Source organism: Liolophura sinensis, unplaced genomic scaffold (genome assembly GCF_032854445.1).
Source record: "Liolophura sinensis isolate JHLJ2023 unplaced genomic scaffold, CUHK_Ljap_v2 scaffold_14, whole genome shotgun sequence".
NCBI lineage: Eukaryota > Metazoa > Mollusca > Polyplacophora > Chitonida > Chitonidae > Liolophura > Liolophura sinensis.
The window spans coordinates 567,665-856,022 of record NW_027017953.1 but is presented as its reverse complement, the minus strand read 5'-3'; the positions used below and the strand labels follow the sequence as shown (position 1 = coordinate 856,022).

At 41.8% G+C, this 288,358-nt stretch overlaps 10 protein-coding genes across 19 annotated transcripts in view; 6 read left to right on the top strand and 4 right to left on the bottom strand.

The window, feature by feature from the left end:
- LOC135481281 (F-BAR domain only protein 2-like) overlaps positions 1 to 22,980 on the bottom strand; it is a 59,993-nt gene extending 37,013 nt beyond the window's left edge. For both annotated transcript variants that reach the window (XM_064761130.1, XM_064761131.1), the window contains exons 1-3: positions 22,897 to 22,980; positions 3,634 to 3,725; positions 514 to 588 (exon numbers count right to left, since the gene is read on the bottom strand). In XM_064761130.1, coding sequence (XP_064617200.1) covers positions 514 to 588; positions 3,634 to 3,725; positions 22,897 to 22,923 — 194 coding nt within the window. In that variant the 5' untranslated portion in view covers positions 22,924 to 22,980. The remainder of the gene's footprint in view (positions 1 to 513; positions 589 to 3,633; positions 3,726 to 22,896) is intronic.
- A 2,632-nt stretch (positions 22,981 to 25,612) lies between these two features.
- On the top strand, positions 25,613 to 117,397 carry LOC135481234 (solute carrier family 4 member 11-like). 3 transcript variants are annotated; one of them, XM_064761064.1, is made up of 20 exons: positions 25,613 to 25,672; positions 26,571 to 26,905; positions 49,302 to 49,474; positions 75,155 to 75,189; positions 78,698 to 78,902; positions 87,715 to 87,799; positions 88,119 to 88,242; positions 93,677 to 93,889; positions 95,134 to 95,215; positions 95,824 to 95,946; positions 98,451 to 98,564; positions 99,356 to 99,488; positions 100,254 to 100,327; positions 100,972 to 101,182; positions 104,904 to 105,010; positions 105,563 to 105,731; positions 107,716 to 107,889; positions 108,336 to 108,531; positions 115,007 to 115,176; positions 116,267 to 117,397. In XM_064761064.1, exons 3-20 carry the CDS (start codon positions 49,306 to 49,308, stop codon positions 116,331 to 116,333), a joined length of 2,451 nt encoding a protein of 816 aa, XP_064617134.1. In that variant the 5' UTR covers positions 25,613 to 25,672; positions 26,571 to 26,905; positions 49,302 to 49,305; the 3' UTR covers positions 116,334 to 117,397. The 3 variants fall into 3 exon arrangements, with proteins under 3 accessions (XP_064617134.1, XP_064617133.1, XP_064617136.1); XM_064761063.1 differs by lacking the exons at positions 25,613 to 25,672; positions 26,571 to 26,905 and adding an exon at positions 33,541 to 33,826; XM_064761066.1 differs by lacking the exons at positions 25,613 to 25,672; positions 26,571 to 26,905; positions 115,007 to 115,176; positions 116,267 to 117,397 and adding an exon at positions 33,541 to 33,826 and having other exon boundaries at positions 107,716 to 107,833; positions 108,336 to 108,441.
- A 7,164-nt stretch (positions 117,398 to 124,561) lies between these two features.
- LOC135481231 (SERPINE1 mRNA-binding protein 1-like) lies at positions 124,562 to 136,656 on the bottom strand. Of its 2 annotated transcripts, XM_064761058.1 has the most exons (7): positions 136,323 to 136,656; positions 132,950 to 133,091; positions 130,778 to 131,071; positions 129,733 to 129,804; positions 127,645 to 127,719; positions 126,171 to 126,402; positions 124,562 to 125,690 (listed from the first exon to the last, which is right to left on the bottom strand). In XM_064761058.1, exons 1-7 carry the CDS (start codon positions 136,564 to 136,566, stop codon positions 125,469 to 125,471), a joined length of 1,281 nt encoding a protein of 426 aa, XP_064617128.1. In that variant the 5' UTR covers positions 136,567 to 136,656; the 3' UTR covers positions 124,562 to 125,468. The 2 variants fall into 2 exon arrangements, with proteins under 2 accessions (XP_064617128.1, XP_064617129.1); XM_064761059.1 differs by lacking the exon at positions 129,733 to 129,804.
- Positions 136,657 to 137,152: 496 nt separating this feature from the next.
- LOC135481278 (zinc finger protein 367-like) lies at positions 137,153 to 142,132 on the top strand. The gene is made up of 4 exons (XM_064761127.1): positions 137,153 to 137,589; positions 139,697 to 139,816; positions 140,170 to 140,314; positions 140,723 to 142,132. The coding sequence occupies exons 1-4, from the start codon at positions 137,316 to 137,318 to the stop codon at positions 141,030 to 141,032; spliced, it is 849 nt and encodes a 282-aa protein (XP_064617197.1). The 5' UTR covers positions 137,153 to 137,315; the 3' UTR covers positions 141,033 to 142,132.
- A 1,704-nt stretch (positions 142,133 to 143,836) lies between these two features.
- LOC135481227 (translation initiation factor eIF2B subunit beta-like) lies at positions 143,837 to 168,071 on the bottom strand. Of its 3 annotated transcripts, none has more exons than XM_064761053.1 (14): positions 167,913 to 168,071; positions 164,463 to 164,549; positions 163,793 to 163,912; positions 163,273 to 163,318; positions 161,229 to 161,288; positions 160,593 to 160,642; positions 157,829 to 157,850; positions 155,810 to 155,884; positions 155,037 to 155,096; positions 154,090 to 154,223; positions 148,319 to 148,379; positions 147,672 to 147,731; positions 145,044 to 145,180; positions 143,837 to 144,862 (listed from the first exon to the last, which is right to left on the bottom strand). In XM_064761053.1, exons 1-14 carry the CDS (start codon positions 167,984 to 167,986, stop codon positions 144,790 to 144,792), a joined length of 1,059 nt encoding a protein of 352 aa, XP_064617123.1. In that variant the 5' UTR covers positions 167,987 to 168,071; the 3' UTR covers positions 143,837 to 144,789. The 3 variants fall into 3 exon arrangements, with proteins under 3 accessions (XP_064617123.1, XP_064617124.1, XP_064617122.1); XM_064761054.1 differs by lacking the exon at positions 157,829 to 157,850 and adding an exon at positions 157,253 to 157,274; XM_064761052.1 differs by lacking the exon at positions 157,829 to 157,850 and having other exon boundaries at positions 155,810 to 155,906.
- Positions 168,072 to 168,162: 91 nt separating this feature from the next.
- On the top strand, positions 168,163 to 173,307 carry LOC135481228 (SET domain-containing protein 9-like). Its single transcript, XM_064761055.1, has 6 exons — positions 168,163 to 168,298; positions 169,342 to 169,654; positions 170,840 to 170,963; positions 171,297 to 171,412; positions 171,884 to 172,012; positions 172,344 to 173,307. Exons 2-5 carry the CDS (start codon positions 169,534 to 169,536, stop codon positions 171,946 to 171,948), a joined length of 426 nt encoding a protein of 141 aa, XP_064617125.1. The 5' UTR covers positions 168,163 to 168,298; positions 169,342 to 169,533; the 3' UTR covers positions 171,949 to 172,012; positions 172,344 to 173,307.
- Positions 173,308 to 177,155: 3,848 nt separating this feature from the next.
- On the top strand, positions 177,156 to 187,517 carry LOC135481253 (ATPase ASNA1 homolog). Its single transcript, XM_064761097.1, has 8 exons — positions 177,156 to 177,295; positions 179,292 to 179,439; positions 179,741 to 179,807; positions 180,732 to 180,825; positions 183,000 to 183,150; positions 185,870 to 185,977; positions 186,417 to 186,617; positions 186,899 to 187,517. The coding sequence occupies exons 1-8, from the start codon at positions 177,156 to 177,158 to the stop codon at positions 187,019 to 187,021; spliced, it is 1,032 nt and encodes a 343-aa protein (XP_064617167.1). The 3' UTR covers positions 187,022 to 187,517.
- Positions 187,518 to 200,655: 13,138 nt separating this feature from the next.
- LOC135481232 (trifunctional enzyme subunit alpha, mitochondrial-like) lies at positions 200,656 to 236,577 on the top strand. Of its 3 annotated transcripts, none has more exons than XM_064761060.1 (22): positions 200,656 to 200,749; positions 202,857 to 202,910; positions 203,411 to 203,481; positions 206,201 to 206,334; positions 207,143 to 207,281; positions 209,507 to 209,626; positions 210,655 to 210,757; positions 211,489 to 211,558; positions 212,934 to 212,989; positions 215,475 to 215,593; positions 216,413 to 216,469; positions 216,676 to 216,785; positions 222,329 to 222,499; positions 223,031 to 223,166; positions 223,752 to 223,838; positions 226,511 to 226,598; positions 227,317 to 227,438; positions 230,480 to 230,675; positions 231,169 to 231,280; positions 233,678 to 233,768; positions 234,021 to 234,075; positions 235,293 to 236,577. In XM_064761060.1, exons 1-22 carry the CDS (start codon positions 200,683 to 200,685, stop codon positions 235,442 to 235,444), a joined length of 2,310 nt encoding a protein of 769 aa, XP_064617130.1. In that variant the 5' UTR covers positions 200,656 to 200,682; the 3' UTR covers positions 235,445 to 236,577. The 3 variants fall into 3 exon arrangements, with proteins under 3 accessions (XP_064617130.1, XP_064617131.1, XP_064617132.1); XM_064761061.1 differs by having other exon boundaries at positions 200,684 to 200,749; positions 202,860 to 202,910; positions 235,293 to 236,576; XM_064761062.1 differs by lacking the exons at positions 200,656 to 200,749; positions 202,857 to 202,910; positions 203,411 to 203,481; positions 206,201 to 206,334; positions 207,143 to 207,281 and adding an exon at positions 208,701 to 208,734 and having other exon boundaries at positions 235,293 to 236,575.
- Positions 236,578 to 236,598: 21 nt separating this feature from the next.
- Positions 236,599 to 237,042, bottom strand: LOC135481266 (uncharacterized). The gene has a single exon (XM_064761114.1). It carries the CDS (start codon positions 237,040 to 237,042, stop codon positions 236,599 to 236,601), a length of 444 nt encoding a protein of 147 aa, XP_064617184.1.
- A 14,626-nt stretch (positions 237,043 to 251,668) lies between these two features.
- On the top strand, positions 251,669 to 254,904 carry LOC135481252 (homeobox protein TGIF2-like). Of its 2 annotated transcripts, none has more exons than XM_064761095.1 (2): positions 251,669 to 251,826; positions 252,478 to 254,904. In XM_064761095.1, the coding sequence occupies exons 1-2, from the start codon at positions 251,775 to 251,777 to the stop codon at positions 253,272 to 253,274; spliced, it is 849 nt and encodes a 282-aa protein (XP_064617165.1). In that variant the 5' UTR covers positions 251,669 to 251,774; the 3' UTR covers positions 253,275 to 254,904. The 2 variants fall into 2 exon arrangements, with proteins under 2 accessions (XP_064617165.1, XP_064617166.1); XM_064761096.1 differs by lacking the exon at positions 251,669 to 251,826 and adding an exon at positions 251,941 to 252,066.
- The last annotated feature ends 33,454 nt before the right edge of the window (positions 254,905 to 288,358 follow it).

Below are 288,358 nucleotides of genomic sequence, written 5' to 3'. Positions count from 1 at the left end.
AACCATTCAGGAATGGGAAGAGGAAGTTATCACTTACTGACAGAAAGGATGCATATGTAGATTGCTACTATTTCTGACAATCATATAATCAACTCAGGAATAACTTGATGTTTATTAATGTTAACTTTGATATTGCTTCTTTGTTAATGAAACTATACACTTGTCTATTTCACACAATATGAATAATTTAAAAGCCCTGACCCACATGAATTTAGCCTAAAAGTAAAGACCATGATCCATGCAGAAAACCACACAAATTTAGCCATGTTGCTTATTTTGCCCTAATATCAGAGCTCTATCGATTTAGACATACGTTCAGATTTTCCCATCAGGTAAGATGATATTCTACATGAAACATGACAGTCTCAACAACTCTAATTTGCCTCTAAAAACACACCTTTGGCAATTTCAGGTGTTTTTATATGGTACATACAACTGGGAACATTTGATGCTGCTTCTGATCAGCTGACGTAAGTGTCCCACATGTATTACAGGAAAAAACTTTGCACTTACCCCACTTGTGAGCTGTTGCTAGCAATTTTTGCAAGTTTACTTAAAAGTTTACTGTAAGTTTCTTCTACAGCACAACTGTGTGGAGGAAAAAAAGCAGGATTAGTGATTTACATATACGGGAAGTACATGTGTGTTCACAGGTACAGGTGTGAGTTAACACAAGTCTTGGAAGCCAGCAACCCAGTAATACATTATACATGTAATACAGAAAACTATTCAATCCAACACTTTTCTCAAAGTAACTAGGGACAGAACCAGAACATTACCAGTTTGCTAGGATTGGAAACAATACAATGTGGACAAGTTCCCAGTGTGACTGACAGTGAAAAGACAAAGGATTGCTCCTGTTACCTATAGTATTGCCAGTGTAAAGGCAAAGGATTGCTCTTGCTACCTGTAGTATTAGCAGTGTGAAGATAAAGAACTGCTCTTTTTACCTGCAGTATTGGCAGTGTAAAGACAAAGGATTGATCTTGTCACCTGTAGTATTGGCAGTGTGAAGATAAAGGATTGATCTTGTTACCTGCAGTATTGACAGTGTAAAGATAAAGGATTGATCTTGTTACCTGTAGTAATGACAGTGTAAAGATAAAGGATTGATCTTGTTACCTGTAGTAATGACAGTGTAAAGATAAAGGATTGATCTTGTTACCTGTAGTATTGGCAGTGTAAAGATAAAGAACTGCTCATTACCTGTAGTATTGACAGTGTAAAGATAAAGGATTGCTCCTGTTACCTGTGGTATTGACAGTGTGAAGATAAAGGATTGCTCTTGTTACCTGTAGTAATGACAGTGTAAAGATAAAGGACTGATCTTGTTACCTGTAGTATTGGCAGCATAAAGATAAAGAACTGCTCTTTTTACCTGCAGTATTGGCAGTGTAAAGACAAAGGATTGATCTTGTCACCTGTAGTATTGGCAGTGTGAAGATAAAGGATTGATCTTGTTACCTGTAGTATTGGCAGTGTGAAGACAAGGGATTGCTTGTGTAACATGTAGTATTGGCAGTGTAAAGACAAAGGATAACTCTTGTCACCTGTAGTATTGGCAGTGTAAAGACAAAGGATTGCTCTTGCTACCTATAGTATTGGCAGTGTAAAGACAGGATTGCTCTTGCTACCTATAGTATTGGCAGTGTAAAGACAAAGGATTGCTCTTGCTACCTGTAGTATTGGCAGCGTAAAGATAAAGGATTGATCTTGTTACCTGTAGTATTGACAGTGTAAAGATAAAGGATTGATCTTGTTACCTGTAGTAATGACAGTGTAAAGATAAAGGTTTGATCTTGTTACCTGTAGTATTGGCAGTGTAAAGATAAAGGATTGCTCCTGTTACCTGTGGTATTGACAGTGTGAAGATAAAGGATTGCTCTTGTTACCTGTAGTAATGACAGTGTAAAGATAAAGGACTGATCTTGTTACCTGTAGTATTGGCAGCGTAAAGATAAAGAACTGCTCTTTTTACCTGCAGTATTGGCAGTGTAAAGACAAAGGATTGATCTTGTCACCTGTAGTATTGGCAGTGTGAAGATAAAGGATTGATCTTGTTACCTGTAGTATTGGCAGTGTGAAGACAAGGGAATGCTTGTGTAACATGTAGTATTGGCAGTGTAAAGACAAAGGATTGCTCTTGTCACCTGTAGTATTGGCAGTGTAAAGACAAAGGATTGCTCTTGCTACCTATAGTATTGGCAGTGTAAAGACAGGATTGCTCTTGCTACCTATAGTATTGGCAGTGTAAAGACAAAGGATTGCTCTTGCTACCTGTAGTATTGGCAGCGTAAAGATAAAGGATTGCTCTTGCTACCTATAGTATTGGCAGTGTAAAGATAAAGGATTGCTCTTGCTACCTATAGTATTGGCGGTGTAAAGATAAAGGATTGATCTTGTTACCTATAGTATTGGCAGTGTAAAGATAAAGGATTGATCTTGTTACCTGTAGTATTGGCAGTGTGAAGACAAGGGACTGCTTGTGTAACATGTAGTATTGGCAGTGTAAAGACAAAGGATTGCTCTTGTCACCTGTAGTATTGGCAGTGTAAAGGCAAAGGATTGATCTTGGTACCTGTAGTATTAGCAGTGTGAAGATAAAGGATTGATCTTGTTACCTGTAGTATTGGCAGTGTAAAGACAAAGAATTGCTCTTGCTACCTATAGTATTGGCAGTGTAAAGACAGGATTGCTCTTGCTACCTATAGTATTGGCAGTGTAAAGACAAAGGATTGCTCTTGCTACCTGTAGTATTGGCAGTGTGAAGACAAGGGATTGCTTGTGTAACATGTAGTACTGGCAGTGTAAAGACAAAGGATTGCTCTTGTCACCTGTAGTATTGGCAGTGTAAAGATAAAGAATTGCTCATTACCTGTAGTATTGACAGTGTAAAGATAAAGGATTGCTCCTGTTACCTGTGGTATTGACAGTGTGAAGATAAAGGATTGCTCTTGTTACCTGTAGTATTGGCAGTGTAAAGGCAAAGGATTGCTCTTGTTACCTGTAGTATTGGCAGTGTAAAGGCAAAGGATTGCTCTTGTCACTTGTAGTATTGACAGTGTAAAGATAAATTATTGCTCTTGTTACCTGTAGTATTGACAGTGTAAAGATAAAGGATTGCTCTTGTTACCTGTAGTATTGGCAGTGTAAAGGCAAAGGATTGCTCTTGTCACCTGTAGTATTGACAGTGTAAAGATAAAGGATTGCTCTTGTTACCTGTAGTATTGACAGTGTAAAGATAAAGGATTGCTCCTGTTACCTGGCTCTGCTAGCAACCTGCGGATGGTTGTGGGTTTCCCCCGGGCTATGCCCGCTTTCCTCCCACCATAATGCTGGCCGCCGTCGTATAAGTGAAATATTCTTGAGTACGGCGTAAAACAACAATCAAATAAATAAATAAATAAATTGTTACCTGTAGTATTGGCAGTGTAAAGACAAAGACTGCTCTTGTTCTATGTAGTATTGGTAGTGTGGAGATAAAGGATTGCTCTTGTTACCTGTAGTACAACACATCAAATGACAGTCTCAGAAACATTAGTTACATCTGTATAACTTCTGTCAGGATTGAACACACTCCCTAACAGGTCTCAGCTTCAACAAATGCATTCACCATAGACCCTGAAATCTCACCTTTCTCTGAGGAAGTCCACAAGCTCTTTGCTGGACGTTTGACCATGTTTCATATTAGTATACAGCACATAGAACCCATTGTTTTTCTCCCCCTACAAAACAACAACACAATGAGCTTTGAACATGTTAAATTAACAGGCATTAAGACAATAAACAAGTACATGATATGTGTTTTAGACAGGAAATGACAGCTTCCACTGAATTACAAGTAAATGTACAATCATGCCAAATTTTATCTGACTACACTAAACTCACAGCGACTACATTGGTGAGAGGCACCAGGATCATTACGCTGCGCTAGTGCACTAACCAAACGAGCAAATCATTGATAAATTTACATAATTTTCACCAATTAACCACTCTTGTGTACAGCACAGAGATCCGTTATCAAAAAATCCCATGATATTACAGATGGTTTACTTTATGTTCCACTCTGTAAGAATTCCCTTAAAACCTCTTCCTTGCCAAGACCGTGCCAAGTTACTACTGGTAAAAAATAGATTTGCACAACACAAATCAATTTATAATGTGGATCGCATTATTACTTTGTCAAACTAAAGAATCATTTTAACCCTGTAAATACCACAGACATGACCGAACAAGTCTGAGATTTAGTGAAAATTTGAGCTATTCTTATTAAATACAAAAAATTGATTTGATTATTGAACATGGATTTTTTGCCGTTTTAAGTAATAATATGGTATTATCATTTGGTTGAGCAGTAACATTTGCTGTGTACATGTTGTTTAGTTTGTTATCATGAAAACAGTCTATACAAATATGTATAGGCTTTGATTAATTCACAATGTTTCGTTATACTTTTCAAAAAGGTCTCCTCAAGATGTGACTGTCACATGCACGCATTCATTCCAAAAAATCTTGATGCAGGGAATTTCCTATCTTATGATCAGTGGTGAGATGCTGAGTTTTAGTTCCCCACCCTAGAGCTCTGCAGTATATTCAGGCTGTGTACAGTTGCACTAGAGTGAGCAATTACACTGTGCAGGATACAGGAAATGGCTGTGACTTTCAGGCCTCTTCAAACCCTCTTGGCAGAAGTACCACTGCTCTTCCCCACTAAGCTGTACTCCCACATGGGTTCATATCTCACTGTATGATCATGACAGAACTACACAATTCCTCATGACTATCAGGCTTCACAATACTCCCACATGGGTTCATATCTCACTGTATGATCATGACAGAACTACACAATTCCTCATGACTATCCTTAGGTTTCACAGTACTCCCACATGGGTTCATATCTCACTGTATGATCATGACAGAACTACACAATCCTCATGACTATCCTTAGGCTTCACAATACTCCCACATGGGTTCATATCTCACTGTATGATCATGACAGAACTACACAATTCCTCATGACTATCCTAAGGTTTCACAATACTCCCACATGGGTTCATATCTCACTGTATGATCATGACAGAACTACACAATTCCTCATGACTATCCTTAGGTTTCACAATACTCCCACATGGGTTCATATCTCACTGTATGATCATGACAGGACTACACAATTCCTCATGACTATCCTTAGGTTTCACAATACTCCCACATGGGTTCATATCTCACTGTATGATCATGACAGGACTACACAAGTCCTCATGACTATCCTTAGGTTTCACAATACTCCCACACGGGTTCATATCTCACTATATGATCATGACAGGACTACACAAGTCCTCATGACTATCCTTAGGTTTCACAATACTCCCACATGGGTTCATATCTCACTGTATGATCATGACAGAACTACACAATTCCTCATGACTATCCTTAGGTTTCACAATACTCCCACATGGGTTCATATCTCACTGTATGATCATGACAGAACTACACAAATTCCTCATGACTATCCTAAGGTTTCACAATACTCCCACATGGGTTCATATCTCACTGTATGATCATGACAGGACTACACAAGTCCTCATGACTATCCTTAGGTTTCACAATACTCCCACATGGGTTCATATCTCACTGTATGATCATGACAGGACTACACAATTCCTCATGACTATCCTTAGGTTTCACAATACTCCCACATGGGTTCATATCTCACTGTATGATCATGACAGAACTACACAAATTCCTCATGACTATCCTAAGGTTTCACAATACTCCCACATGGGTTCATATCTCACTGTATGATCATGACAGAACTACACAAATTCCTCATGACTATCCTTAGGTTTCACAATACTCCCACATGGGTTCATATCTCACTGTATGATCATGACAGAACTACACAAATTCCTCATGACTATCCTTAGGTTTCACAATACTCCCACATGGGTTCATATCTCACTGTATGATCATGACAGGACTACATGTACACACGTCCTCATGACTATCCTTAGGTTTCACAATACTCCCACATGGGTTCATATCTCACTGTATGATCATGACAGGACTACACAATTCCTCATGACTATCCTTAGGTTTCACAATACTCCCACATGGGTTCATATCTCACTGTATGATCATGACAGGACTACATGTACACAAGTCCTCATGACTATCCTTAGGTTTCACAATACTCCCACATGGGTTCATATCTCACTATATGATCATGACAGGGCTACACAATTCCTCATGACTATCCTTAGGTTTCACAATACTCCCACATGGGTTCATATCTCACTGTATGATCATGACAGGACTACACAAGTCCTCATGACTATCCTAAGGTTTCACAATACTCCCACATGGGTTCATATCTCACTATATGATCATGACAGGGCTACACAATTCCTCATGACTATCCTTAGGTTTCACAATACTCCCACATGGGTTCATATCTCACTGTATGATCATGACAGGGCTACACAATTCCTCATGACTATCCTAAGGTTTCACAATACTCCCACACGGGTTCATATCTCACTGTATGATCATGACAGGACTACACAATTCCTCATGACTATCCTTAGGTTTCACAATACTCCCACATGGGTTCATATCTCACTGTATGATCATGACAGAACTACACAAATTCCTCATGACTATCCTAAGGTTTCACAATACTCCCACATGGGTTCATATCTCACTGTATGATCATGACAGAACTACACAAACTCCTCATGACTATCCTTAGGTTTCACAATACTCCCACATGGGTTCATATCTCACTGTATGATCATGACAGAACTACACAAATTCCTCATGACTATCCTTAGGTTTCACAATACTCCCACATGGGTTCATATCTCACTGTATGATCATGACAGGACTACATGTACACAAGTCCTCATGACTATCCTTAGGTTTCACAATACTCCCACATGGGTTCATATCTCACTGTATGATCATGACAGGACTACACAATTCCTCATGACTATCCTTAGGTTTCACAATACTCCCACATGGGTTCATATCTCACTGTATGATCATGACAGGACTACATGTACACAAGTCCTCATGACTATCCTTAGGTTTCACAATACTCCCACATGGGTTCATATCTCACTATATGATCATGACAGGGCTACACAATTCCTCATGACTATCCTTAGGTTTCACAATACTCCCACATGGGTTCATATCTCACTGTATGATCATGACAGAACTACACAATTCCTCATGACTATCCTAAGGTTTCACAATACTCCCACATGGGTTCATATCTCACTGTATGGTCATGACAGGACTACACAATCCTCATGACTATCCTTAGGTTTCACAATACTCCCACATGGGTTCATATCTCACTGTATGATCATGACAGGACTACACAATCCTCATGACCACATGCACATGTACTACCCTCACACCTCACAATACTCCACACTATTGCTACGCATTACAGGCTACTTGTGCATTGTACATGTATCACATTTGCTGAAGACAAACCCTGGTGATGGTATAGAGGGACACACAGCCCATGACAGGCATGACACCTCCTGGTCACTAGCCCACACTGATGAGGCACAGGGGGAAGGTATTTTTATGGCAGATGCCAGTCTAAGAAATCGTCAATATATATGTAAAACAGGATAAATGTAAATTATAGCTGAATAGTCTATGATGTGCACGTACATCAAAATACATGTATATGGCAACTACAGTTGAAATGTCTACCACGATTATACAAGTACAACAGGATTATACGTGTACAGTGTATGGCAACTGTAGCTGAATTGTCTTTGATGTACATCACGGTACATGTATATGGCAACTATAGCTGAATTGTTTATGATGTACATCACGGTACATGTATATGGCAACTACAGCTGAATTGTTTATGATGTACATCAGGATACATGTATATGGCAACTATAGCTTAATTGTTTATGATGTACACCTTCATACTTTCATACAATGTGGTTCTAACATTGCTGACCTCATAAAATACATGTACACTCAACTTTATCCTGACTCCCAGATAACTGACTGATAATATCCCCCCCCCCCCCCCCACCTCCCACCAATGTAAGTGCCCCATTATTATTAGCCACCAGCTGTACATTACACAGTGTACATACCAGTTCAGACAAGTGTAAGGAGATTTTCAGTCAGCTGGAACATACATATGGTTATCGCAGGCTTCACGCCCATGTCTGCCACATCACCGGTCAGAGCCAATTGGTTTGATCATTTACAGATAAATCATGTGCAACTCATTCTGACACACGGCTAATGAGCCGAATAAATTGTCTATTAAGACAATGTGCTGGTGATTTCCTAGAGCCCCAGAAACTGAACCACTGGGTCTAAGGGCAGAGTGATCAGAACAACTGACAAGATGACATGGACGTGGTGAGGATCAATAATGGCCATGGAGCCAGAGTTTGTGTTAGAGGGTAAGGAGATCTGCCAGTGGATGACATGAGGCGAAGGTGATGCAGCGTTCACAGACAGACTGAACAGTATACACTACAGCATGGACCCATGTGTGGTGAATGGTTTAATTCATAAAACATCAATTCATGGGGAAGAGAGAAAACTGAGCACAATATCAGCTTTATTTCATAGTTTATGTGTGTTTCAATTTGTTTACATCTCTAATGAAAGTTGGAAAGTTATATGGTAGATATGGAAAACTACTCTAGGAAATATCAACATCTATGAAGATGTCGGACAACCTTCTATACATGTATTTCCCATCAGAAGGGGCATACAAATGTCCAGGGCATTACTCTGAACTGGAAGCCCGTTCTTGTTATCACTCCCAGAAACCAAGGCTAAGGAAATCTGCTTGGATTCTAATAAACATCCAAAACACTTTGCACTATGTCTCCAAAATCTGTTCTCTTTTATATGCATCAACGCATCACTTGTAGTGAATGCTTTGTGGTCCTAAATTAAATCAGGTTGACATGACTGGGAAGAAGATGAGTGTGAGGAAGATGGTCCCACCCAGCCTCTAGGTCACGCCTTTCCCTGGTACTCCTCCTTCAACACATACACGTGAACCTACAGGTAGAATCAGTACATACAGAATCTATCCATGCTTCTTTGTAGAGTATCAGAAATGAGTCTGGCTCTGGCCTCTTGTCAGTCAACACCTGACCAGAAGACTGGTCTAGGCCTTTCCCCCACAGGCTATGAGGCTGTATGGCTGGGATATACATGTAGTCTATAAATACATAGGGATGGGCGGAATACATGCTGGCATAACTGACAAACTAGTTCACGATCATTAATGCTGTAGTGAGCTTGGAGAAAGATGAGCTCTCGCGTCCTCCAGTTCTCGAGGGGCTAAAACTCCCACAGGGATGACCCTCTGACCCTCAGTTTTGTATTAATTATCACACCACAAGAATTAGGAATACCTTCCTAGGCTCACATGCATCTGTTAATATTCCGCTTGGAGCAAGTTTTCAAATTTTCTGTTAAAACTGACCTTGATTGCATTTGAAGATTAAATTATTTTCTGAAATGAACAATGCAAACCCAGGTGATGTGCTGATTAACATGAGATCCAGGAGCAAGCACAACTGTGTAATAAACCCAAAGACACAAATACACACACGTTGTCCAACAAGGAAAGACAAACATACATCTGTGTACTGTCTCAACAGTTATACATGTATATGTTAATAAGCTTCTTCAGAACATGTGTCAACCTGATGTGTTCATGAGGAAGTTATAGGTCATTAACTCTGTGTTAACATCGTCTGGATTTGAACTCATGGTGGTGACTAAAGGCTGCTGTGATGAGCTGAGTCAGTCCGCACTGGTAGAAGTTTAGTGTATCTATATGGTCTGTTAGTGTAAGACATTGTGAAGCTGCATTTGTTGCTCTGTCGCCCTAAAGTCCAGTACAGTGTCAGATGGTCATGTACTCTGGTAGTAATATTTCCACAAGGCCATCTTATAAAAAAACTATTTGATGGGCATAACTCGAGGTTATCAGAAAAAGTGGGGTTAGTTGGTGTTAAATTCTTCTTTTTTTAATTCTCATAATGAAAAAAGATGAGATTTCTAAAACATCACAGTAATACTGAAAAGGGAATTTTAAAAAAATTAAAAGTTTTATCACAAATTGTAGATTAAAGCCGTTTTTTGAAGACTGAGATGGATTAAACAACTGAACATATTTTTACTGATGGCCGAACCAAAACCTTGGGACACTACTGTACTAACACATATACATGTAGGTATACTGCTGTAGCAGGTGAAGGGACGTCACATAGATCTAAATACATCTGCCAGCAATATGTCTTAATACCTCAGCTGTATAAATGACCAAGTTAATGAACACATGTAGCCACATAAACAGACATTCCCAGGAAAACAAAGGAGGGGATTTCAACCCATTATTTATAAATGTACGTTCGTACACCACCTTAGAAACTCAACACGACATTGCGGTTGAGATAACACCATAGTGAACAGTCAAACGAATGAAGAAGGTCATTATTATACAGAAGACTTTCATTCCTGACACATTTATAACCAAAATAGACACTTGTCTGGATCCATTTCTGAACCCAGCATCTGCCCTACAAATTGGTACTTAATACTGAGCACACTTGTGATTATTCATAAGTCGTCTGGGTGACAGGTCAGTTAGGGAATATGCTGACAGACTGGACAGGGACAGAGTAATGAGGACAAAGACACTTCATGTGTACACTCAGACTATGTACCAGCATCAAAGTCACAAGTTAGATGACACTGTGACACATCATATGATTTGTGTTCATAGACAGACGTGCACCGTTATCAAGGGATAGAGCAAATCTAGACCAAAACAGATAACTGTGGTCACATGGAAAAGTGACAGCCAATTAGCACTGGTATCTTACAGGGGGGCAGAGACTGTGATCTGCTTAGAAAGCAGGACTGATCCTCTCTCACTGAGCAGTGTGTGTGTGTGTAGTTAACTCGACACACTGATACCACACAGGACAAGGTACTTCAAGGAGCCTGGCCTGGCACTCTAAACCCCACCAGACTTCCAACACCATGTTTTCTGTCTTCTACGCTCCTCTCAGCTGATTTAGCATATCTTACTGCTGTGATAAACTGATCATGTTCACTATCATCAGCTGGGAGAATGACCGTCCGCTTACAGTAGTTTGCAAACATTCATCAACTGCAAAAAATTGCAAAGCTCCATCAAGAACATTTTCCACACATTCATCCACTAGAATTATCAAAATTCATCAACTAGCCATCATTAGTTGCCATGTTTCCACACATTCATCAGCCACCCTTCTACACATTCATTAGCCAGCTTTCTGCTGACACATCAGCTACTTTTCTACACATTCATCAGCTACCTTTCCACACATTCATCAGCCACCTTTCCACACATTCGTCAGCTACTTTCTACACATTTATCAGCCACCTTTTCTCAGCCACTTTTCCACACATTCATCAGCTACCTTTCTACACATTCATCAGCGACCTTCTTACATATTCATCAGCCACCTTTTCTCAGCCACTTTTCCACACATTCATCAGCCACCTTTCTACAAATTCATCAACCACCTTTTCTCAGCCACTTTTCCACACATTCATCAGCCACCTTTCCACACATTCGTCAGCTACCTTTCTACACATTTATCAGCCACCTTTTCTCAGCCACTTTTCCACACATTCATCAGCTAGCTTTCTACACATTCATCAGCCACCTTTTCTCAGCCACTTTTCCACACATTCATCAGCCACCTTTCTACACATTTATCAGCCACCTTTTCTCAGCCACTTTTCCACACATTCATCAGCTAGCTTTCTACACATTCATCAGCCACCTTTCTACACATTTATCAGCCACCTTTCTGCCCACACATCAGCCACCTTTCTACACATTTTTCAGCCATCTTTCTGCTCACACCTCAACTACCTTTCTGCACATTCATCAGCCACTTTTTTGCTGACAGTCACCTTCCTACACATTCATCAGCTACCTTTCTACACATTCATTAGCCACATTTCTGCTGACACATCAGTCACCTTTCTACATATTCATCAGTCACCTTTCTACACATTTATCAGCCACCTTTATACATTTTCATCAACAACATTTCTGCTTACACATTCACCATGTTTCTACACATCCATCAGCTACCTTTCTACATATTCCTCAGTCACCTTTTCTCCACATTTATCAGCCATCTTCTACATATTCATCAGCCACCTTTCTACACATTCATCAGCCACCTTTCCACATATTCATCAGCAACATTTCTGCTGACACATCAGCCACCTTTCTACACATTCATCAGCCACCCTTTCTCTACATTCATCAGCCACCTTTCTACACATTCATCAGCCACCTTTATACATATTCATCAACAACATTTCTGCTTACACATTCGCCATGTTTCTACATATCCATTAGCTACCTTTCTACATATTCCTCAGTTACCTTTTCTCCACATTTATCAGCCATCTTCTACATATTTATCAGCCACCTTTCTACACATTCATCAGCCACCTTTCCACATATTCATCAGCAACATTTCTGCTGACACATCAGCCACCTTTCTACACATTCATCAGCCACCCTTTCTCTACATTCATCAGCCACCTTTCTGCACATTCATCAGCCACCCTTTATCTACATTCATCAGCCACCCTTTCTACACATTCATCAGCCTCCTTTCCACATATTCATCAGCAACATTTCTGCTGACACATCAGCCACCTTTCTACACATTCATCAGCCACCCTTTCTCTACATTCATCAGCCACCTTTCTGCACATTTATCAGCCACCCTTTATCTATATTCATCAGCCACCCTTTCTACATATTCATCAGCCACCTTTCCACATATTCATCAGCAACATTTCTGCTGACACATCAGCCACCTTTCTACACATTCATCAGCCACCCTTTCTCTACATTCATCAGCCACCCTTTCTGCACATTCATCAGCCACCCTTTCTCTACATTCATCAGCCACCCTTTCTACACATTCATCAGCCACCTTTCCACATATTCATCAGCAACATTTCTGCTGACACATCAGCCACCTTTCTACACATTCATCAGCCACCCTTTCTCTACATTCATCAGCCACCTTTCTACACATTCATCAGCCACCCTTTCTCTACATTCATCAGCCACCTTTCCACATATTCATCAGCTACTTCTCTACACTTTCAACTATCATTATCAATGTTAACAAGTCTGCACGAACTTTTTCACACATGTATGTACATGCATGTATCAAGTATCTGCAGATAACCCACATGTTTTAAAGTCCTTAATCAACACCCTTAAAATAGAAATACGATAAAGTCATGGAAAATTATGAAAAAAAAAAAGATTATGCTTGAGGATTTAATATCTGACACATATTTACCATGTACTTGTAGGTTGGCTTACAACTGGTCACAACAAGCTACACAAACATGCACCACATGCTGTGTACACGACATTGTGTCTTACATGTAGGTAATGACCACATTGTAATAACCAGAACAAACATGGCTGATTACATGGCTAGACAAGTCTTTGTTTTCCCTTATGGCATCCTTAACATTTTTTATCAACATGTAAACATGAAGGACATACTGTCTGCAGAACAAGTCAGAACCAAGAAATGAGGTATCATGCATGTGTGAGGAACAAACATACCACAGTGGAATATGATAAATGCCTGATGTATAGGACATGTTGTGGTCAAGCTGGTGAGGAGGGGACAAATACCACAGTGGTACATGGTAGGTACCTGACGCATAGAAGGACATGTTGTGGTCAAGCTGGTGAGGAGGGGACAAATACCACAGTGGTATATGGCATGTACATGAAGTATAGAAGGACATGTTGCAGTCAAGCTGGTGAGGAGGGGACAAATACCACAGTGGTACATGGTAGGTACCTGAAGCATAGAAGGACATGTTGTGGTCAAGCTGGTGAGGAGGGGACAAATACCACAGTGGTATATGGCATGTACATGAAGTATAGAAGGACATGTTGCAGTCAAGCTGGTGAGGGGAGGACAAATACCACAGTGGTATATGGCAGGTGCCTGAAGCATAGAAGGACATGTTATTGTCAAGCTGGTGAGGAGGGGACAAATACCACAGTGGTATATGGCATGTGCATGAAGTATAGAAGGACATGTTGCAGTCAAGCTGGTGAGGGGAGGACAAATACCACAGTGGTACATGGTAGGTACGTGAAGCATAGAAGGACATGTTGTGGTCAAGCTGGTGAGGAGGGGACAAATACCACAGTGGTATATGGCATGTACATGAAGTATAGAAGGACATGTTGCAGTCAAGCTGGTGAGGGGAGGACAAATACCACAGTGGTATATGGTAGGTGCCTGAAGCATAGAAGGACATGTTATTGTCAAGCTAGTGAGGAGGGGACAAATACCACAGTGGTATATGTTAGGTACCTGAAACATAGAAGGACATGTTGTGGTCAAACTGGTGAGGAGGGGACAAATACCACAGTGGTATATGGTAGGTACCTGAAGCATAGAAGGACATGTTGTGGTCAAGCTGGTGAGGAGGGGACAAATACCACAGTGGTATATGGTATGTACATGAAGTATAGAAGGACATGTTATGGTCAAGCTGGTGAGGAGGGGACAAATACCACAGTGGTATATGGTAGGTACCTGAAGTATAGAAGGACATGTTATGGTCAAACTGGTGAGGAGGGGACAAATACCACAGTGGTATATGGTAGGTACCTGAAGCATAGAAGGACATGTTATGGTCAAACTGGTGAGGAGGGGACAAATACCACAGTGGTATATGGTAGGTACCTGAAGCATAGAAGGACATGTTGTGGTCAAGCTGGTGAGGAGGGGACAAATACCACAGTGGTACATGGTATGTACATGAAGTATAGAAGGACATGTTATGGTCAAGCTGGTGAGGAGGGGACAAATACCACAGTGGTATATGGTAGGTACCTGAAGTATAGAAGGACATGTTATGGTCAAACTGGTGAGGAGGGGACAAATACCACAGTGGTACATGGTAGGTACCTGAAGCATAGAAGGACATGTTATGGTCAAACTGGTGAGGAGGGGACAAATACCACAGTGGTATATGGTAGGTACCTGAAGCATAGAAGGACATGTTGTGGTCAAGCTGGTGAGGAGGGGACAAATACCACAGTGGTATATGGTATGTACATGAAGTATAGAAGGACATGTTATGGTCAAGCTGGTGAGGAGGGGACAAATACCACAGTGGTATATGGTAGGTACCTGAAGCATAGAAGGACATGTTGTAGTCAAGCTGGTGAGGAGGGGACAAATACCACAATGGTATATGGTATGTACATGAAATATAGAAGGACATGTTATGATCAAGCTGGTGAGGAGGGGACAAATACCACAATGGTATATGGTAGGTACCTGAAGCATAGAAGGACATGTTATGGTCAAACTGGTGAGGAGGGGACAAATACCACAGTGGTATATGGTAGGTACCTGAAGCATAGAAGGACATGTTGTGGTCAAGCTGGTGAGGAGGGGACAAATACCACAGTGGTATATGGTATGTACATGAAGTATAGAAGGACATGTTATGGTCAAGCTGGTGAGGAGGGGACAAATACCACAGTGGTATATGGTAGGTACCTGAAGTATAGAAGGACATGTTATGGTCAAACTGGTGAGGAGGGGACAAATACCACAGTGGTATATGGTAGGTACCTGAAGCATAGAAGGACATGTTATGGTCAAACTGGTGAGGAGGGGACAAATACCACAGTGGTATATGGTAGGTACCTGAAGCATAGAAGGACATGTTGTGGTCAAGCTGGTGAGGAGGGGACAAATACCACAGTGGTATATGGTATGTACATGAAGTATAGAAGGACATGTTATGGTCAAGCTGGTGAGGAGGGGACAAATACCACAGTGGTATATGGTAGGTACCTGAAGCATAGAAGGACATGTTGTAGTCAAGCTGGTGAGGAGGGGACAAATACCACAATGGTATATGGTATGTACATGAAGTATAGAAGGACATGTTATGATCAAGCTGGTGAGGAGGGGACAAATACCACAGTGGTATATGGTAGGTACCTGAAGCATAGAAGGACATGTTGTAGTCAAGCTGGTGAGGAGGGGACAAATACCACAGCGGTATATGGTATGTACATGAAGTATAGAAGGACATGTTGTGGTCAAGCTGGGGGGGGGGGGGGGGGGGGGGGGTCGGGGAAATACCACAGTGGTATATGGTATGTACATGAAATATAGAAGGACATGTTGTGGTCAAGCTGGTGAGGACAGAACAAATACCACAGTGGTATATGGTATGTGCATGAAGTATAGAAGGACATGTTGCGGTCAAGCTGGTGACGAGGACTCAAATCACAGCATGCCCAAAAAAGCCCATAGTATGGACTATGTTCCCTCATAAATTTAACTCAAACATTATTAAACATTCCCTACTTTCATGTGATATGTACCTATACACAGAGTTCCACAGATTCCCATCTGTCATGATGACCTCTCTATCCACACGTAACTGCCTATCCTCTTGTGTTGCTGGCCATCAGTTGAAATAATCATCCACACCTTTCAAGTAGTAACCTGTCCTCTATAACCCTCTATAAACATTCTCAACTACCAGTAGTGTAACTCTGAAAAAATGAAAGGTTCCTTTGACTTCAGCCAAATTTTGTCATAATTAAGAGAACTAAATTTCATGATGAACATTACAGATCTGCAGACTACTTGTGTATTACATCACAAAAGCATCAGAACATAAAGTTTCTGCATCATTCTCAGCCCTGCAGCCAAAGATGACTGTCAGGTGGCACTCGTGTCAGAGGCCTCGTTCTCAACCCTGCAGCCAAAGATAACTGTCAGGCGGCACTAGCGTCAGAGGCCTCGTTCCCAACCCTCCAGCCAAAGATAACTGTCAGGCGGCCCTAGTGTGAAGGGCCTCATTCTCAACCCTGCAGCCCAAGATGACTGTCAGGTGGCACTAGTGTGAAGGGTCATTCTCAACCCTGCAGCCAAAGATGATGGTCAGGCAGCACTAGTGTGAAGGGTCTCATTCTCAACCTCACAGCCAAAGATGACTGTCAGGTGGCATTAGTGTGAAGGGTTTCATTCTCAACCTCACAGCCAAAGATAAATGTCAGGTAGCACTAGTGTGAAGGGCCTCATTCTCAACCTCACAGCCAAAGATAAATGTCAGGTAGCACTAGTGTGAAGGGCCTCATTCTCAACTCTTCAGCAAAAGATGACTGTCAGGTGGCACTAGTGTGAAGGGCCTCATTCTCAACCCTGCAGCCAAAGATAACTGTCAGGCAGCACTAGTGTGGAGGGCCTCACTGCTATGTCAAAAACTGATTAAGATTTACAAAGATATAATGTACATGTATTAGTGTCTACTGTAACATTCTGTATTTAATGTAATATCATAATGAGGAGCTGGAAAAAGGAACGTTTGTCGTCAATAAAAGGACATCAAGGCCCTCTTGCCTGTCGTTTGATATGTGTCCATTAAAATATGGTGTTACAAGTGACAGATCTTGCATGGCATGACCATCATGCTTTAATGATGCTGGTGTTATACCTTCCCCTCGCACAGGGATCAATCCCTCTACATGTCCTTACCCTAATTCCTCAACCTTTTCCCATATGACAGGGCAACTTTCAGTCCAACTTATGCACCTCATGAAGTTGATTTTGTCAACCAAACTACATTGGCTGGATTGGCCAATTTCAGGGCTTAACAAGAAGTCTAATTTTATCAGTCTACTCAGAATAATGCCCCCAGAATATGCTTGCATAAACACCTTGCAAACATGCGAAAAGGCTGAAGAACTACAGTAGACCACTCCAGTTGTGTTAGAATGTGTGTATTCTTTTGACTGACACTCTTCTTGGCTACTATCCTTTATTTATCAGAATGATCCTTTCATTTTCATGTCATTATTTCTAGTATGTATCCAAGTACTGTGAATCTGAGATATACATGTAGTTGTTAGGACTGTAGTCTTACAGAGAGTAAGTGGCAGTCTCTTTGGTTAAGTTTGACAGTCGCCCATTATGCTTGCCATTTCGCCATCACTTTCTCATTTATATGATGAACATTTAACCACTTTCTTTCGTTCTCATCCAACCATGAAGACAATCAAACTTTGATGATTCATACTTTCATTTCATTTTGTCAGCAGTATCATACTGCATCGTGTGTCATGTTTCTATCATTCTGTTTCATTTCAACTTTGTTTCTGAAGGTTTTAGCATGATGAGTCCAGTGCTCTCTTGAGTATCAACAGTAAAAGTAGTAGTATCTGGCAGAAGTCTTGTGTTATTTAAAAGGAAATCATTCCCGATAAGAATGCACAACTTCTCACTGCCAAGCCTCATATTCACAGTTACACCAGCACTAGCAATGGACTACAGCCAATGTCTAATACTGCTGCCATAACCTATTACCAGAAAGTGAGTCAATCTGTTATAGAAAAGGATAAAACAATCAACAGCAGATTACCCTCAGGAAATAAAAGACAGGGTTAACAGGAAGGCTAATTGTCACAGCTATATATGAACAACCCTTGGCAACCTTCTACCACATACATGTGAAGCAGCATGTGATACAATACAGCCAATATTCATTTGATGGCAACCGGTGCTTAAAACACTACAGAAAATGTACCGGTACACTAAAGACCATGCCCTGATCAATACAAATACAAGAACCTGTTTGCCTGACTCTGCAGCGTGTAATTAAATCAGGAAAAACACCTTGGACTCCTCCAATAGTGTGTAAAGCCAAATGAGGACATTTTCATAGAGGTACATATTCAGGCAATGAAGGCAATAATGCTGGCAAGTTCTTACTACTATTTATCTTGAAAATTTTATAAACCAACACCAAAGGTGAACTCACAGTTGATTCAAATGACAATATATGTAAACACATATACATCATGATGTGCCATCCACAATACATCTTGACAACTAGTACAGTTCCTATCGTCACTAACAGAACAGGCGCCACTGACTTTTTTACATGTACACTTTTGATATCCTGGAGTCCTTGCTATCACCCAGCTCACTCCTTGCTATCAGCCTAAAATAACTTTGTCAAGTTGGCTAGGCGCCGGAAAATGAACCAGGAAACTTGAACACATAAGAATATTCCACTTACTCCAAAAGACCATACCCCGACCACTGAACCACACTTGTACAAAGTCATAATCTAGAGCCATTTTAGTTCTGGAAAATGTTTTGGCTCTCAAACTGTTTGGTCCCTTAAGTAATCAAGATGTATTAAAACTAACAAATAACTAAATAATTTAAGTTTCTTTTAAAATATCTTTACTTCTTCATGCATGGTCACAATGTCACCTTTGAAGTTTAGGATCAGTGTCAGTAAATCTTAAATTCCCTGACATCCCAGCATCTGGAACAGTTCTGTTTTCCCTGATTTTAGAGATTTCCCCTGATCTGTGTGAACCCTGGATGACACACAAAATAATGTGACCTTGACAATGTACAAAAATTATAAAACTCTCAATGAATCAGGGTAAGAGGGCCTTCAGTGTATGCATGTAGAAAAAAACAGGAAGTCTGCATTACATTTATGTCAAAATGATTGGATAGGTTCTCAAGACATACAAGTCTTCTGCCTCAAAGGGAAATAGGCTAGTGAAGCTGAAGAAATCCTAGGGAGGGAACCCATTCCAAATACAGTATACAACTTGTAACACCCTAATAAAGCTTTGAATGGTAAATTAACACAAGCAAGTAAGCAAGCCTCACTACCCATGCCAAGGTGTCGTTTGGAAAACAGAGATAACAACATCTCAACACATCAAAAGAACACACACCCATTTTACATGTAGACCAGTCCTTGTATATACCTGTATATACACATGTAGAGATACATCATGCAGTAACCCTCAAGCCGATTTTATTGACTAACGTACTTTAAGGGCTTGTCTTTTACATCTGTGCTTCAGATCTTGGACTTCAATTAATCCTTTATTTAATTAGTGTTTATATGTGTATGCAACGTTAATTCATTTACCTGAAAATAACAGCCAGGCTTTTTAGAAACAACTGGAATTTAGTGACTGGCTTCTCTTGCATCAGCTTAATCTCACAATATAACACAGCAACAACTGTTAATAACCAGAGAGGAGTAGTCCTGCGGTGGCAGGTGGATGGTGGAGTGGGTGGAGGGCAATGAGAAGGCAGCATATTTTTTAATCCCGTGAGACAGTGCCAGTCTGAGGCAGGACCTTGCGTGACTGTTACATCAAGGATGAATTGTAGCACGTCTACATGATGCAATGTCGAACTGTCTTTATTGTGACATCAAGGTCATGTTGACGGGCATTTGACAGGTGCTCAGAGTGTATGCCTGCTACTATCCACCCTTCTCCATTTTCCGACTGGACAAGTGAAAAAGGAAATTAGTGCAATATTTAAGATTTTCAGCATGGGAATAGCATGACAAATAAGAATCATAACATCTACCTTCTGCTCTAGTTTTATATGAAACACATGTTACAAACATTAAACAAATGTGTCAGATTTTTATACAGACTGCTCCAACATCATGAAGAAAAAAAAATGATCTTTCATAAAGTTTACAAGAAAAAATTTGTTCTTCACACAAGTTTATAGATTATTGTGGATGTAGTTTTTCTCTTGCGCCCTGTATCAAACCTGAGTGTACATGAATGTATCGCGGACTACAAACAATATGATATAGCATTACCTTGACTGTAGCATACACTATCAAATATCACGTTTCAAACGTTTGTAAAGGCTTTGCAAAAGGACATCCTGGACATGTAAAAACGACATAATAAAATAACATGAATGATTGTATCACAATTCAAAGTTAAAACTTCAAATCCAACATATTTTACTTTTAGTCACCGCTATCACTCAGATCAACTGACCTAACTGAATAGGTGAATGTCAGACTATCAGCCTAAAATAACTTTGTCAAGTTGGCTGGACGTCAGAAAATGAACCAGGAAACTTGAACACATAAGAATATTCCACTTACTCCAAAAGACCATACCCCGACCACTGAACCACACTTGTACAAAGTCATAATCTAGAGCCATTTTAGTTCTGGAAAATGTTTTGGCTCTCAAACTGTTTGGTCCCTTAAGTAATCAAGCTTTATTAAAACTAACAAATAACTAAATAATTAAAGTTTCTTTCCAAAATCTCTTAGAAAGCATCGTTTGAATTGCTTTTTATAACATTTTTTTATGCAGGGTCACAATGTAACCATTAATGATTGGGATCAGAACAATTTATTTTTTCAGATATTGTCCTGTGACTTGATGTCACACTATTTTTGGCACCGAACATCTTTTGAAGATTTGATCTTGTATCTACTATCTTCAGTGTGGAAAGAAATCATATGGAGCTGCAGAGGTATTCAACAAAATCACAACTTTCAGAAGATCTGACACAAAAAGGGTTAGGGGCATGACAAAACTCAGAATTTGAATTGAAGAGAATCCAATTCTGAGATTCTGAGAGCGCAGCCACTGAAGCCAGGCAGAATAGGATTTCAGTCACCGTTGCAAGAGCCACATCAGAGTCTCATGATGAGCTTCACGGCTGTTTCATTAAACTCATTCCCTTCTACAGCAACTAGTGGTACATGTAATTCACTAGGGTCAGACAGGCAAAGTTAGACACTTGTCAATGAAATCAACATTACTGAGGTTTTCTAGTATGACCACTAGCATACGTCCAGCCAACATATATGTGAACATTTGAATTTTGTTCCAAGCTTTCTTGAATAAAAGAATCATAACAAGAAATTACAAAAATGAGATTTTCCCATAGCAAGTTAACAGCAGGTTTGTCGCTCATTGGAGTTCCACATTGAGGCAATAAAACTGACCTTTGCTTCAGAAGTCTTTCTGAGCCTTTTCTGGCTACAGGCATGAATGTGTGAAATCAAATGTGCGAAACACAACCACCATGTTGATCTCTAAAGTTCTTGATAACCTGTGTTACCTCGCGAAAAATCATTTGGTTGCTCTCAGGTCCATCCGACATGAATAGCCAATGTTTTGTGGGTTTGTTGTTGTTGACTTCGTAAGGACCTGAGAGCAGCCGAATGATTTTCTTGTGAGGTAATCCCGGTTATCGGGAACTTGCGAAAGCAACATGGCTGCTGTGTTGTGCCTAGGAGTGATGGCCATATAGTTTTCGACTCTGTTGGATTTTCTAGTGATCGGAAGAGGGGACATCTGGCCAAGATGAGCATTTTGGTCAACTACGAGTGCAGACAGACACTTTTTATCTGCTCTAACATCGATGTATGACGGACGGCATGTAAAGATGGCATAGTTATATGACAGGTAGCATTGATGGTTGACTGGCTGTTGTAGCTGTAAATCTTATTTATCTTCATGAACCTCCCTCAGGTGGGAATGAGCTAATTTAATAAGGATAAAACCTTATTTCTTAGTTTTTGATAAAGTTATTTAACGTACGTTGCCTAATAAAACCTGGGACTATTATATACATAGTCCCAAATAAAACTAATGAAACAAGCTAATACAAACTCAAAGACGGAAGACTGATCCAATACAAATACACTGACATTTCCTAATGCCTTCATGTTCTATGACAGTGCTTGTAAAAAGCTAAGAGTGATTGTACAGTGTTACGTTGTTGTAGTTGTCACACTTCCAGATTGGCATTTACAGCGGCAAAGGTTCGCGTCTCGAACTAGGGAGCGGATCCTCCCCTTCATAACAGGAAATCGGCCTCAAAGACATATACGACCACTGTCTGTGTAGGGCAATCGGCTTTCGCATTGAACAGTCACTGCTTCCTATTCTTCAGAGCGATTACTTACCCAAAAATTATCTGCAAACGTCGTCATTTTGGCCTTGGCAGTCTGCGGTAAGCCTGCATCAGTGGAAAGATGGCGAATGATTATTTTGAGGTGACTGCGCCTGCGCTGATATCAACTTCCGTTTCACCTCCCGTTTTACTTTGACCTCATTTAACCGCACATGGCTACGATGACACACCTAGATCCTCGGGGACAGTTGACAGCTGTTGTGAATGGCCCCGCCAGAGTATAAATCGCTTGATAAAACGAAAGCTAATCCAGTAGCTTTAGCCATTTCACTTTTAATTACAACCATTATTTTATTAGCCACGGCATCTCAGTAGCGCGAAGCCAGCCGAGCGGAACAGTTAGGCCAGTACTTGAAGAAAGTGGCTGTTAAAATGCCCGTGGCAAGGAACTCAGTTAAACACATGCTACATGTAAACCGGAGATTGTAGATTAATATGTTACAAATCAGAACTTTCTTCACAACAGAATAAAACTGGAAACATAATCAGCAAAGGGTGTTTTTTTTTTCAGTTGATTTTAATCAAACTTGCATGTACAGTTACTGGTACGGAGTTAGTGTACCGTATGTACACTATACTACTTACGTTCTAACCAGTTGTTTGTGGAGGCAGTTTGATGCATAGACAGGGAAAGTGATCGACTTTTTGCTGCAGATCACAATCCAGACAAATAAACCACATGTAATGTCTAGTAGGGCTACAATTTTTATACAACTCAAAAATAGCTTTGTGCACTCGCAACTATACAAACCCGTGCACATCACTGATATTGATGTAAGAAGCAGAGGTGAAAGATAACATGGGAAGGTAGAGGGAAATCAACAACACTGGATGATATTCTGAGAACTATGGGGGATAATAACTGGAAACTTTAGTTTGTTAGACAGCAGAAAAGTGTGTACAGCATATCAAAGCAAACTAACATGGCTAATGGATATTGATCGTTTTATGGTGATATCTAAGGCCATTGAGTTGACAGCCTGGATTATGCAAGATGTATGTTCAAACTACAAGTAGCAACTACAGTAAAATCACACCTTATTTCGTGTTGATTTCGGGAGCCAAACTCACATAGTAGCTACTACCATAAAATCACACCTTATTTTGTGCTGATTTCGGGGGCCAAACTCGCATAGAAGCAACTACTGTAAAATCACACCTTATTTTGTGCTGATTTCGGGGGGCCAAACTTGCATAGAAGCAACTACCGTAAAATCACACCTTATTTTGTGCTGATTTTGGGGGCCAAACTCGCATAGAAGCAACTACTGTAAAATCACACCTTATTTTGTGCTGATTTCGGGGGCCAAACTCGCATAGAAGCAACTACTGTAAAATCACACCTTATTTTGTGCTGATTTCGGGGGCCAAACTCGCATAGAAGAGACTACTGTAAAGTCACACCTTATTTTTGGAAATGACGTTAACAGTGAACTTAGCAATTTAGCAGGACTAGCTTTGCGCCACATCCCCATTTTCACTTGGTTTGTAGTGCTCCCTGAACTTACAGCTTCACGATTTAGAAAGATATGAGTATGTATGAAAATGGATGCATGAACATTGGAGTATACTATAATGTCTATCTCTTATTCACTGTTTTTTCCCCATCTCAGTAAGTGAAACAACCCCTGAGATCAGAGTCTGACAAGACAACTTGTTTTGCTTACAGCCTTGTATGGCCATTAAGCTGCAGTGTGACAAGATGTCAAGAGTAGCCTCCCTTTCCTCGCAGCTGTCACTTATATGGAACAATGTGTAGGAGATCTTACTCAGTGCAGGTATTTAATTTGTTTATGTATAAGTGAAACATATGGCCGTTGAAAAGATGCTGTAACTCATTTGAAATGTGCATCGGTTATGTATTTTCCTGTTTGCCAAGAGAATAGAACATTTCAAGCCTGCAAATATCAAGTTATACTTAAAGCAGCCTGATGAGCATATTGCAGTTATAGGCATCAACTCCTTTCTCTGTCAGATACAAAATGGGATTTGGAATTTGTCAGCTACGCCTCAAAAAAGTTTGCCTGCATTTAGCAAGGCATAATTGCCCTATGATGTTATTAATACATGTATAGATATATACCTCCAAATGTTGCACGGTTGCATCTCCGTGGAGGTATAGTCATGTATACATACATGTATAGATATATACCTCCAAATGTTGCACGGATGCATCTCCGTGGAGGTATAGCCATGTATACATATATGTATAGATATATACCTCCAAATGTTGCACGGATGCATCTCCGTGGAGGTATAGCCATGTATACATACATGTATAGATATATACCTCCAAATGTTGCATGGATGCATCTCCGTGGAGGTATAGTCATGTATACATACATGTATAGATATATACCTCCAAATGTTGCACGGATGCATCTCCGTGGAGGTATAGCCATGTATACATACATGTATAGATATATACCTCCAAATGTTGCACGGATGCATCTCCGTGGAGGTATAGTCATGTATACATACATGTACCTCCATTGTTGATTTATACCCTATACATTCTTGTATGATGCATTCACAACATAGGAATTCTAACATGACATATAACAGTGATATATTTATTTATTTATTTGATTTATTTTTGATTAAATATTCCTGTACTCAAGAATATTTAACTTATATGACAGTGGCCAACATTATGGTGGGAGGAAACAAAGCAGAGCCCGGGGGAAACCCACGACCATCTGCGAGTTACTGGAGGACCGGAGAGGAAACCGGAATGAGCTGGACTTGAACTCACAGCGACCACATTGGTGAGAGGCCCCTGGGTCATAGCACTAACCACCTCGGTCACAGAGGCATTCCATTGTGATAAAGAAAGGGTACTATATTATGCTCGAAGGGTATTTATGAAAACTTACTTTGACAGTGATGAATGAAGGCAAAAGATAAGGGCAAAAGTGTGTTGTAATTTTTAAAGGGAAAAGTGTTTGGTGTGTTAAATATATCAGGTACATGTTGATTCAAAGCAAGGCCATACATTTTTTTTCTGTAAAGTCAAACAAAATTCATGTTTGCCTGGTTTGAGTCAGATGTCTCTGTTGATAAGGTTTGCAGTTTAGAAAAAATATATTCTGCGTACACACTGTTTTTTTAATTTCATTTGTATATAGTTACTCATGTATGTTGAAAGAAATAATCCACGGAAAAGAAATACATGTCATAAAGCCTCTTCTTTACATCTTTTTCTTGATCAGTGATCATGTAATCTTCTGAATGAGAAGCTATGAGATGTAATTCTATGACTTGTCTCTTTACCCCTTTCACAGATCACCCACATATACTATCAGTCTTGCAGAATTGAATATTTCTATTCAGTCTGTTGTAGAATATAAATATTTATAATAATAACATAATTTTGGAAATTTTTTTTCTGAAAAACAAATGTAAGTATATTTTTCTTTGAAAGGTTTTATGTTGTCGATTACTGTGTGCCTATACTGGATAACATTCAGCACAGTTAGCACGTAGCCCTGTGTATGTACATTGTACATGTCCTGTTAACCTTAAAAACAAACATGTATGTTTTTGGTATTTTTGTATTGTTTACAGATATTGGTAGCTAAGCATGATGGATGTATCCACACTGTAAATGCTCATCACAGACACGTTGTTGTTGACAAAACATATATCACCTGGATATTTTGACAGATCATGACGTGTTTTCCGCGAGATATGCTTCCTCAGATTGGGGCAGCCAAAGCTGTGTATTGTTTGAGTGACAGTTCAGTGGGACTTATAGGAACTCTGGAGTGTGGAGGACATGCTGTTACCCAGACACCTGTTCTGGGGAATAATTGGCTGTACACACCTGGAATTGTCATACCTAGGTTACACCCCAACCCCCTGCAGAGATCCTCCATACCTGTGTTTCCATGGCAACCACCCTGACATAACTTTGGCTAGCCTGCTGTCTGCCCATCTGTTCCCCTTGTGTACCTTTTGTTGTGCAGTGTGTGATTTGACCAGACAACATCAATCTGCAGGTAAGCTTTTCATGTCTCAGATTTGTCTCCTTGCCACACCAACATGAAATGGTAGAAATAAAGATGAAAGTGATGACAAATTTAGAGCAAGTGAACAGCTAAACTTTTGATGCCTGACTTGATTTTATACTTCATTTTGCATCATGGTTTTGACATAGCACCATCCTCATGACTTGATTAATACTAGATCTACTCTGTTTTGTATGTGTATGAAGTCTGCACTGATTAATACTAGATCTATTCTGTTCTGTATGTATATGAAGTCTGCACTGATACTAGATCTATTCTGTTCTGTATGTGTATGAAGTCTGCACTGATTAGTACTAAATCTATTCTGTTCTGTATGTATATGAAGTCTGCACTGATACTAGATCTATTCTGTTCTGTATGTGTATGAAGTCTGCACTGATTAATACTAGATCTACTCTGCTCTGTATGTGTATGAAGTCTGCACTGATTAATGCTAGATCTACTCTGTTCTGTATGTGTATGAAGTCTGCACTGATTAATGCTAGATCTACTCTGTTCTGTATGTGTATGAAGTCTGCACTGATTAATACTAGATCTACTCTGTTCTGTATGTGTATGAAGTCTGCACTGATTACTACTAGATCTACTCTGTTCTGTATGTGTATGAAGTCTGCACTGATTACTACTAGATCTACTCTGTTCTGTATGTGTATGAAGTCTGCACTGATTAATACTAGATCTACTCTGTCCTGTATGTGTATGAAGTCTACACTGATTAATACTAGATCTACTCTGTTCTGTATGTGTATGAAGTCTGCATTGATTAATACTAGATCTACTCTGTTCTGTATGCGTATGAAGTCTGCATTGATTAATACTAGATCTACTCTGTTCTGTATGCGTATGAAGTCTGCACTGATTAATGCTAGATCTACTCTGTTCTGTATGAGTATGGAATCTACAAGACTGATTGGGATCTACAAGACCGGATTGTGGGTGTTAGCCTATAGATCCTGCCCTCTTCAAGAGAAAAATGGTTGTGATTTATACATGATACCGTGATGCCTAGCTTGTTTTTCTAACATTTCAGTTCAGGTGTCTATTTTGGGGATGCTGTTCATGCCGTGTTTTGGTGTGTAATTAATTCTGTTGTGGGGAATAGTATACAACATAGCACATGTAACACATGATGTGATGTCTGTAGCTTCATTCCAGAGTTCAGGTACTGTTTGCACACCAGATGTACAATGTACCAGTCTGCCATTCCGCCAGACTGGTACATGTGTACATAGCTGCACTTGTCAGCATCAGCCAGTATTCATACAGTACATGCAGGGTGTTTATTACTTTTGCCATAACCCAGATCAGTCCAGTATCATCTCATCCAGAGTTACCCTGGCTTCATCCCCTTACATCTCTGTACAAGCTTCTCAGAAAACAGGCCATTTCAGGCTCTTTTCACCAAATTTTTTGCAGAGTAAAATGATGTGTTTACATGAGGTTGCATCAGTATATAGGGATTCATTGGATATATTTCCAGGGAAAGGTCTCTGCAAAAGGCTCTATTAATGTTGTAGTGGAGAAGAAACAAGGCCCGAGAGAGCTTGTCTCAGACAGAATGTATTAATGTTGCAATGGTTGAGAAGAAACAAGGCATCAGAGAGCTTGTCTCAGACAGGCTCTATTAATGTTGTAGTGGAGAAGAAACAAGGCCCGAGAGAGCTTGTCTCAGACAGAATGTATTAATGTTGTAATGGTTGAGAAGAAACAAGGCCCGAGAGAACTTTTCTCACACAGTCTGAGCTTTTTCTCCCAGGTATTACCGTTTGTAAGTCTGTTCTATCTCTAGTGTACCATATATTAATGCCTCAGTGGTTTTGTGTTTTGATGAATCTGGTATTAAAATCTGTTAGTCTGGCTTGCCTTTTTAAAGCACAATTCATGGAGTGTCATACATGCTCAGTTGCTTTTGTGGTAATTTTTTTTTAGAATAAAGTTTAAAGACTTTAACAGTTGATATTCTGAAAATACTCCCTGTATCAAAATGTATTAAACATTTGTACAACTCAGTTTTTGTCCCCCAAAATGTCTAGTACACAGCTTGTCACCATTCTGATCCAGTACACAGCTTGTCACCATTCTGATCCAGTACACAGCTTGTCACCATTCTGATCCAGTACACAGCTTGTCACCATTCTATCCAGTATACCGCTTGTCACTATTCTGATCCAGTACACAGCTTGTCACCTTTCTATCCAGTACACAGCTTGTCACCATTCTGATCCAGTACACAGCTTACACAGCTTGTCACCATTCTGATCCAGTACACAGCTTACACAGCTTGTCACCATTCTGATCCAGTACACAGCTTGTCACCATTCTGATCCAGTACACAGCTTGTCACCATTCTGATCCAGTACACAGCTTGTCACCATTCTGATCCAGTACACAGCTTGTCACCATTCTGATCTAGTACACAGCTTGTCACCATTCTGATCTAGTACACAGCTTGTCATCATTCTGATCCAGTACACAGCTTGTCACCATTCTGATCCAGTACACAGCTTACACAGCTTGTCACCATTCTGATCCAGTACACAGCTTACACAGCTTGTCACCATTCTGATCCAGTACACAGCTTGTCACCATTCTGATCCAGTACACAGCTTGTCACCATTCTGATCCAGTACACAGCTTGTCACCATTCTGATCTAGTACACAGCTTGTCACCATTCTGATCTAGTACACAGCTTGTCATCATTCTGATCCAGTACACAGCTTGTCACCATTCTGATCCAGTACACAGGTTGTCACCATTCTATCCAGTACACAGCTTGTCACTATTCTGATCTAGTACACAGCTTGTCATCATTCTGATCTAGTACACAGCTTGTCACCATTCTGATCCAGTACACAGTTTGTCACCATTCTGTCCAGTACACAGCTTGTCACCATTCTATCCAGTACAGAGCTTGTCACTATTCTTATCCAGTACACAGCTTGTCACCATTCTGATCCAGTGCACAGCTTGTCATCATTCTGATCCAGTACAAACTGTATGATGGTACATGTTATATTTTTGCTGAATACTTTTCAAAAGAAAGCTTCAAAGGTAGGTAAGATATGATGCTGTGTTTGGTTAGGAAGCATGATATTAAATTGTTAGGTTTGGTTTTGATGTTTACCAAAGTTATAGTTGGTAGAAAGAGATGAAACATTGAAATGTATCTATTCTTAGGTATCTTTGTAATTATGGAGTGTGTTACGTTACAAAAAAATAAATTGAGTAGAAAGAGAGCATCAGTGAGTTGCTGATGATAGACTACTTGTAAGTGGAACAGTCCCTATGTGGGTTAATGGCCAGGTATATGCCTTATCTTCGTAGAGCATTATGCACAGATATTTATCTTAAATTTTGACAGTTTTGATCACCACCTTTCATATTGCTGAGATAAATGGTTAGGATAGAATTCGGTATCAGGCTATCACAAATATTTGCCAATAAAGTTTGTACATGAAGATCTTCAATGGTTTTACCTACCTGCAATATATCATACTGGGCCAGGACAAAATGTAGGGCAGAGATTGCTGCTTGTAGGGATTATAAAATGAAATCATTTGGTTTGTTTTACATGTATGTTTACAAGTGCATCATGCAGCATTAAATATTGTGGAGATGAGAGAACATGTTGTAGCGTGGTACATGCCAGCCTTTGTTGTCATGACAGGGGTATTGTGTTTAAGCAGTTGGGTTCATGCATGTACCTGTAGAGACCTTGCTGATGAACGTTTTTTATGGCTTTGATTCCTGAAGATCTGAAATTTTTTGAATGAATAGATTTTTTAAAGAATATGTAATGTCAGCAAAATAAATTGTAAATAAGAAAATTTGTTGATGCTGGGTGCAAACCATAAAAATTGACAATATACATGAGCTTTAAAGTGAGATGATGTTAGCATGAACATTAGTGGCTCACAGATGCCAGGACGTAGTGTGGAATAGACACAGGTGTGTTACCCAGTGATAATCAGCAAGAACTCTATCTGTTACTGACACAGAGACCTGCTGAGGTACAAGTATGATGTGACTTTTTTTATCAGATATGTACAGATATGATGTGGCTTTACTGACCAGAACTGTTCAGGTTTGATGTGACTTTACTGACCAGAACTGTTCAGGTTTGATGTGACTTTGCTGACCAGAACCATTCAGGTGTGATGTGACTTTGCTGATCAGAACTGATCAAGTTTGATGTGACTTTACTGACCAGAACCATTCAGGTGTGATGTGACTTTACTGACCAGAACCATTCAGGTGTGATGTGACTCTGCTGACCAGAACCATTCAGATGTGATGTGACTTTACTGACCAGAACTGTTCAGGTTTGATGTGACTTTACTGACCAGAACCATTCAGGTGTGATGTGACTTTACTGACCAGAACCATTCAGGTTTGATGTAACTTTGCTGACCAAAACCATTCAGGTGTGATGTGACTTTACTGACCAGAACCATTCAGGTGTGATGTAACTTTACTGATCAGAACTGTTCAGGTGTGATGTGACTTTGCTGACCAGAACCATTCAGGTGTGATGTGACTTTACTGACCAGAACCATTCAGGTGTGATGTGACTTTGCTGACCAGAAACATTCAGGTGTGATGTGACTTTACTGACCAGAACTGTTCAGGTGTGATGTGATTTTACTGACCAGAACCATTCAGGTGTGATGTGACTTTACTGACCAGAACCATTCAGGTGTGATGTGACTTTACTGACCAGAGCTGTTCAGGTGTGATGTGATTTTACTGACCAGAACTGTTCAGGTTTGATGTGACTTTACTGACCAGAACCATTCAGGTGTGATGTGACTTTGCTGACCAGAACCATTCAGGTGTGATGTGACTTTACTGACCAGAACCATTCATGTGTGATGTGACTTTACTGACCAGAACCATTCAGGTGTGATGTGACTTTGCTGACCAGAACTGTTCAGGTGTGATGTAACTTTACTGACCAGAACCATTCAGGTGTGATGTGACTTTGATGACCAGAACCATTCAGGTTTGATGTGACTTTGATGACCAGAACCATTCAGGTGTGATGTGACTTTACTGACCAGAACCATTCAGGTGTGATGTGACTTTGCTGACCAGAACTGTTCAGGTGTGATGTGACTTTGCTGACCAGAACCATTCAAGTTTGATGTGACTTTACTGACCAGAACCATTCAGGTGTGATGTGACTTTACTGACCAGAACTGTTCAGGTTTGATGTGACTTTACTGACCAGAACCATTCAGGTGTAATGTGACTTTACTGACCAGAACTGTTCAGGTTTGATGTGACTTTACTGACCAGGACCATTCAGGTGTGATGTGACATTACTGACCAGAGCTGTTCAGGTGTGATATGACTTTGCTGACCAGAGCTGTTTAAGTGTCATGTGACTTTACTGACCAGATCTGTACAGGTGTGATATGACCGTCTGCCACAGCTGTCATAGAAGACACCTTACTGGCGATCCACACGCTGCCTGTACCCTCCAGACGGCCTATCAGTGAGGTACACACCTAACATTGGAGCAAACAGGAGCAAATCAGACGGGTAAACTACCAACAGTTTTATTATTGTATATCTTCTGGCAGCAAATCAGCACAGGTGCTAATCCTGACTAGGCAGAAAATAAGGTTTCTTTCGTGGAAATTGACGCTGAAGGCAGATATGTGATGTTGTCTGTCATGACTGTTAATTGTGTGAGAGTCTGATGAAGTTGAGCAGGTTATTGGTTATATTAATTACCTGTTTCTTGGGTTGTGAGGTGTATACTCTAGTATGTATGTGAGAAACTTTAATAGGCATCATATAAAACTGGGGTAGTCAACAAAGGACAGGTTTGTCCTACCCCATAACATCAATCTGGTACATGTACGACATTAGAAAGGAGGCAGGTTTGGGCAGACATCTGTCAACATTATTCAGAAATAATGCTAGTGAATGTAACAGCTGCAGTTTTGCTTCAGTTAACCTGTATCTGCATGGCGGTAATGGTGATACCAACAATTTGGCCGTGAATATCTATTGAGTGTTGACTAGGGGCATATGAAATTGGTAAATTATTCCTACTTAATCAGGGGGCAATGCAGATTCATGTTTGACAATTTTACAAGTCTTTATCTGTTCTCAGGTTCATTTTATATTGATAAACACATGAGTTTTTTTCTTTCTTTTTTTGTAATACTTGAATAAATATCTTCAAAGGGGACAAATGATTTTAATCCTATTTCTAAAGGTTTTCAAAAGTTTTTCTGTAAAGGATCTCTCTCCTGTTATATTTTTAAAAACTTATTTTCTACAAATTTTCAAAAATTATGATTGACACTAGCCGTCATGTTGACTCTGTCGTCAGTGAATGATGTTTGAAGATATTCAACACATGTAACTTGCAGAGACTTCTCTGGCTTCAGTTTCACACACACGGTGAGTGCTAGGCAATTCCTATACATGTGCAAATGTTATAGAGTTTTACAGAAGATGGCTCTGAGTTTTAAAGATTGTTTATTCTTTTAGTATTGGATTGATTTATCTGGTCTTTATACCTGGACAACATTGTGATTATTGATTTCTCTTATCAGACTAGGTCTGTGTTCTTTATGCTGAATGATAACATACCTGCAGTTAGTTAGGGTCAGTTAATCTCAGTCAGAAGACCATAGGCAAGGTTAGTGGTACAGATTAGTAGCCTGCCTGGGAGCTGAAGTCAGGAAGTGAAGGTTAAGCATGCTTATTGTACTGGCTAAGTGTTCATTCTGGTGACTGATTTCGCTTGTAAGAAGCCGCACGAGGAAGTCAGAAGGAAACTTTACACACAGAGGTAATTCACACCTCACCAGGGATTGTGTTTGTAGATCAGTGAGAAGAGTTGTGAGAGAGTGTTACTGTAGGTAGCTGAGGTAAGTGAGAGAAACACGATGGGAAGCATCACCGGTCATGTGCTGAGCTGAGAAGTGTAAGAACCTACAAGTCACACAGATCTATCTGTGTCACATTTTCAGATATTGTTGTACCATGTATTTTACCCTGTCTGTTCAGGTAAAGAGCAAATCTTGGGAAGCTCCAAAAATGGAGCTATAACAAAATTACAAATTGACATTTCTGCTGATGACAACGTCTGTTTTTGTGCTCATTAAAGTGTGTTATACTGTTATACTGTTACACTGTGTTATAAGACACGGATAGAACAGCCCTGATCTGTAAGGTTGACGTATAATCATGCACAAGTTCTGCTGTTTTACGGATAATCTGTGATAGCCCGATCGCTACTTGACACACGGACCTTTTTGTAACCCTTGTTGAAGTGAAAATGAGAATGTTCCATACATTCCTTACAAAAGTTTTATCATGGAAATCTTTGACATTTTTCAGTGTATTGTGATGGCATCATTTGTTAGTATTGACCTCATTTTGTGCCCAAGTACTAACTGGAAATGAGACTAGATTGACTTCTGAGATATTCTCTTCTCTAGCTCTTCTGTCACTTCTCACACTATATTCTGACTTATTATCCTTTATATATACTTTATTGTCCTGTATATATATCTTATTGTCAGTTATATATACTTACTATCCCGTTTATGTCCTTTATTGTCATTTATATATACTTTATTGTCCTTACGTATACATTATTGTCCTTTATATATATATCTTATTGTCAGCTGTATATACTAATTATCCTTTTTATGTACTTTATTGTCATTTATATATACTTTATTGTCATTTGTATATACTTTATTCCGACTTCCACATCAGCCTTCAGTCAGTGCACATAACAGTTGGGCAGCAGTCCTTCAGTCAGTGCACATAACAGTTGGGCAGCAATACTTCAGTCAGTGCACATGACGGTTGGGCAGCAATCCTTCAGTCAGTGCACATAACGGTTGGGCAGCAATCCTTCAGTCAGTGCACATAACGGTTGGGCAGCAATCCTTCAGTCAGTGCACATGACAGTTGGGCAACAAGCCTTCAGTCAGTGCACATAACGGTTGGGCAGCAATCCTTCAGTCAGTGCACATAACGGTTGGGCAGCAATCCTTCAGTCAGTGCACATAACGGTTTGGCAGCAATCCTTCAGTCAGTGCACATAACCGTTGGGCAACAAGCCTTCAGTCAGTGCACATAACGGTTGGGCAACAAGCCTTCAGTCAGTGCACATAACAGTTGGGCAGCAATCCTTCAGTCAGTGCACATAACAGTTGGGCAGCAATCCTTCAGTCAGTGCACATAACCGTTGGGCAGCAAGCCTTCAGTCAGTGCACATAACAGTTGGGCAGCAATCCTTCAGTCAGTGCACATGACGGTTGGGCAACAAGCCTTCAGTCAGTGCACATAACGGTTGGGCAGCAACCCTTCAGTCAGTGCACATGACAGTTGGGCAGCAATCCTTCAGTCAGTGCACATAATGGTTGGGCAACAAACCTTCAGTCAGTGCACATAACAGTTGGGCAACAAGCCTTCAGTCAGTGCACATGACGGTTGGGCAGCAATCCTTCAGTCAGTGCACACAACAGTTGGGCAGCAATCCTTCAGTCGGTGCACATAACGGTTGGGCAACAAACCTTCAGTCAAGTGCACATAACGGTTGGGCAGCAATCCTTCAGTCAGTGCACATAACGGTTGGGCAGCAATCCTTCAGTCAGTGCACATAACAGTTGGGCAACAAGCCTTCAGTCAGTGCACATAACGGTTGGGCAACAAACCTTCAGTCAGTGCACATGACGGTTGGGCAGCAATCCTTCAGTTAGTGCATATAACGGTTGGGCAGCAATTCTTCAGTCAGTGCACATAACAGTTGGGCAGCAATCCTTCAGTCAGTGCACATAACCGTTGGGCAACAAGCCTTCAGTCAGTGCACATAACAGTTGGGCAACAAGCCTTCAGTCAGTGCACATAACAGTTGGGCAGCAATCCTTCAGTCAGTGCACATAACAGTTGGGCAACAATCCTTCAGTCAGTGCACATAACCGTTGGGCAGCAAGCCTTCAGTCAGTGCACATAACAGTTGGGCAGCAATCCTTCAGTCAATGCACATGACGGTTGGGCAACAAGCCTTCAGTCAGTGCACATAACGGTTGGGCAGCAATCCTTCAGTCAGTGCACATGACAGTTGGGCAGCAATCCTTCAGTCAGTGCACATAACGGTTGGGCAGCAATCCTTCAGTCAGTGCACGTAACGGTTGGGCAGCAAGTTATCTTTTGCAGTACCTCTACACATGTACCAATTTGTTGTTGTGTAATAACATAACAAAACATGCTCATCCTGGGAAAGCAAAGAAGCCAACCTGTGTAGGGTAAAGTCAGTCTTAATAACTATTTTGCATAGATTACTAATATGTATATTTTAACAATAAGTAGTATTAGATTTGTTGTAAAGCCTTGGCATACACTACATTTGTTTGTGATGCCCTCATTATAATTGTTCCAAAGCTTTAATTCAACTGCTGGCCAGTTCATCAATTGTCGATATTGCATCCCGAGTATAAAACATGTGCGGACATGAACTCCAAGGGTAATCTGTGCTTTGACAGTGTTGCCCAGTACACTATGAGCAGTATTTAATAATGGTCTTTAAACCCTTCACCATGAGTTACTCGTTAATGCGTTAATTAAGTTGCAGTGAAATAGTTGATATAATTATCTACATGAGGGTAGATGTGTACATTTGTGACCTGTGTTGACAAGAATGTATGATTCCCATCTGGTAGAACTCATCAGCTGTTTTAGTAAAGCTGGAGATTTGCTTTACACCATCTGCGAGTGATCACTTCACACAACTGTACAAGAGCTCCAAACAAATACATGGGTGTAGGGAAAGACAGGATCCTCAGTCTGCTCCAGTTTTCTGCAAACGCTGGCAGTTTATATCAAGCTTTTGATGAATTCCAGAAAGTCATCAGTTGATGGCCATGTGTTTTGTTGACTTCGTTCATGTCTGATTACTTTTTGATTTCATGGTTTTATAATTACCAGTGGTAACTGGTATGGGGTGAGGGGGAGGGGTGCAGGATAGAAAAGGGGGTGCGATCTCAGCGATTTTCTAGCTAGGTGGTCAGATTTACACCCTCTGTGGCTGACCACACTAAATACTGATCATGCTGGGTGACAAACTGTGATGAAACAACAGTGGGCTGACCCATGTCAGAGGAGGAGAAGAGAGCGCAGGGATGGAGTCATATATGTGTATGCCTATCCCTGGGATTCATACATGATGCAGTAGCTATACACCTGTTTGTTAAGCTCGGCAAACATTTCTTTGATGTGGTAAATGTGTTATCTGAATTACCGGCAGAGCACATGTACACATCAGTAACTTGACAGGTAATGAATATGGTATAATAATAATTCCTGCTACACTTGTACCTGCAGCCTAGAATGCAGTTAGAAGAGTCTTCCCACTAGTACCTCGTTAAAGTTTTTATTATTTCCCTTTGAAACCACTAGGACTCCTCACCAGCAAAAACGCTTTGTAGGTGGCTGGTGTACAGGTGACAATTGTCCAGCTTGTCAGCTACTATGGTGACTGATATCTCACTCTCTGTGGTACCTGTACAGCCCTGGTAACATACAGGTAGGGGCACCCATCAGGCGTTTTTGTTAACGAGCAGAAATTCTTCCCCTCTTATGGCTCATTTACTGGATACCTCTGATTACTCTGGTCGTACTGCCCCTCAGCCAACTGCAGTCAGGTTGGGTTTTGTTTTGAGTCATGCACACTAAGTAATAAATACCTGTAGAGTACAGACTGGGATTCCTGTTTGTGAGTTGTGTTTTGGTAGAATCTTCAGCAGTCATGCACACTAAGTAATAAATACCTGTAGAGTACAGACTGGGATTCCTGTTTGTGAGTTGTGTTTTGGTAGAATCTTCAGCAGTCATGCACACTAAGTAATAAATACCTGTAGAGTACAGGCTGGGATTCCTGTTTGTGAGTTGTGTTTTGGTAGAATCTTTAGCAGTCATGCACACTAAGTAATAAATACCTGTTGAGTACAGACTGGGATTCCTGTTTGTGAGTTGTGTTTTGGTAGAATCTTCAGCAGTCATGCACACTAAGTAATAAATACCTGTACAGTACAGACTGGGATTCCTGTTTGTGAGTTGTGTTTTGGTAGAATCTTCAGCAGTCATGCACACTAAGTAATAAATACCTGTAGAGTACAGACTGGGATTCCTGTTTGTGAGTTGTGTTTTGGTAGAATCTTCAGCAGTCATGCACACTAAGTAATAAATACCTGTACAGTACAGACTGGGATTCCTGTTTGTGAGTTGTGTTTTGGTAGAATCTTCAGCAGTCATGCACACTAAGTAATAAATACCTGTAGAGTACAGACTGGGATTCCTGTTTGTGAGTTGTGTTTTGGTAGAATCTTCAGCAGTCATGCACACTAAGTAATAAATACCTGTACAGTACAGACTGGGATTCCTGTTTGTGAGTTGTGTTTTGGTAGAATCTTCAGCAGTCATGCACACTAAGTAATAAATACCTGTTGAGTACAGACTGGGATTCCTGTTTGTGAGTTGTGTTTTGGTAGAATCTTCAGCAGTCATGCACACTAAGTAATAGATACCTGTAGAGTACAGGCTGGGATTCCTGTTTGTGAGTTGTGTTTTGGTAGAATCTTCAGCAGTCATGCACACTAAGTAATAAATACCTGTACAGTACAGACTGGGATTCCTGTTTGTGAGTTGTGTTTTGGTAGAATCTTCAGCAGTCATGCACACTAAGTAATAAATACCTGTAGAGTACAGGCAGGGATTCCTGTTTGTGAGTTGTGTTTTGGTAGAATCTTCAGCAGTCATGCACACTAAGTAATAAATACCTGTAGAGTACAGACTGGGATTCCTGTTTGTGAGTTGTGTTTTGGTAGAATCTTCAGCAGTCATGCACACTAAGTAATTAATACCTGTAGAGTACAGACTGGGATTCCTGTTTGTGAGTTGTGTTTTGGTAGAATCTTCAGCAGTCATGCACACTAAGTAATAAATACCTGTAGAGTACAGGCAGGGATTCCTGTTTGTGAGTTGTGTTTTGGTAGAATCTTCAGCAGTCATGCACACTAAGTAATAAATACCTGTAGAGTACAGACTGGGATTCCTGTTTGTGAGTTGTGTTTTGGTAGAATCTTCAGCAGTCATGCACACTAAGTAATAAATACCTGTAGAGTACAGGCTGGGGTTACTATTTGTTTGCTAATATTTGTCTATGGATCAAAAGATCATGCAGTGTTATATGCTAGTTTTTACTGACAGCCCTAATATAAAAAAGTGGAGGTCATTTTCTGTTATGTGTACCTTCTAATAGCCAAATGATTAAAAATCTGATGTTATCTGTGGTATTGAGTTTTCTAAAAGAAGAAAATATTTCCATCTCTAAGTATTACTTGCAAAAATACCAAGGTGAAGAAAACATTTCTATGTTATCTTTGATGTTTTTTTATAGTATTTTTATCACATTACAATTTTCTTTATGAAATCAAGTAATGTAAACTAAAATAATGCAAAAATGATATACCAGTATATACCTTTTTGAGTTCCATTATCCATGAGGAAATTTTTGGGAATGATTTCAAAATTTTGGTGTTTTTATTTGGGGAGTGGGGGGGTTAAATCTGTACTAGATATGTTCCGATAAAAAATGTAACTAGAGCTCTCGGACTTTTGTGATACAGTGTAGAAATGCAAAGATAAGGTTTGGTGATTGAAATGAAAGATTCCTGAACTACATACTGTAGTCTGTATAATGTACAGTTAGGCTGGTCAGAAGTTAACTACATGCTGTAGTCTGTAGAATGTACAGTTTGGCTGGTCTAAAGTGAACTACTTACTGTAGTCTGTATAATGTACAGTTTGGCTGGTCTGAAGTGAACTACATACTGTAGTCTGTATAATGTACAGTTTGGCTGGTCTGAAGTGAACTACATACTGTAGTCTGTAGAATGTACAGTTTGGCTGGTCTAAAGTGAACTACATGCTGTAGTCTGTAGAATGTACAGTTTGGCTGGTCTGAAGTGAACTACATACTGTAGTCTGTATAATGTACAGTTTGGCTGGTCTAAAGTGAACTACATGCTGTAGTCTGTATAATGTACAGTTTGGCTGGTTTAAAGTGAACTACATGCTGTAGTCTGTATAATGTACAGTTCGGCTGGTTTAAAGTGAACTACATACTGTAGTATGTATAATGTACAGTTTGGCTGGTCTGAAGTGAACTACATCCTGTAGTCTGTAGAATGTACAGTTTGGCAGGTTTAAAGTGAACTACATGCTGTAGTCTGTATAATGTACAGTTTGGGTGCTCTGAAGTGAACTACATGCTGTAGTCTGTGTAATGTACAGTTTGGCTGGTCTGAAGTGAACTACATACTGTAGTCTGTATAATGTACAGTTTGGCTGGTCTAACGTGAACTACATGATGTAGTCTGTAGAATGTACAGTTTGGCTGGTTTAAAGTGAACTACATGCTGTAGTCTGTATAATGTACAGTTTGGCTGGTCTGAAGTGAACTACATACTGTAGTCTGTATAATGCACAGTTTGGCTGGCCTAAAGTGAACTACATGCTGTAGTCTGTAGAATGTAGAGTTTGGCTGGTCTAAAGTGAACTACTTACTGTAGTCTGTAGAATGTACAGTTTGGCTGGTCTGAAGTGAACTACATACTGTAGTCTGTATAATGTACAGTTTGGCTGGTCAAAAGTGAACTACATGCTGTAGTCTGTATAATGTACAGTTTGGCTGGTTTAAAGTGAACTACATGCTGTAGTCTGTAGAATGTACAGTTTGGCTGGTTTAAAGTGAACTACATACTGTAGTCTGTATAATGTACAGTTTGGCTGGTCTAAAGTGAACTACATCCTGTAGTCTGTATAATGTACAGTTTGGCAGGTTTAAAGTGAACTACATGCTGTAGTCTGTATAATGTACAGTTTGGGTGGTCTGAAGTGAACTACATGCAGTAGTCTGTATAATGTACAGTTTGGCTGGTCTGAAGTGAACTACATACTGTAGTCTGTATAATGTACAATTTGGCTGGTCTAACGTGAACTACATGCTGTAGTCTGTAGAATGTACAGTTTGGCTGGTTTAAAGTGAACTACATACTGTAGTCTGTATAATGTACAGTTTGGCTGGTCTGAAGTGAACTACATGCTGTAGTCTGTAGAATGTACAGTTTGGCTGGTCTAAAGTGAACCACATAGTGTAGCCTGTAGAATGTACAGTTTGGCTGATCTGAAGTGAACTACATACTGTAGTCTGTATAATGTACAGTTTGGCTGGTCTGAAGTGAACTACATGCTGTAGTCTGTATAATGTACAGTTTGGCTGGCCTAAAGTGAACTACATACTGTGGTCTGTATAATGTACAGTTTGGGTGGTTTAAAGTGAACTACATACTGTAGTCTGTAGAATGTACAGTTTGGTCGGTCTAAAGTGAACTGCATGCTGTAGTCTGTATCATGTACAGTTTGGTCGGTCTAAAGTGAACTACATGATGTAGTCTGTAGAATGTACAGTTTGGCTGGTCTGAAGTGAACTACATACTGTAGTCTGTATAATGTACAGTTTGGCTGGTCTAAAGTGAACTACTTACTGTGGTCTGTAGAATGTACAGTTTGGGTGGTTTAAAGTGAACTACATACTGGAGTCTGTATAATGTACAGTTTGGTCGGTCTAAAGTGAACTACATACTGTAGTCTGTATCATGTACAGTTTGGTCGGTCTAAAGTGAAATACATGCTGTAGTCTGTATAATGTACAATTTGGCTGGTTTAAAGTGAACCACATAGTGTAGTCTGTATAATGTACAGTTTGGCTGGCCTGAAGTGAACTACATAGTGTAGTCTGTATAATGTACAGTTTGGCTGGTCAAAAGTGAACTACATGCTGTAGTCTGTAGAATGTACAGTTTGGCTGGTTTAAAGTGAACTACATGCTGTAGTCTGTATAATGTACAGTTTGGTCGGTCTAAAGTGAACTACATAGTGTAGTCTGTATAATGTACAGTTTGGCTGGTCAAAAGTGAACTACATGCTGTAGTCTGTAGAATGTACAGTTTGGCTGGTTTAAAGTGAACTACATAGTGTAGTCTGTATAATGTACAATTTGGTCGGTCTAAAGTGAACTACATGCTGTAGTCTGTATAATGTACAGTTTGGCAGGTCTAAAGTGAACTACATCCTGTAGTCTGTATAATGTACAGTTTGGCTGGTTTAAAGTGAACTACATCCTGTAGTCTGTAGAATGTACAGTTTGGCTGGCTTAAAGTAAACTACATGCTGTAGTCTGTATAATGTACAGTTTGGCTGGTCTGAAGTGAACTACATGCTGTAGTCTGTAGAATGTACAGTTTGGCTGGTTTAAAGTGAACTACATAGTGTAGTCTGTAGAATGTACAGTTTGGCTGGTTTAAAGTGAACTACGTAGTGTAGTCTGTATAATGTACAGTTTGGCTGGTCTGAAGTGAACTACATACTGTAGTCTGTATAGTGTACAGTTTGTTCGGTCTAATGGGAACTACATAGTGTAGTCTGTATAATGTACAGTTTGGCTGGTCTAAGTGAACTACATGCTGTAGTCTGTATAATGTACAGTTTAGCTGGTCTAACGTGAACTACATGCTGTAGTCTGTATCATGTACAGTTTGGCTGGTCTCAAGTGAACTACATACTGTAGTCTGTATAATGTACAGTTTTTGGCTGGTCTGAAGTGAACTACATACTGTAGTCTGTAGAATGTACAGTTTGGCTGGTCTAAAGTGAACTACATGCTGTAGTCTGTATAATGTACAGTTTGGGTGCTCTAAAGTGAACTACATACTGTAGTCTGTATAATGTACAGTTTGGCTGGTTCAAAGTGAACTACATGCTGTAGTCTGTATAATGTACAGTTTGGCTGATCTAAAGTGAACTACATGCTGTAGTCTGTATAATGTACAGTTTGGCTAGTCTGAAGTGAACCACATACTGTAGTCTGTATAATGTACAGTTTGGCTGGTTTAAAGTGAACTACATGCTGTAGTCTGTATAATGTACAGTTTGGCTGGTTTAAAGTGACAGCTTGACATGTAGTAGATGGACTACAAACATACAGATCAAATTTAATGAACTCATTAGTCAAGGTTTTAGTCAAGGATGGGATAAGGATCGTGAGAACTTTAGTTCTTTCTAACTTTTTATCTGTATGAAGTAGATATGAATTCAAATCCAAATAAATCAATGTTATGGGAGAGGTAGATGTGATGAAACTGCTGGTGTGAGGTTGTCATAGGGAAACTACGTTATGAGAGAGGTAGATGTGATGAAACTGCTAGTGTGAGGTTGTCACAGGGAAACTACGTTATGAGAGAGGTAGACGTGATGAAACTGCTGGTGTGAGGTTGTCATAAGGAAACTACGTTATGAGAGAGGTAGACATGATGAAACTGCTGGTGTGAGGTTGTCATAAGGAAACTACGTTATAAGAGAGGTAGAGTGAGTGAGTGAGTGCTTGGGGTTTAACGTCGTACTCAACAATTTTTCAGTCATATGACGACGAGAGAGAGGTAGATGTGATGAAACTGCTAGTGTGAGGTTGTCAGAGGGGAACTACATTATGAGAGAGGTAGATGTGATGAAACTGCTAGTGTGAGGTTGTCATAGGGAAACTACATTATGAGAGAAGTAGATGTGATGAAACTGCTGGTGTGAGGTTGTCAGAGGGAAACTACGTTATGGGAGAGGTAGATGTGATGAAGCTGCTGATGTGAGGTTGTCATAAGGAAACTACATTATGAGAGAGGTAGATGTGATGAAACTGCTGGTGTGAGGTTGTCAGAGGGGAACTACGTTATGGCAGAGGTAGACGTGATGAAACTGCTGGTGTGAAGTTGTCATAGGGAAACTACGTTATGAGAGAGGTAGATGTGATGAAACTGCTGGTGTGAGGTTGTCAGAGGGGAACTACGTTATGAGAGAGGTAGATGTGATGAAACTGCTAGTGTGAGGTTGTCAGAGGGGAACTACGTTATGGCAGAGGTAGACGTGATGAAACTGCTAGTGTGAGGTTGTCATAAGGAAACTACGTTATGAGAGAGGTAGACATGATGAAACTGCTGGTGTGAGGTTGTCATAAGGAAACTACATTATGAGAGAGGTAGATGTGATGAAACTGCTAGTGTGAGGTTGTCAGAGGGGAACTACGTTATGGCAGAGGTAGACGTGATGAAACTGCTGGTGTGAAGTTGTCATAGGGAAACTACGTTATGAGAGAGGTAGATGTGATGAAACTGCTGGTGTGAGGTTGTCAGAGGGGAACTACGTTATGGCAGAGGTAGACGTGATGAAACTGCTGGTGTGAAGTTGTCATAGGGAAACTACGTTATGAGAGAGGTAGATGTGATGAAACTGCTGGTGTGAGGCTGTCAGAGGGGAACTACGTTATGAGAGAGGTAGATGTGATGAAACTGCTAGTGTGAGGTTGTCAGAGGGGAACTACGTATGGCAGAGGTAGACGTGATGAAACTGCTGGTGTGAGGTTGTCATAGGGAAACTACGTTATGAGAGAGGTAGATGTGATGAAACTGCTGGTATGAGGTTGTCAGAGGGGAACTACGTTATGAGAGAGGGAGACATGATGAAACTGCTAGTGTGAGGTTGTCAGAGGGGAACTACGTTATGAGAGAGGTAGATGTAATGAAACTGCTAGTGTGAGGTTGTCATAGGGGAACTACATTATGTCAGAGGGAGACATGATGAAACTGCTAGTGTGAGGTTGTCAGAGGGGAACTACGTTATGGCAGAGGGAGACATGATGAAACTGCTAGTGTGAGGTTGTCATAGGGAAACTACATTATGAGAGAGGTAGATGTGACGAAACTGCTAGTGTGAGGTTGTCATAGGGAACCTACATTATGAGAGAGGTAGATGTGATGAAACTGCTAGTGTGAGGTTGTCATAGGGAAACTACATTATGAGAGAGGTAGATGTGATGAAACTGCTAGTATGAGGATGTCATAGGGAAACTACATTATGAGAGAGGTAGATGTGATGAAACTGCTAGTGTGAGATTGTCATAGGGAACCTACGTTATGAGAGAGGTAGATGTGATGAAACTGCTGGTGTGAGGTTGTCAGAGGGGAACTACGTTATGAGAGAGGGAGATGTGATGAAACTGCTAGTGTGAGGTTGTCATAGGGAAACTACATTATGAGAGAGGTAGATGTGATGAAACTGCTAGTATGAGGATGTCATAGGGAAACTACATTATGAGAGAGGTAGATGTGATGAAACTGCTAGTGTGAGGTTGTCATAGGGAACCTACATTATGAGAGAGGTAGATGTGATGAAACTGCTAGTGTGAGGTTGTCATAGGGAAACTACGTTATGAGAGAGGTAGATGTGATGAAACTGCTAGTATGAGGATGTCATAGGGAAACTATGTTCATGCATGCCAGAATTTTCTTTTTGAAAATGGATGAAATCATGGCTCCTTTTTCTTTTGAAAATTTGAGTCATTTCATTTACCCAAAGTATTAGAGACTGAATTCCTGACCAAACAACAGCTAGAATTTGGATTATGAAAAGCATTATTATTTTGTGGTAAAAAATTTTCAACACATTCTTATACATAACTGTATTTTTTTCTCCTGTCAATCACAAAAGAGAAGAGTGAAAAGAGAAAGAAGTGATGCCTTGGCCTATTCTTAGTGGAAATTTTTTGAATGTTTGTCTTGTAGATCTGTGGCCTTTACTCTTACAGTGGTAATAAGTGATCAGTTTGTAGGCAATAGTGACTATCAAAACACCTGCTAGATGTCTTATTGGCTCATGATGCAAGCTATCGCCATAACAACCAAGAAACAGAATGAGTGATGGTAATTAAATGAAGCCCGCTTATCGTGTTATCCTCATTGTCTAATCCCTGATTGTCCGTGTAGGAGAGTGTAACAGATTTAATGATGAATTGGGGCATCTTGTCGTGGAATGGCCTGATATTTGATGATGTAATGGTGAACTGCAGACTTCACTGAGGCTGTCAGAAGGCAGGCATTGATTGATTGAAGTTAGGCCTCTCCGGTGCGAAGAACGTGGCTATCTATTTGATCCCGGAGTTCACCCCTCTGAGTAGGTGATGAGGAGTGGCTAGTGTGAAGACTAGTGCCTCAACCTGTGGGAACAAACGCACAGGTAGAGATAACAAGTTATTGATTACCGCAGCACACACTTGAAAGTCTCCATACCTGAATGAATTACATGGGATTAATTAACACAACAAAAGTACCTACTTCAAAGACAGGTACCAGTAAGTAAATTTGCTTGGCAACAAAGTCAACAGTCGCTATGTGGGCAAGAAGGTGATGTTCTTGTACAAGAAAAAAATGTCTTGTTTTTAAAAACAAACAAGTATGTGAGTAAAGGGGTGAAGTAAACAAGATGAGTTAACCATGAGATGAGATAAAAAATGAAGGCCTTTCTTTGGTGCCTGTATCTGTTGTGTAGACAGCAAATGATAAGCCATTAGCCCAGCTGGGGCTCATTGTGAGAGGTTTGTCTCCCTCAGGTACAGGTTAATTGTAATGTACATACAAGGCTGGAGCGAAATGGCATAGCCAGCCTCGACATTGATGTGCACAAAGAAAGCGATGAAAGAGGAGATGAAGTGAATGGTCTGGATTACATAACAAGGGCATGGGGAGCGGGGTACAAGCGGATCTGACCTTTTGACATTCCCTTCTGATTTCATGGAATCTTGTGCGGGCAAAAATAGATAGTGTGGCAGCGAGTAAGTCTTCAGAAGTGAGCCAGAGAAAGCAGGAGAAGGACACGGCTCAAGTTCAGGAATACCTCATACCACATCGGACAGGCGATTACCTGCACTCCTATGTCCATCTGGTCCTTGTGTGTAAGAGTTTTGGTGGACGTTTGCGTATGCATTATCTCGGCTAACTCAGCTGTAGTTTGTTTGTTTGCGGGCTAGCCCTGAGACAGACAATTGCTGACCGTCCACACTGGACACTGATCCCGGCTCAGCTCAGTCACCGCAGCTGACCAGCTGACTGGCCGGCAAACATACCAGCTGTCAAAACAGATATCCTCAGTGGGCACAATCACCTCAGAGAGACAGTCTTCTGCTTGGTTTGGCAAAGGGGAATTCAGTTCATTTATGCATTTAGATTTATGGTAGGTTGTAACATGCGAAGCAGTTTAGTGTAAAATATGATGCTGACAGATTCTTGTTGATGCTTTGACTCCAACTTGTATCTTCATCTTAAGAAGAGCAAATAGACACGTACTACTCCATTTGAGAATGATTTACTCTTCTGAACCAGCTGCAGAACTCTGTTTTTCAGTGTAATATTTCTGAGATACATGAAACCATCAGATTGATATCTGAAGTTTCCTGTTGTAATAATGTTTTGTGTTGTTTTCTCATTGGTTACCATTATCATCACAAGGTCATTTTAGAAACTGACACCAATGTATGGTTTCATGACCGAGCTTCTGTTTGATGGAGATACAGACAGCTTTATGGTTTAATTAATTAAAGTGTTTAGATGGGTTGGTCAGGTCAGTTAGAAGTTGTGTGGTCAGTTAGAAGTTGTGTGATCAGTTAGACGTTGCCTGGTCAGATAGATGTTGTCTGGTCAGTTAGAAGTTGTGTGGTCAATTAGAAGTTGTGTGGTCAGTTAGAAGTTGTCTGGTCAGATTAGCTTCTCATGTGCTGTTTTGTTGAAGAAAACAGACCTTAAGATTCTGCTAGATTGACAGACTCCACAGCGATACGTTTCATGTTAAGGTTCTGCTAGATTGACACAGACTCCACTGCGATATGGTCCATGTTAAGGTTCTGCTAGATTGACACAGACTCCACAGCGATATGGTTCATGATAAGGCTCTGCTAGATTGACACAGACTGCACAGCGATATGGTCCATGTTAAGGACTGCTAGATTGACACAGACTCCACTGCGATATGGTCCATGTTAAGGCTCTGCTAGATTGACACAGACTCCATAGCGATATGGTCCATGTTAAGGACTGCTAGATTGACACAGACTCCACTGCGATATGGTCCATGTTAAGGTTCTGCTAGATTGACACAGACTCCACAGTGATATGGTTCATGTTAAGGTTCTGCTAGATTGACACAGACTCCATCAGCGATATGGTTCATGTTAAGGACTGCTAGATTTATACAGACTCCACTGCGATATGGTCCATGTTAAGGCTCTGCTAAATTGACACAGACTGCACAGCGATATGGTCCATGTTAAAGACTGCTAGATTGACACAGACTCCACCGCGATATGGTTCATGTTAAGGCTCTGCTAGATTGACACAGACTGCACAGTGATATGATCCATGTTAAGGCTCTGCTAGATTGACACAGACTCCATCAGCAATATGGTTCATGTTAAGGTTCTGCTAGATTGACAAAGGCTCCACTGTGATATGATCCATGTTAAGGCTCTGCTAGATTGACACAGACTGCACAGCGATATGGTCCATGTTAAGGACTGCTAGATTGACACAGACTCCATCAGCGATATGGTTCATGTTAAGGTTCAGCTAGATTGACACAAACTCCATCAGCGATATGGTTCATGTTAAGGACTCCACAGCGATATGGGGTAAGACACCAGGGTTTTCCATTGGGGTGTAGCAATGTTCTCATGACGTCTCACAGATGGCAGGGGCCTGGTTTATGGGTGGGACAAACCACCACCCCATGCCAGAGGTAAAACTGCAGCGACAGTTTATGGTTCTGTGTAAAACTGCAGGCTGGCTAGGTCTCAGGAGAGCAAGTGCACAAAGCAACCTTGTACTCAGAATTTCTGTAGCCACCAATCTTGACAAGAATAAAAAATGTCTTTTCTAAAGTGAGGGTTTATCTGGGATGGAAATTATAAAGTTTGTTTATTTCGTACCCAAAGTGTGGATCCATGTCATCAGGGTATCACAATTATTACAAGTACAAGAAACTGCTGACAGCCAAAGCTGTTACCACCTAGCTGTGGTATGACCTAAAGCTATGGTGGAACACTTTGAACTGAGTCTCTTTTATCTTAATTCCCTTGACCTCAAGAGAGGTTTGACAAATGCAGAGCAAAGTCCCAATGCCTCATTATCCATGTAGCCAGGGGACTTTGGAGCTGAACTTTGTCAAGATTTTCTAAATAGGGGTCAGTGATTTTCACAAATTTTTATTTCAGCAACATTTGATTCCTCTCTGTTTATGTCTTCTCCATTTCTTTGAGGTTAAATGTTATGAGAAAGCTGATTGACAGTTTATGAAGATTTAGCAGCACAGGTATGCAGATGTTTATCCATATTAAACATTGCTTTAGCTTGTAGGATGGGGGACAGATTTATAATGGGTTAACTATTGGAGTTACAGAATAATGCAAAAGTGTGACGATGGTAAGAGAAATGGTGACACCATGGACCATAGAGAGGGCAAAGAGGGACAGCTTGACCCTGATGACGAGGTTCTCCTGGAGATGCCCCTGGACAACAGTGACCGCTTGACCAGAGACAAGGCCAAGTACTTCACAGAGGATTATGAAGAAAGTAAGTAGACCTTCAATTTTACAATGTCCACACCTTTGTTCAGAAGATTTGAGTAACTTGTTCACTTGATTGGCATATCAGTTTTTAGTTCTCTTAAACCTTTAATGGGTATTTGTGAAGTTAGATTTAAAGTTTATTCCTCCGTGGCCAAAATGCAACCATAATGGCTGTAGTTACATGTATATACGGTAACATGACTACAACCTTGACTTATGTACACACAGTTGAATGATGACAGTGTGTAAGTTATTGTTATCTGACAAATGATCTGAACTTTTGCCCAAAGCAGTGCATTTTCAGTCAGCTGTTTATGCACCTGCAAGTATAAGATAATCATGCCGTCCAAACAAACTTCAGACCTGAAGCGCTTTCATCAGAAGAACTGTACGAGTCCGGAACAGTGAGCAGCTTGGATGAAATTAGGTCATTTACCAACATTGCATTTTTTTGTCTTCAGTGTTAAGGAGAAGTTTCAGTGAAAATTTATGAGGAAAGTCTTCTATTATATTCAAAAACTCCATTGAAGCAAATGCAAGTACCTAGAAGTAATATGGCGTTTCTTTTAGCCATTTACTGTAGGTGGTTGAACAAAATGTGTAGCTTCATGCTGTCCCTCTTCAGTATGGTATTCAGACAAGAAATTGGATGAACTGTCACACGACATGTGTAGCTGTGAGCAGTTCGATTTTTTTGATTTTATTTGGTGTTTTACGCAGTACTCAAGAATGTCTCACTTATACGATGGTGGCCAGCATTATAATGGGAGGAAACCGGGCAGAGCCCGAGGGGAAACCCGTGACCATCTGTAAGGTGCTGACAGACCCTCCAACATACAGCAGCTGGTACTAGTCCCATATTCTCTCAGTCTGAAACAGAATTTGCCAAGTTTTCAGGGTTAGGGTACAGTTCAGCAAAATCAAGCACAGTTGTCATTATGGATGTATTTTATCCCTCTTGACATAGAAATCATTTTTGACATATTTACAATTCTGTTTTATTGATGTGTTAGACATGTGTTTGTAGCTTTGTTTGATCTAGATTGTCAGCTGTAGGTAAAGTCGACAGTAAGACTGTTTGAACAGTCTGGGGTGGTGACTGCCCACTGCCCAGTGTTGGTGCTACTGGGTGTTTGAACAGTCTGGGGCGGTGACTGCCCACTGCCCAGTGTTACTGCTGTTGGCTGTTTGTACAGTCTGGAGTAGTGACTGCCCACTCCCCAGTGTTAGGGTTAGGGGCAGGGTAACAGACAACTAAATTAAGGGCTCCTCAAGTCCTGCTCAATCTACATCTGCTGTAACAAGTAGTATTATTTCATAACAAAGGTGTCCCAACGCATGAATTTTCCCAGAATATATTTGATAGGTTGCCCCAGTGTGTGTAGATATTGCAAAAGTCTCACGTTTTGCAGCGAGAGAATTTCAACCCATGCAGATGTCTGTATTTGTTAAGTATTTGTTAAGTATGTCCCTAATCCACTACCCCTCAGCTGCCTGTAGCTGTCACAGGGCAGGTGACTACAGTGTTATTAATGCTTGTCCATGTTCTAATCCTCTTTGATGCTCTGTCTATAATCCTGTCTTTGCCTCACCTCTGTACCAGTCTTAAGGCCATTTCCTGACCCACACAGCCTCTATCCTTAGCTCAGGTGCCCCCAGTTGGAATCATTTGTCAGTCTTCTGTCTGACATTTCCCCAGATTTATAGGTCTGTCAGGTGTTATGACATTTGGCTTTGTACTCCTCAGGAGATATAGCTAGCAGATCATTGTTTGACTTTTCAGCTGTTGATAACGTGGGCTTATGAGTCCTTAAACTACATTTGTACATGTAACTTTGGCCATGGATCAACGTGGGAAGTGTAACTGGGTTGTGTTCTTGTTTTTTTTCATGCACATGTACCAGTAGTATTGACTTATTTTCCTCACGTTTGGTGTTTGTATGTATCCCTTTGATTGTCGTTTGACAATGTTTATACCTTTATAGGGCATAAAACTCAATTGGAATAATTAAATACATATATAAGTGAATAAAATGAAGCCTTTTCAGATTTGGTACACAATTTTTTACCACCATTGCCATGGTGGTGTTACCACTTTTTTAAAGAACCTCTTATTCTTCTGATGCTAGCAGATTATGTGGGCGGTAGCAGATTATATGGGCGGTAGCAGATTATATGGGCGGTAGCAGATTATATGGGCTGTAGCAGATTATATGGGCGGTAGCAGATTATGTGGGCTGTAGTAGATTATACAGGCTGTAGTAGATTATATGGGCTGTAGCAGATTATATGGGCTGTAGCAGATTATATGGGCTGTAGCAGATTATATGGGCGGTAGCAGACTATGTGGGCTGTAGTAGATTATACAGGCTGTAGTAGATTATATGGGCTGTAGCAGATTATATGGGCTGTAGCAGATTATATGGGCAGTAGCAGATTATATGGGCTGTAACAGATTATATGGGCTGTAGTAGATTATATGGGCTGTAGTAGATTATATGGACTGTAGCAGATTATGTGGGCTGTAGTAGATTATGTGGGCTGTAGCAGATTATATGGGCTGTAGCAGATTATATGGGCTGTAGCAGATTATATGGGCTGTAACAGATTATATGGGCTGTAGTAGATTATATGGGCTGTAGTAGATTATATGGGCTGTAGCAGATTATGTGGGCTGTAGCAGATTATGTGGGCTGTAGTAGATTATGTGGGCTGTAGCAGATTATATGGGCTGTAGCAGATTATATGGACTGTAGTACAGGGTGTGCACAGTCCTTGAAACTTCTTGAAAGTACTTGAAAAATACAATTTTATTTTCAAGTACTTGAAAGTCCTTAAAGAAGACAAATACTCCTGAAAACTCCTTGAAAATCTTAGTTTGTCCCAAACTTAAATATTGTCTGCTGACCGCCGAGTCTGCATATCAGGAGCTCGCTGATAATTCTCCCTTACTCAGGGCTTCCGCTGGCACACGCCATTGTCACAAATTTAGAACAATTTTTTTGAAAAATTGTATAAAATTATTTAAAACAGTTCGTACTGGTTTGATTGGGAGCCTCAGGGAAACCTGTATATTTACTGGTTGTTGAAGTTCTAGGAGAGACTGTTTGATAATAAAAACATCATAGTTGTATTTTCCATTTGATTAAATCCTTGTACTGTGTGCTGAAATAAAATCTCATGTGTGTAATGTGAATCTGGAGATAGATTAAGGAAAGTTTATTCTGGAATATTACAAAGGAACTCAAGGGAATAATTTGACAAGGGCTCACAGTTGTGCATGGAGAATAAGGGAGCATTATGTCTGATTACCTCCCTTGAAGCCTTCTCCTACACCCTGCATCAGTCAGGCCTGTTTATAGACTTGATTCGTAGCGCTATGTGACATGGGCGTGCAATACAACATTTATTAGACTCGCTCTCAATCTGCATCCAGAAGATTGTCTTGTCGGTTAAGCTGCTGATGTTACAAAACACATCTGTAATCCGGCTTCAGAAGACCCTTTAAAAAAATTTAGTCAGTGTGGACCAGATTTACGTTACAAATTGTTTTACTTTGTACCAGAACTATAAATTTGTGGGCATTAAAACTGGCCCTTCACAAGAGATACACTGTGGAGAAATGATTGAAACATTCAAGAGTTGAATATAGTGTTAAATGCTAGGAATTCTTCTCCATGCTCATGGCTGTGCTATATTAGAAACAGTTACTTTGTTGGCTGCTGTGTGCATATGTTACAGGAATCAGACAGATTGTAATGAGGGATGATCTATCAGGAAGATTTATCCTACTAAATACACATTTACCTGAAATGAGTTTCAGGCCCGTATTTTTTCCCCGTTTTCGTGGGCTTTCTTTGGATTCCTGATTGGCCATCTGTCTTGTAACGCTGTTGCTTTTCTCTTTCTCTGCCTGTCAGTGACAAGACTTGATACGTTAATCCAGAAGATTTCCTGGCTTAAAACTGGCTTAAATCTGGCTTCTCAGGGCTTGGGTCAAGGTCTGCACTATTTTGTTACTTCCAAAATATTTGCCTTCCTTTTCTGTGATAGGGCCAAATCTACACTGCTCTCAGTATTACTTCCTACTCAATACTCTCTGTTGTAGACAGAAATCTAAACCCCAATTCTTTTAATAGATCAAAGTATATACTGACATACATGGAGATGGATGTGTGAATACATAAGACATTCCAGTTTTTGTCATATTTTTGTTTTTTTGTTTTGGTAGGGACAAGCGTTGTGTCACCCCTCTTTGCGTCTGTACTTCTGTTACTATTACTCTGTCATCAACCACAATTATGTATGTAGACGGAAGTCCTGGTATGTCTCCCACACACTTTATTGTTGCTCTTCAGTGCGGTAGTATGAAGACTTAAGAATTCATAGCCGCGGATACGGACTGCATGATGGGTACATAAATGTGTTTACGTTTGCATAGTGTTTTTTTTAAATAGCTTTCTGTTGGTAAAAGAGAAGATTCCAGGGAGTTCTTGCAAATATTTTAACAGGTGCTTAGGTATCTACAGCTATGAAATTTACTATGATTTATGGGGGAAAACCTTCCACTTTGAGAACCAAGAAGTGGATTCAACCAGACAAATGAACAAAAAGTTTTGAGATTTTACGTTCATTTCATGGTGCCAAAAGGCAAATTCACAAGCGTTTTTTTTTTGTCCGCAAGAAAAAAAATGTTGTCTTTCATTTTCTCCCTGCCAAGACCAACTTGAGGAAGTTATTCCTGTATTTCAATGAGGAAGTTATTCCTGTATTTCAGTACAATATCTCAGTACAATAGAGAGATCTTCATGACACTAATCTGTATAATACCTCATGAGGTGCAGGCTGACAGTATCCAGTGTACTCTGGAATAAAACGCAAAATTAGATTCTGCTTATGCCAAAAATACCAGAGTGTTTGTTACCTCAGCCTTGTATTTATGAGCTGTAGTACTTTAGATCTATCCATTTGTAACCCATAGGATTCCATTCAGTACCTACTCCAAATTTTGTTCCCATTTTTAAATTTTTTGTATATATTCTCTTTTTATACGCAATTTTGTCCATCTGTCTGTCCGTCTATCCGTATTGGTGTCTGTATCGCCAACTGTTTTCCAGAGAGAGTTTTAATTTTACATGATGATGTGTCGCGACTCACATTTGTCTATTTCCGCGGTTATCATGGTTACCAGATTGCCGTTTCCCTATATAATCTATATTAATAGATTTGATTTCGTGTGCGGGCTTTAGCTCCAACCTTTTTCCGCATAGATTTTTAATTTTTTCTATAAACATAGATACACAGATGACGGTGTGTCGTGACTCACATTTGTCCATTTTCGCGGGTCATGCTAACCAGGTAGCCATTCTTTAATAATATACTGTATAAGTAGATATGACTTTGTGTCAAAGCTACAGCTCCAACTGTTTTCCACGCAGAGTTTTGATTTTGGGTTGATACATAGATGCACAGACGACCATGTGACACAACTCGCAAATTTCTGCGATTGTCCTGGTAACCAGATAGCCATTTTCCTTATATATACTGTAGAAATAGAATTGATTTCATATCCTGCAGCTGTTATCCGCATAAAGTTTGAAGTTTTGGATGTTATGGTTGTCATGGTGAAGACACACCCATCATCAACACCCATGGAGATTCCCCTCAGGGGTTACACTCACCACAATGCTGCTGGTATTCTTTTATACATTTCAAACAAAGACATTTGTTGGGGTGTATGTTGTGTTCACATGAGCTCTTGTTAGAACTTAAGATAAAGGTGAAAGCATGTTCTGATCTGTACCCAAGTTTGGTATATTTAATGAAATCTGTGGTATTGTGAGGATGGGGGGGTGGCGATGTCGGTGTCAGTGTCAGTGGCAGTGGTGAAGTCGGTGTCAGTGTTGGTGTCAGTGGGGATGTCTGTGGTGATGTCAGTGGCGATGTCAGTGTTGGTGTCGGGTTCAGCTTTTAGCTCCTGTATAATGGGCTCTTATCCATGGATTAAAGATTAAGCTTTTTCTTTTAGCTCCTGTACATGTACATTCATTGATGGAAGGTTAAGCTTTTTTATTTAGCTCTCTAGTCTAAGGTATAGTGTGTAAATACCCATACTCGATTGAAGGTTGGGATTTTTTGGCTCCTTAGTTTTAGGTATGGTGTGTGAATGCACATTCTCAGATAGCAGGCTAAGCTTTTTTTTAACCCCCTGTATACTGGCAATCATATCTAAGTTCCCTCATAAACACGTTCTCTAGAAATTAAGCCTCCATGCGTAGCAACAGTTTCTTGTGGACAGGGTTTCTGTGACTTTATTGCTTTTGACATTTAAGGACTTTAAATCAGATTTAAGGACCAGATTTACCATTTTTGTAAACAAGAAAAGTTTCATGTAGGGCTACAATCTTTATGCACATGCCTACCTACATGTATGAGAACAAGAATTCCTCTGGCAATTTTACCATATTCCTATTTTACCATATTCCTATTTTACCATATTCCTATTTGACCATATTCCTATTTTACCATATAAGCCTTTCTTGTAGAGCTACAGTTTCTTATGCAGTCAGTTATCTAGATAAGTTTTTTGTCTCTTTAGCTACTTGACCAGATTTGTAGAGTGTCAGATTTACCGTGGTGTATACCAATTTACCTGGTATACACAGTAGAAAGCTTTCCACATCTGTATTACTACTGGGAGCCTGTGAAACTGGTCAGTGCATGTTCCTTCCTACACTGTGATGGAGTGTTTAAACCGTCCGCGCAATGACTATTGTCAGCTGAGTATTTGCTCAGCCAATCAGAGGGCTACAGTGGCTACCATAGTACACAGATAGCCAATCATGGGAAGCGATTTGCATATCAAAGACCACTTCAGCAAGTTGGTACTCGAACACCTCACAATGAAGTTTTTTTACTACCATAACTCAGCAGTTGCTCAGCCATTCACAGCGTTAGTACTCTTCACAGATTGCCGCATGCAGTTCACAATTTTAATCTTTATTCTGATTCCATTGTTCTGTTGATTGCTATAGCAGACAAGCTGGTGAGATTCTTTGAATGCCTTGTTTTTGTTCGTTTTGTGGAACCTCAGATTAAATTCCAAATCTCATGAGATTTGTTAGTCCAGGAGGAAGCTGTGGAGGTAGTTATTTGTCTGGAAGGATTGGCCACAGTTAAAGTTTAGTGGAACAGTTAAACATTTCAGCCTTCTTATTTACTGTATTTACTGTATTTACTGTATTTACTGTAATTAAGCCACATTAAGGTGGTCTGTGCATTTAGGCAATCGTAAAACTGGGTTTTTTCAGGGATCTTGTGTCTGATTGACTTTTACTTCCTCCATGCAGCCTTGCTATTGAATAGCTTCTACCAGATCAGTCTCTGTGATCAATCTCTGCTCCATGAAATATTAATGAAATTAGAGGACATCGTCCTGATGCCATCCTGACGCACACATTCAGAGTGTCAGTACTGTGGTGTTATAGCCCATCAAACAATGATGAACAACAGCAGGCTCAACTGTTATGGCCCCTTAGAGAAAAGTAGATTAGTAACATCAAGTGAGAAAGGTTGATTTTCAGGATAACCCTCTAACTGCTATACAATAAATAAGCATAATGTAGTATACGTTATACAAATTGGTTATATAATCACTAAAGATGCATTAAACAGTCTTGTTACCTCCATGTAAGAAAGGTACTGACCTTGCCAGCTGATGGCATTCAAGATGTATATGTAGACATGTGTGTGTATGTAGTATAGGTACTTGTTCTGATGCTAGTTTCCTTGTGGAAAAGTTTGCTGTGATTAGTGAGCTGGTTTACTCTTGACACTTGACACTGCAGGATTTCCTTAACCATGTCATAGAAGTGAAAAGTCTTTGAGAACAGCATTAAAAACCAATCAATAAATCATGAAAGAAGGATGTGCTGTACCATGAGTTTGCTCCATCTCAGGGTAGTTCATGTACTGTTCACCTCATTCTCAGGGTAGTTCATTTACTGTTCACCTCATTCTCAGGGTAGTTCATTTACCATTCAGCTCATTCTCAGGGTAGTTCATTTACCGTTCAGCTCGTTCTCAGGGTAGTTCATTTACCGTTCAGCTCATTCTCAGGGTAGTTCATTTACCGTTCAGCGCGTTCTCAGGGTAGTTTATTTACCGTTCAGCTCGTTCTCAGGGTAGTTCATTTACCCTTCAGCTCGTTCCCAGGGTAGTTCATTTACCGTTCAGCTCGTTCTCAGGGTAGTTCATTTACCCTTCAGCTCGTTCTCAGGGTAGTTCATTTACCATTCAGCTCGTTCTCAGGGTAGTTCATTTACCCTTCAGCTCGTTCTCAGGGTAGTCCATTTACCATTCAGCTCATTCTCAGGGTAGTTCATTTACCGTTCAGCTCATTCTCAGGGTAATTCATTTACCATTCAGCTCGTTCTCAGGGTAGTTCATTTACCGTTCAGCTCGTTCTCAAGGTAGTGAATTTATAATATTAAACAGCTTGAAGATTTCTTGTTCATCAGCTTGTTCAGTAAGAGTTTCATTGTGATAACCATTCAGCCGTTACTCTGAACACATGTGGTTACTTTGATTGTGGTAACGTAACATACAATTGTATCTACACCAGCAGGAGTTTCCTAAATGTAACAGGACATTCAGCTTGTTCTCAAAGGAATTGAACTCCCCGATTGAACATGACATCTGTGGTATCGCCAGCTTGTTTGGTTAAGAAAGGAATTGCCCCCCCCCCCCCAACCCTCAAACCCTCAGGCCCATCCCACATCCCCCATGTCATAAGTCATTATACTGTAAACTTGAGGCTGGAAAAGTAAAACAAGATTCTTAGAAATAAGACAGTAAAAAAATAGATTTAATCACGCACAGATTAGTTCTCGGGAGGGTACAATGAACAGTGATAGATACTACTATCTCCTCCCCTCTCCCACCCATCAATGACAGTTAGACTTCGCAAGGTCACTCTGATTTAGGGCGATAGTCCCCTGTCTGTCAGAACACACACTATCATTGACTGACAGCGCTCCATCAACAGAGCTCAGATCAACTGACCACAGCCAGCTTTGTTGCTCCCTAACAGGTCTTAGATTTCTGTTGATGCTACAGAAAGGGAAAAATTTGCATTGAGAGCGGATGAAGGGAGGCTTGATGGCTTGGCTGTTGCTTTATCTTGGTAGATTGTTTGTTTATGCCTGGCTGTAGGTTTTGGTTCAGGTCTTAAACACTGTATAATCAAGACATCAGTTAAATCAGGCTATAGATTCATGGATAAGTCATTGCCAAGGTGTCCGTCAGATTGATTTTCTGTTGGACATCATGACTTGTTAGGCTTCTAAATGTGGGGCCATTTAACACAACAATTGTATAATGACATCACTGCCAAAATACTTGTGTGATATGCTGAGATGCTCGATGAGGTCAGCACCACCATATTGATTGTCATGCTCATGATGAGGTGCTTGATGAGGTCAGCACCGCCATATTGATTGTCATGCTCATGCTGAGGTGCTCAATGAGGTCAGCACTGCCATATTGATTGTCATGCTCATGCTGAGGTGCGCGATGAGGTCAGCACCGCCATATTGATTGTCATGCTCATGCTGAGGTGCTCGATGAGGTCAGCACCGCCATATTGTCATGCTCATGCTGAGGTGCTCGATGAGGTCAGCACCGCCATATTGATTGTCATGCTCATGCTGAAATCACCATTCTCAGTATCACCATGTCACTTCACAGTATCATCATGCCACTTCTCAGTATCACCATGCATGTCATTCTCAGTATCACCATGCCACTTCTCAATATCTCCATGCCACTTCTCAATATCACACCACTTCTCAATATCACCATGCATTCCATTCTCAGTATCACCATGCCACTTTTCAGTATCACAATGCCACTTCAAAGTATCACCATGCCACCTGTCAGTATCACCCTGCCACCTGTCAGTGCCACCATGTCACTTCACAGTATCACCCTGCCACCTGTCAGTATCACCAGGCCACCTGTCAGTATTACCATGCCACTTCACAGTATCACCATACCACCTGTCAGTATCACCCTGCCAGTTCACAGTATCACCATACCACTTCACAGTATCACCATGCCACTTCACAGTACCTGTCAGTATCACCCTGCCACCTGTCAGTATCACCATGCCACCTGTCAGTATAACCCTAACCCTAACCCTGTCAGTATCACCAGACCACCTGTCAGTATCACCATACCACCTGTCAGTATCACCAGGCCACCTGTCTGTATCACCAGACCACCTGTCAGTATCACCAGACCACCTGTCAGTATCACCAGGCCACCTGTCAGTATCACCAGGCCACCTGTCAGTATCACCAGGCCACCTGTCAGTATCACCATGCCACCTGTCAGTATCACCCTGCCACCTGTCAGTATCACCATGCCACCTGTCAGTATAACCCTAACCCTAACCCTGTCAGTATCACCAGACCACCTGTCAGTATCACCATACCACCTGTCAGTATCACCATGCCACCTGTCAGTATCACCCTGCCACCTGTCAGTATCACCATGCCACCTGTCAGTATAACCCTAACCCTAACCCTGTCAGTATCACCATACCACCTGTCAGCATCACCATACCACCTGTCAGTATCACCAGGCCACCTGTCTGTATCACCAGGCCACCTGTCAGTATCACCCTACCACCTGTCAGTATCACCATGCCACCTGTCAGTATCACCAGACCACCTGTCAGTATCACCATACCACCTGTCAGCATCACCATACCACCTGTCAGTATCACCAGGCCACCTGTCAGTATCACCCTACCACCTGTCAGTATCACCATGCCACCTGTCAGTATCACCATGCCACCTGTCAGTATCACCAGACCACCTGTCAGTATCACCATACCACTTGTCAGTATCACCCTGCCACCTGTCAGTATCACCAGACCACCTGTCAGTATCACCCTGCCACCTGTCAGTATCACCATGCCACCTGTCAGTATCACCAGACCACCTGTCAGTATCACCCTGCCACCTGTCAGTATCACCATACCACCTGTCAGTATCACCCTGCCACCTGTCAGTATCACCATACCACCTGTCAGTATCACCCTACCACCTGTCAGTATCACCATGCCACCTGTCAGTATCACCATGCCACCTGTCAGTATCACCATGCCACCTGTCAGTATCACCAGACCACCTGTCAGTATCACCATACCACCTGTCAGTATCACCATACCACCTGTCAGTATCACCAGGCCACCTGTCTGTATTACCAGGCCACCTGTCAGTATCACCCTACCACCTGTCAGTATCACCATGCCACCTGTCAGTATCACCAGACCACCTGTCAGTATCACCAGACCACCTGTCAGTATCACCATACCACCTGTCAGTATCACCCTGCCACCTGTCAGTATCACCAGGCCACCTGTTAGTATCACCAGGCCACCTGTCAGTATCACCATACCACCTGTCAGTATCACCATGCCATCTATCAGTGTCACCATGCCAGTTCTTGGCTTGGAATCAGTCAGTTTTAGGGGGTGAGGCTAAAGCAGCTAATTAACACAAAAGGCGGCTGGGATTGATTGGGGGACACAACTTTATCAATAATTGTCTTTCTGGTATTAATCATGTCACAAGATCGATGAACCATCCATGTACAGTGAACGCAATGCTAGCCTCAAGCAGACACTCCTGTGTATGTAGCATGATGGGGCAGAGCTCAGGTGTTCCCTGTACATTACACATGTGGGTGTCAAATGGTGCTCCTTAATTACTCATTGGCTCAAATGCATTGTCCATTATTGTGCTACTAATTAGCAAAGGAGTTTGAGAATATTCTTACATGTCCAAGTAAATTAGGAAAATTAGTGTCAGTATTTGTCCTCTGATATCATTAAAGACCCAGAGTGTTCTGGGAAATTCTGTTAAGTTGTTTTCATTACTTGTTAATCATATTGATGATACTCTTCTAGGCTAGCCCTCTTCTCCTCCCGCTACTAATGCCCACCCCACCCCACCCCACATCTACCCTCTACCCCTCCCCCTACTACAACCCACCCCCACCCCACATCTACCCTCTTCCCCTCCCTTTTCTACCCCTCCCAACTTACATCTACTCTCTTCCCTCCCCTACCTCCCCCCAACCAATATCTACTCTCTTCTTCCCTCCCCCCCCCGCCAGCTTACATCTACCCTCTTCCTCTCCCCCTTCTACCCCCCCAAATTACATCTACTCTCTTCCCTCACCTACCTCCCCCCAACCAATATCTACTCTCTTCCCCCCTCCCCCCCGCCAGCTTACATCTACCCTCTTCCTCTCCCCCCTTCTACCCCCCCAAATTACATCTACTCTCTTCCCCTCCCCTACTACCAACAACCCCCACCCCACATCTACCCTCTACCCCTCCCCCTACTACAAAAAAAAACCACCCCACATTTACTCCCCTCATCCCCCCACCCACTCCCAACAAACACACCAGCCCTCTTATTATTAGATATCCCTGCCTAGTGATGAGTTGGTAGCTCATTCTGTGGTTGTACAGGGAATTGGGAACCCTCCCAATCTCTCTGAGCCAGTCAGTGTCCATTGTGATCTAGCTGTTAGACAATAGACAGTTGCTTGATTGAACTGCATTATCATTCCCAGCCAAAAATAGACTAATATCTGATACAATGGCAGCAAGAGTCCAGATCAGGACAAAAATTTAATATTAAATGAATCAGAATTGACTGTCTGATTATGCTATGCTTTTGTTCTGGGAAATAAAAGATTTGGCATCTGTTTGCCACCAAGTGTGTATTTTACAAGTGCTCCTTTTACATGGTCTGTTTTTGTGCCATTTGGAATGGAAGACAATTTGTACTTCTGAGTCGGAAGGGTATAACAACTTTGTGATAAATAGGAATGTGGTCACGGGGAACACGAGGGCAATTCACCCAGTTTGTCCACAGAGGAGTTTTCCATTGAGCCTAACAAACTGATGCCAATAGAAGAAGGACTGGCAGCCGTCTTCACAACAGAATGACGGGCACTGTCTACACCAAGATGCTCATCCCAGCCATTTATGGCTCAGAGTAGGTCGTTCTCTCAGACAATACTGGTAACTGTCCCCGCCCGCATAGCGTTTAATGTGCTGGACTGCAGTGTGAAGAAGCCGTCAATGCCTGGTATGGTACACACGCTACGCTGGGATTGATAGGCATGGACGGGAGCCTGGAGCAGACGCCGCTACGCGATTACGGCACGTGCACCAGCAATGGGACTGTTACCAAACCTTCTCTACCCTTACACAATATTTCCAGTCTGATCTGGGAGAACAGTTCGTCTCCGGAGAATCGTGAGTACATCCTGACGTCTCTAAAGCTATGGGCAGTTTTTAGTGGCTTAACTATTGGGTAGGCCTTCACTTGTGTGGCATCTGGACACACAGACTGCTACTGCTTGTTGAGGGGTCATTGAGGCTAAAGCAGCATGTGCACTTACTCTCCACACTGATACCACATACTGTTAGCCTCTTACTGGCTCGGTTATATTCCGCCTCAGCACACCTGTTAATACAATATATTACATTGCATATGCGTTGGAAAACATGGTAATTTGGATCATGTAAACCAGTTGCAGCAAGATTTTGAAAACAATATAGATATACAATGGCAAATTAAATCAACACAAAGTACTTAAACAGTGAAATAATAATAAAAGCAAGTGTGAGTTTTGCCACCATAACTATCCCAACCAATGGAAGAGATAGGTTAGGCATTTAAGATCTCTGGCACAGATGATTAGTGCAATACAGATTAATTGTCTATCCATTGTATAGCTCTTACCATTAACCCCATGCTACCCTCAGGCAGCGTGGAGGGGTGTTGGGGCCGGTGACTTATTCTTTGTAGTGAGATGAATCATTGACACTGATAATGTAAACATGCTCACATTTGGACCACTCAAACAGCACTGTCATTTTCTGCTCTTAAGTCATCACAATGACTTTTACAGCATGAACAAATTAAAGTGACAAAAAGTCTTGTCATCTGGACAGGAATTAATCAAACAAGACTGGCAAGCTATGTGTGTATGTCTGTTGTTGAGATTTTTCAGTCAAAGCATTTTGAGTGTTATTTTCAGTTTTCTTATCAATTTCAGTGCGCAAATCTTTATTTAAATCATTTTGAGTGTCGTTTTCAATGTCCTTATCAACTTCAGTGTGCACTCTTGTCAACCATCATGTAGCTGACACCTGTTCAGTATTGCATACAGGTATTAATGAGAGCGCTTAATGATGCCTACGTACGTGGCGCTACCCTCTGATAACAAAAAACAGTTATATAACAGATCATTATTATATTATTATTTCTTTAATAAAAATGAAATTTTTGATTAAAGCTGTAGAACTTTTCAGTGATTGGTTTAAACAATTGTTTCACTCGAAACATTTGCGCTGAAAAATGGTGAAACTTGAATGTTGTCTCTGCAGTGAATTTTTCTGTTCTAATTTTCAAAGCATCAGAAAAACCTGTGGCATGGGCAGAAACTGTTATTTCTGGATCATTAACAGAAAACTGAATATTTACTAGGCTTCTTTAATCATTTCCTTCTGATATTACGCATAGTCATAGTGTGCCAGAAAGTTTGCTAGAGGCCATGTTCTCAGCCATAGGTCTCTCCTCTGCTCCATGTGATTTTAGCCATTTTTATGGGGTTTTTTTCTGGAATTTTGTGTTGTCCACAGAACTGACAACTGAATTGCTTCTCCAGTGAATCCTAGTTACACATACATGTATATGTAAATTTACCCATTTCTTGTATAAGAGTATTCAGTGATTTGCATGAGGATGAGGTGTACATGTTTAACTACCACCTTTACCCCCCCCAGATGTTCTATGTGATGTCATCAGGGCTCCAGACAGCTGCCTTCTCTCAGTCCGTTTCTTTTCCCGGTAACTTAGTAATGTCTGCGTTTTCGCCCCACAGAGGTATTGCAGTGTTTAGGGTTTCTAACCATTTGTTAGAGAATTGTAACAACACATTTTCAAATGGTGCAAGTCTCTACACCTGACCAAGAAATGAGAAAGTGGCAAAAAATTTATCAGAGTGTATGAAACACCCACATTTATAAACTCTAAAATCTTAAACAATTTTAACTTATCATTACTTGTACTGATAACTGTGCACTAAATAAATCAATATCTGCCTAAAATAAGCACGGTGAATGAATACCTGTTCAATGTAAAAGCTTATAGACCTGTGTTCAAATACAATAAGCAGGTAACAAGCGTGCAGTATGGAAAAAGGCAACCAGATTCTGAGACCACATACATTCACTCAAAATAAATACAACCTTCTGTTGATCCTATATTTTCAGTACTGGAAAATATAAAAAAAAAACTGTCCAAAATAGGTGTCTGGTAGTATCAAAATATTCTTCTGGCAATGTTAAGTCATGCACCATCTCCATCAGTGCTGTTATTATAATGGTGACTGTAGGATTGGAAAGAATCAGACAGGGACACGGGCACAAGCAGTGTGTTGAGTAGATTAGTTGTATTAGTTGAGTTATGAAGGTCATCCTGTCATTAATGGCCTAACCAGAAGACGAACCTAAGCAACATCTGGTGGAGCATTAAGTGGTCAAAATTCTCTTGGTCAGGTACTTGGAGAGGTTGCCAGTAATGCGTGGATGGTCGTGCATGGTGTGTCCTCTGGGCTCTGCCCGGTTTCCTCCCACCACATGGGTGACCCCTGCCCGGTTTCCTCCCACCATATTGCTGACCACTGCCCGGTTTCCTCCAATCAAATTGCTGGCCAGTATTGTATAAGTAAAATATTCTTGAGAACAGTGTTTTTATTCAAAACGGAATAGCTGTTGATGATTAAAGTGAGGTTGTGAAAAACCGGCTGACTGAACCAACATCATTGTATCCAGCTGGTTCGCGCTTAATTAAGTAATCTTATGTGGAAATGATCTATGTTTATCAGACTTCGACTGTAGTTCTGTAGTCCAGAGCTGCTTTCCTCAGACTGGGCGGTATAGCACACAACCTGACACCTCTAACCTATCTAAGTATAGATAGCTTTATTGCGGTTATCAGTCTGAGGTTTTTTTTTATCAAACCGCCAAGTATTGCATATTGAACAGCTGAGATAGGCCTTTGCTGTTGTTCTCTGGGGTGTCTCTCACTGGGCTTGATGGCATCAGCAAGATGCCAGTTTCTATTAATCCATGGAAACTGCAGACCTTGCCTGAAGAAATGTGAAAATAATGTCATGGAACAGTTTGTTTCATATATTCAGTAGACCACTGTCTGATCCTACATATAGACAGTCTAATACAAAATTGGTTACTGTAAGGATGTTATTTAATCAGAAATGTAGGATGTATTCGTAGAAATAATTACTAATGTTAAAATGTCCTTAGGATTATTTAATAGAGAATCTTACAATTGTGGAGGAAGTCAGTGGGTTAGACTTGAGGGATTGAAAAGATACAGAAAAACTAATTTTTTGTTATGGTAGAAAATTAATAAATTTCACGACCTACAGAATCCCTTGGGCCTGCCTGACAGTATTGCTAAGGAGACATAAGAAGATGGAATAATGGAAATTGACTTTCCATTTTCAGTACATGCACACTAATATGTTACTTTTGTTATCACAGAATGTTCTCATGCTGACGTCCGTTTCATGCCACTGAAAATGACACAGAGATACAAGTGTGGTCTGTCTTGGGAAACAGTTACACAGAAATGGAATTGACACATAGCTAGCCCATGATAGCACAGTTTCTGTTACTTCTTCGTACCTGTGGATACCTGTGAGACAGCCTAGCTTCCATGTAGCTCTGTAGGTTAGAATGTAACCACAGATCAGTGTATATGTGCTAAGGATAGGTAACTTTGCCTGGGGCGCAGTGGGTGGGTGGTGTTTGTTGGTAGACGTTTGCTGTCGTGGGGTCAGGAAATGGGGTCAGGTAGGACAGACAGATCAGGGGACCAGACACCACGTAGCATAAGGGTTAACTGATATATACAGATGATAGAGGTGTAATGAGAACTGAGGTCAGATAGGACAGACAGGACCAGACACCACGTAGCCTAAGGGTTAACTGATATATACAGATGATAGAGGTGTAATGAGAACTGATGTCAGATAGGACAGACAGGACCAGACACCCGAAGCATAAGGGTTAACTGATATATACAGATGATAGAGGTGTAATGAGAACTGATGTCAGATAGGACAGACAGATCGGGGGATCAGACACCATATAGCATAAGGGTTAACTGATACGTACAGATGATAGAGGTGTAATGAGAACTGATGTCAGATAGGACAGACAGATCGGGGGATCAGACACCATATAGCTTAAGGGTTAACTGATACGTACAGATGATAGAGGTGTAATGAGAACTGATGTTAGATAGGACAGACAGGACCAGACACCCGAAGCATAAGGGTTAACTGATATATACAGATGATAGAGGTGTAATGAGAACTGATGTCAGATAGGACAGACAGATCGGGGGATCAGACACCATATAGCATAAGGGTTAACTGATACGTACAGATGATAGAGGTGTAATGAGAACTGATGTCAGATAGGACAGACAGATCGGGGGACCAGACACCACGTAGCATAAGGGTTAACTGATATATACAGATGACAGAGGTGTAATGAGAACTGATGTCAGATAGGACAGACAGATCGGGGGATCAGACACCATGTAGCATGTTTTTTTTTACATGTTAACTGATATATACAGATCACAGAGGTGTAATGAGAAATGGGGTCAGATAGGACAGACAGGACCAGACACTACGTAGCATAAGGGTTAACTGATATATACAGATGATAGAGGTGTAATGAGAACTGATGTCAGATAGGACAGACAGATCAGGGGACCAGACACCACGTAGCCTAAAGGTTAACTGATATATACAGATGATAGAGGTGTAATGAGATTGATGTCAGATAGGACAGACAGATCGGGGGATCAGACACCATATAGCATAAGGGTTAACTGATACGTACAGATGATAGAGGTGTAATGAGAACTGATGTTAGATAGGACAGACAGGACCAGACACCCGAAGCATAAGGGTTAACTGATATATACAGATGATAGAGGTGTAATGAGAACTGATGTCAGATAGGACAGACAGATCGGGGGATCAGACACCATATAGCATAAGGGTTAACTGATATGTACAGATGATAGAGGTGTAATGAGAACTGATGTCAGATAGGACAGACAGATCGGGGGATCAGACACCATGTAGCATGTTTTTTTTTACATGTTAACTGATATATACAGATGACAGAGGTGTAATGAGAAATGGGGTCAGATAGGACAGACAGGACCAGACACTACGTAGCATAAGGGTTAACTGATATATACAGATGATAGAGGTGTAATGAGAACTGATGTCAGATAGGACAGACAGATCGGGGGACCAGACACCACGTAGCCTAAAGGTTAACTGATATATACAGATGATAGAGGTGTAATGAGATTGATGTCAGATAGGACAGACAGATCGGGGGACCAGACACCACATAGCAAAAGGGTTAACTGATATATACAGATGATAGAGTTGTAATGAGAACTGATGTTAGATAGGACAGACAGGACCAGACACCCGAAGCATAAGGGTTAACTGATACGTACAAGTGATAGTATTAAGTGAGAAATGGGATCAGATAAGTTAATCATGCTCGTGTCTTTATTTCTTACAGTGTTTATAATTGAATCGATAGATTATTGATCCTGTATGAGGTCGTCTATTTCCACTCACATATAGCCACATTAACACAATATGAGGGTGTAAAGTGAACCAAGGCGGAATAAAAAGCAATTTGCTGGACGTAATTCGTAGCTGAGTTTGTGGTAATATTTATGCTATGGAGAACGATGACTGTATATAGAAGACAGTATGAAAGTAACAGCTGACTGCACTGAGTTGCCAGTTAGACCTATACACATGCATGAAGTGTATCGGGTACTTGTCTCACCTTCTGGCTGGCCAGCCTGCTGAGAAGAAATATAATGATATATTACTACCCGAGATGGAGATGAAGAAGATATGTGCTCATTTATCATAATCGTAGAGATACCTGTTCACTGTTAACTAAGATCATAGCTTTGAAGAAAGAAACATGATGAATGTTTTACACAATGGATATAGAAAGAGAAAACATTCTATGCATGCTTTTGTGTAAGCGTTTGATTTCTAATGGACATATCACTGAAAAGGTTCCTTGTTGATATCTAATGGAGATATCACTGAAAAGGTTCCCTGTTGATTTCTAATGGACATATCACTGAAAAGGTTCCCTGTTGATTTCTAATGGAGATATCACTGAAAAGGTTCCCAGTTGATATCTAATGGAGATATCACTGAAAAGGTTCCCTGTTGATATCTAATGGAGATATCACTGAAAAGGTTCCCTGTTGATATCTAATGGCGATATCACTGAAAAGGTTCCCTGTTGATATCTAATGGAGATATCACTGAAAAGGTTCCCTGCTGATATCTAATGGAGATATCACTGAAAAGGTTCCCTGTTGATATCTAATGGAGATATCACTGAAAAGGTTCCCTGTTGATATCTAATGGAGATATCACTGAAAAGGTTCCCTGTTGATTTCTAATGGAGATATCACTGAAAAGGTTCCCTCTTGATTTCTAAAGGAGATATCACTGAAAAGGTTCCCTCTTGATTTCTAATGGAGATATCACTGAAAAGGTTCCCTCTTGATTTCTAATGGAGATATCACTGAAAAGGTTCCCTATTGATTTCTAATGGAGATATCACTGAAAAGGTTCCCTGTTGATTTCTAATGGAGATATCACTGAAAAGGTTCCCTGTTGATTTCTAATGGAGATATCACTGAAAAGGTTCCCTGTTGATTTCTAATGGCGATATCACTGAAAAGGTTCCCTATTGATTTCTAATGGAGATATCACTGAAAAGTTTCCCTGTTGATATCTAATGGAGATATCACTGAAAAGGTTCCCTGTTGATATCTAATGGAGATATCACTGAAAAGGTTCCCTGTTGATATCTAATGGAGATATCACTGAAAAGGTTCCCTGTTGATTTCTAATGGAGATATCACTGAAAAGGTTCCCTGTTGATTTCTAATGGAGATATCACTGAAAAGGTTCCCTGTTGATTTCTAATGGAGATATCACTGAAAAGGTTCCCTATTGATTTCTAATGGAGATATCACTGAAAAGGTTCCCTGTTGATTTCTAATGGAGATATCACTGAAAAGGTTCCCTATTGATTTCTAATGGGCATATCACTGAAAAGGTTCCTTGTTGATTTCTAATGGCGATATCACTGAAAAGGTTCCCTGTTGATTTCTAATGGAGATATCACTGAAAAGGTTCCCTGTTGATATCTAATGGAGATATCACTGAAAAGGTTCCCTGTTGATATCTAATGGAGATATCACTGAAAAGGTTCCCTGTTGATTTCTAATGGAGATATCACTGAAAAGGTTCCCTGTTGATTTCTAATGGAGATATCACTGAAAAGGTTCCCTATTGATTTCTAATGGAGATATCACTGAAAAGGTTCCCTGTTGATTTCTAATGGGCATATCACTGAAAAGGTTCCTTGTTGATTTCTAATGGCGATATCACTGAAAAGGTTCCCTGTTGATTTCTAATGGAGATATCACTGAAAAGGTTCCCTGTTGATTTCTAATGGAGATATCGCTGAAAAGGTTCCCTGTTGATTTCTGATGGGCATATCACTGAAAAGGTTCCCTGTTGATTTTTAATGGAGATATCACTGAAAAGGTTCCCTATTGATTTCTAATGGACATGTCACTGAAAAGGTTCCCTATTGATTTCTAATGGACATATCACTGAAAAGGTTCCCTGTTGATTTCTAATGGGCATATCACTGAAAAAGTTCCCTATTGGTTTTTAATGGAGATATCACTGAAAAGGTTCCCTATTGATTTCTAATGGAGATATCACTGAAAAGGTTCCCTATTGATTTCTAATGGGCATATCACTGAAAAGGTTCCCTATTGGTTTTTAATGGAGATATCACTGAAAAGGTTCCCTATTGATTTCTAATGGAGATATCACTGAAAAGGTTCCCTATTGATTTCTAATGGGCATATTACTGAAAAGGTTCCCTATTGATTTCTAATGGAGATATCACTGAAAAGGTTCCCTATTGATTTCTAATGGACATATCACTGAAAACATATCACTAATGGACATATCACCTATTGATTTCTAATGGACATGTCACTGAAAAGGTTCCCTATTGATTTCTAATGGGCATATCACTGAAAAGGTTCCCTATTGCCCTTGCAATAACCAGCAGGTGGTACTGTTAGAAGTGTACATGGGTAATTAAACATGGTGTACAGTTTTTATGTGTGGGAACATTCAGGTAGAGGTGATGAAGCTTCATGCTTTGTGTAAGCTGACACGATAGATGTGATCTAAACACTGACTGGCTAATTACGGGTGAGAGGATCAGTTGTTAGGCAGGCTTAGGGTTATAGATTTTCTTGTCACCAATGGTTTATTACAACTGGTCACAAATCATTCCCAAGGGGAATTCCAACCGGCTTTCTGTCTTCACCATATGGTGTCCTGGCATCATTAGACGTCGATTTACTTTTACCTCTCCCGAAACAATATAACTCATAAAGTAAAAGGAAATATTTTATGGTCTCTAATTCTGCTGTTTTGAACAAAGTGCATGTCCATGAGAGGAAATGGATATATCATTCAGGGGTGGATGTACATTCCTGTTTATGTGTGGTGACATTGGCACTTAGGGTACACATGCATGCTATGAAAAACAATGCATCTTGGTTAGAGTAGTTCTGGTTGTCTGCATTCACTACATCTCATCCGCATTCACCCTTCTGTCGTCCACATTCACTACCCCTCGTCTGTATTCACTACATCTCGTCCACATTCACTACATCTCGTCCGCTTTCACTACCTCTCGTCTACATTCACTACATCTCATTTGCATTCACCCTTCTCTCGTCCACATTCATTACCTCTCGTCTGTATTCACTACATCTCGTCCACATTCACTACATCTCGTCCGCTTTCACTACCTCTCGTCTACATTCACTACATCTCATCTGCATTCACCCTTCTCTCGTCCACATTCATTACCTCTCGTCTGTATTCACTACATCTCGTCCACATTCCCTACATCTCGTCCACATTCACTACATCTCGTCCACATTCACTACATCTCGTATACATTCATTATTTCCACATTCACTACATCTCGTCTGCATTCAATACATCTCATCTGCATTCACCCTTCTCTCGTCCACATTCATTACCTCTCATCTGTATTCACTACATCTCGTCCACATTCCCTACATCTCGTCCACATTCACTACATCTCGTCCACATTCACTACATCTCGTCCACATTCACTACATCCACATTCACTTCCGCTCATCCACATTCACTACATCTCGTATACATTCACTACATCCACATTCACTACATTTCATCCACATTCACTACATTTCGTTCATGATGGTTTATTTCGTCATACAACTGTTCTTTCTTTAAGGACACATGCTTTGATTGTTCATGCATTTGATTGTTCTGTTCACTTGCCACTCAGCTGTTCAGGTTTTTTTTTCCCTCATGTCACTTATAGTTTTCATTTAAAAAAATTCATGATAGAAAATCAATTCCCCAAGATGCGACCTTGTGTTTCAACCGTTTTTAAGACTGCAGGACGTATGCCAAGTATGATGGCTTGTTTGATTCAGAATACAAAGCCGGTTAACCTGTTCCATGCAGTGATAATGTGGAAGCCCCAATTGTGGTGTTAATGGTGGAGGGAGCAAGTCATGAGTGGGTCTCCATCAAAGGTGTCGTAAATGACAAAACCTTTAAACAAAGCTGCCTAAGACATCCATCTATCAATGGGACTCTCTAGCCCCTCTGAGTACAGTGCTGGCTCTGTTGACAAGACCTTCCTCTCCGTGGTGTCATCCCCATGTGTTGACTATTCCTTCCTCTCCGTGGTGTCATCCCCATGGATTGACTATTCCTTCCTCTCCGTGGTGTCATCCCCATGTATTGCCTACTCCTTCCTTCCCGTGGTGTCATCCCCATGTATTGACTATTCCTTCCTCTCCGTGATGTCATCCCCATGGATTGACTATTCCTTCCTCTCTGGGTGTCATCCCTATGTATTGCCTATTCCTTCCTCTCGGTGGTGTCATCCCCATGTATTGCCTATTCCCTCCCCTCCGTGGTGTCATCCCCATGTATGGACTATTCCCCCCTCTCCGTGATGTCATCCCCATGTATTGACTATTCCTTCCTCTCCGTGGTGTCATCCCCATGTATTGCCTATTCCCTCCCCTCCGTGGTGTCATCCCCATGTATGGACTATTCCCCCCTCTCCGTGATGTCATCCCCATGTATTGACTATTCCTTCCTCTCGGTGGTGTCATCCCCATGTATTGACTATTCCTTCCTCTCGGTGGTGTCATCCCCATGTATTGACTATTCCTTCCTCTCGGTGGTGTCATCCCCATGTATTGCCTATTCCCTCCCCTCCGTGGTGTCATCCCCATGTATGGACTATTCCCCCCTCTCCGTGATGTCATCCCCATGTATTGACTATTCCTTCCTCTCGGTGGTGTCATCCCCATGTATTGACTATTCCTTCCTCTCGGTGGTGTCATCCCCATGTATTGACTATTCCTTCCTCTCGGTGGTGTCATCCCCATGTATTGACTATTCCTTCCTCTCCGTGGTGTCATCCCCATGTATTGACTATTCCTTCCTCTCGGTGGTGTCATCCCCATGTATTGACTATTCCTTCCTCTCCGTGATGTCATCCCCATGTATTGACTATTCCTTCCTCTCCGTGGTGTCATCCCCATGTATTGACTATTCCTTCCTCTCCGGGTGTCATCCCCATGTATTGCCTGTTCCTTCCTCTCGGTGGTGTCATCCCCATGTATTGACTATTCCTTCCTCTTGGTGGTGTCATCCCCATGTATTGACTATTCCTTCCTCTCCGTGGTGTCATCCCCATGTATTGACTATTCCTTCCTCTCGGTGGTGTCATCCCCATGTATTGACTATTCCTTCCTCTCCGTGGTGTCATCCCCATGTATTGACTATTCCTTCCTCTCCGTGGTGTCATCCCCATGTATTGACTATTCCTTCCTCTCCGGGTGTCATCCCCATGTATGGCCTATTCCTTCCTCTCGGTGGTGTCATCCCCATGGATTGACTATTCCTTCCTCTCCGTGGTGTCATCCCCATGGATTGACTATTCCTTCCTCTCCGTGGTGTCATCCCCATGTATGGCCTATTCCTTCCTCTCGGTGGTGTCATCCCCATGTATTGACTATTCCTTCCTCTCGGTGGTGTCATCCCCATGTATTGACTATTACATGACAAATAGGCTTCTGTTTTCTTCAGGATCATTCCACATCATACATAATTCCTCGTGACATCCGTGTCAGAACCATCATGGTAATCAGCATGGGATTTCTGAGATTAAAGGACACATCAAACGGTTCATTTTGGTTTCGTACGTGGTATTACGTTAATAAGCATTTGGCCGACTGTGGAAATTTCTCACCTTTCCTCCTGGGGCATAATTATTAAACTACCACAGGCTTCCGAGGCTGCACAAACAGGGAGTTGTCATGGAAGTCCAAGGGGAAAACTTGGGAACCATGGAAAAAGTGTCCAGGGAAGCCCTTAAACCATGGGCTTCCTAGGCTGCACAAACAGGGAGTTGTCATGGAAGTCCAAGGGGAAAACTTGGGAACCATGGAAAAAGTGTCCAGGGAAGCCCTTAAACCATGGGCTTCCTAGGCTGCACAAACAGGGAGTTGTCATTTGAAGTCCAAGGGGAAAACTTGGGCACCATGGAAAAAATGCCCAGGGAAGTCCTTAAACCATGGGCTTCCTAGGCTGCACAAACAGGGAGTTGTCATGGAAGTCCAAGGGGAAAACTTGGGAACCATGGAAAAAATGTCCAGGGAAGTCCTGCAAAGCATCAGCTCCCTAGGTTTTACAACTAGAAAGTTGTCATGGAAGCTTGTCGAAGGGGAAAACTGAGGAATACAAAAAACTGTGCAGGGAAGTTCATGTTGAAGGTTAGAAACTGTAGGCATGTGGCACTAGTTAAAGCTTGGTGAATTCCAGCCCCGAGCAGCATTGCCTGTATTGTGTATAGGTCCAGTTCTCATGCCCCTGTGTAGTATTATACATACTCTACCTCTACATTCAACGTGTTGGCCAACTTCCATTTTACTTAATAACAACTTGGTCTGTGAAGAATTGTTTGAGAGTGCTCGCACAGTCCAGGTATGCTGTTACCTCTTGGGATCACCTCATCATCTCCCCGTGTCCCTCAGACACCCACCCACCCCTCAGGTCAATGGGTATAGCATCAAAGTCAATGGACAGTGTGCGTGTAAGTCAGTTGACAATGTCCATGTAAGCCAATTGACAGTGTGGATGTAAATCAATTGACAGTGTGGATGTAAGTCAGTTGACAATGTCCATGTAAGTCAATTGACAGTGTCGATGTAAGTCAGTTGATATACATGTACATGTAGGTGTGGTAAAATCAATATAAGATGTAAAAATGTGGCTTGTATAATATTGTCTGTCTGCTCTCTTCCAGATGACCGTGTTTCTCTGGTACACGGCAGACATGAGGTGAGTATTGTGACTAATTTATTGGGTAATTAATTTATTTATTTGATTGGTGTTTTACGCCATACTCAAGAATATTTCATTTATTCGACCGTGGCCAGCATTATGGTTGGTGGAAACCGTGCAGAGCCCAGGGGAACCCACGACGATCCGCAGGTTGCTGATAGACCTTCCCACGTATGGTCGGAGAGGAAGCCAGTGGGTAATTAAGTTAAGCAAGTGTATATGCCTACAACATAACCATTGCAGGGTACACCAGAGTACTACATAAGCATTGTAGGGTACACCAGAGTACCACATAACCATTGTAGGTACACCAGAGTACCACATTACCATTGTGTGGCACACCAGAGTACAACATAACCATTGTGTGGTACACCAGAGTACTACATAACAGCAAAAATGTGATATGGCAAGATATGACCTACAGCTCAACCTGACATGAGAAAACATGATCTTGTTCACTAAACTGTGATGTGGCAAGATATGACCTACAGCACGACCTGAGATGACAAAACATGATCTTGTTCACTAAACTGTGATATGGCAAGATATGACCTACAGCACGACCTGACATGATAAAACGCAATCTTGTTCGCTAAACTGTGATATGGCAAGATATGACCTACAGCATGACCGGACATGAGAAAACATGATCTTGTTCACTAAACAGTGATATGGCAAGATATGACCTTTCAGCACGACCTGACATGAGAAAACGCGATCTTGCTCACTAAACTGTGATATGGCAAGATATGACCTACAGCATGACCTGACATGAGAAAACGCGATCTTGTTCACTAAACCATGATATGGCAAGATATGACCTACAGCACGACCTGACATGAGAAAACGCGATCTTATTCACTAAACTGTGATATGGCAAGATATGACCTACAGCTCAACCTGACATGAGAAAACATGATCTTGTTCACTAAACTGTGATGTGGCAAGATATGACCTACAGCACGACCTGAGATGACAAAACATGATCTTGTTCACTAAACTGTGATATGGCAAGATATGACCTACAGCACGACCTGACATGAGAAAACATGATCTTGTTCACTAAACAGTGATGTGGCAAGATATGACCTACAGCTCGACCTGACATGAGAAAACATGATCTTGTTCACTAAACTGTGATATGGCAAGATATGACCTACAGCATGACCTGAGATGAGAAAACATGATCTTGTTCACTAAACAATGATGTGGCAAGATATGACCTACAGCACGACCTGACATGAGAAAACATGATCTTGCTCACTAAACTGTGGTATGGCAAGATATGACCTACAGCATGACCTGAGATGAGAAAACATGATCTTGTTCACTAAACTATGATATGGCAAGATATGACCTACAGCACGACCTGACATGAGAAAACATGATCTTGCTCACTAAACTGTGATATGGCAAGATATGACCTACAGCATGACCTGACATGAGAAAACATGATCTTGTTCACTAAACAGTGATGTGGCAAGATATGACCTACAGCTCGACCTGACATGAGAAAACGCGATCTTGTTCACTAAACTGTGATATGGCAAGATATGACCTACAGCACGACCTGAGATGACAAAACATGATCTTGTTCACTAAACTGTGATATGGCAAGATATGACCTACAGCACGACCTGACATGAGAAAACACGATCTTATTCACTAAACTGTGATGTGGCAAGATATGACCTACAGCTCGACCTGACATGAGAAAACGCGATCTTGTTCACTAAACTGTGATATGGCAAGATATGACCTACAGCACGACCTGACATGAGAAAACATGATCTTGTTCACTAAACTGTGATATGGCAAGATATGACCTACAGCACGACCTGACATGAGAAAACATGATCTTGTTCACTAAACAGTGATGTGGCAAGATATGACCTACAGCTCGACCTGACATGAGAAAACATGATCTTGTTCACTAAACTGTGATATGGCAAGATATGACCTACAGCATGACCTGAGATGAGAAAACATGATCTTGTTCACTAAACAATGATGTGGCAAGATATGACCTACAGCATGACCTGACATGAGAAAACATGATCTTGCTCACTAAACTGTGGTATGGCAAGATATGACCTACAGCATGACCTGAGATGAGAAAACATGATCTTGTTCACTAAACTATGATATGGCAAGATATGACCTACAGCACGACCTGACATGAGAAAACATGATCTTGCTCACTAAACTGTGATATGGCAAGATATGACCTACAGCATGACCTGACATGAGAAAACATGATCTTGTTCACTAAACAGTGATGTGGCAAGATATGACCTACAGCTCGACCTGACATGAGAAAACGCGATCTTGTTCACTAAACTGTGATATGGCAAGATATGACCTACAGCACGACCTGAGATGACAAAACATGATCTTGTTCACTAAACTGTGATATGGCAAGATATGACCTACAGCACGACCTGACATGAGAAAACACGATCTTATTCACTAAACTGTGATGTGGCAAGATATGACCTACAGCTCGACCTGACATGAGAAAACGCGATCTTGTTCACTAAACTGTGATATGGCAAGATATGACCTACAGCACGACCTGACATGAGAAAACATGATCTTGTTCACTAAACTGTGATATGGCAGGGATGATCTGTGGTGCAGAACATGGTAATGCTTATTGAAATCCATGATTGAACAGGGAAACATCTAAATTACAATCTAACGTCATTAGGTTTAGAAATAGACGTTTAATTGGTATTATTTGAGAACTGTGCAATTTTTTTTAATATTATTAATTCTCTCCACCTTGATTGTCTTTTTGCCAGTTATTTTCCCTTTTGTATAAATGCTGGACAATTACAGCCATTGGATTAATATTATAGATGTGTATGAACTCTCCTCCTCCTCATGTTAACATGTTAACTTTCTTCCCCATGTTATCCCTCATCCTTTTAATGTTAACCCTTCTCCTCGTGTTAGCCCTCCTCCCATGTTAACCCTCCTCGTGTTAATCCTCCTTCTCATGTTAACCCTCCTCCTTATGGTAACCGTCCTCCTCATGTTAACTCTTCCCCTCCTCATGTTAACTGTTCTCCTCTCCATGTTAACCATCTTCCCCATGTTAACCCTTCTCCTCATGTTATCCCTCCTACTCCTCGTGTTAACCCTCCTCCTCATGTTAACCCTCTTCCCCATGTTAACCCTCCTCCTCCTCATGTTAACCCTCCTCCTTGTGTTAACCCTCTTCCCTATGGTAACCATCCTCCTCATGTTAACCCTCCTCCTCCTCGTGTTAACCCTCCTCCTCATGTTAACCCTCTTCCCCCTCATGTTAACCCTCCTCCTCACTGGGCACTACAATAAATACTACAGCAGGCCTAGAGCTGATTTGTATTTGGTTTAGGAAGGATTAAACTGCAGGCATTAAGAGTGATATAATCTCCAAGAAATATCAATGAAATGAAAAACACTATACTTGTATGTGGTTATATATCGTTTTGCGAATATTTTCTGTTTGAATTTTCAGAGAATACCATTCAAGGATTTTTTCGCTGAGGTGCGTGGATTTCGTGATCTGGAAATATTCTTGGAGAATACTGTGCTTCTATTGGACATGCCTGAAACTGGAATGACAGAGATTTTCGAGCGGCTAATTCGAGAGGTTTCTGAGCAAGAAAACCTGAGCATTGACATGGAGGAAGCAAAGCAGGCTTTGTTCACACACGACTCAGGTAAGATTTTCATCATGCCTCATTTCTGACCTTGACCTTCTTCATGCTTGTTATCAGACAAGCTTAGAGGTTTGTCAGTCCAGTAGAACAGTGTCATTAAACTCGCTTGGCTCAGTCCAAACAGAGAGCGATGACATATTGACCAATCTAAGCTTTAGTATGCACCAGTACCTCAGAGAAAGTACAGGGAGGGAATTATAGCTGTGTTTGACTGACAGGTTCCACAGAGTAACATGATTAGTGGTAAGCTTGCTGACGGTCAAACAAAGGCTGTAACTCCATTCTTTGGTGCCAGATACCACAGGTGCTAGTAGTGTATTATGATGCTGTAGTAAAAGAAAGGATTAAGTGCTAGGCTTGGCACATTGACGTCTGAAGTGAAACTGTATTATTCAGTGTCTTAAAAGGTTTATAAACCAATGAGGAGGTTAGGTTTGAAATTTAAAATGCCTGAAAAGGATGACATATGTAGCCTAATGCCTGGTACATTTTCCTGTGCAGTGACAACTAAGTCCAAGCTGGATTAACCATTATTGTTCACTTTATTGAATGAGTCCAGCAGTTATCAGTTTGCCTCAAATGTTTTATGGTAAAATCGTTGATGATCAGTACACAACTTAGACTGGAATTCTTAGGCATGAAAGATTTTCTATTTTTGTAGCAGACAACCAGCTGTGAAAATCAATCGGTTGTTTAATTCATCAGTCTGGTGTCCTGGCAAACCATATGATAAGATGGAAGTGAATTACTGTCCTTTTGATGTGTCCGTATCCATGTAGAGTCGAATCATGTAAAACATAGTGACTTATCTGTGCAGATCCGCTTGTGTGAAGGTTCACCCGGACAGGAAGTGCAACATTCCAGCTTCTTTACCCCATTTACCCAGATTTATATGGTTAGATGAAACTCCATCTGTGAGGATTTTTCTGACTTGAAAAAAATGCCTGTGCAATAAAAATTGAGAAATTCTTCCTCTGAAATACATGTCAAAATACCTAATTTCCAAACTGAAGAATAAATGACTATTAAATTTGCCCTGGATAGTTTTAGGGAGATGTTTTTGTATTGTTGCTTTTGCTTTAGATGATTTCATATCCAAATACTGATTTCCTTTCTTTCTAGGTGCTGTATCGTTTAATTTTTAGTTGATCTTTTATGGCAATTAGCGAGCAAGACACATTTTTTTGTAAATTGCTGATTGTTAATTTGTCTGTCCACATATCATATTACTGTAGTTGTAGAAGGCCTGAAATTTAAAGACGTCGATGGTAATATTGATTTTTATTCCAGAATAGCTCTTGTGGCTTAAATGATCAACAAGCATTTTCCATGGTGTCATTACCATGGGTTTTTGATTTGGAAGTCGAACAAAGGCAGATGAGGAAAAAGCAATGGTGTCCAATAAATATGTCCAAAGGTTATTTTAAATTAATGAAGAGTGAGGTAATAAACATTGAAGATAAACTATTTTAGATATTTTCCTGACAGCTAAGGATATTTTGCTGATTGATATTTTGTGAGAAGGAAGAATTTTAATATTTTAGCAAATAAAAGAAACAATAAATCAGAAATAATTGGTTTTATGGTTAGCCCAAGCCTGGGACATTTTCTTCATTGTCTTGGTTAATGGCTAAGGGCTAAGTGTTTGTGAGAAGGACTGACAGGTGTGTACCTCATCAGAGTCTTCAGAAACTTTGGTAACACGGCCTCTGGAAACATGACAAAAACATATCAATCTGGATACCATCTACTAGTTAATGTTTGCTTGTACATGAACCAGTTCTGTTCCAGTTAGCATAAACATTACTCCTGACACCCTCAAGCAAAGTGTCCTTGACACCCCATAGGGGATTCACACATCTTTCTATAGTTACATTCTATTTTGTGCACCAAGATCTGCATCTTTTGTACCTAAATTTTGTGTTAACCTTTATATAGATGTTGTCATTACAAAATAAACACAACATAATAAACGTGGCCTGACTTGTCAGGGTGTAAGATTCCAGTGTAAACATTTTGTGGCCTTTCGTCTTGTGGGTTTTTTTTTTTTGGGGGGGGGGGGGGTTGTTGTTGTTGTTTCGTTGTTTTTCTTGGTTTATTGCGGTGAATTTGTGTTGATCTGTGGAGGTTTTCTGTTTGACAGTAGGTCAGTGTGAGGCCAAGGGTGACAACAAGACAGGTGTGTACTGTATGGGCCTAGTGGCTTACCTGTAGTTATAGCTGGCTTGTGTGTGTGTGTGTGTGTGTGTTTGACTGTACCCAGGAAGAGGCGGGATAAATGAGTAAGGCATGGTTTCTGATTGATCTGCACACAACAGGTTGTCTGTGTTGTCCTTGTCTGGTGCATGAGCAAGTAGATAGATATCATACAGGTTGGTGAGGAGTAGATTTATTGTGGTAGACTAGTCTTAGCTGATTGATTGATTAATTGATTGATTGATTGATTGATTAGCACCAGGGGTTTAGCAGTTTCAGTATCAATTCATATATCAGTATCACCTCCTTGTTGGACACTTAGCATAATGGTATGCCAGTGTCATTTTTGGTGTCTGTGACATTGTGGTCCAGTGAGGCAGCATGTACAGGGTCAAAACTGAGACAAGCCTGAAACATGGGAACAGTGCAGTTCTATGACAGAACAGTATGGCATGAAACCTAAAGCCCTGGGCAGCTAGGAAATGGTTTTGTAGAAAAAAAGAGTATGAGCAAGTTACATTGTAGGTGTTGATGTGTGATTTTAAGGACTATATTTTCTACATGTACAGCATTGTAGGGGCATACAGGAAACACACAGATGTGTCAATGGAGAATAAATGATAGCTAGGTGGTTATACACAGTAGGCCAGTGGTTACATTCAGACTAGTTCTAGTGTGCTATTTCTTCAGTTCTACACAACAATCACATGGCATGCCTGTTATGAACTCTTGATTCACAAGAAATTAAAATTCTGTATTGACAACAGTCGGTAGTAATTTTCTGTAAGACAGTCCTTGACAAGCATGGCTGACACAGCTCAGAAGATGAAAGTTTCAGGCTGCATTGGCTCCTGGTGCACTGTATTTATCCCAAAGTGATATATGTCACTACTGGCTGGTTTAACAAGACAAACTTCAGACTTCTTAGATGCATCTGTCATGTTTTGTTAGATCTTTGTTATCTTTTGATAACACCTAATGCATGTGACTGTATTTAGTTTGTGACCCAGCAGTGGATATGACAGATAAGAATGATTGATATTGGCAACATTATAGAGGCATAGTTTTAGGGAATGTCAGCTTAAGATAGGGAAGAGTTCAACTTTAATTGGGAACTATATTTTGTAGCATGCAAGTCACCATTTCACCCCATATAGCTTGGCCTGTGACAACTGCCAGCAAAAACATCATCTGAAAATCGATCACAAATGTGCTGAACCCTAGTTTTCAGGTGTTGATAATTAGCAGAGTTTAAAAATACATGAGTGTTGAATGTGCCTTAGGTGTTGGTGACATGACATCTATACAGTCTCTGTGGGGTTAATATGAACAGATATTGAGCAGTCATTGAGAGTACGCCATATTTACGAATTTGTGCATACAATGATAAAGTCAGGTGTGGCATATGCTTGTATTTATGGGATTTATTGAGTTAGTGTTCTCCACTGTACTTAAGAATATTTCACTCATATGACGGCAACCAGCATTATGGTAAGAGGAAACCGGGCAGAGCCTGAGGGAAACACACAACAGCCAACAGTCCCTCCCACATACATCCTGTAGTATTGTGTGTTATACATGTATGCTCAGTAACAATGAGTTCAAAAATGAAATGCTATTTATTAGAGTTACAGTATTGGGCATAATTAAGCATGTGACGTGACAAGTACAGACATCTGTCAACAGCTAATGTTTGTACTGAGACAGACTGAAGTGTGTGACGTGACAAGTACAGACATCTGTCAACAGCTAATGTTTGTACTAGGGCAGACTGATGATGTGTGTGAAGTGACAAATACAGACATCTGTCAACACTTCATGTGGGAATGACAAATACAGACATCTGTCAACAGTTAATATGTGAATGACAAATACAGACATCTGTCAACAGTTAATGTTTGTACTGGGACAGACTTATGTGTGTGAAGTAGCAAGTACAGACATCTGTCAAAAGTTCATGTTTGTACTGGGCAGACTAAAGTGTGTGAAATGACAAGAAAACGGACATCTGTCAACAGTTAATGTTTGTACTAGGGCAGACTTATGTGTGTGAAGTAGCAAGTACAGACATCTGTCAACAGTTCATGTTTGTACTGGGCAGACTTAAAGTGTGTGAAATGACAAATACAGACATTTGTCAACAGTTAATGTTTGTACTAGGGCAGACTGAAGTGTGTGAAGAAGCAAGGCAGACATCTGTCACAGTTCCATGTTTGTACAGGGGCAGACTAAAGTGTGTTAAGTGACAAATACAGACATTTGTCAACAGTTAATGTTTGTACCAGGGCAGACTAAATAGTGTGAAAATGACAAAAACAGAAATCTGTCAACAGTTAATGTTGTACTAGGGCAGACTGATGTGTGTTAAGTGACATCTGTCAACAGCTAATGTTGTACTGGGGCAGACTGAAGTGTGTGAAGTGACAAGTACAGACATCTGTCAACCGTTAATGTTTGTACTAGGGCAGACTGAAGTGTGTGACATGACAAGTACAGACATCTGTCAACAGCTAATGTTTGTACTGAGACAGACTGACGCATGTGAAATGACAAACACTGATATTTGTCAACAGCTAGTGTTTGTACTGGGGCAGACTGAAGTGTGTGAAATGACAAATACAGGACATCTGTCAACAGTTAATGTTTTGTATTGGGGCAGACTGACGTGTGTGAAGTGACAAGTACAGACATCTGTCAACAGCTAATGTTTGTACTGGGGCAGACTAAAGTGTGTGAAGTGACAAGTACAGACATCTGTCAACAGTTAATGTTTGTACTGGGGCACACTGACGTGTGTGACATGACAAGTACAGACATCTGTCAACAGTTAATGTTTTGTACTGGGGCAGACTAAAGCGTGTGAATTGACAAAAACAGACATCTGTTTAGAGTTTAATGTTTGTACTGGGACAGACTAAAGGGTATGAAGTGACAAAAACAGACATCTGTTAAGAGTTTAATGTTTGTACCTGGACAGACTGTAGTGTGTGAAGTGACAGACGTTTGTCAACACTGAATGTTTGTACATCCTAGCAGATCATGTAATGGAAATTAACCAATGAGATTTCGAGTTCACAGTCTTTTAAAAGCTTAACATGAGAAAGTCTTTGAGAGGCAGTTGCTCCCAGCCTCAGATAACCTGGTAAATTGGTTCCACAATGTTTGGCTCTTTGCCTCTATTTTACTTCTATTTTTATCTTTCCACAGGTCTGTGAATGGTGACCAATAAGTCTGTGCTAGAGCCCATGTTGTAGACTTGTAGATCTTGTATGATGAGCTATTCAGGCACCAACAGTTACATAAAGCCCATCCTGTTCTGAATTTGAAGGCAGCCTTACATTAGAAACTTCTGGTGCAAGAAATAATTTTGTTATGGAGTTGAGAAAGGTTAAGTGATATTGGGCAGAATTTGGGAAACAGTATTTGAAGTCGATGCATCAGAATTGTTTAGATTGCTGTCAGGAGGACGTTAGTGAAGTCTTCCTGCTCCATCTTGGATCTGCAGACCGTTCTTTATCATCTCCTGACTCCTAATCTCTACCATTCTTCATCGTCCATCACCCTGTCGCTTAGCAGAACACAGACAAGGGAAACTGGCGGACGGGGAGTTTCAAATTAAATACCAAAATAGCCTCACTCGAAAAAGCCCTCTGTAACTCATTAAGCTATTAAAGAGTAATATGCAGAGGGTTTTCCAACCACCCACTGACTATTATCATTGAGCAATTCCTAGATTGAACAAAACTTGTTTTTGGCCTAAAATGCAGTTTTTTGTGCAAACTATTAGCGTGTTCACTTTAACTTCAAACTGATTATGATTCTGTGTGTATGCTGTGTTTTAGCCTCAGTGATAACTGGTGTGATTTGGCTATGTACATGCTGTAGGAGGTGATGGACATGCAGACCTGTGTGTATGCTGTGTTTTAGCCTCAGTGATAACTGGTGTGATTTGGCTATGTACATGCTGTAGGTGATGGACATACAGACCTGTGTGTATGCTGTGTTATAGCCTCAGTGATAACTGGTGTGATTTGGCTATGTACATGCTGTAGGTGATGGACATGCAGACCTGTGTGTATGCTGTGTTTTAGCCTCAGTGATAACTGGTGTGATTTGGCTATGTACATGCTGTAGGTGATGGACATACAGACCTGTGTGTATGCTGTGTTATAGCCTCAGTGATAACTGGTGTGATTTGGCTATGTACATGCTGTAGGTGATGGACATGCAGACCTGTGTGTATGCTGTGTTTTAGCCTCAGTGATAACTGGTGTGATTTGGCTATGTACATGGTGTAGGAGGTGATGGACATGCAGACCTGTGTGTATGCTGTGTTATAGCCTCAGTGATAACTGGTGTGATTTGGCTATGTACATGCTGTAGGTGATGGACATGCAGACCTGTGTGTATGCTGTGTTTTAGCCTCAGTGATAACTGGTGTGATTTGGCTATGTACATGCTGTAGGAGGTGATGGACATACAGACCTGTGTGTATGCTGTGTTATAGCCTCAGTGATAACTGGTGTGATTTGGCTATGTACATGCTGTAGGTGATGGACATGCAGACCTGTGTGTATGCTGTGTTATAGCCTCAGTGATAACTGGTGTGATTTGGCTATGTACATGCTGTAGGTGATGGACATACAGACCTGTGTGTATGCTGTGTTTTAGCCTCAGTGATAACTGGTGTGATTTGGCTATGTACATGCTGTAGGTGATGGACATGCAGACCTGTGTGTATGCTGTGTTTTAGCCTCAGTGATAACTGGTGTGATTTGGCTATGTACATGCTGTAGGTGATGGACATGCAGACCTGTGTGTATGCTGTGTTATAGCCTCAGTGATAACTGGTGGGATTTGGCTATGTACATGCTGTAGGTGATGGACATACAGACCTGTGTGTATGCTGTTTTATAGCCTCAGTGATAACTGGTATGATTTGGCTATGTACATGCTGTAGGTGATGGACATACAGACCTGTGTGTATGCTATGTTTTAGCCTCAGTGATAACTGGTGTGATTTGGCTATGTACATGCTGTAGGAGGTGATGGACATGCATACCTGCGTGTATGCTGTGTTTTAGCCTCAGTGATAACTGGTATGATTTGGCTATGTACATGGTGTAGGAGGTGATGGACATGCAGACCTGTGTGTATGCTGTGTTATAGCCTCAGTGATAACTGGTGTGATTTGGCTATGTACATGCGGTAGGTGATGGACATGCAGACCTGTGTGTATGCTATGTTATAATCTCAGTGATAACTGGTATGACCTGGCTATGTACATGCTGTAGGTGATGGACATGCAGACCTGTGTGTATGCTGTGTTATAGCCTCAGTGATAACTGGTGTGATTTGGCTATGTACATGGTGTAGGAGGTGATGGACATGCAGACCTGTGTGTATGCTGTGTTATAGCCTCAGTGATAACTGGTATGATTTGGATATGTACATGCTGTAGGTGATGGACATGCAGGCCTGTGTGTATGCTGTGTTATAGCCTCAGTGATAACTGGTGTGATTTGGCTATGTACATGCTGTAGGTGATGGACATGCAGACCTGTGTGTATGCTGTGTTATAGCCTCAGTGATAACTGGTGTGATTTGGCTATGTACATGCTGTAGGTGATGGGCATGCAGACCTGTGTGTATGCTATGTTATAGCCTCAGTGATAACTGGTGTGATTTGGCTATGTACATGCTGTAGGTGATGGACATACAGACCTGTGTGTATGCTGTGTTATAGCCTCAGTGATAACTGGTGTGATTTGGCTATGTACATGGTGTAGGAGGTGATGGACATACAGACCTGTGTGTATGCTGTGTTATAGCCTCAGTGATAACTGGTATGATTTGGCTATGTACATGCTGTAGGTGATGGACATGCAGACCTGTGTGTATGCTGTGTTTTAGCCTCAGTGATAACTGGTGTGATTTGGCTATGTACATGCTGTAGGTGATGGACATGCAGACCTGTGTGTATGCTGTGTTTTAGCCTCAGTGATAACTGGTGTGATTTGGCTATGTACATGGTGTAGGAGGTGATGGACATGCAGACCTGTGTGTATGCTGTGTTTTAGCCTCAGTCATTGCATGACAATACTGCTATGATCGTAAAAGGCTGTTTTTGAAGATTAAGATTCAATCTTTATGAGTCCATTGATATAATAAATCAAGGCTCCCTCATTGTCAGATGGCTGCTCTGATATTCTGTGTCAAAAGAGGCATTTGGTTCAATGCCAACCTGGGACAGGAGATCCCTGACATGTTGTGTGCGGATTTGCTGGTAATATGCAGTTGCGCGAGCTGTACATGTTGTCTAACATGGAGTTTTGCTGGAGATACATTGTATCTTGCCTTCCACCAATTGATCATCGAATATGTGAAACATTTGATAATAAATAAATAAAACAAAAGTCAATATTGACATATTTCCTCACCCTTTTAAACATATTCACCTCCCGTATTCACCTTCAGTTTCTTACAAAGTCTGTTATAAGCTAGTATGTTTAATGAAAGAGTTTCCTCAGAAATTCAGTGACTTTGAGGAGAACAGGGCGGTGTTAAATGTCATCTGGTATAGAAGCTAACATGAGTATATCTTATGTCATTTCAGTGCATGTTTTGGGGAAAACCATCCAGGGAACGAGCTACACACATGGTGTGGGTTTTGACTATGATCAGTCCTGGATTGTTGCCTTGTAAGTACTCTCTTGCCACAGACATTTACATGTACACCATCATAACACTCACTCTTCATTTTATCTTCTAACTCATCTGAAGAGAGAGTTTCGTTGTATACGAAAGGCCATAATTGCTGGGATTTCTCATTTGAGTGTACGGACTGCCTGAAAGGTGGTGTTTGAGGTGTCAACGCAGAATGCTGTTTGGTTGTAGTGATTTTGATGGATCACGAGGTTTAACTTTCTTCACAGTGAAAACATACCACAGTAAAATTTTCAAATTACTTGTCATATTTCATGTGACAGTTTAAGCACTCTTTTGGAATATTGACTTCAGGTGTGAGCTGCCACTGTTGTTAAAGCGTTACGTGGCCATTGGTCGTCTTCGGCACGCAGCTAACCTGGGTAGTACGAGTCAGGAGGTGCGCTTTGTTATCCTGGTGCTGGCACCATCTAAAGAGGTAAGCAGACTCTTCTGGTACTCAGAGATCACAAGATGTTGAACAATCATTGGATCACATGGATCCTAAAATACAATATGTTGAACATTTACTTTGTACCTCAAAAATGCACATATTGAACAAAAACTTTGTGCTCCAAAAGTACAACATATTAAACAATCACTTTGTACTCCAAAAAGACCCTAATTTTTCTAATTACATTCCTTTGCTGGCCTAAAAGTATAGATATGAGTATATTGTTCATTAGATGGTCTAACCATGTGAGAAAAAGGAAACTCAATACCCCTACTAGAATTACATGTATATTGCCTAAAATGAGCAGACCAGGTGCCTTAGAAGAAATAAGGTACAATATGTTGAACAATCACTTTGTATTCCAAAAATATATGTTGAAGAATTACTTTATACCCGAACAATTCAATGTGTCAAACAACCACTTTATACTCCAAAAATACAAGATGTCGGACAACCACTTTGTACCCCCAAAATACATGTCAAACAACCAGTTTGTGCCCCCAAAAAACATCAAACGACCACTTTGTGCTCCAAAAATACAACATGTCAAACAACCACTTTGTACCCCCTGAAAACAACATGTCAAACAACCATTTTATACCACAAAAATACAACATATCAAACAACCATTTTGTACTCCAAAAATACGTCAAACAACCATTTTGTATCTCCAAAATATGTGTCAAACAACCACTTTGTACCCCAAAAATACAACATATCAAACAACCATTTTGTACTCGAAAAATACATGTCAAACAACCACTTTATACTCCAAAAATATGTCAAACAACCATTTTATACCTCCAAAATACAACATATCAAACAACCATTTTGTACTCCAAAAATACATGTCAAACAACCACTTTATACTCCAAAAATACCTCAAACAACCATTTTGTACCTCCAAAATATGTGTCAAACAACCACTTTGTACCCCAAAAATACAACATATCAAACAACCATTTTGTACTCCAAAATATGTGTCAAACAACCACTTTGTGCTCCAAAAATACAACATGTCAAACAACCACTTTGTACCCCCCCCCCAAAACAACATGTCAAACAACCATTTTATACCTCCAAAATACAACATATCAAACAACCACTTTGTACTCCAAAAATACATGTCAAACAGCCACTTTATACTCCAAAAATACAACAGGGCAAACAACCACTTTTTACCCCCAAAATACAACATGTCAAACAACCACTTTGTTCCCCAAAAATACAACATGTCAAACAACCATTTTGTACCAAAAAATACAACATATCAAACAACCACTTTGTACTCCAAAAATACATGTCAAACTATCACTTTGTACCCCCAAAATACATGTCAAACAACCACTTTGTACCCCCCAAAATACAACATGTCAAACAATCACTTTGTACCCTCAAATGCAACATTTCAAATAACCATTTTGTACCCCAAAAATAGAACATGTCAAACAATCAGTTATACTCAGCACAAGTGGACAAGTCAAACTACCCCTTAGTACTGCAGAAATGTTTAATATTTAGTCACTAGGCCGCGTAAGGTGTTACTTGGTCACAATGTGGATGGAATCCGTAGCATTCCCCCATTATCTCTGGAGTCTAGGGTTGGTGGGGGGGGGGGGGGGGGGGGGTGGTTGGGGGATACACACAGCAAATCAAGTGTGGGAAAGCTTTTGTTTGTCCTTGACCACAACATTAAATCCTGATCAATACATTAAATTCTATCTGATTTTAAGTCTAAATGACAGAATTAAGGCAATACCACTTGATCATTAAGGTAGAAAGTTTCATGTACAAAGAGTGACTTCAGACTTTATAGCTTTGGTTGTTTTTTCTCAAAAGAATTTTTGTGTGAAAAAAATGGGGCATGATTCTTTATACTTGGTCGAATCAGCCATGTTTCACAGACCTGACCAATTTGATCCATGTACGTTTCCGTAGAAAGGCTTCAGATAAGAAAGACATCAAACACCAATCAATGAGTCCTGCTCAGAGTGTTGGTGTGACACAGATCCTCACTGCGGAGGTTGTTAGATTCTACACATATTTCTAAGTTCTCTCCATACAGAAGCTTCCCTGTGGTGAAAAGTGTGTTTATTTTAACAACATTAGATAAAAAAAGATCTTGAATATTTGAGGAAATGGTGACTTGTGTTATATTTGGAATTTCATTAAGCGTATATCATTCATGGCTACATGTAAGTCTAAGTGCAGAAGTGACATGAAGTAAAAAGTTGAAGCTTAAAAAACACAGATGCTTTGACTGAATCTACAAACTGTGCCTTGTGCTGTGTCTGATTACAGTGTAGTCTAGGTCTAACGAATCAACGCTGATAAAGAAACAATTAAATCCTGCTGAGCTCTGGAGCTTGAGGCTCCAGGAAGTGATAGCTACATGTAAGTCTGTGGCTATCTCAGTCAGAGTTAAATCCTGCTGAACCCCAGAGCTTGAGTCTCCAGGAAGTGATAGCTACATGTAAGTCTGTGGCTATCTCAGTCAGAGTTAAATCCTGCTGAGCCCCAGAGCTTGAGTCTCCAGGAAGTGACAGCTACATGTAAGTCTGCGGCTATCTCAGTCAGAGTTAAATCCTGCTGAGCCCCAGAGCTTGAGTCTCCAGGAAGTGAGAGCTACATGTAAGTCTGTGGCTATCTCAGTCAGAGTTAAATCCTGTTGAGCCCTGGAGCTTGAGTCTCCAGGAAGTGACAGCTACATGTAAGTCTGTGGCTATCTCAGTCAGAGTTAAATCCTGCTGAACCCTGGAGCTTGAGTCTCCAGGAAGTGATAGCTACATGTAAGTCTGTGGCTATCTCAGTCAGAGTTAAATCCTGCTGAGCCCCGGAGCTTGAGTCTCCAGGAAGTGATAGCTACATGTAAGTCTGTGGCTATCTCAGTCAGAGTTAAACCCTGCTGAACCCTGGAGCTTGAGTCTCCAGGAAGTGATAGCTACATGCAAGTCTGTGGCTATCTCAGTCAGAGTTAAATCCTGTTGAGCCCCAGATCTTGAGTCTCCAGGAAGTGATAGCTACATGCAAGTCTGTGGCTATCTCAGTCAGAGTTAAATCCTGTTGAGCCCCAGAGCTTGAGTCTCCAGGAAGTGATAGCTACATGCAAGTCTGTGGCTATCTCAGTCAGAGTTAAATCCTGTTGAGCCCCAGAGCTTGAGTCTCCAGGAAGTGATAGCTACATGTAAGTCTGTGGCTGTCTCAGTCAGAGTTAAATCCTGTTGAACCCCAGAGCTTGAGTCTCCAGGAAGTGATAGCTACATGTAAGTCTGTGGCTATCTCAGTCAGAGTTAAATCCTGTTGAGCCCCAGAGCTTGAGTCTCCAGGAAGTGATAGCTATATGCAAGTCTGTGGCTATCTCAGTCAGAGTTAAATCCTGCTGAGCCCCAGAGCTTGAGTCTCCAGGAAGTGATAGCTACATGCAAGTCTGTGGCTATCTCAGTCAGAGTTAAATCCTGCTGAGCCCCAGAGCTTGAGTCTCCAGGAAGTGATAGCTACATGTAAGTCTGTGGCTATCTCAGTCAGAGTTAAATCCTGTTGAGCCCCAGAGCTTGAGTCTCCAGGAAGTGATAGCTACATGCAAGTCTGTGGCTATCTCAGTCAGAGTTAAATCCTGTTGAGCCCCAGAGCTTGAGTCTCCAGGAAGTGATAGCTACATGTAAGTGTGGCTATCTCAGTCAGAGTTAAATCCTGCTGAGCCCCGGAGCTTGAGTCTCCAGGAAGTGATAGCTACATGCAAGTCTGTGGCTATCTCAGTCAGAGTTAAATCCTGCTGAGCCCCAGAGCTTGAGTCTCCAGGAAGTGATAGCTATATGCAAGTCTGTGGCTATCTCAGTCAGAGTTAAATCCTGCTGAGCCCCAGAGCTTGAGTCTCCAGGAAGTGATAGCTACATGCAAGTCTGTGGCTATCTCAGTCAGAGTTAAATCCTGCTGAGCCCCAGAGCTTGAGTCTCCAGGAAGTGATAGCTACATGCAAGTCTGTGGCTATCTCAGTCAGAGTTAAATCCTGCTGAGCCCCAGAGCTTGAGTCTCCAGGAAGTGATAGCTACATGCAAGTCTGTGGCTATCTCAGTCAGAGTTAAATCCTGCTGAGCCCCGGAGCTTGAGTCTCCAGGAAGTGATAGCTACATGCAAGTCTGTGGCTATCTCAGTCAGAGTTAAATCCTGCTGAGCCCCGGAGCTTGAGTCTCCAGGAAGTGATAGCTACATGCAAGTCTGTGGCTATCTCAGTCAGAGTTAAATCCTGCTGAGCCCCAGAGCTTGAGTCTCCAGGAAGTGATAGCTACATGCAAGTCTGTGGCTATCTCAGTCAGAGTTAAACCCTGCTGAGCCCCAGAGCTTGAGTCTCCAGGAAGTGATAGCTACATGTAAGTCTGTGGAGACTCAAGCGTCTTTCATTCATATATATATATATATAGATATAGATATTAAAACATCATTTTCATGAGATGATGCTGATAATCTATGCCTTGATTACTTTATATACCAGCCATCAACCAATATGGCTGGCTCAATAAACACAAGGCCCATTCCCAAAACGACATCCAACACTAACGAAATAAGAATGTATGTAAAGTGCTAAATTAGGACAAACTCATCAACAATAAAATATGTGTCTCGATTTGATTGCAAATGTTCAAATATCCAATGTGATGATCTTATTCAGCTTGCTGAATATACAGCCAGAGATTTTGTACGATCTGTCCATATTTACTTACAAGAGAAGTACACTTATTGTAAAACTGAAGAAACTTGGAATGAAGGTATGATTTTGGTTAACGTTGACACATAAGTTTTTGCTGTTATAACTGTGTGACGTTGATTGAAATCGTCACATAACACACAGGATCTAACAAATGCAACAATGCAAGATAGGCCTATGTACACGCCATATGCAAGACCCTTCGGTACATTGCTATCAAAGTGAGGATAATTTACTATGTCAAAATTGAAACTGTCCCTCTTGTCGTAAAGTCTGCGAGAGAGGAAACTGTTCTGGTCTTTGTACAGCTATACGTCCAGATAAGACCATGTGGAGTTGCTGGTTCCCTGTGGAATTATTGCACATTTAGTAAAGTGCAAGTGTAACAATAGTCTGCGCCTCCAAGAAGATGACAAAATATTGTCGTTTGTGAACGTGCTTTTTTTTAGATTTTCTTTATACAAAAATCTCACCTATAATTTGTCTACTTTCAGCATGTTCAAAGACAGCCATCTAATGTTTTTACCTGTGAAATGTGGAGGATTAAAATCAACAAATGTCAAACTGCAGCCAAGCTGCATTAAGCTTAATCAAAACATGTCATTGTCAATCATTTTGGACTTTTTATGCGTTTGGCAATAATGACTGAAACCTGGGAAGGGCAGTGCTTTTCCTAGTTGAATCTGATACTGTAATAAAAATGTTTTTGATTTCCAGAAAACAACCAAAAATGCTATGGAGACGGGTCGGACGTTTGCCACATTATTTGTGGACCTAGAGTTCAAACACCTGCTGCTGGATGTGAAGGCTGACTGGGAGTTTAAGGCGCTGCTGTCAGAACACGCCAAGAAGCTTGCTAAAGAACAGGGCAACCCTGACTGTCGAAACTCCCACCTTCAGCTGACGGCCTTCGATGACCTGGAAGGAGATGTCAGTACAAGCTGTGAAGCTGCTCAACTTCTGTCATTGTTAAAGGATACATGAAACCCTTTGGTTTTATTTCTTAATCTACAGATTATCATGTGTAATAACATATAACAATGCAAACAAATTTTTCATCTTTCACTTTGAGTTTAAAAATGGCTTCAAAGTACAGTTTTCTCAAGGCCCCAGTGGTCAGTCCGGAAATTAAGTAGCTCGCAGCAGTGATGTCAGCAATGATTCCTGTTTAAAAAGAATTCTGTGGGTGACAGACTGAACAGGTCTGGCTGAATGGGGTCAGGGGTGTGGGGAACAGACTGAATGGGAGCGGGTCTAGGACATGGAGGGGGTGCTAAGCTGGCTTGAAGAAGCCATGCAGCATCAGTGGACGTCAACTTGCCCACAGTGTAGCGACGTGGTTCACCTTTTTGGGTGTTCACGAATAGACAATAGATATGCAAATAGACATTTACCCTTGTTTGGTGGATAAAGGAAAAAAAAGCTTAGTGTGTGCTGTTAATTGTGGGAATTAGAATTGATGAAACTCAAACAACAAATACTTTTAATTTTCACTTGTATTGATTTTAATTTCATGCCTATAACATTTTATGTCCATATAATCATTGAATTGGTGATGAAAAACTTGAGAACAGTAGAAGCTGTTTTATAGGGATACAGTACTGATACATGGAATTGGTGATGAAAAACTTGAGAACAATAGAATGGGGAAACAGTACTGATACATGGAATGGTGATGAAAAACTTGAGAACAATAGAAGCTGTTTTATGGGGAAACAGTACTGATACATGGAATTGGTGATGAAAAACTTGAGAACAATAGCTGTTTTATGGGGAAACAGTACTGATACATGGAATTGGTGATGAAAAACTTGAGAACAATAGAAGCTGTTTTATGGGGAAACAGTACTGATACATGGAATTGGTGATGAAAAACTTGAGAACAGTAGTAGCTGTTTTATGGGGATACAGTAATCATTGAAATGTAAGTAATTTTTTTTAATAATCCTAATAGTGACAAGGTTTAAATACGTATGTTAAGAATTTGATTTAATGCATTAATTGACAGACTTACCTATTATAATGATGATATGATGTTAACCCTCCTTTTCAGTTAAATACAATGCATTTACTATCTCACTGATAGATTTGGAAAAAGCTAATGCTTATTCCCGGAAACTTTGTTTGAGTTTTGCCACAAAAGGGTTAATACCACCTGATCCATTTGTTCTCAGAAGTCACGCTGTCCGATTGCACGAGGAATGATCGGAGATCTAAAGAGGAGGCTGCCCCATTACTTCTCAGACTACAAAGATGGTCAGTCACAGAAAAATCGAGAGCAAAGTTGAAAAAGATATTTCTGTCAGTCTTCTTTGGTGTAGTTGCTCTTTGTGCAGACTCGTAGCTTTTTACTAGATCTTAAGTAATACTTCATACTTTAAGCCTATTGTCAACCCCTTTTGGGTTAGAAATGTCAGACTTTAGAACACTTTATAGTTTCAGAGCCCAATATAGGGATGCATGAATTTGACAGTGTGACGGATTGGACGAAGTCCAGGCTGTTAATATGACTTCCATACTGCTCAGATCTGTATGCGCGTGGAGTTTTAGCCAAGTTAACAGTGACAGTAGCTACATTGTCTTGACTTTTGCACCATTGCTTATGCTCTAAATATGTTTACGTGTTGTTTACTAAAAGTCGTTAATCAACAACCATTACACAGTCTGAGGGTGGCATTCAGTTTAAGGGGCTTAATTATGAGATTTGTAGAAACCTTTGAGGAGAATGTTGTAAGGGTATTTGGACTGTTGACCTTTGTCTACATATATTTCCTACTCCATGACTCATTGTCTAGGAAATTTCTTTTAATTTTTTTTTTGTATGTGCTAAGTGTATGTGAATGTGACAATTTTTGTTTGTTCAGGCATTTATGGAAACAAAACAATCCACAAAGTCACGTCAACGACATTGTTCCTGTACTTCGCATGTGTCTTACCAAACATTGCCTTTGGAATGTTAAACGATACCAACACTCATGGGGCCATAGGTAAGCTGTATTTTTGTGTGACCACTCACTGGGCCTTAGGTAAGCTGTATTTTTGTGTGACCACTCACGGGGCCATAGGTAAGTTGTATTTTGTGTGACCACTCAACGGGCCGTAGGTAAGCTGTTTTTTTGTATGACCACTCACGGGGCCATAGGTAAGCTGTATTTTTGTAAGACCACTCACGGGGCCATAGGTAAGCTGTATTTTTGTATGACCACTCATGGGGCCATAGGTAAGCTGTATTTTTGTATGACCACTCATGGGGCCATAGGTAAGCTGTATTTTTGTATGACCACTCACGGGGCCATAGGTAAGCTGTATTTTTGTGTGACCACTCACAGGGCCATAGGTAAGCTGTATTTTGTGTGACCACTCAACGAGCCGTAGGTAAGCTGTATTTTTGTATGATCACTCACGGGACCGTAGGTAAGCTGTATTTTTGTGTGACCACTCACAGGGCCATAGGTAAGCTGTATTTTGTGTGACCACTCAACGAGCCGTAGGTAAGCTGTTTTTTTGTATGACCACTCACTGGGCCGTAGGTAAGCTGTATTTTTGTATGACCACTCACGGGGAAAGGGGAAAGCTGTATTTTTGTATGATAACTCACGGGGCCATAGGTAAGCTGTATTTTTGTGTGACACTATTAAATTGTGAATGAGCTTGCAAGGTCATGCCCCTGCCAAGCAGTAACCAGTTTGTTATACACCAAGCATCAAGATATTAAAGAAAAGAGCACAAAAATTGATGATAATGAAACTGATAGTTTTATGAAATGTGCACGAATTGGTACAGAAATTCTCTGTCCTTGGATGACGTCATTGTAACATCATGTTGCTAACGGCAACGTGCAGTATGAACGTTACTAATGCTGACTCACAATGTGAAATACATGCGATTTGATTGCCTCAACCATTAAAATATAAGGTGTGTGATAAATATGTATGTGCTATTTGTGGAAAAAAATTTTTCTATCCGTTGAACTTTGTTGTTTGAAAGAGTTGTTCCCCTTGCTCCCATTAAAACAATCTCCAATCTGGTGCGGAGTTTGGGGGTTGACTTGATACGCTTATATTGTAATTGTTTCTTACTTATTTTTTTCATTGGCATCTTCGTCGTACTCACGTATAAGAATATTTCAGTTATGTGACAGCGTATTAACGTGGGAGGAATCCATGCAGAGCCCAAGGTAAACCCACGACCATTCGCAGGGTTATTTTTTTATATCATTGCCTTTCAAATATTACCTGTATGAAAACTTAGTGGGTACTTTCACTGATACCCATGCCACTGATACACATGCCACTGATATACACGCCACTGATACACACGACACGACACTGATACACACAACACGATACACACGACCCTGATATGCACAACACTGAGACACACGCCACGACACTGATACACACAACACGACACTGGTACACATGGCACTGATGCACACAACACTGATGCACACGACACGACACTGATACACACAACACGATACACACAACACTAATACACACGACACGACACTGATACACACGACACGACACTGGTACACACGGCACTGATGCATGTGACACTGATACACATGACACTTGATATGCGCGATACTGATGCACAGAACACTGATACACACAACACGACACTGATACACACGACACGACACTGATACACTCGACACTGATACACACAACACTTATACACACGCCACCGATACACACGCCACTGATACACACACCACAACACTGATACACGACACTGATATACACGCCACTGATACACACGCCACTAATACACACGACACAGATACACACGACACTGATACACACGACACCATGCACTCCTTTCACAAAACTGCCCATGTTCAGTAATCTTCTTAAGTCAGTTGTTTCTTGCCTGAATCCAACATGGAGAACTTCTCAATAAAAACCCGCTACAAGTCAGTCGCTACATAAGGATGCATGGTGTCAATTTAACCAAAAAATTACAAAATTTCAAGAATTCCAAATTATGTTATAAAGAGATGTACATGATGAGTTGTTTTGTTGTTGCCATGATTAAAACACATGTACATGGTTTTCTCCCATGTGCTGTGGGTTTATCTCTCATGTCCTGTGGGTTTATGTCCCATGTCCTGTGGGTTTATCTCTCATGTCCTGTGGGTTTATCTCTCATGTGTTGTGGGTTTATCTCCCATGTGCTGTGGGTTTATCTCTCATGTCCTGTGGGTTTATCTCTCATGTCCTGTGGGTTTATCTTTCATGTCCTGTGGGTTTATCTCCCATGTCCTGTGGGTTTATCTCCCATGTGCTGTAGGTTTGCCTCTCATGTCCTGTGAGTTTATCTCCCATGTGCTGTGGGTTTATCTCTCATGTCCTGTGGGTTTATCTCTCATGTCCTGTGGGATAATCTCTCATGTCCTGTGGGTTTATCTCCCATGTCCTGTGGGTTTATCTCTCATGTCCTGTGGGTTTATCTCTCATGTCCTGTGGGTTTCTCTGTTGGACAGGAGTAAAGAAGATCTTGTTCTCTCAGTGTGTAGGAGGGATTATATTTGCTGTGTTTGGAGGCCAGCCTTTGATAGTTCTACTAACCACAGCACCTCTAGCTCTCTATACAAAAAGTAAGTACGTCATTGTAGAGATTGTCAGCTTTGCTCCTTGTACGTGTAAGTCAGTTGTTAACTGACATTTTTTGGTCCTTGTATACAGGTATGACATAGGCCATGTACATGGTCAAATGAGTTCAAATCCTCCACCTGTCAATTTGTCTTTGTCCTTTGGTAAAAGATTCCTTACAGTCTAATTGTTAATGTGTAAACAGTTTTGTCCACTGTTCAAATTACAGCTGTTTAAATGTACAATACAGCTATTATTTTAGAATGTAAAACATGTACAGTTATTATGCCTCAAATTCATCAGCTACATTGTATGCTGTTATAAATTGATTTGATTGGTGTTTTATGCTGTAGTCAAGAATATTTCACCTATACAGTTGTGGCCAGCCCACGACCATTCGCAGGTTTCTGACCTTCCCACATGTGGGCAAAGAGGAAGCCAGTATGAGCTGGACTTAAACTCAAAGCGACCACATTGGTGAGAGGTTCCTGGGTCATTGTGCCTACCTGTAACTGGCCCACTGACCACATTTGTGAGAGGCTCCTGGGTCATTGTGCCTACCTGTAACTGGCGCACTGACCACATTGGTGAGAGGCTCCTGGGTCATTGTGCCTACATGTAACTGGCGCGCTGACCACATTGGTGAGAGGTTCCTGGGTCATTGTGCCTACATGTAACTGGCACGCTGACCACCTCAGCCAGGGATGCCCAGTATTGTAAATGCAGCATCAACTACATGTACGTTGTAATGTGGCATGATAAATGATGTGATTTTCCCCTTTTCCTTTCCATTTAGTTATATTCAGTATATGTGAAGACTTTAAGCTGAATTTCTATGGGATGTTTGCCTGTGTGGGGCTATGGAACACCTTCTTCCTGCTCATCTTCAGCATATTTGATGTCAGTAAGATGATGAAATGGTCCTCCAGGTACGATATCTCCTTTATCCCCAGCTGAACCGCCCCACCCTCACCCACACCTGCCCTGCCCTACCCTCACCCCCATCTGCCCCTCCCTACCCTCACATCTACCTACACCTCCTTACCCTTACCCCTGCCTGCCCCTCCCTGCCTTCACATCCATTTGCACCTCCCTACCCTCACCCCACCTGCCCCTCCCTACCCTCACCCCTGCCTGCCCCTCCCTGCCCTCACACCCACCTGCACCTCCCTAAGCTGACCCCCACCTGCCCCTCCCTGCCCTCACATCCACCTGCCCCTTCCTGCCCTCACATCCACGTACCCCTCCCTAAGCTGACCCCCACCTGCCCCTCCCTGCCCTCACATCCACCCAGCCCCTCCCTGCCCTCACATCCACCTGCCCCTCTCTACCCTCACCCCCCACCTGCCCTACTCTACCCTCACTCTCGTTGTCAGCTCTTGACTGTTTTTCTGATTGTAGACAGTTTTAGTAGTCTCATTTCAAGGTGGCAAATACTTAGGAAACTACTTGTACAAGTTTAGTAAGGTTTAAGATTTTCACACCCATAATTGTGATTATATCAGTGGAGACAAAATTTTGTGTGTTCTGGTTTGTTATAATTTTTAGAACCACATGTCTGTGCCCTACACACAGTGATTTAATGCAATTTTCAGATTGCTTTTTGTTTTAATGTTGACAGACATCTGGCTTTTGAGGTTGATTGAACATGTGAGTGTTTATATAATGCTTTGGTTTGTTTTCATTTATTTCAGGTCTACAGAGGAGATTTTTTCACTGTTTATTACTTGTGCTTTTTCTGCGGATGCAATCCGAGATACGGTCAGGAGTATGTATTCACTCTTAATTATACAAGTAGTTTATTAAATGTTTTCGTATTTCTTTCAACATACTCTCTGTTGTAATTTACATGGGGCCTCATTTTGTTGTTCTGTTATCAATTATCATTTGCAGATTTATGCGGTAAAGAAACTAGAAATTGTATGAACTAGAACTAGAGTTTGTAGAAGGACTATATTTCCAACCATGTGTTCTATTCATTCTTAGAGTAAACAGATTAACATGATGTTAATGCAAGCTGCCCAAATTTTCTTCATATTTAAGCTTTGATATTGAGGAGCTTGGTAAAACCATTCAAAGTTAAAAGGGTAGTATGAGAGGGCTTTATTTGGTATACATGTACATATATCAATTCAAGTAAGCATAATGAAATAGTGGGGCCTCTCACCAATGTGTTCCCGTGTCAGTTCAAGTCCAGGTCCGACTGGCTTCCTCTCAGCCTGTACTTGGGAAGGCCTGTCAGCAATCTGTGGACAGTCCCGAGTTTCTGCCAGGCTCTGCTGGGTTTCGTCTTGCCATAAGGCTGGTTGTCACAATATATGAAATATTCTTCAGTATGGCATAAAACACCACTTGAATAAATAAACAGATAAATGAAATACTGCTGCTAAATACTGCAGTGCTTCATTTCAGATTTCAAGTCCAATTACTACAACGAAGCCTGCCAAAATCTGAGTGCTGCATTGACCTCAGTAACCCCAAGTTTAGATGTCAACATGTCCGTCACAGATCACATGACACAGGCGGCTCCACCGGAGTGCCTCAAAGAAAACAGCATCCTCTTCCTGTTGTTAATGCTGGGAACACTCTGGTTGGGGCTTACACTCTACAACTTCACAACAACGTAAGTTAAGTTGATACTGGGAATGCCCTGGCTGGGGTTTACACGCTACAACTACACAACAACGTAAGTTAAGTTGATGCTGGGAACGCCCTGGCTAGGGCTTACACTCTAGAACTACACAACAATGTAAGTTAAGTTGATGCTGCAAAAGCCCTGGCTGGGGCTTACACTCTACAACTACACAAGAACGTAAGTTAAGTTGATGCTGGGAACGCTCTGGCTGGGGCTTACACTCTAGAACTACACAACAATGTAAGTTAAGTTGATGCTGCAAAAGCCCTGGCTGGGGCTTACACTCTACAACTACACAAGAACGTAAGTTAAGTTGATGCTGGGAACGCTCTGGCTGGGGCTTATAGTCTACAACTTCACAACAACGTAAGTTAAGTTGATGCTGGGAACACTCTGGCTAGGGCTTACACTCTACAACTACACAACAACGTAAGTTAAGTTGATGCTGGGAACGCTCTTGGTGGGGCTTGTCTGGTTCCATCAGTGTGTATGATGTGGTTGTCTGATTCCATCAGTGTGTATGATGTGATTGTCTGATTCCATCAGTGTGTATGATGTGATTGTCTGATTCCATCATTGTATGTGATTCCATCAGTGTGTGTGATGTGATGGTCTGATTCCATCATTGTATGTGATTCTATTAGTGTGTATGATGTGATTGTCTGGTCCCATCAGTGTGTATGATGTGATTGTCTGATTCCATCATTGTATGTGATTCCATCAGTGTGTATGATGTGATTGTCTGATCCCATCAGTGTGTATGATGTGATTGTCTGATTCCATCAGTGTGTATGATGTGATTGTCTGATCCCATCAGTGTGTATGATGTGATTGTCTGATTCCATCAGTGTGTATGATGTGATTGTCTGATTCCATCAGTGTGTATGGTGTGATTGTCTGATTCCATCAGTGTGTATGATGTGATTGTCTGATTCCATCATTGTATGTGATTCCATCAGTGTGTGTGATGTGATTGTCTGATTCCATCAGTGTGTATGATGTGATTGCCTGATTCCATCAGTGTGTATGATGTGATTGCCTGATTCCATCAGTGTGTATGGTGTGATTGTCTGATTCCATCAGTGTGTATGATGTGATTGTCTGATTCCATCAGTGTGTATGATGTGATTGCCTGATTCCATCAGTGTGTGTGATGTGATTGCCTGATTCCATCAGTGTGTGTGATGTGATTGTCTGATTCCATCAGTGTATGTGATTCCATCAGTGTGTATGATGTGATTGTCTGATCCCATCAGTGTGTGTGATGTGATTGCCTGATTCCATCAGTGTGTATGATGTGATTGTCTGATTCCATCAGTGTGTATGATGTGATTGTCTGATCCCATCAGTGTGTATGATGTGATTGTCTGATTCCATCAGTGTGTATGATGTGATTGTCTGATTCCATTAGTGTGTGTGATGTGATTGTCTGATCCCATCAGTGTGTATGATGTGATTGTCTGATTCCATCATTGTATGTGATTCCATCAGTGTGTATGATGTGATTGTCTGATTCCATCAGTGTGTATGATGTGATTGTCTGATTCCATCAGTGTGTATGGTGTGATTGCCTGATTCCATCAGTGTGTATGATGTGATTGCCTGATTCCATCAGTGTGTATGATGTGATTGTCTGATTCCATCATTGTATGTGATTCCATCAGTGTGTGTGATGTGATTGTCTGATCCCATCAGTGTGTATGATGTGATTGTCTGATCCCATCAGTGTGAGTGAGTGAGTGAGTGCTTGGGGTTTAACGTCGTACTCAACAATTTTTCAGTCATATGACGACGAAGGAATCATTAGGGTGCATGTACGTGTAATGTGCCTCCTTGATGCAGGACGGATTTCCACCGCTCTTTTATTTAGTGCTGCTTCACTGAGACGACTTACCGAAGGCAAGTAAGCCGCCCCGCCCGAGCCATTATACTGATACGGGTCAACCAGTCGTTGCACTATCCCCTTCATGCTGAACGCCAAGCGAGGAAGTTACAACTTCCTCTTTTAAAGTCTTAGGTGTGACTCGATCAAGGATTGATCCTGGATCTACCGGTCCCAAAGCGGACGCTCTACCAACTGTGCTATCCGGGCCGGTGCCCATCAGTGTGTATGATGTGATTGTCTGATTCCATCATTGTATGTGATTCCATCAGTGTGTGTGATGTGATTGTCTGATTCCATCAGTGTGTATGATGTGATTGTCTGATTCCATCAGTGTGTATGATGTGATTGTCTGATCCCATCAGTGTGTATGATGTGATTTTCTGATTCCATCAGTGTGTATGATGTGATTGTCTGATTCCATCATTGTATGTGATTTCATCAGTGTGTGTGATGTGATTGTCTGATTCCATCATTGTATGTGATTCCATCAGTGTGTATGATGTGATTGTCTGATCCCATCAGTGTGTATGATGTGATTGTCTGATTCCATCAGTGTATGTGATCCCATCAGTGTGTGTGATGTGATTGTCTGATTCCATCAGTGTATGTGATTCCATCAGTGTGTATGATGTGATTGTCTGATCCCATCAGTGTGTATGATGTGATTGTCTGATCCCATCAGTGTGTATGATGTGATTGTCTGATTCCATCAGTGTGTATGGTGTGATTGTCTGATTCCATCAGTGTGTGTGATGTGATTGTCTGATTCCATCAGTGTGTATGATGTGATTGTCTGATTCCATCAGTGTATGTGATTCCATCAGTGTGTATGATGTGATTGTCTGATCCCATCAGTGTGTATGATGTGATTGTCTGATCCCATCAGTGTGTATGATGTGATTGTCTGATTCCATCAGTGTGTATGGTGTGATTGTCTGATTTCATCAGTGTGTATGATGTGATTGTCTGATTCCATCAGTGTGTATGATGTGATTGTCTGATTCCATCAGTGTATGTGATTCCATCAGTGTGTGTGATGTGATTGTCTGATTCCTTCAGTGTATGTGATTCCATCAGTGTGTATGATGTGATTGTCTGATTCCATCAGTGTGTATGATGTGATTGTCTGATTCCATCAGTGTATGTGATTCCATCAGTGTGTATGATGTGATTGTCTGATTCCATCATTGTATGTGATTCCATCAGTGTGTATGATGTGATTGTCTGATTCCATCAGTGTGTATGATGTGATTGTCTAATTCCATCAGTGTGTATGGTGTGATTGTCTGATTCCATCAGTGTGTATGATGTGATTGTCTGATCCCATCAGTGTGTATGATGTGATTGTCTGATTCCATCATTGTATGTGATTCCATCAGTGTGTATGATGTGATTGTCTGATCCCATCAGTATGTATGATGTGATTGTCTGATTCCATCAGTGTGTATGATGTGATTGTCTGATTCCATCAGTGTGTATGATGTGATTGTCTGATTCCATCAGTGTGTATGATGTGATTGTCTGATTCCATCATTGTATGTGATTCCATCAGTGTGTATGATGTGATTGTCTGATCCCGTCAGTGTGTATGATGTGATTGTCTGATTCCATCAGTGTGTGTGATGTGATTGTCTGATTCCATCAGTGTGTATGATGTGATTGTCTGATCCCATCAGTGTGTATGATGTGATTGTCTGATTCCATCAGTGTGTATGATGTTATTGTCTGATTCCATCAGTGTGTATGATGTGATTGTCTGATTCCATCAGTGTGTATGATGTTATTGTCTAATTATAATTAGATGTCTGATGGTAAATGTTTCAGGCCATTCCTGAACGCAGGCAGACGGGAGATCCTGGCTGACTACGCATTGCCCACGGCAGTTCTCATCATGTCTGTGATTGGCTCTGTCATCTTCCGTGACATCCAGAGTGAGGATCTCTTTATCATCATCAGATTACCATACCATCTGTCCCCGTCTTCCCGCTCCCACTCAGGTGTTTTGTGCAGGGTCTGATCAGGGTCTGGCAAAAATCAGAGAGAATCAAGCATGTTTTAGGCCCCATGTATTTGTAAACTTTACTCCTGATTTTCATTTAAATCCATATAATGCTGTCAATGAAAAATACTTTTTATCCGTTGACCTTTGAACTATTAAAGAAATGAAGAATAGGCTTAAAAAGGGAATTCAGAATGCTGGATATAAACTTATATGTAACACAGAAACCCCCACCCACCACCTCCCACCTCGAGATGTGTTTCTGCTAAATAAAGACAATGTGGCACGATGTAGAATGAAACATTTAATCTGGCATAAATGAAAGCATGAAAGTAGGTGCCTTTTGAATGTCACTCATTAGGGCCACTGATGTGGTAGATTTTGCTTCCAGAATGTAAAGTCTCTGCAGTAATCCTTCATTTGCATATTCAATATAATAGACATGTAGTATAATCTGGTTACATCTGGTTGTATGTGTTTGTAGTCAAGCCCTTCAGCTACAACCCTGATGAAGAACTCTTTGTGGTAGCCCCGCTGCACACCCTGCCCCCAGCGGCCTGGGTGGCGGCTGCGGGACTGGGCTTCAGCCTCTCACTGCTGTTTTTTATGGATCAGAACATATCCAGTGCTTTGGTCAACACACCCGCCCACAAGTAAGTATAATAGCTTATGCTTACATGTACTTTATAAGCCACAGTTATCCAAATGTCAGGTACAAGTACATTTTATGTACTATATTTGTATTATTTATATTTAAATTTGTGTTCTTACCTATAGCCACAGTACAAACCAAAACTTCTAAATGACTTACCACTGGCTGGCCACTAGCACACCACAGGCTGGCCACTAACACACCACAGACTGGCCACTGACACACCACTGGCTGGACACTAGCACACCTCTAGCTGGTCACTAGCACACCACCGGCTGACCACTAGCACACCACAGGCTGGTCACTAGCACACCATTGACTGGCCACTAACACACCACAGGCTGGCCACTAACACATGGCTGACAGGCCAATAGCACCCCACTGGCTGGCCACTAACACACCACAGGTTGGTCACTACCACACCACTGACGGGCCACTAACACACCACAAGCTGGTCACTATCACACCATTGGCTGGCCACTAGCACACCTCTGGCTGGCCACTAGCACACCACTGGCTGGTCACTACATACCACTAGCCGGTCACTAACACACCACTGACTGGTCACTTGCACACCACTAGCTGGCCATAAGCATTCCACTGGCTGGCCATAAGCATACAACTAACTGGCCACTAGCACACCAGTAGCTCACCAATATTGTACTACTAACACACCATTAGTACACCACTGGCAAACCAATAGCTGGCCATGAGCACAACGCTGCCTGACAACTAGCTCACTGTTAGCAAACCATTAGCCAGTAGCTAACCTCTAGCACACTACACGTTCAGTTTTAGGTCATAATTAGTGGGTTTGCATTCAGAAAAACTCGTTCACTGATAGCATACTAGTAGCTAACCTCTAGCACACCACAAGTTCAGCTTTAACTCATGATTAGTGGGCTAGCATTCCAAAACATCAGTTCACTGCTAGCACACTAGTAGCTAACCTCTAGCACACCACAAGTTCAGCTTTAGCTCATGATTAGTGGGGTAGCATTCCAAAACATCAGTTCACTGATAGCACACCAGTAGCTAACCTCTAGCACACCACAAGTTCAGCTTTAGCTCATGATTAGTGGGCTAGCATTCCAAAACATCAGTTCACTGATAGCACACTAGTAGCTAACCTCTAGCACACCACAAGTTCAGCTTTAGCTCATGATTAGTGGGCTAGCATTCCAAAACATCAGTTCACTGATAGCACACCAGTAGCTAACCTCTAGCACACCACAAGTTCAGCTTTAGCTCATGATTAGTGGGCTAGCATTCCAAAACATCAGTTCACTGATAGCACACCAGTAGCTAACCTCTAGCACACCACAAGTTCAGCTTTAGCTCCTAATTAGTGGGCTAGCATTCGACACCATTACTGTTTCACTGTTAATAGTCTTTCTCAGCTGATGGTTACTGTAGTGGACTTCACAGGCCATTTGTCAGCCGGCTAGTGTCACACTACTGGTATTCACGGGATAGCTTGTGGTTTACTCTAACATTCCATGCTTATATAAGTGTGTTACTAAGATATTACACATATATCTTTACACTAGATCTGTGATTCAAATACCACGTTTATCTGTATTGAAGATACTTGTGGCAGGTTGTTCAGAAGTGTATTAAAAATTAAACCCAGTTTAAGTCTTAATACCATTCTTGTCCTGTCTCAGAACCAAGGGCAATTTAGTCCAGACTAAAGGTAATACAGCGATTAACCATTAATACATTATTGAACAACTGGGCCCTGGTCCCTGGTCCCAAATGAAATACAACACCTGTATCAGGTGAGATCAAAGTCTATACATAAAAAGTGTGAAAATACATGTACCTGTAGCTTCTCACATGTGGCCTTACTGAACATGGTAAATTTTGACAGTTTATGAATTGCTGAAGTTTAATGTACTTTCATTAACTAACAGTGTATGCTACACTTTCTTAATTACTTTACCTCTGTTCTCTCACCTGTATGGATTGTGTTTTGTTCGCAGGTTAAAGAAAGGCGCAGCCTATCACTGGGACCTATTTGTGGTAGCTGTGATTAATGGTTTCCTGTCGGTGTTTGCCTTTCCCTGGGTGCATGCAGCGCTGCCTCACTCCCCACTGCACGTACGTGCCCTGGCCGACATAGAAGAGAGGGTAGAGCAGGGACATGTCCAGCAAATGTAACCTCACCTACTGTCATTGTAGTATATCTAAGCTGACCATATCTAAACTGACCATGAATCACCTCTCATTCCTTCTATCTTTGCTCGATCATACAGCCCATGATTAGTAGGCTAGTGGTGCGGTCATACATCACTTGAATGGCCATATGCTAGCAAGCTGTCAAAATTCATTTATTGTGAAAGCTTTTTCTCTGGTTTTGTCTCCAATGCAACTTCAAAGCACGAGCGATTATAGTTAAACTTTATGGGTAGATATATGAGTTGACTACCAGTATTAAAGTGGTTTTGCTTTTGACCAGTATAAACCTGAATCTTAGTCATGCCATTTTGTTCATGAATATATTCAATAGTTTACCGATTTTTTTGAAGGGATGATATGAAAGTGTATACACATTAGATGAACAGACTGACCAATTCTGCTACTTTACATATTTTACTCGCAGAGTGGTGCGTGTGCGTGAAACCCGGCTGACAGGTATCATCTCACATGTGATGATTGGTCTGTCAATGCTCATGTTGCCATACCCAATGTCGTACATTCCTCGCCCCGTTCTGGACGGCCTCTTCCTCTACGTGGCCATCACTGCCTTATTTGGTAATCAGCTGTTCGAACGGATCCTCCTGCTGGTCACGGAACAGGTATATTTGCACATTTATATAGCTCTGTTATTAATTGGTTTCTTCCTCTTTCTCTGGCTGTTTTTCTCCTCTCTTGCTGGTTTCTTTTTCACCCTCTAGCTTGTGTCCTCCTCACTCTCTGGCTGTTTTTTCTCCTCGCCCTCAGACTGCTTTCCTTTTCACTGTCTAGCTGGTTTCCAACCACCCTCTGGCTGTTTTTTCCCTTTATTCTCTGACAGTTTTTTCATCTCACCTCTGGCTGGTTCCTGTTCACTCTGGCTGTTTTTCTCATCTCCTTCTGACTGGTTTCCTCCTTACCCTGTGGCTGGTGCCCTCATCACCCTCTGCGGGATTTATTCCTCTGTTTCTAACTAGTTTCCTGCGCTACCTCTGGTTGGTTTCCTCGCTTACCTCTGGCTGGTTCTCTCCTCACCTTCTGACTGGTTTCCTCCTCATTTTCTGGTTGTTTCCTCATCACTGTTTGGCTGGTTTTCTTATCACCTTCTTCCTGTCTTTTTTCCTCACTCTGTAGCTGGTTTTCTCTTTAGCCTCTAGCTGGTTTTCTCTTCATTTTCTAGCTGGTTTCCTCCTCACCATCTGGCTGGTTTTTTCCTCTCCCTCTGGTTGATTTCCTCCTCACCATCAGGCTGATGTCTTTGTCTCCCTCTGGTTGATTTCCTCCTCACCATCTGGCTGTTTTTTCCTCTCCCTCTGGTTGATTTCCTCCTCACCATATGGCTGGTTTTTTCCTCTCCCTCTGGTTGATTTCCTCCTCACCATCAGGCTGATTTCTTGGTCTCCCTCTGGTTGATTTCCTCCTCACCATCTGACTGGTTTCTTTGTCTCCCTCTGGTTGATTTCCTCCTCACCATCTGGCTGGTTTCTTTGTCTCCCTCTGGTTGATTTCCTCCTAACCATCTGGCTGGTTTCTTTGTCTCCCTCTGGTTGATTTCCTCCTCACCATCTGGCTGGTTTCTTTGTCTCCCTCTGGTTGATTTCCTCCTCACCATCTGGCTGGTTTCTTTGTCTCCCTCTGGTTGATTCTCTCCTCACCATCTGGCTGGTTTCTTTGTCTCCCTCTGGTTGATTTCCTCCTCACCATCTGGCTGGTTTCTTTGTCTCCCTCTGGTTGATTTCCTCCTCACCATCTGGCTGGTTTCTTTGTCTCCCTCTGGTTGATTTCCTCCTCACCATCTGGCTGGTTTCTTCCTCTCCCTCTGGTTGATTTCCTCCTCACTATCAGGCTGGTTTCTTTGTCTCCCTCTGGTTGATTTCCTCCTCACCATCTGGCTGGTTTCTTTGTCTCCCTCTGGTTAATTTCCTCCTCACCACCAGGCTGGTTTCTTTGTCTCCCTCTGGTTGATTTCCTCCTCACCATCTGGCTGGTTTCTTTGTCTCCCTCTGGTTGATTTCCTCCTCACCATCTGGCTGGTTTCTTGGTCTCCCTCTGGTTGATTTCCTCCTCACCATCTGGCTGGTTTCTTTGTCTCCCTCTGGTTTTTTTTTTTTTTTTTTTTTGATTGGTGTTTTACGCCGTACTCAAGAATATTTCACTTATACGACGGCGGCCAGCATTATGGTGGGTGGAAACCGGGCAGAGCCCGCCTAAACCCACGACCATCCGCAGGTTGCAGGCAGACCTTCCTACGTACGGCCGGAGAGGAAGCCAGCATGAGCTGGTCTTGAACTCACAGCGACCGCATTGGTGAGAGGCTTCTGGGTCACTACGCTGCGCTAGCGCGCTAACCGACTGAGCCACGGAGGCCCCCGTCTCCCTCTGGTTGATTTCCTCCTCACCATCTGGCTGGTTTCTTCCTCTCCCTCTGGTTGATTTCCTCCTCACTATCAGGCTGGTTTCTTTGTCTCCCTCTGGTTGATTTCCTCCTCACCATCTGGCTGGTTTCTTTGTCTCCCTCTGGTTAATTTCCTCCTCACCACCAGGCTGGTTTCTTTGTCTCCCTCTGGTTGATTTCCTCCTCACCATCTGGCTGGTTTCTTTGTCTCCCTCTGGTTGATTTCCTCCTCACCATCTGGCTGGTTTCTTGGTCTCCCTCTGGTTGATTTCCTCCTCACCATCTGGCTGGTTTCTTTGTCTCCCTCTGGTTTTTTTTTTTTTTTTTTTTGATTGGTGTTTTACGCCGTACTCAAGAATATTTCACTTATACGACGGCGGCCAGCATTATGGTGGGTGGAAACCGGGCAGAGCCCGCCTAAACCCACGACCATCCGCAGGTTGCTGGCAGACCTTCCTACGTACGGCCGGAGAGGAAGCCAGCATGAGCTGGTCTTGAACTCACAGCGACCGCATTGGTGAGAGGCTTCTGGGTCACTACGCTGCGCTAGCGCACTAACCGACTGAGCCACGGAGGCCCCCGTCTCCCTCTGGTTGATTTCCTCCTCACCATCTGGCTGGTTTCTTTGTCTCCCTCTGGTTGATTTCTTCCTAACCATCTGGCTGGTTTCTTTGTCTCCCTCTGGTTGATTTCCTCCTCACCATCTGGCTGGTTTCTTTGTCTCCTTCTGGTTGATTTCCTCCTCACCATCAGGCTGGTTTCTTTGTCTCCCTCTGGTTGATTTCCTCCTCACCATCTGGCTGGTTTCTTGGTCTCCCTCTGGTTGATTTCCTCCTCACCATCTGGCTGGTTTCTTTGTCTCCCTCTGGTTTTGTTTTTTTTTTTTTTGATTGGTGTTTTACGCCGTACTCAAGAATATTTCACTTATACGACGGCGGCCAGCATTATGGTGGGTGGAAACCGGGCAGAGCCCGCCTAAACCCACGACCATCCGCAGGTTGCTGGCAGACCTTCCTACGTACGGCCGGAGAGGAAGCCAGCATGAGCTGGTCTTGAACTCACAGCGACCGCATTGGTGAGAGGCTTCTGGGTCACTACGCTGCGCTAGCGCGCTAACCGACTGAGCCACGGAGGCCCCCGTCTCCCTCTGGTTGATTTCCTCCTCACCATCTGGCTGGTTTCTTTGTCTCCCTCTGGTTGATTTCTTCCTAACCATCTGGCTGGTTTCTTTGTCTCCCTCTGGTTGATTTCCTCCTCACCATCTGGCTGGTTTCTTTGTCTCCTTCTGGTTGATTTCCTCCTCACCATCAGGCTGGTTTCTTTGTCTCCCTCTGGTTGATTACCTCCTCACCATCAGGCTGGTTTCTTTGTCTCCCTCTGGTTGATTTCCTCCTCACCATCTGGCTGGTTTCTTTGTCTCCCTCTGGTTGATTTCCTCCTCACCCTCAGGCTGGTTTCTTTGTCTCCCTCTGGTTGATTTCCTCCTCACCATCTGGCTGGTTTCTTCGTCTCCCTCTGGTTGATTTCCTCCTCACCATCAGGCTGGTTTCTTTGTCTCCCTCTGGTTGATTTCCTCCTCACCATCTGGCTGGTTTCTTGGTCTCCCTCTGGTTGATTTCCTCCTCACCATCTGGCTGGTTTCTTTGTCTCCCTCTGGTTGATTTCCTCCTCACCCTCAGGCTGGTTTCTTTGTCTCCCTCTGGTTGATTTCCTCCTCACCATCTGGCTGGTTTCTTTGTCTCCCTCTGGTTGATTTCCTCCTCACCATCTGGCTGGTTTCTTCGTCTCCCTCTGGTTGATTTCCTCCTCACCATCAGGCTGGTTTCTTTGTCTCCCTCTGGTTGATTTCCTCCTCACCATCTGGCTGGTTTCTTGGTCTCCCTCTGGTTGATTTCCTCCTCACCATCTGGCTGGTTTCTTTGTCTCCCTCTGGTTGATTTCCTCCTCACCATCAGGCTGGTTTCTTTGTCTCCCTCTGGTTGATTTCCTCCTCACCATCTGGCTGATTTCTTTGTCTCCCTCTGGTTGATTTCCTCCTCACCATCTGGCTGGTTTCTTTGTCTCCCTCTGGTTGATTTCCTCCTCACCATCAGGCTGGTTTCTTTGTCTCCCTCTGGTTGATTTCCTCCTCACCATCTGGCTGGTTTCTTTGTCTCCCTCTGGTTGATTTCCTCCTCACCATCTGGCTGGTTTCTTTGTCTCCCTCTGGTTGATTTCCTCCTAACCATCTGGCTGGTTTCTTTGTCTCCTTCTGGTTGATTTCCTCCTCACCATCTGGCTGGTTTCTTGGTCTCCCTCTGGTTGATTTCCTCCTCACCATCAGGCTGGTTTCTTTGTCTCCCTCTGGTTGATTTCCTCCTCACCATCTGGCTGGTTTCTTTGTCTCCCTCTGGTTGATTTCCTCCTCACCCTCAGGCTGGTTTCTTTGTCTCCCTCTGGTTGATTTCCTCCTCACCATCTGGCTGGTTTCTTTGTCTCCCTCTGGTTGATTTCCTCCTCACCATCTGACTGGTTTCTTTGTCTCCCTCTGGTTGATTTCCTCCTCACCATCAGGCTGGTTTCTTTGTCTCCCTCTGGTTGATTTCCTCCTCACCATCTGGCTGGTTTCTTGGTCTCCCTCTGGTTGATTTCCTCCTCACCATCTGGCTGGTTTCTTTGTCTCCCTCTGGTTGATTTCCTCCTCACCATCAGGCTGGTTTCTTTGTCTCCCTCTGGTTGATTTCCTCCTCACCATCTGGCTGGTTTCTTTGTCTCCCTCTGGTTGATTTCCTCCTCACCATCAGGCTGGTTTCTTTGTCTCCCTCTGGTTGATTTCCTCCTCACCATCTGGCTCGTTAATCACTCTTCCTCCTCTCTCTTTTTATTTCTGTTTTGTCTCCTTCTCTCCCACTGGCTACTTTTCCAGTCTGCCTATCCAACAAATCTCTACATACGGATCTTCTCATTTGATAACTCACTGTGCTTGTGTTTCTATCCCCAGACTGCTTATCCACTGAACTACTACATACTATTCTGCCTCAGGTGACTAACTATGCTTGTGTTTCTATCCCCAGTCTCACTATGCTTGTGTTCTATCCTGAGTCTGTCTATCCACCAAACTGCAACATACACCTCTCTCTCTCAGTTGACTTACTATGCTTGTGTTTCTATCCCCAGTCTGTATATCTACCAACCCACTACATACGGCTCTCTCTCAGTTGACTCATTCTGCTTGTGTTTCTATCCGCAGTCTGCCTATCCACCAAACCATTACATACAACTCTCTCTCAGCTGACTCACTGTGCTTGTGTTTCTGTCCGCAGTCTGCCTATGGAACAAACCATAACATACAGCTCTCTCTTAGTTGACTCACTATGCTTGTGCGTTGATCCTGAGTCTGTCTATGCACCAAAGTGCAACATACACCTCTCTCTCTCAGTTGACTCACTATGCTTGTGTTTATATCCCCAGTCAGCCTATCCACCAAATCACAACATATGGCTCTCCCTCAGTTGACTCACTGTGCTTGTGTTTCTGTCCGCAGTCTACCTATCGAACAAACCACAACATACGGCTCTCCCTCAGTTGACTCACTATGCTTGTGTTTCTATCCCCAGTCTGCCTATCCACCAAACCACTACATACGGCTCTCCCCCTGTTGACTCACTATGTTTGTGTTTCTGTCCCCAGTCTCACTATGCTTGTGTTTCTATCCCCAGTCAGCCTATCCACCAAACCACAACATACGGCTCTCTCTCAGTTGACTCACTATGCTTGTGTTTCTATCCCCAGTCAGCCTTTCCACCAAACCACAACATACGGCTCTCCCTCAGTTGACTCACTATGCTTGTGTTTATATCCGCAGTCTGCCTATCCACCAAACCATTACATACGGCTCTCCCCCTGTTGACTCACTATGCTTGTGTTTCTGTCCCCAGTCTCACAATGCTTGTGTTCCTATCCCCAGTCAGCCTATCCACCAAACCACAACATACGGCTCTCCCTCAGGTGACTAACTATGCTTGTGTTTCTATCCCCAGTCAGCCTATCCACCAAACCACAACAAACGGCTCCCCTCAATTGACTCACTTTGCTTGTGTTTCTATCCCCAGTCAGCCTATCCACCAAACCACAACATACGGCTCTCCCTCAGTTGACTCACTATGCTTGTGTTTCTATCCCCAGTCAGCCTTTCCACCAAACCACAACATACGGCTCTCCCTCAGTTGACTCACTATGCTTGTGTTTATATCCGCAGTCTGCCTATCCACCAAACCATTACATACGGCTCCCCCCCTGTTGACTCACTATGCTTGTGTTTCTGTCCCCAGTCTCCCTATGCTTGTGTTTCTATCCCCAGTCAGCCTACCCACCAAACCACAACATACGGCTCTCCCTCAGGCGACTAACTATGCTTGTGTTTCTATCCCCAGTCAGCCTATCCACCAAACCACAACAAACGGCTCCCCTCAGTTGACTCACTTTGCTTGTGTTTCTATCCGCAGTCTGCCTATCCACCAAACCATTACATACGGCTCTCCCCCTGTTGACTCACTATGCTTGTGTTTCTATCCCCAGTCAGCCTTTCCACCAAACCATTACATACCGCTCTCCCCCTGTTGACTCACTATGCTTGTGTTTCTATCCCCAGTCAGCCTATCCACTAAACCATTACATACGGCTCTCCCCCTGTTGACTCACTATGCTTGTGTTTCTATCTGCAGTCTGCCTATCCACCAAACCACTACATACGGCGTGTACCACAGAGGAAGATTCACCTCTTCACGGGGATACAGTTTGTACAGTTTGTCATCCTGTGTTGTTTTGGATTTTCCCCAATTCCATACATGAAGATGATCTTCCCTATTCTCATTATGTTTCTCATGCCAATTAGGTAAGTCACTTACAATGCCAATTAGGTAAGTCACTTACAATGCCAATTAGGTAAGTCACTTACAGTGCCAATTAGGTAAGTCACTTACAATGCCAATTAGGTAAGTCACTTACAATGCCAGTTAGGTAAGTCACTTACAATGTCAATTAGGTGAGTCACTTACAATGTCAGTTAGGTAAGTCACTTACAATGTCATTTAGGTGAGTCACTTACAATGTCAATTAGGTGAGTCACTTACAATGTCAATTAGGTGATCCACTTACAATGTCAATTAGGTAAATCACTTACAGTGTCAGTTAGGTAAGTCACTTACAGTGTCAATTAGGTAAGTCACTTACAATATCAATAAGTGGCGAGTCACTTACAATGTCAATTAGGTGAGCCACTTACAATGTCAATTAGGTAAATCACTTACAGTGCCAGTTAGGTAAGTCACTTACAGTGTCAATTAGGTAAGTCACTTACAATATCAATAAGGTAAGTCACTTACAGTGTCAATTAGGTAATTCACTTACAATGTCAGTTAGGGGAGTCACTTACAATGTCAATTAGGTGAGTCACTTGCAATGTCAATTAGGTGAGTTACTTACAATGTCAATTAGGTAAATCACTTACAGTGTCAGTCAGGTAAGTCACTTACAGTGCCAATTAGGTAAGTCACTTACAGTGTCAATTAGGTAAGTCACTTACAGTGTCAATTAGTTAAGTCACTTACAGTGTGAATTACGTGAGTCAAGTATAGTATCAATTCGGAAAGTCACTTACAATGCCAATTAGGTAAGTCACTTACAATGTCAGTTAGGTGAGTCACTTACAATGTAAAGCAGGTAAATCACTTACAGTATCAATTAGGTAAGTCACTTACAGTGTCAATTAGGTAAGTCACTTGCAGTGTCAGCTGACTTCTCAAGGGGAGATACGTATTGCTGTGACTTTTAATACACAATGTATGTAGGCAAGTCATGATAATAATAACTTTATCATCCAAAATGTTGTATATTTATTGTTACATATTTTATGAATGTGTTATTAAGATCTTTATTAAATGTTTGTATAAATATTTGATAAATATGTCACTTTTGTCTTGCAGACACAAACTTGTTCCACGTCTAATTGAGCAGAAGTTTTTACGAGCATTGGATGGCCATTCTCACTGAATTCCATGCCCAAACCAACCCAAAGAGAAAGAAATTTGTTTTTATTTTAAGGCTGTGAAACTGATTGTTTATGGTGTGTACATTTGTTATAAGTGTTAAGGAAGTTTTCTCTCATTACTTCTGCTTGTAGACTTATATTAGTATGTTGAGGAAGATTTCTCTAATCACTTCAACTAGTAGGCCTTCTGCAGTATGTAAAGGAAGAACTCTCTAATCACTTCAATTAGTAGGCCTTCTGCAGTATGTAAAGGAAGGACTCTCTAATCACTTCAATTAGTAGGCCTTCTGCAGTATGTAAAGGAAGGGTTCTCTGTTCACTTCAATTAGTAGGCCTTCTGCAGTATGTAAAGGAGGACTCTCTAATCACTTCAATTAGTAGGCCTTCTGCAGTATGTAAGGGAAGGGTTCTCTAATCACTTCAACCAGTAGGCCTTCTGCATATGTAAAGGAAGGGTTCTCTAATCACTTCAACCAGTAGACCTGTTGTACTATGTAAAGGAAGGACTCTCTATTCACTTCAACCAGTAGGCCTTTTGCAGTATGTAAAGGAAGGGTTCTCTAATCACTTCAACCAGTAGGCCTTCTGCAGTATGCAAAGGAAGGACTCTCTAATCACTTCAACCAGTAGGCCTTCTGTGTATGTAAAGGGAGGGTTCTCTAGTCACTTCAATTAGTAGGCCTTCTGCAGTATGTAAAGGAAGGACTCTCTAATTACTTCAATTAGTAGGCCTTCTGCAGTATGTAAAGGAAGGTTTCTCTAATCACTTCAACCAGTAGGCCTTTTACAGTATGTAAAGGCAGGGTTCTCTAATCACTTCAACCAGTAGGCCTTTTGCAGTATGTAAAGGAAGAACTCTCTAATCAGTTCAACCAGTAGGCCTTCTGCATATGTAAAGGAAGGACTCTCTAATCACTTCAATTATTAGGCCTTCTGCAGTATATAAAGGAACGTTTCTCTAATCACTTCAACCAGTAGGCTTTCTGCAGCATGTAAAGGAAGAACTCTCTAATCACTTCCATTAGTAGGCCTTCTGCAGCATGTAAAGGAAGGGTTCACTAATCACTTCAACTGTTGTACTATGTAAGGGAAGGACTCTCTAATCACTTCAACCAGTAGTCCTTCTGCAGTATGTAAAGGAAGGGTTCTCTGTTCACTTCAACCAGTAGGCCTTTTGCAGTATGTAAAGGAAGCTTTCTCTAATCAGTTCAACCAGTAGGCCTTTAGCAGCATGTAAAGGAAGCTTTCTTTAATCAGTTCAACCAGTAGGCCTTCTCCAGTATGTAAAGGAAGCTTTCTCTCCTTACTTTAACCAGAATACCTCCTGGGGTGTGTCAGGAAAGCTTTCTCTGAATACATTAGCCAGTATGCACGTGTGTACTAGTCCATATAAGCAGTCCAAAGAAAGCCAGTATTTATTTTGTTCATAATTAGTGCTTTTGTTATGTGATGAATCCTTGTGTAAATACCAGATCTTCAGAGCTCACACTACATGCACAAAAAACCAGGATGTGTAATTTATGTATCATTGTTATATTGTTGTTATTTAATTTGTGCCAGGGCTGATTATAATTTCTGCCGATCAAGCTTTACCAAACGATAGACTGTAAATTAGCCAATGAATTGCTTTTCGGACGTTTTAATACATAAAAGTGTTATATAAATAAATTAAGTTTTATATTTTTATTGTGATCAGGTGATAGCTATGTTTTCGCAGAGATGTACCCTTAATTTTTACAGATAATTAAATACACTGTACAATTAATACTTTGTTGGAATATCATAATGTCAAACTGGCAACTTTTCATCATGTTAACTATATCTATACTTTCACACTGGTCTTGTACATAGTTCTTTTCAACAGATTGTACCAGTACATAAATGTAGTATTTTTAGAAAAGGAACAATCTCTAAAGGAACCAGTACCCATAATGTTTCAGTTTTTCAGGGAGAATTTATCTTTGCCTTGAAGGAATGTATGTTTTTATCTGTATTTCCCTTTTTCTGGATAACGCGTGAAATGTTTTCTACAGGAAGTATCACATGTGTTTAGTGTTTACAGATAAAAAAAATGCTGGTTTTTTTTGTGGTTAAAAACATGTGAAAATAACAGCAGCTTTCGTCAGCTGTTTTTACACTGCTGTAGTCATAACTTTTATTTTACTAGATGTTGATCAGTTGATTTGACAGTATATGGGTGAGGTTGAGTGACTGTTATGACAGCAAAACTCAGCATTTTCTGTGTGATGCTGTAGCTCTAACAAGCAGTGTAAAAAAAAAAGTCAACAGTGTTAAGGAAAACACGGTTGAATTAACCACAAGTGACGAAAACAGTTATGAAATCCATCTGTGAATGACATATACATGTATTGAGAGACTCAGTAATTTGACTCCAATCAGCTGAAAGTTAAATATTTCGTTTGATCAGTTTTGTACATTGATTCTGTGCAGTGGTTGAAGTGAAATTTTTGCATCAAATTAATTTGATTTCTTGTACAACTTTACAGAATTACAATCAACACTGTCTTAGGTCTGATAAAGCTTAAAAAAAGATTTTGATTTGAAGTCAAATTGTACTGACAGGAAATTAAATCTCAACCTTTCCACATACCTGAATTTTACTTATACACTGTAGTTCATTTATGTGTTACTATGCATTAGCCATATTTGTTATACACAGTGGAAGCGAATATATATATGATCTGTATAAATATTTCCCAAATAGACTTTCAAAACGTGCTGTGACATTTTGTGAATCGTCCCTGCCTTCTGGCCTTTATTATTTGTCTTACCTGTAGAGTGTATCTGTAGAGCATGCATGCTTAAAGTTTTTTTGTTAACCAGAAATCTGGGTGCCTCGTAACATACTTGTTACCATGCAACCACAGATCTGGGTGCCTCGTAACATACTTGTTACCATGCAACCAGAAATCTGGGTGCCCCGTAACATACTTGTTACCATGCAACCACAGATCTGGGTGCCCCGTAACATACTTGTTACCATGCAACCAGAAATCTGGGTGCCCCGTAACATACTTGTTACCATGCAACCACAGATCTGGGTGCCTCGTAACATACTTGTTACCATGCAACCACAGATCTGGGTGCCTTGTAACATACTTGTTACCATGCAACCACAGATCTGGGTGCCTCGTAACATACTTGTTACCATGCAACCACAGATAAACCTGATCCTACTCCTAGCATATAAGTGGACTTCTGTGTAACTATAGTGTTCAGCCCCTTCAGATGAACGCATCTGATTAAGTTGATTGACGGACGATGGCGGTAAGTGCTGCAGTCACTATCAAACAACCTACTCTAATTCTTCACCTTTTCAACCATCTCTGTGACCAATATTTTGAAACATTCTGAGAGAGCTGTGGGGTGTAGAGAAATAACATGTACAGTTTTGTGAAGCTTAAATCTTCAGTGATACAAACAAATCATTAGCGTCATTTTCATAATAATTATATGCGTAAATTTCAGTGAAAAAAGAGCTTTAGTGGTTGAGAAGGTTGACCATTTATAGTTGGTATCTCAGACGTGGTATTAACTTAGACGTTGTCCTTTTGGAATAAAAAATAAAATGGAGAGAAAATGGGAAGTGTTGATGAGTGCCCTGGTGCGCTGTATGACCTGGCACGCTGTATGTCCTGGCGCGCTGTATGTCCTGGCGTACTGTATGCCCTGGCGTGCTGTATGACCTGGCGCGCTGGATATCCTGACGCGCTGTATGCCATGGCACGCTGTATGCCCTGGCTTGTTGTATGACCTGGCATGCTGTATGTCCTGCCTTGCTGTATGACCTGGCTTGCTGTATGACCTGGCTTGCTATATGCCCTGGTGCGCTGTATGCCCTGGTGTGCTGTATGTCCTGGTGCGCTGTATGGCCTGGTTTGCTGTATGCCCTGGCTTGCTGTATGACCTGGCTTGCTGTATGCCCTGGCTTGCTGTATGTTCTGGCTTGCTATATGTCCTGGTTTGCTGTATGACCTGGTTTGCTGTATGTCCTGGCTTGCTGTATATCGCTGTACATAAAGCTCATTGTATGTCTGTACCCGACAGCTGTTACCAGACAGTTGCAGGCCTGAATATACTCTGACATCATTAGTTCACATCTTGTATTGACCTGTATCTATATATACCTCTACCTTTGTATAGTCTCTTATTATTCCTATGTCTCTAGTGTAACAAGCTGGCTGGCTTGCCCACAGAATACTGTGTTTGTATATGACAACTTTGCTATCATTTCTCTAGTGTAACAAGCAGGCTGGCCTGCCCACAGAATGCTGTGTTCACAATTCGCTACAGTTAGAATGTTTACTCTAGCTCGTATATGACAACTTTGCTATCATTTCTCTAGTGTAATGTGCTGGTCAGTCGACTGGTCAGAATTGTTATATCGCTGACCACTGACCCGTCCCAAACAGTTAGCGGATGTAAGACATGCACTGTACATTTTTATCCTGGAACTAATAGCTCTCTTTTTTCACAGATTGTAACAAATATCTAGTGTAGATGAAACTATGCTATCATGGTAGACGTGCAGTTGTAGGTAACAGATACGGGTGGTATTTCTAACAGGAGTGCGCTTTCATGGTAGACATGCGGTTGTTGGTAAGAGATAGGAGGAGGTATTAGTAACAGGAATATGCTATCATGGTAGACGTGCAGTTGTTGGCAACGGATATGGGAGGTATTAGTAACAGGAGTGCGCTATCATGGTAGACATGCAGTTGTTGGTATTGGATACGGGTGGTATTAGTAACAGGAGTGCGCTATCATGGTAGACGTGCAGTTGTTGGTAACAGATATGGGTGGTATTAGTAACAGGAGTGCGCTATCATGGTAGATATGCAGTTGTTGCTACCAGATACGGGTGGTATTAGTAACAGGAGTGCCCTATCATGGTAGACGTGCAGTTGTTGCTACCAGATACGGGTGGTATTAGTAACAGGAGTGCCCTATGATGGTAGACGTGCAGTTGTTGCTACCAGATATGGGTGGTATTAGTAACAGGAGTGCCCTATCATGGTAGACATGCAGTTGTTGGTAACGGATACGGGAGGTATTAGTAACAGGAGTGCGCTATCATGGTAGACATGCAGTTGTTGCTACCAGATACGGGTGGTATTAGTAACAGGAGTGCCCTATCATGGTAGACGTGCAGTTGTTGCTACCAGATACGGGTGGTATTAGTAACAGGAGTGCGCTATCATGGTAGACGTGCAGTTGTTGGTAACAGATACAGGTGGTATTAGTAACAGGAGTACGCTATCATGGTGGACGTGCAGTTGTTGGCAACGGATATGGGAGGTATTAGTAACAGGAGTGCGCTATCATGGTAGACGTGCAGTTGTTGGTAACAGATATGGGTGGTATTAGTAACAGGAGTGTGCTATCATGGTAGACGTGCAGTTGTTGGTAACAGATATGGGTGGTATTAGTAACAGGAGTGCCCTATCATGGTAGACGTGCAGTTGTTGCTACCAGATACGGGTGGTATTAGTAACAGGAGTGCGCTATCATGGTAGACGTGCAGTTGTTGGTAACAGATACGGGTGGTATTAGTAACAGGAGTACGCTATCATGGTGGACGTGCAGTTGTTGGCAACGGATATGGGAGGTATTAGTAACAGGAGTGCGCTATCATGGTAGACATGCAGTTGTTGGTAACAGATACGGGTGGTATTAGTAACATGAGTACGCTATCATGGTGGACGTGCAGTTGTTGCTACCAGATACGGGTGGTATTAGTAACAGGCGTGCGCTGTCATGGTAGATGTGCAGTTGTTGGTAACAGATACGGGTGGTATTAGTAACAGGAGTACGCTATCATGGTAGACGTGCAGTTGTTGGTAACAGATATGGGTGGTATTACTGAACCATAGGAGTATCAGTAAATATATCCGTCAGGATGTGGTGGGTTGTGATGGTTTTGATCAGCGGGTGACAAGCTCTGAAGTTTCTCGGTTTCTGCTAGGTCAAGAGATACATGTGTACATCTGTTTAGTGTTAATGTATGAGGTGTGAATGTTCAGAGCTTTAATCAAGACGACATTTAATACAGTATGGCTGTTTATAGCATTGGTGTAAGTTTAGTATATTAGTGTATTTTGCTGGCTCTTCACCTCATTGTAGTGAACATTGACTTTGAGGCTTATAAAGCTACATGTTGCATTGAACATTTAACTGAACAGGTTTATCCACTTTTCTTTTGAATGGTGTAGTTATCTGAGAACTGGCTTAATATTTTGGAAATGTATGTTCTTTTTTCCTCAGACAATGACTAAGAGTCAGCTTCCCATGCATAAGTGAAATTGTATTGCCTAATATTATACGTCTTTTAAAAAGCCTATTTTGTTTAAGACTGTGTGTAATTTATGTTCAACTGGGCGATCCATACCTATCCTGAATATTTAACTATACTTTGTATAGCATTTATTGCTGGACAGCTGAGTGGTTTATTTCGTGGTGCATCATGGGATTCCATGTTGACACATTACATACCAATACCTGTACAATAGGTTTCCATGACCAGTTGTTTCGGACTCTTATTCAGGTAGATATCTTTATACTGGTTCCTATAGTTACAGAAAATCCCAGATGAGGTATGTATGTTATGGATTCACAGATATTAAGGTTTTGTAGGACTTTTTGATCAATGTCATACTGGAGAAACGTTGCTGTACCAGCCATTATGGCCGATGGTCTGTGATTATACTAGGTTGATACATGCCAACCATAAATAGAAATTCTGTTTAATTTGCACCGCACTGAGGCAGTAATTTTTTTAATACATAATGTACATATTAGCCTTTTATTCCCTGATCATAGCCAGTACAGCATGTGATTAATTACACTGGCATGTAGGAGAAATATCCTTCAGGACTAGACCAAATATTGGAAACTACCTATAGAGTGTGCGTATTCAGGTTTTTAAATGTATTATACAGATTTTACACTTTTGAAGCACTTGCCATTAAATCAGTATTTTCCAAAGTTTTGGTGTTGCGGACTTGTTATTCAACACTAACAGTTTCATTTTGTTACTAAAGTTTGCACATTTCGAAAATTTAAACAGAATTAAGCGAGGCTCCACAGCCCCAGCTTTAAGACTGAGTTTTATTTTGTGAACGGATTTGGAAAGTCGAGGATAAACCTTTTGATCCATACGGAGTTACTTTTACAATCCTGGTCCAGGGGACCGCTCGAGCCGACTTCATTCAAGATCTCTGTATATTTCTGACTATTAGCTGGATTTCATGTTTTCTTACATTCTGTGGCCTAGAAAATATTTGTCACTAATGTGACATAACCTACAAAGTGCATGCTTTACTAGGCAATATCCCTCTTGTATGTAATGTAGAACTGAAATTTTTTTTTACACATTTAAAGATTAGAATTCAGAGCATTGAGTGTAGGAGCCATGGTTCCAAGTAATGTCCTGGTTCCGACTTCAATATGATAGCCACAGATAAGCAGTGAGCGGTGTTACAAACGTCTAACAGGCAAGCTGTGTCTGCCTCTCTGGTCGATTCAGGTCTAATGAGACAGTGTAGGCCTTGATATAAACAGTGAACGCTTTCTCAGTTATGAAGTGTAAGAACATTTGTCAAGGTCAAAATTTTCTGCTTTTGGTATCAGAAGCGATTAAGAAGCGGGGTTGATTAAGAATCAGATGCAAGGAACCCTTGGATACATTTGGTAAATCAAAGAGCAAAAGTAAACTGCGTTTACCATTGACTCCATGGAAATTTTCTCACAATACAGATTGCTCTAACTCCTCAACCTTTACCCATATGAAAGACCAACTTTCAGTGCAATTAATGCACATTTTTAATTTGACTTTTGATACATTCATTGGATTAGTTTCAGGGCTTGACAAAAAGCACAATGTTATCACGATACTACTCCTTGAATACACAGCCTGCAAACATGAATTACATTCACTCCAAAACATCACCAGACATACCACATGGTTCCTAAACATGACCCCATATCCTACATCACCTTGAAAGATCTAGTGCTTCAAAATGCTTATCGAAAGTAACTGAAACCCCCCCCGAGACAAGACTTTCTCATGGAACACTCGCTCCATGACAGAATCATGCAGGACACCACATTTAAAAACAGCCACGGTGACAGCAAGCTGGAAAGTCTTTTCGTAGAAAATGTGAATTGACGACAAATTATCAGAGATGCTCAACTCAACAAGGACCAATGATGTGATGTTACCTAGTTACAGATGGCTTTATTATTCCATTTTACTATAAACAAATAGTGGTACAGAAATTCTCACACCAGACATGGAAATGGACAATCTTAATTTAGCATAATGAAAAAGTAGCTATTACTTAGCTTCGTCATTGACCGTCTGGTATATCAGATGGTAATGTCTACCCTTGCAAGGGTATCAAAAAATCCATAATAACAATCTGAATAAGGTCTTCCTCAGCAATAACTTTTGTTTTTGTTTTCTTCACTTTTTGAGAAAATAGAACATAACAGTCTAAAGCCCTTTAAATGATCCAGGCTTTGGTAGTAAGTAAAAAAAAAAAGAAAACAAAACAAAATCAGCACTTTCTGGCTATGTCATGACTTAGTTACGTCACGCTCCACAATATCATTCTGAAATCAACATGAGTTTTAGTTCGTACAGTTTGTACATAAAACAACCAGGTCTGTACAACTGGTTAAGAGTTCTGGTAACCAAACTGGACGCTAAAGTATACATCAGCTCTGTCCTTGCCATGTGAGAACCAAAACGATTTGTGTAAACAAGACCTAACCAAACTGGGGAAGAGCCAGGAAATCCGCATCTTGAATCTGGAGCTCTGGTCTTTTGTTGGCACTCCATTAATTTAATCTCCCATTAAGCACAATAAATCGAAGTCCTTTGGGCAGCAGCAGCAGCACCTGAGGCTGTGCCCCATGATCCGTGCAGCATGCCAGCCCGTCTACATTCCATTGTAGACCAGGTAGTCAAAGAGTACACAAGAATCTATGGTGATGTAAATGCAAAAATCCACAATGGTTTGAAACCTATGACCCCATTTCTGTTAAGGTCTGGGTGAAAACTGAACAAGTCCACCATCTGCTGAGGAGACAGGACTGGGTGGGGGGGGGGGCCTTCACGCCACCGTCTTGATGACCCCCAGACTCGGGAAGTCATTCTCATCGTCAAACCTCGGCGCAGCTTCGCGCGGACCACGCCTCTCACCACGACCACCACCACTGGGCATTCGCCCGCCACGACTGGCACGCGGCCGCCTGCCTCCACGCCCACGGCGAGGAGAGTCGTTGAATGTGATTTTAATGTTCAACAGGGCCTTCTGACGTGCTCTCTCGTCTTCCTGTAAGGTGAACAAAGACAATACTTTAAGACTAGTTTTGTTATATCAATTGAATCAACCCTGCTTTGGAAGTTTCAATATCACGGTGTCCAATTCAGTTCTATTGTAGCACAAGTTAACCTTTAGCGAGAACCAAGCAGTTGGCTGAACAATGGACATGTAATTGTGAGAAAAAATAGAAGTACAGCAAGTTGCTGATCTTGAAATTTTGTGCTTAACTGCCCGGACAGGAATTTTAGAATACCAAAAGAACATTACCTGATGAAAACTAAAACTAGAAGAATGCATATGTAATGTTTTTGCTTTAAATGGGCTACACATAATGGTTCTTGTCAGTCATAAAATGAGACTTTCACCACACTATGAAAACAAGTGATAACTTGTGTGTTTACTGTAAAAGCCAAACCTGCTAATGTAGTCTTGTGAAGTTGGTGGCTCTCTCAGACAGCCTTAACACATTGCTCTCATGCTACACATTACCTCTTCTTCCTCCTCACTTTCTTCCTCGCTCTCTTCCTCCTTGGGTTTTTTGGCCAGTTTGGTCATCTTGCGCCACTGACTGTCATCCACGCCTTCATTGGGTTTGCGGATGTTGAACTCAGTCTTGACTCTGTTCCGGGACTGGAGAGCTCTCCATTCGTCCAGCGTCATTTGTTTCTCCTCTTCTTGAGGCTCCGCATCGTGGGCTGGCTCAGACAACTCCCCACTCTCACTGAAACACAAACATACACCTTAACACAGCAGTCCAGGTGAACCTAGGGACTGGCCTCCACCACCTGAGGAGATCTACATAATACCACTTATCAGGTGCTGAGTTTCAATGAGCACCTTATCTGTATATCAGGACGCCAGAGTTACAACGACTAGACTTCAAAGGGAGACTACCAGAAAGAAGACTAATGTTTTTCACCCTAACTTGTGGAGAAATTCTCGGTTAACCTTTAACTCCCCATACTGCTTTTACATTAGTGCCACCACCAGAATCCACAGAAGCACATCTTACACCTTCGGATCAGGAAGACTATATTCTGCATTCTGAACTTTCCTCCTACAGTATACATAGTAATTGACAAAGACCCGACAACTGGTAGATAATGTATAAACCAGGGGGGAAACAATCTTTTCCATCAAAATCACCACCCCTTCAACTCAATTAGTAAAATCATTCATTTTGATCATTAGCTGCTATGAAAATCCTGATTTCCTATAAAACCAGCTGAAGATTTTCATCCCCGACAATGCCGTATTCATTTTCATTTCTGACAAGGTCGTATTCATTTTCATTTCTGACAAGGTCGTATTCATTTTCATTTCTGACAAGGTCGTATTCATTCTCATCCCTGATAATGCCGTATTCATTTTCACCCCTGACAATGCCATATTCATCCGCACCCCTGACACTGTTGTATTCATTCTCATCCCTGACAATGCCGTATTCATTTTCACCCCTGACAATACCATATTCATTCTCACCCCTGACACTTGTATTCATTCTCACCCCTGACACTTGTATTCATTCTCATCCCTGACAATGCCGTATTCATTCTCACCCCTGACAATGCCGTATTCATTCTCATCCCTGACAATGTCGTATTCATTCTCATCCCTGACAATGCCGTATTCATTCTCATCCCTGACAATGCCGTATTCATTCTCATCCCTGACAATGCCGTATTCATTCTCATCCCTGACAATGCCGTATTCATTCTCACCCGACACTGTTGTATTCATTTTCACCCCTGACAATACCATATTCATTCTCACCCCTGACACTGTTGTATTCATTCTCATCCCTGACAATGCCGTATTCATTTTCACCCCTGACAATGCCATATTCATTCTCACCCCTGACACTTGTATTCATTCTCATCCCTGACATGGTCGTATTCATATTCATCCCTGACAATGACGTACTCTTTCTTATCCATAACAATGTCGTGTTGTGTGTACATACTTGGGATCCTGATTTTCCGTGTCCTCAGTTGGGGGGTGGATCTCCTGGCTGTCATTAGCATCCTTCAACTGTTCACTGCCAAGAAAAAAACACGCATGAAACCACTGAAATTCCTACCCTCTCACAAGTTCTAAAATAAGTCATTGTTTACTCCATTAACAATTTACACTGTACAATAACACTGGCCGGGTTTAAAGATGAAGGTAGAGGCAGAACCCTTCAGGAATCACAGCTCTCCCCCAAGCACCCGACAACCTCCCAACATTGCTCACTGCTCTACCAGCAGCAGATGGATCAGAACATGCCCTATTGCTGGTTAAGGGCCCAACTACTACCAAAGTGACACCATTAACTGCTGAGTTTGTTTCATCAATAGTTATACTGTCCATTCAACTTGACTTCTGCTTGAGCAGTACATTATCTGAATTTTTAAAAATATTTTCACATATCAACTGAAAAATAAGATATCAAACGAATCTCTACAGTGCATAATGAACAAGGTAAGAACTTGCAACCAAACATAAACTATTTTAAAATACATGCAGTCACCACAAAACCATGGGAATTGTTAGATCTAAGGCAGGGTGAGATCAAGCCAAAAATAATGGAGAAAGTGGATATTTACCAACGGCCTTGTAGTATATACCCGATGAGAGTTAAATGCCCACAAAGAGAATGTCAAGTGAAGACAAAAATCTTAATGAGTGAACCTGCTTCACTCTATTCCAAATTAACTCCGTTTACCGTAAAGTGTAATGCCATACAATGTGTATGACAAGTTTTATGTGTTGGAAACCCGTGTACCTTGGCTAAACCACTCTGCTTCACTCAGAATTGAAAGCATCCCACTTCGTCATCAAACTGCTCAGATCTTAATCTCCCCGCCACTTCCCTGCCCAAATGCTACACGCATTGTATGTTCACTTTAAAAGGCGTGAAGATTCATTTGGGTGTCCAGTAAGGTAGCCCCTTTCTCAAAGTGTTTAAATCGTAAGAAGCGTATCTCCACAACACCATCAGCAGTTCCTTTCTAAGAGAGTCAGGATAAAAGTATGCCTTCCATAATATACCCATTCTTAAATGGTCTTTTTTGTTGCACCCTCATCATGCCAGACCTACTGTTTTTAGTATTTTAATATAAAATGTCTTCAAGCAAAGACAGGATCACTACATCCACTTTACCTGGAGGTAGGAAGTTGGCAAAAAAAGTATAACAGTGACGGTATGCAAAACAAAACTGTTAGTAACACAAGGAACATTTCACACCAAACAGGTCAGTAAATTCTGACAAATCCCAGAAAGAGAACACCACCACTAGAAAAATTAAGATCACTGTATACTCCATTCTACTGGACTCCAAATGAGCAGAGTATGCTATATAGTGAAGGTATGACATGTACAGCAATAATTCATTGTTAGTGTCAAGAGAACAAAGGGGACACGGCCACCCTCACAACACTTTAAACACCTTCCATCCAAAAGGGTTTTTTTCTGAAAAGACACTTTCCAGGTTAAATGACAAGGAAAAACCAAAAAATTATTATTACGTATTGTGAAAGTGGCCATGGAGACAAGGTCAAAGAAGGAAGTGAAAAAAGCAGAGCAATCGGCATCATTACTAGGTGAAAGAGTGAACTATTACCTGCATTTTGTGAATAAAGGTGGAGCTAACACATGCAAGGTAACTGCACACAATCTAACTCAAGTGGTGCGAAAACCAGAGGTTTCTTGAGTTGAAAAGTAGGCTAATCTATACATAGAAAAACCTTGCAAAATCAATACATTAATAACGCAAGCTGTTAAATAAAATTTGCATTCTTTTTTTCTTGGTGATTAGTAGCAATTTTCACAAAAACTTGACTGAATATGGTTGAATGCTAAATCAACACAAGTTTTACACAACCAGAGGGTGGAAATGTTCCCTGGAAATCCTCCTCATGCATTACGACACTACAGGACCAGCAACTCCCACTTCTATTTCCACCCCACTCAAATGGTAAAGAAACAAGCTGTAGTTTTTCACAAGCAAATTTTAGTTTGTAAGGCAGGGAGAGGAGCAGGGTCAAGGTCCTCACTATACACACTTACTCTAGCTCATCCTTGACGGACCCCCAGTTGTGGGCACCACCACCATCCCGCTTCTCAACAGACTTTATCCCTCTGCAAAAAGGCCATAGTTTCCCTTATCATCCCAAATCAGGCCAGAACAGCCGAAATGGAGCAAGGACAGATTTAGCAGAGGTCTGCTTTCAATGGAGCCCTCTGTATATATTGTTATGCCTTTGGCAGAATGCTCACCGAAATTTTACATATGAAAGGAAACGATATGAAAAACTTAATAAATCCATTTATAACATATTTGGTGTGAAACAATGTATCATAAAGAATGTGCCAAATGAATCAGTCATCAAAACAAGACAGGTTTCCAATCATAGTTTTTTTTACTTTTTCCATTATTTTCAGACTTCACACAGACATTGCAGATGCACCTATACGTTCAGCTCAGGCCCACAAAACAAGCTTTGAGTTAAGACAATTTAAATAAATTTTTTCTCCTAATTACTAAAGAAAACTATACACACTAGTGTTCTGGAAAATGATATAGTAAACTGACATTCCATACCCATCATCCAGAAGAATTACCATGAAAATTTGTATCCAGAATGACTTATGCATGGACACCTAATTAATGCCATTGATAACAATATCCGATAAGCTCAGGCTGTGTTAACCCATCACCCAGTTTTTGCTGGATGACTGTGCAACGTGCAGCTAACAAGGGGATGTGCCAGGAGAACTCAAAACATTACCTCTGTAGCATGGATATGGCATAACTGTGCTGTAATAATATTGTCCTTGCAGCCAGGAAATTAGGCTTCATTACTAGGAAAACTGACACTTTACAGAATGAGGTTCCTGGCACGGTACAATTCACCACATCATTGCACTAACTTCTAGCATATTCCCCCTCCTCAATGGCAAAACACTGCGCTCACATATGATGTATGGTTTACTATTTAGTTGAACTTGCTAAAACATACAAGAGAGACTTGCCATGAATTCACCACTTTCAACCCCTCTAAGCGGCTATGTACACCCTACCAACCGTTCAGTATTCATGGGGAATACTTACGTCTTATCACTGCCACTGTGTCTCTCGTACTCCCGCCTGCCTTGTCTGTCATTTCCACCTGGTCCACCGCCCCGTCCACCTCTTCCACCACGGCCACGACGACCAAATCCCCCACGTCCACCTCTGGAACTGTCCATTCTGTTACCAAATCCACTTTCCTGTCGGTTTCCAAATCCGCCTTCCTGTCTATTTCCAAATCCTCCTTCCTGTCGATTTCCAAATCCGCCTTCTTGGCGACTTCCAAATCCTCCACCACTGCTGCCTTCTGATCGGTTCCCAAATCCACCACTTTCTCTGCAACAAGAAAATATCAAGAGACTGAAGGGTCACCAAGGTAACAGAAATAAAACCAAGGTTCTGGGGTAACACTTTGGTTCATATCTGATCAGAATCCGGTAAAGCAAAGAGTTGTTTTTCATCACCTATGTCATCGGATGGCACTCGGCATCATCATGTCAAATATGAACACAAGATTACTGATGTGAACTCTCCCGTACAGAATACACAGGCTGCATAAAGCTAATTCACTAGCACATCTCTGAATGAGCATCATACCGATACACACTAAAACTTTGTTCTGAAGGCAAATCTGACCTTCACCATTACTGAAACCATTCAAAAGCCCAGTCAGAACAGGCTGCAAACATTGACCCATTGTACACTAGTTTGTGACAGAGCTGACATCTAGCTTTCTTGATTTGGTTGATCAGTCTCGCAGGCAATTAATCCTCTTCATACCCGATTGAATAAGGAGCACACACCCAGTTTTAGCACTGGATTACTAACATTTTAAACTAAATTATGGGCCATATCAAACCTGCGAATATCCTAAACCTAAGATTCAAACGAAAAGAGTGTGTTTACCTAAGTAACCATTACGAGCACTAGCTTTGGCATGATATATCAGGGCTCTCCACGCTCATACAGGAACACCTGTATGATGGGTTATTCTCATTAGCCAGCTGAGCATTAGCAAAAGAGCTGGGGGTTTGGGAGCTGCTGGCCCCTACGCCAACACTTTTGCAACATGGTCTAAAATACATTCTCTGTCGTTTTAAGCCGTTTGCTGTTGTACATATCAATTATCCATCAGTGTCATTGTTTGTGATATTCAAGACAATAAGTAACAATGGAAACCAGGGGACCATTGATGTCATAGTTTTTATGTCCGATAATGGTTCAATCTGTTTAAAGAATGTACAGAAAACATGGTCTTTATGAAAAGGGGTAAGTAAATTTGACTTTACACCCTACTTTACTTTATTTCGTTTATGAATCACAGGATTCCTAGGAGTCCAATTCAGATACCATCAAAAGGCTGCTAAATTCCAAATCTGAAAGAAACTCAATCCTGAAGCAACTTTTGAGAACTTCAGAAAATTCAATTTACACCTGTTTAAGCTATGACGTATAGATGTAGTAATTGGTTATTCAGGTTTCCCGAAACAGCCAAAAACTGAACTCTTTGCTGAAATAAACTCAATTCTGCAATACAAACCTCAATTCTTTTACTTCTATTACCCTTTGCAACATGCAGTTCTTGATGTTCTAACAAAGTGTGACTTAGTTCAAAATAAACCTTCACTGTATATCCTAATATGGAAATGATGGCAACTGTGTTGATTGGTTGTTGGCTCCTGCATTTTTTAAAAACATTTGCTTAAGTAACTTGGCAAATGTTTGCTTCATATTGTAAACACGACAATAAACGAAGTCAACGCATAGCGTAGCCAGTATATGTTGTGTTCCCCAATTGGTTTGCTAACTTTCGAGTAGCCAATCAGCTCAAATGTTATGTTACTGTACAGCTTGGCAATGGGAACGACAGAAGGATGCCACGATATGTATGTACACATACACAGCCACACATGTAGGTCTAGTGGGAATTACTTCTGGAACTGAAACCAGCATACCTCAAACTATGAGTCGTCAAAGATAAGGGTAACATATTGCTCGTAGGTGTATTATTTGCTCGGTTGAAACTTTGCCCAATACACCCGGCGGTTTGACCAAAAACAGGCGACTAAACCGCTGACCCCCGGCTTTTATGGAAAGGCTTGAATATGCTGCTTCAAACAGATATTCCCATAGTAGAGTATGCATTTACATCATATGACCTTTAACAAGTTCAATGCAAGCTAAACAGTAAAATGTGGAGTGCATGCTGGGTACCTGAATTCCCCTGTTGAGTTGTCTTCCCTTCTCCTGCGATCTGGACGTCTGTCACCATCGTTGTCCCGATGTTCCCGTGGTTCCCTGAAGGGACGGCCTCCACGCTCTGACCGCCCCTGACCCGAGCCTTTTGAGCGGTTATCTGCGCAGACACAAGATACACAGTTACACTGTGCTAACTTTGAAAATGTGACACATCATGTAGGATGCAGGGTCAACACAAAAGTAGCTGGTATAACTTTCATCAAGAATGAACATCAAAACTTAAGCTTAATACACATGAATACTTTTTGAGACGTCACCCATAATATTTGGTTAAGTATTGCTTTGAATGCTGACACTTTGTGTATGATGGCTATGCCTGAGCAAAAAAAAAAAAAAAAAAATAACCGAGGTAATCGCATTCCCCACATTCGATTTCCAGCACCTTACAGCAGGTGAGAGCCCAATACACTTCCAGTTCAAATATACTCTTATCTAGGACAGTGACCACAACTGTGACAGAAGTGGTATAAAACAAGATTTGACGACAACTGTTCACATCTCCATTCTCACTACCATGGGTAACAGTTTTACTTCTTGAATGTGGTAATATGTGCCTTCCACGGATAACTTTGACATATCAAACATGCTGGCAAAAGATCTCTCAATCTAATTTCAAAAACTGAACCACGACTGCAATTCTCCAAACTTTTTAAATGTTTTTATGGCGTGTATTAGAGCATGATTACCTTCTGTAAATCCTGTAGTTGATATGAAAATATTTCTCTTTAATTAAAAATTGCAGACAGACTACACACATATTGTTCCCCTACATGCTAAAAGGTTAAAATCTCCAGTATATGATTAAGCCTTGGTCCTGTGACTGTCACCAGTTACTCATGCATGAAAACCTGCCTTCAGGGTACATCAGTGATCGGACATGCTTGGACACCCAGCTGTGTGCATGTAACACCATGTAACTAGAGAAATAACTCTGAGCAGAATTACATAAGCAATGTTTTAGACCATGTAGCCTCTAAGACCCTTGACAGACAAGCACTTCATAAAAAAACTTTGTGGCAAAGCCAAAACTGTTGTCTAGGGTCACAAATCAAGTATGTGTTGTTAATTGCGCTAATTGTTCTAAAATGAACGTAACCAACATTATCAGGCGAAGTTCTCAAATCATCCATTCTTTATTTCTTAATGCCTTCCCATATTATTTTTTACCTCGTCACAAGCCACTGCCACAGGTGTGTAAATACTTCTTCAATAATCAGGCTATCTAGTTTCGTACCTTCATACTACTTTCCCTTTTCTCTTTATATCCCAGATATCAAAACTCATGCAGTGGTGACAGCTTTAAGACACCTTTATGACAGAAGGAGCCATGGGCGAGAAGGTAGACAGACATAACCCTTGGGCAAACTGATAAGCCAGATCAGTGGGATGTACATTTGTGACAATAAACCTGGTCAAAATTAAACCCAACAGCCTGCATATGTAGAACATTGCACCTAGCACGTAACTAACAGTTCATTTCAAGCACCGTAACCATAAACTTAGGTTTAACTTTGTCAAATCTGTTTTTCGGCGCACAGGCCTCTTGTCATAGTTGTGAAGTCAAAGATATTAAAGTGAGTCTCTCCTACCTAGCCTGAAGATATTAAAGTGAGGCTCTCTTACCTAGCCTAAAGATATTAAGGTCAGGCTCTCTTACCTAGCCTAAAGATATTAAGGTCAGGCTCTCTTACCTAGCCTAAAGATATTAAGGTGAGGCTCTCTTACCTAGCCTAAAGATATTAAAGTGAGGCTCTCTTACCTAGCCTAAAGATATTAAGGTGAGGCTCTCTTACCTAGCCTAAAGATATTAAAGTGAGGCTCTCTCACCTAGCTAGCCTAAAGATATTAAGGTGAGGCTCTCTTACCTAGCCTAAAGATATTAAGGTCAGGCTCTCTTACCTAGCCTTAAGATATTAAGGTGAGGCTCTTACCTAGCCTAAAGATATTAAGGTGAGGCTCTCTTATCTAGCCTAAAGATATTAAAGTGAGGCTCTCTTACCTAGCCTTGTGGAAATGTGCCACCGTATTTACACCCATTGAAAAAAAAAAAAAAATGTTTTGATTCTCACAGAAGGCAATACCTTTATGTCCGATCTAATTTAAAAAAAAAAAAGCCTTTTTTGAAGTAACTTCTGAAAAAGTGGCTAAGAGTATAGACAATTATTTTTCTTACCATAATAGGGCCTGTAGTTCATAACCCAAAGCTTCAGATTTAATTGTCAAAAAACGATCAGATCAGATTGACAAGATAATTCCATTCTGGATGATACTAGCCATGTTTTTTTTTAAAGAAATGAACCATAACTTGTAATTGGTTTGAGAGTGTTAACCTGGTGAAAGGTATTACATAACCAGTGACAACCAAGAAAAGATAGCATGGTCGAGTACAGGTAGAGCCTTTGGCATCTAATCTCAGATGCAGGTGTAGCTGGAACAGGTAGGATGGATAAGCTAAGAGCCGAGCTACTTTAATGATGTTATGGGAGTTTTGGGGAATTAAAACCTTTATTTTTACAGTCTTTTACCTTATGTTGGCGTAAAATGTGCAACATGTCTCACAAACTTTTCATTCATAATTTCTTAGCCAACATTCCTAACCCCAGACAATTTTGGTTTTTCCTGTATACCTCAAGCTGAACGTAACTGATCAGTTTTCCCTATAATGTTAACACAAATGCAACACCTGGCATATGGGATATCAGAGAGCCTCAATGTTGTATGTTCATGGTCAGTTTGACAAATGAAGAAGGCCATTTATCATTCGACAGGTATACAACATGCAAACAAGAACAGGAACAAATACACAGAGTAAATCACAAAAATTGGGATGAGCTCTACTTCAAATTACAATACCAGATGACTCGACTTATTGCTTCACTTCCATCTTAATTCTTTAACCTTCTCACGCGTACCTCTAAATGGGGACACCTAGCGTGCCAAATTTGTGTACTGTCCATCACTTAATTAATACTGACCCCCTGTCGCTGCATCTCTAAACAGCCTGCTAGGGTATTACGAAATCAGATAAGAGCACATGGTCACAATGCATTGTAAACACTCTATTCATGTTACTTTTAGGCTATTACATCAGAAATACCTCCCTTCACACAAAACGTGTTGATTAGAAATGGAACTCTATGTAATGAATGCAAAGTGAAAACATAATTAAGGCCTGATAAATAGCTTAAAACGCAGTTTCCTCCATTTACCTCAACACGCGTGTAGGCCTGACTACACTTATTTCCCGCAATTTTCAATGTGCAAGATCATGTTTACAATGCAAATCTGGACATATTGCACCAGAATTTCTTGACACCTGCAGTTATACCTTCTCTCCTATTCGTATTTTGGTCCTGTTGCTTCACTTTCTGCTCTGGTTCAGGAGGAGCAACAGCTTTTTTCACCTGCTTGTTTTTCGCAGTTTTTGCAGATTTGTCGGACTTCGGTTTTACCTCGTCCTTCTTTTTCTTTAGCTGCTCCTCCTGCTGCCTTAATATTTCTAAAGGATCAGCATCCTCGTCTGTAAAAAGTGAATATTTGTTGGCAACTGCTACGCCGTATGTGGTCTCCATTATGTCCTCTCTTGTCGGAGGATGGCAATGGATTTTTCACCACACGGCTTTAGAATCCCATGAACTTTCTCCAATATGGCGTGCTCCTTGTCGACTATGTCACGAGCATGCTCGGTAGAGCCCTAGATGCATGCTGGGTCCTGCTTGGGGAAGGCCCCTCGGTGATGTCATTATTCCATAAAAGGAGTCCTGGCGGGAATTCCCTTGTAAAACGAGCTGCACATGGGAACAGTGTGGACTAGGGACATCGAGTGGACTCTGACATTTATCATTTGCAATAAAAAAATTAAAAAAAAAACAAATAGCCACTAACAAATCTGCCCCTCTGGAAGTCTCAACGTACCTTATTTAATTATGAGGTTAATGTTATTAGTGTCTTCGTCTTTACAATTTCTTGTATTTCGCACGACGTACGTATTTACGCGTGTAGACCCATATATATATATATATATATATATATATATATATATATATATATATATATATATAACTTAAAGTGGATGTAAAATAGGTTAAATTCCCGTCATCCCCATCAGGCGGGAAAATGCAAATGTGGGTGATAGGCCTGAGTATTGTGTGTTGGAGGGAATACCATGGCCTATTTAACACGGCTACAGGCATAGACACGACAGCTATCGGTTTTTTCATCGGGTTCAATACTATACCGGTAGTGTCCTTTACAAAACGATTTCCCATGTACCGTTAGTTCGTCACCTCAGCACTCGGCTACTAGCACACAAACAGTGAAGATGTTACCGTGGAACTGGAGCGAGCCCAGAGGACGGGGAAGGCGGGTGGTTAGCCCACAGTCGTCATGCTCCACCCCGGACAGTAGCGGGTCGGAGGCTGAGGGTTCATCCCCACCCCTCATCGGACGACACCGCAGGGGCCGACCCAGAGCCGATCATCTCCTATCTCTACAAGTCCAGGGGTCATCATCCACCAACACCATACAGTGTTACATCTGTAACCGAGTGTTCCCCAGGGAGAAGTCTTTACAGGCTCACATGAGAACACATACAGGTGAGATAGGTTAATTTTTTTTTTTTAACAACCAGACTGAGAGCTATATAGGCCACAAAGAGGACATAAATCGTGACCTTTAATTTTAATTAAATAACTCGGCATGTGTTTTTTTTTTCTTTTCTTTTTCATACTTTTCATTCCTTTGTCTCTGGCATAAATATAAGCCTTATTATTTCATTACTATAATAAAAATGACTGATATATGTTCAAGCATTACAATAAATGTAACATTATTTTTTTTATATTATTAATGATAATTTTGATAGCGTATATGTTCTGCTGTAAAACTGTGCCGGCGAATGAGGTTTCAATAATATAAAATTGATATTCCCTAAACCCGAGAACGTGATATTATACTGGCAAATTGCACCTGTACTTGCACCATACATACGAACAAATGGGAGTTTAAATGGAAATTGGTTGGAATATTTTTAGCTGTGAAACTAAAGTGTAATTCAGTTTTATGTGCTCAGCTTGTCAGTACATGCTCTCTAACTTGCTTTTTATATTTAAATACCCAATTAGATACTTTCGGTAGGGGATCTAGAAGCACGAGGCTACTATCCCACGCTTCAGTATTCGTGAATGGGCCTTTAAACATGTCGGATCGTGAAGTGACGCATGGCCGGGCAAAATATCTCTGCTCTCTCACAACATAACCACGGCTCATGCACACTTATGTGCCGTTTCCAGGTTTGTAAAACGCCTGGTCTTTAATTAACATACATGTATTTCTTAGCTTCAGCCAGCCTTGGTAAACACGGCTTTATTTACGGGCAGTTAGCATGGAGATCTCTGTCATGTCTGAGCTTGGCCAGATGTGCGCTGGGAGCGAGCGTCGTTGTCTAGGTTACGCGTGCAAACGCTCCGCGGCAGTGGGTCATTCCTGACTGTAGGTTGTCCGAACTTGCCGTAACATGCTGCCAAACAACAACCGTTTCTAAGCCGACCGAATTTGTGCATGTATTGTGACGTATGGAGCGACGAAGTGACCTAGATTTGGTTTTGTATGTTCCCATCAGTCAACTGTGTAGCCATATTGATCAACTGAATCAACTAAAGTAAATGTAATTAATAAAACATCCTCTTGATCACGAGACCACTAGCCACGCCCACCTTTACGAGGAGGCTCATATGTTCCCTGTCAACATATCAGCTAATACGCTCAGATTTTTTATTTCATTTGCCCCAGTTGTGGAGTATGGATCTGATGGATATGTAATGTATGACTTGCCCCTGCATGTAATGTTCTGTGTATGCTATTTTGGCAAACAAAATATATTGGTGTTAATTTCATTATTTCCGATGACGAATTGAACACATGAGGCTAACTACACAGATATGGTAAAAAAAACAGTACAAATGAGAGACTCCTAGTTCAGATTCTGCCTTAATCTGGTCTAGTTAAAAAAATTTTAAAAAGTGAAAAACAAAAAATATACACACACTGTGCTGAAAGTTGGCCTACAGTTGTTCCAATAAAGTTGCAGTTACGTTGAGAATAATACATGTATTCTGTGTTACAAAATGTGACCACTTTGATACCTTCCACAACAAAATGATTCAATGTGCAAGCCAGGCAGGAGCAGGACTTAGCTATACTTCTCCGGCCATGTTCTTGACAAACGTTCACAGGGGGCAAGTATGACAGAAAATCCCAATCAAGTGAACTTACATGACAAACTTTAAAAATATTGCCCATGTTCAAGGGTTGAAATAATAGGGTGTCCATTTGTCCCACACACTGATAGGTCATTTTTCTGAGAGACAGTTGGAAACAGTTACTTGGTACATGTGACAGCTTTGTCTTCAACATTTTGGGGCCAGATTTCAGCATATCAGTCTTTATTAGAACATAGAATTTTTATCTAAAGTTTTGTACTTGGAGAAAGAATGATTATGGCTTAATGCCACACTAACAATTTTTCAGCCATGTCGTGGGGTGTACTTGGAGAATGAATGATTATGGCTTATGAGATTATTTCACCAGTTATACCATCTTTCGTTTACACTCACAAATTTGTTTTCTTTCTCGAACGGCCTTGGATTATCCGTGGTATGATTTCAGAATATCACCCCATCTCCCCATATCCCTATTTTTCAGGTGAGAGGCCATACAGATGTGATTTCCCCAACTGTACAAAGGCCTTCTGTCAGAGTGGTCAGCTTAAAACTCACCAGAGGCTTCATACTGGGGAAAAGCCATTTGTTTGCTCAATCAGCGGTAAGTGTATACCCGTAACAGGTGCTTGCTTGAACAATCTCCTCAGTTAGCAGTAAATGTGTACCTGTAACAGGTGCTTGCTTGAACAATCTGCTCAGTTCACAGTAAGTGTGTACCTGTAACAGGTGCTTGCCTGAACCAACTGCTCAGTCAGCAGTAAGTGTGTAAAATGTGAACCTGTAATAGGTGCTTTCCTGAACAATCTGCTCAGTCAGCAGAAAGTGTGTAAAGTGTGAACCTGTTACAGGTGCTTCACACACGACGATATACAGTCCATCCACAAGCCCCGCTACCCTGCCTCAAGATGTCTGTCGTTGATTTACCCTTATTATCTCCCTCTTCGTTTTCCACAGGTTGTTCTAGTCGCTTCACACACGCTAACAGACGATGTACACTCCATCCTCTCGCCCCGCTACACCGAGTCAAGACGCCTGTCGTTGACTTACCCTTATTATCTCCCCCTGAACAGTGTGACAAAGTGATGCAGTGGCTGGCCAGGTAAGTGATTATGGATGTCTGCCTCATATCAGATCAGTGTAGTTGTGAGGAATGGTTTTTGTTAAGACAAGATGCCACTGTATTGTGACGTTGACACTTCACAGAGTGTCTGACAACTGCCCATCAATATGCCATGGCCCTTACTGACTTAGCTGGCTGAAAACCTTACAATTCAAAATCAAAACAGCATCACCACAGTCACCTTTGTGCTTCAGTGTATAAAGTATTATTTAGATCAGTAATGTTCTTCATATTTAAAAAACAAATACACTTATTTTAAGTGATTATATGTGATTTTGTACATACTGTGTGCGTGTTATGTTACTGAAGTGTGCCTGAGAAAAGATAATTGTTACAATTCAGCTTCAATTCAGTTAACTTCAAGGCCTCTTCTGTTTCACTCGATAGGCATGCTGCCCAGAAGCAGGAGACGACCCCATCCAAAGCCCGAGCCGACAAGTGTAAGAGAGAACTGGACGAGGGGGCCAGCTGCCAGCATGTAGAGGCGCGCAAACGAGCCAGGGATCTCTCTAAGCACGACAGACTCACAGATAGGCGAATCAGAGTGAATGGATGTAGACAGTGGGTCCTTGAACAAAGACACTGGGTCGGTGAACAACCAACCTGTATCCCAGAACAAAGTGATGAGGCTCGTGAGCAAAGAGATAAGCTTATCTCAGCAATGGCTCTCATAGAGCTGGCCCGAGGAGTGATGTAATTTTTCTGACAACTATGAAAGGTGCTGAATTTTAAGTTATGCTGAATCTTTTGCCTATTACTACATACATTCTCATTGTCTATCATTCAACAATTCCAGATAATTTTTGTCGTTTTACATATTTGTACTCATCTCGCTGATTTATGGAATCAGCCCGACTTTGTGAGGGTTCACGTTTGAGGTGTGTAGTGGGTGATCGTTGTGTCAACAGTCTTCTGTGTTATTTGTAAATACATGAATAACAATGAGAAGTTACAAGGGGGCTATATAAAAGACATGTCCACGTTTATAACATTCCAGAAATGTATGATTATTGTTTTTCACTTAAACTCATTTCATGCATTCATTAGCTTTAAAAGTTAATAAACAAATATTTGTACCCATAGCATTTCAAATTAAGAAAATTTCATATTTCACATAGGGTTTTCTTTTTCGCATATGCATGTTTCAGTGTAAAAAACGTTCCTTCAATATCATTCACACAATTTGCACTTTGTCCATTACCTGTACAGACTGCACAAACATACATTATGATTTATGGGCAAATTCTTCCCTGCTGACAAACGATTCACTTTCGTGTACTCAGTACAACACCAACATACGTCTGACAATTATTTCAGTTGTTCAACATGTTTTGCTAAGATGGAGGAGTTTTTCATAGCTTACGTCAGTTGCTCGCTCAGTCAGTTTCATGTATCATTTTTAGTTTTGTTTCTTTTTTGTTTTTACTCCATCATGCATAGTTTTCATAAGCCATTTCTGAGCCAGTTATCTGTCGTCACTCCCATGTACAGGTAGAGGTAGAGGCCTGAATTTTTGCAGTCCCATCATGTTAGATCAAATATTTGTGTTAAAATTATTTACAGGAACAAGTGCAACTGAATCCATGAATCTGACACCACTGCCTGCTTGTTTTAGATTATCATCATCCATTTGTTTACACATTTTGTACATTTTTTTTTAAATATTGAAACAAGTGCTTTACAACAATATACTTTATGCTAACAATGATTGTTTACAGCTATGTACCATTTTACCCCTTCAGTGCAGCTATGCAAGACAAAGTAATTTATTTTTGTAAATACTTACTTAGTATTCAGATCTGTTTAGAGGTGCACAAATAAACACAAGGATAAGATCGATTTCCAGTTGTGTCCTTTTTATTAAAAGTTTGTAATATTTTCAAACTGAGTGTTCACAATGCAGTTGGGGGCCACATTGTAAACAATGGTTGATTGTTTTCCTGGATGGTCATCAGATAAGAGGAAACCGAGCAGAGGACAGGGGAAACTGAAATGAGGACAGGGGAAACTTAGCAGAGGACACTGAGCAGAAGACAGGGGAGACCGAGCAGAGGACAGGGGAAACTGAGCAGAGGACAGGGGTAAACTGAGCAGAGGCCACTGAACAAAGGACGGGGGGAACTGAGCAGAGGACAGGGGAAACCGAGCAGAGGACAGGGGAAAACAGGGGACAGGAGAAACTGAGCAGAGGGACACTGAGCAGAGGACAGGGGAAACTGAGCAGGGGACAGGGGAAACTGAGCAGAGGACAGGGGAAAACGAGCAGAGGACAGGGTAAACTGAGCAGAGGACACTGAGCAGAGGACACTGAGCAGAGGACAGGGTAAACTAAGCACAGGACACTGAGCGGAAGACAGGGTAAACTGAGCAGAGGACAAGGGAAACTGAGCAGAGGACAGGGGGTAAACTGAGCAGAGGACAGGGGGAAACTGAGCAGATGACAGGGTAAACTGAGCAGAGGACAGGGGGAAACTGAGCAGAGGGACACTGAGCAGAGGACAGGGGAAACTGAGCAGGGGACAGGGGGAACTGAGCAGATGACAGGGGAAATCGAGCAGAGGACAGGGGAAACTGAGCAGAGGACACTGAGCAGAGGACAGGGTAAACTAAGCAGAGGACACTGAGCGGAAGACAGGGTAAACTGAGCAGAGGACAGGGTAAACCGAGCAGAGGACAGGGGTAAACTGAGCAGACGACAGGGGGAAACTGAGCAGATGACAGGGTAAACTGAGCAGAGGACAGGGGGAAACTGAGCAGATGCAGGGTAAACTGAGCAGAGGACAGGGGAAACCGAGCAGAGGACAGGGGAAACCGAGCAGGGGACAGGGGAAACCGAGCAGAGGACAGGGGAAACTGAGCAGAGGACAGGGGTAAACTGAGCAGATGACAGGGGGAAACTGAGCAGATGACAGGGGGGACTGAGCAGAGGACAGGGGAAACTGACCAGATCTCAGAGGAAACTGGCCAGATCCCAGAGGAAAGTAAACACATCCCAGATGAAACTGAGCGGATCCCAGAGGAAATCAAACAGATCCCAGATGAAACTGAGCAGATCTCAGAGGAAACTAAACAGATCCCAGCTGAAACTGAGCAGAGGATGGGGGAATCTGAGCAGATCCGAGAGGAAACTGACCAGATCCAAGAGGAAATTAAACAGATCCCAGATGAAACTGACCAGATCCCAGAGAAAACCAAACAGATCCCAGAGGAAATTAAACACATCCCAGATGAAACTGAGCGGATCCCAGAGGAAACCAAAGAGATCCCAGATGAAACTGAGCAGATCAGTGAGGAAACCTGGCTGAAAACCAAGAAGAAACCAACACCTGCCCTAGGAAAACAACGAATCCAGGACCTGACAACCTAGGAGGTAAAGCTTAAGCTGCACCAGAAGGAACTGGATTTGAGTGTTTGTTTGGTGTTTAACGTTGTACTTAAGGGACTGGATTTGAACCCACAACCTTGTGACTGGGACTCACATAAACACATAAACAACCTGTAGAAATGAGCCAAATTTATTGACAACTGCCATATGTGGTGGGCACTTACACGGATGAGAAGAATCTGTGTTCCTGACAGTCAAACAGCCATCATGCCCAAAGAAACTCTCTCTATTTATGAAACAACAAGTGGAGTAATTCTGATGGGAAATTTGGTTTGTTTCTTCAAGACTCAATCTAACACAACTTAACCAGCTGTCCAGTGTCCAGTTTACTTAGTAACACCTGAGTATGACTTAGCTCTCCCATAAGAAGCTTATCTTCATGACTTACCTCTCCCTTAAGAAGCTTATCTTCATGACTTAGCTCTACCATAAGAAGCTTATCTTCATGACTTAGCTCTACCGTAAGAAGCTTATCTTCATGAGCTCTCCCGTAAGAAGCTTATCTTCATGACTTAGCTCTACCGTAAGAAGCTTATCTTCATGAGAGCTCTCCCGTAAGAAGTTTATCTTCATGACTTAGCTCTCCCATACTATGAATATTGTTGTTTGACAATCATGCGTCTGCTGATTGGATGGTCTGACATATGTGTGACCATCTTCTGAGTTATCTACACACCTTTACACAAGTAGCAGTCTGTCAGATATGAACAGCTTCAAGTTTGACAACTTTGGCTTGGAATCTTGTGAGCACTACACATACATGCAGCTGAGACGAGGAAATCTGAAAGTAGAAAGTTGTCATGATGCTGTGTGCTGGGTCTGAAGTTGTTGATGTTCATGCAGGACAATTTTTCCTTGTCTTGTGTTCCTAATTCCATCCAGTAACCAGGTAAAGCATTCCTGGGTTGAGAGTTGTGTACAGATCTAATGGCAATTCTAATGGCAGTAGAACAGTTCAGCAGATTCATACAAGCACTGACAGTTTATACAGATCACCGTAGAGCCGTGTGTCCAGTCTATCCGTGTCCTGTGTGAGGCCTCTCTCTGTGACCTTGTGTTTTTCTCAAGGTCATAACTCGTGATCGTCAGGATGGTACAACTCTCCTAGCAGTCTATAAACATATGATGGAGCAATTCCCCCTCTGAAACAGTCAAATCACATAAACACTGATAAAACTGAGACAATAACAACACATATGTCTACATTTACTTCTGTTTATAATCCATATACAGTTTATTTGACCATATGACTTACGGTGAACAGCATATTCTCTGTTTCCCCTCTGCATTTCTCCTAAGTAGGGATTATGGGTGGATACTCACATGTTAGATATGAAGAGAGTGACAAGCTCAGGAGGCACGTAGTCAAACACTGGGTTCTGAATGTGAACTTTAGACAGGATTTCCCCCTCAGAAAAGTTCATCACATCATGAGGACTGAGGAACTTGTTAAAGGCATCCTGCCAGAAAAACATAAACGAACAAATGAACGTAATGTCCTCGTTGGTATGGTAACCATAAGATAAAAAAACAGTCCACACCACCCAAAACAAAACTAACAATGCAGGGGCCCTGTCATGGGGGTATTTTGACCAAGCTGGATGGGGGAGGCCAATGATAAAGTTGATGACTAATATCAGAAAAGCTGATAACAAAATAGGACCCATATGAGTACTGTAAATCACGTAAATCAGTTTAGCTGAAAATTTCTGGTCATAAAGCTTAGCCGATTTGAGTTACCAGAGAAGATCACAAGTGAGAGTGATCAGACCCCAGTTGTGTAGTAATCCCCAACGATGGTCTGGCTGGGTCTATTGGTCGTCGCAAAAAAAAAATTTTTTGACCGGTGAAATAACATGGGTAAAAGGATCTATAAATTTCTCCCGTCAGTTACTTCTGCACAGTCTGCGTTGGGGGGCGGCATGACATATGAGATATTAGTCCCCCACCCTCCATTACAATTCACAAGGCTTAGGTTGCTAATCCACACAGTATGAGGGTAAACTACGGTACTTGACAGTGAGGCTTAAAGATTCCCAACCAGTCAGAGAGGCTTAACGATTTCCCAACCAGTCAGTGAGGCTTAACGATTTCCCAGCCCGTCAGTGAGGCTTAACGATTTCCCAACCAGTCAGTGAGGCTTAACGATTTCCCAGCCCGTCAGTGAGGCTTAACGATTTCCCAACCAGTCAGAGAGGCTTAACGATTTCCCAACCAGTCAGTGAGGCTTAACGATTTCCCAGCCCGTCAGTGAGGCTTAACGATTTCCCAACCAGTCAGTGAGGCTTAACGATTTCCCAGCCCGTCAGTGAGGCTTAACGATTTCCCAACAAGTCAGGCGTAAACATTTCCCAACCAGTCAGTGAGGTTTAATCATTTCCCAACCAGTCACACATTTGTTTTTACCCATGAATTCAAGTGAATAAAGTATCAAGCCACAGTTGCAACAAACATGTATTCCACAACTGTCCACACTAAACAGGTTACGTGTTATTTCATTACAATCGAATTACAACCCATTTCAGAAGATTCTATTTTCCTGCCTTATAACAGTACCTTCAGTTCAACACAGAAAACGCATTTGAGTAAAGTTTCCGAAACTAGATACAAGATGTGTCTGACAGCCAATTGCCATGAACTGGACTCATGGTAAATGTGTACAGGTAACTCACAGCTTACTGATTTCAATGCTGACCAACTAGATGCATTTATTTCCATTGACCCACCCCTTGGAGCCTCAAATCTCCTGCCGAATCTAGACCAGCAGACGGAGATCCATTAAGTAACATACAGCCACATGCCCAGTGAAATGCATGTACTGTAATTTTCGTGAGACCACTTTGGACTTTGCTACTGTACCATTTCAGTAAAGCCATGTAGTCATGTGTTTCAGTGGTTTACGCAACACACGTAACCCATTTACTGTGAGTAGAATTAAAAACAATTTCCAAAACATCAGGTGGTCGGATCCAGTCTCCTAAACAAGTGGAAACTTCCAAGACTATACCCAGAGCTGTGGGAAAGGTTGGGATTATTCATGATATAAATACAACTCCACCGTTTATATCTGAATACTCATTAAGTTATACTAGTAGCTTGTCACCTCCTCCCCCTAAATTTAAGAAATTATGTTTGTGTCAGGGTAGTCTAATGGTAGTTTTACATCAAATCGATGTGGAAGAGTTTATATTTTAGGTCGAAGGTGAAGCCATGCCATTTGGATGGTACAGCTACTGTTACGTGTAACATTACAGTCGACAGCGTAGGGCACTGAGAGTGGCGTGACTGACATGGGAGTATTTTCACTCAACGCCATTTTCACTTTCAGCATTTTCTGATAACACACTTGAAGCATGCAGGGTATTGCTGATTTCACGGCATTTTGAAATGGACGGTTTGGTGACATAACTCCGTACACTGGATTCATTGCGGTGACCTGTCACAGACATAGCGTCCATCACAGAAACTCTGCCATCAGCAAGAACTGTGGCTGTCATAGCCCGGACTCAGTGATTCGTGTACCGGCGGCTAAGTTTTGCATCGCGGGAAATATCACACACCATGGATCCGATCGTTTGTGACCCATTGGTTGACTGCCATACCATGGTTTGTGGTCAACTAGGACATTTAGGAGAGGCCGCTGAAAGAAAGACTCGCAGGAAGAATTATCAGGTCCGTATGTAAAAAAAAAAAATTTTTGTGAAAACATTATTATCTCTTATTGCGTAGCATTCAAACGTCCCTATGGGCTTTAAATTATCTGAAAGCTGATACTTTTCTCCGTAAACGTTCCTTCCGACAGAAAAAATAGCCATTTTGTTTCTTTGTCTATATTTGTCGTCTGCTTTATTCCATGTAAACAACAACCTTTTTTCACACATCCAGGGTATATCTATTAGTATATCAGATAAATCCGACTGTTTTTGACCCAGTCGTTACATGCAGGCCTACCTGATCATAGGAGCACAGGTACCTGGGGGATAGTTTAAACATTGGAGCACACACAGTCAGCTGAAATATACAATGTCAGAAAAACATCAAATATACACCATGAGCAAATCTTCAAATAAACACCATGGGCAAAACTTCAAATATACACCATGGACAAGAGTTCAAATATACACGAGATAGACTTTATATACACCATGAGGAAGACTTCAAATATACACCATCGACAAGAGTTCAAATATACACGAGACAGACTTTATATACACCATGAGCAAGACTTCAAATATACACCATGGACAAGAGTTCAAATATACATGAGAGAGCCTTCATATTTACACCGTGAGCAAGACTTCACATATACACCAAGAACAAGACTTTAAATATACACATGACGAAGACCTCAAATATACACCATGAGATACCATGCAGAAAAGCAAATTAATGCTAGTAAATCACAACCATGACCATACACAGGTTGGTGGTAGACCTTCACACCTGCGACCAGCTTGAGCTGGAAGTGAACTCGCAACCACCGCAATGATGAGAGGTTCCTGGGTCAATGCTCCGCCCTGGCCTGCTAACCTTCTTGGTAGTGGAGGCCTCTAGCTCAATGTAAAATGTGAACGCACACACAAACTGTTCATACTTACAGGTACAGAGTAATGTTTCGCTGCTAATGCAATAGCATGGGTTCCATTAATGGACTTCAGCCTGACAAAAGACCACAAGAGTTCAGATGAACACAACATACACCCCAACAAATGCATTTGTTTCAAATGTATAAAAAAAAATAGCAGCAGCATTGTTGTGAGTGTAACGAATGAGGGGTATCTTAATGGGTGTTGATGATAGGTATGTTTTTATCATGATAACCCCGCAAGTGGACAAATGTGTCCACTAAAACTTTATCTAGAAAACAGTTGGAGATGTAGCCCCGACACAAAATCATTTCAATTTATATGGTATGTATATGGAAAATGGCTATCTGGTTACCATGACAACCACGGAAAAGGACAACCGTTGGTCGTGACTCATCATCATTTGTGTATCTACGTATCCACCAAAAATTAAAATTCTGTGCGGAAAACAGTAGGAGTTGAAGCCTGGACACGATATCATATCTATTTATATAGTATTAATATAGTAGGGAAATGGCAATCTCATAACCATGACAACCGCAGAAATGGACAAATGTGAGTCACGACACATCGTCATCTGTGTATGTATCCACCCAAAAATTAAAACTGTATGTAAAAAGCAGTTACAGTTCTAGCCTGAGACATGAAAGCATACCTATTTATATAGTATATATATGGAAAATGGCAATCAGGTAACCATGACAACAACACAAATAAACAAATATGAGTCGTGCCACATCCTCATCTGTGTATCTCTGTATCCACCAAAAATTAAAACTCTACGCAGAAAACAGTTGAAGTAATAGCCCAGACACAAAATCATATCTATCTATATAGTATATATAGGGAAAATGGCTATCTGGTTACCATGAGTCGCGACACATCCTCATCTGTGTATCTCTGTATCCACCAAAAATTAAAACTCAATGTGGAAAACTGTTGGAGTTATAGCCCGGACACGAAATCATATCTATCTATATAGTATATATAGGGAAAATGGCTATCTGGTTACCATGAGTCACGACACATCCTCATCTGTGTATCTCTGTATCCACCAAAAATTAAAACTCAATGTGGAAAACTGTTGGAGTTATAGCCCGGACACGAAATCATATCTATCTATATAGTATATATAGGGAAAATGGCTGTCTGGTTACCATGAGTCGCGACACATCCTCATCTGTGTATCTCTGTATCCACCAAAAATTAAAACTCAATATGGAAAACTGTTGGAGTTATAGCCCGGACACGAAATCGTATCTATCTATATAGTATATATAGGGAAAATGGCTGTCTGGTTACCATGAGTCACGACACATCCTCATCTGTGTATCTCTGTATCTACCAAAAATTAAAACTCAATGTGGAAAACTGTTGGAGTTATAGCCCGGACACGAAATCATATCTGTCTATATAGCATATATAGGGAAAATGGCTATCTGGTTACCATGAGTCGCGCCACATTCTCATCTGTGTATCTCTGTATCCACCAAAAATTAAAACGCAATGTTGAAAACTGTTGGAGTTATAGCCCGGACACGAAATCATATCTATCTATATAGTATATATAGGGAAAATGGCTATCTGGTTACCATGAGTCGCGACACATCCTCATCTGTGTGTCTCTGTATCTGTTGGAGTTATAGCCCGAACACGAAATCATATCTAGCAATATGATACATAAAGGGAAACTGGCAATCTGGTAACCATGACTATGGCGTAAATGAACAAATGTGAGTCACAACACATCATCATGTGTGTAAGTATGTATCCGCCAAAAATAACAGTTACTCAGAAAACAGTTGGAGTTATAGCTCGGACATGAATACAGACAGACAAACAGACAAACTCGCTATAACATATTACGCTCTTCCAAATGGCAGGAGCGTATAAAAAATGAAGTTCTAATATCTCGCAAGCATAAGCATAAACAGAGAGTTCTATTTGACAAATATGACCCACCCATTTTTTACTTTATTCTTCATTATAAATCTACCATAGTACACTTCTTTCATCAGGAATTATGCGCTATTTTTTAAATGAATTTAAATGTCAACAAGAGCACATAGGTATAACTACCACGCCATCAAGTGTACATGGTTTTACATTTCTACCATATTTACATGTACACAAGAGCACATAGGTATAACTACCACACCATCAAGTGTACATGGTTTAACCTTTCTACCATATTTACATGTACACAAGAGCACATGGGTATAACTACCGCGCCATCAAGTGTACTTGGTTTTACATTTCTACTGTATTTCCATATACACAAAAGCACATAGGTATAACTACCACGCCATCAAGTGTACATGGTTTTACATTTCTACTGTATTTCCATGTACACAAGAGCACATGGGTATAACTACCACGCCATCAAGTGTACATGGTTTTACATTTCTACTGCATTTCCATGTACACAAGGGCACACAGGTATAACTACCACGCCATCAAGTGTACTTGGTTTTACATTTCTACTGTATTTACACGTACACAAGAGCACATGGGTATAACTACCACGCCATCAAGTGTACATGGTTTTACATTTCTACTGTATTTCCATATACACAAAAGCACATAGGTATAACTACCACGCCATCAAGTGTACATGGTTTTACATTTCTACTGTATTTCCATGTAGACAAGAGCACATAGGTATAACTACCACGCCATCAAGTGTAGATGGTCTTACATTTCTACTGTATTTCCATGTACACAAGAGCACATAGGTATAACTACCACGCCATCAAGTGTACATGGTTTTACATTTCTACTGTATTTCCATGTACACCAGAGCACATTGGTATAACTACCACGCCATCAAGTGTACATGGTTTTACATTTCTACTGTATTTACATGTACACAAGAGCACATGGATATAACCACCACGCCATCAAGTGTACATGGTTTTACATTTCTACTGTATTTACATGTACACCAGAGCACACAGGTATAACTACCACGCCATCAAGTGTACTTGGTTTAACCTTTCTACTGTATTTCCATGTACACAAGAGCACATGGGTATATCTACCACGCCATCAAGTGTACATGGTTTTACATTTCTACTGTATTTACATGTACACCAGAGCACACAGGTATAACTACCACGCCATCAAGTGTACTTGGTTTAACCTTTCTACTGTATTTCCATGTACACAAGAGCACATGGATATAACTACCACGCCATCAAGTGTACATGGTTTTACATTTCTACTGTATTTACATGTACACCAGAGCACACAGGTATAACTACCACGCCATCAAGTGTACTTGGTTTAACCTTTCTACTGTATTTCCATGTACACAAGAGCACATGGGTATATCTACCACGCCATCAAGTGTACATGGTTTTACATTTCTACTGTATTTCCATGTACACAAGAGCACATGGGTATAACTACCACGCCATCAAGTGTAGATGGTCTTACATTTCTACTGTATTTCCATGTACACAAGAGCACATGGGTATAACTACCACACCATCAAGTGTACATAGTTTTACATTTCTACTGTATTTACATGTACACCAGAGCACATGGATATAACCACCACGCCATCAAGTGTACATGGTTTTACATTTCTACTGTATTTCCATGTACACCAGAGCACATAGGTATAACTACCACGCCATCAAGTGTACATGGTTTTACATTTCTACTGTATTTCCATGTACACAAGAGCACATTGGTATAACTACCACGCCATCAAGTGTACATGGTTTTACATTTCTACTGTATTTCCATGTACACAAGAGCACATAGGTATAACTACCACACCATCAAGTGTACATGGTTTTACATTTCTACTGTATTTCCATGTACACAAGAGCACATAGGTATAACTACCACGCCATCAAGTGTAGATGGTTTAACATTTCTACTGTATTTCAATGTACACAAGAGCACATTGGTATAACTACCACGCCATCAAGTGTACATAGTTTTACATTTCTACTGTATTTCCATGTACACAAAAGCACATGGGTATAACTACCACGCCATCAAGAGTAGATGGTTTTACATTTCTACTGTATTTACATGTACACAAGAGCACATGGGTATAACTACCACGCCATCAAGTGTACATGGTTTTACATTTCTACTGTATTTCCATGTACACAAGAGCACATAGGTATAACTACCACACCATCAAGTGTACATGGTTTTACATTTCTACTGTATTTCCATGTACACAAGAGCACATGGGTATATCTACCACGCCATCAAGTGTACATGGTTTTACATTTCTACTGTATTTCCATGTACACCAGAGCACACAGGTATAACTACCACGCCATCAAGTGTACTTGGTTTAACCTTTCTACTGTATTTCCATGTACACAAGAGCACATGGATATAACTACCACGCCATCAAGTGTACATGGTTTTACATTTCTACTGTATTTACATGTACACAAGAGCACACAGGTATAACTACCACGCCATCAAGTGTACTTGGTTTAACCTTTCTACTGTATTTCCATGTACACAAGAGCACATGGGTATATCTACCACGCCATCAAGTGTACATGGTTTTACATTTCTACTGTATTTCCATGTACACAAGAGCACATGGGTATAACTACCACGCCATCAAGTGTAGATGGTCTTACATTTCTACTGTATTTCCGTGTACACAAGAGCACATGGGTATAACTACCACACCATCAAGTGTACATAGTTTTACATTTCTACTGTATTTCCATGTACACCAGAGCACATGGGTATAACTACCACGCCATCAAGTGTACATGGTTTTACATTTCTACTGTATTTCCATGTACACCAGAGCACATAGGTATAACTACCACGCCATCAAGTGTACATGGTTTTACATTTCTACTGTATTTCCATGTACACAAGAGCACATTGGTATAACTACCACGCCATCAAGTGTACATGGTTTTACATTTCTACTGTATTTCCATGTACACAAGAGCACATAGGTATAACTACCACACCATCAAGTGTACATGGTTTTACATTTCTACTGTATTTCCATGTACACAAGAGCACATAGGTATAACTACCACGCCATCAAGTGTAGATGGTTTAACATTTCTACTGTATTTCAATGTACACAAGAGCACATGGGTATAACTACCACGCCATCAAGTGTACATGGTTTTACATTTCTACTGTATTTACATGTACACAAAAGCACATGGGTATAACTACCACGCCATCAAGAGTACATGGTTTTACATTTCTACTGTATTTACATGTACACAAGAGCACATGGGTATAACTACCACGCCATCAAGTGTACATGGTTTTACATTTCTACTGTATTTCCATGTACACAAGAGCACATAGGTATAACTACCACACCATCAAGTGTACATGGTTTTACATTTCTACTGTATTTCCATGTAGACAAGAGCAGATAGGTATAACTACCACGCCATCAAGTGTACATGGTTTTACATTTCTACTGTATTTCCATGTACACAAGAGCACATGGGTATAACTATCACAGAATCAAGTTTTGTTTTATGTTGCTTTGGTGGTTACATTGCACAGAGTAGGCTAAATGGCTCAAGAGAAGCTATTTTCTTCAAACGTCCTTGCATCTGGAGTCTACAGTGACTTCACCAAGAACACAGGTGCTAGTTACATTCTGACCCAATAATGTCTTGGGAAGGAGACTGCTCTGATGTTGTAACATTTGTGTAATGATCACTTGGATTATAGTCATTTCACAATCAAACAGCAATTGTACACAAATGTTTGACTTGTCAGTGAAGAGCGAGTGTCCTTTCTGTACAACTTACCCGCCGTTTGCCATGACAGTATGTGTGCCTATGATAACCTTGTTGACACGTGACATCACAGCAAAAACCGCTGAGTCATTGATAACCGTTGTCTCTATGCCATGTTTAGCCAGGCTGACGGCCAGCTCTTGACCCTGTACAACACAGAACAGCAGGGTAATCTTTATACGTAAAACTCATTCTAACTGGAGTGAAATATTCACAACTGACTGCAGCCTGAACCGTCACAGGTATACTAAGAATGTGACCAATAAGGCTTTCAGAATGAACAACTGCTATGTATATTTAGTTCATGGACTTAAGTGTTCAGGTGATTTGTGTTCAAAATCCTAATTAGAACAACCCTAATCCTAGCAACAATTTGTAATAATCCTACACCAGTAAAGTGTCATAAATAGCACACCAACATCACTGCTTCTCTTATTAATCTGATTCTGCTTGAGCAATGGTGCTATTATCTAAGCATTTACATGAACGGTTAAAACGAAATCGTAACAAAGGTAAATTGGTCAGATAACACCAGTTATATACATGGATGAGCATTTGGCGGCCATCATGTGGTCGCTTAAGCTCTTACTCTCAATTATATTTCAACGACACTCTTGACCTGGCTCTCTTAAATACAGCAAACCATGACGGGGTAATTTTGAGTTAAAGGCTGCAACAAATGTAATGTTTCTTATACTCCACATGTATATCCAATTTATGTCAAGTCCTTAGTGTTCAAATAAGCAATGTACAGTGTAAAACATCAATCAAAAAAATAAATAAAACAAATAAGCAAGACAGCAAATATACCCCAAAAATGAAAAATATCTGTGGTACTGATTTCTGTCGTAATATCTTTCATATCAAACATTTACAATCATTGTTATGAGCTATGTCTGAGGAATTCTTTATAAACACTCCATCTACAGTATCACAGTGACCAACACAAGGAAACTTACATGAAAGAAGGGTGCACACTCCACAACAATCACTTGGAATTTCCTTTTCCTAGCAGCATTCTTTAAAACAAGATAATGGAAAAATAAGGCATATATTTCATTTCTGAAAGATAAATAAAAAATATACATTAACTAGAACTGCAAAGCAGTTTCGGCCAGCGTCCATGTCATTTGTTGTTGTAGTTATCATTCTACACTATCAAATAGAAGACAGCATAGCTGTCTGTAGTCGCCCAACCTTTTGGGGAAATCATGGACAGTGCAGCAGAAAGCATGAAGCCTAATACCATAATCAGTTCAGTGGTTCCTGAGAAGATGTTAAAGTGATTTGCAACTCACTCCAATATGGCTGCCAAACCAGATGACTTAGAAAAAAACAATTTGCAGGACTGATAACTTCAGATATGGGGCAATTTTACTTCAAAGTTTTAAGTCAATCGGTTATACTACTGGAGCAGTACCGCACTCACAAAATCGGATGATCGGTTTTACATTGCACTCCAGAATATTCCATATACAACGGCGGCTAGCATTATGGTGGAAGGAAACTGAGCAGAGCCCGGTGGAATCCCGCCATCATCTGCAGGTCACCGGCAGACCTTCCCAGTTATGGACTTGGAACTCACAGTGACCACAGTGGTGAGAGGATCCTGGGTTATTGCACCGTACTGGTGTGCTAACCACCTCTGCCACAAAGTCCCGCCTTTCTCCCACACCCCAAAAATTAATCAGTTTTGAAATGACACATAACTGTATGTTTTCCATGGACTTACTTTGAGAAATGCTTCCACCGTCTGTGATCTACCAGCAGTCATTATCACCTCATTAGAATGGATGTGCTCCAGAGCCTGAGAGGCTATTGTATCACCACTGGACAACAAGAACAACACAATTATACACTGATCCAGTAAGACATGAGCCTGGGAGGCTATCCTATCACCACTCGACAACAAGAACAACACAATTATACACTGATCCAGTAAGACATGAGCCTGGGAGGCTATCCTATCACCACTCGACAACAAGAACAACACAATTATACACTGATCCAGTAAGACATGAGCCTGGGAGGCTATCCTATCACCACTGGACAACAAGAGCAACACAATTATACACTGATCCAGTAAGGCATGAGCCTGGGAGGCTATCCTATCACCACTGGACAACAAGAACAACACAATTATACACTGATCCAGTAAGGCATGAGCCTGAGAGGCTATCGTATAACCTCTGGACAACAAGAACAACACGATTATACACTGATCCAGTAAGGCATGACCCTGGGAGGCTATCGTATAACCACTTGACAACAAGAACAACACAATTATACACTGATCCAGTAAGACATGAGCCTGGGAGGCTATCCTATCACCACTGGACAACACGAACAACACAATTATACACTGATCCAGTAAGACATGAGCCTGGGAGGCTATCCTATCACCACTGGACAACACAAACAACACGATTATACACTGATCCAGTAAGGCATGAGCCTGGGAGGCTGTCGTATCACCACCGGACAACAAGAACAACACAATTATACACTGATCCAGTAAGACATGAGCCTGGGAGGATATCCTATCACCACTGGACAACAAGAACAACACAATTATACACTGATCCAGTAAGACATGAGCCTGGGAGGCTATCCTATCACCACTGGACAACAAGAACAACACAATTATACACTGATCCAGTAAGACATGAGCTTGGGAGGCTATCATATCACCACTCGACAACAAGAACAACACAATTATACACTGATCCAGTAAGACATGAGCCTGGGAGGCTATCCTATCACCACTGGACAACAAGAACAACACAATTATACACTGATTCAGTAAGGCATGAGCCTGGGAGGATATCCTATCACCAATGGACAACAAGAACAACTCGATTGTACCCTGATCCAGTAAGGCATGAGCCTGGGAGGCTATCCTATCACCACTCGACAACAAGAACAACACAATTATACACTGATCCAGTAAGACATGAGCCTGGGAGGCTATCATATCACCACTCGACAACAAGAACAACACAATTATACACTGATCCAGTAAGGCATGAGCCTGAGAGGCTATCGTATAACCACTTGACAACAAGAACAACACAATTATACACTCATCCAGTAAGACATGAGCCTGGGAGGCTATCATATCACCACTCGACAACAAAAGCAACACAATTATACACTGATCCAGTAAGACATGAGCCTGGGAGGCTATCGTATCACCACTCGACAACAACAACAACACAATTATACACTGATCCAGTAAGACATGAGCCTGGGAGGCTATCCTATCACCACTCGACAACAACAACAACATAATTATACACTGATCCAGTAAGACATGAGCCTGGGAGGCTATCCTATCACCACTCGACAACAACAACAACACAATTATACACTGATCCAGTAAGACATGAGCCTGGGAGGATATCCTATCACCACTCGACAACAAGAACAACACAATTATACACTGATCCATTAAGACATGAGCCTGAGAGGCTATCGTATAACCTCTGGACAACAAGAACAACACAATTATACACTGATCCAGTAAGGCATGAGCCTGGGAGGATATCCTATCACCACTGGACAACAAGAACAACACGATTATACACTGATCCAGTAAGGCATGAGCCTGGGAGGCTATCCTATCACCACTGGACAACAAGAACAACACAATTATACACTGATCCAGTAAGACATGAGCTTGGGAGGCTATCCTATCACCAATGGACAACAAGAACAACACGATTACACACTGATCCAGTACGGCATGAGCCTGGGAGGCTATCGTATCACCACTCGACAACAAGAACAACACAATTATACACTGATCCAGTAAGGCATGAGCCTGGGAGGATATCCTATCACCAATGGACAACAAGAACAACTCGATTGTACCCTGATCCAGTAAGGCATGAGCCTGGGAGGCTATCATATCACCACTCGACAACAAGAACAACACAATTATACACTGATCCAGTAAGACATGAGCCTGGGAGGCTATCCTATCACCACCGGACAACAAGAACAACACAATTATACACTGATCCAGTAAGACATGAGCCTGGGAGGATATCCTATCACCACTGGACAACAAGAACAACACAATTATACACTGATCCAGTAAGACATGAGCTTGAGAGGCTATCCTATCACCGCTGGACAACAAGAACAACACGATTACACACTGATCCAGTAAGACATGAGCCTGGGAGGCTATCCTATCACCAATGGACAACAACAACAACTCGATTATACACTGATCCAGGAAGACATGAGCCTGGGAGGCTATCGTATCACCACTGGACAACAAAAACAACACAATTGTACACTGAACCAGTAAGACATGTTCCATCACCTTTTTTATCACCCTGTTGTATTACAGCGCAGGTGAAAACATCATATGAAAGTATATGTAAATTACTGTAAAATCCTGTTAAGTTTACGGGAAATTCCAGGCACTAATTCCCCTGCTGTGACTAGGTCCTATGAATTCAGCATCATTCATGTCCTTCTCTGACAAATGTTCATTCATGTCCTTCTCTGACAAATGTTCATTCATCATTCATGTCCTTCTCTGACAAATGTTCATTCATCATTCATGTCCTTCTCTGAAAAATGTTCATTCATCATTCATGTCCTTCTCTGACAAATGTTCATTCATCATTCATGTCCTTCTCTGACAAATGTTCATTCATTCATTCATGTCCTTCTCTGACAAATTCATTTGTTCATTCATTTGTTCAATTCTGGTTTAATGCCATACTCAATAATTCTTTTACTCATGAGATAGAGGCCAGATTTATGGGTTGAGGAAATCAGACTGCCAAAAGTATTAACACCACTGACCTAGAACAAAATCTTAACTACGGTAACTAAACAAGAGGCCATATGGTTTACTCTCTAGGCTGTAGCCATGTTTCACCAGTTACATGTGATCATTTGCCAACTAGCACACTGTCACTGTTGTCATTCTTTTACCCTCCATGTTGTAGCCGGGTTTAACGGTCATTGTTGCCATGCTTTTATCCTCCATGTTGTAGCCGGGTTTAACTGTCATTGCTGCTCTGGTTTTACCCTCCATGCTGTAGCTGGGTTTAACCATCATTGCTGCTCTGGTTTTACTCTCTATGCTGTAGCTGGGTTTAACCGTCATTGCTGCTCTGGTTTTACTCTCTATGCTGTAGCCGGGTTTAACCGTCATTGCTGCTCTGGTTTTACCCTCCATGCTGTAGCCAGGTTTAACCGTCATTGCTGCTCTGGTTTTACTCTCCATGCTGTAGCCGCGTTTAACCGTCATTGCTGCTCTCGTTTTACCCTCCATGCTGTAGCCGGGTTTAACCGTCATTGTTGCCATGCTTTTATCCTCCATGCTGTAGCCGGGTTTAACCGTCATTGCTGCTCTGGTTTTACCCTCCATGTTGTAGCCGGGTTTAACCGTCATTGTTGCCATGCTTTTACCCTCCATGTTGTAGCCGGGTTTAACCGTCATTGCTGCTCTCGTTTTACAATCCATGCTGTAGCTGGGTTTAACCGTCATTGCTGCTCTCGTTTTACCCTCCATGTTGTAGCCGGGTTTAACCGTCATTGTTGCCATGCTTTTATTCTCCATAATGTAGCCGGGTTTAACCGTCATTGCTGCTCTGGTTTTACTCTCTATGCTGTAGCCGGGTTTAACTGTCATTGCTGCTCTGGTTTTACTATCTATGCTGTAGCCAGGTTTAACCGTCATTGCTGCTCTGGTTTTACTCTCTATGCTGTAGCCGGGTTTAACTGTCATTGCTGCTTTGGTTTTACTCTCTATGCTGTAGCCGGGTTTAACCGTCATTGCTGCTCTGGTTTTACTCTCTATGCTGTAGCCGGGTTTAGCCGTCATTGCTGCTCTGGTTTTATTCTCTATGCTGTAGCTGGGTTTAACCGTCATTGCTGCTCTGGTTTTACTCTCCATGCTGTAGCCGGGTTTAACCATCATTGCTGCTGTGGTTTTACTCTCTATGCTGTAGCCGGGTTTAACCGTCATTGCTGCTCTGGTTTTACTCTCTATGCTGCAGCCGGGTTTAACCGTCATTGCTGCTTTGGTTTTACTCTCTATGCTGCAGCCGGGTTTAACCGTCATTGCTGCTCTGGTTTTACTCTCCATGCTGTAGCCGGGTTTAACCGTCATTGCTGCTCTGGTTTTACTCTGGTTTTACTCTCTATGTTGCAGCCGGGTTTAACCGTCATTGCTGCTCTGGTTTTACTCTCTATGCTGCAGCCGGGTTTAACCGTCTTGCTGCTCTGGTTTTACTCTCTATGCTGTAGCCGGGTTTCACTGGTTACATGTGATCATTTGCCAGCTATCACACCATCATCGCTGCTCTGGTTTTACCCTCTATGCTGTAGAATTTTGTCGACTAACCATCCCCATCAAAGTTCAGGTAACATCATAACTCCCTCCAGCAAAGTTCAGATAAGATCATAACTCACTCCCTCATTAAAGTATCCACGCAGTTCAAAGTGAAGACTTTGTACAATTGTGATAACACTGTGCTGACACTCACCTTGTTTCCAATTCTGTTTTCAGCTCACTAACTGCATCAATTATACAGCCCTGTCAAAAAACAAATGTAAAATACATCCTTTAGTATTGATCTTCCTATCTCACAGCTGTAATGATGTGACGCTTTCATAACTGGGGACAATGAAGTGATGGTCATCTTCAACCAAAGACATCTGTGGAACACTCAAGGGCAGATAACTACATATTGACCTGAATTTGAGGCTGCACACAGCTACATTGTTTGTTTGTTCATTTATTTATTTGATTGATGTTTTATGTCATATTCCAGAATATTTCACTTTAACGAAGGCTAACAGCATTATTGGAGGAAACAAGGAAGAACTGGGAGAAACCAATGACCATCCGCATGTTGTTGGCAGACCTTCCCACGTACGCAGCTACACTGTACGCACCTCTGCCTCATGCTTTCATATCATGAGTGAGACCCTCATTATATGACTGCAGCAATGTGATGCTAACCTAAAAGCACATTGAAAAATCCGCCATCATATTGTTGGAAAGTTTTGCTAAGTTTATTCTGCATTTAGCTGAATTGCCATCTCATGATTGACAGGAAAGAGTGGTTTTAGTTCTCAATGAAGAAAACACTGCAAGTAAAAAACTGTACTAAACATACTTTGAGATCTTGAAAGGTGATTGAGTAGTCATCAATCTTGCCTTCTGCCAGTAGTAGTTTCTGAAAACACAAACAGTTAACATAAGGCATATTTCATCCTTTACCATGCTACAAGACATACTCTAATCCTACATGACTTACACTAATTCTGCATGACTTTCACTAATCCCACATATACATGACTTACACTAATCTTACATCTTTCCTGTCTTAACTTTGGTTATACATATATTAATTATTCCAGTTTTTAATTCTATTCTTTCTCCAAGTGATCAATTTTCCAGAAGTGTGTTTTTCTATTTATTACATATATTCACATTCATTTTAAATAGTTATTTATGTAATTTCATTTCATGCTTTTGTGCTGTGTAGATTTAACTTGTGTATGACACGAAGCTCACCTGCAGATTGGGCCTGTGCATGTACAACACAAAGCTCACCTGCAGGGTGGACCTGTGCATGTACAACACAAAGCTCACCTGTAGACTGGACCTGTGCATGTACAACACAAAGCTCACCATTACATTGGACCTATGTATGTACAACACAAAGCTAACCTGTAGGGTGGACCTATGTATGTACAACACAAAGCTCACCTGTAGATTGGGCCTGTGCATGTACAACACAAAGCTCAACTGCAGGGTGGACCTGTGCATGTACAACACAAAGCTCACCTGTAGACTGGGCCTGTGCATGTACAACACAAAGCTCACCATTACATTGGACCTATGTATGTACAACACAAAGCTAACCTGTAGGGTGGACCTATGTATGTACAACACAAAGCTCACCCGTAGACTGGACTTGTGCATGTACAACACACAGCTCACCTGTAGGGTGGACCTGTGCATGTACAACACAAAGCTCACCTGTAGACTGGACCTGTGCATGTACAACACAAAGCTAACCTGTAGGGTGGACCTGTGTATGACACAAAGCTCACCTGTACAGTGGACCTGTGTATGACACAAAGCAGGCCGGTGCAGTGGACCTACATATAACACAAAACTCACCTGTACAGTAGACGTGTGTATGACACAAACCTCACCTGCACAGTGGGTTTGCGTATGACACAAAGCTCACCTGTACAGTGGACCTGTGTATGACACAAAGCTCACCTGTACAGTGGACCTGCGTATGACACAAACCTCACCTGTACAGTGGACCTGTGTATGACACAAACCTCACATGTACAGTGGGTTTGCGTATGACACAAAGCTCACCTGTACAGTGGACGTGCGTATGACACCAAACCTCACCTGTACAGTGGACATGTGCATGACACAAAGCTCACCTGTACAGTGGACGTGTGCATGACACAAACCTCACATGTACAGTGGACCTGTGTATGACACAAAGCTCACCTGTACAGTGGACGTGTGTATGACACAAAACTCACCTGTACAGTGGACCTGTGTATGACACAAAGCTCACCTGTACAGTGGACCTACGTATGACGCCAAACCTCACCTGTACCGTGGACCTGTGTATGACACAAAGCTGACCTGTACAGTGGACGTGTGTATGAAACAAACCTCATCTGTACAGTGGACGTGTGTATGACACAAAGCTCACCTGTACAGTGGACCTACGTATGACGCCAAACCTCACCTGTACCGTGGACCTGTGTATGACACAAAGCTGACCTGTACAGTGGACGTGTGTATGAAACAAGCCTCATCTGTACAGTGGACATGTGTATGACACAAAGCTCAACTGTACAGTAGACGTGTGCATGACACAAACCTCACCTGTACAGTGGACGTGTGTATGACACAAAGCTGACCTGTACAGTGGACCTGCGTATGACACAAAACTCACCTGTACAGTTGACGTGTGCATGACACAAACCTCACCTGTACAGTGGACACAAAGCTCGCCTGTACAGTGGACCTGTGTATCACACAAACCTCACCTGTACAGTGGACACAAAGCTGACCTGTACACTGTACCTGTGTATGACACAAAGCTTACCTGTACAGCAGGCCTGCATATGACACACAGCTTACCTGTACAGTGGACCTGTGTATGACACATAGCTCACCTGTAAAGATTCCTGGGGATCTCCCTCTTCTGACTTCCCTTTAGATCTGAAGTCAGAACAACAAGACATTGAATACCTCATCATTAGGCCAGAACAACAAGACATTGAATACCTCATCATTAGGCCAGAACAACAAGACATCGAATACCTCATCATTAGGCCACATCAAGTACATTGTCAAAATTATTCAGAAACTTATTACCTCACTGTTTTACAGCAAGCTAAAGTAGTTTTTGCTTACAAAATGAGATCTCTGGGAATAGAGGGGCAGGGAAGCTGCTGCAACAAATCTTATCTACTGATCCAAAGCTGATTAAACTCCTCAAGATGCATTAAAACATCTGCCAGCAGTGAGGCATACACACAAACCCTCACAGTTCTACATGCCACTGGAATGCTATAAACAGGCAAGTCCTATGTTTTACAGCACACTCATCACTATGTAACTCATGTCACGGAGTTAAATATCAGGGGTGATTTAAACCCTGAATGCAAAGGAAACATGAAGTAGAAACATTACGTGGCATATTCCTCTCTGATGATCTTCAGAACTCTTCGTGCCATGTTTCCTACAGCCGTCTCCGAGGACTGGGCAGCCATCATCCGTTTTCCCTCCTCTCTCACGGATTCCATCAACTCCCTGATACAGTAATATAGTCACGGCAGATCAAACGTATACTGAAGATATTCTGTTATAACATACATCTCTGCACATTTGCACTGTTTTCTTCATGCATCTTTTGATTTCATTTATTTATTTGATTGTTTGTGTAATGCCATGAACGCGTTGAATGAGTGATTATGGCTTAACGCCTCAGCAGTATTTTAACAATATCGTGGCGACCATGAATTTTAAAAGCTGTAGTATTATGACACAGTTCAGGTGCATGCATTAGGCATTACTTTGTTCATGCAGTTTCTAGAGTCCTACGGTCATGGAGTATGTGATCAGATAACTGTCACTAAGATACAAGGTTTTCTGGTAAATTTACTGTTAACATAACAGAATAAAAACTAAAGAAAGAAATGAAACATCTAAAGCTCTAAGGATAAAATGTAATTCTCAAAAAAAAAAAAATAAGCCACACTTTAACACAGTATTATGTTTCTTTTTCAATAATTCATTACAGGAAATTTACTTTCCCTGTAAAGATCCAATCCCTTCATGATTGGTGGCATTTCAAGCTTACCCAGCATTGGTCCATTTCTTCTGGCCTATAACACTGATTAATAAATTCACCGTCTTCAAGGCCACATTGTAGGATCCATGAAAGGTTCTGTAAAAACAATGCAGATAATGGTATATCCAGTTCGTGTCTCTATACAATCCTGTTAATCTGAATCATGAATAGGCCTACATACATGTATAGCGCTACACAGTTCACAAGTGACGCAAGTTCAAGATGGGAAGAGCTCTTTCTGGATTCAAGCAAAAGTTTTGCTCCTCTATTGTTTTTTGGAAGTTCATCAGTCCCTTTCCTTGATCATCCTTTGCCAGACCATAATGGCGTCTCCTCATCGCAGGTCACATCATTATTGTGCTCCGTGTATCATTAAAGTGACACTAGTGAGTGAGTGAGTGAGTGAGTGCTTGGGGTTTAATGTCATAGCACAACAATTTTTCAGTCATATGACGACGAAGGAATCATTAGGGTGCATGTATGTGTAATGTGCCTCCTTGTTGCAGGACGGATTTCCATCACTCTTTTATCTAGTGCTGCTTCACTAGAAGTGCACTGAGATGACTTACCGAAGGCAAGTAAGTTGCCCTACCCGAGCCATTATACTGATACGGGTCAACCAGTTATTGCACTACCCCCATTATGCTGAATGCCCGGCGAGGAAGTTCCAACTTCCCCTTTTAAAGTCTTAGGTGACTCAACCCAGGATTGATCCTGGATCTACCGCTCATGAAGCGAACGCTCTACCAACTGTGCTATCCAGGCCGGTAAAGTGACACTAGGACAAGTAGCACTTTGTCAACCCCCTCATGCTGATATTAGCCTCAAATGAGGCTAGAGGAATTGGCTGTGGCAAAGTGTTAGGGCCTTTGCCTTAGAACCTCTACGACATGTGTCTTAGAACACAACCTGGAAATTTGCAGATTATTTATCAGGTCTGTTAAAGCATTTATCACGTTTGTTGTGGTATTTATCAGGTATGCTGGGGTATTTATCAGGTATGTTGGTGTATTTATCATGTGGGTTGGGGTATTCAAGAGGTTAGTTGGGGTATTTATCATGTCTGTTGGGGGTATTTATCAGGTATGTTGTGGTATTTATCAGGTATGTTGGGGTATTTATCACGTCGGTTGGGGTATTCATGAGGTCAGTTGGGATATATATGATGCCTGTTGGGGCTAAGTATTATGTCTGTCGAGGTGTTCATCAGGTATGCTAGGGTATTTATGGGGTATTTATCAGGTCTGTCGAGGTATTTATCAGGTATGCTGGGGTATTTATCAGGTATGCTGGGGTATTTATCAGGCATGCTGGGGTATTTATCAGGTATGCTGGGATATTTATCAGGTATGCTGGGGTATTTATCAGGCATGCTGGGGTATTTATCTTGTCTGTTGGGGCTAAGTATCATGTCTGTTGGGGTATTTATCAGGTATGCTGGGGTATTTATTGAGTATGTTGGGGTATTTATCATGTCAGTTGTGGTATTTATCAGGTATGCTGGGGTATTTATCAGGTATGCTGGGGTATTTATCATGTCTGTTGGGGTATTTATCAGGTATGCTGGGGTATTTATTGAGTATGCTGAGGTATTTATTGGGTATGCTGGAGTATTTATTAAGTCTGTCGAGGTAATTAGCAGGTATGCTAGGGTATTTATCAAGTCTGTCGGGGTATTTATCAGGTATGCTGGGGTATTTATGGGGTATTTATCAGGTCTGTCGAGGTATTTATCAGGTATGCTGGGGTATTTATCAGGTATGCTGGGGTATTTATCAGGCATGCTGGGGTATTTATCATGTCTGTTGGGGCTAAGTATCATGTCTGTTGGGGTATTTATCAGGTATGCTGGGGTATTTATTGAGTATGTTGGGGTATTTATCATGTCAGTTGGGGTATTTATCAGGTATGCTGGGGTATTTATTGAGTATGCTGGGGTATTTATTGGGTATGCTGGAGTATTTATTAAGTCTGTCGAGGTATTTAGCAGGTATGCTTGGGTATTTATCAAGTCTGTCGGGGTATTTATCAGGTATGCTAGGGTATTTATCAGGTATGCTGGGGTATTTATCATGTCTGTTGGGGTATTTATCAGGTATGCTGGGGTATTTATCAGGTATGATGGGGTATTTATCAGGCATGCTGGGGTATTTATCATGTCTGTTGGGGCTAAGTATCATGTCTGTTGGGGTATTTATCAGGTATGCTGGGGTATTTATTGAGTATGTTGGGGTATTTATCAGGTATGCTGGGGTATTTATCAGGTATGCTGGGGTATTTATCATGTCTGTTGGGGTATTTATCAGGTATGCTGGGGTATTTATTGAGTATGCTGGGGTATTTATTGGGTATGCTGGAGTATTTATTAAGTCTGTCAAGGTATTTAGCAGGTATGCTAGGGTATTTATCAAGTCTATCGGGGTATTTATCAGGTATGCTGGGGTATTTATCAGGTATGCTGGGGTATTTATCATGTCTGTTGGGGTATTTATCAGGTATGCTAGGGTATTTATCAAGTCTGTCGGGGTATTTATTGGGTATGCTGGGGTATTTATCAAGTCTGTCGGGGTATTTATTGAGTATGCTAGGGTATTTATCAAGTCTGTTGAGGTATTTATCAGGTATGCTAGGGTATTTATCTTGTCTGTCGGGGTATTTATCAGGTATGCTTGGGTATTTAGCAAGTCTGTCGAGGTATTTATCAGGTATGCTAGGGTATTTATCAAGTCTTTTGTGGTTTTTATCAGGTATGCTAGGGTACTTATCAAGTCTGTCGGGGTATTTATCAGGTATGCTAGGGTATTTATCAAGTCTGTCGAGGTATTTATCTGGTATGCTAGGGTATTTATCAAGTCTGTCGGGGTATTTATCAAGTCTGTCGGGGTATTTATTGGGTATGCTGGGGTTTTTATCAGGTATGCTGGGGTATTTATCCGGTATGCTGGGGTATTTATCAGGTATGCTGGGGTACTTCACTGAACCTTCATATTCAGTAAGTCGATCGCGGGAGATATGTTCACGAGATCAGTACACTTATATTTTCTTGTACAAATAAAACTTACAGACATTATCTCTCCCTGCAGATGGTTGTGGGTTTCCCCCAGGCTCTGCCCGGTTACCAACCACCATAATGCTGGCCGCAGTCATATAAGTGAAATATTCTTGAGTACGGCGTAAAACACCAATCAAAGAAATAAATAAATACTGCCATAATAAAACACGAGTTCATCGTTTTGGGTTTGGAAAGCAATTATAACCACATGGTTCTGAGATTAAATGAAAAATAAAATAAATACTAAGTACTGTTTCTTCTCTGTACCGTATTAACTAGTCTTCCTTACAATGATCCGACTCCCATATACATGTAGGACATATTGTGTGGTGATACCACGTTGGACGAAAGCTCCTATGATACTTCAGTATACAAATGTTTTTCGTCTTTGAGCTGAATTTACTCACCCTTGTTTCAGATCACTCACGAATGACTCGATCCTTTCGTTCAACTCTTTCTTTTCACTCTCTCCGCTTGGCATGTTAATGTGTTAACAATTTTCCCCCATAAAATGTCGATGCCAGTGCTGTTGCTGTTGTCTTCAAACTTTCATCAGCCGGAAGTAATAATATTGACCAATCACAGCATTTCAAATTCTACAGTGGGACTTAAAACATGTCAGCGCCCTTAGAAACATCACGCGTCCTTCCCCGATGATGGGGAGTTAGGTTGTTTTTGTTGCCATTAAGTTAAGCAATATTTACTGACATGCTATGTGGAACCGCCTGCTTAAGAAATGGAATCAATATCGATATCGATTTGTTCCCTGGCTGGCTATCAACTTGAAACACAGGTGACACTCATCATCAATCAGTGAATCACATGACCTAGTCTCCCACGCCGTGTCACATTACATGACAGTTGTCACAGGTTGTATATGTGATGCTGTTATGTGGCACATTGACATGTCCTAGAGTTTACAATCTAATTAAACTCTAGTTGTAGTTAAAGATCTGGAAGTAGCACTGGTATAGAAACTCGCTCGATATGACTGAAAACTAGCTCGAAAATCAAGCCTAAGTATGGCTTAATTTACTGATACACGGAGACCGATGCCATCCATACTAGGCCTTACCCAATTTTATAAGTTCACAGTGGATTTCTTGGCTAACTGAAAACAAAAAATCAAGTGAAAAAAAAAAGCAAAAAAGAAAAAACTAACAACATGCATGGATGTAGACCCCAGCCCAGTATGTTACATGTTGTGTATTTATACAGATACAACACCTGGTAGGAGCCTACATGATACATGATTTGACCTCAGCACTCTGGAATACACTCAGCAGCTTTTCATTACTGACGGATTAAGAAACAACACGATGAAAGCATAATAAATGGAGATTGTGTTGCAGAGAGCGCCTGGACTCCTGTTAGACCCACTGTACATCTATCTGAGTTCGTGTAACGACTCATTTATCTAACTGTGGGACATAAAGCCACATGTGGCTCGTCTGGTCAGTGTAGGGATGCAGTATCAGGATGCATGCAGATTTTGTTCAAGTTTAGACCATGAGTACAGTCTGCGACTGCATTCACGAAGTCAGGTGAACATCATCTTGTATAGTAATATATAAATGTATGAAATGTCGCCCACACTATGTCTTAAAGGAAGCTTATGCACTAGCGGCTAATAAGACAAGATGCTTTCCTTGGTTTGGCTGTAGCTTTAAGTCAATGACTATGCCAGGTACCCGATGAGGTGTTTTCCGATAAGCTTTGCTCAGTTAACTCTGCCTATGAGCTAGGATATATAACAGAAATATTAAGTACAGCATCAATTAAGATCAAATCTCAAAAAAAAAAAAATATATAAATTTATTGTGTGATTTATTTCAGAGCTCGGCGATCAGTCCCCTAAGGGTCAACCAGACAAGATTATCGCGGATGAAGATGTTGAGAAGACTTTGTTAAACTTCTTCACAGCTCTCCATGACACCTCTCAGGATGGGATAGATAAAATGGTCCCAATGGTCAGGTGGGACGCCACGTAAATTGCCGCAAGAGGTATGCTCAGAGAACTTAGACCTGATGTTTACCCACCTGGGCTATGCTGTGCAGAGGTGCACAAGTCAGTTAGCAACAGGAGGGACAGGTGTGGCTGTGTGTAGAGGCACGGTTCCCCCAGGCGCCATCGTCTCCATGTACCCAGGTAGCAATTACAGTACCCATCATGTCTTAAAGATTCTGCAGTTCCTTGCACTGGTTGTGGCAAGTGGTTTCTTCTGCGCACTGCCTACTTTCCACTGTGCACTGCCTAATTTCACTGTGCCCTAAGAGGTTTCCTCTATGTACTCCCCTCTTTCCTCCATGCACTGCCTGGTTTCTTTCCTCTATGCACTCCCCTCTTTCCTCCATGCACTGCCTGGTTTCTTTCCTCAATGCACTCCCCCTCTTTGCTCCATGCACTTCCTGGTTTCTTCCCTCTGTGTACACGCCTCTTTCCACCATGCACTGCCTGGTTTTCACAATGCACTGTCTGCTTGTTCTGCACACTGCCTGATTTCCTCTGTGCACTGCCTGATGTCCTTTGTGCACTGCCTGATTTTCCCTGTAATCTGCCTGGTTTCCTTTGAGCACTGCCTCATTTCCTCCATGCACTGCCTGGTTTCGTCTGTGCACTGCCTGGTCACCATTGTGTATTTCCTGGTTTCCTCTGTGCACTGTCTGTTTCCTTTGTACACTGTCTGTTTTCATCTGTGCACTATGTGGTTGCCTTCATGCACTGGCTGGTTTCCTGTCTGCACTGCCAGAATTTCAGCATGTACTACCTGATATCGTCAGTGTATTTTCTGGTCTCCAATAATTTTGTCTGGTTTCCTTTGTCATTCATCTAGTTTCCCCAATCCAAATGCAGGAAATATTAGTGAGTATGGTAATGTGGTACAAGTCAAACAAATAAATAAGTCTGTCAGTTTGAAATTTGTACTGAAAGCTGTCTTTGTAATTGAGATTAGCCAGTGTTAAAGTTCATTGAGGTATTAGAAATAGAACAGGCCCCTGGATCATGAAACGACCTTAGATTTAAGCCAAAATTTGAAATGAATATAAAATTGCTATTTCCTATGTAACAAGGTGAAAGTATTGCTTGACAATGTAAATTCTAGGTAAGGTATTATAGAATAAATTTCAGCTAAAATAACGGAAACGAACATCCCAAATTCAGTCATTTTTGACTTAAGTCTAAGATTGCTTCAAGATCCTGGATGCAGGAGACATACTCTTGTGGGATTTAAATCTTACACACATATTTTATGTTGAAGAAAGTATTGTAGTTCCACTAATTCAAAGTTTGATATTGAACATGAAGATTACAAGCACTTGATTTCACTTCCAGGCACCATATACCTACCCTATGAGCCGATATTCTTCGCCAGTCTTGCTAACCCGTTTATTTTCCGTTGTCTGGATGGAACTCTGATTGACGGCAATGACAAACACTTATCATGGATTATATACAGGTTTGAGACCTCCCATAATACTGCAGTGAAGCGGCACATTTAAGCTTTTGGTTTAGCAGGCCATTAATTAATTGATCTGTTTTATCAACCACACAGAAAGAATATATAAATAATGAAGCAGTATACATGCATGTTAATTAACACATATTGGTTAGAGAGACAAATTTGCTGGTTCTTTTATAAAATTATACTTGTGTAATTCTCACACATGGCTTTTGAAACGCAGAATATTGCCAAGTGCTGCATCAGACAACAAAGAAGCAAATAACTTCATTACTGCTTGCTTTTTAAAAAAAAAAAAATATGTTTCTGTGTTGACATTGTTTTGTAAAGGTCATGCTGCCAAAGAGACCGTATTGGACTGTACCCACTGGGAGATCTCAGCTGGTTAACAAAGTTTCCTGTGAATCCATTGGCTGTAGGGCAATATGTCAATAACCAATCAACACGTAAGCTTTACGTTTGAAAGGGTCATCTCAATTTACGCTTGCCACACTTACACTGACAATCAATTTGATCAAGAAGATTGAGACATTTTACTCTCAACTACTGACCAGTAAACTTAATAACGTTAGTTACAGCCACTGATATAAATTATTGGTATGAAGAATACCTGTTGAACTGTAGGCGATCAAGTGAGGAGAAAAATTGTTCTGTTTGAGTTTTGGCTTTATGTCATTGCCTTTGCCATGTTCATGCATTGCAAAGTGTTTGGTTTCTTCTGAGCACAGAAATCTAACCTCTGGTTATGCAAGTGAAAAGTTCTTGATTATGGATTAAAATTTTTAAGTTACATGGAAATGATTTTTGTTTAAACTTGGTTAAAAGAAAAGGGTTGCTGTTTTGTTTACTCTTTGGTATGAAATATGTGAAGTACAAATAAAAATTGAAGTGAATATACTTGTGTAATTTTCGCGTAGGTTTTGCAGCTAATGTGGCTTATCAAGAGTTTGGACATCCCAGAAGACTTTTCCTCTGCCACTGAGACAGTTCATTCCAAATGTTCATCTAAGGGGAGAGAACTCTGACACAGGGTCACACCAAGAGAGGTCAGTGACATTTCTGACTGTATATAGCTGTACTACTGTATTAAAGTTACAGCTACTCTAACTATGATGGCAACAAATTGTCTTGAAACAGGTTCTGCTCTTATGTGTCTGTTGTTTCCATCTATAACCTCACTCAATTTCTATGTTGATTTTGGCTAAGGTAGTCAATCTGTATTGCTTTACGTGTGAGGACGACACACTTCTTCCTGAATGATTTTGCACATGAACCTAAAACTTTTTTGTATTTGTTTTATTTTCTACAGTGGCTGTTACTTAATTGTTCTACATTATATCAATACAAGTTTTCATTAATCTGTCTGTGTCTCTGCAGGTTGACCAGAGTTGTGGTTCTTGTGTCGACAAGACAAATAGAAGAAGGGGAGGAATTGTTTTCTTCATATTTCACTTTAGTCCACTGATCATCATACTTCACCTTAGTCCATTAATGGTCAGATTTCACCTTAGTCCACTGATCATAATGCTTCACCTTAGTCCATTGATGGCCAGATTTCACCTTAGTCCACTGATCATCATACTTCACCTTAGTCTATTGATAGTCAGATTTCACCTTAGTCCACTGATCATCGTGCTTCACCTTATTCCATTGATAGTCAGATTTCACCTTAGTCCACTGATCATCATGCTTCACCTTAGTCCATTGATGGTGAGATTTCACCTTAGTCCACTGATCATCATGCTTCACCATAGTCCATTGATAGTCAGATTTCACCTTAGTCCACTGATCATCATGATTCACCTTAGTCCGTTGATAGTCAGATTTCACCTTAGTCCACTGATCATCATACTTCACCTTAGTCTATTGATAGTCAGATTTCACCTTAGTCCACTGATCATCATGATTCACCTTAGTCCGTTGATAGTCAGATTTCACCTTAGTCCACTGATCATCATACTTCACCTTAGTCTGTTGATAGTCAGATTTCACCTTAGTCCACTGATCATCATGCTTCACCTTAGTCCATTGATGGTGAGATTTTACCTTAGTCCACTGATCATCATACTTCACCTTATCTGTGTACTGCTATCTGAAAACTTATTTGTTATTACATGTATTAGAAAACAGTTTGAATATTCTGTGGAAATGATGACAGCTGCTTTAATTTGTGTGCGCGTGATACTGTTAGTCTTAATTACTGTCTGTTATTGTAACACGTCATATCTGTGATGGTCATCTTCCTGTGATACCTGAGAAGTGCATCTGATATTGCAGATATTTATTCTGCAAGAAGACATTGCAGGGCTGCGGGACATTGTATACACGCTTACTGTGCATAGAGAAGTAAATAAAAGTTCAAAGATATCTTTTAATTTTGCCATGTTTTGATTTTTCCTGGTCTATGGCATGAATCAACAGGCAAATAAATGAATAAATAATTCATTGAGCGTTTTCAGAGATGAACTGTAAATGAAAGGATTTCAGTAATAATACTAAAACTTCAGGGAAAAATCAACACCAGATTAATTACTTCCTCTATTTGGCTGTTGATTATTGCCATACTTTAGAGTTATTGTATTATACACTGAGGGTCAGTTTTATGGGTGGAGGAAACAGAGATGTCTGTTGTAAACTGACCTTTGGTAAGTTACTGATGAACTCATCCGTTACTGACGAACTATCCATCACTGACAAACTATCCGTTACTGATGAACTATCCGTTACTGATGAACTATCCGTTACTGATGAACTATCCATTACTAACGAACTGTCCATCACTGGACAAACTGTCCATCACTGACAAACTGTCCATCACTGACAAACTGTCCATCACTGACGAACTGTCCATCACTGACGAACTATCCGTGACTGACGTTACTGTCCATCACTGAAAAACTATCCATTACTGACAAACTGTCCATCACTGACGAACTGTCCATCACTGACAAACTATCCATTACTGACAAACTATCCATTACTGACGAACTGTCCATCACTGACAAACTGTCCATCACTGACAAACTGTCCATCACTGACGAACTGTCCATCACTGACAAACTGTCCATCACTGACAAACTATCCATTACTGACGAACTGTCCATCACTGACAAACTGTCCATCACTGACAAACTGTCCCATCACTGACAAACTGTCCATCACTGACGAACTGTCCATCACTGGCAAACTGTCCATCACTGAAAAACTATCCACTACTGACGAACTGTCCATCACTGACAAACTGTCCATCACTGAGAAACTGTCCATCACTGACAAACTGTCCATCACTGATGAACTGTCCATCACTGGCAAACTGTCCATCACTGACAAACTGTCCATCACTGACAAACTATTGGTGACTGACAAACTGTCCATCACTGAAAAACTATCCATTACTGACGAACTGTCCCAACAGTGACAAACTATCCATACTGACGGGACTGTCCATCACTGACAAACTGTCCATCACTGACAAAACTGTCCATTACTGACGAACTGTCATCACTGACAAACTATCCATTATGACGAACTGTCCATCACTGACAAACTGTCCATCACTGACGAAACTGTCCATCACTGACGAACTGTCCATCACTGACAAACTGTTCCATCACTGACAAACTATCCATTACTGACAAACTGTCCATCACTGACAAACTGTCCATCACTGATGAACTGTCCATCACTGACAAACTATCCATTACTGACGAACTGTCCATCACTGACAAACTATCCATTACTGATTGAACTGTCCATCACTGACAAACTGTCCATCACTGACAAACTATCCATACTGACAAACTGTCCATCACTGACAAACTGTCCATCACTGACAAACTGTCCATCACTGGCAACTGTCCATCACTGACGAACTGTCCATCACTGACAAACTATCCGTGACTGACAAACTGTCCATCACTGGAAAAACTATCCATTACTGACGAACTGTCCATCACTGACAAACTATCCCATACTGACGGACTGTCCATCACTGACAAACTGTCCATCACTGACGAACTGTCCATCACTGACAAACTATCCATTACTGACGAACTGTCCATCACTGACAAACTGTCCATCACTGACGAACTGTCCACTGACGAACTGTCCATCACTGACAAACTATCCATTACTGACGAACTGTCCATCACTGACAAACTATCCATTACTGATGAACTGTCCATCACTGACAAACTATTCGTGACTGACAAACTGTCCATCACTGAAAAACTATCCATTCTGGACCTGTCCAACAGTGACAAACTATCCATACTGAACGGACTGTCCATCACTGACAAAACTGTCCATCACTGACAAACTGTCCATCACTGACGAACTGTCCATCACTGACAAACCATCCATTACTGACGAACTGTCCATCACTGACAAACTATCCATTACTGATGAACCTGTCCATCACTGACAAACTGTCCATCACTGACAAACTATCCATTACTGACGAACTGTCCATCACTGACAAACTGTCCATCACTGATGAACTGTCCATCACTGACAAACCTATCCATTACTGACGAACTGTCCATCACTGACAAACTATCCATTACTGATGAACTGTCCATCACTGATGAACCTGTCCATCACTGACAAACCATCCATTACTGACGAACTGTCCATCACTGACAAACTATCCATTACTGATGAACTGTCCATCACTGACAAACTGTCCATCACTGACAAACTGTCCATCACTGACAAACTGTCCATCACTGACAAACTATCCATTACTGACGAACTGTCCATCACTGACAAACTATTCATTACTGATGAACTGTCCATCACTGACAAACTGTCCATCATTGACAAACTATTCATTACTGACGAACTGTCCATCACTGACAAACTGTCCATCACTGACGAACTGTCCATCACTGACAAACTATCCATTACTGACGAACTGTCCATCACTGACAAACTATCCATTACTGATGAACTGTCCATAACTGACAAACTGTCCATCACTGACAAACTATCCATTACTGACGAACTGTCCATCACTGACAAACTGTCCATCACTGACGAACTGTCCATTACTGATGAACTGTCCATCACTGACAAACTATCCATTACTGACGAACTGTCCATCACTGACAAACTGTCCATCACTGACGGATTGTCCATCACTGACAAACTATCCATTACTGACAAACTGTCCATCACTGACAAACTATCCATTACTGATGAACTGTCCATCACTGACAAACTATCCATTACTGATGAACTGTCCATCACTGACAAACTGTCCATCACTGACAAACTGTCCATCACTGACAAACTATCCATTACTGATGAACTGTCCATCACTGACAAACTGTCCATCACTGACAAACTATCCATTACTGACAAACTGTCCATCACTGACAAACTGTCCATCACTGACGAACTGTCCATTACTGACGAACTGTCCATCACTGACAAACTATCCATTACTGACGAACTGTCCATCACTGACAAACTGTCCATCACTGACGAACTGTCCATCACTGACAAACTATCCATTACTGACGAACTGTCCATCACTGACAAACTATCCATTACTGATGAACTGTCCATCACTGACAAACTGTCCATCACTGACGAACTGTCCATCACTGACAAACTATTCGTTACTGACGAGCTGACCATCACTGACAAACTCTCCATTACTGACGAACTGTCCATCACTGACAAACTATCCCTGATGTGATGTAGAGATATGCGCACATTTGTGGTGGAAGACAAGTGGTGTTCAGCTAATGTTAAAGGCGCAGAAAGTGGCGCGAATCTACAAATTCCCAGTCCAAGGCTGGGTTTGGACTCTCACTTCATGTGTGATAGCGATTAAAAGGCAAGCGTCTTAATCATGATATCAAACCTTGCTCCTGAAGGAATTAAAGCGCCTCTGAAAGTTCCAATTATTTGTTCACAAATTACAAATAACAGGTTGGCCTACCCTGTAAAGAATAGATAGGAGATTATGAGAGATGGTTGGAGAATCTTCGTACAGTGTTTGTCACGTTTTGGGTCCCACAAAAATGCCGCGTGGCTATCACCCCAGCAGTATATAAGTAACTAATGTTTATCAAGTGTAAATTTTGACAGTTTCATCATTGTGCAACATTTCAAGGGAGATGAGGAACCAAGGGTGATGTCTGACGGGTTATCTCCCTTATCACGGGTGTATTTTAAATAATGGCCACTGCCAGCGGAGGTGGAGGATACGGGGATGATTTTGAACCTCTTGATCCCAACCTTAGAAATGTTTTAGACCAACATTCACTGAAATGGGTGTTTGTCGGCGGAAAAGGAGGTGTAGGCAAAACGACAACAAGGTACATGAGTAATTCTGAGCCTACCACCGGAATCACAGAACAACAACAACATAGAGCACATTTCACGCGAACTATTGTTTGCCCAATTTTTCACTCACGCTTACCTGTCTTTGACTTTCACAAAAAACGAAAATAGGAAGGTCACAGTGAACCACATCATTCTGTTACCAGATTTAAATTGTTCTACAAAACACATTAAATTTCTATGGAACTGTAAATTAAGGGTCTCCTGATGTCAAATATTAACAAATTCGCTATCGACCATATCTTAGTTTATGCTAAACATAACCCAACAGTGAAAGACAGAAAATAATCGTTATAGATACAGCATATATAAAACTAACAGGAATAAGATTAATCTAATTTTATTCAATGGCAATGGACTAAAACATGCATATCTCTTTGTATTTCTCATATACAGGTACATGTATAAACTATCCCATAAAATAACACAGATGTGGTAATGTAGAGCGTCCCACCTGAGATTTCTGAAATCATATTTCATATCAATGAACAGCTAAAGAAATGTAAGCGACATAAACCATAAACTTTGGATGATTTATTTGACACAGTCAGGAATTTCCAAAAATGCGGATATGGTGACATGAAGAGATGCACACAGCTTGTTTTGTGTCATAGTCAGCGACATTAAGTTTAAAATTTAGAAACTTCGGCACGTTCTTGTCCATGCCAATGTCTGACAAGATAATGCCATATAAGCAGAAATTGTTTTTTGACTGTATCACCATCATATGGTCTGTATACTCTATGTGTTCCTCAGGAGTATTTTCATGGGTTGGGTGTTGTGCTGTGTAAAATAGGGACAAAGCTACAGTCAGATACAGATATGCACATTTTCTGACAAATGCCACATCAGGATACCCTTAAACAGTTCAGAGGATCAAAACAGGATTTAGACTCGCATGTAGTCATGGGTGTGTAACCATATTATTATGTGCAGGTACCTTTCCAAAGGTTTACTTCCTCTTGTTTTGTAAGATGTTTAGGGTATTTCCCTTATGCTACTGAAGTACATGTAGGCCGACCTTACTGTTGGTAACTTGCGTAAATGTTTACATATGACAAGTGAATTAGCCTTAACAGGCTTGATTAGCATCATAAGAATATATGCAACACAAAAGGCAAAAGGAGAAAAAAGCAAAGCATACGTTTTAGTGTTAACATGGTTAGTTTCAAATTTTGTTTGTTCACATGAGTGTTGCTTGTCAGGAATAATACATTATAAACAGAGAGCAGGGCCTCCATGGTCAGCAGCCTCTCACCAATGTGTTCGCTGTGAGTTCAAGTCCAGCTCATGCTGGCTACCTCCAGCAAAAGGTCTTCCAGAAACCTGCGCATGGTCGTGGTTTTCCCCTGGGTCCTGTCAAGTTGTCTCCCACCACAAGAATGTGAAATACCCTTGAGTGTGGCATAAAACACCAATCAAATAAAAAAGTATTAATGAATGTAGCCAATCGCTGTGACACCCTGTGTTCAAGATGAGACAAAATCACCAAAAAAAAGTACAAACAAAAGGACAGAAATTATTGATATGTGTAAACACAGCATATACATGATGTCCATTCTGTACTGTACACAACACTGCTCTGTACTGTCAAGTCACAGTTTTAACATTGTATATAGCAGATGAAAAATCAAGATATGTGATTTCCTTCAAATTTAAAGGCCGTTGTGAAAACCTCAAGGTTTTACCTAATTCCTTTATTACCCCTTAGCAACACCTCAACGCCACCCTCTCCCTGCAACCAGAGATTGAGAATGGCTCGGTAGGCAGTAGCCACGCTATCTGTGTTGGGGCATACCTTGTAGATGTAGGCATGAGTCTTAACTCATCAGGATTTGCTTAGTTCCTGAGTAAGCAACGGTTTCAGGTTCACCTTGAAAAAGATGCTAGTGTTTACCCATGTGTCAGTCATGGTGGCTGTAGAGCGTGTAGAAGTAGAGCAGTCTGAAGCTGATGTTCTATCTGTTGCAGCTGCTGTCTGTCTGTGCAGCTAGCGCGCGTCAGGGAGACGGTCCTTATTATATCGACAGACCCAGCACACAATATTTCTGATGCTTTTGACCAGAAGTTCTCCAAAGTTCCCAGTCTAGTCAAAGGATACACTAATCTGTATGCTATGGTAAGTTAATTTGTGTGTTTTAATCTTCCAAGACAGAACTCCAAACTGTAATTAAAAAATATATATGAAAAGTACATATATTTAATTAATGGTATAAAAAACAGTGGGTGGGATTTATATTTATATTGGTTACATCTGTATCTGTGTTCAAAGGTAACTCTTTTCAGGCCATTATTTTTTGGCCATTGTGATAGAGATTTCATTTGGAATCCTGTTCATTTCTCATCTACTTAAGTATTTGACTGAAGTCTAAAGCCAAAGATTCTAAACTAGCTTCTAATAAAAGTAACCTTTTTTACAGGAAATTGACCCTAATCTAGGAATGTCCGAGCTACCAGAAGAGTACTTTGAGCAGGAAAACTCTGGAGGTGTGTATGTCTGAGCTGTAGCGAGTGGCAAAGAAACAATCTCAGGTGTACCATATAACAAATAAACAATCTCAAGCTGTAGCATGTGACAAACAGTCTCACCTGTAGTGTGAGACAGAAATGTTCTCAGCTGTAGCACGAGACAAATGAGCAATCTCAGTTGTAGAATGTAATAGACAATCTTTATTGTAGCATTTGACAAACAGTCTCACCTGTAGCATGAGATAAACAAATCTCAGCTGTTGCATGAGACAGATAAACAATCTCAGTTGTAGCATGAGACATTAACAGTCTCAGCTATAGCATGAGACAGATAAACAATCTCAGCAGTAACATGAAATAAATAAACAATCTTACTATCCTTGCTGTAGCATGTGGTATAAAATAAACATTCTCCACTTTAGCATGAGACAAATGAGACTGTATCATGGAATGAACAATCTCTGCTGTAGCATTTGACAAATAAACAATCTCAGCTGTAGCATGTGACAAATAAACAGTCTCGCCTGTAAAATGACAGAAATGGTCTCACTTGTAGCATGAGACAATCTCCGCTGTAGCATGTAACAGATAATCTGTTAAAGTTGTAGCAGGTGACAGGTAAACAATCTCAGCTGTAGCAGGTGACAGATGGACAATCTCACTGGTGGCATGTGACAGAGGAACAAGCCCACCTGTAATGTGTAACAATCCCGGCTGTCACATGTGATAGATAAACAATGAACCTAGTTATGAAACTCTTGGTCTAAGAATTGCGACTACTGATTTATGAAAAATTTCATCAATCAAAAAATAAAAAATATGAGATCAGTAAATTTTTAAGCCTTTGGAATTCTAGGATTTTCTTCAAGCTCTACACCCCCAAAGAACTGTTAGGCTTGTCCAACCCCTGTGATGCTGTAGCTGTCTGATTGTCATCACCAGGTGTACTGGGGAGACAAGGTCGGGCGGTCATGCAGGAACTGATGGGTGCTTTCCCTGGGATTGATGAGGCCATGAGCTTCGCAGAGGTCATGAGGTGAGGTTTTAACTTGACTGAGGTCAGGGGTGGAAATCTAGCCTTTGGGCAGAGGTCATGAGGTGGGCACTATACCTGGCTTAGGTCAGCGGAGGAAATGTAGTCTGTGAGCAGAGGTCAGGGGAGGAAATCTAATCTCTGGACAGAGGTCAGAGAGGGAAATCTGGTCTTTCGGCAGAGGTCAGGGGAGGAAATCTAATCTCTGGGCAGCGGTCAAAGAGGGAAATCTGGTCTTTCGGCAGAGGTCAGGGCAGGAAATCTAGTCTCTGGGCAGAGGTCAGGGGAGGAAATCTGGTCGTTGGGCAGAGGTCAGGGGAAGAAATCTAGTTTCTGGGAAGAGGTCAGGGTAGGAAACCTTGTCTTTGGGCAGAGGTCAGGGGAGGAAATCTAGTCTCTGGGCAGAAGTCAGGACAGGACCAGGAAATCTAGTCTCTGGGCAGAAGTCAGGCAGGAAATCTAGTCTCTGGGCAGAAGTCAGGGCAGGAATCTAGTCTCTGGGCAGAAGTCAGGGCAGGAAATCTAGTCTCTGGGCAGAAGTCAGAGGCAAGAATCTAGTCTCTGGGCAGAAGTCAGGGCAGGAAATCTAGTCTCTGGGCAGAAGTCAGGGCAGGAAATCTAGTCTCTGAGGCAGACCAGTCAGGACAGGAAATCTAGTCTCTGGGCAGAAGTCAGGGCAGGAAATCTAGTCTCTGGGCAGAAGTCAGGGCAGGAAATCTAGTCTCTGGGCAGAGGTCAGGGCAGGAAATCTAGTCTCTGGGCAGAAGTCAGGGCAGGAATCTAGTCTCTGGGCAGAAGTCAGGACAGGAAATCTAGTCTCTGGGCAAAGTCTGGGCAGAAGTCAGGCAGGAAATCTAGTCTCTGGGCAGAAGTCTGGGCAGAAGTCAGGGCAGGAAATCTAGTCTCTAGGCAGAAGTCAGGGCAGGAAATCTAGTCTCTGGGCAGAGGTCAGGGCAGGAAATCTAGTCTCTGGGCAGAGGTCATGGCAGGAAATCTAGTCTCTGGGCAGAAGTCAGGGCAGGAAATCTAGTCTCTGGGCAGAGGTCAGGGCAGGAAATCTAGTCTCTGGCAGAAGTGAGGACAGGAAATCTAGTCTCTGGCAGAAGTCAGGGCAGGAAATCTAGTCTCTGGGCAGAGGTCAGGGCAGGAAATTTAGTCTCTGGGCAGAAGTCAGGACAGGAAATCTAGTCTCTGGGCAGAAAGACCAGGGCCTCTGGCCACAGACCCCTATTAATTTTCCATAAGCGACAATGTTAACGTTTAGCACTGTAGCTCAGTCCCAAACATTCCATGGCCAATAAGCTTTGGTGCATACCTGCCCAGCCTGTGAGAAAGAAACCATTAAAATCTTGACATAGGCTGACTGTCAAAATCTGGACCTTTCTATGCCGGCAGCTGGGAGGGGCGCCTAGCTACGCCAAGGGGATGTCACTCGCAGCCTCATCACCACTTATATGCTTGTGTCCTCTCGCCCAGAATTTCAAACTTTCATCATTAAAACTCATACCTGTCCAAAGCTTAGACAATTTCCATCATGTTGACTCCAAGCATACAATGTACACCCAAAATTTGGCAGCCAAAAAGAGTTTTACACCCTTAAATACACAGAATTACATTCGTCCCACCTGAAAAACTGAAGTTGTAATGGGGGTCTGTGTCATCTCTTACATACATAGAGCGAGAGTTCAGGACCTTGATGTCATTTACATACGACCTGTTCGTTTGGAAATGGCTTGCACTGGCACATATGGGTACTGTGTAGATGTTAATTGTAAATTCAGTACAGGTGGAAATGTACGTTCATGTGATTTCTTTATGTATTTATTTTGTGTTTTACACCGTACTCAAGAATATTTCGTTTACACAATGCCTACCAGCATTATGGTGTAAGAAAACTGGACAGGTCCCGGGGAAAAACCACAACAATCTGCAGGCTGCTGGCAGACCTTCCCACATATGACCGAGGAGGAAGCCAACATGAGGTGGACTTGATCTCACGCTGACGGCATTGCTGAGAGGCTTCCGAGACACTTTGCTTGCCTTGCCGTTGCGTACTAACCACTCGACCAAGAAGGCGCCAAGTATTCATAAGATTATGTACATATATGTTCTACAAGGTAGAAAATTTTGATCTTAGTCAGTCTATTGCGGAAATGTGTATTATGTGTGTTTTGTAGGCTGGTGAAGGGGATGAACTTCTCCGTGGTAGTTTTTGACACGGCCCCCACAGGCCACACCCTCCGCCTTCTCTCCTTCCCTAGTGTCGTAGAGAAAGGACTGGGAAAACTGCTCAGGCTGAAGAATCAAATCAGCCCTTTTATATCACAGGTAAGTTTTGTGTTTCAAGTATTTTTTATTTTTGTCTCAGTGTATATGCACCCGTGATTTGTACTAAGCTAGTTTACATTGTTGTTCATAAAGACGTAGTAGTCATGACATCAGTAGCACTTGTCACAGTGCTCTTATAATACACCCTGCCCGTCCATTTTTGAGGTAACAATGGCGTGAAGTCCTCCTTCACACTATGTTCTGACTCTGGTTTGTTGTAGGTGGGAGGGCTGTCAGGAATGGTTTATGTTCTGACTTCTGACTCTGGTTTGTTGTCGGTGGGAGGGTTGTCAGGAATGGCTTATGTTCTGACTTTTGACTCTGGTTTGTTGTCGGTGGGAGGGCTGTCAGGAATGGCTTATGTTCTGACTGTTGACTCTGGTTTGTTGTCGGTGGGAGGGTTGTCAGGAATGGCTTATGTTCTGACTTTTGACTCTGGTTTGTTGTCGGTGGGAGGGCTGTCAGGAATGGCTTATGTTCTGACTGTTGACTCTGGTTTGTTGTAGGTGTGAGGGCTGATAGGAATGGCTTATGTTCTGACTGTTGACTCTGGTTTGTTGTAGGTTGGAGGGTTGTCAGGAATGGCTTATGTTCTGATTTTTGACTCTGGTTTGTTGTAGGTGAGAGGGCTGTTAGGAATGGATTATGTTCTGACTGTTGACTCTGGTTTGTTGTAGGTTGGAGGCTTCTCAGAAATGGCTTATGTTCTGACTTTTGACACTGGTTTGTTGTAGGAGGGGGGGTTTGTTAGGAATGGCTTATGTTCTGACTGTTGACTCTTGTTTGTTGTAGGTGAGAGGTGTGTCAGAAATGGTTTATGTTCTAACATTTGACTCTGGTTTGTTGTAGGTGAGAGGGCTGTTAGGAATGGATTATGTTCTGACTGTTGACTCTTGTTTGTTGTAGGTGGGAGGGCTGTTAGGAATGGCTTATGTTCTGACTGTTGACTCTTGTTTGTTGTAGGTGGGAGGGCTGTTAGGAATGGCTTATGTTCTGACTGTTGACTCTTGTTTGTTGTAGGTGAGAGGCTTGTCAGGAATGGCTTATTTTCTAACTTTTTGTTGTAGGTGGGAGGCTTGTCAGGAATAGCTTATGTCCTAACATTTGACTCTGGTTTGTTGTAGGTGGGAGGCTTCTCAGAAATGGCTTATGTTCTGATTGTTGACTCTGGTTTGTTGTAGGTGGGAGGGCTGTTAGGAATGGCTTATGTTCTGACTGTTGACTCTTGTTTGTTGTAGGTGGGAGGGCTGTTAGGAATGGCTTATGTTCTGACTGTTGACTCTTGTTTGTTGTAGGTGAGAGGCTTGTCAGGAATGGCTTATTTTCTAACTTTTTGTTGTAGGTGGGAGGCTTGTCAGGAATAGCTTATGTCCTAACATTTGACTCTGGTTTGTTGTAGGTGGGAGGCTTGTCAGAAATGGCTTATTTTCTAACTTTTTGTTGTAGTTGGGAGGGCTGTTAGGAATGGCTTATGTTCTGACTGTTGACTCTTGTTTGTTGTAGGTGCAAGGTGTGTCAGAAATGCCTTATGTTCTAACGTTTCACTCTGGTTTGTTGTAGGTGGGAGGCTTGTCAGGAAATGGCATATGTTCTAACTTTTTGTTCTAGGTGGGAGGGTTGTCAGGAATGGCTTATGTTCTAACATTTGACTCTGGTTTGTTGTAGGTGGGAGGCTTGTTAGGAATGGCTTTTGTTCTGACTTTTGACACTGGTTTGTTGTGGGTGGGAGGGTTGTCAGAAATGGCTTATGTCCTGACTTCTGACACTGGTTTGTTGTAGGTGGAAGGCTTGTCAGGAATGGCTTATGTTCTAATTTTTTGTTGTAGGTGGGAGAGCTGTCAGGAATGGCTTATGTTCTGACTGAGATTCTTGTTTGTTGTAGGTGAGAGATTTGTTAGGAATGGCTTATGTTCTGACTTTTGACTCTGGTTTGTTGTAGGTGGAAGGTGTGTCAGGAAGGGCTTATGTTCTAACATTTTATACTTTGGTTTGTTATAGGTGGGAGGTTTGTCAGGAATGGCTTATGTTCTAACATTTGACTCTTTATTGTTGTAGGTGGGAGGGTTGTCAGGAATGGCTTATGTTCTGACTATTGACTCTGGTTTGTTGTAGGTGAGAGGGTTGTCAGGAATGGCTTATGTTTTGACTGTTGACTCTGGTTTGTTGTAGGTGGGAGGGTTGTCAGGAATGGCTAATGTTCTGACTATTCACTCTGGTTTGTTGTAGGTGAGAGGTTTGTCAGGAATGGCTTATGTTCTGACTTTTTGTTGTAGGTGAGAGGGTTGTCAGGAATGGCTTATGTCCAGACTGTTGACTCTGGTTTGTTGTAGGTGAGAGGGTTGTCAGGAATGGCTTATGTTCTGACTGTTGACTCTGGTTTGTTGTAGGTGTGAGGGTTGTCAGGAATGGTTTATGTTCTGACTTTTGACTCTGGTTTGTTGTAGGTGTGAGGGTTGTCAGGAATGGTTTATGTTCTGACTTTTGACTCTGGTTTGTTGTAGGTGTGAGGGTTGTCAGGAATGGTTTATGTTCTGACTTTTGACTCTGGTTTGTTGTAGGTGGGAGGTGTGTCAGGAATGGTTTATGTTCTGACTTTTGACTCTGGTTTGTTGTAGGTGTGAGGGTTGTCAGGAATGGTTTATGTTCTGACTTTTGACTCTGGTTTGTTGTAGGTGGGAGGGTTGTCAGGAATGGCTTATGTTCTGACTTTTTGTTGTAGGTGGGAGGGCTGTTAGGATTACAGGACATGAACGCTGACCAAATGACACAAAAAGTTGAGGAAATTTTGCCAACAATAAAAAGCGTCAATGAACAGTTTAAAAATCCGGTAAGTCTATTACAGTCTATTGACAAAGACTTCTTTCAATATAATGTATGCTTAAGTTTGTAACCAAAACAGATCAGTCTTTGAGGTGCGAATTATTCGACTGGCTTGTATTGTGAAATGTCTCATTAAAGAATGGCTTTTACGGGATTCTGAACAATGACATGTGATGTACACAAATCATTCTTCTCTCTGTGTAGTTTTCTTAACCTCATCTTGATTGAACTCCTCGTCTTGATTGAACTCCTCATCTTGATTGAACTCGTCTTGATTGAACTCCTCATTTTGATTGAATGAACATTTTACCATTTATCAGCCTTTATGATGGAATGTAAATCTTGAATTGTTTGGTACTTATTCATATTTTTGCAGGAGCACATTTCTAAATCCTGAATTACATTTCTGTCCAGTGTTTATCATGAGGGATGTTTGCGTGTTTCAGGAACAGACAACATTCATCTGTGTGTGTATAGCAGAGTTTTTGTCATTGTATGAGACAGAACGGTTGGTGCAGGAGCTCACAAAGTTCCAGATTGATGTGCGGAACATTATTGTCAACCAGTTACTGTTTCTGTCCAAGGGTCAGCAGCCGTGTAAGATGTGTATGGCCAGACACAAAATACAAGCCAAATACCTGGACCAGGTCAGTTCTGTCCTCCTTGCCCAGTTCAACCTTGTATTGGGCAAGTATCAGATCCTTCAGATTCGGCACCACTTGTCTTTCCAATCTCGTAAAGACTGTAGTATGGACGTTTTCTATATTTAAAAAGCACAGGAAAAGCCGACAATTAACATACCATACATTTAAAATCACATATAGAGGGAAAACTTTGATAAAAAGCCAAGTGTTTGTGTTTTATGTTTGGGCTCCACACTATAAAATTATTCTGCCCAACCAAGAAGATGTGTTTTTTGTTGTTGCAGATAGCAGATTTGTATGAAGATTTCCACATCACCAAACTGCCCCTACAGGAGGAAGAAGTGCGAGGTGTGGACAGAGTACATCAGTTCTCCCAGTACTTAGTGGACGCTTATACACCAGACTGACCACAAATGGCTGGGACATACGAATAACCTGAGTGACCTTGAGGTGACTGCAGTGACCTTGAGCAGACTGCAATGACCATGAGTAGACTTTGGTGACCTTGAGCTGACCTGTGTATGCTTGGCTTAACCTTCTTGAATGACAGACTTGACCTCGGCATATTGTAAAAGTTTAAGACTTGTGTAGGATTCAGATACTGAGAGGTTATACAAAAACTCTGAAAACTCATGCATTTATTGTACTGTAGTCTTAGTTTTGTTTTCGGGTATTTATTTAAATATATGTGGAATTATGAAATATTGATATCTAATCTAATATTTGTACAGTTATCTTTTGTTAGTAGCTCGAACAGCTTAGGGTTTAGTTGAAAAAAGTAAGCTCAAGGAAAAGGTTGATGGTGCATGTATTGTTGGTCAGGACACATTCTAACATTTATACCAGTGGTAAGACCATGGTATGAACATGTTTTGCAATCTTTGATGTATTAAAAATCATCCTTTACTTTATCTGTGTAATAAAACTGTGATTGAATGTTTCTGAATGTTAAGTCTTTATAACCTGAAATGTGTAAGGTGACCAGCTTATTACTGAACTGATGCATGGATGACGTCAGAACGCGATTGGGATCCAGTTGGTGTTATGGCTAATTCTGGCCACAGCAGATCAGACTATGACAGATGAGGTTGTGTAGTGTAATCCAGCTAAGGCTGGTTTGGCTGCTGCATAAGTCAGGATGTTTGTTAGGGATCTGGTCAAGAGCTGTGGTTTTCGTGGGGCTGATATTTCGTTCAGAATTAACACAATTGTCGTTAAACATGTATAGTTCTTTGCATTTTGAAATTTGAAAATGCTGAAGTTTGTTGAACTTTTCATGTCTTAATGCCCTGCACATGTATTCAGTTTATAGTTTTAACTGTGGTATACATTATACATGTTGTACACAATGTACATGTTGTACAAGGTGTACACGTACACATTGTACACGTTACAGTGTATATCTTTCGAATCTCTTCTAAGGAAAGGCATTCAAACCTATGAACACCCCTCAACCCAAACTAATTGCATCAAAAACATGTGTTGAAATTGTAGATACATTCATGTAAGCTCATATGGAACACTTACGTTAATCAAAGCTATAGTTGTTTTTGCTGTACATGCATGTATGTATTCAGTTTCTAGTATATACATACACTTAAAATGCAGGAAATGCAATGTAAAACTCAACCTTGACATTTTTGAAACACATGGATGTATGGTTATGTGAGATGTACATGAGATGGAACACACCCAGACAGTACTCCCCTGGACACATTTTAGGGACTGGTTTAGGGTTTCACACTTGGCTATCCAGACTTCCAAACCTGACCAGTTTACTCCTTCCTTCCAGTGTTTGTCACCTATTCAAGGCATGAGTTCAGTGTATTATTATACCACCAAATTATTTGTAAGTTTGTAGTAATCTCGGATAACTCTTGTACATGTCACACTGACCTGTGATGCATGTGTCACACAGTTGTCTGTGTTATGTCTCCAGGATCTGTACTGAATGTCACATTGACCTGTGTCAAATGTGACACACTTACCTGTGATGCATGTGTCACACAGTTGTCTGTGTTATGTCTCAAGGATCTGTACTGAATGTCACATTGACCTGTGTCAAATGTGACACAGTGACCTGTGATGCATGTGTCACACAATTGGCTGTGTTATGTCTCCAGGATCTGTACTGAATGTCACATTTACCTGTGTCAAATGTGACACAGTGACCTGTGATGCATGTGTCATACAGTTGTCTGTGTAATGTCTCCAGGATCTGTACTGAACATGTCACATTGACCTGTGTCAAATGTGACACAGTGACCTGTGATGCATGTGTCACACAGTTGTCTGTGTTATGTCTCCAGGATCTGTACTGAACATGTCACATTGACCTGTGTCAAATGTGACACAGTGACCTGTGATGCATGTGTCACACAGTTGTCTGTGTTATGTCTCCAGGATCTGTACTGAACAGGTCACATTTACCTGTGTCAAATGTGACACAGTGACCTGTGATGCATGTGTCACACAGTTGTCTGTGTTATGTCTCCAGGATCTGTACTGAACAGGTCACATTTACCTGTGTCAAATGTGACACAGTGACCTGTGATGCATGTGTCACACAGTTGTGTGTGTTATGTCTCAAGGATCTGTACTGAACATGTCACATTGACCTGTGTCAAATGTGACACAGTGACCTGTGATGCATGTGTCACACAGTTGTCTGTGTTATGTCTCAAGGATCTGTACTGAATGTCACATTGACCTGTGTCAAATGTGACACAGTGACCTGTGACATGTGTAGCACTTTTACCTGTGTCATATGTCACTGACCTGTGACGTGTCAAACTCACCAGTGACATACAGGTACTTAGCTTATCTCTTTCACTTTCAGGTCTTATTTTCCACACATATATACATATGTTTGTACATATAGATATATACTCTTAATAACCCATTATTAAAGATAATTGTCAGAGAAAGGCACAATTTTTCTGTGTGTGGAACTTACTATTTTCTGCCATTGTTATTAGTTACATGATGACTCAGTGATAGGATATGCAAATATATGTTGTCAATAATCCTCATATACACCTCGCTCAACATGAGGATTATTGACACCATATAGACACCAACATGAGGATTATTGACACCATATTGACACCAACATGAGGATTATTGACACCATATAGGCACCAACATGAGGATTATTGACACCATATATTGAGTCACCATGTAACAAACTTATCCTGCAAAGACCCGTCAATTCAGTGCCGACGACTGATGTATAGGTGAATCGCTTCTGCGATGTGACCATCGTTGGACCCCAACAAAGGGAGATAACCTTCTTAGCAGACACATTTGATGTCGTCTGCAGGATTCGCGAATATATCTGTACCCCACATGACCGTTGTTGTCCAATGAAAAACAGAGTATTTCGTCTGATGCAGGATAAATTCTTATCCATGTGACAGGTTCCATGATATCAGATAGTTATTATCTATGTTATCAGTTACTAGACTTGCCCTCTGCCCCCCAAGTCTTCCCCGGGACCTTCTATAACACTTCGCTAATAAAGTTGTGTTTTAGAATCCAGCTCTGGCTGATACGGCTGTAGCTTTGCATCAGGAGAATTGTCAGGTAGTTGTGGTTTTCCCTGCCAGGATCTGCCCTAGCCCGTCACCAGTCAGGTTGAGTGTTAGAATTTAGTCCTGACTGATCTGGCTCTAGCTTTATGCCAGGAGAATTGCCAGGTAGCTGTGGTTTTCCCTGCCAGGATCTGCCCTAGCCCGTCACCAGTCAGGTTGAGTGTTAGAATTTAGTCCTGACTGATCTGGCTCTAGCTTTATGCCAGGAGAATTGTCAGGTAGCTGTGGTTTTCCCTGCCAGGATCTGCCCTAGCCCGTCACCAGTCAGGTTGAGTATTAGAATTCAGTCCTGACTGATCTGGCTGTAGCTTTACGCCAGGAGAATTGTCAGGTAGCTGTGGCTTTCCCTGCCAGGATCTTCCCTAGCCCGTCACCAGTCAGGTTGAGTGTTAGAATTCAGTCCTGACTGATCTGGCTGTAGCTTTGCATCAGGAGAATTGTCAGGTAGCTGTGGTTTTCCCTGCCAGGATCTGCCCTAGCCCGTCACCAGTCAGGTTGAGTATTAGAATTCAGTCCTGACTGATCTGGCTGTAGCTTTGCATCAGGAGAATTGTCAGGTAGCTGTGGTTTTCCCTGCCAGGATCTGCCCTAGCCCGTCACCAGTCAGGTTGAGTGTTAGAATTCAGTCCTGACTGATCTGGCTGTAGCTTTACGTCAGGAGAATTGTCATGTAGTTGTGGTTTTCCCTGCCAGGATCTGCCCTAGCCCGTCACGAGTCAGGTTGAGTGTTAGAATTCAGTCCTGACTGATCCGGTGGTAGCTTTGCATCAGGAGAATTGTCAGGTGGCTGTGGTTTTCCCTGCCAGGATCTGCCCTAGCCCGTCACCAGTCAGGTTGAGTGTTAGAATTCAGTCCTGACTGATCCGGCTGTAGTTTTATGCCAGGAGAATTGTCAGGTAGTTGTGGTTTTCCCTGCCAGGATCTGCCCTAGCCTGTCACCAGTCAGGTTAAGTGTTAGAATTCAGTCCTGACTGATCTGGCTGTAGCTTTATGCCAGGAGAATTGTCAGGTAGCTGTGGTTTTCCCTGCCAGGATCTGCCCTAGCCCGTCACCAGTCAGGTTGAGTGTTAGAATTCAGTCCTGACTGATCCGGCTGTAACTTTATGCCAGGAGAATTGTCAGGTAGCTGTGGTTTTCCTAGCCAGGATCTGCCCTAGCCCGACACCAGTCAGGTTGAGTGTTAGAATTCAGTCCTGACTGATCTGGCTGTAGCTTTGCATCAGGAGAATTGTCAGGTAGCTATGGTTTTCTCTGCCAGGATCTACCCTAGCCCGTCACCAGTCAGGTTGAGTGTTAGAATTCAGTCCTGACTGATCTGGCTGTAGCTTTGCATCAGGAGAATTGTCAGGTAGCTGTGGTTTTCCCTGCCAGGATCTGCCCTAGCCCGTCACCAGTCAGGTTGAGTATTAGTATTCAGCCCTGACTGATCTGGCTGTAGCTTTGCATCAGGAGAATTGTCAGGTAGCTGTGGTTTTCCCTGCCAGGATCTGCCCTAGCCCGTCACCAGTCAGGTTGAGTGTTAGAATTCAGTCCTGACTGATCCGGCTGTAGCTTTGCATCAGGAGAATTGTCATTCAGCTGTGGTTTTCCCTGCCAGGATCTGCCCTAGCCCGTCACCAGTCAGGTTGAGTGTTAGAATTCAGTCCTGACTGATCTGGCTGTAGCTTTATGCCAGGAGAATTGTCAGGTAGCTGTGGTTTTCCCTGCAAGGATCTGCCCTAGCCCGTCACCAGTCAGGTTGAGTGTTAGAATTCAGTCCTGACTGATCTGGCTGTAGCTTTATGCCAGGAGAATTGTCAGGTAGCTGTGGTTTTCCCTGCCAGGATCTGCCCTAGCCCGTCACCAGTCAGGTTGAGTGTTAGAATTCAGTCCTGACTGATCTGGCTGTAGCTTTATGCCAGGAGAATTGTCAGGTAGCTGTGGTTTTCTCTGCCAGGATCTACCCTAGCCCGTCACCAGTCAGGTTGAGTGTTAGAATTCAGTCCTGACTGATCTGGCTGTAGCTTTACGCCAGGAGAATTGTCAGGCAGCTGTGGTTTTCCCTGCCAGGATCTGCCCTAGCCCGTCACCAGTCAGGTTGAGTATTAGAATTCAGTCCTGACTGATCTGGCTGTAGCTTTATGCCAGGAGAATTGTCAGGTAGCTGTGGTTTTCCCTGCCAGGATCTGCCCTAGCCTGTCACCAGTCAGGTTGAGTATTAGAATTCAGTCCTGACTGATCCGGCTGTAGCTTTGCCTCAGGAGAATTGTCAGGTAGCTGTGGTTTTCCCTGCCAGGATCTGCCCTAGCCCGTCACCAGTCAGGTTGAGTGTTGGAATTCAGTCCTGACTGATCTGGCTGTAGCTTTACGCCAGGAGAATTGTCAGGTAGCTGTGGTTTTCCCTGCCAGGATCTGCCCTAGCCCCTCACCAGTCAGGTTGAGTGTTAGAATTCAGTCCTGACTGATCCGGCTGTAGCTTTACGCCAGGAGAATTGTCAGGTAGCTGTGGTTTTCCCTGCCAGGATCTGCCCTAGCCCGTCACCAGTCAGGTTGAGTATTAGAATTCAGTCCTGACTGATCTGGCTGTAGCTTTGCATCAGGAGAATTGTCAGGTAGCTATGGTTTTCCCTGCCAGGATCTGCCCTAGCCTGTCACCAGTCAGGTTGAGTGTTGGAATTCAGTCCTGACTGATCCGGCTGTAGCTTTGCATCAGGAGAATTGTCAGGTAGCTGTGGTTTTCCCTGCCAGGATCTGCCCTAGCCTGTCACCAGTCAGGTTGAGTGTTAGAATTCAGTTCTGACTGATCCGGCTGTAGCTTTGCATCAGGAGAATTGTCAGGCAGCTGTGGTTTTCCCTGCCAGGATCTGCCCTAGCCCGTCACCAGTCAGGTTGAGTGTTAGAATTCAGTCCTGACTGATCTGGCTGTAGCTTTACGCCAGGAGAATTGTCAGGTAGTTGTGGTTTTCCCTGCCAGGATCTGCCCTAGCCCGTCACCAGTCAGGTTGAGTATTAGAATTCAGTCCTGACTGATCTGGCTGTAGCTTTGCATCAGGAGAATTGTCAGGTAGCTGTGGTTTTCCCTGCCAGGATCTGCCCTAGCCCCTCACCAGTCAGGTTGAGTGTTAGAATTCAGTCCTGACTGATCTGGCCGTAGCTTTACGCCAGGAGAATTGTCAGGCAGCTGTGGTTTTTTCCTGCCAGGATCTGCCCTAGCCTGTCACCAGTCAGGTTGAGTATTAGAATTCAGTCCTGACTGATCTGGCTGTAGCTTTATGCCAGGAGAATTGTTGGGCAGCTGTGGTTTTCCCTGCCAGGATCTGCCCTAGCCCCTCACCAGTCAGGTTGAGTATAAGAAATCAGTCCTGACTGATCTGGCTGTAGCTTTACGCCAGGAGAATTGTCAGGTAGTTGTGGTTTTCCCTGCAAGGATCTGCCCTAGCCCGTCACCAGTCAGGTTGAGTATTAGAATTCAGTCCTGACTGATCTGGCTGTAGCTTTACGCCAGGAGAATTGTCAGGTAGTTGTGGTTTTCCCTGCCAGGATCTGCCCTAGCCCGTCACCAGTCAGGTTGAGTATTAGAATTCAGTCCTGACTGATCTGGCTGTAGCTTTGCATCAGGATAATTGTCAGGTAGCTGTGGTTTTCCCTGCCAGGATCTGCCCTAGCCCGTCACCAGTCAGGTTGAGTGTTAGAATTCAGTCCTGACTGATCTGGCTGTAGCTTTATGCCAGGAGAAATGTCAGGCAGCTGTGGTTTTCCCTGCCAGGATCTGCCCTAGCCCGTCACCAGTCAGGTTGTGTGTTAGAATTCAGTCCTGACTGATCTGGCTGTAGCTTTGCATCAGGAGAATTGTCAGGTAGCTGTGGTTTTCCCTGCCAGGATCTGCCCTAGCCCGTCACCAGTCAGGTTGAGTATTAGAATTCAGTCCTGACTGATCTGGCTGTAGCTTTATGCCAGGAGAATTGTCATGTAGTTGTGGTTTTCCCTGCCAGGATCTGCCCTAGCCCCTCACCAGTCAGGTTGAGTGTTAGATATCAGTCCTGACTGATCCGGCTGTAGCTTTGCATCAGGAGAATTGTCAGGTAGCTGTGGTTTTCCCTGCCAGGATCTGCCCTAGCCCGTCACCAGTCAGGTTGAGTATTAGAATTCAGTCCTGACTGATCTGGCTGTAGCTTTATGCCAGGAGAATTGTCAGGTAGTTGTGGTTTTCCCTGCCAGGATCTGCCCTAGCCCGTCACCAGTCAGGTTGAGTGTTAGAATTCAGTCCTGACTGATCCGGCTGTAGCTTTATGCCAGGAGAATTGTCAGGTAGCTGTGGTTTTCCCTGCCAGGATCTGCCCTAGCCCGACACCAGTCAGGTTGAGTATTAGAATTCAGTCCTGACTGATCTGGCTGTAGCTTTGCATCAGGAGAATTGTCAGGCAGCTGTGGATTTCCCTGCCAGGATCTGCCCTAGCCCGTCACCAGTCAGGTTGAGTATTAGAATTCAGTCCTGACTGATCCGGCTCTAACTTTGCATCAGGAGAATTGTCAGGTAGCTGTGGTTTTCCCTGCCAGGATCTGCCCTAGCCCGTCACCAGTCAGGTTGAGTGTTAGAATTCAGTCCTGACTGATCTAGCTGTAGCTTTACGCCAGGAGAATTGTCAGGTAGTTGTGGTTTTCCCTGCCAGGATCTGCCCTAGCCCGTCACCAGTCAGGTTGAGTGTTAGAATTCAGTCCTGACTGATCTGGCTGTAGCTTTATGCCAGGAGAATTGTCAGGTAGCTGTGGTTTTCCCTGCCAGGATCTGCCCTAGCCCGTCACCAGTCGGGTTGAGTGTTAGAATTCAGTCCTGACTGATCTGGCTGTAGCTTTACGCCAGGAGAATTGTCAGGTAGCTGTGGTTTTCCCTGCCAGGATCTGCCCTAGCCCGTCACCAGTCAGGTTGAGTATTAGAATTCAGTCCTGACTGATCCGGCTGTAGCTTTGCATCAGGAGAATTGTCAGGTAGCTGTGGTTTTTCCTGCCAGGATCTGCCCTAGCCCGTCACCAGTCAGGTTGTGTGTTAGAATTCAGTCCTGACTGATCTGGCTGTAGCTTTGCATCAGGAGAATTGTCAGGTAGCTGTGGTTTTCCCTGCCAGGATCTGCCCTAGCCTGTCACCAGTCAGGTTGAGTGTTAGAATTCAGTCCTGACTGATCTGGCTGTAGCTTTATGCCAGGAGAAATGTCAGGCAGCTGTGGTTTTCCCTGCCAGGATCTGCCCTAGCCCGTCACCAGTCAGGTTGAGTGTTAGAATTCAGTCCTGACTGATCTGGCTGTAGCTTTGCATCAGGAGAATTGTCAGGTAGCTGTGGTTTTCCCTGCCAGGATCTGCCCTAGCCTGTCACCAGTCAGGTTGAGTGTTAGAATTCAGTCCTGACTGATCTGGCTGTAGCTTTATGCCAGGAGAAATGTCAGGCAGCTGTGGTTTTCCCTGCCAGGATCTGCCCTAGCCCGTCACCAGTCAGGTTGAGTGTTAGAATTCAGTCCTGACTGATCTGGCTGTAGCTTTATGCCAGGAGAATTGTCAGGCAGCTGTGGTTTTCCCTGCCAGGATCTGCCCTAGCCCGTCACCAGTCAGGTTGAGTGTTAGAATTCAGTCCTGACTGATCTGGCTGTAGCTTTATGCCAGGAGAATTGTCAGGCAGCTGTGGTTTTCCCTGCCAGGATCTGCCCTAGCCCGTCACCAGTCAGGTTGAGTGTTAGAATTCAGTCCTGACTGATCCGGCTGTAGCTTTATGCCAGGAGAATTGTCAGGTAGTTGTGGTTTTCCCTGCCAGGATCTGCCCTAGCCCGTCACCAGTCAGGTTGAGTGTTAGAATTCAGTCCTGACTGATCTGGCTGTAGCTTTACGCCAGGAGAATTGTCAGGTAGCTGTGGTTTTCCCTGCCAGGATCTGCCCTAGCCCCTCACCACTCAGGTTGAGTGTTAGAATCCAGCTCTCTCCTGAAATTCTGCCAGTGTAGCCTTGTGATGGCCATGTGGTTATAACCACATCTGATTTGCTATATTCATCATTTACTGGTCTATACACAGTTCTCAAGGCTTTGACAGGTTATCTGAACTTATGCTGACTTCCTCACTCTGCTTATAGTGTACTATATCTGTAGCAGATGTCCTGAATGGTGTCTTTGCTCTTCCAGTGAGGTAGCACAATCAATGTCTGCATGAAATGCATCCTGCTACCCAGCAGACTGGATGGGTTTGTACTGTGACACGGATACTTGTACATATCAGATAGGATGGGTCTATACTGTGACAGGAATACTTATACATACCACATTGGATGAGTCTGTAGTGTGACAGGAATACTCATACATACCACATTGGATGGGTCTATAGTGTGACAGGAATACTTATACATACCAGACTGATTGGATGGGTCTATACTGTGACAGGAATACTTATACATACCACATTGGATGGGTCTGTAGTGTGACAGGAATACTCATACATACCACATTGGATGAGTCTATAGTGTGACAGGAATACTCATACATACCAGATTGGATGGGTCTATAGTGTGACAGGAATACTTATACATACCAGACTGATTGGATGGGTCTATACTGTGACAGGAATACTTATACATATCACACTGGATGGGTCTGTAGTGTGACAGGGATCCTTATACATACCAGACTGGATGGGTCTATAGTGTGACAGGGATACTTATACATACCAGATTGGATGGGTCTATAGTGTGACACGGATACTTGTACATATCAGATTGGATGGGTCTATACTGTGACAGGAATACTTATACATACCACATTGGATGGGTCTATAGTGTGACAGGAATACTTATACATACCACATGGGATGGGTCTATAGTGTGGACAGGGATTCTTATATATACCAGACTGATTGGATGGGTCTTTAGTGTGACAGGGATCCTTATACATACCAGACTGGATGGGTCTATAGTGTGACAGGAATATTTATACATACCTGATTGGATGGGTCTATAGTGTGACAGGGATCCTTATATATACCAGACTGATTGGATGGGTCTACAGTGTGAGAGGGATACTTATACACACCAGATTGGATGGGTCTATAGTGTGACAGAGATCCTTATATATACCAGAAAGGATGGGTCTATAGTGTGACAGGAATATTTATACATACCTGATTGGATGGGTCTATAGTGTGACAGGGATCCTTATATATACCAGACTGATTGGATGGGTCTATAGTGTGACAGGCATACTTATATATACCAGACTGGATGGGTCTATACTGTGACAGGAATACTTATACATACCAGATTGGATGGGTCTATAGTGTGACAGGGATCCTTATATATACCAGATTGGATGGGTCTATAGTGTGACAGGGATACTTATATATACTCATACATACCAGATTGGATGGGTTTATAGTGTGACAGGAATACTTATACATACCACATTGGATGGGTCTATAGTGTGTCAAAAAACTTTTACATACCAGATTGGATGGGTCTATAGTGTGACAGGGATCCTTATATATACCAGACTGGATGGGTCTATAGTGTGACAGGGATACCTATATATACCAGACTGGATGGGTCTATAGTGTGACAGGAATACTTATACATACCTGATTTGATAGGTCTATAGTGTGACAAGAATACTTAACATTACCAAACTGGATGGGTCTATATAGTGTGACAGGGATCCTTATATATACCAGACTGGATGGGTCTATAGTGTGACAGGAATACTCATACATACCACATTGGATGGGTCTATAGTGTGACAGGAATACTCATACATACCACATTGGATGGGTCTGTAGTGTGACAGGGATACTTATACATACCTGATTGGATGGGTTTATAGTGTGTCAAGAATACTTAACATTACCAAACTGGATGCGTCTATATAGTGTGACAGGAATACTTATACATACCAGATTGATTGGATGGGTCTGTAGTGTGAGAGGAATACTTATACATACCACATTGGATGTGTCTATAGTGTGTCAAAAAAACTTTTACATACCAGATTGGATGGGTCTATACTGTGACAGGAATACTTATACATACCAGACTGATTGGATGGGTCTATACTGTGACAGGAATACTCATACATACCAGATTGGATGGGTCTATAGTGTGAGAGGAATACTTATGCATACCAGACTGGATGGGTCTATAGTGTGACAGGGATCCTTATATATACCAGATTGGATGTGTCTATAGTGTGACAGGGATACTTATACATACCACATTGGATGGGTCTATAGTGTGTCAAAAAAACTTTTACATACCAGATTGGATGGGTCTATAGTGTGACAGGGATCCTTATATATACCAGACTGGATGTGTCTATAGTGTGACAGGGATACTTATACATACCACATTGGATGGGTCTATAGTGTGTCAAAAAAACTTTTACATACCAGATTGGATGGGTCTGTAGTGTGACAGGGATCCTTATATATACCAGACTGGATGGGTCTATAGTGTGACAGGGATACTTATACATATCACACTGGATGGGTCTATACTGTGACATGAATACTTAACATTACCAAACTGGATGGGTCTATATAGTGTGACAGGGGTACTTATACATACCAGATTGGATGAGTCTATAGTGTGACAGGGATCATTATATATACCAGACTGGATGGATCTATAGTGTGCTAGGCCTCCACATGACATGCACGGCTAGGCTAATGCTATGTCAACTAGGCTTCCACACGACATGCACTGTTAGGCCTATGCTATGTCAGCTAGGCTTCCACATGACATGCACTGCTAGGCCAATGCTATGTCAGCTAGGCCTCCACATGACATGCACTGTTAGGCCTATGCTATGTCAGCTAGGCTTCCACACGACATGCACCGTTAGGCCAATGCTATGTCAGCTAGGCTTCCACACGACATGCACCGTTAGGCCAATGCTATGTCAGCTAGGCCTCCACATGACATGCACTGTTAGGCCAATACTATGTCATCTAGGCTTCCACACGACATGCACTGTTAGGCCTATGCTATGTCAGCTAGGCTTCCACACGACATGCACCGTTAGGCCAATGCTATGTCAGCTAGGACTCCACATGACATGCACTGCCATGCCAATGCTATGTCAGCTAGGCCTCCACACGACATGCACTGTTAGGCCTATGCTATGTCAGTTAGGCTTCCACACGACATGCACTGTTAGGCCTATGCTATGTCAGCTAGGCTTCCACATGACATGCACTGCTAGGCCAATGCTATGTCAGCTAGGCTTCCACATGACATGCACTTCTAGGCCAATGCTATGTCAGCTAGGCTTCCACACGACATGCACTGTTAGGCCTATGCTATGTCAACTAGGCTTCCACACGACATGCCCTGTTAGGCCTATGCTATGTCAGCTAGGCTTCCACATGACATGCACTGCTAGGCCAATGCTATGTCAGCTAGGCTTCCACACGACATGCACTGTTAGGCCTATGCTATGTCAGCTAGGCTTCCACATGACATGCACTGTACTAGGCCTATGCTATGTCAGCTAGGCTTCCACACGACATGCACTGTTAGGCCAATGCTATGTCAGCTAGGCTTCCACATGACATGCACTGCTAGGCCAATGCTATGTCAGCTAGGCTTCCACACGACATGCACTGATAGGCCTATGCTATGTCAGCTAGGCTTCCACATGACATGCACTGCTAGGCCAATGCTATGTCAGTTAGGCTTCCACACGACATGCACTGATAGGCCTATGCTATCTCAACTATAGTCCTCCACATGACATTCACTGCTAGGCCAATATACAGCACCATGTTACACCTTGGACCAGATACTAATATAGCATATTTATACCGGTATATATTGTCCCACTCCTTATAGGTCAATGCCAGATTATACACTCTCTGATGGGTCAGTATCATGAAATGTTGTGCCACCAAAGTCAACTTGAATCAAGGAGATATAAATATGTTTTCTCTGCACAACACGGTAGGCCTGCACATGCAGAGCTTGGGTGTTCCTAATTCCTAATTTTTGGGACAGATATTAGTAGAGGTGAAAGCCGAATATTATGTTTCTTTTCCAGCTTTTTTGAGAAGTCAAGGCATGAGTGTGTTTTTCATTAGATGGTTTAACCATTTGAAAGAAAAGAAACTAAATATTCCTCCTACAGCTATATATTTATATTGGCTAAAACGAGCAGACCGGGTGTCCCCAAATCTTGGAAAGAAATATGGTAGGTACCAGGTACCGTATACGTACAGTTTTTTTTTTTTTTTTCTTAATCCAGAACATTACGGAAAGCACTAGTAAAGCAACGGATGGCTTTAGACACGAAAGCCCTCATGTGCATTGTGTAGCCAAGGTGAGCTTATCCCCAACCTATCCCTGCACATGCCGAGTAGGATCCTGAGTTGGATGAATGAAATGACATATATGATCAAAAAGGTACGAGCGTATCTCGTACATTCCTCGAATCGATGCAGTCCAAAGTTCATTCGCCGGCCGGCGTGCAGAAGACAGACATGGCCAGCATGAGAGCGCTAGGGTTGCTAAAGTCTCTCCCGCGGACAGCACTTCTATCTAACTCTGGTGAGATATAATTTTGGACGCATCTTAATGCTGTGTGTTGCAACTCATGTAATATTTTGTCGTCATTGATTTGCATGTTTTTCTGAAATATTTCACGCCTGTTGAATGACTATCAAGTACGGCTGACGAAATTCGGGACCCGTGTGGAACTGGAAATGAACATGTAGTGATAGGGTACATCTGATATTTTTCACTATAGGTGTAGTTAAAAACGTTCTGTTGCGTATGGTTACAAGGTTTGACATTGGAGACAGAACCATTTTCATTCATTTTTTTTCTTAATTAATCAGTAATCAGATAAAAATCTTGAAGTGTCCTAGTTTTTGACACTTACACTTTAGTTAGAGTACGATTTTTAGGTCTCCATTTTCAAGTACAACATTTAGTGACTTGCAGACGACGAGGTGAAAGTAACATGACAAGGTATAGGCAAATGAGCTAAACTGGACGATATTTTGAGAAGTACGGCTGATAATAACCAGAAATTATTGTACATAAGACAACAGAACAAGGTGCACAACATATATAAATTGTGAATGTCAACTTGGTTTTGGACTTACGAGGCCCATGCTATTTAGACAATGTTTTCACTCCCGTGTGTCAGTGAGTAAGTATGTTGGCACAAATAAAACTGCAAATGCCCGGATGTTTGCAGTCTTGAATAGCAAATCAGAAATGATTACTGAATCAATTTCTCCAAATGCATATTCATTGTGTCTTGGAATATTTGCTGACAATTTGTAGGGTTATTTGTTTCTGAAGTGAGCCCAGAGGATGTGACTTAGCTTTCATAGCTAGTAGCTGCATCACTGTTAAATTTGTGGCCTATAATGTATGGGGATTAGTGCACATGTAGGTAGCCTGAAGCAGGACTTTGCATTACAACACTTGTCACACCTAAAGTTACTGTGTATTAGCCCTGCTAGCCTAATAAAGGTGTTCTGCACTGGTAACATAAGGTTACACAACAGCATTGAGGATTGGTATGGTAGACCATTTCATTACTGGAGACAGGATTATGTATTTGATTCTGTTAGCCTCTGTCTAATCCATTTGTTATGCAACAATAAATATGACATAATAAATGCTTATAATACTACTGTACATGTACATGTATACTGGGTTTGTGAACTCAGGCACTATGGTACTATGGCCCTTAAAAATTGTAAAGTATGATGTAAAACCCCAAGCGTACATACATACATGTACATACTTGTGCTTTTACAACAACACCCCCCCCCCTCCCCACCCAAAGAAAAAAGCAACAAAAGTTATAACATATACCCTAATTCCTCAACCTTTTCACATATGAAAGATCAACTTTCAGTGCAATTTACGGACATTTTTAATTTGATTTTGGAGACAAAACTACATTGGTTGGATTGACCAGTTTCAGGGCTTAAAGAGAAGAGGAAGAAAATGAAAATAGAAATAATAATGGGACTGCCATTATTATTAAGGATGTAAGTGTTTAGATGATGTAAAAGATATATGCAAAGTTTCTGGAAAGTTGATGCAATACTTTGCACAGACAAAATCTGCATACTTGAAAGTCCATTATTGTACCTGAAAGGGCTTATTTATGAGAATAATTACCCGACTGTAATTAAATTTAAGCATATACAAGTTAGGATGACAGGGAAGATTTATGTTTTATGGTAATACGTTGAGGACTTTGGGAAGAATTTCATGGATCAGATTTCAGTACACGGAAAGCACAATGACACAAAGTCCTAAATAGTATGAAAATAATAACACAGGCAGGCAGGCAGACTGACTGATAGATAGGGGAATTGAGGTGCATATTTGAAATGGTTTCATGGTGAGTTCCTGTGACTGGCCACTGTTGCTGTGTGACAGATTACTTTATACTAATAGATAGATCTGGTATTTTCATTTAATTGGTTTATTTCCAAGATAACCACATTTTCAGCTTCTTTTTTGGTGTTTCACATGTAAAATGTTCAGAACCCTTGAGCCTTCATCAGGATCTGTTTATACAGGTCTGTTTACACCTGTTGTTATCAGTTCACCTGCCCCGCTTTGTTCACTCAATTACACACCTAAACTTTGTTTACTTACTCATTGTTGATGTTGTCTTTTTCAGCAGGGACGGGCAGCAGATTGCACAGGTTTTTGTCCGTGTCAGCAGTCATGTCCTGTAAGTTCAAGACTTAGCTCATCAAAGATTGAAAGAAATCTCACTCCATATTGTTCCACACTTTGATATTTTGTTTGTAATAAATTGCACTTACAAGTGATACAAGTATTAAAGAACGAGTGAATATATATTCCTGCAGTAGTATTTTCGGCTGCAGCATGCACCCTGACCAGGCATGTTTTCACTTGACCATAGTTCTCAAATGGTGATTTGGCTGCAGCTTAGTCAGGAGATTTGTCCAGCACCTTGCGGAGGTCCGTGTTTTACTGAGGCATCCTCAAGTTGTAAACCTAACCGCTGTTAGATAAGTGGAAAAATTCTTATGTATGCCTTGGACACCAGTCGTATGTTAAATAGAGTGGATACGCACTGTTTTCTGATATTATGTGTAGTATCAATACTAGAGCTAAGCCTAGACTAGTTTGTCATGAACAGCAAACAATTAACAGTATAAATTCTGTAATACTGATCTGTGAAACATATTATCTGTGTTTTTGTAGCTCGAGTTCACATCAAGTATGAGGTGAAGGGAGACGTTGGGGTGATTCGCTTCAACTCCCCAAACTCAAAGGTATGTACAGCTTTAATGAACCTGTTTCGCTTACCATAAAATCGTAAAAATATCAGGACTCCAGAGGTTAACTGATTCTGTATCTGTATGCTTAATGTGTTCTGAAAGTTTTGAAAATCCCTCATATTGCCAAATTCCAGTACCGGTATGTAACTCTTACGTTCTGAGAAGAGGACGAGAGATCACAATGAGCAATTAGAAACAGCATCTAAGCTTACAGAGGTGTAACGAGTTTAGTGACATGTACCACAGAGGCTCCAGCTGGCCGGACTGAGGCTTTATGCTAGAGTGAGTTGAGGCTCCAGCTGGCCGGGCTGAGGCTTTATGCTGGAGTGATTTCAGGCTCCAGCTGGCCAGGCTGAGGCTTTATGCTAGAGTGATTTCAGGCTCCACTTGGCCTGGCTGAGGCTTTATACTGGAGTGATTTCAGGCTCCAGCTGGCCAGCCTGAGGCTTTATGCTGGAGTGATTTCAGGCTCCACTTGGCCTGGCTGAGGCTTTATGCTGGAGTGAGTTGAGGCTCCAGCTGGCCTGGCTGAGGCTTTATACTGGAGTGATTTCAGGCTCCAGCAGGCCAGCCTGAGGCTTTATGCTGGAGTGATTTCAGGCTCCACTTGGCCTGGCTGAGGCTTTATGCTGGAGTGAGTTGAGGCTCCAGCTGGCCTGGCTGAGGCTTTATGCTGGAGTGAGTTCAGGATCCAACAGGCCGGGCTGAGGCTTTATGCTGGAGTGAGTTCAGGCTCCAGCTGGCCAGGCTGAGGCTTTATGCTAGAGTGATTTCAGGCTCCAGCTGGCCCGGCTGAGGCTTTATGCTAGAGTGATTTCAGGCTCCAGCTGGCCAGGCTGAGGCTTCATGCTGGAGTGATTTCAGGCTCCAGCTGGCCAGCCTGAGGCTTTATGCTGGAGTGATTTCAGGCTCCACTTGGCCTGGCTGAGGCTTTATGCTGGAGTGAGTTGAGGCTCCAGCTGGCCAGGCTGAGGCTTTATGCTGGAGTGAGTTCAGGATCCAACAGGCCGGGCTGAGGCTTTATGCTGGAGTGAGTTCAGGCTCCAGCTGGACAGGCTGAGGCTTTATGCTAGAGTGATTTCAGGCTCCAGCTGGCCCGGCTGAGGCTTTATGCTGGAGTGAGTTCAGGCTCCAGCTGACCGGGCTGAGGCTTTATGCTGGAGTAAGTTGAGGCTCCAGCTGGCCCGGCTGAGGCTTTATACTGGAGTGATTTCAGGCTCCAGCTGGCCAGGCTGAGGCTTTATGCTAGAGTGATTTCAGGCTCCAGCTGGCCCGGCTGAGGCTTTATGCTGGAGTAAGTTGAGGCTCTAGCTGGCCGGGCTGAGGCTTTATGCTAGAGTGATTTCAGGCTCCAGCTGGCCAGGCTGAGGCTTCATGCTGGAGTGATTTCAGGCTCCAGCTGACCAGCCTGAGGCTTTATGCTGGAGTGATTTCAGGCTCCACTTGGCCTGGCTGAGGCTTTATGCTGGAGTGAGTTGAGGCTCCAGCTGGCCAGGCTGAGGCTTTATGCTGGAGTGAGTTCAGGATCCAACAGGCCGGGCTGAGGCTTTATGCTGGAGTGAGTTCAGGCTCCAGCTGGCCAGGCTGAGGCTTTATGCTAGAGTGATTTCAGGCTTCAGCTGGCCCGGCTGAGGCTTTATGCTGGAGTGAGTTCAGGCTCCAGCTGACCGGGCTGAGGCTTTATGCTGGAGTAAGTTGAGGCTCCAGCTGGCCGGGCTGAGGCTTTATGCTGGACTAAGTTGAGGCTCCAGCTGGCCAGGCTGAGGCTTTATGCTGGAGTGATTTCAGGCTCCAGCTGGCCGGGCTGAGGCTTAATGCTAGAGTGATTTCAGGCTCCAGCTGGCCAGGCTGAGGCTTCATGCTGGAGTGATTTCAGGCTCCAGCTGGCCAGGCTGAGGCTTTATGCTGGAGTGATTTCAGGCTCCACTTGGCCTGGCTGAGGCTTTATGCTGGAGTGAGTTGAGGCTCCAGCTGGCCTGGCTGAGGCTTTATGCTGGAGTGAGTTCAGGATCCAACAGGCCGGGCTGAGGCTTTATGCTGGAGTGAGTTCAGGCTCCAGCTGGCCGGGCTGAGGCTTTATGCTGGAGTAGTTTAGGCTCCAGTTGGCCGGGCTGAGGCTTTATGCTGGAGTGATTTCAGGCTCCAGCTGGCCGGGCTGAGGCTTTATGGTGGAATGATTGTGAATATACATGTCAGCTGGGATGAAATGGCTGCTGTATTCCCTTGCAATGCTCAGAAATTGTGCAAAAGTTTAAGATTTAAAAAAAAATTAAAAACTTCACATATTACCTTGGTAATTATTTCTCTTATACGTGTGACCGGCCCGGATAGCACAGTTGGTAGACCGTCCGCTTCGGGACCGGTAGATCCAGGATCAATCCTTGATCGAGTCACACCTAAGACTTTAAAAGAGGAAGTTGTAACTTCCTCTCTTGGCGTTCAGCATGAAGGGGATAGTGCAATGACTGGTTGACCCGTATCAGTATAATGGCTCGGGCGGGGCGGCTTACTTGCCTTCGGTAAGTCGTCTCAATGAAGCAGCACTAAATAAAAGAGCGGTGGAAATCCGTCCTGCAACAAGGAGGCACATTACACGTACATGCACCCTAATGATTCCTTCGTCATCATATGACTGAAAAATTGTTGAGTACGACGTTAAACCCCAAGCACTCACTCACTCTTATACGTGTGTGTTTGTTGTTTTTAAATATAGGTGAACACCTTATCTCGGGAGGTTAATGCCGAGATGGGAGAAATCCTGGATCAGTTTCTGAAAGATAATAGTGTACGTAGCGCTGTTCTCATCTCTGGAAAGCCTGGCTGCTTTATAGCTGGTGCTGATATAGGGTGAGTTTTCTGTTACGTAGGCATGAAATAGGGTGAGTTTTGTGTTATGTAGGCGTGAAATAGGGTGAGTTTGTGTTAGGGAGGCGTCAAATAGGGTGAGTTGTGTGTTAGGTAGGCCTGATATAGGGTGAGTTGTGTGTTAGGTAGGCATGAAATAGGGTGAGTTGTGTGTTATGTAGGCGTGATATAGGGTGAGTTGTGTGTTATGTAAGGCTGATGTAGGGTGAGTTGTGTGTTAGGTAAGGCTGACTTAGGGTGAATTGTGTGCTACATAGGCCTGATAAAGGGTGAGTTGTGTGTTAGGTAGGCATGAAATAGGGTGAGTTGTGTGTTAGGTAGGCGTGATATAGGGTGAGTTGTGTGTTATGTAAGGCTGATGTAGGGTGAGTTGTGTGTTAGGTAAGGCTGACTTAGGGTGAATTGTGTGTTACGTAGGCCTGATAAAGGGTGAGTTGTGTGTTAGGTAGGCATGAAATAGGGTGAGTTGTGTTTTGGGTAGGCCTGATATAGGGTGAGTTGTGTGTTACATAGGCCTGATATAGGGTGAGTTGTGTGTTACATAGGCCTGATATAGGGTGAGTTGTGTGTTAGGTAAGGCTAATATAGAGTGATTCTCTTTTACTGATGTTACCCTATCAAACATTTCAGGTGAAGATTCGGAGGCTATCACTGGAAATCATGCAGATTACTTGGGACCCTACAGAAGAGCTTTCAAAACAAAAATTGCTCAAGAAAGATTTAAATGTATGAAAAGAATAGCATTTTTTTCTGTTTGTGTCATAAAGTGTTTTGTGTTGGTTGTTGTCAGAATGTTGGAAGCATGTAAGACAGCAGATGAGGTGGAGAGTTTGTCAAGGAATGGACAGGCGATGTTAGCCAGGATGGAGGCGAACCCCAAACCTATCGTGGCTGCTATCATGGGCTCCTGTCTCGGGGGAGGATTTGAGGTAAGCTAGACGGGTGGGCACATGGTGGGATGGTCAAGCCAAACCTGTTGTGGCTGCTATCATGGGCTCCTGTCTCGGAGGATTTGAGGTAAGCTAGACGGGTGGGCACATGGTGGGATGGTTAATCCAAACCTGTTGTGGCTGCTATCATGGGCCCCTGTCTCAGGGGAGGATTTGAGGTAAGCTAGATGGGTGGGCACATGGTGGGACAGTCAACCCAAACCTGTTGTGGCTGCTATCATGGGCTCCTGTCTCAGGGGAGGATTTGAGGTAAGCTAGACGGGTGGACACATGGTGGGACGGTCAACCCAAACCTGTTGTGGCTGCTATCATGGGCTCCTGTCTCAGGGGAGGATTTGAGGTAAGCTAGATGGGTGGGCACATGTTGGGACGGTCAACCCAAACTTGTTGTGGCTGCTATCATGGGCTCCTGTCTCGGGGGAGGATTTGAGGTAAGCTAGACGGGTGGGCACATGGTGGGACGGTTAATCCAAACCTGTTGTGGCTGCTATCATGGGCTCCTGTCTCAGGGGAGGATTTGAGGTAAGCTAGACGGGTGGGCACATGGTGGGATGGTTAATCCAAACCTGTTGTGGCTGCTATCATGGGCCCCTGTCTCGGGGGAGGATTTGAGGTAAGCTAGATGGGTGGGCACATGGTGGGACAGTCAACCCAAACCTGTTGTGGCTGCTATCATGGGCTCCTGTCTCAGGGGAGGATTTGAGGTAAGCTAGACGGGTGGACACATGGTGGGACGGTCAACCCAAACCTGTTGTGGCTGCTATCATGGGCTCCTGTCTCAGGGGAGGATTTGAGGTAAGCTAGATGGGTGGGCACATGTTGGGACGGTCAACCCAAACTTGTTGTGGCTGCTATCATGGGCTCCTGTCTCGGGGGAGGATTTGAGGTAAGCTAGACGGGTGGGCACATGGTGGGACGGTTAATCCAAACCTGTTGTGGCTGCTATCATGGGCTCCTGTCTCAGGGGAGGATTTGAGGTAAGCTAGACGGGTGAGCACATGGTGGGATGGTTAATCCAAACCTGTTGTGGCTGCTATCATGGGCTCCTGTCTCGGAGGAGGATTTGAGGTAAGCTAGACGGGTGGGCACATGGTGGGACGGTCAACCCAAACCTGTTGTGGCTGCTATCATGGGCTCCTGTCTCAGGGGAGGATTTGAGGTAAGCTAGATGGGTGGGCACATGGTGGGACGGTCAACCCAAACCTGTTGTGATTGCTATCATGGGCTCCTGTCTCAGGGTATGATTTGAGGTAAGCTAGACGGGTGGGCACATGGTGGGACGGTCAACCCAAACCTGTTGTGGCTGCTATCATGGGCTCCTGTCTCAGGGGAGGATTTGAGGTAAGCTAGATGGGTGGGCACATGTTGGGACGGTCAACCCAAACTTGTTGTGGCTGCTATCATGGGCTCCTGTCTCGGGGGAGGATTTGAGGTAAGCTAGACGGGTGGGCACATGTTGGGACGGTCAACCCAAACCTGTTGTTGCTGCTATCATGGGCTCCTGTCTCAGGGGAGGATTTGAGGTAAGCTAGATGGGTGGGCACATGGTGGGATGGTTAATCCAAACCTGTTGTGGCTGCTATCATGGGCTCCTGTATGGGGAGATTATGGGGAAAGGGATTTGAGATAAGCTGGATGGTAGGGGTGAGTGAAAACACAGGGGTGGGGGTGGGGCTGGCTTGTGGGGGGGGGGAGTTGTGGTTGGTCACCCCAAAGCTGTTGTTGCTGCTGTGATGGGCTCCTGTCTGGGGTGAGGTTTTGAGGTAAGACAGGTGATGGTGAGCGGAGACAGGCAGGGAGGGCTGTTTATACTGTCCTGCATGGGTAAAGGTTGAGGACAGATGATTTAATACCTGAAACGTGAACGATTAATGCACCTTATAGGTACTCGTGAAGAAATCTAGTGAAACAGAAATAGCAAAAGGAGTTACTCAGGAGTTACATTGTAGTTAATTAAGTTTTAAGCATTAATTGGGAAGTGGGGAAAAACGGTTACAAAACTTTTGAGACATCAAAGTATTAGGTGTTCTGAATCTGGGCTGGAAATCAAAAAGGTCCTCATGCTGTCATCCTCTGTATGCACCGACTACAGATGATTAAACAGTTTTGTTTCACCTCAGCAAGGCAAACAAGGGACATTGACATACCACCGAGTGAGGAAGTCCCTGAGCAGTCCGCTTGACCTCTTACCTTTGTGTTCACAGGTTGCCTTGGGGTGTCATTACAGAATAGCTGTCAAGACCAAGAGTACAGGGATGGGCTTCCCGGAGGTGATGTTAGGTTTACTGCCCGGAGCTGGCGGCACCCAGAGAACGCCCAAACTGGTGGGTACCTGCTGTTAGCTGAGGGTAAACATGGCTGGGGCGCTACCTGGCTCACTCGGCTAAAGCGTTGATCCCACTGTAGGCCATTAGCCATAAACAAAATAAGTCAGACTCACCCAGCTAAGGTGGTGTTCTCGCTGTAGGCCATTGGCCATATATAAAATAAGTCACGGACTCACCCAGCTAAGGCAGTGTTCTCAATGTAGGCCATTGGCCAAATACAAAATAAGTCACAGACTCACCCAGCTAAGGTAGTGTTATCACTGTAGGCCATTGGCCATATACAAAATAAGCCACAGACTCACCCAGCTAAGCCAGCATTATCACTGTAGGCCATTGGCCATATATAAAATAAATCACAGACTCACCCAGCTAGGGCACCCTATTCCTTGGTTTAAACCAAAAGACTTTCAGTAATTCTTTGATCAAAATTTGTTTGTTGCACTAACAATAAAACTTTTTGCACACAGTATTTCTAGATCCCCAAGTCTCACTCTGTATAAGGCCTTGGTGACAATAAGAGATCCAGTCACTCAGGTGGCTATTTGTGTAGTCTAGCACTCTCACTCTGTGTTGGGCCTTGGTGACAATAAGAGGTCAAATCACTCAGGTGGCTATTTGTGTAGTCTAACACTCTCACTGTGTGTTGGGCCGTGGTGACAATAAGAGCTCCAATCACTCAGGTGGCTATTTGTGTAGTCTAACACTCTCACTGTGTGTTGGGCCTTGGTGACAATAAGAGGTCAAATCACTCAGGTGGCTATTTGTGTAGTCTAACACTCTCACTCTGTGTTGGGCGGTGGTGACAATAAGAGCTCCAATCACTCAGGTGCCTGTTTGCATAGTCCAGCATTCGCTGAATGCCCCTCTTCTTGCACTAATATGGTGTACATTACTTCACAAAGCTCTGTGGTTTACACCAGACATGCTGGTGTCTCCATCCATAAAACCGATAAAATAATTCCTGAGCAAAACAACCTGTTAAACAGTCAAATGAATGAAACTGTGTACTTTTCTGCCCCCCACAGACTGCCCTACCCACAGCCCTGGATTTATTGCTGACCGGGAGAACGATTAAAGCTGACAGAGCCAAGAGGCTAGGACTGGTCGACCAACTGATAGATCCTATTGGTACACGCACACCTTACTTGTACAGTTGTTCATGCTCAAAACAGACTCCTAAAATATGTATTTCATATCCCTGAGAGTTTCCCCTATTCCTTAGTCATGTGATATGTGCTCAGGCAACATATTCTAGATAAGCCTGGCATATCAGACACTCGGCCTGCTGTCAGCACTAGCCATCACTGGCTCATGCAAGAGTTGTGCCATTTTAAATCTTATGCTTTCATAAACTATTTGTAAAATATGGTGCTTTGATTCATAAACAGATTTTAGTGATCAGTGTATTAGACTCCTTCTGTTGACATTCTTCTTTATTCTTCCATATTTTAATTTTTATAAAATTACACAGAATATAAACTTTAGTACTTGCATATTGCCTGAAAAGCTATTTAAAATAAATGAATGCATGCAACTGCTTCCAGTGAATATGGTGAGTTATAAGATGCTACGGAAGCACTCAACAAACAGGTTATGTATTTTATTCGGAGTAGGATTTTAAACTGTCACTGCTTAAGCTGGCTTCCTCTCCTGCTGTACGTGGGGAGGGTCTGTCGGCGACCTGCCGATAGTCGTGGGTTTTCTCTGGGCTCTGCCCAGTTTCCTTCCACCATAATGCTGGCCGCCGTTGTATAAGTGAAATATTCTTGAGTACGGGGTAAAACACCAGTTGAATAGATAAAGTCTTACTGTAAATGAAGTTTAACCATTGTTTTTGTATTTTTTTTTTTTTCCTGAAGGACCTGGTATTAAAACTAGCGAAGAAAGAACCCTGGAATATTTGGAAGAAGTTGCCATTCAGACTGCAAGGTAGGCAGTGGATTGAGGTAGGCAGTGGATTGAGGTAGAATGCATGGTGTGGTTTAATGGATCAAACTTATAAGGCCTTTAGTTGCTGAGTGCAGACCAGTACTCCTCAAACAGCTACTTAAACCATCTGCGATTTATATGTACAGAAACTCTTTGTACACCTGGTGAGGTGTCAATTCATGTAGTGCGTGTGTGGGTGAGCTGTCATCTTACCTTTTGTTTTTGACGCAGACAGTGAAACAAAAAAAAAAATTTTGAGCCGGCAACCTCTGAATGGGTAGCCTATTATTTACATCTCTTTGTAAACATGCTACAGTATTATCAAGCCTGTTATAGGGGTCTTGTATATGAGACTGAGCTGTTACACTAATATAGGAAGGACAGAAGTGTCACATCGTCATGGTGGTGAACTGAGGAGGACATCCTGTGGAATTGTGTTCACTAATGAATCTTAGGCACTATGTTGAACATTAATGAGATTAACTCATTTGCTCCTGGGAGCGGCTTAAGCCGCAGCATAGCCATACCCCTTGGTCCTCGCGAGCGGCTCAAGCGCACATTTGACAGCACCTCATTTCCTCGCGAGTGGCTAAAAATACTGTCTCCTACTGGTCTATTTTTGCATGGAAATTGTGATTTTTACGGAGCTAAACCAATCAAATACTGCTTTATTAGACCCTATGGAAGCCACACGAGCAGTGTTCGTAGATTTTCATCGGTTGCAAGCAATAAAAAGGCGCGAAAAATGTGGAGAAGATTCGACAAGTTTCTTTGAGGCTTTGCCAAAATGGCGCACTCGAGTACAGACGACGATTTCGAGGGCTTCATGAATAAAGACATTTGAAAGGATTTCGATTCGGATATTTCAGTTTCAGATTTTAGCAGCGACATAGAAGAGTCTTCTGGACAAAGAGGAATTAACTTTAGGTCAACTATGCTTCAGAATTAACAAGAGACACGGACCTGAACAGTTGGAAACTGTACCAGTAACAACAACAGCGTGAACTACGGAAATGCAATTTTACTCAAATCGAGAGATACATTGTTCTAATAAAGTGGTTAATTTTATGCTTACATGCTTCACAAAGCAAAAATACAAACTGCCACCGAATATCTGATGGTGGAACTATCCAAAAATCATAAAACAAAAACTTTTTTTTTTTAGTGCAAAATTGTATTTTTGCTGTGGCCTGCTGAGGACCAAGCGGTGATCAGGGTTGCAGCAGCGAGGGCTGTATGACGTTGTGGTAGCAATTGAGTTAAATTGAGAAGCTTTGGTACTTTATTATTTGTGTTTAGAATATGGTGAGTTATAAGATGCTACGGAAGCACTCAACAAACAGGTTATGTATTTTATTCAAATTTTTCTTTGCAGAGGACTCGCTGATGGAACCGTGAAGAAAGCACCCCGTACAAAAGGTTTACAAGACAGTAAGTTGTGGGGGATGTTTGTGTCTACATTGTCAGCTGATTGGTTGCTTTACAAGATGTGTACCGATGTGCCTGTGATAATGTTAGCTGACCCCTATGAACTACAAATAGAGAGTTTCTCTCTGTACTACAGCTGATTTGTAAGGCTGATTTATCTCATTATTCTTGTGGAATATTCCCTCTCTGTGCTACAGCTGGTTTGTGAGGCAGATTTATCTCATTGTTCTGTGGAATATTCTCCCTATGTGCTACAGCTGGTTTGTAAGGCTGATTTATCTCATTGTTCTGTGGAATATTCTCCCTATGTGCTACAACTGGTTTGTAAGGCTGATTTATCTCATTATTCTTGTTGAATATTCTCCCTATGTGCTACAGCTGGTTTGTAAGGCTGATTTATCTCATTATTCTTGTAGAATATTCCCTCTCTATACTATAGCTGGTTTGTAAGGCTGATTTATCTCATTATTCTTGTGGAATATTCCCTCTCTATAGTATAGCTGGTTTGTAAGGCTGATTTATCTCATTATTCTTGTGGAATATTCTCCCTATGTGCTACAGCTGGTTTGTAAGGATGATTTATCTCATTATTCTTGTTGAATATTCCCTCTCTATACTATAGCTGGTTTGTAAGGCTGATTTATCTCATTATTCTTGTGGAATATTCCCTCTCTATAGTATAGCTGGTTTGTAAGGCTGATTTATCTCATTATTCTTGTGGAATATTCTCCCTATGTGCTACAGCTGGTTTGTAAGGATGATTTATCTCATTATTCTTGTTGAATATTCCCTCTCTGTACTACAGCTGGTTTGTAAGTCTGATTTATCTCATTATTCTTGTGGAATATTCTCCCTATGTGCTACAGGCTGGTTTTGTAAGGCTGATTTATCTCATTATTCTTGTGGAATATTCTCCCTATGTGCTACAGCTGGTTTGTAAGGCTGATTTATCTCATTATTCTTGTAGAATATTCCCTCTCTATACTATAGCTGGTTTGTAAGGCTGATTTTCTCATTATTCTTGTGGAATATTCCCTCTCTATAGTATAGCTGGTTTGTAAGGCTGATTTATCTCATTATTCTTGTGGAATATTCCCCCTATGTGCTACAGCTGGTTTGTAAGGATGATTTATCTCATTATTCTTGTTGAATATTCCCTCTCTGTACTACAGCTGGTTTGGTAAGTCTGATTTATCTCATTATTCTTGTGGAATATTCTCCCTATGTGCTACAGGTGGTTTGTAATGCTGATTTATCTCATTATTCTTGTGGAATATTCTCCCTATGTGCTACAGCTGGTTTGTAAGGCTGATTTATCTCATTGTTCTGTGGGAATATTCTCCCTATGTGCTACAGCTGGTTTGTAAGGCTGATTTATCTCATTATTCTTGTTGAATATTCTCCCTATGTGCTACAGCGGGTTTGTAAGGCTGATTTATCTCATTATTCTTGTGGAATATTCCCTCTCTATACTATAGCTGGTTTGTAAGGCTGATTTATCTCATTATTCTTGTGGAATATTCCCTCTCTATAGTATAGCTGGTTTGTAAGGCTGATTTATCTCATTATTCTTGTGGAATATTCTCCCTATGTGCTACAGGCTGGTTTGTAAGGATGATTTTATCTCATTATTCTTGTTGAATATTCCCTCTCTGTACTACGCTGGTTTGTAAGTCTGATTTATCTCATTATTCTTGTGGAATATTCTCCCTATGTGCTACAGCTGGTTTGTAAGGCTGATTTATCTCATTATTCTTGTGGAATATTCTCCCTATGTGCTACAGCTGGTTTGTAAGGCTGATTTATCTCATTGTTCTGTGGAATATTCTCCCTATGTGCTACAGCTGGTTTGTAAGGCTGATTTATCTCATTATTCTTGTTGAATATTCTCCCTATGTGCTACAGCTGGTTTGTAAGGCTGATTTATCTCATTATTCTTGTGGAATATTCCCCTCCCTATGTGCTACAGCTGGTTTTGTAAGGCTGATTTATCTCCTTGTTCTTGTGGATGTTCTCCCTAAGTGCTACAGCGGGTTTGTAAGGCTGATTTATCTCATTATTCTTGTGGAATATTCTCCCCTGTGTACTAATTCTGATTTGTAAGGCTGATTTATCTCATTATTCTTGTGGAATATTCTCCTATGTGCTACAGCTGGTTTATGAGGTAGATTTCTCATTCTTATGGAAACATTCTTATTGGAATAGATTTACCTGACATTTTATTTGAGGGCAGAACTGTAATAATTGTAAAGTCTTCTCTTGATCATAATTTGTTGTATTGTTCAATAGATCAGTTCAACATCAATTTAATTAAAATCCTGTTATGTTAAATATATTTGCCTTAAATCTGCTCCAAACACAGGTAGGGTGAGTCTTTATCTAACTTTATACACCTTCACTCCTCAGGAAGGACATTTTTTTAAGAAAACCCGCCCCATGCATATAAATCCCTGACAGGTATTACATTGGATTGTATATTACCTTACAGAGATCATGGACTTTATTCTGCAGTACCCTGCTGGGAAGAACTACGTGTTTGGGAAGGCTCGTCAGACGGTGATGAAGCAGTCGGGAGGACTGTACCCAGCTCCACTCAAAATCCTTGATGTAAGCTCTACAGTCTTTGTGACGCAACATGGCTACTGTTGAAAACCTCTGTCTTATTTGCTATACCCGACATATATGTCCACCACGATGTGGGTGTGGAACTGTTGGAGTTCTTTCCCCTTGTAATGGGTATAGGAAGGTTCATTCCTGAGTAGGTTCTCGTCTGTGATTTCAGAATCGCCTTTTTTAGTCCATCCTGTATTGGTGCTCATCTAATTCCAAATGGTGGTCATTTGCTTCTTGGTCCTGTCTGATGCCAGCAAGCCTGTACAGAGGCCGGCTCAGATGTCCTGTCTGATGTCAGCAAGCCTGTACAGAGACTGGCTCAGATGTCCTGTCTGATGTCAGCAAGCCTGTACGGAGACTGGCTCAGATGTCATGTCTGATGTCAGCAAGCCTGTACAGAGACTGGCTCGTACATCCTGTCTGAGGTCAGCAGGCCTGTAGAGAGGCTGGCTCAGATGTCCTGTCTGAGGTCAGCAGGCCTGTAGAGAGACTGGTTCAGATGTCCTGTCTTTACAGAGGCTGGCTCGAATGTTCTGTCTGATGTCAGCAAGACGGTACGGAGGCTGGCTTGGATGTCCTGTCTGATGTCAGCAGGTCTGTACAGAGACTGGCTCACATGTCCTTTCTGGTGTCAGCAAGCATGTACAGAGACTGGCTTGGATGTTCTGCTCACTGACACTCGCCGCGGTGGTCTCCAGATACGGGATACAGTCTGCCAGTGGCTTGGTTTGGCCTTACTGTATGCCTTGTTATTTCCTTACTTTATGCCTTATTTCCTTACTTTATGCCTTATTTCCTTACTTTATGCCCTAGGTTGTGAGGACGGGTCTTGAGAAAGGAGAGAAGGCTGGTTATGAGGCTGAAGCAGCGGTAAGACAAATTGCTCATATATATTCCAACATTCAAATCGCCCTAGAGTAGGGATGTGAGGAAGATTTTGTCAAAGGTAAATGCTAAGTATGCATGTTGATTGTTGTAGTATAGAGATAGGGATGTAAGTATTGTTATTACCTCATCACAAACCATTGTCTTGTAGTGCTAATGACTGGCCAATCACAACTTTCCTTTCATTCTAGGGATTTGGTCAATTGGCAATGACCAGTGAGTCCAAGGCTCTGATTGGTCTATACCATGGGCAAACACACTGCAAGAAGAACCGGTTTGGAACACCACAGAAGGAAGTCAAGTAAGAGAACCTTGTGTTTACATCAGGTGATAGGCTAAAACTATGATGACTGCTTAATATGGACTGTGCACATATATCTGGTCACTTGTTGAGGGTGTTGTCTAGGCAGCCATTGTACATGGAAGAGAGCCTTGTGTTTACATCTGGTGATAGGCTAAAACTATGATGACTGCTTAATATGGACTGTGCACATATATCTGGTCACTTGTTGAAGGTGTTGTCTAGGCAGCCATTGTACATGTAAGAGAGCCTTGTGTTTACATCTGGTGATAGGCTAAAACCATGATGACTGCTTAATACGGACTGTCCACAGATATCTGGTCACTTGTTGAGGGTGTTGTCTAGGCAGCCATTGTACATGTAAGAGAGCCTTGTGTTTACATCTGGTGATAGGCTAAAACTATGATGACTGCTTAATACAAACTGTTCACAGATATCTAGTTACTTGTTGAGGGTGTTGTGTAGGCAGCCATTGTACATGTAAGAGAGCCTTGTGTTTACATCTGATGATAGGCTAAAACTATGACGACTGCTTAATACAAACTGTTCACAGATATCTGGTTACTTGTTGAGGGTGTTGTGTAGGCAGCCATTGTACATGTAAGAGAGCCTTGTGTTTACATCTGATGATAGGCTAAAACTATGACGACTGCTTAATACAAACTGTTCACAGATATCTGGTTACTTGTTGAGGGTGTTGTGTAGGCAGCCATTGTACATGTAAGAGAGCCTTGTGTTTACATCTGGTGATAGGCTAAAACCATGATGACTACTTAATACGGACTGTCCACAGATATCTGGTCACTTGTTGACGGTGTTGTCTAGGCAGCCATTGTACATGTAAGAGAGCCTTGTGTTTACATCTGATGATAGGCTAAAACTATGACGACTGCTTAATACAAACTGTTCACAGATATCTGGTTACTTGTTGAGGGTGTTGTCTAGGCAGCCATTGTACATGTAAGAGAGCCTTGTGTTTACATCTGGTGATAGGCTAAAACTATGACGACTGCTTAATACAAACTGTTCACAGATATCTGGTCACTTGTTGAGGGTGTTGTGTAGGCAGCCATTGTACATGTAAGAGAGCCTTGTGTTTACATCTGGTGATAGGCTAAAACTATGATGACTGCTTAATACGGACTGTGCTCATATATCTGGTCACTTGATGAAGGTGTTGTCTAGGCAGCCATTGTACATGTAAGAGAGCCTTGTGTTTACATCTGGTGATAGGCTAAAATTATGACGACTGCTTAATACAAACTGTGCACAGATATCTGGTTACTTGTTGAGGGTGTTGTCTAGGCAGCCATTGTACATGTAAGAGAGCCTTGTGTTTACATCTGGTGATAGGCTAAAACTATGACGACTGCTTAATACAAACTGTTCACAGATATCTGGTCACTTGTTGAGGGTGTTGTGTAGGCAGCCATTGTACATGTAAGAGAGCCTTGTGTTTACATCTGGTGATAGGCTAAAACTATGATGACTGCTTAATACAAACTGTCCACAGATATCTGGTTACTTGTTGAGGGTGTTGTGTAGGCAGCCATTGTACATGTAAGAGAGCCTTGTGTTTACATCTGGTGATAGGCTAAAACTATGACGACTGCTTAATACAAACTGTTCACAGATATCTGGTTACTTGTTGAGGGTGTTGTCTAGGCAGCCATTGTACATGTAAGAGAGCCTTGTGTTTACATCTGGTGATAGGCTAAAACTATGACGACTGCTTAATACAAACTGTTCACAGATATCTAGTTACTTGTTGAGGGTGTTGTCTAGGCAGCCATTGTACATGTAAGAGAGCCTTGTGTTTACATCTGGTGATAGGCTAAAACTATGATGACTGCTTAATACAAACTGTTCACAGATATCTAGTTACTTGTTGAGGGTGTTGTGTAGGCAGCCATTGTACATGTAAGAGAGCCTTGTGTTTACATCTGGTGATAGGCTAAAACTATGATGACTGCTTAATACAAACTGTTCACAGATATCTAGTTACTTGTTGAGGGTGTTGTGTAGGCAGCCATTGTACATGTAAGAGAGCCTTGTGTTTACATCTGGTGATAGGCTAAAACTATGATGACTGCTTAATACAAACTGTTCACAGATATCTGGTTACTTGTTGAGGGTGTTGTGTAGGCAACCATTGTACATGTAAGAGAGCCTTGTGTTTACATCTGATGATAGGCTAAAACTATGATGACTGCTTAATACAAACTGTTCACAGATATCTAGTTACTTGTTGAAGGTGTTGTGTAGGCAGCCATTGTACATGTAAGAGAGCCTTGTGTTTACATCTGGTGATAGGTTAAAACTATGACAACTGCTTAATATGGACTGTGCACATATATCTGGTCACTTGTTGAAGGTGTTGTGTAGGCAGCCATTGTACATGTAAGAGAGCCTTGTGTTTACATCTGATGATAGGCTAAAACTATGACGACTGCTTAATATAAACTGTTCACAGATATCTGGTCACTTGTTGAAGGTGTTGTCTAGGCAGCCATTGTACATGTAAGAGAGCCTTGTGTTTACATCTGGTGATAGGCTAAACTATAATGACTCCTTAATACGGGCTGTGCACATATATCTGGTTACTTTTTGAGGGTGTTGTCTAGGCAGCCGTTGTACATGTAAGAGAGCCTTGTGTTTACATCTGATGATAGGCTAAAACTGTGATGACTGTGTAATACGGACTGTGCACATATATCTGGTTACTTGTTGAAGGTGTTGTCTAGGCAGCCATTGTACATGTAAGAGAGCCTTGTGTTTACAGCTGGTGATAGGTTAAAACTATGACAACTGCTTAATATGGACTGTGCACATATATCTGGTCACTTGTTGAAGGTGTTGTGTAGGCAACTATTGTACATGTAAGAGAGCCTTGTGTTTACATCTGGTGATAGGCTTAAACTATGATGACTCCTTAATACAAACTGTTCACAGATATCTGGTTACTTGTTGAGGGTGTTGTGTAGGCAGCCATTGTACATGTAAGAGAGCCTTGTGTTTACATCTGGTGATATGCTAAAACTATGATGACTGCTTAATACAAACTGTCCACAGATATCTGGTCACTTGTTGAGGGTGTTGTCTAGGCAGCCATTGTACATGTAAGAGAGCCTTGTGTTTACATCTGGTGATAGGCTAAAACTATGATGACTGCTTAATACAAACTGTTCACAGATATCTGGTTACTTGTTGAGGGTGTTGTGTAGGCAGCCATTGTACATGTAAGAGAGCCTTGTGTTTACATCTGATGATAGGCTAAAACTATGACGACTGCTTAATACAAACTGTTCACAGATATCTGGTCACTTGTTGAGGGTGTTGTGTAAGCAGCCATTGTACATGTAAGAGAGCCTTGTGTTTACATCTGGTGATAGGCTAAAACTATGATGACTGCTTAATACAAACTGTTCACAGATATCTAGTTACTTGTTGAGGGTGTTGTGTAGGCAGCCATTGTACATGTAAGAGAGCCTTGTGTTTACATCTGGTGATAGGCTAAAACTATGATGACTGCTTAATACAAACTGTTCACAGATATCTAGTTACTTGTTGAGGGTGTTGTGTAGGCAGCCATTGTACATGTAAGAGAGCCTTGTGTTTACATCTGGTGATAGGCTAAAACTATGATGACTGCTTAATACAAACTGTTCACAGATATCTGGTTACTTGTTGAGGGTGTTGTGTAGGCAACCATTGTACATGTAAGAGAGCCTTGTGTTTACATCTGATGATAGGCTAAAACTATGATGACTGCTTAATACAAACTGTTCACAGATATCTAGTTACTTGTTGAAGGTGTTGTGTAGGCAGCCATTGTACATGTAAGAGAGCCTTGTGTTTACATCTGGTGATAGGTTAAAACTATGACAACTGCTTAATATGGACTGTGCACATATATCTGGTCACTTGTTGAAGGTGTTGTGTAGGCAGCCATTGTACATGTAAGAGAGCCTTGTGTTTACATCTGATGATAGGCTAAAACTATGACGACTGCTTAATATAAACTGTTCACAGATATCTGGTCACTTGTTGAAGGTGTTGTCTAGGCAGCCATTGTACATGTAAGAGAGCCTTGTGTTTACATCTGGTGATAGGCTAAACTATAATGACTCCTTAATACGGGCTGTGCACATATATCTGGTTACTTTTTGAGGGTGTTGTCTAGGCAGCCGTTGTACATGTAAGAGAGCCTTGTGTTTACATCTGATGATAGGCTAAAACTGTGATGACTGTGTAATACGGACTGTGCACATATATCTGGTTACTTGTTGAAGGTGTTGTCTAGGCAGCCATTGTACATGTAAGAGAGCCTTGTGTTTACAGCTGGTGATAGGTTAAAACTATGACAACTGCTTAATATGGACTGTGCACATATATCTGGTCACTTGTTGAAGGTGTTGTGTAGGCAACTATTGTACATGTAAGAGAGCCTTGTGTTTACATCTGGTGATAGGCTTAAACTATGATGACTCCTTAATACAAACTGTTCACAGATATCTGGTTACTTGTTGAGGGTGTTGTCTAGGCAGCCATTGTACATGTAAGAGAGCCTTGTGTTTACATCTGGTGATATGCTAAAACTATGATGACTGCTTAATACAAACTGTCCACAGATATCTGGTCACTTGTTGAGGGTGTTGTCTAGGCAGCCATTGTACATGTAAGAGAGCCTTGTGTTTACATCTGGTGATAGGCTAAAACTATGATGACTGCTTAATACAAACTGTTCACAGATATCTGGTTACTTGTTGAGGGTGTTGTGTAGGCAGCCATTGTACATGTAAGAGAGCCTTGTGTTTACATCTGATGATAGGCTAAAACTATGACGACTGCTTAATACAAACTGTTCACAGATATCTGGTCACTTGTTGAGGGTGTTGTGTAAGCAGCCATTGTACATGTAAGAGAGCCTTGTGTTTACATCTGGTGATAGGCTAAACTATAATGACTCCTTAATACGGGCTGTGCACATATATCTGGTTACTTGTTGAGGGTGTTGTCTAGGCAGCCATTGTACATGTAAGAGAGCCTTGTGTTTACATCTGATGATAGGCTAAAACTGTGATGACTGCGTGATACGGACTGTGCACATATATCTGGTTACTTGTTGAGGGTGTTGTCTAGGTAGCCATTGTACATGTAAGAGAGCCTTGTATTTACATCTGATGATAGGCTGAAACTGTGATGACTGCGTAATACAAACTGTGCACAGATATCTGGTTACTTGTTGAGGGTGTTGTGTAGGCAGCCATTGTACATGTAAGAGAGCCTTGTGTTTACATCTGGTGATAGGCTAAAACTATGATGACTGCTTAATACGGACTGTCCACAGATATCTGGTTACTTGTTGAGGTCTAGGCAGATATTGTACATATAAGAGAGCCTTGTGTTTACATGTTAGAGAAACTTCCCAACACTCTAACCTCCCAACAAGTAACTGCACTGGCTGGTGAGCTTGACATGTGCTGTGTTAGTAAAGTATTGAGTGTCACACCCACCCACACCCTGTAGTATTGCCTCTGCAGGACGCTGGCCGTGTTAGGGGCAGGGCTGATGGGTGCTGGCATCGTTCAAGTGAGCATTGACAAGGGCTACCAGGTGTTGATGAAGGACATGTCTGTACAGGGGCTGGCCAGAGGAGAAGATCAGGTGGTCAAGGGGATGACAACAGCTGTCAAGAAGAAGAAGATAACTAGGTAAGGTCATTCAGTTGGAAAGGAGCTGGGGAAAAGTTTATGTCCATGTCAAGGGGGCTGTGAACGACAGTTTGTAATCTGATGGTTTCCATAAAACTTATGTTTTCTATGATTTGAGAATATGGACAAAGCATTAGAAAGTGCCTTTAATTTTACTTAAAATTCAACTAAATGCAATTCTTACAGCCTCTCCTCAAGCTGCTACATGGAGTGGAGAGGCTCTCTAAATTCTGATGGTTGTGCTATGTGCTCTACAAATTGTCCTGTTAGTTTACCCACAGTAAATGTGTCAACTGAATATTGGCCAACATTCAAGAGTTGAGATTTATAGTTCATACTTTGTTCCGTTTTCATGTTTGTGTGTGTATGTGTACAGGATACTATGTTTTCATGTTTGGGTGTTTGTACAGGATACTACATTTTCATGTTTGTACGTTTGTACAGGATACTACATTTTCTTTCACTTATATTTGTGTGTTTGTTGTTGTGCTTTCTTCAGTTATATTTGTGTTTGTTGTTGTGCTTCATCAGTTTTGAGAAAGACAAGATCCTGGCCAATATGGACCCCACCCTGACCTATGACAACTTCAACCAGGTGGACATGGTGATAGAGGCGGTGTTTGAAGATCTGACCATCAAACATAAAGTGATCGAGGAGGTGGAGAAGGTAGGGTCAGGGCTGCAGACAGTATTAGTCCTCACATTACTGCCAACATGCAGGCCACCTGATTTGTTTGTAAACAGAACATATAGTCACAGAGTTGTCACCATTATAGTGTGAGCTCATCTAGAGTTGGAATCTGCTATTAAGGCCACCTGATTTGTTTGTAAACAGAACATATAGTCATAGAGTTGTCACCATTATAGTGTGAGCTCATCTAGGGTTGGAATCTGCTATTAAGGCCACCTGATTTGTTTGTAAACAGAACATATAGTCATAGAGTTGTCACCATTATAGTGTGAGCTCATCTAGAGGTGGAATCTGCTATTAAGGCCACCTGATTTGTTTGTAAACAGAACATATAGCCATGGAGTCTTTATCATTATACTGGGGGGCTTTTACTTCTAAAATGATGAGCTAAGATAAATTATTTATGCGATTATTTGAGGCATGGAAAACCTTAATATCTTTTTCTAAATTTTATTATGGCTTATGAAAAAAAGGTTATGAAAGCATGATATTTCTTGGGATGCACTCATCACTGTGTTCATCAAGCTCCATGTATTGATGATTTATTCTGTTCTTCCCCAGCACATCCCAGAACATTGTATCTTTGCCTCAAACACGTCCGCCCTACCCATTACACAGATAGCCAAGGCCAGCAAGCGACCAGAGAAGGTAAATAACACTTACACAAATACATGTCAACTTTCCATCTGTTAACCACTGATTTAAACTTGACACAATGAGCTCTTTTGTTTACCAGTGTGTTATAGGTGACCACTGATTTAAACTTGACACAATGAGCTCTTTATGTTTACCAGTGTGATATAGGTGACCACTGATTTAAACTTGACACAATGAGCTCTTTATGTTTACCAGTGTGATATATGTGACCACTGATTTAAACTTGACACAATGAGCTCTTTATGTTGACCAGTGTGATATAGGTGACCACTGATTTAAACTTGACACAATCAGCTCTTTATGTTTACCAGTGTGATATAGGTGACCACTGATTTAAACTTGACACAGTGAGCTCTTTTGTTTACCAGTATGATATAGGTGACCACTGATTTAAACTTGACACAGTGAGCTCTTTGTTTGCCAGTATGATGTAGGTAACCACGGATTTAAACTTGACACAATGAGCTCTTTTGTTTACCAGTGTGATATAGGTGACCACTGATTTAAACTTGACACAATGAGCTCTTTTGTTTACCAGTGTGATATAGGTGACCACTGATTTAAACTTGACACAATGAGCTCTTTTGTTTACCAGTGTGATATAGGTGACCACTGATTTAAACTGTACACAAGCTCTTTATGTTTACCAGTATAATGTAGGTGACCACTGATTTAAACTTGACACAATGAGCTCTTTTGTTTACCAGTGTGATATAGGTGACCACTGATTCAAACTTGACACAATGAGCTCTTTATATTTACCAGTATGATATATGTGACCACTGATTTAAACTTGACACAATGAGCTCTTTTGTTTACCAGTATGATGTAGGTGCTGTATATAAATGTACATTTAATTGTTGTGGCTAGCCCCATTTCTTTGTCACAACTATTGCAGATTTCCAAATCTCTTTTTATTATTTGTATTCTGTGGTGATACTGTAAGTGTTGTGCAACTGTTTGAATCTAATTTGAATTGATAGTAATTCACCCATGGACATCATGTGTTAGGTCGTTGGCATGCACTGCTTCTCACCTGTGGACATTGTGTTTAAGGTCGTTGGCATGCACTACTTCTCACCTGTGGACATTGTGTTTAAGGTCGTTGGCATGCACTACTTCTCACCTGTGAACATTGTGTTTAAGGTCGTTGGCATGTACTACTTCTCACCTGTGGACATTGTGTTTAAGGTCATTGGCATGCACTACTTCTCACCTGTGGACATTGTGTTTTAAGTCGTTGGCATGCACTACTTCTCACCTGTGGACATTGTGTTTTAGGTCGTTGGCATGCACTACTTCTCACCTGTGGACATTGTGTTTAAGGTCGTTGGCATGCACTACTTCTCACCTGTGGACATTGTGTTTAAGGTCGTTGGCATGCACTACTTCTCACCTGTGAACATTGTGTTTAAGGTCGTTGGCATGTACTACTTCTCACCTGTGGACATTGTGTTTTAGGTCGTTGGCATGCACTACTTCTCACCTGTGGACATTGTGTTTTAGGTCGTTGGCATGCACTACTTCTCACCTGGGGACATTGTGTTCAAGGTCGTTGGCATGCACTACTTCTCACCTGTGGACATTGTGTTTTAGGTCGTTGGCATGCACTACTTCTCACCTGTGGACATTGTTTTTAAGGCCGTTGGCATGCACTACTTCTCACCTGGGGACATTGTGTTTAAGGTCGTTGGCATGCACTACTTCTCACCTGTGGACATTGTGTTTAAGGTCGTTGGCATGTACTACTTCTCACCTGGGGACATTGTGTTTTAGGTCGTTGGCATGCACTACTTCTCACCTGTGGACATTGTGTTTTAGGTCGTTGGCATGCACTACTTCTCACCTGGGGACATTGTGTTCAAGGTCATTGGCATGCACTACTTCTCACCTGTGACATTGTGTTTTAGGTCGTTGGCATGCACTACTTCTCACCTGTGGACATTGTGTTTTAGGTCGTTGGCATGCACTACTTCTCACCTGTGGACATTGTGTTTTAAGTCGTTGGCATGCACTACTTCTCATCTGGGGACATTGTGTTTTAGGTTGTTGGCATGCACTACTTCTCACCTGTGGACATTGTGTTTTAGGTCGTTGGCATGCACTACTTCTCACCTGTGGACATTGTGTTTAAGGTCGTTGGCATGCACTACTTCTCACCTGTGACATTGTGTTTTAAGCACTACTTCTCACCTGTGACATTGTGTTTTAGGTCGTTGGCATGCACTACTTCTCACCTGTGGACATTGTGTTTAAGGCCGTTGGCATGCACTACTTCTCACCTGTGGACATTGTGTTTAAGGTCGTTGGCATGTACTACTTCTCACCTGTGGACATTGTGTTTAAGGTTGTTGGCATGCACTACTTCTCACCTGTGGACATTGTGTTTAAGGTCGTTGGCATGCACGACTTCTCACCTGTGGTCATTGTGTTTTAGGTCGTTGGCATGCACTACTTCTCACCTGTGGACATTGTGTTTTAGGTCGTTGGCATGCACTACTTCTCACCTGTGGACATTGTGTTTTAAGGCCGTTGGCATGCACTACTTCTCACCTGTGGACATTGTGTTTAAGGTTGTTGGCATGCACTACTTCTCACCTGTGGTCATTGTGTTTTAGGTTGTTGGCATGCACTACTTCTCACCTGTGGACATTGTTTTTTAGGTCGTTGGCATGCACTACTTCTCACCTGTGGACAAGATGCAGCTGCTTGAAATCATCACTACAGACAAGACATCGAAAGACACAGCAGGTAAAACTGTAAATTTGTATCAGTGAATATCTTTCTACCTAGGCATAGTACCTCGCTGGCTAGGCAGTATACATAAGATCAAGTTATCAGAGCTTTCTCTCTAGAGTTTGTAAATCTTTGGCTCGGCTCTGTGTCCACCCTCCCTCAGTAGAGTTTGCAAACCCATTACTTACAGTGTAGCTTTATGTCCACCCTCTCTCTGTAGAGTTTGCAAACCCTTGACTCAGCTTTATGTTCACTGTCTCTCTGCAGAGTTTGCAAACCTGTGACTCAGCTCTTTGTCGACCCGTCTGTGTGTAGAGTTTGCAAACGCATTACTCAGCTCCATATCCACCTTTCTCTGTGAAGAGTTTGCAAACCCATGACTCAGCTCTATATCCAGACGTTTATTGTATTTGTTCCAAGTTGTATTTGTAAAATGAGGTGGTTGTGTACCTTCTGGTGGTGAAACACAACTGGTGGTGAAATGCAACCGATCGTTATGAAGTGGTATGATTTGTAGATGTATCAGGCATTTGTGGACATTTACTGAGGATGAGACCAGGCTTGTAAGGCTATTATTGCGAAAGCTTTTTAGATGAATATTGCGATGTGAATATGTAATGTAGAATTTTGTATGTACGGCATTACTGAAGCACTTTTCTTCTGTTTACACATCTATTCTCAATTGTTCATGATTTTATTGAGCCTTCCCCTTGCCTGTTGTTGTACTTGTCAGCTTCGGCGGTGGCTGTGGGGCTGAAGCAAGGAAAGGTTGTGATCACAGTGGGGGATGGACCAGGTTTTTACACCACCAGGATATTGGCCCCCATGATGTCGGAAGCTGTCAGGCTGCTTCAGGTAATTCAAGGGAGATAACCCATTACTACAGGATCTGAGAGCGACTCGGGCTTTCTCATTCTCCACAGTCCCTCAGTAAGGTTGCAGATTATTTTTGATCATATGACTTGGTCAGCCTAGCCTCAAATTGACAACGCAATGCTTGTTACAAAATAATTCTGATAATATTGTAGTAAATATTAAAAGTATTTTACAGGTTTATTAGCGAAGTTTGTGATCCCGAAAGGTTTAATTATATAACTACTCACGAATGAATGAGATTTAATTATATAACTACTCACAAATGCATTAGTATTCAACCTGTAATACCAGAAAACTTTGTATGTCTGACATTCAGACGGGAAACGCCCTAAGTGTTCTGGATGAGGACCCGAGAACTTGTATCCCACAGTGATATCCCACTTACATGATGTGGCATTGCCATTGTATAGCACATTGGTTTCACATGTACTTCCCATCTTCTGACATTGCCATTGTTTGGTGCATTGGTATCACATGTACTTCCCATCTTCTGACATTGCAGTTGTATAGCACATTGGTATCCCATGTACTTCCCATCCTCAGACATTGCCATTGTATGGCACATTGGTACCACATGTACTTCCCATCCTCAGACATTGCAGTTGTATAGCACATTGGTATCACATGTACTTCCCATCTTCTGACGTTGCAGTTGTATAGCACATTGGTATCCCATGTACTTCCCATCCTCAGACATTGCCATTGTATGGCACATTGGTATCACATGTACTTCCCATCCTCAGAAACCGGCCCAGATAGCACAGTTGGTAGAGCGTCCGCTTCGGGACCGATAGATCCAGGATCAATCCTTGATCGAGTCACACCTAAGACTTTAAAAGAGGAAGTTGTAACTTCCTCACTTGGCATTCAGCATGAAGGGGATAGTGCAACGACTGGTTGACTCGTATCAGTATAATGGCTCGGGCGGAGCGGCTTGCTTGCCTTCGGTAAGTCGTCTCAGTGAGGCAGCACTAAATAAAAGAGCGGTGGAAATCCGTCCTGCAACAAGGAGGCACATTACACGTACATGCACCCTAATGATTCCTTCGTCGTCATATGACTGAAAAATTGTTGAGAACGACGTTAAACCCCAAGCACTCACTCACTCACTCCCATCCTCAGACATTGCAGTTGTATGGCACATTGGTATCCCATGTACTTCCCATCTCTTGACATTGCAGTTGTGTGGCACATTGGTACCATATGTACTTCCCATCCTCAGACATTGCAGTTGTATGGCACATTGGTATCCCATGTACATCTCATCCTCAGACATTGCAGTTGTATGGCACATTGGTATCACATGTACTTCTCATCCTCAGACATTGCAGTTGTATGGCACATTGGTACCACATGTACTTCCCATCTTCAGACATTGCCATTGTTTGGCACATTGGTATCACATGTACTTCCCATCTTCAGACATTGCCATTGTATGGCACATTGGTACCACATGTACTTCCCATTTTCAGACATTGCCATTGTATGGCGCATTGGTACCACATGTACTTCCCATCTTCTGACATTGCCATTGTATGGCACCTTGGTACCACATGTACTTCCCATCTTCAGACATTCCCATTGTATGGCACATTGGTATCACATGTACTTCCCATCCTCAGACATTTCAGTTGTATGGCACATTGGTATCCCATGTACTTCCCATCCTCAGACATTGCAGTTGTATGGCACATTGGTATCACATGTACTTCCCATCTTCTGACATTGCAGTTGTATGGCACATTGGTATCACATGTACTTTTCATCCTCAGACATTGCCATTGTATGGCACATTGGTACCACATGTACTTCCCATCTTCAGACATTGCCATTGTATGGCACATTGGTACCACATGTACTTCCCATCTTCTGACATTGCAGTTGTATGGCACATTGGTACCACATGTACTTCCCATCTTCAGACATTGTCATTGTTTGGCACATTGGTATCACATGTACTTCCCATCTTCTGACATTGCCATTGTATGGCAAATTGGTATCACATGTACTTCCCATCCTCAGACATTGCCATTGTTTGGCACATTGGTATCACATGTACTTCTCATCTTCTGACATTGCAGTTGTATGGCACCTTGGTATCACATGTACTTCTCATCCTCAGACATTGCCATTGTATGGCACATTGGTACCACATGTACTTCCCATCTTCAGACATTGCCTTTGTTTGTCACATTGGTATCACATGTACTTCCCATCTTCAGACATTGCCATTGTAAAGCACATTGGTATCACATGTACTTCCCATCCTCAGACATTGCCATTGTATGGCACATTGGTATCACATGTACTTACCATCTTCAGACATTGCCATTGTATGGCACATCAGTACCACATGTAATTCCCATCTTCAGACATTGCCATTGTATGGGACATTGGTACCACATGTACTTCCCATCTTCAGACATTGCCATTGTTTGGCACATTGGTATCACATGTACTTCCCATCTTCAAACGTAAAGCACATTGTTATCACATCTACTTCAGCATCTTCAGATCTGAGCACAGTCTGCTAATGCTAGAGACTTAAATACAGTATGTAGGAAGAACTTCAGTGGCTGGGGAATAAGAAAGAGATAAGCACAGTTCTGAGGATGCTCTGCTAATGCTGTTCATACAGCAATGCGAGGCTTATGTGCCGTAGCGCATGAAGTGTAAAACAAACTGTGAAGTGCTGTTTGCTTGGTTATGTGATGGTAGTGGAAAGAAGATTAAACCTAACTATTCATTCACTGTTGAAAAACCAGTCTTAGTAACATTGTGCAGGTGGATGTAGAACATGATTTACAACAATCCCTCCCTGTGTTAGCTGTGCATAGGAACCCAGCGGGGATTGTTTGGGCTACAAGCCCCGCTGTTTTCAGGTACCTGCCACAGAGTTGTGCTTTACCCCCACCAAACATCTTTAGCTAAAGTTATACCAAGATCAAAATTTTAGAATTAAACACTTATCTTAGAATTGTTTCTATCACTCAAACTGCGTTCCTGTTGTTGTTGTTCAGGAGGGCGTCAGCCCTAAAGACCTGGACAAACTGACCAAGAAGTTTGGGTTCCCAGTAGGGGCGGCGACCCTGGCGGATGAGGTCGGTGTGGATGTGGCTGCTCACGTGGCTGAGGACCTGGGGAAAGTGTTCGGGGCTAGGTTTGGAGGCTCAGACGCTGGGGTACTGAAGGAGATGGTACAGCATGGATTTCTGGGTATGAACGCAATTCTTCATCTCCCTTCAATAAGTACAGTCGTACATATTCACACATGGAGTTTCATTTAGACTTGTTTCATGTTTAAATCAGATCTGGGAACTATGCACATGTACATGCCAACTCAGTTGTTAGTTGACACAAGGCCAGTTCTCGTACAAGTCAAGTATTCTTCAGCACAGCATAAGACAAACAGCAAGTGAACAGATTGAGTTTGAACCACTAGTTTCCAAACTTGTGTAAATTGGCCTTTAGGAAATTTTCCCTCATTAATTTGCCCTGTTGGCTCTTTATACGCTAAACAGGCCAAGTGATCTCAGAACTCTGTTCAGAAGTGGCTGTCACCATGTGTTTGTTCTTTAAGAAAGCCCATTATCCATCTGACTTGTTTTCTCCAAACCCACCATTAAATGCCACACCCTTATAGTGACATTGCAGAGAACTGTTACATGCTTTGGAATGTGAAGCTATCTCCCTTCATTGTGCATTACAGGTCGCAAAGCTGGCAAGGGTCTGTATATCTATGACAAGAATGTGAAAGAGAGGATTGAAAACTCTGAGGCTTTGGCCATTCTGGAGCGACACAAGATAGAACCCAAGACACAGTAAGATATGCTGGGAGTCAGCATTGGCCTGATTCATTCTTTCCTTTTGTAGCGGTAGAGGTGGGAAGTGTCAAAGTTTGTGATACATTTGAATGAACATGAAATACATTAGGCATTGACAATGACCCAGGAGTCTCTCACCAATGTGATCGCTGTGAGTTCAAGGCCAGCTTATGCTGGCTTCCTCTCCAGTCTTAAGGGACATGGTCTCTCATGTTATGCACCAATCAATTATTGAGAACTCAGTTATACACCAGTCAATTATTGAGAACTCAGTTATACACCAGTCAATTATTGAGCACTCAGCTATACACCAGTCAATTATTGAGCACTCAGTTATACACCAGTCAATTATTGAGAACTCAGTTATACACCAGTCAATTATTGAGCACTCAGCTATACATCAATCAATTATTGAGCGGTCAGTTATACACCAGTCAATTATTGAGCACCCGGTTATGCACCAATCAATTATTGAGCACCCAGTTGTACACCAGTCAATTATTGAGCGGTCAGTTATACACCAGTCAATTATTGAGCACCCGGTTATGCACCAATCAATTATTGATCACTCAGTTATGCACCAATCAATTAAACGCATATACATGTATAACAAATGCTCAGCCTTATACTTCTGCTGTGCATAACATGTTAATGTTAATGATAGCTCTCAGCCAGGATTCATGTATGATTTGGTTATAACTGCCACAACTTAACAATTATCCATTCTAATTCTTGATATAAACACTTATTTAATGGAATACAGCCTGTATCTTTTCTCTTACACAAAAAGTATCTGCTAAAGAAAAAAAGAACAACGAAGATTCGAACTCCTTCTCGAAATGCAACCTGGTATCTATAGTGACTTTGTTAGTTCACTGTTCTATGAAGGATGCCTGATAATTATGGCCGAAGTACGGATTTTGAACTTGCCAAAATATGATAAAACTGATCTCATTGTAAAGTCTACATATTTTTACATATGAAGGCAAAGCTTAACCAGAATGAAACTTTGACACCACGTAGAAATTCACACATGAAAGTTTCAGTAGAGACATTCTCCTGGTCAATGTTGATCCTCATATTGTTCATTAAAGACACAGTGTCTCATTTGAATGAAAAGTTGGGGTTTTTGATCGAGAGTGCATTTTTGGCGGCTTATTACTAAGCAACCATCCCTTTTATGGCCATATAACTGTTATTGGTGATTCGACCAAGTTTTATACTTCTGAGTTGAAAATTTAGAAAAGTGTGCTGTGAGTTTGAAATTTGCACTTTCTTACCGTACCTCTCTGGGGCTAATTCTTCACCCTATCTTACCAGGTTCTTTGTGTGCACTTTGTTACAAGGACTGATAATCAAACCAGGGTTCTGTCTACACAGTAGTTCAGGCCAAGTCTGTGTGCACTTTGTCACAAGGACTGATAATCAAACCAGGATCCTGCCTACAGTGGTTCGGGCCAAGTCTGTGTGCACTTTGTCACAAGGACTGAGAATCAAACCAGGGTCCTACTTACAGTAGCTCGGCCAGATTTGTGTGCACTTTGTCACAAGGACTGATAATCAAACCAGGGTCCTGCCTGCAGTTGTTTGGGCCAAATCTGTGTGCACTTTGTGACAAGGATTGAGAATCAAACCAGGGTCCTTTCTACACATTTGTTCAGGCCAAGTCTGTGTGCACTTTGTCACAAAGACTGATAATCAAACCAGGGTCCTGCCTACAGTAGTTTAGGCCAAATCTGTGTGCACTTCATCACAAGGACTGAGAATCAAACCAGGGTTCTGTCTACACAGTAGTTCGGGCCAAGTCTTTGTGCACTTTGTCACAAGGACTGATAATCAAACCAGGGTCCTGCCTACAGTTGTTTGGGCCAAAATCTGTGTGCACTTCATCACAAGGACTGAGAATCAAACCAGGGTTCTGTCTACACAGTAGTTCGGGCCAAGTCTTTGTGCACTTTGTCACAAGGACTGATAATCAAACCAGGGTCCTGCCTACAGTTGTTTGGGCCAAATCTGTGTGCACTTCATTACAAGGACTGAGACTCAAACCAGGGTTCTGTCTACACAGTAGTTCAGGCAAAGTCTGTGTGCACTTTGTCACAAGGATTGAGGATCAAACCAGGATCCTGCCTACAGTAGTTTGGGCCAAATCTGTGTGCACTTTGTCACAAGGACTGAGAAACCAGGGTCCCGCCTACAGTAGCTCGGCCAAATTGGTATGCTCTCCAGTCTTTGTTATGAGGATTTGTGGGCTGACTGCTAACTTAGTACTACAGCAAAACTGTGGTGGTTCGACCTGGGACCAGAGTCTCCATGGGGTAAGGTTGCCCATTAGGACTGAGGTATATTGGTAATCCGTCCCGTCTGCTAAATGGTTGACGTTGTCATTTTTAGGCATACAGAAGAAGAGCTTCAGTTACGTCTGGCCAGTAGATTTGTCAACGAAGCTGTCCTCTGCCTGCAAGAAGGCATTCTACATTCTCCCGTAAGTCATACTTACATGACAGTATGTCATTTATATAATTTTAAGTTTACATAAATTCTCACAATAATTAAACTGGATCAGAATGATGTTCTCAAGCGGTTCCACATGTTATAAGATTTTAAAAACAAAATTGAATTCAGTTGATTTTGTCTTGTGTCTTGAATGTTTTACGTTCTCTTCTTTCCTAATCCATAATCAGGGATTTGGATTTACGAGATGACCCAAACTGACCTTTGTCTGTTTTTTCCTCAGCTGGATGGAGACATTGGAGCTGTCTTTGGTCTTGGTTTTCCACCATTCCTTGGAGGTAACAGTTCTGATTTATTGTTTCCACTACGTGTCTCATGGAACTGGTTTATTAAGAACAAGAAGGAATTCAGGGATTAACAAACACAGCTGGGTTCATCTTGCCAACAGTGCGTCAAGGATGAGGTGTTTGCCTGCATGCATACAATTGACATATCGTGTTATTGTTGATCATTAACAGAGTGACCTGTCCTGGTTTCACAAAGTCTTGTGAACTTTTCTAAAATTCATTTTAGTTCAGGCATGTGAATGTGTATTGACTAGTTTCAGAGATTTTTCTCAGAATTCAAGAAGTTGAAAACCATCCAATTTCGTAAAACAATGCCAAAAATTCATGAATTATGACAGTAAGGTATATTTCAGAATTTGAGGGTAAAATTTCTTGTGATTTCATAATGTAGCCTTTGATGCTGGTAATGCTGCCTTTGATGTTGGTAATGCAGCCTTTGATGTTGGTAATGCAGTCCTTGATGGCGGTAATGCAGCCCTTGATGGCGGTAATGCAGCCTTTGATGCTGGTAATGCAGCTGTTGATGCCGGTAATGCAGCCCCTGATGCCGGTAATGCAGCCCTTGATGCCGGTAATGCAGCCCCTGATGCCGGTTATGCAGCCCTTGATGCCGGTAATGCAGCCCTTGATGCCGGTAATGCAGCCTTGATGCCTGTAATGCAGCCCTTGATGTTGGTAATGCAGCCTTTAATGTAGGTAATGCAGCCCTTGATGCTGGTAATGCAGACTTTGATGCTGGTAATGCAGCCCTTGATGTTGATAATGCAGCCCTTGATGTTGATAATGCAGCCCTTGATGTTGGTAATGCAGCCCTTGATGCCGGTAATGCTGCCTTTGATGTTTGTAATGCAGCCCTTGATGCCGGTAATGGTGCCTTTGATGCTGGTTATGCAGCCCTTGATTTCGGTAATGCAGCCCTTGATGTTGGCAGTGCAGCCCTTGATGTTGGTAATGCAGCCCGTGATGTTGGTAATGCAGCCCTTGATGCCTGTAATGCAGCCTTTGACATTAGTAGTGCAGCCTTTGACATTAGTAGTGCAGCAGCCTTTGACATTAGTAGTGCAGCCATTGCACTACCTGATGCTTGTAATTCAGCTTTGGGATGGTTGTAATCATACCTATCAAATCACACCAATCACACCTGCTACATGTGTCGGAAAAAAGGTTCATCTGAGTGTTAAATATTTGTTTTTTTCGCCTATTTTCAGGTCCCTTCCGGTATCTTGACTTGCATGGAGCTGACAGCCTGGTGAACCACATGAAGAAATTCCAGGAGCTGTACGGTGACCAGTTCAAGCCATGTCAACTGTTACAGGACCACGCTAACGATTCCAGTAAACGCTTTCATAAGGCAGCTTGAGCAGATGCTCCCCTAGGATGTTCACAACACAGACAATAGAGACGTCTTTAGCCCTGCTTCAACATGTCAAATCAAGACGGCAATCTCACATTTTAACCCACAATAATATTGATTTCAGGTATTGCTGTATAAAAGCTGAATTTGTACAGATGTATATAGTTCATACTTGTCAGGTACTTGTCAAAAAAAAGACCTTCACAATCAAATTTTGGGTTTATTTATGTAAGTGTTTATCATCAGAACAATTGAACATGGCAGGAATCGTGTGCCAGTCTTTCGTACTGAAGCAAGTCTGTATCTTATACCTGTTCATAGGCTTGTTTACCCAAGCTATTTATGCAAATGTATATTTTCTTTATTGTCCAGCGTTCTCTCTTTCACAGGCAAATTCAATGTTGACTATCATTTGCAACCCTTTAATAGCTAAACAAACATCTTGCATGCCTAGTCTAACTAGTTTAGTCTGACGGGGAGAACTCAGCGTTGTCGTCCTTCTCTGGATTATCTCCCTTGTGTCATGTTACATGCCTGTTATGTTTGAGTAGCCTGTTTGTTGTTACTTGTTAAAAAGGTCAGGGGACATCTTGAAGTGCTCAAATTGATATTCATTTTACAAGCCTGTCAGCATTAGCCTCAGTGTGGGAAAGAAACACTTTGTGGACCTAATTGAAGAAAAAAAAATCATGAGATATTCTTCAGCATGAAGTCTCTGATAATAATTCTGTTAAACATCTTGTCAAATATTTCCAATATTTAGTGTCAATAGGCTGAAATATTACTTATAAAATCACTGTTTGCTGCATCCGATAAGATAGGCTCAAGTGTATCTGGGATCATGCAGTGTGTGAGTGGGTTTGAAACTGCTGGTGTGGTACACAGAGTGTAGAAATGTTTGTCTGATAATTGCATTAAATTTTGGAAAATGAACAATGCTAGTTACTTTTTATATTGTATTAATAAATTAAAAAGCATTGTTAAACAAATGAACAGTTGTCACATATTTATATGTCTAATATATCCGTAACTATATTGCATTGTACTCGTGCTGTAAAATTTTGACGTCAGACAAAAGACTGATCTGGAGAAGTCACCAAATGATCTGGGGAGGTCACTAGACGATCTGGAGAGGTTAAAAGGCGATCTGGGGAGATCATTTAGCGATTTGGAGATGTCACCAGACAATCTGGAAAGGTTACTAGGCCTTCTGGGGAGGTCACTAGATGATCTGAAGAGGTCAACCGACGATCTATAGAGATCACGTAGCGATTTGGGGAGGTCCTGAAACGATCTGGAGAACCCACCATTCGATCTATAGAGATCACCAAGCGATCTGGGGAGGCCACCATTCGATCCATAGAGATCACCAAATGATGTGGGGAGGTCTTGAAACGATCTGGAGAGGCCACCATTCGATCCATAGAGATCACCAAGCGATCTGGGGAGGTCATGAAACGATCTGGAGAGGCCACCATTCGATCCATAGAGATCACCAAATGGTGTGGGGAGGTCATGAAATGATTTGGAGAGGCCACCATTCGATCCATAGAGATCACCAAATGATGTGGAGAGGTCATGAAACGATCTGGAGAGGCCACCATTCGATCTATAGAGATCACGATCTGAAGAAGTTACTGGGCGATCTGAATCAGCCTCACAGTTCATACATAAAAATAGAGAGAGAAATGAACATGTGCCTATATCGTCTATTTCTTTCAACCAATCGCCTATATTCAGCTATCTGTAAGAACTGTTATACTCGCTACCAAAATTTTCCTATAGCCAGTGAGACGTAACACAAGCTCTACACATGGATATGTCGGAAGTCCACATTTTTGCACAAAAAGTTGAAGCATATTTTTCTAATTCATAATGTTCAACTGCATAAGTTCGGTTACGACGACATGAAATCATGCATTGCCACGGGTGATTTCATAATTATTTTAAAAAAAAAACATGGCATGTTGGATATTGGGTGGCGTTAAATATCTTATGACGAAGGACGAGACGAGTTACCTAAACTTTTCGACTGAACCCTGTTTCTGACACTGCCATAGCTGGCATTATTTACACGTTTAGTTCAAAATAACCTTCATAATAGAATTTTATTTTATCTCGTGTAGTATGTCACGGCAGTATGGTTTTAGAGTTGGTTGTTAAGAAATTTTGTTGCAAAAAACAATGTTGTCTTCGCGATGACGGTAGTGCAGGATGTGTTACTGCCAGGAGTTTGTTCCAACCTCATGTTGGTGTACCTATTGTAAAACTAAATAATACCCACACCCGTTGTAAAGCATGTCACATGGTTTTGAATAATTATGACGTCACCTGAAGTAATGGCTTCTTGGTGTAGAAACCAGGCTTATGGGGCTTAACATTATCAATTAGAACAGGTATTTTCACTGCATTTCCCTGCAAAAATATAGACGTGCAACATAGCACATAGAGCTTGTGTTACCTGTAACTAACGAAAGGCAATGTTGGTAGCGAATATGACTGATTTTACAGACAGCTGAATATAGGCATCTGGCAAAAAAACAAAAAAACAAAGGACTATAATAAAGGATCGTAGACAGTCCACTTAAGTTCAAAATTTCACTTAAGAGTTCGAATCCGTAGATAATTAGTGAGTTTTTTGGAGAGGAATTGTCTTAATTTTGGGGATTGAGAGGCGTATGGGATGAATTTTAGTAGGCTTTCAACTTTCACAGATAACGGTTGTCGTATCATCCCGTGCGGGCACGAAACTTAGCAGAAATGAAAAACGGTCTGAACTCTACCCATTATTCAAATAATAGTGTTCCATAATGTTTCCAGTATGTTTCTGGTTCAATTAATTATTCAAGAACATTTTGTTCGACGTGTCATTTTGTTTTTTTTTTTTTATCTTTTCCTTTTAGATAAATAATAAGCATTGGATGGCGGAGGCTAGGCCTATTTCTTTTTCAATAATTATTGGCTGTCGACTCTTGAGTAGGGTTTTTTTTCAATTATTGCATGAACTTTATCTTTATTGAACGTGAAGATCGTCGTTAAACATTGCAGTGTCCGTATTGAATGTGTTTTATTTATAATGATTAGCATAACTGCCAGTATTTAATATCTGGAGGTCTGTATGCCTACGCTCACGTGGGATGTTCTCAGTGTGTACCTATGGTCTCTGGCTCTTTGATTGGACGCCCGGGATTTCTGGTCATGTGCCCGGATTGTGTCTGCTGACACAGCTGTCAGCGGGTCGATGGACAGCGGCTTAACGGCCGGGGACGGGGTATTGGCAGGAATAAGATTTGATCCTCCGGATATTTGAAATTTATACGACTTCGGGAGGTATATTGTTCCAAGTAATAAGAGAAACTCTTGTCCATGTTTCAGTTCAGAGCGCATGACCGTTATCGTTAAGCCACGCTCGCGCACGAGACGCCATGGCAACAGGTGAGATCATGACCAGAAAATCTCATATCTGTATTTATACTCTGACAGCTGCTCAAGATGACAAAAATACACACAGTAATGAACTTGTTAACATTCGTTTAGTTTCGCAGGACTTGTCTTGTTCTAGCATACGACGAACATACAAATTGCACATGCAAGATATGGGCGTTGTTTTCTTTTTCTTTTTTTTTTGGTATTTTTTTGTACAGATCAAATTATGCAATATGTACAAAAAAACCTACCACACCCAGATTTTCTAAAGCAAGAAAAAGAAATTTAAAAAAAGGATGAGTAAGGACATAGCACAGTTAGTCTTTGGCAGAAGATATGCTCACAGAAGATGTGTTCTGTGGATTACAAGGGTACTTTTTAGATACAGTAAATAAGCGGATTAAGTCTTTACACAGTTTAAAGATATGAAGTCAATCAATCCAACTCGTGCTGGCATCCTTCCCAGCAACCTGCGGATGGTTGTGGGTTTCCTCCGGACTCTCCATTATTCTGGCCCTTGTAGTGAAGTGAGTACAGCGTAAAACACCAATCAAATAAAGTCAGACCTCTGTGAACACATGACAGAAGACTCTGAAACAATGTGAAACCCATCAAGACCAACATAACCCACACCATAACAAGAAACCTTATGGAAATTTTGGTATTCTACAATTTAAACCACAGATCAACCGAGACCAAAGGTTTCTAAAACCCAAAGCTTACGACGACCCCTTTCTTCATGTACCCGGTTAATCCATCCGCAGAGACCCAGGGTTTCTGATACCCAAAGCTTACGACGGCCTCATTCTTGATGGACCACGTTAATCCATCAACAGAGACCCACGGTTTCTTACACCCAAAGCTTACGACGACTTCTTTCTTGATGTACCCCTTTAATCCATCCACAGAGACCAAGGGGTTCTGATACCCAAAGCTTACGACGACCTCATTCTTGATGGACCTCGTTAATCCATCAACAGAGACCTCTTTAATCCATCAACAGAGACACAGGGTTTCTGATACCCAAAGCTTACGACGACTTCTTTCTTGATGTACCCCTTTAATCCATCCACAAAAACCAAGGGTTTCTGATACCCAAAGCTTACGACGACCTCATTCTTGATGGACCTCGTTAATCCATCAACAGAGACCCAGGGTTTCTGATACCCAAAGCTTACGACGACTTCTTTCTTGATGTACCCCTTTAATCCATCCACAAAAACCAAGGGTTTCTGATACCCAAAGCTTACAACGACCTCATTCTTGATGGACCTCGTTAATCCATCAACAGAGACTCAGGGTTTCTGATACCCAAAGCTTACGACGACTTCTTTCTTGATGTACCCCTTTAATCCATCCACAAAAACCAAGGGTTTCTGATACCCAAAGCTTACGACGACCTCATTCTTGATGGACCTCGTTAATCCATCAACAGAGACCCAGGGTTTCTGATACCCAAAGCTTACGACGACTTCTTTCTTGATGTACCCCTTTAATCCATCCACAAAAACCAAGGGTTTCTGATACCCAAAGCTTACAACGACCTCATTCTTGATGGATCTCGTTAATCCATCAACAGAGACCCAGGGTTTCTGATACCCAAAGCTTACGACGACTTCTTTCTTGATGTACCCCTTTAATCCATCCACAAAAACCAAGGGTTTCTGATACCCAAAGCTTACGACGACCTCATTCTTGATGGACCTGTTAATCCATCAGCGGAGACGAAGGGTTTCGGTTGTATAATAACGTGGTTAGGGGTTTTGGTTGTATAATAGTGTAGTTAGGGGTTTTGGTTACCTATTAACGTGGTAAGGGGTTTTAGTTGTATAGTTACGTGGTTAGGGGTTTCGATTGTATAATAATATGGTTAGTGGCTTTGGTTGTATAATAACGTGGTTAGGAGTTTTGGTTGTATAATAGCGTAGTTAGGGGTTTTGGTTGCATGTTAACGTGGTAAGGGGTTTGTTTGCATAGTAACGTCGTTATGGGTTTTGGTTGCATAATAATATGGTTAGGGGCTTTGGTTGTATAATAACGTGGTTAGAGGCTTTGGTTGTATAACAACATGCTCGACAACGATGTTGGAATGTACATCGAAACGTTGGGACGAAAAGAAATCAGAAGTTGTTATCAATATAGAAACTGTGATATTATATAATCTTTGTATGATTTTTGTCTTGTCTGGTGTATAATCTTTATCTTTGTCCTGCTTAGTATATAATCTCAGTCATGTTTGGTATATGATCTTTGTCCTGCTTTGTATATATTCTTTATCTTGTCTGGAATATAATCTTTGTGCTGCCTAGTATATAATCTTTGTCATGTCTGGTATATGTTCTTTGTCTTGTCTGGTGTATAATCATTGTCCTGCCTAGTATATAATCTTAGTCTTGTCTGGAATATAATCTTAGTCATGTTTGGTATATATTCTTTGTCATGTGTGGTATGTAATCTTTGGGTCTGTCAGCAACCTGCGGATGGTCGTGGGTTTCCCTCCGGGCTCTGACCGGTATCCACCCATCATAATGCTGGCCGCCGTCATATAAGTGAAATATTCTTGAGCACGGCGTAAAACACCAATCAAATAAATAAATATGTAATCTTTATCCTGCCTAGTATATAATCTTTGTCTTGTCTGGTGTATAATATTTGTCCTGTCTAGTATACAGTCTTTGTCTTGTCTGGTGTATAATCTTTGTCTTGTCTGGTGTATAATCTTTGTCTTGTCTGGTGTATAATCTTTGTCTTGTCTGGTGTATAATATTTGTCCTGCCTAGTATACAATCTTTGTCTTGGCCATTGTATAATCTTTATCAAGGTATATAATATTTGCCCAAGGTTAATAATTCTTCTTCATAGCCATCTTCATTGCGTCTGAAATTTGTCCCTGGGGCCAAAGTAAGTTATTTACATGCACCGTATTGTTTTCCATGAGTTGCAGAAACAAATGACGGCCTATCCTGTACATGCACGATGCGCCCAGTGCAAACTGATCAGTTATACATATATATTTCACAACGCTGGCAAAACGACTACTGACGCGTTTTACAATACAATACCGCGTGCTCTGACATGGTTTATTCGTGGTTTATTAGTTTATGTGGCGTACATGTAGCTACTACCAAAACCACGACAAGGCAAGGCCATTAAAAACAGCTGTGAACTAATACATTTGACGTGCATTTGTATTAATGAGCTGCAACAGTTGATATAATTCTGCAATCCAAGCCGTCATGCTAGGCCTACTTTGCCGTATAAGGTTATATGTATTGATGGGAACATCGACCTGTGTTCCTCGTGGTTTCCAGCGAGGCCTGGGACGAGCTGTTATCACGTGTGGCTTGGGTGTCATGATGTCATCATATATACAGAGGCAACAGCTGAACATTAAAACTGTCGATTTCTTTCTAAACAATAACCTGTTCCGAGAAGGCCACTCATTCATAAATTCAATATTGAGTACTTTTTCGTCGTGTTCATGATTTTACACTGCAGGCTATGTGATTGTTTAGCTGTTTGTCAACAACTTCCTGTTAACGGGGCCTTGTATGCAAATGAGAAACAAACTAATTGGTTCTCGGCTGACATGAACGGTTAAGACTTGACAATACATCTGTATATTTGGATTGTCACTGAATGTCACGTGCAGTTGTCCTGCATGTAAACTGACATGAAACGATGAAATATGCACGAATAAAAACAGATAAGTTTATTTACTCATTTCTTTCTTTATTTATTTGCTTATTTATTTGTTTACTTACTTACTTATTTATTTCTTTATTGATTTATTTATTTGCATGGTGATTGACGTCGTACACCCAAGAATTTCTGACTTATAAATCAGGTTCAAAGGCGGGGAAAACCCCGACGTCAACCATACTTAGCAAACTCAAAAACATTAACACTGACTTAAAACGTTGGTCGAGGGCCTGACAGTCGCAGCCAATCAGTGCTCTATAATTACTGTCTGAGCCAGATTGAGGGAATAGCGGGAGTGTTTCTAGTGCTTAAAAGTCTTGCCTTTAAATCCCTCGTACAAACCAAGTGCAGGTTCAAACCCGGCCTTGGACGAGGCATGTGTAGACTCCCCCACTCTCATTGTTCGTGGGGCCTTATGTTCGTGGCAATATGCAATCGACGACTCTGGTTTGACCGTGTTTGCGCAGTGTAACCTTTGCGTAAGTCAACTTGCTCCCCTCCAACATATGGTGTGTATATGTGTCAAACATTGGACAATTTCCAGTAAATTATTGGTTCCTCAACCAATAAAACTGACCGGTCCCGGATCTGTTTATAAGCAAAAATTCATGAACAACAATCAAATAAATAAAATAAACTGCAGTATCAGTTCACGATCATATTGATACGGCCCACATATGACCGGAGAGGAAGCCAGCATGAGCTGGACTTGAACTCACAGCGACCGCATTGGTGAGCGACTCCTGGATCATTACTCTGCGCTAGCGCGCTAACCAAATGAACCACGGAGGTCCCCCTCGATCATATTGAAAACGGTGTTAAACACTAATAAAGCGTATCAATTAGCCAATCAATTCGCGATACTTTAATTGTTTGGGCGTTCGATTCCAAGTCATGTATTACCAAAATCATAAATATGGTACTGACTTTAGCTTCATTTGACGTTTCTTCGTTATTCCCAAACACGACTGTAGGCGCTTCATGCCTTAGTGTTAAATGACTAAAGCAAGAACTTAGAAGAAAAACAGATAAATAACAAATCGTCCACATAAATATAAACTCACAAGAAAGGGGACAAGTCCTGTAAAAATCCATTTGCTTTTGTATTTACACCTTATATATATTCCCTTAAAACAATATTTAAACATAAAAAAGCAGTTGAGTTTTCAGTGTCCTATACTTTGGTACAGGTTTCAACACGATCCAACAAAGCCATCTTGGCTGTACTTCAAAAACACACATCCCTTCATTACCAACAATGCAAACATTTCAAACTGAATAGAAATCTAGCTTATGCGGCACCATCTAGCCCCATTTGCTGGAAGTCATCATCTCGACATCTGAGCAATGACCTGACAATTCCCTCTGCTCCTGCACTTCTTTCTTGGCGTGTTCCTCCGCCTGTTTGATGATGTTCTCGTGTTTCTCATTCTGCTTCCGCCGGATCTCCGCTCGCCTCCATTCCGTTCTCGCCACGGCCTCTTTGCTTCTCGTCCGGTTGCTTCGGGCTCGGCTCTCCACGAATTGCAGTTTCTGTTCGCGCCGCCTGTACGCTTCTTCCAGACGATCTCTTATGTGCTGGAAGGCCTTCTCAGATCGACGGCTCTCGTCCATCTTTTTGAGCAGCCTCGGTGGCTTGACGGCACCTAGGTGGCGTTTATTGTCTATCATGTGGAGGGGGACGTAGAAAGAGATATTCCCACTCCGAGTTTTCCTCAGGGGTTGTAGCCGGATGTAACCGCCGATAAGGCCTTCTCTTCTCAGCTGCTTGATGATTTCTTTGTCTGTCATCTTGTTCCTTGGTGGTAAGGACCTAAGATCATTGCTACTGCTCCAGTCTGTGACGCTATCCGGCCTTGCGGTGGGTTGCGGGGTACCCGGACAGTCCCCACTCATCCGATCTTTATCTTCCATTTCCTTGCCTCAGTTATCTTTAACCCTTTTCGTGCACCATGATCTGACACAATAACTGTGAGCATTTGAGTAATGACGTCGCGACGTCCTTTGTTTGTGGTCGCCTTAGCTACCGCGTGACATTTTGTGACGTGAGTGGCTGACGTCACAATAGACACAGAACGTACAACGTTGTACGCACGTACATTTCTTCACGTAGGATTACACCGTAAAGGTTACACTCTGGCTAGACCGTTTACAGATTGGTCCAGTTGTTCCAAATTGGATTAGCTAATACTGGTATTAAGTCATATTTTATATTTTACACAATATCAGCAGCCAATAGAGTTGTAGAGCTGCTGTTAAAGTATAACAGCAGCAGGTGTAGTTCGTATTTAATGTACGTTACTCAATTATTTTGGGGTAAGGTGCAAAATGGAAGACATGCCTAAAAGTTAAATCTGGTATTAGGTCTTAAAAAACATTTCACCACCGTGCCTTGTGGCATCGATTAATTGGAGGGTACTTTGAGTTTAGCTTAAAAATATGTTTCGGCCGACGAAAATACGGGCGACCCATTGTGTGATAGAACTCACAGAATAACTCAGTCGAACAATATGCTTTCTATAAAGCTAGATTTCACTTTGGGGCCAAGCGGGAAGGGAAACGTTGATATCGTACAAGGTGTAGGCCTGTAGAGGTTACAAATACCACCAATCTTTAGCCCTGTATACTTCCTTACCGAGATCTTAACGTTAAGAGCTCGCAACCACCACGACTAGTGCCTACAATACTGGTTTCCGAGGTAGATAAGTGAACCTAACGTTAAGAGTGCTTCGTAAAACCGGGCCCTGGCTGTACATCTGCATGTATACCTATCTCTCTGTCCCTTTGCATGCATACATGTATGGGTGTGTGATCGGTGGAGAGGCAGCATGTATGGATATGTGGTCAGGCATCTGATCGGTTGAGACAAGATGGATGGGCATATGATCGGTAGAGACAAGACGGATGGGCATGTGATCGGTTGAGACAAGATGGATGGGCATCTGATTGGTTGAGACAAGATGGATGGGCATGTAATCGGTAGAGAAAAGATGGATGGGCATGTGATCGGTAGAGACAAGATGGATGGGCATGTGATCGGTTGAGACAAGATGGATGGGCATGTGATCGGTAGAGACAAGATGGATGGGCATGTGATCGGTTGAGACAAGATGGATGGGCATGTGATCGGTAGAGACAAGACGGATGGGCATGTAATCGGTAGAGACAAGATGGATGGGCATGTGATCGGTAGAGACAAGATGGATGGCCATGTGATCGTGTTTTTGTTTTACGTCTTAGAAAGAACATGTTCGGTGTAACTTGAAGGCAGTGTCCCATTATTACGCAATTATTGTCTTTTTCCACGAGCAATACGCACTGTTTCCCGCCAGCCAGGGAAATATACACCAGGCGAGTGTGAAGTTGATCGAAGTAAGGTTTGAGGAGTAAATCGAAGGACATAGAAATGTAGAGAGATTGCTTCCTTTATAGTTAGATTTCTGATCGATAAGCCCATATCAACCCACGCAGTGTCTGTGTAAATCACAGTGAATATATGCTCCAGATGTCAGTCGCCCATCAAATCTGTCGTAACTGACCATATATGTAGGCCCACCGAGACCCATTGTGCATAAATGCAAATTTATATAGTCGTTACATGGATAAACTCTGTCAAACGAGGGTGGCAACATCATATACTTTGTAATCTTACGTGGCCCTTAAAAGAAAAGAAAATGCAAAACCAAGTGTGCAAGCCCAGATAAAGTATCCCAACGGGGGTTTTTAAAAGAAAAATTTATTTTTTAAATCTTGCACAACCGATATATTGCAGGTCAAAGCAAGCAAATCGAGAACACGGAGCCAGTCAAAAGCGCTGTCATGTTCAGTTTTAACAAATCAGGTACGGGGTATTTCTATAATCTGAGGGCGCAGCTGATTCCGCTTACGTCATCCAATCCAAGTTTTTGCTTTTAACTGTATGTAAAACCGAAGGACATAGAAATGTAGAGAGATTGCTTCCTTTATAGTTAGATTTCTGATCGATAAGCCCATATCAACCCACGCAGTGTCTGTGTAAATCACAGTGAATATATGCTCCAGATGTCAGTCGCCCATCAAATCTGTCGTAACTGACCATATATGTAGGCCCACCGAGACCCATTGTGCATAAATGCAAATTTATATAGTCGTTACATGGATAAACTCTGTCAAACTCTGTCAAACGATATACTTTAGACATCATAGACAACCACACAGACAGGTATACGAGCAGGCGGTCAGACAAGCAGACATATGGGTATGCATGCAAAGAGAAAGACACAAGGGTATACATGCAGACGTACAGACAACCACACAGACAGGTATACGAGCAGGCGGTCAGACAAGCAGACAGACAAGCACACAGACAGATATAACATGCAGGCGGTCAGGTAAGCAGACACATGGGTATGCATGCAGACGTACAAACAACCACACAGACTGGTATACGAGCAGGCGGTCAGGCAAGCAGACAGACAAGCAGACAGACACGTATACATGCAGGCGGTCAGATAAGCAGACATATGGGTATGCATGCAGAGACAGACACAAGGGTATACGTGCAGATGTACAGACAACCACACAGACAGGTATACGAGCAGGCGGTCAGGCAAGCAGACAGACAAGCAGACAGACAGATATAACATGCAGGCGGTCAGGTAAGCAGACACATGGGTGTGCATGCAAAGTTATCCGCAAGTTGATAGTAATTGAGGGAATTCTACACAAAAGTCCATGCGTATCGTGCACTGCAATGTGCGCAAAAGTTTACAATATACATGTCACCTGCAGCGTATTAGATATTTGCTTTTAATATTTTCCTCCATTGGCATCTACACTGTTAGCTAAAGCCATGATCGATACTCGCTGAAGCTAAGGGGGTGACTGACTGACCGACTGTATGGCCGACTGACCGGCCCGCAGACTGCATGGTTGACTTACTGGCTGGTTTGACTGACAGTGACCGAATGTATGACCGACTGAATGGCTGAGTGACTGATTGACTGACAGAGTGACTGATTGTATGGCCGATTGACCGACTGCATGGTGACTGTATATGGCTGACTATGTGACCGACAGTATGCCTGACTGAACGACTGGTTTGACTGAGTTACTGACTGTATGGTTGGCTGATTGATTGACTGACTGCATGGCTGGCTGGCTCGCTGACTATGGCTGATTGACATTTCCGGTCTGCATGACTGGGCGACTGACTGGCTGACCGTCTGTCTGACTATGGCTGATAATCTGACGGATTAATAAGTGGGTAACTGACCCACTGTATGGCTGACCGTTGCCGTGGCTCATATAGTCTTACTAAATGAGCTGAGTGGCAGAGTGACTCTACAGATTGACGGAGTTTGATTGATTGTAGGATACAAATACCCTGTAGTGTACAAACAAGATCGTTAATTTAGCCATGATGTAACAGCTCTCCCTGTAGTTAGCCCCAGCTGATGTAAACCTTAACCACTGATACGTCTGTGGCTTCCTGTACATTGAACCAAGCTTGTTTCCCGGGCTATTTTTTCTGACCGCTTTTGCTGGTAGTTGACAACCTTCATGTCCTGTTATTCCTGGTACAGACGTCACAGGGGAATATCTCCTGGTTGCAAATTGAGTTGTGTGCTTAGCTCCTCTCCCTCTCGCTTGTTGACATCGCACCTACAGAGCAACATTTATTTGGCTGTCAATTTACGCGGGAAAAAGGCCCTGGCCATTGAGTCGTGACCGTTATATTTACACGAACTGTGCCCAATACTTTCCTGGAGTGTTCCATTCCACGGGACGGGTGTTCCCTGCCTATGGACCGTTTTCCCGCCATTTCGCTTTGTTCTTCACTAGCCCAACACACAGCTCACTCACATACCTCACATTTGTTGACAGCAGGCTTTAATCTTGCGACACAGGGACAAACGAGGAGCATACGGAATTCTGCTGCACGGGAGTGAACAACTACAGTTGGGAGACATAGTATACCTTACCAGATTTAAAATACTGGCCGGACTGACATTTCCATTCGTCAAAACCGAAATGTATCCTATATATTCTAACTTATATTTAAATCGTTTGGTGGCCATCAATATCTGGATGACTCGAATTTTAGCTTGTACTGTATTTCCTACTCAGCGAATGAAGGCCCCTGATATGTAATACACAAAACTTTGTAATATATTTTTCTTAATATCGGTTAGTGCACTTTCATTAAAATGTTGTCCTCGTGGGATTGCCACCAAACCTGTAGTTAATATATATATATGGAGAGAGAGAAATGCATGTCAAGCGTTGTGGAAAGGCGTGTGTGTCACGTGTATGGTGACATCCAATGTACAGCAGTGACACGTCCCACAAACTGTTACACTTATTCTGACGCTGCACATACATCACTTGAATCTTAATTTTGGATATAGTCACTTAATTATACGATTACCACATAAAACCTCACCCCCAACCCTGCATCGATCCCACCCTCTCCCTGAATCGATCCTACCCCCACATTATACTGACCTCTCCCCATCTGATGAACCTTGCTTCAGCAGCAAATTAAGGTGTTCACTGTGACGTTCACGATGGGAGTGAATGCTGACACAGTATCATGACTACCACCCGCATAGACTGCCCGCAGATGAAGCAGACAAGTGGCTTGGGGGGGCGGGGGGGGGAGCTTACAGGATTGAGAAGAGTGTGTGGTGGTTATATCCTGCCATTATATGTACCATCTTCTTTGTCAGCCATGACTGATGACTGCGTCCACGTTTCATACCCAAGGGTGGGGTACCTGGGGTTTTCTGTGCTGTCCATAATCTGTAATTCTGACTATGCATGTTGGGGGGGAGCGTGTTTAACAGAAAAATCTTCAGCTGGATATAACATTTACACGTGTTGTGTTCTCTAGGCCTATATTAGATTCCTACATTCACAAATATTTGTTTGTAGTAGATCTTAACTTTTGTACGTCTTTAGTCCCTTACAACAGATTTGATAATTCCGCGACGTGACATATTTTAATAATAAGCAGCCTCATATATAGGTGCATGAGGGATATGAGTAGCATTTAGAGATAAGATACAATGCCAGCACCCTGTATATGTGATATATGCGTACGCACATGTTATTTGTCTTCAAATATATATGCACGTTAAAATGTACAAAGATTCGACAACTTTTCACTTCAAAAAATATGCAGATTACAGGATATATATTAGCTGAATATTACATATATATACATGTCTGTATCGCGAATACTGACCCGTATATCCATCAGCTAAACGTGTTAGATCTCCATCTAGTTTTTATGCAAAACACCTACAAAGCTACGTTGTGAAAAACAAATATGACATCATGTCTATATCGTGATGTATTCAGTGTACATTTTCACTGAAACATGAATCGGGTATGTATACGCTTACTTTAATGAAAACTGTAAATTATACTTACAAATTTATTTATTTGATTAGTGTTTTACGCCATACTAAAGTAAACATGTATGCAGATATACCAGTGTAGCATGATACGTGCAGCTATACGCTGTCGTCCATACTCGTTCATACAGTCTACGAATCAGCAGGTTATCAAACGCAATATATTTTTCCAATAGGCCATTCATGTATAGTCAGTTGGCATATGATCCTACACAGCGAAGAATCTAGTATATATTGGATCAGATTTTGCAAAGCCGTTTTTATTCACAACACAACTTTCTCACCCAGGGACTCACCGCTCTGGCCCTTAAACTTGTGGACCCCAGATCAGCGTCCCCACCCCTGCCCGCCTCCTATAGCCCATGGGGTTAGCCAGGCTAAGCTTGCACCTTACGTAACCTCTTTTGTCACCTCTTCATAGCGCAATGAACGGTTGGGAACAGAGCCTTGGCACCCGTGGGGGGTTGCGGTTGAGGAAGCGAAAGTCAGTACGCAGAGATAATATAGATTTGTTTTGGAAATGCCTTCATGTGGCTTTACTGAAGTCATTCCACTCAACCCGCTTTTAAAAAGTGTACTTAAGCGATTTTATCACCTGCAGGCCTGAGAATACGGGATCCGACCCTCTCCACCTCATAGTTGTGTTTTGGCATCTCCATGTAATGCTGATGCATGCTGACAAGTAATTAAACGTATGCTGTCAACACCCTACATGGTTGTAACACATTCCATTGGTTTACTCCGCCCCTTAATTTCCATCTCACTATGTACTAAAGGCAAGTATGTGATTAAAAATATAAAGTATAATCTATAAGAAAAGGCCCATACAAAAAACAACAACAAAAATAAGTGTTTCAATGTAATGTTTTCAATAATCCAGCTCTCTACATTTCTGAAGTGTTTTCAACAGATGAAAATTAAAAACTATGTATGGCCTTTATTCAGAAAGTATGCAAATATTGTAGGGCATACGTATACTGTATACTTTTCATTATTATCCAGATGAAGTCATACATAAACATAGATATTAAACGAGTCATAAAATATGCCGAATCAAAAATCTAGTCTTCTCGCTAAAAAATCTGGTCGTACCAAATTGATAAGAAGTAAAATTTCACGAAAAGTGCGTACAAAATAGCTCAGGATCACGTTATACACATGCGCATCAAAGTAAATTACAAGTATCACCAGGGTCATCATGTAGGGCAGCTGCATATTCAACGAGGTGTCTAGTGCTATGCTGGTGACTTTCTTTGTGGTCTATAGAAGAAATAGACGTTAAAACAAAACGTTATATATACCCCGAGTGGGTAACTAATAAAGTAAACGTTTCTAAATCAGTCCGCATTTTTGTTCCTTTGTTTACAGCAGGTTCTCTCTGGGCTGTGACGTAAATAACTTCACTGCGCTGTTCTATCGGCCCTGATTTCCCATGCACTGAGACTGGCTGCATTGGTAGGCAGGCCTCCGATCGCCAGTCTTTGTTCTGTTGTCTGTGTCTGTCAAAACCACTGTCAAATTCAAGCCCCAGGCTGGTCAATTATGTCACGCTTGACAGTACGGAAATGTCATTTACCATTCAACAAGTAGCCACAAACCTGTTTCCCCCCCTGACTTCAATCTCCCGCCAAATAATGGACCGGTCCTATTTATATGCAAATACACCACGTGGTATTCATCTGTCAAACAAAAAAATACTACACACGCGGTAAATGCCAGCAGAGTGACGGCGTGCTTTTCAGTGGATTGTACCGCACATCGACATTTTCCTCACAAATTGTACAAAATTCTCAGCGAAATCGCTCACGATGATGTACGAAAGTCCTGTGAATACATTCTCCGTCATGCCGCACGACAGAGGTAAGCTTGACGTTAGTTTAGAGACTATACAGAGTGGATAGATTTGACATTTTGTTCCGTTGAAAGGAAGCCATGTTTGAATGTACGGTGGACCACGTGGTGTTCCTTTCGCGCTCAATATGTTCGACGAAAACCTGGGAATTTTACAGACTTTGGAGCAACTGTGTGAGAGTTATCATCCTGAAATATCTAATTTGTAAGGTTGGGATGTGCTAGAATCGTGTAGATTAGGTATTTCAGGTAATTTTGCGTCTTTTGTGTGATTTGACGAGCCGTGATATGGACACCAGTTGACAGGCGGGCTGAAGTTTGACAGCCCACTTTCTAACTGGCGTGGCATGTGTTCGTGGATTTAGCGTTTACTTCTCACTACCTTCCTTGAAATGATTGTCATAGCTTCACAATGTTTCATGGTGTGATTATCAGGGATATCCGCAGCAAAATGCATTGCCATTTTTATCAGATTTCCTTTTGGAATAATGTTCGGCGGGCTGTCAATTGTCTGTCAAACAAAATTGGCGGGTAAATGCGTCACTGCATTTTAGTGTCATTTTTATGAAGTGCTAGTAATGGCGCTTGGTGAAATATTCGTACTTCCCGGTACATATCACAAAAATGGTGTTAATGATTTTTTTTCCTTCTGAATTTTAGTTCAAGCTGCTCCAAATATTTGGTACTCGGACTTTGACAATCGAGGGGCGAGAAAAGTGGATCTCGATATGAAAGAGGAGCTGATGGATTCCAGCGACCCTAAAAAAAGACGAGGAAATCTGCCGAAAGAGTCTGTGAGAATTCTGAAAACTTGGCTGTATGATCATCGCTACAATGCCTACCCAACAGACCAAGAAAAAGTTGATCTGGCCAAAGCAGCGAACCTGACCGTGTTGCAAGTTTGTAACTGGTTTATCAACGCCCGGAGACGAATTCTGCCGGAAATGATAAAAAGAGATGGCCAGGATCCACTGCAGTACACGATTACGAGAAAACACAAACACGCCGGAGAGAAGACGAGCGACGAGTTGCAGTCGAGGAAAAAACTGTGTCGAGAAGACGAAAATGACTTTGACAGGCGATGGGACCGACAACATAGTGTGGACTCTGAAAACGACAGTTTGCCAAGTCGCACTCCGCCTTACAGCTGCTACATGGAGACGGACGGGTACCTGTCGGGCAGCGAGGCCTCGTCTGATGACTACAGCGAGTCAGACTCGGGCTCTGACGGCGGCAGTAGGTCCCTCCACATGCCCGCAGACAGACAAAGGCAAGACAACTCACTACCCTACGCTCACTGCTCGCCCAGATCTTTACACACACCTCCCCCATCCCCACCTCCAAGAAAACAAGAGGACTTGTTTCGTTGTTTCTACATGCTTGTGGATGTAGCCATCAGTCAACTTGAAAAGCAGAAACAGGCGGAAAGAGAGGAAAACACAAAGTCAGTGTTATAATCCTTAACATTTCATCTACACATGTGTGCCTTGCGTTGTGGAAAAGCAGTAACTACACGGATTTTTTGCTGTTAGTTTCAACTTTTCATGGTTTTTTGGTGAAATTTATCATGTTGGATTTTACCCGCGGTTGTAAATACTGACACATTGTCCGACATAGAACTTGTGAGAAATCGTCGACTGTTACACGTACATTATTCGGCAACTGTCAAAACCCTTGTAAAAATCTGGCAGCATTATGAACAGTTTTATCGAGGGCGTCAATATTTGCTTCATGAAAAGCAGGAGAAAGTAATAGTACACGCAGTTCTGTTATTCGAGGTAAGGTGACTTTTGCTTGAAAAAAAAAGTGAAAAAATTCATCCCGCTTGGAAGGCCGGCCAGCTCGGGCTCTTTGTTTGGCCAGCATTTGACTCGGGGCTTTGTCAGCGGCCCACGTGGCCGAGCCTCGTTCTCACTGGAGGCGGCCATGTTTGACAGCGTGGGGAAGAGTTCACGCGGCCGTCCGATCTGCAGCACGCATTTATTTTGAACTGTCATTCTACATCAGTGTATTCTACCATCATTTGTTATTTACATTAGCGTGATTAATCCAACCAAGGTGCCGCGAAGTTGCAGTTTTGTTATTTTGTAATGGTCACATTGTTTATGAGATACATAGTTCGTGTTTTATTACATTTGATATGTTTTTCAGCACATTAAAACTTAGTGCTCTTAACCTCCTTTTTGTGATGAACATTATGCATTGTCACTGCCAAATCTCACTTTTAGTTTCACCTTTTGAGTCATTTCATCTTGGGTTATATTGCAAACTCGATTAGGGAAGTTGATTCTGAGCACAACGCTTGTCATAAATTCAATTCTCCTGTGTTTTCAGTTGATGTTCATTTAAATTGTTTTTCATCAGCTGTTTTCTAGTTTGTGAAGGTCATAAATATACTTTACTGGTGCTATGTTTTTGTTAAACCAGGAGGGTAGGGTTGAAAGTTGATTGTTAAAGAGGGATACAACTGTGAAATAAACAGAAGATTTCATGCTAGTAACTTGTAAGGGGAGAAGAAAGGCCCCTCTCCTGATTACCTGCTTAGACCACCACTAATAATTCAGGAAGGTGGGCAGGGGTATAACGGCTGTTCAGCTTATAAAATAAGCTTACAGCTTCTTAGTGTACAAAACGGGTTGGCAATATTTGACTTTTGCATGGCTTTATATCTATTTATGAAATTAAAGCAAATTTTTGTACTTAATTAGCAAATTAGTCAATACCGTGTAAACCTGTAAGTTGTTTTGAATGATCTATAAAACGTCTGATTTAGGTGTTTGGTTAATTCATTTGATCAGTAATTTTGATTTCACCAATTTCTGCTTTTGCATAGATGTATCCACCTGTACATTATCCAAATGTTTGTATAAAGGGATCTTACCGTACACAATGAAATCGTTATCCCAACATAAACTTAAGGGTTTGCTTCCCAGTTGTATATTTTGTAGTTTGAATATATTTTGTATTTATGTGGTCTTTCAGAATGTGTTTTTGGGGATGCAGTATTGATTTGAATGGTTGATTTCAGACATAACCATGTATATAAATATGCTATGCAAACCAGAATATATAAGAAACTTGATTATCCCTACAAAGAGTTGTTGGCTTCGTTTGGTGTTCTATCTATGTTTTTATTCATCTTGTAATCTTGTATTTGTCAATGTAAACTATAGCTAAGTGCGTTCAAGGACATCTACCCCCGTCTTTTGTTGATGGCAGAAATCTTAGCTTTGTGAAGAGGATGTGTCGTTTGTGTGGCATGGTCGACTTGTCATCACTGTATGTATGCAGGTCTCCACATTTCATGGTATAGGCTGGTCAACAGGCTGTTGGATTTCACTACCTTTGCAGACTTGCCAGGAGTAATGAGGACAAAATAGATTGCAAGTTTCATTAGAAAATCTTGTATTGACCGACTTAAGCGGTTCTGGTGACCAGGTAAATAGAGATCAAATGTCACCATAGTTGTTACTCACAAGGTTTGTTCAGATTTGATTGACTGACCAGAATTAATTGGCCCTCTTCTAACGGCATGCTCCCCTCGTCAGGGTCTGCTTTCCTCCCACCATAATACTAGCCACTGCGGTATAAGTGAAATAGTCTTTAAGTATGGCCTAAAACACCAATCAAGCAAGAGTTTGATGCAGACGAGTGTTTGTGCATGGTTGAGAGGAACGTAGTCTACTCTGTCGTGTACAGAAGGCTCTCCCTGCAGGTTGTGTAGGGCGTACCTGCGGTTGTACAAGCCACTACAAACTACATTGTGTCTTACAATGCATGTGTACTTACAATACACATGCAGTGGTTTCATCTCAGGTTGAAACATTTTGGATCCTCTCCCTTAGGGTGAGACACCCCCACCCCCAGGCTTAAGAACTTGGTTATTGCATGACCCTAGCCTTGTGTGTGTTAGGTGCATCGACTGGAAAACAAGGACGGTGACCTGGCCAAAGGGAAGTGTTGTAAACAACTGGAGTAGGAATGAAAATGAAACTACCGAAATGTAGAGAAACTGGAGTAGATTACAGCTGTGAATGAAAAACATCTCCGCCCGACTTCTATTGAAAATGCGTCGGCTGAACTGACGGTGTGTGACTGTTGCAATCTGCAAAATAGGTGACTGTCACCATGGTACAGTCGAAATAAAAGTCGTGAGAAAATAGAAATAGCGACCTTGGAGATATGCAAATGAGTTTGATGCGGGCGAAGTGTTGACTGGCGAGCATGAGAATTTGCCGTACGAGAAAACTCACGAGTCTGGAGTACACATTTTCATTTAGTTTATTCACAATTTGAGAAAGCAAAAAATTGAATAATGCCAGAAGGAAACTTGATCCTTGCCATATCAGAATGGATATATTACTTAATTCCTAGAATAGAAAACTTGTATTGTGTGCAGTATTTTCCTTTCACAAGCAGTTAAAAGACACGAAACACTAAATGCTTCTCCGTTTTCCGGATCAGTCCGACTTTTCAAGCCGTGGTGTTCGAGCGTTGCCCGTTACATTTCCACGGATGTCAACAAGAATTTTCCCGCCAGAAGTTAAATGCCTCGCAGCCTTCTCTGGCTGTCATTCGCAGGTTGAATTCCCTGTCTACTAAGAGCGGTTTCCTGCATAGCGATGTTGGGTGTCAGAGGTATGAGCGGAACATTCACAGATGGCGAATCATGAACTGACTGCAGAAGCTGAAGTTGACCACTTCGTTGGCCTAATGGTTAGAGGGTCCACATCGAAATCGGCAGATCTGGGCTTAGTTGTTCGAAAGTGTATTAGCTAATACTGGTATTAACTCAGGTTTTATGTGTGCGAATTTAGCCAAATTCAGCAGCCAAGGCAGTTGTCCAAAGCCAAGGTGTAGCATAGCAGATTTAGGTCATGTTTTATACGGTATTACTCCATTATTTTGGGGCTAAGCACAACAATGACATTTTGGCTTAAAGTTAAATCTGGTAATAAGTCTCAAAGCAGTTTTGAGCAACTGTGCCCTGGGATCAAACCCGGGCCGGTCAATACCAAAGACTACCTAAACAATTAAGAGTTCGGAAGGGACTTGGCTGGGAATACCAAACTTCACATTTTATTGTCAGTTGCTTGTCTGCTATGATTACATCCTGTGTTCTCACCAATGCCATAAAAACAGGCTCACTGTAATAGAGAGAGTTAAAATCTGCGGCGTATTGACGTAACGCCATTGTGACGTTGGAGGCGGCACTATTGTTTGGAAACACCATTTGTCTGTGATTGCAATTTCTATCTGACCAGGTATGCCACTTGCTATTGTCAGCCGGCGGAGGTTTAAGTAATTGCTGTCACAGACCAATGGGTTGTACCATTAACCACTTCACACGCTGCCACACCCACACACCTCAAGTCCCCATCCCGGCCGTTGCCACCCTTGGAGTCTTATCCGGGTGACAATGCACTCTCCGTGTCCGCTCCTACTCTCGCGGTCTATACCTGAGCCATTACCTGACGGCACGACATCACCTGTCACCTAACCCAGACTGTTCGATATTATGCCAGGTAGGACCAGTCACAATTTGCGGGTCATATGGCCAAGGCGAGGAACTGGAGCTCATCATGTATATTATCATATGCTCTCGCGTTCATTGGTTATAATTTTACGTTTACTTTCACTTCGCTATGTCGCTGTTCCCAAGCTATGCAGTATACCTACAACATGCAGACGTCTGTTATCACCCTCGGCATACCTACAGCTTGTAGACTGTTATCACTCTTGCTACACCTACAGCTTGTAGACGCCTGTTATCACCCTTGCTATACCTACATGATGTAGATGCCTGTTATCCCCTCGCTATACCTACAGCGTGTAGACGTCTGTTACCACTCTCGTTATACCTACAGCTTGTAGACGCCTGTTATCCCCTCGCTATACCTACAGCATGCAGACGCCTGTTATCACCCTCGTTATACCTACAGCTTGTAGACGCCTGTTACCACCCTCGTTATACCTACAGCATGCAGATGCCTGTTATCACCCTCGTCATACCTACAGCATGTAGACGTCTGTTATCACTCTTGCTACACCTACAGTTTGCAAACGCCTGTTATCACCTGGTTATACCTACGTGATGTAGATGCCTGTTATCACCCTCATTATACCAACAGCATGTAGACGCCTGTTATCACCTCGCTATACCTACAGCATGTAAACGCCTGCTACCACCTCACTTCTCCACATTAATGTGTAAACGTCTTTTTCCAGGTACAGTTTAAACGTGTGCCCTGGTTAGACGCCTGTTATCACCTCGTGTCAGTTTCCATATACAGTATACACGCGTGTCCTGGTTAGACGCCTGTTATCACCTCGTGTCAGTTCGATATACAGTTTACACGTGTGTCCTGGTTAGAAAGGTCCGACTTTGAGCTGATGCATATCCATAGATACTGCATGATTACAACTCAGTCTGGCACGTCTAAGTTTCCGAGTTTGGTTTTAAAGTGCCACAAGTGACGGGATGTTGTGTCATTCAGCAATAATGTGTATAAAGATGAAATCAGTGAAACAAAGGTGAAACTGCTGACTCTTGTCCGTCTCGTTCATCAATCACCCAAAGTACATTCCTATATGCCAAAAACTTTAGGCTTGAAATATTTTACGAAATCTAGATATCGGTCAGATTGTAAAACTGCCATATCAAGACTACCTCATTTGAGATGACTAGACTTTGGCTTATAGGAACAGGAATTAGAATCGACCTGTCGCTGAATGTTTCGGCTTTAGGTTAGGAGGTTTGTTTCCCCTGAGGTGTTACCCCAGGCTCCACCCTGCTTCCTTTAGCTATTAACCTAACTGCTGTCATCGCCAATCTAATTAATAAATAAATAATAGACCATGATACAAAGAAACAAACAAATCTATACAATAATGCATAGTGTTGTTCATAACAGTCACGAGTGTGTGTCAAGTAATTGTTTGTGACGGCACAGGACAAGTGGGCTGGCGTATGTATAGCCGTAAGACTTTTGAGAGAGTTTGTATTAAGGAGGTTTATCTCAGTGTCACCGTCCGGAAACAGTGTATCCGTGTTTACTGTGACACAGGGGCAATAACAACACCTACCTAGCTCACATGTTGATCATGGCCTTAACGTATGTACATGCATCAGCTAAACAGTTTCTCAATACACGGCACTTTTTTGTTGACTTGTTTGATATTTTAGCTACATGCCTTTAATTTTAGTTGTCACTCGTTATTTATTGGCAGGGCACCGGATTCATGGCGTGCCCGTGCTCTAGAATATTGTACGTATAAGATCAAGAGCAATAATACTAGTAAATGACTTACCCGTAGTAGATCGATTAGTTGACGTTTTATTGTCGCGATAAAACTGAAATATTGTTGAAAGCGATGTTAAAACTTTCACTCACTCACTAACTCAAGAGCAACAATAGCCTGTGACTTACCTTGTCATGTGGTTATCAAAGTACTTTTGTTTTTACTGTACATGGTTATAATGGCAGTAACAGTGCACCAGCCCTGCACCTAATTCTATCACTCCATTCATATTTAACAGGGCAGACTGTCTTTAGTTTCTCTGACATGGTACTTTATTGAGGCAGGATCTTCGCCATGTCGCTACTGGAACCGGCCTTCTAGGTCTGGAATAACCAGCTGAACAACTATCTGCCAAAACCTGCACGATTTGATCCATTTACCAGCTAATACATCCCGACAAGGAATAGACAGCATGCGGACAGCATTCATCAGACAAGGAATAGACAGCATGCGGACGGCATGAGGACGGAATACATCAGACAAGGAATATACAGTATGAGGACAGCATACATCAGACCAGGAATATACAGCATGAGGGCGGCATGAGGATGGCATGAGGATGGAATACACCAGACAAAGAATATACAGCATGAGGACGGCATGAGGATGGAATACACCAGACAAAGAATATACAGCATGAGGACGGCATGAGGATGGCATGAGGATGGAATACACCAGACAAAGAATATACAGCATGAGGACGGCATGAGGATGGAATACACCAGACAAAGAATATACAGCATGAGGATGGCATGAGGATGGAATACACCAGACAAAGAATATACAGCATGAGGACGGCATGAGGATGGAATACACCAGACAAAGAATATACAGCATGAGGACGGCATGAGGATGGAATACACCAGACAAAGAATATGCAGCATGAGGATGGCATGAGGATGGAATACACCAGACAAAGAATAGACAGCATGCGGACGGCATGAGGACGGCATACATCATACAAAGAATATACAGCATGAGGGCGGCATGAGGACGGCATGAGGATGGAATACACCAGACAAAGAATATACAGCATGAGGGCGGCATGAGGATGGCATGAGGATGGAATACACCAGACAAAGAATATACAGCATGAGGACGGCATGAGGATGGAATACACCAGACAAAGAATATACAGCATGAGGATGGCATGAGGATGGAATACACCAGACAAAGAATATGCAGCATGAGGATGGCATGAGGATGGAATACACCAGACAAAGAATATACAGTATGAGGACAGCATACATCAGACCAGGAATATACAGCATGTGGACCGCACGAGGACGGCATGAGGACGGCATACATCAGAAAAAGAATATACAGCATGAGGGCGGCATGAGGATGGCATGAGGATGGAATACACCAGACAAAGAATATACAGCGTGAGGACGGCATGAGGACGGCATACATCAGACAAAGAATATACAGCATGACGTGAGAACATAATCCATTTTATTCAGATGATCTGGTACTATTTTTTGTGTAGATATTTTCTAAATTCAGAGGAACACGCATTCTCCGGTCAGTAAAGCTGTAAATAACTTGCTAAAAATCCTTCTCGGTATTCGTTCACGCACGTTCTATCGGTCAGAAATCCCACCATTCTACAACAAGAGGAATGAGCATAGAGCTAAAATTAGTTAAAACATGATTTGGCTGTAAACAAACAACAACATACAACAAAGCGGACTGGTGTTACATGTGGCGACGACTAAGTAGTGGTGAGCAGTCACGTCTGTGACCGCCTTAAAACCCACCAATTTTAACTCCGCATTCCCAACATATTCCAGGTGAGAGAAGGCAGCTAATCTCCCCTGCTATCAAACAACTGTATCTTGAATACTGAGACCTCTAGCACTAAGCTATGAATTAATCATTAGATACCACGGTTTGCTAATACTGAGGACAAAATCATACAGTTTCAAACTGTGGAGTATGTTACTTGTCTGATCGTGATATATTTTATGTTATATATGCTGAAGATTTTGTTGACAGACGATGAACAAAAAACTCCAGTTATAACTCAATACCCTTTCTGGACAAGAGCCCCAGTGAGCACAACATACCTTCTGAACAAACCACCCAGTCAGCACAACATACCTTCTGAAGAAAACACCCGGTCAGCACAACATACCTTCTGCACAAAATAACCGGGCTAGGACATCAGAACCTCGGTCCACAAAAATACAAAACAAAGCCCCGATAAAGACACTGACACACTTTTAGACTAAAGTCCCAGTCAGCATAACAGACCTTCAGGATAAAAGCCCCAATAAGCTCCCTGACACACTTTCAGACTAGGGCACCAGTCACAACAGACCGTCAGGATTAAAGCCGCGATAAGCACACTGACACAGTTTCAAGCCCGACTTTCAAGATAAAAGCCCCAACCCAGTCACAACAGACCTTCAGGATAAAAGCCCCGACTGAACACACTGACACACTTTCAGACTAAAGCCACAGTAAGCATAACAGATCTTCAGGATAAAAGCCCCAATAAGCTCACTGACACACTTTCAGACTAGGGCCCAGATCACAACAGACCGTCAGGATTAAAGCCCCGACTGAACACACTGACACACTTTCAGACTAAAGCCACAGTCACAAACAGACCTTCAGAATAAAAGCCAATAGCTTTAACACTAACTTTTGCACTTTCATGCTATCGCTACCAGGTGTATTGTAGTTATTATAGTACGTATGTTCCAGGCAGCGATACCCGGCTGTCCATATCTTACCATACTTTCATAAAAGGATAAAAGACGAGCGCAATATTGAGTGGACAATGCACGTAGCGTCATGTATGTGTGCACACATCCACACGTGATTGTCGATAAAGTACAGCACAGAGTATTCACTTTGCCTCACTCAATAAGAACATTTGTCTGCCTATGTATTGTGTGTATTATGCGGAAGACGAAGTCTAAATTTACTATACCATTCTAGAAAGTATATAGATTTTACGAGCGAAGGTTTTGGGCCTTTTGCTGACTAGAACAACCCACAATAACCTACACCATTGTCTCTACAGTCATACGAATTGCGAAAGTTTTTCTTAGTGTCAAAGTAAAACAACAATTCTGCTTCCTTCAGACATGAGCATTTTCATAACTTGCAAAATCCGACAAGCCAATAAACTAAATGCTTCCGTATGCGTTTTTCAGTATCAATGGACTGCTTGGCTGCATACTTTGTGCTCTTTCCACTCATGTGTTTTCGTGACCAAATGGCAGCTATTACATTTCAAAACGGTATGTGTACAGAGTGCCTTTCAGGAAGTAAGTTATGCGTATGTATAAATAGTGGAGGGGTATTGTTTTAAGTAATCACATACAATGTAGCCGAGTGTAGTTACAGACTGTGTAACAATGGGGCTAGTATACTCATGGATCAGTACGCGATACCCATGGATCAGTACACGATCCCCATAGATCAGTACACGATCCGCATGGATCAGCACAAGGTACCCATGGATCAGCGCATGATACCCATGGATCAGCGCACGATGCCTACAGATCAGTATACGATCCCCATGGATAAGTACACGATACCCATGGATCAGCACACGATACCCATGGATCAGTACTCGATACCCATGGATCAGTACACGGTACCCAGGGATCACCACACGATACCCATGGATCGGCGCACGATCCCCAGAGATCAGTACACGATCCCCAGGGATCAGTACACGATACCCAGGGATCAGTACACGATACCCAGGGATCAGTACGAGACTAACACCTGCCGACAAGTACCGTATGTGATCTGGAGTAGCTCTTCACTACATGACTTCTATGATATGAATTGGTGGACAAACAGTCATTACAGATCTCTGCAGTTTGAAAAACTTGTAACAGGAGATTTCCTGTTTGGTGACGTACGAGTGTGGTGACCTGTATATATGCTGTACACACACTTTAAAGCCTCAGTCTACAGACTTGCTTGACAACGATGATAAAATGTATATGGAGATGTTACAAACTAATAAAAGCTAAATTTCTCTGCGTATACAAAGCCCGTGAGTGGTGTGTAAGCCGGGTTTGCTTTGTGTTCGCTCTCTCTACCTACAGAAAAGTTTCTACCTGGGTGTGGAGTGAGATATGAAGGGTAAACTTTAGTTCCGGGTTCAGACTGGGTCTGGGGAATGCTGTGTACCCCGAGGTGCTCGCCGAGAGGAAATAGGGAGTTCGCCTTCACGGGTCGTGAACACTGTCACAAAGGGAAGCAAGCAGCCGCCTTTACAATCTAACGTATGCAGTTACCTCTACACTTCAACATTCAAACAGACCTGAACGTGAATAGTGGAATGTCTTACTACAGGAACAGTACGGCAGGTGCACAGTATTCCCAGACAAAATTTATCAGAGGAGGTTCCACAGGGGAGGGCGAACCTATAAATAGGTCATTCCAACTAGGCCACACCGATGTACGCCTGTCACCCAAATAAGGAGAACGAAATATATACGCTGGCAGTGGAGAATGTAGCCAGGTGTATTACAAAATGTTTATTTCAACATACATGGCAGGTGAAGCACATGATCACGTATATACCAATTTGGATAATTTCCTGAAGTCTCCTTGTTTCGTACACCCGCAAGACTAGTCTGTGTACGGACTGATCTGAGTATTGTGTCATTGTTTCGTACACCCGCATGACTAGCCTGTATATTGAATGGTCGGAACACTGTGTTATTGTTTCGTACACCTGCATGACTAGCCTGTATACTGACTGATCTGAGCGTTGTATTATTGTTTTGTACACCCGCGTGACTAGCTCGTTTACTGACTGATCTGAGGGTTGTATTATTGTTTCGTACACCCGCATGATTAGCCTGTATATTGAATGATCTGAACACTGTGTTATTGTTTCGTACACCTGCATGACTAGCCTGTTTACTGACTGATCTGAGCACTATATTATTGTTTTGTACACCCGCATGACTGGCCTGTTTACTGAATGATCTGAGCGTTGTATTTTTGTTTTATAAACCAGCATGACTAGCGTGTTTTCTGACTGATCTGAGGGTTGTATTATTGTTTTGTACACCCGCATGACTAGCGTGTTTACTTACTGATCTGAGGGTTGTATTATTGTTTCGTGCACCCGCATGACTAGCCTGTTTACTGACTGATCTGAGCACTGTATTATTGTTTTCTACACCCGCATGACTAGCCTGTATACTGACTGATCTGAGCGTTGTATTATTGTTTTGTACACCCGCGTGACTAGCCCGTTTACTGACTGATCTGAGGGTTGTATTATTGTTTCGTACACCCGCATGATTAGCCTGTATATTGAATGATCTGAACACTGTGTTATTGTTTCGTACATCTGCATGACTAGCCTGTTTACTGACTGATCTGAGCACTATATTATTGTTTTGTACACCCGCATGACTAGCCTGTTTACTGAATGATCTGAGCGTTGTATTTTTGTTTTATAAACCAACATGAATATCGTGTTTACTGACTGATCTGAGCGTTGTATTATTGTTTTGTACACCCGCATGACTAGCGTGTTTACTTACTGATCTGAGGGTTGTATTATTGTTCCGTACACCCGCATGACTAGCCTGTATACTGACTGATCTGAGGGTTGTATTATTGTTTCGTACACCCGCATGACTAGCCTGTTTACTGACTGGTCTGAGCACTGTATTAAAGAATATTTGAGTCGCTTGGTCTTTATTTCTCGATACGTAGTACATCTAACCTATAAAACTGCACAAGTTTTCACAAGGCTCCAACGGCCAGCCTTGGAATTAAGTAGCCTCTTTGAGGGGACGTCAGCAGTGATAGCTGTCAAAGCAGCTTTGTTTGAGAGAGAAGCCGAATTTGGGGATATAAGCCAGATGGTTTCACGTTCCCAGTATGTTCATCGATGAGTGAGTGAGTGCTTGGGGTTTAACGTCGTACTCAACAATTTTTCAGTCATATGACGACGAAGGAATCATTAGGGTGCATGCACGTGTAATGTGCCTCCTTGTTGCAGGACGGATTTCCACCGCTCTTTTATTTAGTGCTGCATCACTGAGACGACTTACCGAAGGCAAGTAAGCCGCCCCGCCCGAGCCATTATACTGATACGGGTCAACCAGTCGTTGCACTATCCCCTTCATGCTGAACGCCAAGCGAGGAAGTTACAACTTCCTCTTTTAAAGTCTTAGGTGTGACTCGACCAAGGATTGATCCTGGATCTACCGGTCCCGAAGCGGACGCTCTACCAACTGTGCTATCCGGGCCGGTCTGTTCATCGATGATGCCATCTCCGACTAGTTCCGACCACTGAAGGAAAACATGCATAATTAGAGGGACTATTAAGAATATAAAGAGGGGCCTCCGTGGCTCAGTCGGTTAGCGCCCTAGCGCAGCGTAATGACCCAGAAGCCTCTCACCAATGCGGTCGCTGTGAGTTCAAGACCAGCTCATGCTGCCTTCCTCTCCGGCCGTACGTGGGAAGGTTTGCCAGCAGCCTGCGGATAGTCGTGGGTTTCCCCCGGGCTCTGCCCGGTTTCCACCCACCATAATGCTGGCCGCCGTCGTATAAGTGAAATATTCTTGAGTACGGCGTAAAACACCAATCAAAAAAAAAAAAAAAGAATATAAAGTATGCCTCAAAAATGAATTATATTTTTTCAAATTTTGAGAGCCATATCTTTTCTTTTTCTTTCACATTTTCTTTTAAACCATGCCCTCGTTTTATAGTACCTTTGCATGTATCCTTAAGTTTCTTTGTTTCGTACAACGGGTGAGTCTGTATACTGCAATACGTCTTCTTGCTTGGTAAAACTTACTGGTCAGTATACTGAACAAAGACTCGCTTCGTACAACGCACTCGTCTGTATACTGTACGAAGTCTCCTTGTTTCGTACAAGTGACTTGTCAGTGTACTATATAAGGCAGCGGGTGTTCTTGCGTGTCCATGACAATATACGACAGTGGGTATTCTGGCGTGTCCATGACAATATACGACAGTGGGTGTTCTGGCGTGTCCATGGCAATATACGACAGTGGATGTTCTGGCGTGTCCATGACAATATACGACAGTGGATGTTCTGGCGTGTCCATGACAATATACGACAGTGGGTGTTCTGGAGAGTCTTTGACAATATACCACAGTGGGTGTTTTGGCGTGTCCATGACAATATACCACAGTGGCTGATCTGGGGGCCTGTGCACTGGTCATTTCTATTTCTACTCATCAGTTGGATTGGTGTTTTACGCCGTGCTCAAGAATATTTCGCTTATGTGACGGCAACCAGCATTATGGAAGCAAGAAGCCGGGGAGAGCCCCGGGAAACCCATGGCCATCCGGAGGTTGCTGCCAGATGAGCTGGACGAACTCATAACGACCGCATTTTGGTGACAGGTTCCTGGGTGATTACACTATGCTGGCAGGCTAATCACCTCGGGCACGGAGGCACCCGTCTTCATTTCTCTTCATTAGAATAATTATACTATTCTACTCAAAGAAGTAAAGGCCCCCTACACTTTGCTTCTATATGTAACGGAAAGCTGAACATAAAGAAAATACACAGAAGAACTGATGTAAAGGCTACAGCCATGCAGATTCTGTATAAATTCTCTTAACAACGCCTGTTGCATTTATCCGATGCTTAATTTCTTGTAATTGAGATTATATATGTTATCGGTTATCCCAATCAACTTCTTTGTGCACCTGTTGCACGTCAACCCCACTCGAGACCCTCACCCGTTTATTTGTCTTGTAGTCTCGCACTGTATACGTGTGACTTCGCGAGGTTTCGAGCCCGTTGCCACGACGCAGTGCATGGTCGGAGACACGCCGGACGCCCAGCCGATTTCTTCTTCCAGTTGTAGAAGCTCGGAGATGTATGGGAATTTACCTATTATAACAGATGGCATCAGGAACCTGGCCGACTTTATCCAACGGATTAACTGATATTGTTCGTATGGTTTGGTATAACTGTATTCTGAAGAGTTCTTTTCATAAAACTTTAGTTCTTATAGATCAACGCTCCTGCTGTGAGGTTAACTACACTAAAGATTAACCTGTAATGAAGCAGGTGCTTACCTGGATTATCTATGCAAGTTATGTTTATTTACAGTACACTTGCAGTAAGCCGTACAATAATAGTCTTTTTTTTTTTGTTTGTTTCAAAAGACGCTTAACTTATGGGGATATTGTATACGCCTGATATTCACGGATTATTCACAGAGAGTTACATTCATCACGCTTTGTACAGACCACATTGTACGCTGCATCTAAACTCCTAAGCACTTCATATAGACCTGATAAACACACTTTCACCAAATTTCGCGAATGAAATTCCTAGAACATTTCTGGTAAATGACGTTATCTCAGTATTATGCCGATGGAGCGGCGTGGTTTAGCAGAGAAGTTATGGAGAAATGACTCAGGACGATGCGTCAAAGTGGACAACTACACAGATAGCCAATAGATACCATATATATGTATGTACGGAGAAAGACTTTCGTGTACCGGGTATGTTGAGACTGATATCGTTTCCAGGCGAGTGTTATCTACGGCTGTATATACGTCAAGGAAACAAGGTTTGTCATCATGACTTCATGGAGGGAAAATCCACAGTGGACACTACACAATGTACTGTTTGCAAACGTGTGAACTACATGTTAAGTAAGCTTTCATGTTATGTATAATAATAGCACATGCGTAAATAATTTATATGTAAGGCGATTAAAGTCAAAGTAAGGAATTTTCTTCGAAAGAATGTCTTTTATCTTCGAGGTGTAGTGGTAGTGTCAATCAAATTGATATCAAATCTGACTTCAACAGCATATAAAAGTTCACAAAATATTTGAACACCATCGGTGTAGCCGTACGTCTGCAAAATACATCAGAGGGGATCGTAAGTCTGGCTCGTTACTGAAGTATAGTAAACAAGTTACATATGAAGAATCGTAGCATTTGAGTATAAGCGGTGCAGTTTCTCACGAATCTATGTAACCGCTAGGAAATCCTTCAGATGGAAATCGTGAGTTTGAGTCTCACTAAATGTGACTTTATAGGAGTGGCAAAATGGTTTTCATACATATGGGATTGTTTCGGAGTGGGATGGGGCGCGGGGCTAAATATGACATAATTCTATTCAACAGTTCAAGATTTCACTGTAATCTCGCCAATATAAAGTTATATGCCACAAGATGATTTATTTGTTAAGCTTTACCTGTTATATTTTGGATTATTTTGTGCCCAAATATGTCAGTAATTTGTGATATACGTGCACATTATATTTTTCGCCGAGGCATAGATGATGGATGTGTGATTTAACACGGTCAGTTATACTAGGAATCGCTAAGAAATCTGACTTCCGGTTGTGTTTACTGGCAGGTATGTCTAAGCAAGGAGAGGGACTATTTATACATATGTTACAGCTTCCCCTTAGGCTTATATATATGAACTATAGAAGTACATCGATGGCAGCACTTAGCTTAGAAAAAAAGGACTGGAAGTTATAGAAGGCATTATTGTGAAACACTTTATACCGCGTATTTAAATCTTTACTCACATTGTAATACTATCGTATCGTATCGTCCGGTACGAAAGGTCTCAAATTCCCAAAAGTTGCCTGACGTAATTTGGTCAGAAGTTGTGAGTGTGTCTGCAGGGCGATAACTCTACAGCTCGTGACTGTTGGTTGGTGTATAAATCCGTTGCCAAACACCCGTTGTCTTTAGACATCTAGAAGCTACAGAGGATGCCTTGTCAGGTAAAACTGGTAATGACACGCACATTAGTTTGCTCTTTTTGAGGATTATACCGTGCTATCAATTTTGGATTGTAGAACAATTGGGTTATACCACAGTAGTGCGTATGGTTATTGCGTGTCAGAACGGTGTGCTTTGGGCGTATTTCTGGAGTAGTTATGCTGATACACATTACCTGTGTGCTTTGTATATAGATGTGTGTATACATGTATAACAAATGTTATTCAATGCACATAAACGGTAGCCGCTCTGTGTATAGACTTGTATAGTCAGTTGCTACACAAACTGAGGCCACACACTGTGTGTTTACGCCGTCTGGCCTACCGACAGTCATTCGGATGGCATGCGTGCATGATTGTACATATACTGTTATGGGTTTATTAAACATGGATGGCTTGCTGTTTATACAACAAGGTATATTTATATTCATGCCAGGACTGTGAACAAAATCAGACCTCAGGTAATTAGTGATAGAGTTTAATTACTTTGATATTTATAGGCATATAGTGTAGGGGACATGTACCGTGGTGTTGCGAGACTATCTGGATTATCTATGCAAGCTATCTTTATTTACAGTACACTTGCATCTTGGATGTAGATGAGGTAATTAAAACGAAATATGAAATCCCACTGCGTACTCATGACGTCATGTGGGCCTACATCTGTAACGTACTCATGACGTCAGGCTGTAACTATGCACAGGCGAACATTGTATGTGGGCCTACATCTGTAACAACTCTTAACGTCAGGCTTTAGCTATCCGCCGGCGAACATTGTTTGCGGGCCTACATCTGTAACAACTCATAACGTCAGGCAATAGCTATGCACAGGCGAACATTGTATGTGGGCCTACATCTGTAACAACTCATGACGTCAGGCTATAGCTCTGCACAGGCGAACATTGTATGTGGGCCTATCATGTACAATTCGGCATATTGATTATATAATCAACAAATGCCGCATAACTTCTCACAATCAATATAGAAACAACCCATGCCGTTAAATGTTAAGGAAATGTCACCGTTAATAGTTTTATTTTTCAAACAATATTGCGTTAATTGTTTCGGGTTAAAGTATAGATGGTTATTAAAAAATATTGTTACACTTACGACCTACATTCCATTATGGAGAGCCAAACTTTTCGTTGTACATGCGGGTGGAATTCAGTCAGAAATACTACATGATAACGTTGATTCATCATAACCCATTCATTCCTGGTTGCCTGCTGGGCGTGTGGAGTCATGTGTGCGGGAGAGATGATAGTTCTGTGGTATCTCGGCTGTCAACGTAATGCCAGGCAGAAGGACAGTATCCACAACATCACAGCCAGACTGGATGTAGCCATGTGCACTGAAGACACTGAGTCAGTAAGCACTGAATACAGTCGGACAAGCCATTGAACCAACACATGCTAAACATGGTCATTTTTATTTTTTGAAACGTTATTGTTGCCGATAGGATAGTAGGTACTTTCAATATTTAACATGAAAAAGACTTGTTGCCCATAAAACAAGATGCGCTTTTTTAATACTTGGGACACAGTTTCAGATCCGATTGGTTAGTTACTTTTTTAATGTATTAAGAAAGTGCCTGGACAACTGTGCGATAACCACGTGGCATGGAACCCACGTGGCTTAGGAGTCCCGACCACTGTGAGTAGTTTGAGCAGGCATTCATCATGAGCCCATCCTCTCGTGGGCGCGCGCGCTGAGTTGTCCGTATCACATGTGGTCTGAATTGTAGACGGAACTTTGTGCTGACTCTCTGTTGGTGGCTGCGCTGTACTTTGTCAAGTGTATGTCATGCGCCTGTTGGTATAATGGCAAACGGGAAGTAACTACATGTTATCTACAGTGGACAGCCCGTAACCTTGAGATCCTGCCGAGTGTTAGGCTACACTGGGAATGATTTTGTAATATCGCTGAGATGAGCGATGGAAGGGGATTTGTTAGCTCATCTCTGACAACTAAAATGCCCGACAAACATCAGCAAAACGCACATTAACGATGGGGCTTTAATATGTGACGGCAAAGTCTGAAACTCTTCTCGTTAATTAACATAAATGCTCAGAGAGGAAAATGCAGGCCCCTATATAGCGGTATTACGATGTAGATGATCACGTGTATAGCTAAAACAATTATATCATTTTGACATGCGGTTCTGACAGAATTCAATTGTTACTGGTAGCACTGTGTATAGTTCCGACGACCATATATTCTCTAGCTGTTACTAGTATTGGCATATCAAGTTTATTTGCATGCTTCTATCAACATATTCATCAGCTATAAGCCTACATCATATGTTCACCCTGATATTGTGACGATGTGCATCACCTGAGCTGATATGTTCCCATTGATATTGTGACGGTGTGCATCATCTGAGCTGACATGTTCCCATTGATATTGTGACGGTGTGCATCAGCTGAGCTGATATGTTCCCATTGATATTGTGAAGGTGTGCATCAGCTGAGCTGATATGTTCCCATTGATATTGTGACGGTGTGCATCAGCTGAGCTGATATGTTCCCATTGATGTTGTGACGGTGTGCATCAGCTGAGCTGATATGTTCCCATTGATATTGTGACGATGTGCATCAGCTGGGCTGATATGTTCCCATTGATATTGTGACGGTGTGCATCAGCTGAGCTGACATGTTCCCGTTGATATTGTGACGGTGTGCATCAGCTGAGCTGATATGTTCCCATTGATATTGTGACGGTGTGCATCAGCTGAGCTGACATGTTCCCATTGATATTGTGACGGTGTGCATCAGCTGAGCTGATATGTTCCCATTGATATTGTGAAGGTGTGCATTAGCTGAGCTGATATGTTCCCATTGATATTGTGACGGTGTGCATCAGCTGAGCTGACATGTTCCCATTGATATTGTGACGGTGTGCATCAGCTGAGCTGATATGTTCCCATTGATATTGTGACGATGTGCATCAGCTGAGCTGATATGTTCCCATTGATATTGTGATTGTGTGCATCAGCTGAGCTGACATGTTGCGGTTAGTATTGATGTTGCTCTATGACCCTGATATTTTGGCTCAGAGCCGAAATGCTCCATTCGATGCATTGCGATTATGATGTAGTGCTGTACGTAGTTGCTGGCATGGGATGGGGAGGGAGTTGGTATATAGATCCAGGAAAGAAATTCACATCAGATTTTCTTATGTACTGTTGTAAGCTTCATTTGCACATTTGTGAGACGCCTCTCCCCCTTCCCACCGCCCCTCCATCTTCTCTCTCCACTTCACCATCACCTAATGACAAAGATGGTTTGTCCATACGGCCTTGTTTCTTCACTCCGACAGTCCACACTATTTGCAGCGACTTTGTCACCAGGAGGCGTGATACTGTGTCATGCACATACCAACATTATATAACCGCTTCCTGGAGGCGGTCTTGGTCAGAGAGAGCTGCCCTCCAGTTCTCCAGAGCGTTAATTGTCACTTCTGTTTTACACTCGGGACCGGTAGATCCAGGATCAATCCTTGGTCGAGTCACACCTAAGACTTTAAAAGAGGAAGTTGTAACTTCCTCGCTTGGCGTTCAGCATGAAGGGGATAGTGCAACGACTGGTTGACCCGTATCAGTATAATGGCTCGGGCGGGGCGGCTTACTTGCCTTCGGTAAGTCGTCTCAGTGATGCAGCACTAAATAAAAGAGCGGTGGAAATCCGTCCTGCAACAAGGAGGCACATTACACGTGCATGCACCCTAATGATTCCTTCGTCGTCATATGACTGAAAAATTGTTGAGTACGACGTTAAACCCCAAGCACTCACTCACTTACTCTGTTTTACACAGCTTTTACGTACATAGCACATCAGGCTTTATATACTGACTGATTCATTCAAGCCTCGTCCATTCCGTGCCGTATAAGACTACTTCAAACAAGTAACTGGGGAAGTAAAGAAGCTGTGTGCTCGTGTACATCTCATCTACACAATCTCGCCATGCAGTATCTGCCAATAGTCGTACATCAAACGTTTCACAGGAAGTAATCTTGGTTGTAACATGAGAGCGACACAAACAGCGATCAGAGAGTTCAGTGACACAGGGTATCGTACACAGGGTATCGCCGCTTAATTTAGGTGTTTTGTGACAAGCGGCGTGATAGCCTTTTTTCTGACCTTCCTCAATGGTAGGCCTATCTGGTAATCAATAGCTGATTGTTTATGTACTTGTCTACTTCCCTGTATGACAGCCCTGCCTTCACCCCTCCCGCTTACCGCCAAAATTAGCTATACTCTTGTTTGCATGAGAGATACCCTTTCGTGGACGGTTTGACCTGATAACCAAATACTTTCGGTGGATGATACAATTCATATGTCTGAAATACTTCCAACCTAAAATGCTGTATATGTTAGCAGTCCAAATGGTGTCATTTTTTGACTTGTAGAGCAGTATTTTAGTCATTTTACGACGGTGTCGGCTTTTGGCTTAACGGTGTCTCCTTTGTAACAGGGTGGAGTCTCCTTGTATCAAGATTTTCTGCTTATAACAGGACGGTGTCTCCTTGTAATAGGGCTGTCTGCTTATAAAGGGGGCGGGGTCTCCTTGTAACAAGATTTTCTTCTTATAACAGAGCGGTGTCTCCTTGTAACAAGATTTTCTGTTTACAATAGGGCGGTGTCTCCTTGTAACAAGATTTTCTGCTTATAACAGGTCCGTGTCCATGTCGCCGAAGTCATAATGCTGCCTCACGAAAGCAACATGTCGAGTACACTGACACATGAGGTGTTGTAGTTGTTTCCAGTGAATGTTGATCAGCAAAGGACTGCAGAAACCGCAGGCACTGTTTTTGTGATGTAGGTGATTCAGTGCCACATGCGAGGTTTGAACTCGGTCATACGGCTGATGGGCGCACCGCTGTGCTCTAAAGATGCACAGTATAGATCATTTTTGTACCTTTCTTAATTTCTTCCCATGAAATTGTTCATGTCCAATTCGGATTCCTCAGTATAAACAATTATGTTGTTTACATATATCTAGAATCCGGGGTGTAGTGCTATATACTAGTAGACCCCAGATACCACTGTATATTTGGTGTATGCTAATCATAGATGTTTGAGCTCTGAGCGTATGTATAGGCTACTACATTTGTATCTTGTGATGTGGACCTCATGTACATATCTGACATGTCTGACATCTAGGTTACATCAACACACCATCAGATATGTACTGCACGTGTACGGCCAGGTGTCGCGCTGACATGTCACATTTCAATGTCAGTTTAATTGTCTGTGCCACTTACTATAATGCGTAACAACGTGTCACATATATATTTGGTTGTGGACTGGGCAGTTCATATACCACTGGAGAAGTCATTCAGTCTATCATCTAAAGCATATCAACCAAAACAGATCAACCAATCCGTCACTCACTCACCCAGTGTGTCAGAAGGAGTCAGGGAATGGCCGAGTGTTATAACACGTGTTCAGCGCTGGTCTTGGACAAGGGATGTGTAGGCTCATACGCACGCCTTGTCCGTGGAGCGTTTGTCATAATAGGCTAGCGACGAGTTTTACGACGGGCACTTCAGTTTCCTCATTGCCATATTTTAATGGAAAATCTTCATTTTGCCACTAAGCAACAAATACCTTGTTTAAATTTAGCATTTGGGAAGATATCGTGCAGATATGATGTCTGTCTCGTGCTCTAATGGAGCTATTTGTCCGTTTTTCTGATGTACAAAGGAAGTTGTGTACCAGAAATCAGAGTATTAGCTCGGATGCTTTTGCATATACACATTGATTTTATTCTTGGTGCACTCCGGTATCTGTGAAAGACCAGGTATTATTGCATTTATCAGCTTGTGGTCACAGCTGTGTCAGTAACACCGGGTTGTCCTTAGTTGTCTTCTCCTCACACCTGGGACTGATCGAAGACAGGAAGGGTTTTATCCAGTTGTACAACGCCTCAGTTGAGGTCAAGGTAACACACACGTACACACACAAGCATACACACACACACACACACACACACACACACACACACACACACACACACACACACACACACATACATGTATTGATAAGGCGTTTTATAATTTTTTCCTGTATATATAGGGGAAAAAATGATAACACGCCTTCTCAACTTTCTACATTCTGTTATATTCCAACTGCAGTTTCAAACTTCATGTTATTTTCCATATTCCTTCCTATATATATAGGAAAACATATTAAAACGCCTTATCAATACATGTATATGTGTGTGTGCGTGTGTGTGTACGTGTGTTTGTATGTGACCTTAACTTCGACTGAGGCGTTGTACAATCTGGATAAAACCCCTATTCTGTTAATATAACAGAATGTAGAAAGTTGAGAAGGCATTTCAGTATTAGAATGGCACAACATTTTGACATCTCAGTGGTTTTGAACTTCACTATATCAGTCTATCAAAAGTGAATTCTGAGAGCAACGTTCAACCCAAATCAAATAAACGCCTATAAATGATGAGAGATGTTCGTTTTGCTTTATAGTGCTAAGTTCCTATATTTGATCTCGTTTAGGTTAAAAGAGATAGGGTTTCCGATTACAGACAGAAGTCAGCGCATGAAACGAAATATCGAATTTGTTGGTCACTTTGTTGAGAAGTTGAGTAGGCCTATTTTGTGTAATTAACTCCCCCTACAATAAGCAAGGAAAGTTCTGACTCTCATAGATTGTGTTGTGCATACTCTCAAGATGCGCCCAGCATTTTTAGTCCGTAGTTCTACAGGTACTGGACTTGTCTTGTTATTCCGATACGGAGTGAATTGCCACTCAGTTCCTCCTGTAGTATGTAAGGGAAGTGTGACACGCAGTTTCAACACAATACTGTCTATTTGTACCTTCATTCCAGTCATAATCCCAGCAATATATATATATGTGTATACTTTTCTGCCCATTTCAAAAAAACACTTTCTGAATAATGGTTCTTGAACATTTTATTTCTGAAAACGCATGTATTTATTTGATTGGTGTTTTTTTTTTTTTCGCCCTACTCAAGAATATTTCACTTGTAGGCCTACGACGGCGACCAGCATTGCGGTGGGAGGAAACCAGACAGAGCCCGGGGAAAACCCACGGCAAGCTGAGCTGGCGCAATGAAACACTGTTAAAATGGGTTTCTCAATTCATATCAATATGATGGACAACAAATGTACCGTTTGAATAAGAGAAGAATAACACCCTAATCTAAGTTATAACCGACATGAAGCAGTGTACTGGTCAATTAAAGTTGTGTAGAATTGAAGCTGGGCACGAGATCGAAATTAATGAGTATTTGACGCTCAGTGGTAAAGAAAGGTCGACCTCCATTCTAGGCGAGCCTGAAACACTGAACAAGAAATAAGGCAGATGTGGCAAACAATTGCTGTTTCCCGACTTGCTTAAAACTGATGAGCTTTTTGTATGTCATATGACGGTGAAGGAATCCTTAGAGTGCATGAAATGCCAAGCGAGGAAGTTACAACTTCCTCTTTTCAAGTCTTAAGTGTGACTCGACCCAGGATTGACGCTGGATCTACCGCTCCCGAAGCGGACGCTCTAGCAACTGTGCTATCGGGGCCAATTTGATTCTAAGATAAAACAAATGTTTCTCAGTTATTTGTTTCACCGAAACGAGTCATAATTTGCACTCTATAACACCCCTAAAGGAAACGGTTGATGACTTTCATTGTAAGTATAGTGGACAGACTGGGTTAAGGCAGACGCTTTGCGGCATAAATTTATTGGGTAATAGTAATGCTATCAAACAAGCGCAATTATGTTATAATCTTGCCATCCGGGCTGCAATACGTTTTAAATGGGAAATCTGCATGCGTGTCTTGGGTTACATAAGATGGCTGTGATTTTGTCCGCTTTGCGTTTGTCCGGGGCTCGTTGTGTGTTAGTTTTTGGATCTCGGTATGTGAACGGAAATTGTGGTAAAATGACAGTCGGCTATACTGTTTTGTTAATCTTTTTATATTTGTGACAGGTTCTTCCAAATGCACAACTCCTAAAACATAAGAAAATATCCCAGATACTTAAAGTTAATACTTGACTTCAGTCTTGTCTCTAAATACACTTCTGAACACTTGCATTTGGGTCTTCTTGTGTTCATGGCGTGAAAATGATTTCACCACATGAAATACCGTACATGTAAACGTGTTGATCCACCAATAAGCTTAACATAATACAAAAGTATAGATGCTCCGAAAAGACTGAAAAGTCTCATATTTGACTTTTCAATATTTTGATAAAATTTTATTTGTCATCTTCACAATACGTTTTCTGAAGATCATAAATAAACTTTTGTCGAAATGTTGAAAAGTCAAATCTTCTCAGTCTTTTCGGAGCATCTATAGTCCTCAGTTGTTTTCCCCCGAGAATCTATGCTTTTGCATTAGGTACGTGTACTGTGTATCCTAAGGGAAATTGTTTGAGATGATGGCAATCACCCAGATGTCCGACGCATGCAAGTGTATATGAGCAGACGTATTACACAGTTTTATTCGTTAAATCCAGATCCTCCATGTGCCATGATGGAAATACCTCAGACAAATCAACAAATAGTTGCCATCATAAATCCAGAGTTTTCAGGTGTTGATCCCTGCGTCTCTGTTCGTCTTTGTGTATAGCCTTATCTCTACTTCATCAACTCTTTTTGAATTAGAGACAAACCCAGAGCGCTCTGTCTCGCCATCTTGCGGTAATCAGGTCGGCAAGACAAGATCTCAGCAGGACGCCCTATTTCCTGCACCCTCTGTCACGGCCATTATCTTAATGACGTGTTAATTACGCTGCAGGAGGCGCCTGCGTGTAACACTGTCCGGGGACCCCCTATGGAAATGAGGTGAGAACAATCAGCCTTAATTTATGACCGCCAGTGTTTGTAAATTGTCAGCCACACATCGCTTTATTGCAGTCTAAGTGTACTTACATCAAGGAACAGTTTGCCTCGTCTGTTCCAATTAGAACATCCGCACGAACAATATTTTCTAATACATTGCATCACTAATTGTATATTTAGCGCGTGAGTATACGTTCTTGTTTACGTCCCTCACTGCACTTCCAGTTGCGTTATTTACCATCAGGTGATAACGAATAATTAACTCATCCTGTGTTCTTATGTTCAGTAACGTTATATTGGGCAACTTTTAACTGTTGTACATAAATTAAATCGTTTAGCAAATTATACATGTATGTCTATCGAGATTGCATTATCAGGTAATAATGCAACACATCATAGTTGTTTGGGTTAGATCGTTTAGCTTTGGTAAGCAGTTAGCTGTTGTCTTACACGCTCCTTGGGACAAACTGGGGTCTATATCTTACTGACCATGCATGGTTATAGTCATACATACATACACGTCTGAATCATGCGATTTCAGTTACCATTTAGGTTTGAAGCTGTGTCCAATGTGTTTTCATGATCGATCGATATTACTTGCGGGACAGTGTAGACTATGACAGGTGGGAGATGATTTTCGAACGCAGGGAAGTGTTCGAATCCACATGAGATAACATTCACTTTGTCATCTTCTTATACCCTATACAGCTACGGCTAGATGTGTAAAGGGCATATATAATGTAATGGGCATATATTTATTTATTTATTTATTTGATTGGTGTTTTACGCCGTACTCAAGAATATTTCACTTATACGACGGCGGCCAGCATTACGGTGGGTGGAAACCGGGCGGAGCCCGGGGGAAACCCACGGCCATCCGCAGGTTGCTGGCAGACCTTCCCACGTACGGCCGGAGAGGAAGCCAGCATTAGCTGGTCTTGAACTCACAGCGACCGCATTGGTGAGAGGCTCCTGGGTCATTACGCTGCGCTAGCGCGCTTACCATCAGAGCCACGGAGGCCCCTAATGGGCATATATAATACAGACACATGACCTAGATGTGTAATGGGAATATATAATACAGACACATGACCTGGATGTGTAATGGGAATATATAATACAGACATAACCTAGATGTGTAATGGGAATATATAACACAGACATGACTTGGATGTGTAATGGGAATATATAGGACAGACATATGACCCAGATATGTAATGGGAATATATAATACAGACATGACTTAGATGTCTAATGGGAATATATAATACAGACACTTGGCCTAGATGTGTAATGGGAATATATAATACAGACATGACCTACATGTGTAATGGGCATATATAATACAGACATGACTTAGATGTGTAATGAGCATATATGGTATAGACACATGATCCAAGATGTGTAATGGGAATACATAATACAGACATGATCTGGATGTGTAATGGGAATATATAATACAGACATGACTCAGATGTGTAATGGGAGTATATAATACAGACACGACCTAGATGTGTAATGAGCCTATATAGTACAGACACGTGACCTAGATGTGTAACGAGCACATATAGTACAGACACATGACCTAGATGTGTAATGAGCGTATATAGTACAATCACATGACCTAGATGTGTAATGGGCATATGTAATACAGACACATGACCAAAATGTGTACTGGACATATATAATACAGACACATGACCTGGATGTGTAATGGGAATATATAATATGTAATGGACATATATGATACAGACACATGACCTAGATTGTAATGAGCCTACATAATTCAGACACACGACCTAGATGTGTAATAGGCGTATATAATAGAGACACATGACCTAAATGTGTAATGGACATATATAGTACAATCACATGACCTATATGTGTAATGAACATATATAATACAGACACATGACCTAGATCCTAATGAGCCTACATAATTCAGACACATGACCAAGATGTGTAATGAGCATATATAGGACAGACACATAACCTATATGTGTAATGGACATATATAATACAGACACATGACCTAGATCCTAATGAGCCTACATAATTCAGACACATGACCAAGATGTGTAATGGGCATATATAGTTCAGACACATAACTTAGATGTGTAATGAGTATATAACATACAGACACATAATCCAAGATGTGTAATGGGAATATATAGTGAGTGAGTGAGTGAGTGATTGGGGTTTAACGCCGTACTCAACAATTTTTCAGTCATATGACGACGAAGTAATGGGAATATGTAATACAGACATGATCTGAATGTGTAATGAGCATTTATAGTAAAGACGCATGACCTAGATGTGTAATGAGCATATATAGTAGAGACATAAGATCTGGATGTGTAATGCCACCATTGCGATCGCTTTCAAATCCAGCTCATGCTGGTTTACACCCCGGTCATACGTGGGAAGGTCTGCCAGCAACCTGCGGATCGTCGTGGGTTTCCCCGGGCTCTGCGCGATTTCCTCTCACCATAATACATCGTCGTATAAATGAAAATACTCTTGAGTAGGCCTACGGTGTCCAAATACAGTCAGGTAAATAAAGATATGAAATAGATATGCACTGAGTATATGTAATACAGACTCATGGCCTATATGCATGGAATGAATACACGCGTTAACCTGAATACATAACCATTATATTACGCTTTAACTGGATGAATTCTGATAACTACTTATTACAGGTGTATTTGAAAGATGTGGTTTGATAACGCCACTGAAAATGTGTGTGCCTTGGTTAATGACTTTGGTTAATGGCGTTGGTTAAGGTATGTGAATTGTACTAAAGATTCTTAAATGAGACATCGAGCTGATTTGCAGTGTGATTAGTGAGAAATCATTCTGTGGAATATGTAATAGCTGCATATTACACCTACACAAAGACATTGGTTGTTTGTAACGGCACCCGGTTTCCTCCGACGGTAATGTATAAGTGAAATAGACATTGGTTGTTTGTAACGGCACCCGGTTTCCTCCGACGGTAATGTATAAGTGAAATAGACATTGGTTGTTTGTAACGGCACCCGGTTTCCTCCGACGGTAATGTATAAGTGAAATAGACATTGGTTGTTTGTAACGGCACCCGGTTTCCTCCGACGGTAATGTATAAGTGAAATATTCCTGGATAAGGCGTAAAACACCAATCAACTAAGTAAACAAATGATGCAGTGCTGTGTTGTTTTCGTGATGTTTGATGTAATATTATTTGTAGTTATGGTGTTTTGTTTGGATATGTAAAGCGTAGAAAATAAAGTAATTTTGCGATGAACAAAAATAATTGGGTTGTTCTTTGAATTGTCTTGTTATTCCTCATCTACACATTCCAACGCATTGTTTCATACAGTCACAGTTTCTTACAGGAAAATGGCTGAGCATCGGAAAAAGAAATAAAACTCAACACATAATCCCTCAGTATTGGGTTGTTTATTTTTAGTATCATCGCTCCAGTTGACATATAGACTTTAAAGAGTACAGTCAACATGCGAACTACCCTATATAACACAGTGAACTGCCATGTAACACGGTGAATTGCCATGTAACACAGTGAACTGCCATGTAACACGGTGAATTGCCATGTAACACGGTGAATTGCCATGTAACACAGTGAACCGCCATGTAACACAGTGGCATATTACTTCTATCTATTTATGCAGAGCTGTCAATATCTTCAGATTTCGCTCAGAAACGTCATAGCAAAAGACAACTTAGACCTGAATTACTTTTAGCGGGAAAGGTTCCGCACTGTGTACATGTAGGTTTTGCCAGATAATAATGGCTACCGTCTAATGAAGGAGAGAGTTTTAGTTTGTGCGTACAATTACCGCGTATATACACGCCGCTAGAGTACACGCTTTACCAGATATTGGGCTTCAGGCCTTAAAATCTTTATCAGTACGCAAAGAGCATGGTCAGGTAAATGTGAGACATCAAAGCAAACGGCCCCGGCCAGGTGTCCGTAAGGTACTTAGGCAGTGAGTTACGCAATCTGAAGACATCACGCAAAGACATTATATACGGCTGCAGTAAGAGGGAATGTTGGCCAGGTATTGTCTGACACTTGGGAGGTGATACAATCTAGAGCTGTGAAACGCCCAGCCCTTAAACCTTAGGTAGGTCTTAACGAGAAACGTTATTCGTCTTTTCAGCGAACACCTGGTCAGTACCAGCAGGATTACTTGTACCTATCCTTTGATGGCGTCGTCGGAGAGTTATGCATAAATACATGTATTACACGATTTCACCACTAAGTGCCCCTGAGGCAGCAACCTTTAGCGACATTTCACATTTTAGTGATCTTTGGACAAGTGAGCTCTTACGCGGTTTCATCCGGAGTCGTAATTAGGTAGGAAGTTTATGGTGTTTCACGGACGATCCGCCGACGATCCGCCACATAGGCTGCGCCTCATGTCACTATATCTGCCTCCACAGATCAAAATTTAGGAATATTATGTACACTTTACTTCCAAATTGAAATTTCTCTCTATCACGATTTGCTTAAAAAGGCAGACTGAGGAAAGAACTCAAAATGTGATTGGCGCATTGTTCTGTGGTAAACAATTAGTGAACAAATTTTATACATCCTAGAGTTTTTAATTGTAGCAGTGTTTGAAGTTTTGATTTACGTCTTCAGACATTTGCTAAATACGAACATGAACCCAGAAGCCTTTATATGCATGTTGACTGAAGCTTAACCCAGCCAGAAGCCTTTATATGCATGTTGACTGAAACTTAACCCAGCCAGAAGCCTTTATATGCATGTTGACTGAAACTTAACCCAGCCAGAAGCCTTTATATGCATGTTGACTGAAACTTAACCCGGCCAGAAGCCTTTATATGCATACTGACTGAAGCTTAACCCAGCCAGAAGCATGTTGACTGAAGCTTAACCCAGGCCAGAAGCCTTCAAATGCATGTTGACGGAAACTTAACCCAGCCAGAAGCCTTTATATGCATGTTGACTGAAACTTAACCCAGCCAGAAGCCTTTATATGCATGTTGACTGAAGCTTAACCCAGCCAGAAGCCTTTATATGCATGTTGACTGAAGCTTAACCCACCCAGAAGCCTTTATATGCATGTTGACTGAAACTTAACCCGGCCAGAAGCCTTTATATGCATGTTGACTGAAGCTTAACCCACCCAGAAGCCTTTATATGCATGTTGACTGAAGCTTAACCCAGGCCAGAAGCCTTTATATGCATGTTGACTGAAGCTTAACCCGGCCAGATGCCTTTATATACATGTTGACTGAAGCTTAACCCGGCCAGAAGCCTTCATATGCACGTTGACTGATGCTTAACCCGGTCAGAAGCCTTTATATGCATGTTGACTGAAGCTTAACCCGGCCAGAAACAAAAAAACTTGCGAGGATATTTGTTTGTTTGTTTTTTTGTTTACTTCGTCTTAGCGCCTGTTCAGCATTATTCCGGTCACATCACGGCGGTGTCTCCTTACAGCAAGTCAGACCCAGTAATGACAAGTTTAGGGTGCTGCCTCACTGAAACGGCATGAAAAAGACGCCCAGGAGATATGACGCCTGACCTAGCCACAGTACACTGACACCGGGTCCATCAGAATCAGGTCTGCCACCCTTTATGCTGAACAATATGAAAGAAGGGAATTGCCCGAGTGTGGTTTTGAAATCTTGACGACCAGTGTGTTTATGTTAATGGGAAACCGTGTGTTTGTGACTAGGAGTTGGCAAGCACGGTACCGGTACTGCAGTCTCATAATGAGAGACCTTCCCCACTGTTTATCAACCCATGGGTCTCCTTAAACATGTTGTACGGTGGAGGTATCTCTTGTAGGGATCATTTATTGTTGTTCCACACAGACGGGTCTGTATGACCCCCCCCCCCCTCCCCCGGGGCTAACACCGGCTTGTCCACCAACCACAGACTCCTGGGGCTTCACATATCGTACCCCCGGGCGACAGATAGGTTCATTGTCATTGGCCCGTGACCATTCGACACACAATGTTAAGTTTCTTCTCATCAAGAAAAGGTTGTCCAATAAAGATTCAAATCCCAGATGGTAGACGACTTGTTTAATGTTCAGTGACATCTTTGCGCAAGGTCTTAACCGTGTGTCCCAAGGCGTTCTGCTGTCCATGGTTTGTTAGCCGTACCCACACAGAAGCTGGTGGCTACAAAGGCTCTGTATATGGTAACAATGCACTATCCAAGCGCTGGTTTTTAGAAAAATAAACCAGTGTCCACATAAACCCTTACAAGAGCCATGCGACTCCGATACATATCTAATCAGTGTAAGGAAATGAATATTCACCAAGTCAGCGCCGCGTAAATGTGATTATAGTCCGCCATTATTAACATTACCAGACAGCTGAAACGTAAACTTTTAAACTTCATAAAAATAATGTGAATTAATTTGGCCTTCAAACAGAGCACGTAGTTATACGTTATCTGCATTATATACATGGACACACCAATTTGCTTTGTTTGATGTGCCTCTGTTATCTACACATTGACAGGTGTGCCGGCGAAGGTGAAGTATGTTATTGTGCACGTTGAGATAAGACTGTACAGGAACAGGGGATATCTGTACTCGTGCCGGTGCACAAAAAATCAAAAACGTCAAAAGACAAAGAACAATCCAACAGGTGTGTTTTTTTTAAAGGAGATTGCTCGTTGTTAGACCTCACAATCAAAAACAAAGTACAAGCCAAGGTATTGCCGGCATAGGCACTGAAATACCTACAAAAATGTTATAGGGTTTGAGCTCGTGGTCTGGCTCGTTAGTCTAAAACTTTGCTCCCATTGGCTCGAGTGCGGCTTTAAGTCAGGGAGTTTATCAGATACCTAACACGCGTCGGCACTCCAGTTTCCTCTGCCTGGCTGCCGTCTACACATCTACTCTTAATGATGCCGGTAAGATATACATTGTGCAAGCTATACAGATTATCAAAACCACTCAGGACGTGCAGGTGGGCCCACTGCCCACGCCAATATGCACAATACCTGTGTGTAACTCTAACACAGCCTCTAAGTTTTTTTTATCAACACCCATCAAGTGAAAAGAAAACATGCAATGAACTGGCATCAATATAAATGCGCATTCCAGATACTCCTTTCTGACAGCCATCCAAACGGATAACTTCATGGCAGACACCTGGCTAATTCTGTTCTTCTTAATTTCTTCTATTTAACAATTCCTGTCCAGAAAAGTTGGAATTAGACATGGTAGAATCTCAGTTAAAGCCATTTGTGGCCTTGAACTGCTGTCAAAGTCTTTATCCAAGCTTTGGCGAGGAGAATAAAGGCATACTTTAGAACATAATGGTGCAGTACTAGAGTTTTTCTCCACCTGCTCAAGTACTGCTCCCAGCAATCAATGGGGCGGCTAACAAATGGTCAAGAATGGTACCAGTAGTCTGTTAACGATGTTAAATGGGCATTGCTTTAAAGAATCATTGGCAACGCATAACCTGTGGCTGAAATTTGTTACAGATGCACTGATTGGCTAAAATTACCCAAAACACGGTTGCATCACGGGAGTTTTGCTGGTTATGGACATTGTAAAACGTTGTGATTGGCTGTTTTGAACATTCGCTGGCAACAACTGAGCAGGGAGAATGCAGCAGGGAGAGTCAATCCACGTTTGACAGCTGATTTCTTCTTCTTAGAACATGTGTTAATCCTACATCCAATCGGTGTTACAGACTTTGTCGAGAGCGTATTACGCTCAATCATGAAAGACACGTCATTTTTGTAGTTAAGCCCATACGAAGGTCAAGGACGCGGGTGGTTTGGCTTCATTAAATGAGCCGGATATATGTAAACCTATTCATCCGTAGTCATAGCTGATGTGCAATGTTCCATTGTCTGCTTCTGTATTAAAAATACCAAGTCTAGGTTTTTTAAACAGGCCTATTGCATGGACTTGGACAATTTCTAGAAAACAAAATCCCCAGTGAATTGTAGGGCACAGTTATTCAACGCCTATCCTGGATGTAACTGCTAACTGAAGAACAGTGCCGGATGTGCGCTTTTCTGTAGACACACATCAAACTTATAAGCACTGACAAACGTGTTTTGAAATATACTATATATAAATCTGTAACCAAGCCCGACCTTGAGCGGAAGATAGAATGTCAGCTATGTGAACCTGGTGTGATTGTGATGAAGGCCGACCTTGTCGGGTCATGTACGCTCTCCGCTCTATTCCGCTCACAATCGTCACATCGTATCCAGCCGCTAAACCGCTTATGGTGACCGTCACAGACAATGGCTGAAGACCAGTATTGGGTTTCCGGAGATTATCCCTCAAAGATAGTTGACATGTGGTACATGACGGCTGAGGTTTTTGTTCAGACCAAAGTCTGCTAGCCTCATCACCATAACTATCACACATGATTCGGCAGACGATATACCAGACTCTCACGCAATTCACTGTCACGTGATTTTTATAGTGCATGGTTACATGGTTGTGATATGAGGTGAACATTTCACTCTGTTCAATGTGATCATAAACGTGCAGAAAAACTAAACTAAACAGTGTTCAGGGTGTCGACAACGCCGTGACATTTCTGTTAAGCATTCGACTCCACGAGATCTGTCTGTTAAAGACGCTGTATATTTGTTAATACGTATATAGGCTAATACGAAGATCTTTACATCTGAGTTCAGACTGACGACATGAAATTAGCCATGATATGTGATTATTCACTTATAGCCGAAATGTGAAGGGTTTAAACTGAAAACCACTCCTAATAATGTATTCAGATTTGTTCTATTCCTCTTTTCCTCAAAAGTCCTCGCCTACTTGGAAGTGCTAGGCATTCCTGTCAACGGGCAGTTGCACAGAAACAATATTAGACAGACTTCAAAATGTACAAGGTGGAGTGGTCGCAGCAGTAACTAGCGCTGTCCTGCCAGAAAGCTGTTTCTGACAATTTATGACATTTGCTGTACAAAAACTGACATGTGACACCTCGCAAGGCAACAGATGTCAGAAATGTTCAGGGGAGTGCGTGTTGAGGTGACTGTGTGCACGTGCATTTGTTACCCGAATCTTTCTCCGCACTTGTTGACAATGACCTCGAGCTCAAAAGCTTTGCATTCATGATGCGGACAGGACAATATAAGACGTTGCTATGGTGACCACAACTGTCGCGATACTCGATATTTGGTTCGATTCATTCAAAGAGCCAAGCAAGTGGACCAATCCACTGAAGGATAGTAGGGGAGAGCGAGTTGTTCTGAAGAGCGTGTGCACGTGGGAATAGCATTCCTCTTGAATTAGAAGATATGGTCACGTGAGCTCGCGCTCTCGTGCACACCCCGATCGAATATGCAAATCAAGCAACAGGTGTGAGTGTTGCAGAGCCAAATTGACCAGTCAGAGCACGTGACAAGAAAAGTATAAATCACGATGGCGGCGAATCTGACGAGGAAAGAGCATAACGTTTGATTAATTTTACTAATCTGAGAATGTTTGCGTAGTTGCATGTCGCCGGAGTCCCGATACGTGATATAATTAATGTCAGAATGGTGTCCGTTCTTTTTTCACGAATGTGGTGACCATTCATTTGTGAATTTTCTGAAAGATCAGGAATATGTGTAAGTGTCTAAGAAAAGAAGATACACTAATTAAAAATGCTTTTGTATATAGCATATAATGAAGCGCGCAGAGCTTACATACAAACCCAGCTGGTCGACTGTCGGATAGTCGGTACACTGGAAGTTGGAGACTGCCAGTGGTATATATCTTGTATAACAGCGCGGGTCACGATAAACATCAAACTTCACATATACTGCTAAAACCATGCCACGAACGTCTCTTACAAATGTACGCGGAACCTACATTTGAAATATCGACCAGAATGTAGTTTCGAACTCCTAACATAAATAATTCGAATTAGGCACTGAAACGTTCGTCCATGCACCAAATTAACAAAGTTGTGTGGAGGATAACGCCGTGACTAGCGGCCAGGGTAATGTGTGGAGAATACCGGTGTGACAAGGCCGTTTATAAAGGTAAACTAGTGTATGTATATACCTGCCACTAAGTTAATAACAGATCCTGCAGAGACCATCCGACTCCCTGCGGATGGGGAAATCGTCACGACGTGGGATCATCTTAATGTGTATGTTTTATACAGAATAAGTATGTTAATGTACACAAACGCTTGTGGACCTATTCAAGATGCAGATAAGCGTACACACAAAGGGTGCTAACTCGATAGCCATGCATATCGCCACAGTACTTAGGTACATGTATAAGAAAGGATGTTGGTATATACACAGCATGGATACAGCTGCTTTCAGACGAGGTGATGTTTATATAGCGAATTCATTACGAGATTATAGAGAGACTTGCCTGCGGCGTTCACGGATTGTCTGTCGTCAGTCACCCGGAACATAACTTCCTCAGTGTGGATGGTATATCTACAGAGCTGTCCTCCCAGGTTATGAACACGAATACAGCCTTTGTACAATTTATAATCGCTGTGTCAATTATATATCTGTGTAAATAATTGTAAGCCCCACAAAGTTTTCATTTAATCACACTAGCCAAGGTTGCATGAGCTGTTAATAATTAGGGAAAATTAATTGGACAGACCCTCAAAGGTCTATAATTAATAGTGAAGTGTTAGAAATACTGTCGCAAAAATTGTATCGAACATATTAAATATATATATAT

Excerpts from the sequence above, each read along its gene's own strand:
- LOC135481227 (XM_064761053.1), bottom strand. The coding sequence starts at position 167,986 with ATGCCAAGCGGAGAGAGTGAAAAGAAAGAGTTGAACGAAAGGATCGAG. Across the intron at positions 157,851-160,592 it reads AAAACAGAATTGGAAACAAG|TGGTGATACGATAGCCTCCC; the intron begins GTGAGTGTCAGC and ends CTTGTTGTCGAG. Across the intron at positions 155,885-157,828 it reads GTGATACGATAGCCTCCCAG|GCTCTGGAGCACATCCATTC; the intron begins GCTCATGCCGTA and ends ATAGCCTCTCAG.
- LOC135481252 (XM_064761095.1), top strand. The coding sequence starts at position 251,775 with ATGATGTACGAAAGTCCTGTGAATACATTCTCCGTCATGCCGCACGAC. Across the intron at positions 251,827-252,477 it reads CGTCATGCCGCACGACAGAG|TTCAAGCTGCTCCAAATATT; the intron begins GTAAGCTTGACG and ends TCTGAATTTTAG.
- LOC135481228 (XM_064761055.1), top strand. The coding sequence starts at position 169,534 with ATGTTTACCCACCTGGGCTATGCTGTGCAGAGGTGCACAAGTCAGTTA. Across the intron at positions 169,655-170,839 it reads CATCGTCTCCATGTACCCAG|GCACCATATACCTACCCTAT; the intron begins GTAGCAATTACA and ends TTTCACTTCCAG. Across the intron at positions 171,413-171,883 it reads TGTCAATAACCAATCAACAC|GTTTTGCAGCTAATGTGGCT; the intron begins GTAAGCTTTACG and ends ATTTTCGCGTAG.
- LOC135481232 (XM_064761060.1), top strand. The coding sequence starts at position 200,683 with ATGGCCAGCATGAGAGCGCTAGGGTTGCTAAAGTCTCTCCCGCGGACA. Across the intron at positions 202,911-203,410 it reads CGTGTCAGCAGTCATGTCCT|CTCGAGTTCACATCAAGTAT; the intron begins GTAAGTTCAAGA and ends GTGTTTTTGTAG. Across the intron at positions 215,594-216,412 it reads CTCCACTCAAAATCCTTGAT|GTTGTGAGGACGGGTCTTGA; the intron begins GTAAGCTCTACA and ends TTTATGCCCTAG.
- LOC135481278 (XM_064761127.1), top strand. The coding sequence starts at position 137,316 with ATGTTACCGTGGAACTGGAGCGAGCCCAGAGGACGGGGAAGGCGGGTG. Across the intron at positions 139,817-140,169 it reads ATTTGTTTGCTCAATCAGCG|GTTGTTCTAGTCGCTTCACA; the intron begins GTAAGTGTATAC and ends CGTTTTCCACAG. Across the intron at positions 140,315-140,722 it reads GTGATGCAGTGGCTGGCCAG|GCATGCTGCCCAGAAGCAGG; the intron begins GTAAGTGATTAT and ends TTCACTCGATAG.
- LOC135481231 (XM_064761058.1), bottom strand. The coding sequence starts at position 136,566 with ATGGAGACCACATACGGCGTAGCAGTTGCCAACAAATATTCACTTTTT. Across the intron at positions 131,072-132,949 it reads AACTCAACAGGGGAATTCAG|AGAAAGTGGTGGATTTGGGA; the intron begins GTACCCAGCATG and ends TTCTTGTTGCAG. Across the intron at positions 125,691-126,170 it reads AAAGTGAGGAGGAAGAAGAG|GAAGACGAGAGAGCACGTCA; the intron begins GTAATGTGTAGC and ends TTCACCTTACAG.
- LOC135481266 (XM_064761114.1), bottom strand. The coding sequence starts at position 237,042 with ATGGTGGCCTCTCCAGATCGTTTCATGACCTCTCCACATCATTTGGTG.
- LOC135481234 (XM_064761064.1), top strand. The coding sequence starts at position 49,306 with ATGCAAAAGTGTGACGATGGTAAGAGAAATGGTGACACCATGGACCAT. Across the intron at positions 99,489-100,253 it reads ATGATGAAATGGTCCTCCAG|GTCTACAGAGGAGATTTTTT; the intron begins GTACGATATCTC and ends CATTTATTTCAG. Across the intron at positions 100,328-100,971 it reads AATCCGAGATACGGTCAGGA|ATTTCAAGTCCAATTACTAC; the intron begins GTATGTATTCAC and ends GCTTCATTTCAG.
- LOC135481253 (XM_064761097.1), top strand. The coding sequence starts at position 177,156 with ATGGCCACTGCCAGCGGAGGTGGAGGATACGGGGATGATTTTGAACCT. Across the intron at positions 177,296-179,291 it reads GTAGGCAAAACGACAACAAG|CTGCTGTCTGTCTGTGCAGC; the intron begins GTACATGAGTAA and ends TATCTGTTGCAG. Across the intron at positions 183,151-185,869 it reads TCAGCCCTTTTATATCACAG|GTGGGAGGGCTGTTAGGATT; the intron begins GTAAGTTTTGTG and ends TTTTTGTTGTAG.